The 232065-nt window shown below is 36.6% G+C and overlaps 9 protein-coding genes across 25 annotated transcripts; 5 read left to right on the top strand and 4 right to left on the bottom strand.

Annotated features, from left to right (window-relative positions):
* The first annotated feature begins 459 nt into the window (after positions 1-459).
* On the top strand, positions 460-34947 carry LOC117419590 (ankyrin repeat domain-containing protein 26-like). Of its 3 annotated transcripts, none has more exons than XM_058985834.1 (45): positions 460-1077; positions 1202-1356; positions 1457-1823; positions 4009-4123; positions 4376-4549; positions 4722-4828; positions 6463-6600; positions 7048-7202; positions 8088-8138; positions 8435-8471; positions 8565-8640; positions 8752-8812; positions 9226-10889; positions 11746-11905; positions 12483-12547; positions 12668-12767; positions 13660-13764; positions 14104-14223; positions 14389-14433; positions 14784-14804; positions 15065-15364; positions 15982-16083; positions 17864-17943; positions 18603-19538; positions 20764-21023; positions 21322-21480; positions 22668-22698; positions 22832-22973; positions 23190-23403; positions 23956-24139; positions 24434-24580; positions 24668-25636; positions 26119-26187; positions 27262-27414; positions 27536-27711; positions 27988-28081; positions 29048-29125; positions 29441-29575; positions 30110-30222; positions 30390-30534; positions 31249-31539; positions 32237-32472; positions 32697-32958; positions 34283-34328; positions 34490-34947. In XM_058985834.1, the coding sequence occupies exons 3-45, from the start codon at positions 1621-1623 to the stop codon at positions 34636-34638; spliced, it is 8868 nt and encodes a 2955-aa protein (XP_058841817.1). In that variant the 5' UTR covers positions 460-1077; positions 1202-1356; positions 1457-1620; the 3' UTR covers positions 34639-34947. The 3 variants fall into 3 exon arrangements, with proteins under 3 accessions (XP_058841817.1, XP_058841816.1, XP_058841818.1); XM_058985833.1 differs by having other exon boundaries at positions 18570-19538; XM_058985835.1 differs by lacking the exon at positions 18603-19538 and having other exon boundaries at positions 465-1077.
* A 666-nt stretch (positions 34948-35613) lies between these two features.
* LOC117419592 (U6 snRNA-associated Sm-like protein LSm8) lies at positions 35614-39507 on the bottom strand. The gene is made up of 4 exons (XM_034032482.3): positions 39344-39507; positions 36984-37024; positions 36229-36356; positions 35614-36048 (listed from the first exon to the last, which is right to left on the bottom strand). The coding sequence occupies exons 1-4, from the start codon at positions 39372-39374 to the stop codon at positions 35958-35960; spliced, it is 291 nt and encodes a 96-aa protein (XP_033888373.1). The 5' UTR covers positions 39375-39507; the 3' UTR covers positions 35614-35957.
* A 3738-nt stretch (positions 39508-43245) lies between these two features.
* Positions 43246-51237, bottom strand: LOC117419591 (ADP-ribosylation factor 4-like). Its single transcript, XM_034032480.3, has 6 exons — positions 51012-51237; positions 45815-45895; positions 44911-45020; positions 44231-44302; positions 43829-43954; positions 43246-43619 (listed from the first exon to the last, which is right to left on the bottom strand). Exons 1-6 carry the CDS (start codon positions 51076-51078, stop codon positions 43533-43535), a joined length of 543 nt encoding a protein of 180 aa, XP_033888371.1. The 5' UTR covers positions 51079-51237; the 3' UTR covers positions 43246-43532.
* Positions 51238-52856: 1619 nt separating this feature from the next.
* Positions 52857-58267, top strand: LOC117419453 (GRIP and coiled-coil domain-containing protein 1-like). Of its 4 annotated transcripts, none has more exons than XM_058985831.1 (4): positions 52857-52985; positions 53346-53442; positions 53644-54748; positions 55055-58267. In XM_058985831.1, the coding sequence occupies exons 3-4, from the start codon at positions 53687-53689 to the stop codon at positions 56369-56371; spliced, it is 2379 nt and encodes a 792-aa protein (XP_058841814.1). In that variant the 5' UTR covers positions 52857-52985; positions 53346-53442; positions 53644-53686; the 3' UTR covers positions 56372-58267. The 4 variants fall into 4 exon arrangements, with proteins under 4 accessions (XP_058841814.1, XP_033888094.3, XP_058841813.1 ...); XM_034032203.3 differs by having other exon boundaries at positions 53639-54748; XM_058985830.1 differs by lacking the exon at positions 53346-53442.
* A 3094-nt stretch (positions 58268-61361) lies between these two features.
* LOC117419975 (uncharacterized) lies at positions 61362-72171 on the top strand. 2 transcript variants are annotated; one of them, XM_034033437.3, is made up of 12 exons: positions 61362-61632; positions 62570-62613; positions 63791-63854; positions 64683-64820; positions 65556-65654; positions 66081-66139; positions 67303-67410; positions 68328-68364; positions 68534-68611; positions 69463-69616; positions 69716-69801; positions 70224-72171. In XM_034033437.3, exons 1-12 carry the CDS (start codon positions 61573-61575, stop codon positions 70371-70373), a joined length of 1077 nt encoding a protein of 358 aa, XP_033889328.1. In that variant the 5' UTR covers positions 61362-61572; the 3' UTR covers positions 70374-72171. The 2 variants fall into 2 exon arrangements, with proteins under 2 accessions (XP_033889328.1, XP_033889329.1); XM_034033438.3 differs by lacking the exon at positions 69716-69801.
* Positions 72172-72215: 44 nt separating this feature from the next.
* On the bottom strand, positions 72216-90532 carry dennd6b (DENN/MADD domain containing 6B). The gene is made up of 20 exons (XM_058985828.1): positions 90223-90532; positions 89298-89336; positions 87027-87069; positions 86464-86576; positions 86245-86325; positions 84851-84956; positions 82435-82514; positions 81900-81962; positions 81566-81621; positions 81234-81356; positions 80862-80957; positions 80564-80658; positions 78428-78493; positions 78260-78324; positions 77420-77509; positions 76705-76758; positions 76355-76464; positions 76152-76254; positions 75476-75550; positions 72216-75161 (listed from the first exon to the last, which is right to left on the bottom strand). The coding sequence occupies exons 1-20, from the start codon at positions 90376-90378 to the stop codon at positions 75039-75041; spliced, it is 1737 nt and encodes a 578-aa protein (XP_058841811.1). The 5' UTR covers positions 90379-90532; the 3' UTR covers positions 72216-75038.
* Positions 90533-91018: 486 nt separating this feature from the next.
* On the top strand, positions 91019-135462 carry ppp6r2a (protein phosphatase 6, regulatory subunit 2a). 7 transcript variants are annotated; one of them, XM_058985826.1, is made up of 27 exons: positions 91019-91449; positions 98628-98743; positions 100040-100285; positions 108288-108474; positions 108858-108995; positions 110136-110201; positions 111244-111356; positions 113247-113360; positions 113494-113620; positions 113917-114069; positions 114472-114669; positions 115948-116012; positions 116308-116423; positions 116532-116617; positions 116881-116961; positions 117597-117694; positions 118475-118532; positions 119027-119154; positions 119633-119868; positions 120006-120180; positions 121106-121194; positions 122004-122211; positions 122853-122870; positions 124933-124956; positions 127545-127697; positions 128083-128154; positions 133554-135462. In XM_058985826.1, exons 3-26 carry the CDS (start codon positions 100059-100061, stop codon positions 128132-128134), a joined length of 2910 nt encoding a protein of 969 aa, XP_058841809.1. In that variant the 5' UTR covers positions 91019-91449; positions 98628-98743; positions 100040-100058; the 3' UTR covers positions 128135-128154; positions 133554-135462. The 7 variants fall into 7 exon arrangements, with proteins under 7 accessions (XP_058841809.1, XP_058841808.1, XP_033888023.3 ...); XM_058985825.1 differs by lacking the exon at positions 133554-135462 and having other exon boundaries at positions 91020-91449; positions 98632-98743; positions 128083-129076; XM_034032132.3 differs by lacking the exons at positions 98628-98743; positions 133554-135462 and having other exon boundaries at positions 91020-91449; positions 128083-129076.
* Positions 135463-138939: 3477 nt separating this feature from the next.
* On the top strand, positions 138940-145062 carry LOC117419411 (MOB kinase activator 2-like). Its single transcript, XM_034032136.3, has 5 exons — positions 138940-139383; positions 141959-142110; positions 142653-142749; positions 143270-143394; positions 143617-145062. Exons 1-5 carry the CDS (start codon positions 139295-139297, stop codon positions 143859-143861), a joined length of 708 nt encoding a protein of 235 aa, XP_033888027.1. The 5' UTR covers positions 138940-139294; the 3' UTR covers positions 143862-145062.
* A 1094-nt stretch (positions 145063-146156) lies between these two features.
* LOC117419750 (myotubularin-related protein 5-like) lies at positions 146157-217349 on the bottom strand. Of its 5 annotated transcripts, none has more exons than XM_034926229.2 (42): positions 217082-217349; positions 193694-193779; positions 193216-193353; positions 192708-192827; positions 192475-192585; positions 188177-188282; positions 187285-187417; positions 185977-186085; positions 184821-184934; positions 183426-183503; positions 182827-182940; positions 182363-182491; positions 181718-181816; positions 179616-179820; positions 179000-179106; positions 175563-175712; positions 174742-174810; positions 173746-173904; positions 173375-173631; positions 173107-173279; positions 172942-173015; positions 169710-169905; positions 169338-169465; positions 169002-169177; positions 167043-167179; positions 166454-166655; positions 165883-166079; positions 165486-165623; positions 164276-164371; positions 163417-163497; positions 162840-163018; positions 161955-162131; positions 161558-161659; positions 160503-160688; positions 159064-159190; positions 158513-158643; positions 157872-158105; positions 156702-156809; positions 155280-155497; positions 154627-154714; positions 154168-154299; positions 146157-153073 (listed from the first exon to the last, which is right to left on the bottom strand). In XM_034926229.2, the coding sequence occupies exons 1-42, from the start codon at positions 217134-217136 to the stop codon at positions 152975-152977; spliced, it is 5718 nt and encodes a 1905-aa protein (XP_034782120.2). In that variant the 5' UTR covers positions 217137-217349; the 3' UTR covers positions 146157-152974. The 5 variants fall into 5 exon arrangements, with proteins under 5 accessions (XP_034782120.2, XP_034782122.2, XP_034782121.2 ...); XM_034926231.2 differs by having other exon boundaries at positions 164294-164371; XM_034926230.2 differs by having other exon boundaries at positions 166454-166652.
* Between the last annotated feature and the right edge of the window lie 14716 nt (positions 217350-232065).

The raw sequence follows: 232065 nt of genomic DNA, 5'->3' as shown, positions 1-232065 counted from the left end.
TTAGCACTTATTTACAACAAAGACACACAAAATGTAGCAATTGTATAATAAATCCATGCCAGGATAAATAATTACACTCTGCAAAAGTTTTTTCTAACCACTGGAATGTAAAGTATGTCATCTGTATAATCCTGGCACACCAATGCGGGTGTTTCACTTCAGACTTTACAGACAGGCCTCTCTGTTGGCAACAGACCGTTGGTACGTTGTGAATAAATTAATCTACTAAATGCATAATAATACTGATAATGTTCAACACATTTACATTTCTATGTTTTTTACTGTTTTCTCTGCGCCTTTTCCCTAGTACTGCTCAACCTCTGGTCCTGTCCAGCAAACGGTTTAGTTTTTGCTACGCCAACCACACTAGAATATAAAAATGCTTTGCCCCTCCCTTGTTAGATTTCTATTTGCTTGTACACGTACATAGCTCCAGTATTGCAACTGGTTTGGTCAGTGAAAACGTCAATCAGTGCAACTAAACTACGGATTCCAGCGTAACTCACGCCAACAGGTCACTAAGAAGATACTCAATGGGTTGAAAACGACAGTTTCTATGTATTGTACATGTGTTTTGCCACTGTAGCTTGTTCCTTTTTTAATCAGTTTTAGTGTGTTTTTAAACTGTTTTTGTTTCGTTCTGCTACTGGAACAGCTGCGCCGGTGTACGGTGAGGGAGCTGGCCAGGAAATAATTTATAAAAAAGGACGTGTATATTATTACAGCACAAAAGTGGTAATTAGCTTAATCCTTACACCCTATGTTTAGTTAAAAAAAAAGATTATATCGTGGTCATACACATATTTAAATCAAATTAAAGACAAAAAAAAAAAAAGTAATACATAACTTAATACCGTATGCGATTACTATGAACGCACATTTATTATTGTATTCAATTAAGTAATGCAATCGTAAATTACCATGTCATACATTTGTTATTCATAATTAGTTTCGAATTATATGTTTTAGCCTAAATCTTAAAGTAAATTTAAATGTCGCGGGCAAAGATGACGCGCATCATTTTGCATCACAGCTGAAAGGAGAAGAATGCTCATCTCACAGCAACCAGATTGCATGGTAATTAATTATGAATTTGATCAATATTCTTGGAATTAATGGCAAAGGGACTTAAGCAATACAGATACAAATAGATATTATGTTGACAGACTGACATTATATCCTCCTGTGTTTGCTGCTACAGCAGGGTGGGTTGCCTAGGTAACAGACTCTGTAAATTGAGCTGCTGCTGTGTTGCTGATAGAAAATTCCTGCTGCTGCTACTAGGTAAACTTAACGTACAAAGATGAGAGGGAACGATCGGGGTCATGACAACAAACGAACGTCGAAATAAGTAATGTAAGGAAAATTAAAAAGTTTAATTTTAAAATTGTACAGTGTATTTTACGCATGTAACCAGTATATTAACACGGCTTTTCATATGTCTTCCTCTCACAAGGATCATGCCTGACATCATTAGCCTTATCCGATTTGCTTGTTTATTTTTGGAGTGGAAAAGACGACTGAGTTGAGGCACAGTTCACAACTCCGTGAAACTGACATTGGTCAGATCTGGACAATTATGTTTGACGTTTACAACAGTCTAAACGGCAATAATTAACAATGAAAAAGCTATTCAGCTTTGGGAAGAAAAAGAAAGGATTTTCTCCCAATACTTCTGACACTGGGAGTGTGGTGTCTGCTGGATATGAGCTTAAGGAAAAAGATCTAGGAAAGCTACACAAAGCTGCTTCTACAGGGGATCTTTCCAAGCTGAAACAGCTTGCAAAGAAACACGACCTTAGCCAGCTGGACAAAGAAAACAGGTAAGAAGTGTATAAGGTTTTGTTGAAAGTCATTAGTAAACCCTTATTGGAGGATGTAGTGTAGTGGTTTAGCTTATTTAAAAATAAAAGTGGTCACTCATGTCATGACAGGAAAATATCATGTCAGTACTTTTTAAAAAAAAATCATAAACATCATAAACTAGGACATTTGTTTAGACATACATGTACTGTATAACAGTTTTTCCTCAGCATTTTAACATTTTTCATTTGAGTGGAAAATGTGGCATACATAGGAAGTAGACCTTGCACAGTTGCAGGACACATGACAGCAACATACATCAAAGTATCTTTGAAGTGCTATGCTGTATGTGGGTGTATGTCAGGTGGTCATGCTTTTTGTAATTAGTTTATTTTGTACTGTGTTTTTTATTGTATTAATCTGCATTAATACAGTTGTCAACAGTGGACATTTGCATTACATTTTGAAAGAGACTAAAATGGTGCTGGCTTTGTAGACTTCATTTATTTGACAAGCTGGTTTTCAGTTTTTGCATAAACAGGATGAAAGATGAAGGCTACAGGCCTTGTTATCAAGTCATGTCCATTGCAATCTGTTGCCTAATGTAATAGAAGGCGTATTGCTTTTTATTACGCTACATAAGAATTTGGCAAAAAAAAAAGGAAAAACTAAATAAGTCTTGTCTTGCCATGGCACACGACCTTGTTCTGTGTATAATGATTCATAAGTAAATTAAGTCAGAGACGACTCAAACACTCACCCACGATCTGATGTGTCACAGTAGCGTTTACAATAAAGTAGAAAAATAGATTTGCAGAACGGCATTGGTAGTAATACAAGGTACGTGGTGACTTGCACAATAATAATAATAATAATAATAATAATAATAATAATAATAATAATAATAATAATAATAATAATAATGTTGCACTTTAAAATACTTAAAGAAGTTAATAAAATGATCAATGAAGAAATTTGTAAAGAAACACAATTGAGATTGCAGTAAGTTGTATATATAAATGTATAACAATAAAATAATTTTGTTGAAAATATCAGTTCAACTATATCTACCGGGCTTCAAACCACACTACGACTAGGACTACGACTGGTACCATGAAGAAAAAAAATAATACTACGAGTACTACTGTACAATTACTACTAATATATGATAAGAATAAAACTGTTGGATATGCAGGGATGTTCAATAACTCTGATCTATAGATTTTACAAGTCCAACCTTTATTTTACAACAGAGTTGCTGGAGGTCAGCTTAGTAACCTTTTATCAACACAAGACCTGTTTTGTAATGGGACAGCCCATCTCTAGTGTGTCCAATAGGAATGCATGGGCGGGGTCATGTATTTATTTCCAGTCTTTTGGATCGTTTCCAAGTCGCGTCTGGTGTGGATTGACATTCAGCAACTTCGCGCGCTCGCGTTCAGTGTGCGACTTTTTATTGTTTTATATAAGACCTGATTTAAGAGCATAATATAGTAACCGTAGGATATATTCTTCATTCAGGTACATGAATGCGGTATTCAAGCTATTTTATGCACCTTGGTTTTATTATGATTACACTGATTTGTTTTGCTATAGCAATTTAACCGCAGTCCTTGGTAAATACAATATGAAGACTGGTTGATAAGAGCTTTAGAGGGTTCAATCCAAAGATAGTATTCATCGCATGCTATGAACACATTTTGTTTGCTTGCAAACTAATAGTGCCCAAAATAAATGTTAGAAACTGGAAACACAATGTGAAAAAAATTAACTACTGAAGTTGAAAAACTGTGTGGCAGAGAGTGCTTGGGACATACTATTGGTGTGGCAAGGGTAGGCTATATACCGTAGTGGAGGTTTATCTGTCACACTATTCAGTTTTAGGCTACATATAGTTAGCAAACTGTGATAAAACACGATACATTTTTTGCAGCCTTCATGGGGGATGTAGTTACAACAGTACTTGTTTTCAAATAGAAATGTCCCCAATTGTTATAAACATTATAATGAAAGTATTCTAAAGAAACGAATGTTTGACTTTTGACTGTTCTTTTCGATAAAGCCAAAGATAATAATTTTTTATGAAATTATTTTTCATATATATATATTTCCTTGGAGACTAAATAAATGATTACACAGTACCAATGCCAGTGCAGTGTGGATGAATCGGATGTTGAATTGCAGTTGTATGTTCTTCTGTTTCAGAACGCCTTTACATCTTGCCTGTGCTCATGGGCATGTTGATGTTGTACATTTTCTGACGGAAAGCAAGGCCAAACTAAACCTCTGTGATAATGACAACCGTTCCCCGTTAATGAAGGTAAAAATGTGCAGCATGCCTAGATAAGCCTTGAACTGGGACACCGTGATTCACTACGTTACACATGCATACCGTCCTGCAACATGAAACGTTTATAAGCAGAGGGTTCATTTTACATTGATTAAATTGTGCGGATAATGGAGCACATATCAAAACAACAGTGAAACATGAGTCACGTATCTGCATTATCATTATCAAAAAAGACATCTGGAAATGTGTGCTGATAATTTTTCTTTATGGCGTCATTTATAGGCAGTACAGTGCCAACAGGAACACTGTGCTGTTACCCTTCTGGAACATGATGCTGATCCAAACCTTGTGGATATCAATGGAAATACTGCCCTACATCTCGCTGCCCTCATCCCTGCCATCTCTATGGCCATTCAGTTGCTGGATCATGATGCACGTATAAATGCTACAAACAAGGTAAGGCATATCCGTGGCAAGATTTACATATATCTACAATAGTAAACGATCCAATTGTATAAAACTTGCTAAAGGCATTTATTAGCACATTTTGTTCATATTATTTAATATGGGATTTTTATATTTTTTCATGTTTTTTTTTTTATATATTTCTTATATATTTTTTCTTTAGGAAGGCTGTACCCCCCTGATTTTGGCTGCTACAGAAAATCATCAGGAGATGGTTGAGTATTTATTGAAAGAAGGAGCTGATGTAGATGCAAAAGACAAATCAAAACGGTAAATATATTAACCTCAAATCATTTATTACATAGAAATGCCTACCTGCTGAAACACAATTTGGTCCTGCAATAATAATAAAGTTGTTTTTATTATAATTATTTATTTCTTAGCAGACGCCCTTATCCAGGGCGACTTACAATTGTTACAAGGTATCACATTATTTTTTTACATACAATTACATTATTTTTTACACATTATTTTTACATACAATTACTCATTTATACAGTTGGGTTTTTACTGGAGCAATCTAGGTAAAGTACCGTGCTCAAGGGTACAGCAGCAGTGTCCCCCACCTGGGATTGAACCCACAACCCTCTGGTCAGGAGTCCAGAGCCCTAACCACTACTCCACACTGCTGCCCGGTGCAATGTGAATATTTGATCCTGGGTGACAATCAATATGCCCCCTGCTAGAAGTTTTTTTTTTTAGTTGTTCAGAATTGGTACCAAAGCGATTGTAATGAACTGTGCCTTATACGGCAGTAGAGCTGAGTAGAATATTATGCAGAGCAGACAGACAACACTTATAAGTATCCAGTCATAGAAGATGGTTCATTGGTCTCTGTATCTGAAACCAAGGTTCAAATCGAAGTCACTACTTACTTACCTATAATGTTTTGTAACATTTTATTAAGTATCCATGTAAGGGGAGTTTTTATGAGTTTGTAAACCCTCTGGCTCCACCACTGCCATGACACTTAATACTGCAAGTGTCATTGAGATTTCTCAGGCAAAATTTACAGCACCCTTATTGACCCGTGGCCTATGATGACTGCCATCTGGTTAATGCTGGTTTAATTGTGGGTTACATTCATAAAAACAGAACCATTTCATGACAGTTTTTTTTGCAAAGCTCCTGCTGCCACAATGTCAAAACATTGTTACTCATGAACTGTTTGAGGTAGTGACCTCATATTTGCAGGGTTATATAAACATTGCATGCTAACTGTGTTGCTGACCATGACATGACTTCTGACATAATAAGGCTGCCATATTGAGCTGCATAGATACAGCACACTTATTGTTATTGTCTTAATGTTTGGTACTTGGTTGTGATTTTAGATTTTCTTACTTAAGTTCTGTTATCGGTGTTATCCAGTAAAAATTAACCCTCTTACTGCTGCATTGCTTTAACCTCTGGCCAACTCAGTAATACAGACTGGATGCTTTGAAACACGGACCTATATTTTCCACTATGGGACATTCACAGGCAAATTGTCCCCTCCATAGTAGTTTGCCCACAGTGAAAAATCACTACATTAATTACTTGTATCCAGTGAACATCAGCCCTTTCAGTGCCAAATTCTTTTAACCTCTGACTATATTAATGCTACAGATTACTTGCTTTCAGACAATCTTTACAAGCTGTATGATACTCTCCATAAAGTACAGGTTGTGTCCAGTAGAAATTAAACCTTTCACTGCCAAATTGTTTCTTGCCTCTGGATATATCAACGGTAGTCTCTTTCACATTTCACAATCCCATTTCTAGTTCAGTTTTATGTTGAGATTTTATGGCTCAGGTCTATAGGTTTGCTTTGTGCATTATTAATGACATCACAATACTAATAAACACTTTTGAATGCAACTGTTTTCTATAGATCTCTAACAGGATGATTATTTTTTTATTAGGACATCATTGATGATTGCTGCGAGTAATGGCCAGATTAGTTTGGTTCGGTTGCTCTTGCGGTACGATGCAGATATTTCTATAAAGGATGATAATGGTTGGACAGCTGATGACTATGCGGTTATGAATGGACACCATGCGTAAGTATTGTACCACATACTGTAGTTCTAAACTATAATACAAAAGGGGAACTATTCTGTGATTCTCTGGTCATTCAGAGAAGGATGTGTTCCAATTTTAAACGAGTATTTGAAAAGTATGATTTATAACTGGTTTTTGGTTCGTTTTTAGAATAATTAAAACAGGTCAAACACCCTACTTTTTAATAAACTGCATACCAGTAATGTTTTCTTTAATCTATCTCAATAACAAAATGCTTACTGTATTTACATATAACACTTAAGCAAGTACCTTTTTTGTCTACATGGTTCTTGTGTCACATATATACTAAGAAATAGACAACCTAGTTTTAGTCTCTTCTTATCAGATGATAATTACTAAAGAACATTCTAGAAAATGTGTTTCTCCAGCTGAATTACGATGGTGTATTTCAAATATGTCGTTTTAAATTCCTAATTGTTTTTCAGTTGTTCACATCTAATAATTGAGCATGGAACAAAAAAAAGACCACCCCAGTCCCCTCATGGTACGAGTAAAGTGAAGGGTGCATCTGTGTTCAGCAGTCCAATCCGTGGCACTGAGTCAGGTTTTGCTGTGGGTGGACCAGCTACAGATAAAGAAGGTGAGGTACCTGGAGGGTCCAGGTGGTTTCTGTACAATCTAAATTACAGCTTTCTTTGTTTTAAAGGGAAATGGAAATAATAGGCTAAAATAAGTAATTAATGGAGAACTGTTTTTATAGGAAATTAGTCTTAGCAGTGAAGTTCTATTTACACAGCATGCAATGCTGCAACGTTTTTGTTTTTTTTAATTGGATACCTGGATTCATTTTCAAATAGAGCAGTGAAACATATTTCTATGTCTGTGCAGGTTTTAATTTATTTCATTATTTTACCATAAATAAAAAACACTGTGCGAGAATGGCACAAAGAGACAATGATCCTAGCCACGTTATACAGTTTTTTATTTGATATGTCTGGTAAAAAATCCTACATAGGGGAAACAGTTGCTGTATAAAGTGGCACTACTTTTGAATTACAGTGGATTGTTAGATTTAAGATGCACCACCACTAAAACATTAATAACATGAACAATTGTTATCCCATAAATGTGTTTACATAATGATCAAAGACCCAATAACATGTTGCAGATTACAGTCTATCTTGATGGATTATTTTTTCAACATGCAGTATACTATAAACCAGAATCTGTACTTGCAAGAAATAAATATTCCTTTTAAATGCAGCTTTCAGTAAGGTTATCATCATTTTGGCACATTGAAGAATCTTGACCCTAAATTATGTAGCAATAAATTTGTCTTCCTAAAATACATTTAAAAGAGCGCCATAAATAATGGCATTTGTTTGTTCTTAAAATAAGACAATGGAAAGTCATTATTATACTCCATGTTTGTATTTATTGAGTTTTTATTTGTCATGAATTTGTTCATTTATTTTCTGATTTAATTGTTTCATCTCTACATGCCTTTCCCTCTGAATGGATCTAGAATTGCAACAGTCTCCAAAGCACCAGTCAGGAGCAGGTGATTCAGGGAAAGGTATACTAGTGATCAGAGATGTTCAGCAAACATAAAGTATCACCTTGGCTTTCATCATTCTAGTCTTCTAGTCCTAGTTTTATTCATTTCAAATGTTAATTGTGTGAGTTTGTATAACCAGATGTAATGTTGTTAGATTTAGTTGTGGGTTAGTGATTTGTCTTGTTTCATCTGCAGTTGACCATACAGTGTTCTGCTCATATATTTTGCGCATATTTTTCAGCAGAACAAAACAATTGACCAAATAGATTCTTTCTTATTTACATTGGTTTTTCATTTATCTCTGCTACATGTAGTTGGAGACAATGTTTCACCAGACGAATCCATTAGTAGGTAAGAAAAGAAAATTAGGCCTTAATTTTTTGTCTTGTTTTAATTGTCAAACTTTGCACCAAACTGATTCATTGTATCGTTTTTCTTTTCCAGGGTATCAGAGAAGGATGGGGCAGGAGACTCCTGGCCTTCATCAGATGAAGGTGAAGAATTGGATTTTAGCCCAAAGGTACAAAGTTAAAATACTGGTATATTCAAAACTGTAAAATCGTATAACCTACATCAGGATTTTTAAAGATTAATCAATTGTCTGATTTTATAATTTGCTTTATTTTTACAGAAAATACAAAAGCCAAGCTTGACAAAGCTAATGAATGCCTCCCAGAAGAGCAAGAATAATGGTGATTTTATTGATTTTTTTTCCCCTGTAAAATATTAACTGCGATGTGCTTTTGCTGTATTTTAATTTTTTTTTAAGTTAATGAATTTTTCTGCTTTGATGTAGTTAATGAGAATGGTAATGCCAGACCCCAACCTGTAGAGCAATCAGAACCTTTTATATCAGGGAGTGAAGGAGACTCAGAGAAAGAAAGTGAGAATGAAGATGAGAGAGACCATTCCCCTCCCAAGGCTTTTCCCACCTCCCTTCACCCGGCAAACCCTTCTCCTGCCTCCTTTTCCAAGCTTCCTCGGATGACTTCCACCCCTCTCCGAAACTCCAAACAGGTAAAGTGTCTGTTAATAACTCAACTACTCAACTAATATCTTTTCCTTTTATTTCTTTGTTTTTTTCATCCTCACTTTCCACGGACAGGGACAGTGTGTGATGAACCTGGAGTTTTAGAAAAGGCCACAACAAGCAGGCAGAGTAGTGCTGAGCAGGAAGAAAATGAAAGTGAGAATGAAGAGGAGGATGAGGACGATGAAGACGAAGAGGAGGATGAGGAAGAAGAAGGTGATGAGGATGAAGACGAGGAGGATTTAGAAGATGAGGAAGAAGATGAAGAGGAGGAAGCAAGTGAAGAAGATGACGGAGGCGTAGCAAGTCTTGAGCATGAAAATCATGAAAGGACCGAAATAACCGTGGCTAATCTCTGCAGTGTAGTAGGTGAAACTGTTCAAGGACAAGAGACAATTTCAAGAGGCTTGGATCAAACTGCTGCTATAGGCACATCTGTTGCAAAAGGTGAAGTGTCTGCAGGAGAAGTAGTAGCAGGAAGAGATGTTTCAGTAAATGAACGTGGTGCAGCAGATGAAGTAACTGGTGGAGACCAACTTGTTGCAGATGAAGAATCTTCAGAAGATCAAGATATTGAAGTAAATGAAGTAGTTCACAGTGCTGTTGTGGGTCATGAAAGCTTGTCATGTCATAATGATGATGGAAATGCTGAGAGCCCTGACAGGGTGAGTGCTTTAGCTGATTCATGGGACTCTGAAGAAGACAACTTTAAAGATGAACACCCGGAGCCTAAAGCTGATTGGCAGAAAATGGAGGAGACTAATGATGTCCCTGTTTCATTAATTATTGGGCACTATGAGGGCGCATTTGATTTAACCACTGCAAATTCTTGGAATGAGATGGAAGGAAAAAACTGTAAAGCACAAGTGTCCAAAATAGATGATCAAACTGAAAACATTGCTTGTGAAGAGAACAGTAGAAATGAGGAGGAAGTGAGTCAAAATTCTGATCTGGAAATCCAAGATATTCAAAGCGGAGTTTGCAGCAGCTCTGTTATGGGCCATCATAAACATGAGGAAGACAATAAGGAAAGTGGGGAAGAATCTGAAGCAAGTGTACAGGAGATGAAAATGGAGGTTACAGACATAATTGAAGACTCGGGGGCAAATATTATGAACAGTGGAAAGGATAGCAATGACAAGGAAGAAGTGGCATTAAAACCAAGTCCATCTGACAATGAAGAGGATTCCTGGGACACTGACCAAGAAATCCAGAACTGTAGTGAAAAGCTAGTTCAACATAAGGATAGGGAAGGGGATGATTTTAAATCTTGTCAAGAAAAAAGTGACTTGTCGCATGGCAGTAGAAAATGGGATGAGGGTGCCTATTCAAACACAAATGATGTGAATAAAAGTTTAGAAAAGGGTTCTAATGAAAATGAAGGCCCTGAAATAATAATTTGGGATGAAGACAAACAACACCAGAGTGTAACAAAGCAGGGAAGTAACCAAGACAGAAAAGATGCTGGTGACGATCTCCTAGATTATAGCTGTGAAGAGAAAGGGAATCTGATGATACACTTACAACAAAATCATTCAATTCAAGACATTGAAAAGGGCTCAGAATCAGATATTAGCTGGGGTGAACGTTCAGGTCGACCCCAAGAACCAGAGGTTTTTGATGTAAACATGACTTCTCACCCTGAGCCACTGCAGATGGACCAGGAAAACCGGGTGGTCAGAACTACAGAAAAAGATCGAAGTAAAGATTTTAAACTGTTAAAACCGGCCGCTGAAATGGTGGGTGAAAATAACAGTTGCATCCAGTAGTTAAAGATGGGAGTACTAAACTCTTAGATTATATGTAGGGCTTCTGTTTTTCGGGTTTTATTAATTTTATTTTTCAGTGCTTATTTTTAGCTATTTTCGAGTTTTATGTAAATCGTTTTTTTCGGGGCTTTCATTTTTGATATACTGTATGAAATGAGTGTTTTTGGTTACTTTCCAAAATGATTTGAGTTTTTTTTTCTGTCAAAATATGTATAGTAGTAACTTGACAGTACTTGCACACTTAAGTTGTACGTTCTTTCTTTTGCTGTCTTCCAAAACGAAATCTCTATGTTCATGGGCACATTCTTCTGGGGTTTTTGTGTGTAGGCATTTTTGTATATTTTGCCACAATTCTGTTTTAAATCCTCCGTATCTTAACTGTAATACAGCTTTAAATCCCGCTAACAAGCCTCCATTCCTGATTGTAATCTTGTTTTAAATCCCGCAAGCAGAGTCTCCAATAGAAATGTAGGAATGTGCTGTCACTCAGTAGTTGGTGCGGGTTGAAAGTATTCAGAACAAATCAATGATAGATACAAGTCAGGAAGGCAGGACATTGCCCAGCAGCACTGGGAAATGTATTCATTATTATTTTTGTAGTAGGTTTTATTTTTTAAAGTCAACGTGAATTGATTAACCATTTCCTCAGTTTTTCCAGTGTTTTCCGGTGTTTATTAACTATCCACCGATTTTCATTTTTCTGGTATCGGGTGTTTTATCAGTTAAAACCGAAAATCAGAAGCCCTAATTATATATTGTTTAAAGTATGTTTGTTGTTGTATTTAGCACCTGTAGAACATGTTATAATTTTTTGTTGCATGTTTAGGAGGAGTATTCAGAAGAGGAGGATGAAGAGGAAGAAGAGGAGGAATATGAAGATCTTCATATTTCTGGGAACATTCTAAAAGAATCTGGCACAGTCGACAGTGCTGTTCCACAGAATGATTTAGATGAAAAGGGAAGCCCTGAAAAAAATCTAAAAAGAGGTAAATTGTAACCATTTGAACTTCTATATAACATGTGATTTTAAATAAAGGTTTAGGTTGAAAATTGTTTTTTTTTTTTTGTTGTTTTTTTTTTTAAATCTTCTTTCATATCTGTAACAACCTAATTGGTGGCTGCTCCCAATATAATTACTTTGAGTTGTTACTGTGCTTCTGGTCATGTATTGGGAAATAGATCTAAAATCTCCCAGTGCTTGTAAGAAACTGCATTTAGGCACTTTAGTTCATGTGTTTACATTTGATATGTTGTTCCATTCATGTTTCCTTAAATAAATTATTTAAGCACACTGGCTTAAAAAAAAACCAAAAAAAACCCCACAGAATTAAAAACGTCTAATATCAATACAAGAACTTAGTTCATTACAGGATAACAGGAGAATTTTAAGTTCACTTTTTGGGATCAGACCTGAATAATTATTAGTTATGACACTTTCCAGAGTTTAAATAGATAGCCACAATCAAGAAAAAGAAGATGCAGTAGATATTATACAGTTCACCCCCAATTCAGAGTACATTGGTATGTCATATTGTCTTATGTAAACTAAACTTTCTAACACAGATTTTTTGTCTGAATTGGGGCTGGAAGCAGCCGAGGAGGATGAAGACTCTCTATGGGACTCGGAGGTAAGTTACTGGATTACTGCTATGAATAAAATGCTGTATAATAATAATAATAATAATAATAATAATAATAATAATAATTGTTGTATTATCCCTCTCTAAATATACATATTTTTTTAATAGTCTGCTTCTGATAGTCCAAGGAAACAACAGAGTGGGGCTTTAAACCCTGCAGCTAAGGCACAAACAGTGATGCACAGTATTTCTGAAGAGAAGAATGAAGGTAATTCCTATAGGATGGGAATGTAGTGGGGGTTTTGTTGAATTTCTTTTTGTGGATTGAGCTCTTGCAGCAAAATGAAGACTTTCTGTACCAGCTTTTAGTGGTGATTTGTATGACATCATCTCAACTATAGCATTTCATGCTTTACTCAATAGGTTTTATAGGTGAAGATTATGTGATTTGGGAGAAATACAATTACTTTTGAAACAGTTTTATAATGACTGCATAATAGGAAAATGTACTTGGAGGTGCCTGTCCCTCTGACCCACATACTTAAAATATGCCCATTTTTTAACTATGTCTGGTGAATGGAAACTGTTATGGATACACATTGTGTGTTTACTAATGAAATATATTTCTTCAGATTGGACAGTTGTTACATAAAGTAGTGAATCCCAGGACACTGTTTTTACAGTTCTGACGTGTAATTGACTGAGCTGCTGAAGATTATTTTGAAATCTTCTTCTATATCTTTAATAGCCCGAGTCTAGTAAACCCAAAGACTTTTACAGCTTGATTTGTTATTGTTCCCAATGCAGGTCCTACTTCAGGATGCTACAGAAAATTGCACTTGTTACCATATCCGTTAAATCACTTCTGCACGTTTTTGGATTTTTTAAAGTTGGTGCTTAAAACTACTTACTAGTACTTTAGTGTTTCATGCTTTTTGACTATTTTTAGGTGTCTTAATCCACACCTTTTATCCAGCCTTTCCTGATAAGTACACATACATTATGTCCAGTTTGAAAAGATTATATTGTCATATATGTTATCTGTAATTAATTTTACAAAGTAACCTTAGTTACATTTTGCTGTGCAAATGTTGTAACCATATTTATTCAACGTTCCTAGCTAATTAAAAGTTGAAATCTATATTAAATTCCTTCCCTAGACATATTTTACATACCTTCTTTCTTAAGAGGATCAAGAGACTATAGGATGGCTGAGCTAGAGGATTCAAGGAGTGTAGGCAGGCCAGTGAGCCGATTGAGATTGGGTATGGATCTCGCTCTTAGCAATTAGTATGGTGCAAATGCTTTAGAGCTTCAAAAAAGCATGACTGTCAACCATGACTGTCCTTAATTCAGATTTCTGTCTTTGGTGCCTGAAGGGGCTCATCACAAAAAATCATCCCCACTACTAACCTCTCAGTCCAGCACGCTTTCTCATGTTAAAAATAACCTATCCATTTAGGATCATTTTACTGTGCTGCATATGCCATAAGTGGTGCATGATTTTTGTAAACTACAGATTATTTTGCATGTAAAAAAATATATAATTCTTTAGCAGTTTTTATTTGCTGGATTTAAATGTGTTACAATAATGTCTCTTACAGATTTAGGAGGAAATGATACAGAAAAGCAGAAAGATGTTTTGAAGACACCTTTAAAAATCAAAGAGACTGTTTTTTCCAATCTAGCTGTATCCAAAGAGACAAGAGAAAAGCAGAAGACAGGTATATATTTATGTTTTTTTTACACCTTACCTTACACTGACAATAATATTGTATTATCTGTCCATTATTCTTGATTGTCATTACCAGTGAATTATTTTGGTGCCACACATATGACAGACTGCATTTCTCCCATGACTCAGTTATTTTTGTAGATTTATTTTACAGACTTCATGGAGGAACTTGGTTTGGATGATGCAGATGATATTGAAGGTAGATATTTTTAGAAAAAGAAAAATATAACTATGGTATTTTCATTGTTTCTTGATTTTAAAGGGTTAAAAAACGCCTTCAGTATTTACTTTCATTACTTTCTATGCTGTATCTTGTGTTGTCTGCATAACTGCAATATAATTAATACCATAATTCAATTTCTATATCTTTATTCACACATCACGGGTCCAACACATTTGTTAGCCAGTATACAGATCATGCTCCCTTTTGCAAAAATGCTTATTTTTTCTCCCACAAAAGATAGTCTCAAGATCTGAATGAAAGATCTAAATGTGATTTTTTAATAGGCTTATGTGTGTTTTTATTTTGTTTCTTTTTACCCTCTGAAGAACATGAGAAATTGTCTAAAGGTCAGTGATATCCCAGTATGTGTGCTTTTGGTTTGATTTGTTTAGACTTTCTGTTTGGTTCTTGGAATTCTTTGCTTAGACGGCAACAATAGAATGAATGTCTTCTACCTGTTAGTCATATTACAAAGTAGATACAAACTAGCTTTAATCCCTGTAATTTTTCAGTTGTGTTTTTAAATATTAAACTTTAATTATTCTGAGATTTGCGTAGTTTTGTATTGTTTTCTTCAATTTCTTTATTTTTATGTTTGCGATTGCAGATGCTTCAGACTGGGACTCTGCTAGCATTGCAAGTAGAAATCTGCCTGGCTGTAAAATCCCGTTGCCAGTCCATGATGAAATAAGTGCAAAACTGTCAGAACCAGAGTTATCCACACCACAAAGGAAGACCCCAAATGTAGTACAGTGTGCCAAAGCAGATCAGAAAACCAGTGCTGAAAAGAGCCTGTCTCCCTCAAACTCTCCTCCACTGCCAAAAGCAAGATCCTTGCATTCTCTGACACCACCACAACCGCAACCACGTTCTAAGTTATTAGCTGTAAAAGCAGAGAGCAGAGAAGGTAAACCTACATTGAATATTGAAATGTGTTCCAGTAAAAGTACTTGTGTAAAATATAGCCTGGCAGCAGTGTGGAGTAGTGGTTAGGGCTCTGGACTCTTGACCGAAGGGTTGTGGGTTCAATCCCCAGTGGGGGACACTGCTGTTGTACCCTTGAGCAAGGTACTTTACCTAGATTGCTCCAGTAAAAACCCAACTGTATAAATGGGTAATTGTATGTAAAATAATGTGATATCTGTATAATGTGAAATAATGTATAATGTGATATCTTGTAACAATTGTAAGTCTCCCTGGATAAGGGCTTATGCTAAGAAATAAATATAATATAATAATAATTTAAAACAAACCCTTTCATCGAATTGGATTACCAATCTGCTGGATCAGGTTGGATTTGGAGAAGCTAAGGTTGCATACTCCTGATCAGTTTTCACTAGAAGCTACTATGTGAGGCTTGGGTGATGCATGTTTAAAGGGAAGTTTGCCAATTCTAATTCACATTTTAAGTTATTGTCAGTTTTATTCTCTTTGGGTAGTGTTGTATTTTAACTGCTAGTCACCATGTCTCATTTTGTTTATGCTGCTACACAACTAAATGCAGAGATATTTGCTGTTTTTTAGATTCAGATTGGGTTTCAGAAGATGATGATGTTCCATCTGGTACAGAACAGTCTGGGACAGTTCTGAAACTGTCAGTACAGAACTTTGCTACCAGTAAGCCAGGTAAAAACAAAACAAAACAAAAAAAAAAGCATTTGTCTTGTTTGCATTTGCATTGTAAGTCAGTAGTACAGGGCATGAAGTTAAGGTCATGAAGGGCAAGGCAATGTTGTCTTCGTTGGGCATGAAGATTCAGGGGCACCAAGGCAGTTCTAGGGGGCAAAAATGCAAAACATAAATCCAACCCAAGGGCACCAAGTCGATTTCATACTCCTTCATAAAACAACAAAAAAGAAATACAGAGAGCTTATTATGTTGATGAAATTGTAATTCAAACAAAAAGAAATCAAGTTTTTTGAGTGATTCACACCCTAATTGTTACAAAAATAAAATACAGGTTTAAAAAACAACATTAACTTTGATAATGAAAAAATACAACGGGTACTTTGGCAAAAAATATATACTCCTTATTTTTACTAAACTCAGTCGCACACCACTAACTAACACATAGTTTAGACTAGAGGCTTAGATACAGCCTTAGTGATACAAAAGCACTATAAGCAATGTCAGTGAAGAGAAGGTTAAAGATACATTTTCAGGCAAACTGGCTGAAGATTTACCCATGGCTGGAGTTTAATACCGACAGTGGTCAAATGAGTTGTTCAGTCTGGAGTGTAGTTTGCTAACCGCTGTTACAAACCCTGTACAAACATCGCAGCTTTGAGAAAAAAAAATCGAAATAGAAACTTAGTCAGGCAATGGAGAGTGCTCTGCATCACAATGATGAACAGCTGGATGTGCATAATGTTAGATGATTACATTGGAGACTTTATATAGTTTCACAGTTCTTTGAAATTTACAGTTGCAAAGGATTTGCAGTTTTGTTGTGGTGCATTGCTGGACACTCGATTCAGGAAAAAGCAAACTGTGTACTGTTTTTAAGCATACTGGTACTACAAATTCTAACCCCTTTCGTGAAAGCACACGTTTTACTAGTTAAAAAGCAGGCCTACGTAAGGTAGTGAGAATGTATTACACAAAAATAAATGAAAACAAAATCGATGCACTTCTCAAGGTTGTGTTTTGTTCACTATCGTGTTATCTCTCCAACTCGTTTCATAACGTAGGGAGCTGCTACTTGAACCATGTGTAAGAATTTGAGCAAAACTAATAATTATCTACCTATTGTGTGTTAATTTATATAGTGTTGGTGTTTTGGAGTTTGTTTTTTTTAAATTTGGGATGCATTGCGGCAAGCAGCTTGGGCACTGCATCAGTTGCTGCTGGTGCCGTCGGTTATTTCACTTGGTAGTAATGTATTCATACAACCATGTGATTAATTTCAGGTCAGAGTGTAACGAAATATTTTATATTTTTAATAGCAAAACAAATTAACTAGTGCAAAGTATTTATCACAAGAGCTTAAAACTTGTAGTTTTCATCAAAATGTTTTATGTTTCTCTTTTAATACATTATTTAGCACTTCAACTGGATAGACAGAAATTATTATTTAATTGGATTTGTACTGTTCCAATAATGTTTGCTGTTTTGGTTTCGCAGCATGTAACATATGGTTAAAGGTTTTAGATTTAAACAATAAATGATGTGTGTAAGCTGTGGGGCAGCTTTCATACTGTTTTCTGGTTTTGATGTTTGTTTGTTTCTATGAAATCTTGTAACTTCTGACCGCTTGCTGGATTGATCTGAACATTCAAATACAGCTTCATAATAGTGGGGGAGAAGTCGCAGTTACAGATGTATGCATAATCATTTAGCTAGCTTGATGAAGTGTATGTAATTTACTAATTTTTGGTCATTTAAATTTTCCACAACCCTGTAATAGAACCTACTGATGAAGAGTTGTCCTCAGAAGAAGACGACGACCGTGAAAACAGTGCTCACCTAAAAAAAAAAGTTAAACAGGTAGGCTAACAATTAAAATGTCAGATATCCTCCACATGCCTTAAGCCTGCCCTGGAGGGATGGGTCTTTTTTGTGCTCTGTGCCAATCCTGCTAAATTGTGTGGTGGTTTTGAGATGTTTGCAGCTGTCCACTGAGGACCTTGCTATTGTGAACTAAACAACATTTAAACCAAGGTCTCCCTAGGTGAAAGGCTTAAACATTAACTGCAACAGCATAGACCTCTGGGTACGTCACTTGTAAAGCTCACACATATTTTAGTAAGTGTGTAATTTTAAACCATAGAAAACTTTTTTTGTTTATTTAAGTTTTTATATATATTATATGATTTATATACCGAGCATGAAAAGAAACTTTCTTTTTAATCACTCGATCATTCATCCTTGACCATGACACTCTTGAGTGACTATGACTGAAGCATATGCACTTAATCACCAAATTAGTGAGACAGTTGATTGGACACTGGATATGGAGTGATTTCAGCTGTTCAACATTGAGTGTTAGTTATGGATGGTGGTTGTAAAATTTGGTGCATAAGCTGAGTGAATCTGACCTTAATTTCTCAGATATTACTTTAAAATAATTGCTTTGTGCTTTTGAACCTTCTGATACTGCCTTTTTTTAATAGTCTTTTTCTATGTGTCTACCAATGCTGCTGAAGGACAAAGAACGCTTAGAAACCCCCTTGACAGTGCTAATTAACACAACTCATGACGGGGAAGACCAGGCAGATAACCTACTCGGAGAGCAGAACCAAGAAGGCAGTGAAAATCAAACCACAGTTTATCTATCTGCAGCCAGCTCTGCCGTCCCATGGGAGGAGCGATATGAAAAAATCTGGGTAGAAAACGAAAAAAGAGAAGTAAAATCCCATTACAAGGATGTGGCAGCTGAGCTGAAGAAGAAGTTTGGAGAGATATGTCTGAAACAATCCAGCGAGCCAAGTTCCATATCAACGCATTTAAGAGTAGATCTTAATAATGAAGATGATTCTAGTGATGAAGATGAGATTGTATACCAGATGGCAAAGACCCAAAGTGGAATACTGCAACCGATTCCAGAACAAAAGGAATCCAGTTTAGAAGACTCTATTACAGAACCCTCTAAGCCAGAACTGAAAGGTAGTAAAATACCAGATAAAGCAGTAAACTCAAACAAACAAGCTGAACATCCCTCGAAAGAAGATGACAATGAAATACAACCACCAGTACAAAAAAGAGAAAACGATATTGCTGGCTATGACACAGATCTGGACTCTGATTCTGAGCAAAGTGCTGAAGAAAAAACAAAATGCAACATTGATGGAAGTGGAAGTTCGGTTGAAAACAATACAAACCCTGACCATAGTAAAAATTCCAAGGAAGAAGATGATGACAACAAATACCAAGATTTTGTGAATGCTGGTCAGAAGAACACTCCATTATCTGAAGATGATTTTGAATTGATCCCCACCTCTCAACCCGTTTGTGCACCAGCTTCTAAATACCCATCAGATGAAGAGCTTGAGGGAGATATGCAGAGGTTTAAGAATGAGGTAGGGATGCTGAAGGTTGTATTCCTGGCTTTGGAGAAAGAAAAAGCACAGCTACAGAAAGAGGTAGAGGATTCTCCAGTCCATTTCCATAGTTTGTCTTCACCTGGCATACTTCAGCTGCTTGTGCAAGGAAGGGCCAATTCCAAATTGTGTACCTATTTGGGGAGCAGAGGGATAAATGCAAATTAATCATTGTATTATTACATTTGTATTTACCTGCCTAGTCTTCTGAACTCACTGTTGTTTTTTCTGCATGTTCTTCCACAAACAACTTTTTCTTCTTGGTTGCTGCAGTTCATGTTGTCATTCTGTGTCTTTCACTTTAAAGGCAGCAGTATCGCCAATTGTTTGTCCAACTGCATTTACTTCACCTCCCTCCTCCTTATGTTGCTTTGAATTGAACTTCAATATAGGGTTTTTTTTGTGTCCAAATCACCAATTTTCTGTCCACATACTTGACAGTCCATACCACATATCATCCATACTACAGTCCATAAGTATTTTGTCACCTGTGGACCCTCTCATTTATGTGTGTTAATTGTTGTTTATACTGTACAATTTCTCCTTGTCTTTCTTTCTGTAGCCAAATGAGCTACCCATCCACATGCCTGATGAGTATTCCAGCTGTGGCTTGTATAAATAATAAAAAAAAAAAAAGTGTATTGGCCGAGCAAATATTTTATAAAGCAGCTAATTCATGTTATCAATTATGCCTTTCCTTGACACTCAAGTTGAGTTATGTTCTGAAAACGATTTGATTTTTATTTTGTTGATACTTTGATCATACATCTTTGGAAAGCATTGAGTACAGTCTGGATGCTTTTACTGGTCATGGTTTGTGTTCATGCACGCATGCATGTATTTGTAAATTTGAAGCTATCATCTCTTTTTGGGTAGCATGTTTTCTTATTTAAATCTGTAAAACCAGAGTTTTTTTTATATTTCAATTCATTTTAAGAGGGGTTCTAAAGATTGCGTGTTTGAAGAGTAACCTCAACGGTTTTCTGTTTTGACTTTTGCGCATGTTTTTTTATATTAACATCTAGCCTACTAAAATCTGTAAATGTAATAACTTTAGAGGGAATGTAGTTTATTTGGGGATATATAAAAAAGAGACTTCATCATCACATTGATGCTTGTTTCTAAGGTGAAAATCTTTTACAGTTAAAAAAAAAAAAGCATAATTAACTAAATGTGTTGGATAAATTGTTGTCCTGCAAATTAACTGAACGACTTTCAGTCGCTTTGAGCTTGGTTGCCATTAGACACATGTTCTTTATATTTGCAGGTTGAAGGAGAAAAGAAAAAGAAACTACTGGGAATGCAAAGATCGAATCAAATTAAAGGTTTAGCGGGACCTATAAATGTAAACAGACAAACTGGGAATGTAACAGAGAAGATAATACAGCATGAAGCCACCCAAAGACTACAGCCTAAAGGAATGCAAGGTTCTGAAAAAGTGGACACTTGTAATCAAAAGGACCAAAAGCAGCTCAACAACCCAAGGAGTAATATTAAACAAAGAGCAAATGCAACACATGCTAAAAGGTAATTTTTCTGGTAACTTATGCATTCTGATGAATGCTTTTCATATTTGTAAATTTAAATATGATCAAATATATTTACATTTCAATATTGTAAGAAATATTCAAATGTTTTAGAATTTAGAGTTGCATTTTAATGTACAGTATACAGATACAGGTATACTAACAACAAAAAAAGTAAATGCAGAAACTAAGTGATGCAAGGTTTACATCATAATGACCACATCTCTGGAAAAAAAAACATTTCAATTGTAAAATTTTGTAGTATCCAAAGAGTTAATGTGAAATCTTGGATCTTTTAGAGCTGACCTTGTCTCGGATGAGGAGGATGTAGATAATAAACGGATTTCAAAACTGAACACAGCTGGCAGACAGTCACAGCAAGCTACCTTTGTTAATGGAGATCAGCTTTCTGTATTTGATGATAGTACTTTAAGTGAGATGTCAGAAGATGGAGGAAGGTATAAGCAGATGCACTTTTTTTTTTTTTTTGTAATGTTACAAAAAACAAAAACATTGTCCTGGTAGTTCCAGTTGTATTCAGATTATACAGATCTTGTGCACTTATATGCTGAAACAACACGCTATATATATATATATATATATATATATATATATATATATATATATATATATACCGGACATCAAAAGAAACCTTTCACTACTATAACACATTTATTTTTGAAAAAAATAAGGTATATAAATGATGGACATTGACGAAATGTTTTTGGTTTCTTTTTAATCACTTGATCATTCATCCTTGACCATGACAAGCTTGAGTGACTGTGACTGAAGCATATTCACTTAATCACCTAATTAGTGAGACAGTTGATTGGACACTGGATATGGAGTGATTTCAGCTGTTGAATTGCAAGCTTGAATAAAAGCAATAAAGAAAATCCCAGAGAAAAAAAACAATATGCCACATCTGTCAAGAGAGCAGAGCCTTCGTGCAATCGGCATGTTGGAGGCTGGATTAGGGCAGCGTACTGTGGCTCGTCGTCTTGGGTGCTCACATAACCAGACACACTCTATCAATGCAAGGCCACGAACTGGGAGACCAAGAGTCACAACACCTGCCCAAGATAGACAGATCATTTTGCAGCATCTTCGTAATGTCAATTGTTAATCAGCACAATAAAAAGTCACTGTACCTGCTCTAAAACAGACTTTCTCATTTTTCAATCACATCTAGTGAATTTTATCCAAATTTAAGTGATAAGTTTCTTTTGATGCTCAGTGTATGTATATGTGTATGTATGTGTGTGTGTGTATATATATATATATATATATATATATATATATATATATATATATATATATATATATATATATATATAATATATCATTTCAAAGAGAGCATGTTATAAAAATATGGTTTGTGAAATATCATTGTCACCTTCAACACAAGGATGTATCTTGTTATGAGATCTAACATCAAATGTATGAAATATGTGTATACTCTATGTGCAACCATCAATTGTTATAAACCTTTAACCTGTTTGTATAACTATCACATTTGAATAGAGAATCCTGAATAAGTTAATGGGGTCTGATGTAACACTACTGACAGCATTTGAACATTGCTACCATTTATTTACCTGCCTGTGGTGTTGTTTTTGTAAAATATATTTTTGCTTGACTTTAGGCCAACAATACCCCACAATTGGAAAAGCAAGGTAATATAAAAGTCAATAGATCATTGTATAAAGTTATAAGCTTCTCACAAAAAAAGTGTCCAGTTTATACCAGTTTACAGTATCTGCATAATTGCATTGGGATAATCCTGTTTTATCTTCTAACTCCATGCAGAGCAATAAGCAAATGGAAACTGCAGGTGACTTTGATGACTTCACCCAGTCCTCTGACACTGCTACAGACAGCATGGAATCACCTACCTTAGGATACAGAAATGCGTCTTTGTTAATTAAACAGCTGGAAACTGGTACAATAGGTAAACATAATTTAGAGCTATTAACAGAAATAATAACACAGAAACCTGAAGCATTCTGCCCCTAGTGGATTTAAAAAAAAAGATTAGGGGGATAGTTTAATGGTTACACTGTAGTGTACCAGATTTAGTTGGGTGATTTTAAGTTGATTCTGAGAACTCTATCCTGGCCACAGATTTTTCTGAAGACAGATTTTCATACCTTTTCTCAAATTCCAGATTCTGTAACTTTGATCAAAATTCAGAACATGTTCTATGACTATGAGCGCACCATTGAGAGAGAGAAAGGGCGCTATAGTCTACTGTCAGATAAAATCGCTCAGCATGTAAACGAGAGAAAAGAACTACAAAAGGCACTGGAGGATATCCAGGAAGTGAAATCCACCCTGGAACACCAGCAGGTGGAATGGGAGACTGATCTTAACAACCAAAAGTAGGATTTCTTATTGCTCGTCTTTTTATTTGAAAACTCATACTGGTGATTTTTTAATTGTTTGTTTCCTACTACTTGTCTCTAAAATATACATATATAACTAATATGAAAAATATATATTATGTTAACCAGGGTAATAGAACACTTTATTGCATAAAATAAATCCTTATGTTATATGTTATGTACTTTTAGGTAGGTGGAAAAATATATTCCTGTAAAATACGCCTTCCTATGTATAACACTTTCCTGTCTGAATTTTTGCTATTTTTGCAAGTACAGTACTATAAAAATAATGAACTTGAAATAAAGACATGGAAATTAGGGCTATTTTCCAAGCCTCAGTAAACAGAGGAGCGGTATGGCCAATTACATGTTTTCACCCATTAGCAGCTTGTTGTAATAGCACTGGGATGCTGTTTGGTTGGTGAAAAGTTCAAGACCCAGTTGGATGACCCGCATCTGCAGTCTACCATGTTCAATAATCATGTACAGCACTGCAGGTAAGCCAAGGACTTAATCATGAATGTGTTGGTTTTTTTTTTTAATTCCCAGGTTTATTCTGAAACAGGAGCAGGAGAAGCATAAGAATGCTGAAATGCTGTATGAGAAGAGCAGAGAGCAGCTGCGAAAGAAAGAGGAGCAGTTCCGCAAAGAGGTGGAGGCAAAACAGCAGCTGGAGCTCACCTTGAGGAACCTGGAGATGGAGATGAGAGCCTTGATTAGTAACATGAAGCAGGTGTGAAAACTACTCCTTCATACTGTTCAGTGGGGGCGGGGGAAGGAGCGGGCATGGGGGGGGGTCATACGTATAACACGCAAACGCTCGTTATTATGTCGAAAAAAAACATACATATATTTCCAAGTCTGAAAAGATTATGTTGAAATAAAATATACATGTTCTACCTTTTAATTACACAGCCATAACCATTTTTAAATCCAACTTTTGTTTTCAATCCATTGTTAATATTGTCCATCAGATATCTTAAACATTTTTAAAATAATTCCAGTTTCTTACTTTTTATGTGGCTAGCTTGAAGATGAGCGGAACGAACTGCAACGCTTGTTGTCTCAGGAACGCAGTGCCAGGGCTCTGCAGGAAGGAATACTAAACAACCACCTTCATAGACAAAAGGAAATTGAAGAGGAAAACAAAAAGACTGTCTCAAAAAACACAGAGGTATTGTTTATTTAAAACAAGGATCTGTTTAGAGTGGTAATGTGGGAAACGTAGACTGACTTCTCTTTTCTTTACTGCATTGCATAGGTATTTTCCCAGCTCTCTGAAGTGAGTGACAGAGAAAAGGATCTGCTTCAGCAGAACCGCAGTCTTCAGGATGAGATATCTGTGTTGAAGCTGGAGCTGGATCGGGTTCGAGCCCGTAGCCAGGAAGAGGAGGGACGGTACCTTGAGGAGAATGAGGCTCTGAAAGAAAAAATGGAAGATCTGAAACGAGATCTAAAACTAAACGAAGAAGCCCTGGCACAGACTGTCTTGCAGTACAGTGGACAGCTGAATGCTCTGAAGACAGAAAGCACCATGATGACCTCCAAGATGGAGCAGGAGAAGCAAAATAAAGACAAGCTAGAGACAGATGTGGAGTCTTTGCGTGCACGACTGACCTCGGCACTCCAGGAGCTTGAGCGCAGTCAGTCTGGCAAAGTGGATGCAGAGCGAACCTTCCAGCGAGAGCGAGATGAGTGGCTCCGCCTGCAAGAAAAGCACACTCACGAGACCACAAGCCTGCGGGATTCCATTAACAGCTTGTCACAACAGCTCAGCAAAGCGGAAGCGAAGGCTAACTCTCTGGAGAATGAGTGTCACCGTGCCACACTGTCCCACACAGAGAAATCGCTCATGTTAGAAAGCATGCAGCGCGAGCGAGAGCAAGCCCAGTCTCGTCTGAAGGAGCTGGAGGGCTTACTGCAGGCTGAGAAGGAACAGGCGAGCAAGTCCTCAGTTCGACAGGAATCCATGCAAGAAAGGATGGCCCAGGCTCAGAGTGAAAACATAATACTGCGTCAGCAACTAGAAGAGTCGCAGAACAAGGGAATCATCAAGGAGAGGGCAGTGAGCGACGTACAGGACCGCTTCAGTGACATCATAACAAACCTCCGGGCAGACAGCGAAGGGAGGGTGCAGATTGTGGAAGAGAGGAACAAGGAACTTATGGCCAAAAACATTGAACTCAGGGAGCAGGTCTACAGGCACCAGAACGAAAAAGCAGAGAGAGAGGTAGATGCCAAAGTTATTTTTGCATTGCATGAATCTTGGTAATAACAAGAGCATAGATAGTGAAAAAATAGAAAATGAATATAGGATACTCGCATGAACGTTCATGGGGTACTGTAGTTAGCAATAGATTAAACTGCTAACTTCTGGCACCTGTGCATTAGGTCACTTAGTCTGATGACAGTAAGTGGAGTTTGAACTGCACCAAAATAAAATACCAGCATATCCTGAATTTAAACTACACAACATCCTCGGTCAACACCCCTTTAAGATTGCTTATACAGTAAATAGGCTTTGTTACTTTGTGTCCCTTTTGAATTTATGTGGAACAAAACTGTTTACGCACCAAAGACTGAATTATTTGTAATTAGGTGCTAATTGGGTGTTCAGTGGAAGTGACATTTAAAAAAAATAAGAAATGTATTCTACATATTGTTCTGAAGTGCTCTATCCTTTTTTAAAGTATTAACATATCTTAAATGCAGTTCATCACAGAGCACGAGTCGTCCTTCGATCACAAGATTATAATACAAAGTGTACCACTTCACTACCAGGTTGGCTGTTTACTTTCAGTAATACTAACATTACATGAGCGCTTCCTCTTTGTCCTCTGTTTTTTAAGAGATTTGTGTTGTCTGCCAATGTAAAGAACATTATTGGGAATTTATATATATATATATATATATATATATATATATATATATATATATATATATATATAGGGAAAACTGAAAATATTGTTTACATTGAATCATTCAAAATAACGTGCTTTGGACATTACATCTGGAGCTATAAACCTGTATTACGTGTTGATAACAGAGGCTGTGTTTACAGCAGCTTTTGGCACCCAGAATGAGACATTATTTTTCCAGGATTTTGATGTCCACACACCGCCATTCTACTACACTTATCTAGATTTTTGAAATGCATGTTCTAAGTGTGGAACGCCTAGAGGGGGTAGGCCAGTGCCAGTTTGGTATTGTTCCAGGGGTCAAAATGCATCAAATTTAAGGGACACATTGAAAAATCTACATTAGACACAGAAGTACACTTCCTTATCTCCTATAATCTCATTGCAAGTCTCGTGTTAAGAAATGCTTATCTCACAACTTCAGAAAAAATAACGCAGGGCCACTGAAACTCGGTATAAAAAACAAACAACCATGGAAAGGACCCAGTTGTCCAAAGTGCATTCTTAGGAATTTCACAACAGATTTCTTTGTTTTTTACTGTGCATTTGTACAAATAACAAATACAGTATAAAGTCAAGATATACACACCTTCAGACTGTCGTTTATAAAACCACTGAAGAGTAAGCAGCAAGCGAAACTCTCCGTGCAGCTCAATCAATGAAGCCATAGAATCCTTCTGTTGGAAAGAACTGAACATTCTTTACCAGACACATTTGAACTTTAAAAGGGACATAGTAGTCCATTATTGTACTCAGATAGTATGTGAGGTAAGCATTTCTTAACACGAGACTTGCAATGAGATTACAGGAGATAAGGAAGTGTATTTCTGTCTCTAATAGACTTGGTGGAGGCTTCACTTAATATACTGTGATCTACTATCTGGTTGATTGTAAATGCACTATAGCTTGAAACACATCTTTCATTTGTGTTTGTCAGGCTGCTTTAAGGCAACTACAACAGGAACTTGCTGATGCTCTAAAGAAATTGTCCATGTCTGAGGCATCACTGGAGGTCAACACTCGCTATCGCAATGATCTTGAGGCAGAAAAAATTCGGTTTCAGAAAGATATCGACAGACTGAAAGGAAAGGTATTGTAATTTTAAGAACAAACTTATGTTATAAAACAAACAAATTCCACTGTATGTCACAATGAAAACGTATGTCATAGCAGCAGATCAGTGCGGTAATTACATGATATGTGAATTTCAGCTGCAGGAAACGGAAGACCAGTTCATTCAGTCAGAGCATCGGATTCACAAATTAAAGAGTGCACTGGATGACAAAGAGCGAGAGGTTATTGCCTCCTCACAGAAGCTGCAGGAGATTCTGTCTGCATCCTCTGGAATGGAGAAGACAGTCAAGCAGTTGGATGAACATATTCAAAGGTGTGTACTGTCTAGAAATCATTAATAGAAATAAATCATATAAGGAATAATGTACACCCAACTAAGATAATTCCTTCAAATTTGAATGGAATTTCAAGTATATCCCTTATTTCACCAACTTCTGTGATAACTTCTTACTAAATTGACTGAAATCTGTAGGCTATTGTTTGCTTTGGTAGCAAATCACTAGAATAGAGGTTCATACCCTTTGAAATGGTACTTTTGTATTTTGTAATTCAAGTCTTTTCTGAACTATGATTTGTGACATTGTTTTAGACTTGAGATTGAAAATGCCAGATTGGAAGCTACAGCCAAACAGCAGACAAATAGAATAGAGGTTCTACAAAAAGAAGTGCACGGGTCTGCTGCGGTAAGTTCACACTTGTGTTTTCTTTTACAAAACGGAAATATTTGTTATATAGGCTGTTTCATTTCATAAAAATAATATGTATTTTTTTATATATACACTGCATTTATCAATTCATAATTTTATCAACTGGAGTGCCTTATTTATCCATTTTACTGAATGTTGTTTTTTATTCGGGAAGTTGCAGGAAAACAGCATTTCAAGTCCTGTAATTCATTTAAATGCCCTAAAGAATCCTTACAATAGTAAAAATTATGTTCAATTTTAAAACCTTGTGATTTTACTGTAAATCCTGTTTCCCAATAAAGATGAACCCGATTGTTAAAGAGTTTATCTGTGGATCTGGGTTGGAGTAGGCAGGGTTCCTAAATAAGAAGCCTTCTGTTTCATCGGTAGCGATAAACTGTAGGCTTCGGTAGGGTTGTAGTAGTAGATCTATCAAAATGATGTGATCTCTGTGTATAGATTACTATTAAGAAACAATGTCAACTTATCTACCTGGAGTTACACTACAAAGTAATTCAATCTTTTTTCAGACGTCAGATCAACCAGCTGAGATGGGGGTTGGTATTTAAGATGTGATTTTGATGCTAACAATTGCAAATAATGTTTTTATTCTTTTTCTGGTGGTGCTGCGTTTTTTAGTTTTTCCTTCTTCGTTGGATAACTTTTTTTTTTTTCTTCACCATGGCATTCTGTTCTCATAGTTAATCAATGCTCTTTTTGTTGTGAGACACCAAAAAACATTATATGTAGCTGATTTCTTACTGCATATGTGTTATACTTTTGAGAACAAAATGAATATTATTGAAACTGCATGAAGCATGTTTTATCTTTTCAATTATTTATTGTAGAGTTTAGCCTTTTTAAATGTAGTTGTATTATTGTTTACTTAGATGGGTGGGTTAAATTCAGAGTTAAGTACAGATGACAAAACTGCCTAACTGCTTCTTTTAATAATTTCTGTAGGTGCAGAATCGTTTAGAGGATTTGGTTACAAATTTACAAGGAGCCAAGATCAATTTAGAAGAGCAGCTTAATCAAGAGGTTGGTCTAAACTTTTTGTTGTTGTTGTTGTTTAAAAACAAACAAAAAGCTTTTTTGATTGCACTTACATATTTATCTCTGTATAAAAAGAAAGTCCAAAAAGTGAGACATTGAAAAACAAAACGGTTACAAAATAGTTCTGTTATTACCTTGGCACACCCTGTCTTCTATGCTTTTTTCCCCAGTTAAGTTCCATTACCTGTGTTGTGAATGCATTTTATAGACACATCTGCTTTTGTAACGTTCCTTTTATTGAACCTGGGTGTAGGTTCAAAACATAGCAGACTTTTTTTTTTAAATGTGTTTGTCTTGAAGGCTCAAAAACAAAGTATGCTGTCGCATAATGCACAAGACTCTCATCTCCTCTGGGAAGAAGAACTGAAGTCAAGATCCAAACTAGGCCTTAGACTTGCTCAGCTAGAAAGGGAAAAGGTTGAAGTGACAAGTCAGGTAAATGCAAAAAGTATTTTTGAACTGTTTTGTTCTTAAGCCACAGCTGTAATTTATGTTCAGTTTTTTTACAGTATTGTGAATTGCCCTGTATTACACACCGATGTGTGGTTATCCTGGGAAGTGGTGAATGCTGTAAACCGTTATTAAAAAGTTGATCAAATCAACTCTTACAGTAGATGTTCTTTACAATTTAGGTATGGGAGCTGAAACTGAGAGAAGTGTAATAGGTTGCTTCCAAAATCATTTAAGAGAAAGCAAAGGAGTAATAATAAACAAAAGCAAAGGAATACATTCAAAATGTTCTGTAACATACATGTGAATGAGTGTGGCAAGGCTTACTGCATACACAGTAGATTAGCTTAGTCCAGTCAACCTTTTCATGTACATTGACCACACTATAGACTACACATTATGCATTCTACTGTATAACAGGAATACATAACTAAAAACGCAGGTTTTCATTTTAAAACATGGATAGCAGTGATTTTATAGTGGACTTGTCCTGTTTTATAGTTACGACTTTTCTTGCAGATGGAAACAGAAAAGAAAAAGACTAAAAAGATAGCAGAGCTAAAGCGATCTACAGAGGCAAGGCTTGACCAGGAGATGAAGAGAAACAGTGAACTTCAAAAGGAAATTAACAGGTGTCTCATGGACTGTTTTTGCATATTGTGTTGTATGAACCGAACTTCATTTAATATTAAAATGTGCGGAAATAAATAATAATAATATAGCTGTAGGTTGATATTTTTTCAATGCACACAAAGCCTGTTCTGTTATACACTTAACTTATGTCTTGTGTATTTTGAAGGATGAGAACACTTGTTAAAACCGCCAAGAAAAAGCAGAAGCAGCAAGAGACTGGAGAGTTTGCATCCCAGCTCAGCAGCATTCGGGGAGAACTGGATAATAGACACCTGGAAACAGGGACCACTATTGCTAGATTAAAGTCCAAGGTAAGAATGTATTGTTGTATTGTTGTTTAGTTTATGAGTAGAAACTCTCTCATTCACTTTCATTGGTATTCCAAATTCTGTCAACTTTTTAGATAACAGGATCCAAACTGAAAGCAACCCTGTTGTTGAGTGGCAGATACATCTGAAGAAGTCAGACAAGGCCAGAAGCAGCACACAAAAAAATTTAAAATCCAGTAATGTTGTGGAAGCCGACACCCTGGGATCCTTCAAGAAGCTGCTTGATGAGATTCTGGGATCAATAAGCTACTAACAACCAAACGAGCAAGATGGGCTGAATGGCCTCCTCTCGTTTTCAAACTTTCTTATGTTCTTAAAGTAAAGACCAGAGCACTGGTCTTCTAATAGCTAACACTGGAGGATGATGCATCAAGGGTACTTGGAGACAATCGTCTCCCTGGATTTTACCCACTTAGAATCTTCTCACTCTATTCACCCTGTAGTTATGGCTACAGTTAATGAAAACTGCCTTTTAATTTACACTTCATTTTATAGAAAATCGATGATCAGTAGGTGTTAAAATTGGGTATTTTAAAAGAATACTGTTGATTTTGCCTCCAAACCTTTTTTTTTTTTTTTGTAGACCAGATTATAATAATTATATAATTATTGATTTGAACCAATTATAATAATTGGTTCAAATCTTTATGTAAAATTATTTTTTTCCTTCAAAATCCCTGTTTTGACTTTACACAGATTGATGAACTCTCCCAGCAATTAGAAAAAGAATCCTTACAATCGACAAGGCTAGAATCCACCAACAATGATTTGAGGGAACAACTGTCTTCAATGAAAGCACTGCGCAAAAGCCATGAGAAGCTGGAGAGGAGCAAGAGGCAACTTGAAGAGGAGGTGTCAAGAGTTCGTCGCCATATAGAAACAAATATGATGGACCACAGCCAGATAGAGCAATGCAAACGAGAGGCCGAGGAAAGGGCTAGACAGGAGATAAGGCAAAAACTCGAAGAAGTCAATCTGTTTTTGCAGGTAAATGTTTATTAACCTGAATGCACCATTCAACATAGAAAAACTGAAAAAACTAGAACTTCTGCGGAGAAAAACTGGGAACATTCATTCCCCAAAGTTGAAATGATACACATGAAAATGTTTTTACTGAAATCCCATCAGCAAGTGTACATTAGGCAGGGGTGCATCCTCATATATACAGGACAAAGAACATTACAAAAACAAAATGATTGTCAAGATCACAAGATAAATTGAGATATGACATTTTGAGATCTTAGGATCTTGACAAGATGTATTGTTTTCTCCAGGTGATTTATCAGCCACAGGACATAGTTTCTCATATTTACCCCCATTCTATATCTTACCCTGTTCATATTTAACTTTTTGGTTCATTTAATTAACATATATAAAACTATTATGTTAAGGCTTTATGATTATTTAGACCCTGGATCACAAATGAAATGTTAAGTAATACTAGAAAATGATTGGAACCATTTATGTTCCTTGCAAGTAAATGTGCATACAGGATCAATTTATAGCCATGTGGTCGCTGTTAATGCTTTTTTACCAATGACAAGTTCTGTAAGGTGCCAATTAGTTTATAAGAGCATATTATTGTTTTTTTTTGTGTCATTTAAGTCAAATGTGCCATTACTTTAAAAATAGGGGAAAGTAAATCATTCTGTTTTTGTTGTAATTGTTTATCTCTGTTTTTAAGACCCAGGCAGCCTCTCAAGAAGCCTTAGAACAAATAAAAGCCACCAATGAAGCAACTTTAAGAAACCAGCTGGAGCAAAGAATACGAGACCTTGAGGGAGAGCTGAGTAGAGCACGGAGCACACAGCAGAACAGCTTGAGCCAGCGGGACTCGACGCAGACCGAGCTGGAGAGATACAAGGAGCTTTATTCAGAAGAATTCAAATTACGCAAGTCCTTGGCAGCCAAGCTAGATAGGTAAGACTGCATGTCAAATGTGTTCATGTGCGTTAAAATGAATTATACTGAAGTTGCTGTGCAGTCACTCTCTGAAATTACATGGTTATTAATACTATTGCAAGGGTAATATAAACATTACTGATCAGCAGGGATCCTAGTTTTAAAAAACTCAATTATCACATAAAAAAAATTAAAATCTGCGTTATTCTGCAATTAAATAAAAATATCTTTTTGTGTTTCAGATCGAATGAGAGGCTGGCTGAAGCCAACACTAAGCTGCTGAATGAGCGTCAGCGCAGCAAATCATTCATAGCTAGCAGCATTGTAAACGGGAGCCTGACTGCAAGTCCTGTCCTTGACGTGAATCAGCTTCAGGGCAGCATTGGAAACTTTGGTGGCACTCTGGGCCCCCTTCATAGAAATCTAGGGCTTGGAGGAAGTTTCCTGAACCCAGTGGGAGATGGCACGTCTCCAAACAGCAGAGTGGATGCTTACATAGCAAAGGTTAGCAATAATAATAATAGTAATAACCAAATAAAAGCTTAGTGGATATATTGGTCTACCTGAGCTGTAGATATTACATCTCAGAGGGTGTTGAAAAAAAGTGTCATTGATAAATTTTAGATGTGATCAGCCAACTGCTAAATACGTAATACTTTGTCTGTGCTGGTGGTATGGGAAAAAAGAAGGAAAGAGTACTGTACACTTCTTTTTTTTTTTTTTTTACACCTCACAAATAAATTAAGTCTCAGCAATATTAAGGTGTATATATATATATATATATATATATATATATATATATATATAAATATATATATATACACACACATTATTGTTGGTAACATTTTTCTAATGCCAGCTAACAGGGCAGATCAAAAACAAACAATATATTGGCAGATGCAGATAAATCAACAGCATCTTTGTTATTGTTATATAACTTTTTGTATTTGTTTTTTAAACAGCTGTATTAAAAATATTTTAAAAATTCTCTGGGTAGATTTCTGAGTTTTCTGAAAGTTTTATTTATGTGTTGTATTTTAAGATTTGAAGAGAAATTATACTGATAATGTTTTGCAATTATGGTGTGTGTGTGTGTGTGTGTGTGTGTATATATATATATATATATATATATACAGTATATATATATAATATACATTTTTGAACTGTCATTTTAAAATATAAAAAATATCTAAGATCTTAGATGTTCTCTGTAAAAAATTAAAAAAGAATACTGTATAACATTTTAAATACTGGTCTTCAGTGTTTATGTCATGTCCAACAAGAGTACAGGTTTTTACTTGAAATTGGTACTTCTTGACCCGTCAAACCTATTCTTCACTTGTTTGAATCCAATAGATTAAAAAAAAACTGTCAAGACTATTTCCTCTTCCCTCTATTTTTCCATTTTCCTTTAGTGTGGGGTTCTAGTAGCACAACTTTGTATATAACTACTTTTGTTTCTCACTCCTTCAGCTCCTAGCTCAAAAGTCTGTTTCTCACCTATCTTCTCTTCAGCCCGACACATGACAAGGTGTGTAGTTGTGTGCACTAACCTTAACCTTCACCGCTTATCTAATGTAGTCAGAATTTCACAGGGGAGAAAAACAAAGACGACCATTTAGAATAACTTATGTAATGCAAATGACTGAAAAACCAAAACAAAAAGTACATTATTCATTTGCAGTACAACCAATTCGAAAGATTTAAAAAAAAAAAAACTATCAACTTATTCAGCTCCAATACATGTCTGGTTAGTAACACCCCCTTTTCCCTCAACTCCCCTGTACTGTTTTTATTTCTTTTATTTTATTTCAAATTCTGCTTTCAGATGCAAAATGAATTGGAGAAAAACATCACCAAGGAACTAGACCATGGTATGTTGTTTATATAGATCTCAAATTGGTTAAATCTCAACCAATTTAATCTAAACTTTATTTTTTTATTTTTTTTGTGAATAGATTGTTAACATAACAAAATTATTGTCAGAAGAAATCTTTTGTTCACATGATCCCATTTTTTTGCCATCAATTTACAGCCACAGCCGAGCTGGATGGTGGATCTACGAGAATGTCTCCTGTTGGATCAGCTGCAGGCTCTCTAAAAACCCTAAACCTTGACCAGGATCCTGTCACCAGAGCGACTCAGCAGTACTTAGAAGTCTTAAAGAAAAACTACATGATTTAAATAGAAGATTACGCATGTTCCATGTTTACATTAAATGTTAATTCAATGTGAATAATATGTAAAACAAATATTGAATGTAAAAACTAGAAAACAAAATCATTCAATTTTCCATTATTTATTTATTGATTTTTATTGCTAGAATATTAAATGATGCACATTGCACTTGTATGCTCAGGAGGGATACAGCATTGTTTTTAAGTATCTTCATATTTAGAGCCATATTTTCATTAAATCAGCATTATTGATGTTTAAACCTGGAATCCAACTGTTCCAGGCTACTCTAGGTAATAAATACCACATCCTTCAATATCTGTTTTTTTTTTTTTTATGTATACACTAATTTTATTGTTATGCAATATATACCATTTGTATAGTAAATTCTGCCTATATGGTCAGTTGCAGTCTGTTTGGTGTGTGAGGTAGTTGTTTTGTATTTTACGGTTTCTTCAATTTTCCAAGCAGTATTAGATGGAACTTGCCAAGGTATTTGTAGACTCACTGCATTTTGTACATGTCATTAAATGGTGCAATGATTATTTGCTTTTGTTTTTATGTGAGTTTTATTTGAAAAGTTTTAAGATGACATTTGGTGTAATGATATGTGGTATTAGGTGTGACTCTGGTAAGTTATCAATTCATGAATAACAGGAAATTGCAGACAAGACTTTTCTTTTTCATTGCTTATAACATGTGTTGCAGTAATTAAACCATAATCTACAGAGAGGAAAGACTGACATTCATTTCCTTGGGAGGTATGTAATATAAGTCACTTCCATACACTGTAGAGTGGCTTTTGACAACCTTTCACAAACCAGCTCCTATAAACTGCAATGTGTATCTGAAGCAGTTTAAAAAAAATCTTAATTTAAATAATTCAGTGATAAAAAAAACGGTACTTTATAAATGTTGGTGAAATAAAGTCAAATAATCATCTATTGCAGTGTTACAACACACACAGAACATCAACAATACAGATTTCATGGCCAAGTGATTTTTATTTACATGTAAGGAAGAAGTTTCTGCTATTTTAAGAGCTCATTACTGCTCAGACATATAGATTGTTTGCATTTTTTTAACTAGATAAAGGTTGTTACATGGTTAGTAATTTTAAAGTAGATAAGATTTCAGCCTTCAGACTGCTGGCATAAAATCAGTAACAACAAACTCAATCTCCATTAAATGTATCTGTATATATTTTTTTTAAAAAAACTCACTAAACAGTCCCAAAAAAGTAGCGAGTCCTTTTAAAAGTGATTCTCAAACCACAAGATCAACCAAACAAAATAAATGTGAAAAGTCCTTAATTCTGACCCAAGATGTCAGTGTACAACTGAATTCAGGGGTTCAGCACGGATGTTTCCTAAATCCAGAGCAGAATCTGTTTCTTCATCAATTTCTCCAATTACTGCCCTGCAACATAAAAACATATACACACAGTATTAATGCAGCATGAATAATCATCAGGTATACGATAAGGCTGTCGCATTACATTTGTACTGTACCTATCCCAGTAAAAAGTATATTTTTGTTAATAAATAGTACTAAATTAATAAATTAAAAAACTGTAAGGCACTTTCACCCCATACTTACACGTTATCTCCTCTAACAATATACAATCCCAATACCACTTGTTCAACTCCTTGAGTAGAACTGAATACTCGTTCGTGACTCTCATCCAGGATTAGATTAATAGTCTGATCAAATCCTTTTAATGTCCCCTGTTGAGAAAAAAAAATGATATATAGCATTTAAGTCTTATTGCCCCATATTTCTTTATTTTGATGTGGATACTAGAAAAGCGATGCAACCATAAACTGCATATTCTCACACTAACACAACTGTCTGTTGCATGAAAGTTGTCCCCTCACAACCAACTGGAAAGCTCAGCATAGTGAATCACACAGAAACAAAGATGGGAGTTTCAGTTAACCTTATGAAGTAGCTGTCTTAAGTAAATACACATATTTTATGTAGGTTTTGCCACCTGGTGTGCAGCTGCAAAGTAACAATTTATTGTCAGCTTTTTTAATTGGACAAAAGCAACACATACAGAAATATTTAGAGCTGATTACTTAACACTATGTCACATATCAAAAATACCTGGGAGAAATTATGCTGACATTATTTGTATACCATTAAATATTTACATTTGAATTGAAAGAACGAAGCAGTGGTGATTACCAATACTTAAAATGACAAATGTCATAAATGCTTTGGCAATACCTAATATGGGTCACGCTAATAAAACACTTTGAATTTGAGAATTTGAATTTGAATTAGATTACCAGTACACATGTGAAATAAATTTTTTTTAAAAAAAATACAGAATGCATTAAAATACTTACCACAATCATTCTCCCATCAGATGTAACAATTGCAACAGTACCTGGTGTCCAAGAGTTAAGGAATGTTAAGCTTTTTTTCAAATGCAAAAGTGCTTAAGACAACAAAATGACAAATGGTACATCAGTCAGAAAGGAGTCATTATGTGCTCCCTCCTCCCTCCTCCCTCCTCTCTCCATCATGCTCCATGCTCCCTCCCACATCATTTTTGCTGGTCTGAAGAGATCAGCCAATAAAAAACCATTTCCAACTTTTACGCGTTTTCATTGGTTAGATTAAATACCAGTCATATTGCCCGGGACACCAGCTACGTAATTGAATGGGGCGTAGCTAACTAAAGACATTCACCTGAGAGTATTTGAGAACTGAAGTGATAACAATAATAATAATAATAATAATAATAATAATAATAATAATAATAATAATAATAATAATATATCTAAAGCCGAATAAGTATCGTTTTCGTGTGGTAATGATTACAACTGTACACTTCAATGCAAGCAAATCAAGCCCAAAAAAGCATGTTAAAGAAATACACATACTCGTTTAAAAATATGCTCCTTAAAAGTACACATTCTTGTAATGTTATTTTGCACAAAAGCATATATAAAAAAAGCGATAATAAAAAAATGTAATTGAACCTACTAATGTTATGTGTATATTTCTAGTAGGTTCAAATTTATATATATATATATATATATATATATATATATATATATATATATATATATATATATATATATATACACACACACACTGTAGCGATCCTGGTTCCCGCAGGCAGGCACATCACACAGGCGGAGGGCGGCGCGAACCCGGGACCTTTCGCACTCAAGCATAGAGCCGATACCGCTGTCTTTGTGTGTGCTGCCTCCCCCTGTGCACGCTACACTATATATATATATATATATATATATATATATATATATATATATATATATATATATATATATATATATATATATATATATATATATATATATATATATATAATCGTGTTTAACAAAAAAAAAAACACAGTCCTATCAGGTGGGAGTTTTAGAGGATGCTGCATCTGGGCGATTCTGCCTAAGTATGGCAAGCTCTGCTGCTGAACTTTGTAGTTTTCAACTCGACGTATAATTGAATACTAATAAGCACAATCTTTCTGCATTTATTATGAGTATAAATGTTCCAGTAAACATAAATAATAATAATCACAATAGTGTACTCATACTTCGAATGTTTTTGTTTTATTTCCATGTAATCTACCATTTCAGAAAGTATTTTGAAACGGGAAGAATGCAATGAAAATATCAATTTAAAGTCGAAAAGACACATTTTAGGGTTACTGTACATTTAACTCACGCAATCAAAAATAGAAAATTCTGCCCATTTTTTTCTCGTTAAGCTTTAATAGTTCATTTAACGACAAATGAATTGAGGAAGATACGGAAATTATTTACTTATTTATGAAATATAGGTTAAAACGTTACTGCGTATTACCTTTTAGTTCAGATAGGTGAGCGTCTGATGTAGCCACTAGAGGATGCAATAGAAACGGTGTTGAATAGTAACAGGTAGTTAGACAGAGAGTTAGGGTTTTCATTTTAGCGGTTACGTGTAAATCGCATATGATGTGGCGTGGACTGAAGTTGCAGCTGTATTCTGTTTTACTATATTGTTGTAAATAACTTTAGTTTTTTTTCCGCATTTTTTTAATATAATAAAGGTCACGGATGAGAAATTTGGTAGAATTTTGTGTTTTTGAGTGTGTGTTAAGTATAAGTTAATTTGCACCCTCTAGCGCCTGCTACATTCAACGCTCACCGCCCTAAACTGAAATACGCAGTAATGTTTTCACCTAGATTTCATAAATATTCGTATTTCCTCTCTTTATTGTTCTTAAAATAACCTACTAAAGCTTAACGAGCAAACGTGGCAGAATTTTCTGCTTCTGAGTGTGTGAGTTAAGTGTACCGTACCCCATTTAAGTATAGTATAGTAATCGAAGAAGGCATACTATTGCAATTTATTTATATTTTTGAGTGTAGTATCTTCTATATTGATCTGAAAACACCGCCTCGGTCAAAATACCTGTTTGGCACAGTCTATACATAGCGTAGATTTATTTTATTAAACGACGGTACTTACACTGCTCTCTGGATGCCGCAGTGGAAGTACCGTCGTTTAAAAAAATACTTTATAAATTATTTATACACGGTCTCTTGTATTCGCATAAAATGTGCATTTATCCAAAAGAAATTCTTGAATAAATGTGACAATGGGCCTTCAGTGGCACAGTTATGAAGTAACGCGGCTGTCACTCAACCATTTCATCGTTTTTCATTCATTCAAACATAAATACACTGACAAAGGATACGGTTGATATAGCTCTCCAGTGCGGTAGACATGGTGCTGTCTTTACCTGATATTTACCTGATGGATTTTTTATTTTGAAAAAATAAATACATGAAGCAGTACCTCCAACGAAATACACACACACTTCGGTCACAAGGGCCGACGGGAATAACAGACTCAACTAGAAGATCACAGATGTGTGTAGTTTACGTATGTTAGACCAAAAAAGCAGAAAGCGCTCGATTTAACGACACTGTGTATCGTTTTGATGTAATCAACTCTTCAACATGTACTTTGTTTTCTACGGAAGCGCATTGCTGCCACACATAATATATGCAAAATAAGCTGATCCCTGGAGCCAGCATTACACTTCAGCCATTAACACCAGACAGAAGGATATCTACATCATCATATGGAAGGAAAACGTAAATGGAGGGAGACACATATGGATCACATTAGTTTACTGTAAAGCTACGTCTTAGTCAGTGCTTATCTTGGCGAGAGCCGAGTTCAAATCAGCATGAAGTTTTAACATCTACTCTCGTGTAATGGAAATCTTTATATATATATATATATATATATATATATATATATATATATATATATATATATATATATATATATATATATATATATATATATCACGTAATATTACATGATTATCACGCAATTTCGTGATAAGGAATTGTCACGTAATTTCGTGGATTTTAACTAAGTAACCTGGCGAAAATGTGTTTAGAATAAAAAGGGGCTCTGGGTTCCATATAATAAGATCCTTCTGTTCCAGAGAGTTTAAACTCGGCGAGTCACTTTTCTGACAGGATCGTGGCATGAATCACATTTCCCTGCACGTCCTCTTAATGGAGACTTTTCTATATTTTAAGATTTCAATGAAAACGATCCCGTAAAAACATTAAAACATACATATTAAAAAATACACCAAACATTCCTGATAATGTCTTTATTTTAAAGCATAATCATAAACAAAATTAAATGTTAAAAGTAAACAAAAAAAGACAGCCACATTTTGAAACCAAATCCCAACAATTCACCATTATTATTATTATTGTTGTTATTATTATTATTATTATTATTATTATTATTATTATTATTATTATTATTATTATTATTATTACTACTACGACTAGTACGAGGGGTCCATGTTCTACACAATCAACAGGTTAACATTAACGTTGCTGCAGACGACTGCAAGACTAGAATAGACGATGTCTTACATAATTCAAATATGATTTTTGCACATCTTGGGAAGCAAAACAGTGATTACATCTTTGATTAGCTCTGTAAGTATAGATACATTTATTAAATAAATGCAAAATTAAAAAAAATCCGTTTAGTAAGATCCAACAATGTGTTTTTTTTCCTTCTAATCCACAGCTATTAAATAATGTATTCGTATTTTTAATAGCTGGATAGTTATTATATGGGTCAGTGTTCCTAGATAACAAACTACGTAATGTTTATTTAGTGGGTGTGTGGGCACATTTTGGCACGACAAATTAGACAACATGGCTGCAGAGTAGAACCGTTTTTGGTCCCAGAAAGAAACTTGAGAGTAGGAAGAATGGCCTGATTAGGCTTGGATCTCTGGGACGTACTTAATGTACTTCCAATCTTCAAGTTGTATATGCATCTAGACAAGTAGAATTTATATTTTTCTTGTTTTACAATAGAATGCAACTTCCCTTAAATATTGCAACCACCGATTAATGGTTTACATTGGGAACAGGGTTTATGGGGATTTCCATTACACGAGAGTAGATGTTAAAACTTCATGCTGATTTGAACTCGGCTCTCGCCAAGATAAGCACCAACTAAGACGTAGCTTTACAGTAAACTAATGTGATCCATAGATGTATCCATCAATTTGCGCTTCCGTCCATATGATGATGTAGATATCCTTCTGTCAGGTGTTGATGGCTGAAGTGTAATGCTGGCTCCAGGGATCAGCTTATTTTGCCTCCCTAGCGCATCAGCACACACAACAGCTGCGATGCTGTCTCCGGGGGTCAACCACAGTGCGGTCTCCCCAGCGCATCAGCATGACAACCGTCTGGATTGAGCGAAATAGGGTACATCTCTGGGTTCAAGTGGGCACCTTCCATCCTCGGTCTTTCATCGACTAGCCCACGACACCTCAAGAGGGCTCGACGGTGATTCTGGCATCCCTCTGTCCCCCTAGGAACCCCCACAATCTACCAGGAAAACAAGTGCTTGTATGAAGCTTATTGGGATAAGATTTCCCTCATAAATACTAGAAATGTGTCTTATTCTGTGCAGATAACATCATAGTTATAAGACTTATAAACTCAGATGTTGTGTGATATTATATAGCAAATTTTGTTTTGTTGTTGTTAAACTTGGCCCTCCACCATCCTAAATAAAATGTAACCCCATTGACAAAGCTAAATATACAGAAACATTATTTTTGAATAGTCTCAATACACAAATCAGTATTAGCCAGACGCGGAACTTGAAATACCAGCCAGCAACAATTGGAAATTGACTGGATTGAACATTCACCATTTGTCATTTTTCACTTACATTTGATATATTCTGGAGCTTTCAGCACTCAAATAAAGCCAGTAAGGATACACAAATGCATTTTTTGCAATGAAAGTTATTAAGAGACAACAAATAAAGTTAAATACAACAATCAAACCCACATCGTCTTTCCAAAACCATTTCTAAGCATACCGCATTAGTAGAGTGTATAGTATACGACAATAGATCTACACACTACCTGACAAAGTACAATCCTGGACAAAGGAAAGCACACCCTAGAAGCACAATACATCTCACGTTATACACCACCCACTGCATTGTAGAACACCCAAGGAAGTGAAGGAAGGATGCTGGTTTTGAAATGTGGTTTGCTGAATTTTGTTTACATAATTTAGAATAACGAAACTATATGTGCTGCTTTTTGTTTCAAGGCCTTGTGTATAGTCAAACAGGTTACAGATTGGTTTTTAATAACAGTGTGCTGGGACGCAATGGTCCTGCAGCACTACAAAAAAAAAAAAAAAAAAAAAAACACACACACTTCAAGCAAACATTATGCTCTGCTTTTTTTGGAAGCACTCGATTATAGTAACTAAGACTATTTCAAAATATGCAGAGATCCTGCTGAAGGAGTATTACATTTCTGTCAGCCATTTAAATTTGATTTACATACAGTAGACCATTTTAAATTATTCAGGGCAATAAATATGTTAGATAAAATACTTTTTTTTCCCCCCCAGATACTGTACTGAGAAAAGAACATTAAGAGTTAAGACCAATACAGCCCCTGCTCATTTACCTCCCTGTTAACGATGACCTGCTTGTACCAAAAGAGCAAAAGCTGCAATAGTAAAGTTATGAACAAATCTGTTCAGCATACCAATAGCCATGGGAAAGTTAGCTCTATTGTATAATATACAGAAGCACACAAGGGCTCAGTACTGCTTTAGTTACTACCACTAGAGAGCTAACTAGATACTAATGCAGAACAGAGGTTCTAATCTTTTAACCATTGTCACCACCCCCCCCCCCCCCATCCCACCACCAAGTTCACATTTACAATTACAGCAGTTTTGAATTTGTATTTGAAACGAATGCATACAAAATAACAATTACTACTTTACTTCAAAAGAAGGCTGTGTATCTTTACAGGTCTGCTACCATACTGCCTGAACAGAAACCCTGTCAGTGGATGAATGTATCCGTTAATTCTCATGTTGATCTCATAATTGTGGGGTGTAACAAAATCCCAAAAGTGGCTTCAGTCGAGACCAAATTTGTCTCTCTTGACCTACTGAATATTCCAGGAGGTGCGAGACCTGGCTTTACCACTGAATTTAACCCAGTCTCCTGTGATCCAGTAAACCTTTTTCCTTTCAGAACTGGACATGCTCACACTGCTTTGTTTGTTTGTTTTATTTAAAAACATGCAACTTAAACATTGTATTCCTTTGGGCCAAAAAAAAGAGGAAAAGACTAAGTGAGACTGACAACAAGAAAGACCAAAAAAAAAAAAAAAAAAAAGAAAGAAAAGATTTTACATCAGGAACGGATTGCAAAGTCCATAACTTCAGGTTCTACCATACAGACACTGATAATTTAGGCTTTTTCTCTCGGTAAAATTCTCCGATTTTCTCTCTTGCACTCTCTCTCTGCTTGATTGGGTTCCAGCTCTCCTTGCCTTTGATTTAGCGCTTTGACAGTTCGCTGGATAACCAGTCCAGTCCTTCATACAAACCAGTACCCTGGGTGGCACAGGTTGCCTGAACATACCACTGCAGAAAAAAAGGGGGGAGGGGGTGGGTCACAAGTTAGAATATAGGCAATGAGAGAGAGCATCATTAATTTCTATCACATAGTGTTCTTGCTTCAGGCTGTATGTTTCATATGATTAAAACACATACTGTATAATAATGCTAAAGACTTTTGGCACGCGATTGCTAATCCAGTAAGTGGGTCTATGAAAAGTAGACTACAAACTTACAGTTCTATTGCGGAGGGTCTGCAGTCCTAGTTTGTCTGTAAGCTCACTCACTGCCATAGCGTTTGGCAAGTCCTGTTTGTTTGAGAATACCAGCAGTACAGCATCTCGCAATTCGTCCTCTTGCAACTGGGGGAGCGAAGATAAAAAAAGAAAAAAAATGGATTAGGGCACTCTTTGACTAACAAATTTGCCAGTCAAGGAGATTAAAAAAAATCTCCCAGTTCATTTGCATAATGTAAATGACCTAGCACTTTAAAAGGCAGAACTACTGGCTCAACTTACTAGACCCATTGCAAATCAGTTTTTGTCTGAAGCAATTCTCATTGTGGGTCACAACCAGTCCAATACAAATATATTTAATGCACACAATGTCATTTAGTGTGTCTTCTCGGGGTTACATACCATCTTTTGCAACTCTTCTGAAGACTCTTGCACTCTTTCTCTGTCATTGCTGTCAACTACAAAGATCAGGCCCTGCAAGATCAGAAGCACAGAAGTTAATGAAGAAAAAACTTTACAATGCAAATTGTAATTTTTATAAATAGATGTGTAAAATTAACATGTCAATATATCCCTGCACATTCCCAGTGGAAAACAGTGTGACACAGTTTGTTTTGTATTATTGCTTTTGGCTTCCCCCAAAGTAAGTGCTTGAATTTGGGTAAGTGGAAGTCTTTCAGCCCTCCTATCTCTGAAGATGCCCCACTGACCAGTGGCAAATTGAAGGCTACAGATATAGCTTGTGGTTAGAGATCCAGACATCAGATCACGTATAGCAATTGGCTCACATAGAGAATGAGTGCATTTTTGAAGTTCAGTGTTGGTTAAGGACAAACCATTTCACTACAGTATGAGTATTTTGTAATATTAAAGCTCTTTTACAAGGCAAACTCCAAGGATCACATCTAGTCATGTCTTCAAGTCAAATCACATCTTTGGATAGTTATATATAGGCAGAAATTCGAGACCAGTGCGATATACTTTTAATCCATCAATCCACTATGGTTCTTGGTTTTTCAATGGCATGGGCCACTTTCAGCACAGAAAGGCAGTAGTGTGCGAGTGGTTTGCTGTTTCTGTACCTGTGTGTTTTGGAAGTAATGCCTCCACAGGGGACGGATTTTGTCCTGGCCGCCAACGTCCCATACTGTGAAACAGATATTCTTGTATTCCACTGTTTCAACATTAAAACCTGGAACACAAATACAAAAGGCTTTAACATTGTTTTTCCATAATGTAGTATCATATTATACTTGATCCTTGGTGGTTCAACAGATATGTACCAAATGGAGATGTATTTTAAAACTGCACTGGGTTGTATTTACTCAGCGTAGCTTACATTTATTTGCATCCATCATTAACAACATTCACTCTTTAAACCATGTATGTCTGGCAAACAGTAAAAAGGCCTGGTTCTGAAGGCCTTGCTACCCATGCAGTCAATCTCTGTGGGGAATAACAAATCAGCCAAAGCGGTGTTTACAGAGCAGTTATCATAGCAACATTTGTTGGCTTGTTGGCATATATAGTGGGACCATAACATCATATTTTCTCTTTAATTTGTTTTTCAAATAAAATCATTTTATAAAGCAGCACATCTGTTTCAGGTGGTGATAACTGATGGTACAGGGTTTCCTAGGCATGATCTTCCCACAGCCCACCTTTTTGTATCTAACAGCACATGCGTGTGTTTCAATAAGGTAGGAGGGTACAATTCAATCCCTTTTTGTCCACAGCAATGGGAATAGTGAAGGTACATGTGTTTGTCTACATTAAAAGTTTAAGCTATGTCTTGAGTGCAGCTAATCAAATTGTAATGAAACTTGTTGGTAAGTATTATTCCTGAACATAAGCTTTCAAGGCTATCAGAATCTAGTCATGGCTATACTTTTCAAAAATGAACCTGCCATGCAAAGATTTGGGATTTTTATTTCCTTTTCCAAACCAGACTTTGGCTCAAGTGCACACTGAATAAGCACAACTTACCGATAGTTGGAATGGTGGTAACGATTTCTCCCAGCTTCAGTTTGTACAAGATAGTGGTTTTACCAGCAGCATCCAAGCCGACTGCGGAAACACATACAATTGAGGTCACTTGCACAGCTTTAAATAAGCTACGCAGTCATTAAAACATGTATGTTGAGGCCAACAACCCATTTTTCAATATGTTTGCATGTAACTAAGCAACTGCGATGTTAAGAAAATGCTAATGTGGATGTTAATAGAATGCTTTTACATTTGTGTAATTCAGTACATAAAATGGAGAGGATATGAAAATCCATAATATACACACTTCTTAGACTGTGTGCATGGACCTCTTTCTAAATCTTGCAACAACAAAGAGAAGCATTGCACATACTGTTGCAAAAGGTTTCCTTCCCCAAGTACACAGATGGTAAGATCGCCAAAATCAAAGAGGCTGTCTCGCACACAAAGCTAAAGATCACCCTTAAAACTGCAGCAAACTGCTTTAAGCAAACAGGATGTTGATGACAAAGGGGGGGTTGTGCACAGGAACTACAGATATAGCAATAACTTTTGTTTAAAAATGATGAATGCATGCTCTGCCCTTTTTCAAACACTGAAAACAGGAAGAAATTATCCAATGGAGCTGCCTGGCACACAAAGCCCAAGTTTAAATGTATATATTTACATCTGATGCAACAGACTCCCCTACATTATGAGGGTGTAACTATTGACGTCAAAGCTTTAGCTTCCTGGTTTCTTTAATTTGTGATTAATTCTAGTGATTTCCAGCCTAGTATTGTAATACTGTAACTAAGCACGCAGACCAGTGGTTACCTAGGAGTTTATCAATTGACAAAGCAGATCAGAGTCAACCAGAACAGTATCAGGCAATAAAACCATCAGCCATAAAAATTAGGTTAGAAACATTATTTGTACTTCTCTTTTGCCATATAAGACAAACTCTGTTCAGAGAGGTGAAACCAAATGTCTGCTAGTCAAAACTTTTGTCTAATTATATTGTATTTAGAAATCAGTGCGTGTTTAAAAGTTACAGATTTATGATTTATTTCTTAGCAGACGCCCTTATCCAGGGTGACTTACAATTGTCACAAGATATCACATTATTTTTACATACAATTACCCATTTATACAGTTGGGTTTTTACTGGAGCAATCGAGGTAAAGTACCGTGCTCAAGGGTACAGCAGCAGTGTCCCCCACCTGGGACTGAAACCACAACCCTCCGGTAAAGAGTCCAGAGCCCTAACCACTACTCCACACTGCTGCCCAGATGTCAAACAGTCTTGTAATATTCTAAACTATAATAATTCAAGTTCAGAATTTAACATTTACAGTCAGCACTCGGATATCCGTTACCCAGGTACACATCAGTCGCGTTTTACCGCCCTTATATATATATATATGTATGTAACAAATGAATACACTTACTGTCACACAAGATTGCTGACTGTCACCAGTTTTGATACAAAGCTCATCTCTTCAATGTTACAATTAATTTAATTATCCATCACAGCCTGCAATTTTTTTTCTTGCATGCGGAAATCAGTCTGTCTTTATTGTGCATTTACACACCGCTTTCTCCAGTTATCACCTGACGAACATGCAGCCAAAACAAAGCGAACAAGACTAGCTACGGTAATGTAAAAGTTAAATCATTAAACAGTTTTAGATACTGTGATGATATTTTTTTTATATATCTGATCTTTAGTTGCTTTTGTGCATTTTCATTTGCAAGTGAACTCTGACATTAGGGCCTTATTGAACACTGTATTCTGCAATTTATGAATACTGACCTCGGATACTGTTTTAATTCTGGAAACTTATTTTTTTATCTTTTGCTAAATTGCATTGCCTTTTATGTTTTACACAAGTCTGTACTTGGGTAACATTTTGATTTCATTTTTCTGTTGGGTCGTAATTGGGGAATTTTACATACTCAATACACACCGGATTTAAAAGTATATGTACTGTATTACAGTCCACGTTTTGGCAAGTGATATTTTCAGAATCATATCGTTCTGAATTAAAACACTTCGGTTGAAAATATAGTACTGTACCAACAAAACCAACTACAGTACATCTAAATGGAAGCCTACTTATTTTAATACAGTCCTTTCAGCTATGCATTTTTGACATTGCATCTTTGTGTTCCCTGAAAAAAACTGTTGTTTTTGAATTTTACTGCTGTTATTCCCTCAACTCGTGTGCTAACAAATTTCAATAAAAGAATAAAAAACAAAACCAACAGGACCATCTTCAAATATTTAAACATTCGAGACAGATTGCTGTAAATATTCTACCTTGACCCTGCTGAATAAAATCTTCCATGAACAACCTACCATCATCCATCTCTTGTTTTATGTTAGATATAACTGTAAAACAGATTAAACATCTGACTAAACAGGAGAAAAAGCAAGGAAATAACGACCTACATACAGAAGGTTTAATCCGGGTCCTTTGGTCCCTGAGTTGGACCTCCACCAACTAAGCTAGAGACCCATTTCAGATGGAAAAGTCTACTGGTCCAATGCTTGTATTTGCTATGTGTATATTTTACTTCATTTGCATCGAATATCACTCAACAACTACTCCAGTGTCCTATAATTATACTTGTTTGTTTGAGGTTGTACAATATGCACTACAGTTTACATAACTGTTCCTCAAATATTCATTAACTGGACACAATAAACCTATAAGTGCTCCACTGAGAGACACTTAAATTAATACTTACTGCATAGTAGCACTAGCAGACTGTAGCAGCAAAAATATATTATTTTTACATTACAGTGGGAGTCTTGGTGGCATGCGTAGTAACACATTAAAATGAAGAGCTCCTAAATCTCCTGGGTAACTCAAATTGTCAGATCACAACAAATGAGTACAGCCACTGTTATAATTACCATGTAGGAAAAACCAAGTCTGGCACTTCTTTAGGACGTATGTGTAGAAAACAGGTTGACAGACTATTAAATACACTGTATATCTGTCGTAGAACAAATGGTATGCCAATTTGAGCATGTGTTGTGATTATCCATCCTGAACCAACCGAAGAGTGGCTAAACAAGTCGAAACCGCCGACAGCTGGGCGACTAGCCGGAGTTCGTTTATTATTGAACAGAGATTAGTTCAGAGATTGTAGATCCCATCAAAGTTTTAGTATGCTGTGTTGTATGTACTCTGTGCACTACCATTGCTGGTAGTGTCACGTAAGCTGTTGAGTGTGTTGATATGTAAATAAATCCTGTTCGCCTGCAGGGCGTATCAACTTCAGTTATGAATTATTGTTATTAATTAACTCAGTTTACCAAAAGATGTGCAAATGGTGTTCAAAAAATTAACAGACCAACAGTACAGCTGTATCTTGTATCGCTATATTTTGTAAATATATTTAGGAAATTCTTTATAATCCACAAACTTTACTGATTATATCGACTTACTAAACTTCAATTAGTTCTGTTGAAGCGGAAAAAATAAGGTTTTAGAAATGTGATTTTCCAAATATATCCCATTTAAGGACAGTTGTTTTTTCTAGTTTTTTGTTTGGTTGCTTAAAAAAAAAAACAACTGTGCTTGCGCAACAAGAGCCATAGTTGTATGTATGGTACAGCTGTACTTATTTTGTTTTACTATATTTTCGTAAATAAGTTTAGAATTGTTTTATTTTCCCAATTTTTTTCTCTGTTAATATAATAAAGGTCAAGGATGAGAAATTTGGTAGAATTTTGTGTTTGAGTGTGCGAGTTAAATGTACTGTACCTGCGGTTTATGTCCATTTGCTTCAAATAATCTTATTTCTGACGCAAGGCTCCAGACTTTCCTGAACCTTTCTATCTGACCACAGAGAAACTAACGCCTGCACTTCCTCAGCATCCCAAGGCTGTACTTCTCTCATTACACTGGTGAGGCCAGAGTTTCACGGTTTGGTTCTTGCTCGGCTCGACAAGTAGCCAGTGAGAACCACCAGTACCCGTACCAAGCCCTCACTGGTCGGGCGTGCCAGTGAAGAAGGGGTATTAAATGGCTACCCTGTCACAAGCATTAATACCCTCTATCTTTCTAAACAAAGATTTAGTGCAGCTCCCTAATAAAAGCTAAATCTCAAAACAATAACTGTGAATATAGTAATGTTCCAGCTGTGGATCATGGTATTTAAAACAGGATTCATTAATCCGACTTTCTACATATCCGCCCTTACTCTGGTCCCACCCAGTCAGATAACACGAGGACTACAGTTAGAATGGCTGCATCTTAAGAATAGGACAAATAGCTTGGATCTGTGTGTGAACAGCTTCTAGTCTGACATTTGGTAACAGTTAACTGTTTAAACCTGTCCAGCCACAAAAACAGGTTATATTGCTTTTTGGTTTGTCAAGCCCTTTTTAAATCCCTACACTTCTTAACACGTATTCATGTGCAAAATTGACAATCCTATGGAATATTTTGTTAGAAACAGTTACTGTATCCAGACTTAAGTAGGCTGTGACCCATTAAGTAATGCGATCCTACAACACAGCGTCTTACAGCCGTAATATCCTTGGAAGTTGTGGCAGTCAGTATTATTTAAAAACAATGTTATTCGTCACAATTCCCCAAGAAATAAATTCACCCTGATCTGTTGACAGTAAAATTCACCTGGCGCCGTTGTAAAGCATACCTTAATAATGACGTAAGGGCTACTGACAATATTTACACTACTGTACCGGTACTGCTGCGTTATTTATTTATTTTCAATATGTGCTATTCATAATCCACACTGCGATTAGTTTGTTTTCAGGTAACTACTAGGCCTTAGCAGTGACTGACATTTGGATAAAAAAAAAACACAATTGTGAGTACTATTTAGAAACAAAGCAAGGTGCCTCCATCTTTTCTTCTCATGTTCCAAAATGACAAAACATTTTTATATATTTATTTGTTAACAGTAAATATCGTCTCATAACACGGTAGTGTCAAAATACACTTTACAACCGTCAAATGTACACGCACGCCTCTCACTTAAAAAAAAAGTGACAATGGTTTTGTGCTCTCGTGTTTTCGTAATGTGATTTTTATCGCACTTAAGGAAACTAAAACATGTATTTTATTTTCAAGCCCATATGAAAGCAAGGCATTCGTTTTACGCGATTTAATTACTGTAACCACCGCCTGTTTAGCCTCTTAACAATACACTCCCTTCCTCCCAGAACCTTCCTTACCCATGAGTATCCGCATCTGTTTCTTGCCAAAAAGTCTGGAGAACAACGATGACATAGTGAGCCCCATGTTGTTCGCGCGTTTCCCTCAGCGTTGTAAAAGTGAAAAATATTTAGAAAATAAATGTTATGCGATTTATTTTTCTAAAATGGGAGTATCTGTGTTGCGCTTCTACCTCTCTCCTCTATGATGCAGCTGCCACGTCCAGGCCAACGCGGAAGAAATTACGTCACCACTTTCACAAAACTTTATTTATACAAAAGCACAGGATTAAAAACTAAATGTGGAAACAACACCCCAAATTGTTTACCTTTCAAAAAAATAAAGGACGTGGAAATTAATGTAATTTAAGCCTGCTTTTTAATAAACATCTTGTGTCTGATTTTGGTACACTGTTTATTTATATTCATTGTGTACAACGAATTAAGAGTAAACAATACTGCAAACTTAATAATTGTATTTTTATTGAAAGATTTAATACATCATTGTACAGGAAGTATAAAAAATCATATATATATAGGGTCTAGGAATAAGAATACGAAGAATATGCTCAAAAGAAAGTGACTATGTAAAACAAAGAAATGTATTAAAAACAAATCTTAAAAAAAAGGATACAAAGAAAGAATTATAGAGACGGAGTTAAGAAAAGTGGATAAACTAAAAAGAGATGATCTACTAGATTATAAAAATAGAGATAAAAAGGTCAAAAGAGTCCAATTAATAATGACTTACTCTAAACTTTTGCCCAATATTTCTAAGATAGTTTGGAAACACTTGCGGATTCTACATAATTCAGAAAAATTTTAAAAAAAGTATTTCTTAAGGCCCCAGTTGTAGCATTCAAATGAGAAGCTAATTTAGGTGATATTTTAATTGAATAATTGACAAAATAGGTTCTACGAACACGTGCACTAGTAGATGTAAAGTGTGTAAATACATAGACAAAAGTAAAAATATAATTAAACATAAGAACACCACATGCCACTAAAAACTAATACCTACTGTAAAAATAACAATGTTGTTTATGGAATAGCCTGTGAAAAATGTGATGAAATCAAATATGTTGGAGAGACTGGAACTACTTTATATAAAATAATTCAGAACCATCTTTCGTTAATTAGAAATAAAAAAATGAATGAACCAATAGTACAGCACTTCACCAGTCAGGGACATGACATAAATGATGTAAATTTTGTAGTATTAGAACAGCTCAAATTAGACAATGCGACATATAGAAGAATAAAAGAAAGTAAATGGATAAATAGACTGAACACGATTATGCCAGCGGGACTCAACAGAAAAGAATGAACTCATTAACTTCAATAAATATATAACATTTAAATAAATAAACAAAATTCATTCAAAAGTTGTGCATGCTGATGCGCTGGGGAGGCCAAATCTAGACTGATCCTCAGAGCCAGCATTGCATGATATAATAAAAATATAAGTTTATGTAAAGTAGTGTTAATTGGAATTAATACAGATTCAAAGATAGAAGTAAAAATGATGTCACAATATATAGAACACCATTACATCATGTAAGAATAAATCATGAATTTGAATGTAAACAATAACAAGTAGTTGTCATGCCGTCAAAAACCTATAAATACCTCCAATGTTTGGATTCAAACACAGGCTCCCTTGAGAAAGATATGTACAACATATCGAAACGTTGGGCAGCTGGCTCTTTGAGCTAATATATATATATATATATATATACATATATATATATATATATATATATATATATATATATATATATATATATATATATATATGTGTGTGTGTGTGTGTGTGCGTGTGTGTGTGTCAAAAACAGGCTAACTCATTTGTCAGAAATGTTCGACCTTCTCAACATGGCGCATAATTTGGTTAATTTCTTGGCCGTATAAACCTTTTTAAATAACAACAACGGTAACTTTATTGATTCTTGTGCGTTACATTCTTCCACCAGGAAGTGCAGGTTCCTGGGACACGTAAGCTGTGCCCTGCAACAGGGCTTTAAAATATTCATATTATTACACTGATGTAGGCTAATCATTTTTAAGAAGTTAAAGTTGTAGAAAACAGTGCTAGTCTTTTGATATACGTGTTTAATTTGCGTAGAAAAATACGTAACCAGTTGTCTGAGGCCTGGATACTATAACTGTAAATAAGACAGAATTATCTGTGTTTGAAGAATCATTTTAAATATATTGTAACTTAGTATTTTTCCAAATGTATAACGTTCAGCTGCACTTCTACATTCACATTTAATTTCTTCAGTCTAGTATGTTGATTCGATACTGTTCCTTGTTGTACTGTGCCAGTAATAGTGTTACTTTGTTTTTATTTAGTGAGTCCAAGCAGTACATGTTGGTTTTATCGGACACCGTTTTTTGAACTGCATATGGCACCAATATTGTTTACATGTTAAGATACAGATGTTTGAAGGTACCGTTTTTAAACGTTTTTTTTTTTTTTGTAATGGTTTTATAATTTCAAACGCGAAAGTGTGACTTATACGTGACATTTAACATAAACATAAAACCCAAGTATATATTTTTATCTGATGTGTTTTTTTTTATTCCATTTAATAAAGATATGATAACTGCTCATTTGTTACTCTCTTTCTTGTTGGTTGTTTCAGAGCAGATTGATCCAGGTAAAAGATGACACTTAGCTGAAATAGAAAACCATGGAAAAGTTTGGTATGAACTTTGGTGCTGGGCCAAACAAGAAGGAGCTGTTGGAAACTATAGAAAGTCAGAAAAAGCAACTGGCCCAGTACCAAACACGTTTCAAAGATGTGGTGAGAGCTTACAAAAGCCTTCTGAAGGAAAAAGAGGCTTTGGAGGCAAGTCTTAAAGTTCTCACTGTGTCCCAGGAAGCAGACTTGAACTTACCAAATGAACAACCATTGGGGGGCACAGACACTGGTCGGTGCTCTTCCGACCATGGAGATGACAAATGTTCTGTGCACAGCGAAGACAGCGTTGGCACTGCTGCCAGTGCAGACACTGCCACCAGCGTGGCCAGCAGCAGCACCAAGGGGGAGCTGAACGAAGACGAAAGGGGGCTGGCTGACCAATTGGCTGCTGGGCCATCTTCCCAAAAGTCTGAGGAGAACAATGGGTCTGAAAGCGGCATCAGCTCTAGCAGTGGCGAGCAGCAGGCTGCAGGAGAAGCAGACAGGAGGGTCTTCCAGTTGAAGACTCAGCTTTTGACCTTGACTAACTCTTTGGCGACAGTGACCCAAGAGAAGTCTAGGATGGAGGCTTCCTTCCAAGCGGATAAGAAAATAATGAAGCAAGACTTTGATGATCTCACTAAAAAGTCAGAAGAAGAAATAAGCAAACACGAAGCAGATATCAAAGGTTTGCAAGAGCAGCTGGCAGAGACCAAAGCCCGTGTTATAACCCAGCAGCATGAGCGGGCGCAAGAGCAAGGTGACCATGCCCTGATGCTGCGGGAGTTGCAAAACCTGCTGCAGGAAGAACGGGACTTGAGGCAAGATGCAGAGCTGAGACTGGAAGAGATGAAGGAAGCACTTGTAGAGAAAATGTCAGCAGCTGATCGAGTGGTGGACTGTGAGTCCCAAATGAAGCAGCTTTCCAAGAAGATGGATGAGATGAAGAAAAGTCTGCAGGCTGCGGAGGAAGAAAAGTGCAAGCCTGATCCACGCGTAGGGGAACTGCAGCAGCAAATAGCAGAGTTAAAGGCACATTTTCAGGGGCAACTGCAACAGGAGATGAAAAAGGTATTTTACTCCTGTTTTGTTTCCTTTACACAATAAACTTGATCTAGGAAATATATACAGTATTTCTGTGAAAAACCAACTTTGGGTCACCCAAAGGATGGCACAGCACGTGCTGCACATATTAACTTGAATTCTAGCATGACATGAACTCTGTGTCCAACATAGAAATAATTGACCATGGATTTTACACCTCAGGGCTATTTAAAGTTTCCTTTATCTTTATTTCCTGGCGATTTAACCATTGGATTTAAATGTAGATCACATTTTTTATTTATTGCCTAATATTTCCAATCTGTTTGATCACAGGTAGCACAAGCTCAGGAACAGCTTCAAGAACATTCTCAAATGGAAGAGGGACGTGTCGCCAGCCTGGAAGATAGAATTTCCGAGCTTTCTGAGCTTTTGGGCACGTATGAGAAAGCCAAACAAAAGGACCAGCTAACTATTCAGATGCTCAGAGACCGCATATTGCAGCTTGACATGGAAAACAAGAGTTTGGCTATAACTGTGACCACCAGGACCTCTGTAGATCTTACTGTTGATGAAGCCAATTTGAATGTGAACATGTTGAAAGACAAACTGGAAAAGCTGAAAAAACTGCTGCTATTGGCAGCACAGAAATCCCAGCAGTCTATTGATATTGAAAAAGTCTGTGAGGTGGAGCTTGCGGTAACCAGTGAGCCATCAGATGGGGAAAAGGCTTCCGTTGCTTATTACCAGCAGGAACTAAAGCAGCTGAAGGAAGAGTTTGAGCGATACAAGATGAGGGCACAGGTGGTGCTCAAAAACAAAAACGCTAAAGATGGCAGCATGGCCAAAGAGCTGGAAGAAGCACGTGATCAACTGTCTGAGCTCAAAGAAAAGTACATTTCCCTCCGTCTGTCCTGTGATGAAATGGAAAGCAAGCACAAACAGGAGCTTGAAGTAAGGCAGCAGCACACATTAAACCTAGAGCAAGGTCAAAAGCAAAAGCTGGAAAAGTTAGAAACAGAGTATCGTGAAAGGGCACTTAAACTGGAGGAAGAGCTGCATAAGCAAAGAGACCGGACTCTTGCGCTGTTGGCAGAAAAGGACCAAGAGCTAGAGAGGCTGAGGTCCATGTCTTTTGGTTACAGTTTGACTGGGCATAAAAGCTACAGCGAGAACAATGCAGCAGTGGAGAGGGAAGTAAATAGTGGCAGCAGTGACTGTCCAGATGAGACTCAAGACATCATTGCACAGGCTTTGAAGCTGGCAGGGCCTAACGAACCTAATCTGCTTCTGTATGCTGAGCAGTTAGCTCGGAAGCAGGTGGAGGTCAATGCTTTGAGGAAGCTGAAACACAGACTTGAAGGAGATGTGCGTAAGCTTCAAGATACACTTCTTACTACCGAAGAACGACATAGTGAGGAGATCAGAGTGCTTAAAGATCATATTCAGAAGAGTACTAGAGACCAGAGCCGGGAAGGTGCCAATCTCGAGTACCTGAAGAACATTATCTACAGGTTCTTGACTCTGCAGGACACTCTTGGGCGCCAGCAGACGCTAACTGCCATTCTGACTATTTTACACTTCAGTCCCCAGGAAAAACAGGTTGTGTGGAAATATCAGGCTAACAGCTGGTGGAGTTCTGGAGCAAGATAAAACAGCTCAAAGTTGTGTGTGTGTGTATAGAGCCAGCTTTATATATTATACACACAAAATAATGGAGAAAATGAATCAGTAACTGACAAAGAATTTATTAAAATACAGGAATTATCTGGTGTATACAGTAACTATGCTGCAGTTACATTTTTGTAAAACAGGCTTGACAAGGACTGATATAATTTAGAATCCAGAATATACAGTTCAAATTCACGTTTACCACTTTATGGATTCTCCTCCCCACAAAATGTTGTATTTTTTTTAACTAAATTAAAAAAAAAATCTAATGTGTTGTGTGTAAAGCAGTTCAATGTTTACTTTTGGTATTCAAACCTTTGAAATGGGTGAGCAGTACAAGTGTGCTACTGTGATTCAGTTGTATGGGGATGTTACAACTTATTGAAAATGTTTGTTTTTTTATTCAGTAGCTGTTTTCCAACTCTTTGTTAAATATCATGCAATTTATGAGTCTCTGGGAGAACTGTATATATAAACTCAGACACAGGGTCAGAAGTAACATTCATTGTGAAACAGAAGTGATAGTTCTTAACAGACAATGGAGTCTATTCTAAACGTTTAAATGCAGCCTAGGTTACAACAATTAAACATTTAACAGTGTGGTTTGTGTCTGTAGAAATATGACCAATCTCTGCAGGGTTAATATTTTAATTATTTCAGTGATGGTGTTATTTATCTGCCTTTGCTTAAATCAGTTGGGTAGAGATTTTGGTTACACTTTTAGTGTGCTTTCTGCTTGGATTCATTTTAAATATGCAGACATTTTTAATTATTTTCAGGGTAACAAAACTTGTTATTCAGATGATATTCCTATGCAATCCTATGAAATTGTTTTGAAATTCATATTAATTTATGGCCATTATTATGAAGTGTTGTCAAGATGCTTTATTTTTAGATTGGACAATAAATACATGTTGAAGATAAGTCTGAACACACCAAAAAGCATGTGAAATTATACAATAGCTTAAATTATGTAATTTAAGTTTTATGAAGCATTTTCAAAGAATTTGAGGATGTGCAGTCTTGCAAAAAAAAAAAAAAAAAAAAAAAAAAAACCTTAGTTAATTAATTCTCCTTTAAACTGTGTGATCTTTGGTGAAAGCAGTGATATGTGATTAGATAAAGGAATGATCATTACTTGATTTATCGTCTTCTTTTTTTTTTCAACTTTAGTAGTTACAGATTCCAAGGATTATGTGGGTTGAGATCTTGAGTTATTGTCTTAACATTTGTCACAGTGTTTTAACCACTGGCCATATCAATTTAAACTTTAGATTTGTCGTAGAAACTGCAGTAGGCCGCACCACCCACACTATTATAGCCAGCTCACCCAGGCCTGGTTTAAATACAAAAATAAGGCACCTCCCTAACCATTAATAAATATAGCTATGGCATCACCAAAATCGTATATACTTCAGACCATTATTGCAAGTTTTCAAACTGACGGAAATGTTTTGCTGCATGCACAAATGGCGCTGGTTTGTGTGCATTGGTAAGCCGTGATTTTGATACACAAACAAAGAAATTGTGGACAAGTCCCAGGGTGGAGTTTGGAGTCACTGTTGTAAAGTAAATTTAGAACCATGTTTTTAAGTTATAAGGTTGTATATTAGGGAACAGGTGGAAACCTTGGGTCTTTAAGAATTTAAAATGATTACAGCAAACACTCAATATTGTTATACACGGGATAAAATACCTTTTCTTGTTACTTTATGTAGGCCTAATCATTTGTAATATTAGCCATTACAGTTATCAGACATTTCTAACTGAGAAAACTGAAACGGTACATTTGTTTGGAAAACAAGTATTTATTATATGATGTATGTAATTAACTCTATACCTGTGTTTTTGTAGATAAATGTATATAACTATTCTGAATTCTAGTCTTTCTTTAGACACAGCTTTTCCTTGCTTTGATTAGTGGTTTTGTTAGTATACCTAAAACTCTATTATTTTTTTGTATTATTAATAGATAAAACAGTACTTGGGATTTCTCTTTTAGAATTGTTCATTTGAATTTGCTGCTGAAATATGATTTAAAAAACATTTTGAGTTGTGTGTATACATTCCTAGTACCCTCCTTTAAACACTTTTAATGCAAATTGAGACTGCAAGACATTCTGGGAATACTGTTTCTAAACAATAAAAACATCTGCCAGATGCAGATTTTAAAGAGTTATAAGAATCTTGGGCACTGAAAACGTTAAAGTAATCAACAGTGTACAACATTGTAAGTATTCTAATTTCAAAGGCTATTCTGATTAACAAAAAGCCATTGCTGGAGCGCACTAAAGAGTTGCCTTGAATATCTATTGGTCATCATTATGCTTTGTCATTATCATCAAATAGATAGCACAGCCTAACACATACAGGGCTGTAGGTAGTGCTGGGCGAACAGATTATTTGATTTAAGCTGTCCACAGAAATAAGGTGCTGAGAGTCATTTGTGTTGACTGGGCTAATTTACTATTCAAAGTAAAATCAAGTGAAGAAGCAACGACTTGGATTTGTGGTGCCTGCTGCTTTTCTTCAGTTGTTTGATTTTGAATGGTAAATTGGTGTAATCAACACCAAGGACCCTAACCTGTGGAGCGCTCATGACAGAATAATGTAATGTATTGCTCAGATTCTGGGATTCAATTGGAAATATTTAAAATACCCTGTATCTGTTTTATATGAGCCAAAAAGTTGTTAGTTAACAAATAGATAACTAGTTATGAAATCCTATTGTAAGGATTGGGGACTGCCAAAAGTAGTAAAAAAAATCAGATAGTGAGTTACATTTAACTTTCCGTATTGTAGATGAATGAAAAGGCATTTTAAATAGGTTCACCTTAAGTATTAATGGCACGTGACTAAAAAGACAATTCTGGTCTATATACAGATGGAAGAGACTAGTGACATAGGAGGCGACAACTGCAGAGGATTTATGAATTGTTAGATTGTAATTAAATGCAGGAAGTGAGAAAGCTGTTTTCTTAGTGGCCATACCATGTATAAAACACACAAGGGGTAATGTCTTGGAAACATGTCTGAGACAGTAATATTAACCTGACATACTTCATTAGCAGCAAAACTTCCAGATCCAAAAGGAGGATCTTATTAAAATACTTGCCTGCTGCCTGTGTCTTGAAAATTAAATCAGTCAAACAATTTTCTGTTTTATAATTATCTTTATCTCAGACGGAATAACTGGTATTATAAACTACTGTGTGTGTGATTTTACCTTCTAAAGTTGTCATGCATACAATCATTAACTTGGTCATTATAGCTTGTCCTGAAATCCCCAGTTTGATATTAACTGACAAAATAGAAATCAAAAACTTCCTCAATTAGCAGGTTGTGTTTGGAAAGATGATTTTTCAGTAGTTTTTTTTTTGTTTGTTTGTTTAGTTTTCACACATTATGCCTTTTTGGTAGTCTTCAATAGTCCACTTGTTTATAAAAAAAAAATGTTGAAAGAAATAACATGACAGGGCCTTCTGAGGAGAACCCCTGTAGAAAAAGCTAATAGGAGATGAAATATAAGTGTCTATCCAAACAGTATAGCAATAAAGGATATTGTCTTTTTATTTGCGTTCTTATATACAGTGCTTTGTGATGACTTGTCATGAAAGGTGCTTTATGAAGTAAAGATTATTATTATTATAGAAATGAATTACAATGCCAAGGTCCCTTTGATGGCCACATCACCACCAGACTCCATGTTCTAGTATGATAGTTTATATTCTGAAGTGGCGAGTCTGAATGGTGCTTTAAATCACTTTTTAATAACTTCAAGTTGGTTGCATTTGGAGGCAAGTAATCCATAATGGCACTGGAAAGAAGAAGCATACATTGTGGGTAGGTGTTGAGCTGGCTTTGGACTGTATTAACTGTTTCGCCTGACAAGCACAATTGGGAACTGGCAGCGGCAGAGCAGTTTTACTGCAGCTCGATAGACAAACAATGGATTCACAAGAATGTGACGCATGTGACATCGAACCGACTGGATGTGCTCTAACTGGGACATTAGAAGGGTGTGCAGTCCTAGGACCACAAAAGGGGTAAAACAGGAAAACCTTCTCCTACATGTGAAAATGACACACAATGCAATATAGATGACCACATTACATATGACTAAACTTTGTTACGTTATCAGAGAGCACTTGCTCTGATTATGTCTTGAATATCATAAAATTGGTAATGTTTTACATAGTCTCGCTCATGTCATTTGTTATGATAATTACGCATATTACCACTTCAGGATCACAGGGTCCACTCATGGTTTTATGCTTTTAGAACTGAAACCGTTTCAGTGTACCATATCCACAGCATAAAACAAGTGGTTGCATAACTGTGTTGGGTTGCATTACTGGACCTCCTTATTTTGAACAGCCATACACATCTTCGTTATTATTATTCACAAAAGTCTGTTTTGATATATCAAAAACCATTAATCAAATCAAATCAAATCAAGACACCCTTTGAATAGGCCCGGAATCACATGATGTGGTGATGATTTTCAGCTCTGCTGGCCCCACCCTCCTTTTTCTCTGGGGCTTGCAGTTCTGGTAAGGTCAACAGGTCATGTGATTTTCTTTGGTATCTGGATATGCACAAAAGGAGCACAGAGCACAGATAAAGTGGATTCTGATGCAGAGCCAAATAATAAAACCCCAATATTGGATCAACAGAACTCAGGGTAAAGATAAACCTAAGTAACAATATGTACTAAAGTGAATGCAGTCATACCTGTGTGTCATGTTGAGAATATTAATAAAGGCTATCTGTTATTAGAATATGCAGTAGCCTACATTATTTATTGAAAGGTTCAGTAAGTCAATCCTCATATTGTGATTCTGTTCCGTTTGTAAACGTGTTTCCCCCTAATGTATCCAGGTACTTGGCTGAGAGGCGGGCATTCAAATCAGTGATCATATGACCACTAATCCTTGACTCCTTTCACTTATTAAATATCAGATAGGAGCATTTGCATGTGATGTAGTTCAGTGCTGGCATCTGTCCAAGGAGGAGGTGTTAAAAAATTAAATAAATAAATAACAGGGAAGAAAAGGAACGTTCAAACTTTTACTGGCTCTCTCTGTGATTGCGTGGGAATACCGAGGATTAGCTGTTCGGTTAGGCAGAAGAGTTTTCTTAGATTTTTTTTTTTACGCTGTTGTTTGATTTTATGTTTTGCCATGATTTACCAGCATTTAGGTGTTTCCTTTGATAATAGGACAGTAATATCAGATAAAAAGGTAAAACCACTTTACTGTGATTCTACGCAATTAAGGAAGTATGTATTGTACAGTCTTAAGATTTTGAAGAGACAAAACAAGAATAATTTGATTAATTTGTTTAATTTAGCATGTAATCCAGGAATACAAATTTTACTGTAATCCAATTAGCCCTTGATAGACAAGAATTGCAAATCTATGTCAGCTTTATACCAAAAATATTTAAATGTGTGTCATACCACTCAACATTGAGTTTTCAAAATACGCGAGCTTTTGGGAACTGAAATCTCATACCTGTCAAGGTTTGAAAATACAGAATCGTGAGCGTGTGTGTGTCGGGAGAGGTGGGGGAGCAATCTGTGATACCTTTTTTACTGTTTGCCCTGTAGACGGGGGGGGGGGGGGGGGGGGGGGCTGATCCAGGTTTACTTCAGGTGCGTGGCTAAGTATGTGAACTTGCCTGCAGCACTCCCCTGGGTCCTAAACCCTGCTAAGTACAGACGGGGATTTCAGTAATCACGTAATCACACACCGGCATTGAATGTTGTAGACATTAAAGGTTTGCTGTCATAATGGGGTTTAACAATAGAATATGAAAGAAAATCAGTCCCGGGAGATGTCTGGGTGAAAGATCCAAAATACGGGAGACTTCTGGTGAATAGTTGACTGGTCTGCTATGTTTATAACAGGCCACCTGTCTCTCTCAGTATCAGGAGTTTATAACAAAACCGATTACTAGGTTATAAATGCAATCAGTTATGTACCCTGATAAGCCATGTCTGAATCAGTACATAAATAAGAAATTAACTCCTGATTTATTGCTTACAATTATTTTATGTTCCTTCACACCTGCTTTTAGACCTGGAGCATAAACTGCATATCCCGTATGTATATTTTTCACATTTGGGTCAAACGAGGCTGTACGAAATCCCAGAAATGCATGTTCTTTAACTTTCAGATGCACATCTTGGCGATTGTCTACATATCCTCTTTATCGCTAAGGTAAGCTATTGTTCTGAACCTTTCTGTTATTCTTCACAGAACAGCATGTAACAAAGGGAATTATAGAGCAGATTTTAATAAATATAACACCCCTTTCAGTTATCTTTAGACAGATCAATGGGGTGCCCATTAAAGCCGACACTGCAATTAGGTCTTGGCATATTGAGAAATCTGTATATGATGCAGTTTCTTGAAGATCTATTCCAACAGATTTATAGCGCATATCAGCGTTGTCCAAATGTTTAAACTGAAGACTTTATATTATGTAGCCTACTATAGTTACGTACTAGTTTATTCATATTATTACAAGGTCCCATTTTATTGTTCTGAATTTTTTTTAGTGCTTGACTTGGTTTATTTATAACATGCAAATATTTCAAATACGGAGTAAACTGCGACATCCGGGCACGTTTGCTGTAGGTTACATAGTCTGATTCCAGTTAGACAATTGCACTTTAGCGCATGCAGTGAGCTACTGAGAAGCAGCATCAGCCTCTATTCTATACCGTTATCTTATCTATGAAATATCTGCAACTCCAAATTGCAGTATAAAATGCAAACCAAGAATCAAAAGATCTTAAACAGAAAAAACTTGGAACCAGTGATAAGAAAACAGATTTAAAAACCTGTAGAGCTTTATTACACCCCACAGGGGATGAATGTCTGGCAATGGGTATAGTGGAGGCAGTCGTGTCTGTATGTCATGTGTGGTACCCATTACGTTTTCCCATATCTGGAAACCTGCTATTGGGATCAAGCCGTCTGTATATCCGCCCGTCTGCCTGTCACACTTCCATTTTTACACGTGTCTTGGGAACATAAGAAGTTATTCCACTTATTATAAATGAGTCGTATTATGTGACTAGTGATAATGTGTTTGACCCATATTTCTCTTTATCTTAAGCCATTGGCAGTCGTTCTATGTAGACATTTTTGCTGATGAAATCTAATTCACTCATAAAATAAAATAAATCAGGATTTGAATGAGTTTAAGTAGGAGGAAACTAACCTACCTTTTCTTTATTTCTATAATATTATTTTTAAAATGCAGAAAAAAATGTCTATGGATATTTAAATATACATGGACCATGTAATAGTTTGCTTCTTTTTCATCTGCTTATTTCTCCCTGTAATCCATGTTAACACGCACGTATTTCCCTTTTGATTTCATTTACAGCTTGATAGGAAGTGGTTCTGTAATTGTTGTTTCTGTGATCAAGAAGAGATATCTTGATGAACAGGTAGGCTGTTAAACGTGAAAAAGCTGTAGAAGATGATAGTGTGTAACAGATGATTGTGTAACAATCATATTTCAGTCATTGCTGTGTCACATGACCCCCCTGTGTTTTTGTATGTACTCTGTGGCTAAGCTCATGGTAAAATGTGGAATGGATCACACAGCTGTGCAATCTGACTCTTGTTTATATTGGCTATGTTTACAACAACTTTTGCCACCCAGAATATATTGTGGTTTTACTAGAGTTTTTATGTCAATGATCATACTATACTTTTCTAGATTTTGGAAATGTGTCCCCGAAGCGTGGATCGGCCAGTGCCAGCTTGGTACGATTTATATCGTTCCATGGGTCACAATGTGTCAAACTCAAGGAATAAATTGAAGAATCATCATCTTACTGAGACAGAAATACACTTCTCCTGTTATCCCATTGCAAATGATCCCATTGAGTTTTTTTGTTGTTGTTCAAAACTGCATTACATTACAGTAAAATATCACAGTCTGCAAAACACAATGTGCTACACTGTATATCCTTATGTATAATTTAATGACCAGGGCACTGAATATCCTTATGTATATCCTTATGTATAATTTAATGACCAGGGAACGTACTAACAGAGTCCACTTTCCAGTCAATACTCATCTTATCACATGCTGTGTCGTCCTGCTTTGTGAATCCTCCGGTACAGGTAAAGTTATCCTCTGAGAGCAAGTCGAAACATTCTTTTTACCCAGCGTTGTCCACGAGATACATTTGATACTGTATATTAACTACATGCAGACAGAGATTGATAGCTATGAAGAAGAGTGACCTCAGGCTTTATTTCTGCAGGCCCGACCCCTGTTCCAGCTGGCTTTGGCTGACTTCTTGGCAGCTGCAGCCCTGCTTGCTACAAGTACAATTGAAATACTGCCAGCTAAACTCCTTGCATTATGCAGGTTTTGCCCATATGGAGTGGCACTGGCAATGGTGAGTACAGAATAAAAAGTAAGAAGAGAAAACATGTTTGGCTCATCTGAAAAAAAGATGGAGTCAATGGACTGTGGAACTGAAACCTAACTTATTTATGTAAATGACCTAGCACTGCATTGTTATAATGGGCCAGAGTGTGTCTGGTGAAAATGTGTGTATTTTGGAATTCACAATACGATAGTTAAGTTAGTGGGGTTGCAGATCACAATAAACAGGGCTTGGGGGCTGGATGAATGGGGTGTTTTAGATCCCTGTGTTTCTATAAAATATGTATCCCATAATAAACGATATTGCTAATACTTTTAAAAGAATTGATTGGATATTACACAATAGCAGGTCTTTTTTTGTATTTACCAGAGTAGATTGATTTGTATCAATGACAAAGGAAGAGCCCCCTGGTGGCGAGTGTTGAAATGGTTACTGGATTGATCTGCAGTGAGAAGTTGTGCATGCCATGTGTGGCTACACCTGCTAGTTTAATGACCAGTGATTCCAGGTTTTGTGTAATTCACCTTTGCATGGTGTGAGTCCATGTCCCATAGCAGCTGGTCTTTGCATCAGTGAAATGTGTATAGAGAATCTGCCTTGTGAAGTAAAACTTGCTGTTCAGTTTTGTCCAGAAACAAATGCAGTTCAGCTGAATCCATTTTTTTTCTCCAGAGCAGATGTCTACAGTTCGTGTCACTGTGTAAGGTTTGACAGTATTATAAAACTACATTTTTTTTTCTACAGTCCTTTTACTGTACCGTATTCCTGCTATTTATGGTCTACGCTTACGAAGCCAAACAAGCAGTTCAAGGGTGGAGGGAAGCATCAGACCCAGACTCGCAGGTAAGATGGCCTGGTAGGACACAGAGGCAAGGCACTTGCTCAGATGTTACACTTGTGCTTTTTTATTATTGCTGTGCAAAAGTATTTTCTGCTGTACTGTCCCAAATGATTTCATTGCTCGATTTCTTGTCAAACTTTATTGAGGATACTTTTTTTTTCCAGCTGTGGAATCCTGTTTAACAACTGTATAGGAATGTAGCACGCTAGGTGCACTTTGGATCAATCCAGTGCTGTCAAGTAATTTACAACAAGCTCACTTAGTGGCATCAGTTAAAAGAATCTCTTATTTAAAAAAATATACATTACTTCTTACATATTGTTGTGGATATCTCATGTTTACCTTTTTACTGATCCTTTTAAAGGAAAACAGCAGTCAGAAATGAGTTAATAAGATAGGAAGAGTTATGTTTTTCTTTCTTTATCCAGCAAGAAAGTCATTGCAGAAGGAAAAAGAAGACTCTTTATTTATTATATTTTCTTGCATGGTAAGTTGTTATATACAGTCAGCACTCGAATATCCGCTACCCAGATACACACGTTTTACCGCCCTTGTATTAAGAATAAAATCAATCCCCATTATATTTATGTAACAAATTAATGCACTTGCCCGTCACACGCGATTTCCGACTCTGTCACCAGTTTTCTGATACAAAGCCCATCTCTTCAATGTTACAATGTACTTGTTTATCCGTCAGTCTGCATTTTTTTTTTCAAGCATGCAGTTACACAGCGCTTCCTCCAATTTCACATGACAAAAATGCAGCAAAAACAAAGCAAACGAGACAAGCTATGGTAATGTAAAAGTTAATCATTAAACAGTTTTAGATACTGTGATGAATTTTTTTTTTAAATCTGTGATCTTTAGTTGCTTTTGTGTATTTTCATTTACAAGTGAACTGTGACATTAGGGCCTTATCAAGTGCTATATTCTGCAGTTTTGAATACTGACTTTGGATACTGTATTAATTCTGGAATTATCTTTTTTTTTTAAATCTTTTGCTAAATTGCATTGCCTTTTACGTTTTACGCAGTTCTGTGCGTGGGTAACATTTTGATTTAATTTTGCTGTTAGGTCGTTAACAGGGAATTTTACATACTGCTACAATACGTACCGGATTTAAAAGTATGTACTGTATTACAGTTCACGTGTCCACCGTCGTCTCTTTTGGCAAGTGATATTTTCAGAATCATATCGTTCTGAATTAAAATATTTCATCTGTTGAAAATATAGTATTGTAGCAACAAAACCAACTACAGTACATCTAAATGGAAGCCTTACCTATGTTAAAACACAGTCCTTTCAGCTATGCATTTTTGACATTGTATCTTTTATGTGTTCCCTGAAAAAACCTACAAGGTTTGGAACGGGCCAAAATGAAATAATCAGATATGCGTCACACTCGTTTAACCATCACAATTTTCTAGGGTCGGATATGTGAGTGCTGACTGTAGTACATTTTTGGATCTTTTTGGATTTTCTAATAATAATCTTTTACAAAAGTAAAGTGTGTATATACTTTTTCTAGGAATTTGTATGTTTTTTAAATTGCCATTATTTTGTTCAGTATTGCTTTAGCTTCATGCTGTAGACGGATTGCCCTCCATTTAGTTTTAAACTGCAGGGTTTGTACTTTTGTACTTTTAACAGGTCTCTTCCAGCGCTGGGCTTTCTCACTAAAGTGATTACCATTCTGAATTCTGCAACCGAAATCATCCCAGGCAACCTGAATGTTACTAACTGTTTCTATTGCTCCAGGTAATTAGGCCTTGGTTTTCTACAAAGACAGGACCAGAGTTCCTTTTTTTTTTTTTTTTTTTTTTAATAATTTAGTCGTTGCCAATTCGTTTTTTTCTCCCCAATTTGAAATGCCCAATTATTTTTAGGCTCAGCTCACCGCTACCACCCCTGCGCCGACTCGGGAGGGGCGAAGATGAACACATGCTGTCCTTTGAAGCGTGTGCCGTCAGCCGCCCGCTTCTTTACATTCTGTAGACTCACCGTGCAGCCGCCTCAGAGCTACAGCGTCGGAGGACAACGCAGCTCTGGGCAGCTTACAGGCAAACCCGCAGGCGCCCGGCCAGACTACAGGGGTCGCTGGTGCGCGGTGAGCCGAGGACACCCTGGCCGACCTGACCCGACCTGACCCTCCCTCCCCCCGGGCGATGCTCGGCCAATTGAGCGCCGCCCCCTGGGAGCTCCCGTCCACGGTCGGCTGTGGAATAGCCTGGATTCGAACTCGCAACATCCAGGCTATAGAGCGCATCCGGCACTCTAGCGAGTGCTTTTACTGGATGCGCCACTCGGGAGCCCCTAGAACCAGATTTCTAAAGCATGTTCTCCAGTTCTTCCCATTGGCTGATGGATGGTTTACATCCTACTGCTCACTTACGTCATGGTTTGTTTCTTTCAAGGTCTTGAATGTACCTTATACACTAACTCAGGCTCTTATCTTCTCTTACCTCAGGTTACTAAATCATCCTTTAGTAACATGAAAAAAGACATTTTAGGTCAGGTCAACTGTGATTTTTCGTTCCTACACTCCAAATCTATGGAGCTCCTTGCCCTTCCTAGCTTATAAGCCACTTTAAAATAAATGTATGTGTTTATATAAATATCATTATTGGATACTGAAACCATAAATCCACAAATAATTCTGTAATTTTTCTTTACAGTTGTATTTTGGTACTAATTCACAATGATGTCTGCGGGGTGAGTTTTTTTGTGTGTCTGTCTGTGTGTGACCAAGCTAACCTGTGAAAGTTTTAGACTGTAAACAAAGGAAGCCATACTGTATTTTCAAACTTTTTTTTTGCGGGGCAACCTGCTGTGTGCACTTAAAATGTCCTGCAGCTTGATAAGAACATTTCCATTTTTACAGCCTCAAGAAACATGGAAAGAAACCCTAATGAAAATCTTGTTCTTCTTATATGTACTGGTAGTGTTGACCTCCTGCACAGTAAGTCATTGTGTTTTAACGGGATGCTAGGTCACTGGAATATTACAATAAAAAAATAAATAAAAAAAACTATAGACCTGCGACAGCAGAGTTTAGGATTTATTTTACATTTCTTTGTAAAAAATAAATCATCGAGATACCATCATGCAATGATACATACTGTAGATTAAACTAAATTACACTTTTTATTGGAAACATACATGATAACAGCAACATGCTTTTTTCCTTGCCGGTTTTGTTTTGTTAAATTAGTTTGGTTCCTATTGCTAGGGTGCAGTGGTTATGGTTTTGCTAGTTATTGTTATTATTATTATTATTATTATTATTATTATTATTATTATTATTATTATTATTATAGTAACTGCTTTAAACACATGATAATTATTTGCTTTAAAAGTAAGCAAACATAAACGAGATTAATTAGGCTACAATACACCGTGTTACAATGCGATTTGCTATAAGCCATCTCCACGTAAAGCTTTAAAAAAAAATACAAAACAAAACAGTAAATGTACAGTAACCTGCAACTGATGGCTTCTTTCTTAACTCTGTAAGTCCCTGCCTCCCTGCTTCTGCTTTCTTAATATCTCTGTCAGTGTACTTTGTGCTCTTTCTTGATATTGCCACCAAAAGGCTGATTGCTATAACGCTTTCTTTCTGTTTCGCGGACGCTACACTTGCTGCCAGTACCATTACTCTCGTAGCCTAACTGTAATATATTTAGCAAGGCGGTTAATTGATCAGGGCGGTTATGCGACGTTTCACTGTATTTCACACTTTAGAAACATCCATTTTACATTTTGCTTAACATGACAGTAACATAGCATGACACATTGTGTTCCCTCCTCCAGGTTGTGTACTGTAAAGTGAGGCAGTGGTGCCGGAGACAGCAGGAGGAGCGTTTACTCCTTGTCGAAGGAGACGGGTTTAACAGTAGAAATATCCGCGGCATTTACGTGACTGCTCGATGCATCTTGCTTGTATTTTTAATCTGCTGGACACCAGGTTTGTGTCATTTCTTGAAATTTTAAAATGAACTAATTGTTAGATTTCCTGTGTCATTTGCTGTGATTAAAGCATCCTGACTTTTTTTTTTTTCAATAGCTTTTGTACTTGTCTTACTGGGCTTGTTATTACAAGATGTTAGTCCACAAAACCTGCACTTCCTTTATATTTTACAGGTTTTACAGGTAAGAGTAATCCTTTTTTTCTTAACACAGTGACCCCATAATCATAGAGAAGAACATAAGAACATAAGAAAATTTACAAACGAGAGGAGGCCATTCGGCCCATCCCAGAATCTCATCAAGCAGCATCTTGAAGGATCCCAGGGTGTCAGCTTCAACAGCATAACTGGGGAGCTGGTTCCAGACCCTCACAATTCTCTGTGTAAAAAAGTGCCTCCTATTTTCTGTTTTGAGTGCCCCTTTATCTAATCTCCATTTGTGACCCCTGATAGGATTTAAGGAATATGCAATATGCAAATCCGGCATTTATTTATTTATTTATTTATTTATTTATTTATTTATTTATTTATTTATTTAAATGTCAAATACTCCTCTGTAATGTTTTTTTTTTTTTTTTTAATTGATTTATTTATTTTCTGTTGCAGGCATCCACAATGCCGCTTCAGGGCTTTCTGGACAGTATAGCCTATGGATGGTTCCGGCGTAATTTCCGTGAAGTTGCGCTGGGAGAGAGAGTAGCACTGCTGGCATATGTGCATTCTAGAGCTTTCTATGATGAATCACTTACCACTTAATACATTGAAACAAGTAAAACACAATTGATAATTCCGGCTTGCCACCATTCCCTTCCTCCAGAAAAGTTTAAAGGTGAAACCGTGTGCAGCACAATTATGCATTTATTATTGTTGTGTTTTCCTTGTAAGCTTCTTTGTTGTTGATTTTAAATATAAAAGCTACAGCTTTTGTTTGTTTGTAAATGTTTTTATGCCTTTGTTTTGGTGTTCTCTGACAGCACTGTTAGAGTGCAGTACACAAGGACAACACAATAACTCCACAACATGAAAGGCTGCAGTAATGTCTAGGTTACAGTGTGCATTAAAGTATTAACCCTTTGCTGCCCAGTGTCCAATATATTTGACATTGAGAGAATAGGCATTAAATAGGTATGGGAACATACCCAGGGCAGTACAGGGTTAAAATACAACAAGCAAAGAACAAAACAAAACAAAAAAAAATCACAATGAAAAGAGCCAGTGAATAAGAAATAAGGAAACGGTTGCCTTGTATCACTTATAAAAGCATAACAAAGTGTAATAAAACATAGTAAATGCATGGTAAAGCCCATGATAAACTATGGTAAAGGCACAGCATAACCGTGGAGAAAACTGCAAAATTACCATGCAATCTTTAGTGGCTATCACTCCTTTAATCTGTTTTGACATTTATAATAACACACAATGATATAACTATCATTAACCTTTTTATTATTATTATGAACAAAGTCAAATTGTGAAGCAGGCATATGGTATAAATAGCCACTGAGGACTGTAATCTACACTACATCAAAATGAGTATCCTCATGTAATGACTGTTTAGTTGTGCCTACAAAAAAAGGCAATGTGGAAAAAGAAATAAAAACAAACCCTGATGAGCACTTAATGCAGCATGACTTAGATTCATTTGGCTTTGCAGTTCTTAACTACAGTAAACGCCTAGCACACCAGGGGGCTTTGAAGATACACTTAATTGCCAACTGAATAGCTGGGATATTTGATGTGCTCTATTTGTTTTTCTTTGAAATAAAGTCTAATGAAAGCCGTGAGACAAGCACTGTCACGACATACTGTGAAATATTACACAATGTGAAATATAATAATAATAATAATAATAATAGTTTCATAATGTAAACCCATTCAGCTGGTAAAATTCACAGCACAGGGAATGCTCTTTATCTGAGTAATTCAAACCGAGGGGCTGTATTTTTGTATTTTAAAACTGGGGGGGGTTTTTTCCCCTACAATGGCTATTTGAATGTAAAATGATGTCACAATTGCACTGCAAGAATGCAATGTAATACCAAGTTATGTATTGTGTGCACTGTATTTAACTTTGTTTTCCAACTGCACTGGCCCTAACATGCCTTTGGTGTAAAACCTGAATGACACGGCTGTTTTTTTTGTGGCTGTTTAGGTGCCGTTTACTGCATTCAGTGCTTTTAAATTCAAGGACAATCAGCAGCTTGCGACAGCACGTAAATCCTGATATGAGCACCCCCTGCCCTCGAGTACTGGCTCTCAAGCACATTGATGTGGATTTACATCCACAGGAAGATTTAAAAGGTGAAAGACTAGGCGTGACACCTAACCGCACACAAGCCATACTCTTTTGTTTGCCATTTAAGCAGAAAGTAGCAGTAACTGTTCCCACATGTGAAGGGTTCATGGATTACTTTCAATATTAACATCATGTAAAATAAAAGGCAATAAACTTGACACCTTGTATACTAAAAAGTGAAGTCGTTTTAAATATCAGAAAATAAATAAATGTCAAACTTAACAGCAGGATTATATGAACTATAAAACAATTAAAGATGACTGTAAATCCTACACCTACAAATACCAGGTGCTTTTCCACAAAGCCAGATAAATATGACTCGGCACTCAAAGGGCTGTCTGCCCTTGATTAAACGTGTCAGTTAATATACATATTGCTCAATTGTCTATGGACTGGAATGCCATTCTGTGGTTTCAGAGATGGTTAAAGTTCAGTGTTTTGATTGGGGAATGTGTCCGCCTTTTTTCTGGGATCCAGGCCAAGGTGTTATTACTTTGCAGAAGTGCAGTGGTTATTTGGGTGAAGATGCAGCATACAGAACTGAAATGTCACTTGGGAAGCTAAGCTGCTGGTGGAGAAGTTGTGGAAGAAAATAAACATTAAACAGCAGCTTTGTGGATATGAAGGCATTCACGTTTCATTTGCGGAAAGGTTGCTTCCCAAATCACAATGTTTTGCACTCACAATCTTTACACCACCTGGACAACCTTTGCACATATGCTTAGCAATGACACCTTGGAAGACAGCTGAACTCCGTTAGCCATGGCATACTGCTCTGGTCAAAGCACTGATCCTAAAATTGACAATCTTTCAGTGGCACCATTTTAAATGGGTTTATGTTATGCAGTTCACTGTGTACTAGTTGAAGAACTGTAAAACACTTTCATTTGTGCTTTGAAACTTCTATAAAGTCTCGCTGCTCAAATCAAATTTACAGCTGTATTTGCCATGTTTTGATACAGTGCAAACAAAAAGATTATTTTATGAAAAAATTTACATAATGGGTGCAATAAATACTATATTTTACTGTAATACGGTGGAAATGAAAAGAAACCATACATAGTGATATGGTTTGCATATCATATCTAGAATATTTTCATCTCCATAGTTATCATGGTACACAAATACACATTTGTTTTCACTTTTATTTTATTAATGTATTATTTATACAGTGCTTTATTCTGCACTATTAATGTCAGTCTGGATTAAAACTACAATATCTATGAAACTTGCCCATTTCAAACAGATCTACGTTCAACTGTTTTACACTACTATACATTTAAAGTTTGTTTTCAGAATACTTGAGGGGAATACTAATCTTGAGGGGAGTTCAAATCCCACCTGAAGAAAGCTGGAGTGTGCCTTCATTCTGACCTTTCTTACCTGATTCTAGCAACAGCTAGGCTAGATGATGAAAATGACATTACTGTGCTGAGAATGGATTAGCTGGGAAATGGTAATACATTATGTCTTCTGATGAATGTCCACATTCCATTCCTAAGGATTAACATATTAAAAATAGCTGGATTTCCCTTCCCTCACTCAAAAACCTAAAATGGAAAATACATTTCTAAATGGGGGTGGGCAATACTACTAAATTTGGATTATTAACACCCCCCCCCCCCCCCTCCACCACCACCATTTAGACAAAACACTAAACAGAATCTTATCTTGATTGCTCACCCCTCAGTATATTGTACTGTATTTGCTCTTGCAACACTCTGAGTTACAGTTACATCAGTAAATTAAGTTACAGTTTCAGTGCTTCAAGCGCATATTTTTTTATGTGGCACACTGTGAATAAGTGGCTATGCCAAACATGTAAGGAGCATTAAATAAGCGTACGTCACTTCTTGTTTTCGAGCAGGGTATACTGTCTTTTCAGAAGCAACTTGTGCAGGAATAGTTAGCAACAACTGCAAATAATGATCTAATCACAAACAAGAGAATCATTACAAAACCAGCATATTAAAATGATAAGGCATTAAACATTACAAAATTGTAGATAATATAAAGTACACCTTTAACAGCTTCATATTAATGGTCTGTGTTTTTCATTTTGTGTATAATGTGGTATGATTGTGCTGTCTTTTATAACTTAATTATTGTATACTGTGATCCTTGTATAAAACGTGCATCAGCTGTGTAAAATATTGATGGGAAATTTAATAATGTATTTATTAAAAAAAAAAAAAAAAAAAAAAAAAAAAAATAATTGAAAAAGATTTTACCAGTGTTACGGAAACTACTGAAGTACAAAATAACCAAAATGATAAAATTATTGTAATTATTGTTGCGTTATATCCAACAACGCTAGAAAAAAAGTGACTTGTTCACTAGCCAAGAGATTTACTATTTTGTGTGTCCGGTGGCTATATTAGCAATCAATGTAAAGTTATGCCAAAATAAGCCAAACATCTAAAATGTGGATGCATCTAAAACGTATACAAAGTTGGCAAAAAGAGGGGGTTGTTATACAACTGCACAACGTTTTCTGATTTTACTTTTTAACACTGTTTCTGTAAAATCTTACTTCTCAAAATAGCTTTAACTCGCCTTTCATGACTGTGTAAAATGAACAAAGCAATTATGTAAGCTAATGTGAATGGTTCAGTCCACTTCTGTTAGTATTTACTAGTATGCCTTTAATCAATATGATACAATGTATACTGCTGTTAAAAGCTGATGCTATGATATTCCTTCTTACTGTCTGTAAACGGCAATTCCACAAAAAGGATGTTCATTTTTGTTGTATCCTTTCCTGCATCAAGTAGGATGTTTACAAAACTATGCCCATGTTGTTTTCTGGATTTTGTTTTATATCTGTCTTTTAAAAGAAGACATCTGGTAGAACACTTTCAATACATAAAGTCAAAACAGGAGTTTACATACAATTTATGTGGAAGAATGAATTCATAATTTAATAAATAAATACATAAATAAATAAATTATAGAAAAATAATAAATAAATATATTTAACTGTAGTTATCATTTTTTGAAGAAAATCAAAGACTTAAACTGTTTGAAAAACAGTGGAGGGGGGACGGGACGGGACCCTTTTAGAACAGGGCACTTTTTTTTACACTTCTGTAAATAAAGGAGATACTATTTCTCGTCATGTTTTGTCAGTGGCGATGAAGAACAACCTGTAAGTCTTCAGGCAGGGAGCTGATGATGGTCTCAATGTATAACTCTAGCTTCTGGAGCACCTCCTCTCTGACAGGGAGCTGTTGATGATGGGCTTTAACCTGCCATTGAAAGAGAAAACGAAAACATTAAGTCTCTGGCACCCCTGCATCAAACTCAAAATATGAATAGTCTTACAAGGGCTTGGTTTGCCCAACCCCCATTAGTGTATCATTATTATGTACAAGTATCTTACTGATGTTCTGATGAAAAATCATTTTAAATTCAAATGGTATTGCTAGATTTATGAATGTAGAAATGATACGCGTCTGTGTGCACACATCACGTCTTTATGGTGGAATTGTCTGGTTGTTGTGAGCATTTCTTTGTGTCTGTTTGATTTTTGGGGGTTATTTGACAGAATGAACATATTTACCAGCTTCTCCCGTAGTTTCAGTACTAAATCCACAATCTCAACTTCAGATTTATCTTTAATCCACGCCAACAGATCCTGGAGAAAGACAAAAGATTATCTGACCAACTCGAACAAACCCAAACCTGATATGGAAATACAGTCGGCGCCGCTTTATCAGGAAGCCTCAGGAGAAGGAAAAATATCCAGAATAAGCGGCTGTCCCAATTAAATGAGAGGCAGTTGAGACGACCTTAGTCAAGCTTTTTTGTTACTTAATGAAAAGAAAAAGAATGAAATCACATCACATTATGATTACATGTTAAATACAAAATAAAATTTTAGTTAATTTTAGATAATTAGTTTTTTTTTTATTCCTAAATCACATCTTATCACAAGGCGAGGCAATTGCATTCTTGACACGGCAACTTTCTTTGCAACAGCAGCCTGAGAAACCACAGGAGACAAGAGTCCAACGTGGTTTACGCAAGTCACAGTGTAATCACGTACTCACTGCACTGTGCTACACAACCAGTCTTGCTCTGAAAAGCGATCTCCGTTCATCATTTAAAAATACTGTATCCCAATTAAATGAAGTGACGTCTAAATACATACATCTTGTCCCAAAAAAAGTTAAATGTGAGCAGTCATGAGACAGCAGCTTTTCATATGGTAAGCACAATCTCCTTCTATTACTTACAGCCTCGCATATAATCTCTAAGTGAAGGCACTCCAGTTTCTGGGTCATTTCCTTGTGCCGCTGGCGATACCAGCCATCAAAGTTTGGTGACCTGAAAAATCGGCTAGAGGAAAACAAAAGCAAATTAGTCAAGGTCAAAAAAAAAACAAAAAACACAAGATAAAAAGTACCCCTCCTGAGGGAAGGAGAAGACCTTGTCTAACCTGTAAAGCCCAATCCAGTCCCCTTTGAGAACAGAGGTAAGTTGAGGTCCTGAATGTTCAAGTGTCCTCATAAACTCGTCCTGACTGAAGGGTCTGATTTGGGGGGGGTTCTGAAAAAACATTGAATTAATACATGATTAGTAGTAGCAGTAGTAGTGGCAGTGGCAGTGAGCAGCAGTAAGAGACCTGTATATAATCCAACAGTACCAATACAAAATAATAGTAGATTTATAGTAGATTCAGTCTAGCCCAGAGGTCAACATCTCAGATAGGTTTATTCTCAGATAGGTCAAGACAGTAGGTACAAATAAGCATTTATAATTATTTATAAAGAAAAATAAAACATTTACCTTCCATGGAATTACAGCTCTTTGCAGTGGCATTAAACTCACCAGGTAACGTTCCTGTAATCATATAGTAAAACAACAAACACATCATAAAAACGTCACTGCCTTCAGCAAGTGAAAAGTTCCGCACAGAATATTATTGCTAAAAATTAAATACATTTTAACAAAATTCAAAAAGGCCATTTCTTTTTCCATTGCTGGTGCCAGGTGATTTTAACAAGGAGGCTTGGAACCTTGAATGAACACTTAATTGCTGCAGTAATCTCCAAAGGCGACGTCATTTGGCCTCAAGCTCACTATCAACATGGAATCTAAACAGATAATTATTTTTTTCTTCTTGTTATTACATTGTTCAAAATTGCTTCAATTTACTGGAATTAATGAAATTTATATCGGTTTATATATTTTGGAGGGCACTGAGCAGCTTCTCAATATCTACCACAGTAGCTTTAAAATAAAGATAAAGGGCCATAAACAGGCTAAATAATCCCCTCTGCGTTTGGAGACAAAGTATATTTTACTCATGCTGTACTTAAACTTTTAAACATATACAAAACCTGGAATTATTTGAAACATCCGGTTATCATGTTACCAGACTGTCTACTGCACGTGCAATATGCAATCATAATTCAACTGGATATAACAAGTCCTGTTCTGTAAAATGTGACAGTACTAAGAACATAAAAGAACTGCAGTTTCAGCAGCAGGTTTTCCTTACCAAAGGTATTATGAAACTCTGAGTGAGCTCCAGTAAGTGTCTCCTCAAGATGGCGCTCTGTACCTCCGATGGTCGCTTCCTTTGAATCCCCTGTGAGTGAGTAAGTCAAGTTACATCATTCTCCAGCTTGCACAAGTTGTACCATTCAGATATAGATACTTTGCAAACAGAGAGTCGGTTCAGGTCATGATATTCTGCAACACAACAGCACTGGTATGCCCAGCACTGCTTTTGCTACTGACTAGGGGTGTAAGGGTACACCAATATCTCAATATGATACATATTACGATATGCAGGTCACAATATGATGTGTATCATGATACATGTGATGGTCCTAATGGGTTACTTGTATGATGCATAATAAGATCAAATGATCATTTAATGACAGACTATTTTGTCAGAAGACAAAAATTAAATGACTTAGGGAGAGTATGTATTTATATCAACTATAAAACACACTTATTCTTCATTCAAGAACAACTTGGTGAACTACAATGAGCTATGTTGTGCTTTTGGTCTTGTATCACGATACAAACAGTACATACTTATTTTACACCCCTACTAGTGACACACCTGCAGTTTGGACTCTCAAGCGGTACAGTGCTCTACGGCAGTTTGAGTTTCAGATGTAGTGGCAGGACAGTGAAGAGGCAGTTCTGTGTTATTGGGCTCCGCTCTCTACTTGACCTTGGAGGCACAAGGTTTCAGATACACACACTGTGTCATAATTACGTCTTTGAGCTATAAATAACTAGCAGTACAACCATTCCAAAAGCACTGTGCATGGCCCAGACGAAGGAACTGATCATTTTACAGAACAGGAAGAATCAGTCTACTTACCTTTAAAAGTCTTTTGCTAAGTGTCTTGTCCTTGTGAAGAAATGTTTTATAAGCTGTGTAGACCCCTGAGAAGACAAATTACTGTATCAGGCGAGTCAGGGGAGGGCAGAGTTATGGCTTATTTTACAGCACAATACATGTTTTTCTTAATAAACAATCATAACCTACCAGGTTTTGTATCTAGCGTCTTCAGCTTTGTAAGTTTCTTCACTTTTACTTGTTTAGGCAAGTCACCTTTAATGCAATTCAGAGAAGCGTCAAACTGACAATTCATGACACCATGAAGTTAGCAATCAATGTGCTACAGAGATGATCAAATCTGTGGTCTCTTGGTTACAGTTACAGTCCCACTCTCACATCATTAGGTTTATTCTGACTGTTATTCATGATATAGTGCTCCCTTGTCAGAAGGTCCTTTATAACACAGAACAGGTTAGAAGGCTGTATGGTTGTGGCTCCCATTTGCCCCATAATGCCATTAAACTATAACTTTCATTCTTCTTGTATGGCGGAATGCAAATAGCATGGCCTCTTAATTATAACTAGGGGTCTACTTAAATCGCGGTAAATTTACGTATTTTTCACGGGTATGTTGCGGAATAAAATTAGGATTTCGCATGTTTAAACATTATATAAACCAAAGTAGACAGTATTTCAGAACACTATAAAGCCTAAAAATAGTGATACTTGCTTCCTTACTAAAACAGAGTGCTGGCATTTGTTAAAGGCAAGTATGCATCCCCCGGCAGTTGACTTGCACATACATTGAGACTGCACGTTCTACATCCACTGAATTGGTTGGAAGTTAAGGCAAAGCTTTGCCAAGTTATACAGATGTGGAAATCGATTAGAAACAGCCCAAAACTTGGTTACACAAGGGCATCTGGCATACTTTAATAAAGTCAATGTATGCAGTACGTTCATTTTCATGTTATTTGTCCCATCCAATAATTTATTTTATTAGTACCGAGTGAAAACAAAGAAGACGTGGCTATTCGGGTCTAAAATTCCAACTGTAACTGCAGGTTGAAGCGAGGTGGCTGTGCTGGATCGTTTTAGTACTGATTTAACTTGCAGACAGGAATACTTTTTGTCTCGGCTGACTTTCCAGTTTGTTTTGTGAAAGCTGCTGTTTATTTTACGTTCTGTTCAGCAGCCTCTGTAGTAGCCTTTTGTTTAATGTGTGATTCTGAAGCTAGATAGCGATCGATCGTATTTTCTCCAAATACACATTAAGATATGGAATACAATTACCTCAGTCTGCAAGTAGTTTATTTGGGAAATATCTTGAAACGATCATCAGCCGAAATATAGTTTGCTTTCTTTGTCGTCCATTTCTACTATTTTACCTCCAATGCTGAAAACTAGATTTTAGCAACCTAAATGAATCAAAACAATGCAGCACCAACTTTGTCCCGCCCCCTCCTGCACAGTACCGGTCACATAAAAGCAGTAAAGATAGGCTGATTAAAACGTTGTCATTTGAATAGTAAACAAGAACATTCTGCTTTGGAGAATTTATTTTGTAAATGTTACTTGTGGACATTTTTTGTTTGTTTTTTGCTTAAGTGCAGTGAACACGGGACGACGAAGGAATAAAAATGGGCTATCTACAGAAGGAAGTCACATAGTTTGCGTCGCTTGCGTTGTGCAGTAGTTCATTTAAACAAGTTTTTTTTTTTTTTTTCCTCTCCGTACTTGTTTGTATGCATTGGCCCCTAAGAGGTGAATTTCGCGGTGACCCCTCAATTTCCCGATTTCCGCGAAATCGCGAATTAGGTAGGTCCCTAATTATGGCTCCTGACTACAGCATTATAAAGGGGGAGTATTGTATTTAGTGTAGAACTGAAAAGGTATAATAGATTTATATGCAATTCTATCATTTAAGATTTTACATCTGCAAACATCCTGCACATTTCTCTAAATAATATTTTAACAGGATTGGGCATTTCCTCCTGTAGCCGGTTTCTTCTAACATTTTGTTAACGCTGAACTGATAAATACATTCCCAATGGCTCACCCAGAAGCTGTACAGAAACTGTGTCCGTCTACTAGAGGACAATAAACAGCTGCTCAGTGGAATACAAAATATGAAAGCAAAACAAACCCTGCTACAGTAAATATACCAATGGATTTGTTCGAATATGTATATAAGAGTATGCAAGAGCATGCAATATCCTTTTAGTATATGAAATATAAATGAACAACATTTTAAGAAAAGTGTGTTCAGAGGCAAACTACAAATGAAATGCAGTATTATTTTAATAACTACACTTGCTAGACAGTTTTTTTCTGTGCTCATACCAGACATTTTCAGATCTCCTATGCGGATGATATGGGGCCAGTATTGGAAGGTTTTGATGAAGAAAGGGTTTGTCACCCCCAAGACAACATTGGGCCTGGAAAACAAAAGCACAGTCTTCTAATTAGGCAGTACAACAAGGTTACATTGTCCTTTAAAAAGAGTTAAGGACTCTCCATCCATGTATATTTATACATAACCCACCTTTAAATATGAAACTGACAGTCTTACAAACAGGAAATAGCCAGTTAGACTAAATTCTAAATGATCACTTTAGTTTTAATTTGGTGTATTACTTACGGTGCTTGTGTCCTGGTTGTGTACTCTTTAAATTCACTGTCGTGAATTGTAAAGTAGGGGCGATAGTCACAGCAGTATTTTAATGGGGAAATAGAACTGGAAGAGAACATTCAAAAAGTCAATATAGTAAAGATAGATTAAACAAAGTTTGATATTCATTAAACTATTTTGGACATTTTTTTGCAACAGATTTTACAACAGTCTAGAAAATCTTAGTTTTCTGACAAAAAAAATAATTACTTGCCAAACTAACATCAAATGACAACTTTTGCCAACCTTACATTTATCAATTTTATCAGGTTCGCAAAATAATTATTATGGGCTTACAAACCAGCTTTTGGTTCTAAGAAATAAAAACAAGGCTATAAGTACCTGGTGAGCGCAAGAATAGTTTCTGAGGATACAGTAGGAGATGGCGCCATGACAACAATTGGCTCTCCCAGTAACATCAGCTCCCAGAGCATCTGAATATGAATCAGGATCGGCTGGAAACATCTTAAAGAAGAAATCACATTCTATTACAGGACTGTATTACAGAGGTGGAGGAAAACTCAAATGCTTATAATAAAATGTGCATGTGCCCCCCTCTCAGGCTAGAACACAAGTTGATTCTGAAAGCATCAATAACTTTTTTAGAATTGGAAGAGCTCTTCTAGTATGAAAGGTACCACCACAGTGTCTCTAGTCAAACAGAAAGTACGTACTTGAACAGATCCAGTTCATGGACTGTAGGCAGAATCATAGGTGCTGGCAACAAATTCTGAGTAAAGAAAAATAAAAAGAATATGTTTTCCATATGCATCAAATTCCTTAGCAACAGAGTCGTAATTACAGTTAATGATATAGTATTTACTACATGCTCAGAGGTTGATTTTACAATACCAGGGAATAGCTGGATTATTTGCACTTGAGGTACTCCTCTGAGAACCAAAGATGGCTGATGAAATATACCCAAAGGGCGATTCCCCAGTGCCTTAAATTCTGGTGGGTTATAGGTTGATCACCCCTAGTCTTTTACTGCTTTATTGTGATATTTACCTCCTGACAGGATTGCTTAAGAGGACTGGCTCCTGGTTTGTCATTCTTTGAGGGAATTCTCATCTGTAAGAAAAGTAATAATTCCTAGATAGAAGTTGGGAACTGCAGATATATTTTTGCAATGTGGAACAGAAGTAAACTGAAGCTTATAGTATCCTGGATTTAGCAGGATTGTTTTTTCAGTATTTCCTAACAGCCAAAAATGGCATTTGCTGTACATGATTTAGTTGTGTTTCAAATTGCAAACAAACATTTAAAATCTATGTCAAGAAAATCCACAATGCTAACCTAAAACCAGCCAAAGTGAAGTAGGGCAGGGCAGTTCAGCAAGCTTGGAGTTAAAGGTATTCATGGTAATAGTGTGACATTTGGTTAATTCGATTTGTAGCACTAAGGCACCATAGGAAGTAAATATCAGGTTGGTATAGCTTGGGACATTATGGATCATAATAAATTACAGCATCTAAGAGGTAATTCAAAAGTATCCAATACAGCATGTGCACAATTCACATATGTATAAACCTGTATAACTTACCTGTATAACCACTCCCATCACTGGCAGGTTCAGAGTTTGTCCAGGGATTGGAGCAGGCCATTGATCAATCTCATTGCACACTACAAAGCAGGGGGAAATCCAGAGAATAATGCATGTATAGGTATTTGCCTGCTGATGTGAAAGTAGATGTAGATGTCACCTTCTAAAGACTCAGTTGGGTTTCTTACACTGTGAAACTATCCAACTTTGAAGAGATAAACAGCTTGTTGTCAGACATAAAAAGGTACACTAAAATAATGGTAAATAAGAGACTCTGTTACAGGAGATGTTTACAGTACTAGCAAATAATTGAACTTTAAAATCAGCTCTGACAGATGGAAGTTGCTTTAGCAATAATCTTTGTTGTCTCATTTCCTTTTAAAATGCTTGCCTTTCGTGAAAACAATGTACTAATCTGAACAGTCCTTTTAAAAATATAAATGATTTGACATTTCTGTTTACTGGCTATGCAAAACATATAATTCTACAATCATATTGTGCATTAGGTATCTTTAACCATAGGCTGCTGACATTACTTAGTTCCTGTTCTGGAAGAGCAGAAAATAAATTCTGCATTATTGAGTCGAGAAACCATTTCCTTCCTGCAACATGCACAACTGCATCCATATATGGTGTGGTAATACTGAATAGAACAATTTAAAAGACGTCATAAGTAATGTAGTCTTTGTTTGATGAACAGATCCCCGTCAAACAAAAGTGAAGAAGCAGGGACGGTGTAATAAAACCTAACTCAGAAAAGTGGGACTTGTATGTATTGTCTTGAATACCATGTATATGCAAATTTAAACAGCTCCGTGCGACTATCTTAGTAAGTCTGTAATGACTGAAATAGGTTAGGTGAGCCATGATAAAGTTGACTATTTCTAAAGTTATTTATTTCTAAAGAATATTTTGCTTGTAGTACCAGTATGTAGTATTTTTTTTCACATACATGTCTGTTAAATTCAGTACACTGGATTTGTTTTGTAGTAAACAGCCTTCTGCTACATTCATTTTTAAAAATACATGGTTTAAAATAGGGGTGGGAATTTCAAGCAATTTAGTGTTCGAGTACTTGAGCGTTAAAAACTTTGAGTACTCAAACCTAATGCCAGACAATATTATTCTACATATGCGCCACAAAAATTACCACGTTAACACTAGAACGCTGCGGTTATACTCATACCTAAAACAGCCACCGGCAGTCATTATGACGGTACATTTTAAACAACATCAATATTAAAATGAAAGACAACTATCCAATACAACTCAAAAGTTTTATTCAAGCACATCATATGAAAATCAGCCAAAACGGCGTATTTAAATGAACAATTAAACATAAAAGGGTTTATTTTCTACATAGAAAGCAGTACTAAAAAATTAAAATATAATAAAATAAACATTTTAAAATAAACTAGTGTGTAAACAGGTATATGTACATACAAAACTGTAAAAACTAAAGTAGTTTTTAATTTAAAACGAAAGTAACATGTGTTAGCTCTTGCGTGTGTCATTTGGTGCTGCACCCAATCCAGGTTGCAGCTTTCAGTTTTCTGATCGACATGTTTTTGCTGAAGCGCTGTGACTAGCTTAAAGATGAAATCTCTCCTACTGATATTTTCCCTGGTACATTCCTTGTACAAAATGAAGGAATTGATGGCTGCCAGGTCCAGTAGAACTAATAACAGGATTGTGTGTGTGCGTGTGTGTGTGTGTGTGTGTGTCTATATATATATATATATATATATATATATATATATATATATATATATATATATATAGTAACTGAGCTTGCACTACTCAGGTTCATTACCCCTTTAAAAATAGACATACGACACAGAAACTTGATGTTTTGAAAGCGCTTACACGCTAAAATCTTTAACAATACAAAATAAACAAAACAAAAAGGCACAGCAAGGGCGTCTAGATGTCATGGTCCGCACCCAACAGCGGCTCACACACACACACACACACACACACACACACACACACACACACCACCCCCACCCACACTACCCAAACTAGTGGTAGGGTCCCTCCCCGGAACAATACAGATAACGTGAATGCACAGGACCAGATGAAAGTCTGCCAACCTGAAATGACCGGGTCGCTATAATATATTCAACTTACATTCATGAAGATATTATTTACATTTTTTCAAGTACTCGAGTAATAAATTAGTGCTCGAGTAATTGTAATTATTTTGAGTACTTTAACCCACCCCTAGTTTAAAATACTTAGTACCTTTTAATATGACTTATGAAAGCATCTTTACATAAGGGGAGGGCAAATGTGTGTCTGTAGAATAAATCAAAATATTAACTACATGACACTTTAACATTTCTAATCTTAGGTGCATTCATATTTCAGTTAGAAAATGTATTTAACCCAAACAGAATCCTTTATTATTTCTTACCTGCCTCCAGACAAGGCTCTAGCTTCTCAAAGTATTCGGGTGCAATGAGCTGCAACAGGGATTGGAATAGATTCACAAAGGGGAGTCTGGAAATCAGCACAAGAGACTGTAAACAAAGATAGAGCTGTTAAAAGGGCAGCATAACTACAGTAAACATATCCAATATGTTATATATTGGCTCAAGTATTAAAGGGCACTGTGACAGAGAAAGAATGAATCTTTGTTATAAATCTCCCTCATGATCTGTGAGGACGCTGTGTAAAGGGAACAGTGTGCCCAGGACTGGATGGTCTGACAATTCATTCCAGGGAAAGGTGGAAGTCGGCCATCTAGAAAGGGGGCGGAGCCACGGTACACCAAGTCATCGCTCCAGAAGGAAAGTGATGTGGCAACCGCGGATTGGAGAAAAAACGGTTGCACTCGATAACCAAGAGGGTGTGACTGACTGTACAAAAGGGGATGTGGCTAAGTGATCTGTTTCTTTGTTACGGTTGAGAGAACCGCTGAAGTAAATTAAAAAGTAACCATGAGTGTTACGTGTTTGTTTGTTTTGTCATTTCTAAATTGTACTTGTTTGTTCTTATTAGACAGCTAACACGTACCAGGACCTGTCACTTAAGGCCAGCACCAACCCGGACAACACTTCACCACTGTGCACTAATGAATTGTATTTCACCGCTTGCACGTTAGCACTCACTCTGGACTTGTGATCGTGTTTGTGTCTTTGTGTATGTTTATACTGTGTTTATTATTTCAGGACTGTAACTCATGGGTTAAAACTGTGCAATACACATTGCTGCGTATTGCCTGGGAATATTATTTATGGTTGCCACGACCTGGATTAAAAACGGAACCAATAAAGAATTGTTTGGACCGTGAACTTTGTTGTCTGTCATCTGTTACACATTGCATCACTTCTACACCTGGGCACTGCAAACCACTTTGCCACAGGCACATACAGGTGAGCCAGGACCTCTAACACCATGCTATAACTTTACAGTAACGAATAACTTAAGATTTTAGAACACCTATGGGCACCCATCTTGTAAGTTATTAAAAACACAGAGAGTGTATCATTTTCTAAGAAAGCAATGCTGTCGAACCTTTATAAAAAAACAAAAAAATTAAAAAATTAAAAAAATCACAGAAAAGCTCAATGGAGTTCAAGGGCATTTCAAAGCTGTTTTCAAACCACCAATATTTGCATATTTATTTTGTACAACATAAAAACTGCCTTTACTAGTCTAAAGACCAATCATTTTAAACCATGCAGCTAGAGTAACTTTTTTTGGTTGATTTGTATCCAGCCAGTGTAATACATTAGGCTTTATTAGGTTAAATACATATAGCAGTTATATAGTATACTTTCCAGCTGGACATAAGATGTTACACACCTTTTGAAAATATCCTCTCTTCACAGAAACGTCCTTAACTTGCCTGAAGTAGACATATCCATAGTAATGTGCTGTATCCCTCTGGAAGTAATAGAATTTAAGTAAAATTCTTGCAAGCACAGTACATTATAGCATTAAGGTTGAAAAAAGGATGATCAAACTTAAACTGTAGATGGCTATTACCATAGGAATTTTTTTTTTTTTTTTTTTTTTTTTTACCTTCAGCACCACTGGTGCCTCCCTGTTATATGCATTCTCCTCATGAAACCATAATGTCTTTCGTCCCACAGACTGACGGACCCGGAAACTGAATTGGGTATCCCCAAGACAACCTGTGTATCATTTTGTATACAAGTTTTAACAAATATATGCATTCATTGATTTTAACATTAATTTATAAACATCACATTGCTTTGATAACTTGCTTTGATAAATGGATTACATAAAATCTAAAACCAATCATTATACCAACTGAGTGGTTTCAATAACATATGAAATGTACTGCAAGCCACCTTCTTTTATCCTACAGTACAAAGCTCCAGTAGCTGTGCTGTTTATCGATTAGACAATATTGTTATTATACTCCACCTATTATTAATTATTAGGCTGATTAAATAAAACTAAAGCATAGCTGCAAAATATGATTTTTCTGATCCAGTTATGCCCCTCTGATGAATAGCAGTCTGCTTTCTTAAAACATTCACATATAAAAACACTCCTGAAATAACACTTATTTTATACTGTACAAAAAAAGCTAACAAAATACAGCTGATGTGATTTACCTGAATACGAATCTGGAAAAGACAAGTAGCATATGCTTGTTTTCTAATACAAAACGGAGAAAAAACACAGTTACAAAGGTATTCAGATTCCGATTATAGCCCTACCTATGTAACATATTAGTGACGACATAACCATTCATGTTAATTGTTTGAAAAACACAATTCAACACCTACATATAATAATAATAATAATAATAATAATAATAATAATCTTTATTTTATATAGCGCTTTCATGTGCATCTTAAAGCACTGAACAATAAAAAAACTATAAAACATAACAATTTGTTCATACAATAAAAGCCACTGAATAAAAATGCGTTTTCAACCTAGATTTAAAATTGGTTACAGAGTGACTATCCCTTATGACCTTCGAGAGGTTGTTCCACAGCCTTGGGGCTAGACATGAAAAGGCTCTGTCCCTATAAGATCGCCGCTTAGCTCTTGGTACCTTGAGTCGACCAGAATCATTAGATCGCAGACTGCGAATTGGGTATATGGTACCAGAAGCTCACAGATATAGCTTGGCGCTAACCCATGCAGAGCCTTAAAAGTCAGCAATAGGATTTTAAATTTTACTCTCAACTCCACTGGAAGCTAATGCAGCGTGGCTAAGACTGGAGTAATATGATCAGTAAATCTGGTTTTAGTTAAAATTCTGGCCGCTGAATTTTGGACAGATTGTAATTTTTTTTAAGAGAGTTTTTTGAGACACCAGCAAGCAAAGCATTACAATAGTCTACGAGAGAAAAGGCATGAATCAGCTTTTCTGCATCTGCCTGAGTAAGACAGGAGCGAATACGAGCAGTATTAAGTAGATGGTAAACAGAAAATTCAGTAATATTACGAATATGCTCATCAAAAGCCAAGTTTTGGTCAAAAATAATACCAAGATTCTTTAGACTAGTGCTAGGCTGGGTCTCAAGTCCATCTACAACCAGTTTAAAATGTCCACATTTATTTAACTGATGTGAGGAACTGACCAGCATTACCTCAGTCTTGTCAGGATTCAACTTAAAAATTTTTTGCTGCATCTAATTCTTGATATCACTTAGACAAACCATAAGACAAGATATTGTTAACTCAAAGTCTGGAGAAGTGTGCATGTAAACCTGGGTGTCGTCCGCATAACAGTGACATTTTATGCCATATTTACGAAAAATCTGTCCCAATGGAAGCATGTAAATACAGATCCCTGCGGAACACCAGAAGCGACTGTAAATGCTGATGATGAACATTGGCCAATTTTTACATACTGCTCTCTACCAGTTAGGTAGGATTAAAACCAGCTGTGTGCAGAACCTGTTACTCCCTTAACCTTTTCCAGTCTACTCAAGAGAATCGTGTGATCAATGGTATCAAAAGCAGCGCTAAGGTCTAACAAAACAAGAATGGAAATAGAACCCGAGTCAGCATTCATGAGTAAATCATTGACTACCCTAATAAGAGCTGTCTCCGTGCTGTGCAAGGATCTCAAACCAGACTGGAAAACATCATATACATTGTTGTTAAGTAAATGATTTTGTAACTGATAAACAACAGCTGGTTTCAAAATCTTTGACAAGTAAGGTAAATTGGAAATAGGTCTGTAGTTACAGGGCAAACTGGGGTCTAAATTATGCTTTTTTAAAAGGGGAGAGATTACAGCACATTTAAATGCAAAAGGTGCCATGCCAGAACAAAGTGATTCATTAATAATGGGAGTTAAGAGCTGAAAAGCTTGATTTGAGAATAGGGGTAGATTTGGATTTTAAAACCGTCTCAAAAACACTATTTGAAAAGAGCTCATTAAATTTTGAGAAAGGAGTTCCACAAAATGCTAAATTCTCAGTAAGGGCTTCTGATTGGGTCACTAACCAAAAGCTGACTTCTAAGGTTTATAATCGTATTGTTAAAATACTCATAAAAGCCATCGTATTACAATTTACACTAGATTATTTTTGTTACAACACAACCAGCCGGAGAACATAGAAGTGTTATGAACGTGACCCGAGTGTTTTAAAAGTGACTAGTATTGGTTTGCACGTAGGCTAAAAACACCCAGTGTTTTGAGCGTACTACACCGGTGTATATTGGAGACTGGAGATTAGTTGAGACCTGGCAATTATTTGAAGTTTTACGGTATTTAACCTTTGAAATTAAATGTTTTTGGAGAACTAAACTGATTTTGGACCAACCTGCCAAAAGATAACTTGTTATTATATCCAGGAAATATGTTTGTTTTTTTTTAAAGATTATACATGAATTAAACAAAGAAGAAAACAAACGGTTACCTCTTTTTCTGTCAGTTTAACCTCATGTGGATATACGAGCTGGAAAAAAAATAATAAAAAAAGGTTCGTTACGTGTACTGTATAGCATTAAAACAAAAACGGTACTTCCTTTTTGTAGTTGTGTATCCACAGTACTGTACGCAGTTATGTTTTGGTCAGTGCAATTGATATGGGGACATCTGTTCTGGCTACAAAAATATGGGGACATCTGTTCTGGCTACAAAAATAACAAAATGTATCAAACGTCGTTTTTGAAACATTAAGCCTACATAAATGACTGTGAAAGTGTAACACTTGGTCACACTATAATAGTTAAAGTAAATCAAGAACAAAAAACAACATTTGCCAGGCTCCTAACATTGCAAAGATATTAAAAGCGAATTCAGGAAGTTGATGCATTCCGAAATCCCTTTCCAGAACTGGCAAAGGCGCAGCCTTCCTTACCCCAGAATAAATCGGGTGACGCCAGTTACAAACGAGGTTGCAAGCACGACTATAATCAAAAGTTGTAGTGATATAATGACAGTTACCATTTGAACCTTGCTTATCACAGATGTGCGGCACCAGACAGAACTGTGCTGTCAGATCTGTTATAATAAAGACTGACGTAACGACATATACTAAACAAAATTGTGTATGAAAACACATAATATGTGTTTAAACCTTCTTGCTGTATTACAAAATACAACGATTTGTACTTTCTAAATGTATGCCCACTCCTCGATTTATATTTTGATACCAAACTATGCTGCCAATCGCAGATTTAACTTTAAATTATGCCTCAATTGTGTATTGTTTAATAATCATATGTACCCGGTACTAGTACAGCTGTACGATTTATATACCCCCTTGGGCTCCTGTCCTGTTATTCCCCTCCCCTCGACTCGACTTTGCTTCCTACTCTGGCCTGGGGATGCTTTGGTACCTCAATGGCCTGCCCGAGCTCCAGGTCGAAGGTGACAACGCAGACACACTCGAGCCAGGATGAGAAGCGGGCCCAGGGCAATCGTCTAGCCGAAACTTCAGAATTTCGCTCCGATTTAAAATAGCTTCGGGGTTCGTTACTTTCAAACAGATCCATCACGGTTTGGGCAGCTGTTTCTTCATTGTCCTGGATACGACTGTATTTTGGGGGCTTCGTGATGAGTAAAGTGTTACAGCGCCCTCAAGCGTGGAGGTCTTGCTGTTTCAAAGCTGACTCAAATTTTAGCAGACTTCTTGCTCGTACCCTATCCAGGAAATCCAGATGTTGCATTATATTGTTGAATTCAGAGCCAACATTAAAGTGCCTCTACTAGTCTAAATACTGCAACGTTTAAATCTTAATCGTTTTAAACCATGCAGGGTGGAGTATTTTTTGTGAGCACTCCCTTGCATTTAAAATTCACTTTATAAAACTATTTCAATAGACATTCCAGCTATTACTTTATCATCTATACATGTTTTAAAATTTGGAGAAGACGTTCTTTAAAAAGAAAAAAAAGACAAGCACACATCAAACAAAACATCAAAAATAATCTGTCACATTTTGCACAATTAGTAGCACTTGTCTGCTGGTCAGGCTTGGGAATGGGGGGAATTAATTAAAGATTAATTAAATGACAGTCATATGGCGCCAGTGGTTTAACTCAAGACTTTGTGGTAGGAAGTAAACTTGCTTCAGCCAAGTTTACTTCCTACCACATTAACTACCGACATCAGTTATCCCCAGCCTAATATTTGGATTCGAGACAAGTGAGAGCAGTTGTTCGCTGTGCATTTTGATATTCAGATTTCAAATAACTCTGCATGAAAGAAAGAAAAGAACGCAACTTAGAAAATGTTCCTTGTTCATTCATGAGCGCTCCTGTGAAAAAAAATGTGTGCGAGCCTTTCTCTGGCTGCGCGCGCCCGTGGTAATGTCCGCCATTTTGATTAGAATATATGACAGATATTTTCTTGCTTCATCTTAAATTTTAAGGTTGACGGTTGGATTTTAAGCATTTATTTTATTTGCACGAAATAAAGCACATAACTACAGGAAGCAAAAATAAAATACACGTTTGAACTGTCGGTATATGATTATCTTGGATGAAAGCCGGAGAAAAAAACGGTAGCACGAATGTTTACGCTAAACAAATCACAATAAATTGAACGACTTTTTTTTTATAAGGTAAGTTATTTGATACAAAATGTAATGGCTATTTTTATGTTAATATGAATTATGCATTTATAATGTGTGCTCATTTTATTTAAACTACTTTGCCTAGTGCGGTATTCGCATCGTGTTTACAATTAGATATTCTCTAGGACAGGTAAATAAAATGGGTTGCCTTGCAGCACAGTTATAAAAAATGAACAGTTGGATAACTTGATCTAATAGTGTTTTGTATTAACAGCACATTTTTTATTTTTTATTTTTTTATTTATTGATTGTTTTTAAGAGGCCCTCTGAAACCTAGCTGGAGGTTGATTGGGTTTCCGAGTGGGAGGAGAAAGGAAACCAGCACCCCTATATTTTTTTGGGGGGGGAGGTGTGTAGGCTAATTGTTGTTTTATCTGGGGAGAAAGATGTTTGTTGTACGACTAGTGGTGTAGCAACCAGTTAATAATGACCAGCTCCACATGTTACCATACATTGCTCAATGTGTGTAGGAAATAAATTAATGCATATAGGCAGAAAGGGCCTGGTGGGACTAGTACTACTGGCTTAGTAAAATGTACCGGTTCACGACAGGTTAAATATTAATAATAACCTTAAGAACAATACTGTTTATGAAAAATGTACAAGGTAGACTACATCTGTTTTTAGATGTAAATTGGGATCAAGACATTGAACAATGCTCTCTAGCAATCTAGTGATCCTGCGAATCAGTAGTGCAGACAGTTTTTAAACAGATTGATACTATTAGTAGTGTTTTAATCACAGAACATTCGAATGCATTTTGTATTTAAAATAATCGCTTGCAAATTCGAAGTGTGTAGCTTCAGTGGCATTACACATCAATCACCCGCGAATGAAATATTTTCTAATTTAGTTAGCATGTGGTGTATTGAAATGAGAAGCTGCCACATTTTTTTTTTTACCAAATAAAACAAAAAAACCTGCAGTCCACATTAAATAATAATAATAATAATAATTGTAATAATATATAAAAAGGTTTGTTGCATTGAAATAAATGTTTTTACTACTGTTTAAAATTGAAACCTAACAAGTTTAAAGAACCACTCCCAAAGGAAAGTGGTGTTTGGGGAAGATACATTTTTAATTTTGTTTGACACTTGGAACATTCAAAAAGTTGTATTTTGAAGTGCTAAATAGGATTTAAGATTTTTAGAAAAAAAAGAAAACCTTGACAATATGGTTCCTGTTGCTATGGCTGCAAATAATGAGTCATTAAATTATTAAATGTGTGTAGTTTGATTTTTAAGACATTATAAAAGTTACCACCCAGGAACTTTTTAAAAAAAGATTTAAAATGTAGCTCTGCAATTTGTTGGCTTTAACAGATAAGCCTGGGAACTAACTAAAGATTAAGGATAACCTGACACAAAAGTGATATTGGTGATACCATCTATTTAAATAGATTTTTTATAGTGCGGCTGCCTGTATAACCCCTTTATTTAGTGAGCTGTGCTCCTCATTTAGTAAGCAATACTAAAACTAGTCTACTCAGGTAAATTGTTATACCGTAGCAACAAAGCAAAAGAATAGGGATTCATTTAATTGCTGAATCTCTGAGTATAGTGAATAGCCACACTTAAGGTTCTGTAGGCCTAGTAGTAAACAAAACTAAAGTGTGTACATGTTTACACCCTTGTTAATATATAGTACTGCTGATTTTTTTTGGCAATTTCTTGATGGAAATGGGGGATACGTTTTCATCCACATCATGATACACTATAAGTGAAAGTGTTCTGTTTTCCATGCATTTGTTACCCAGGGAGATTTCCCTTTGTATATAAAAGGGGAGCTAAACACTGGCCTAATTTGTACAAGGCAGCAGCAGATTGAATTGGAAAAGAAAGTGATTACAGTATAAATACATAGGAGACAGTGGTGTCAAATGGTACTCATCAAGTTAAACAAAAAAAACAAAAAAAAAAAAGATTTGCTATGTTTGTTTGTGTCTAAGGATTTTTGTGCTGGTACTGTAGTGCTGCGTAAAGCTGTTCTTCTGACTTGAATGCATGTCTACATTTACTGTAAACTGTCTCTTTTAAGTTATCAACTCTGCAGGTACTGTAATAGCTTTGATTAGCAAAGGTTGCTTTTACAAATAGGATTTGCAGGCAGTAAAAGTAAGTTATTTATGCTATTCCAAATAATATGGACACTGAAAAGTTGTTTTATCTTAATGTAATACAAAAAAAATAAAGCAGGGTTTATCTGGAATTAAAAGTGCAATGCCCAATATAAAACATAAGAAGGTTGTTTATGTTTTTGTTTTGCTTCCCTGAGCTACTTTGTAAAACAAAGCTTGCAGCACATACCTATAAACCCCTACTGCTCCTGCAGGATGGCTGTTTACAGTAGTTCAGAGTTACAGAAAGATTAAAAAATTGAGGAAACCTGTGCCTGCTCCTGAAACTACTTAATTTAGATACACTATATAACAATGCATTGTTTCCAATTTAAGCAGTGAGTAAAGAAGGACAATACATGGAAAATCTGGTTAAAACATTCAACTGGGAATCAGACTCCGCATGAAACAAAAAGCATTAAATGAGCATTGTTGCAGGATATCTGAATGGAAGTACATTCACAGTACATTATTATTATTATTGTTATTATTATTACCACGCAGGCACATTTTTATAGCAAAAGATATTAAGTCAACATGATATGTGTCAGCAGCTGAATTGAAATAACTTCCTACTGTACATGTGTCAACTTGGCAATATCACATGCAGTAAAGTACTACTGTATCAGTCCAAAGGACAGCATTAAACAAGTACACAGGCTGAAATGAGTTTTTAGTATAGCTTTCGAAACCACAAACATACAGTACTGTACCAAAACCTTTATTTCCCCTTTGAAATGACTGTAAGGCTGCTGCCAGAATTGGAGTCCCAAACACAATATTCTGTTTAGTACAGGTAGCTAGCTTACATGAATATTGAATCTATATTGCCAAGGCATATTACAAACCTCACACCAAGCCACATGCCTGAAAGTGACCTGGGCTGTTAGACAGTGGTTGTTGGTACTTTGTGTTTTGTGGATTGCCTGGTTTACTGTATAATATCTGTTTAAACTAATTAAATCCATGTGGCGATGGATTATCATGGTGCTTAATATCCACGGTAAAATACAGTACAGTAGATGGTTATGCAAAAAACTAGATCATGTTTACACTGTTTGTTTTACAAAGTAAGCCCCCCCCCCCCTTTTCTGAACAGTCATGTTTCAGATAGACCTTCACCTGGCAGTGGATGTGTTGGAATGAAACTGGAGAGGGTTTTCCAATCGTCTGGTTCGGTAGTTTAAGGTTGTACTGTTTACTTCTGTGTGGTGTACGCTACAATTGCATCATTACAGTACATCATTAAAATGTCATTCTGCTTTCTTATCAACATGAACATACTTTTAGTTGAGTAGAATTTTTTTAATGGTTGCATTTCTTAGAATCAATCTGGTTACACTTTTGTTTTGCATTTGTGGCTATAGACTTCGGCTGTATTAAGTCTTTTTTTTCCTCCTAGCAAACTTTATTCAAATCACAAAATAATTCAAAAGGTATACCCAAGTTTGTATTTCTGTATTCTGTATTGTTACTCAGTGATATTACAGTTTATGTTTTAATGACAGTTTACTCTGTCTTTATTATTTAATCTGATACCAGTATTTGTAGCAAAAATGTAAAATAATACTGTAAAGTAAGTTTTTTTTTTTAAAAGCATCATCCGCTTTTAGCAAGACTATTTAGTGTCTCTGGTTTATTTAGTGTACATTTAGTGTGAAATAATGTCAGACATGATGTGTAGTATACTTTAAAAACAAAAAGGTTTAATTTACTGTACTTAAGGCTATTGTGAATTCTCAGGAGCTGGTCATGTACAGTACTGTGAAACAGGGTCACTTGAGAATTTACCAAGAAGGAACAAACCTGAAATGATGGCAGAAATCCCAATCAGAGGACTGTCTGGTACAGTATTTAGCACTGTGATAATCAGTTTTATCTTCTGACACATGGTGACTAGAGTACAGTATCTGTCGTCTGTAAAGTGCTGTTTGAATCTATGATTTTTTATTTATTTTTAAAAATAGTTGACAGCTGGAAGTGCCTGATGTTTTTTTTAGAGATAGCAGGGACATATTTGTCAACATGATGGTTTCAACCTCCAGGGCAAACAGTCATCTTATTGCCAAGCAGAGTTGTACTGTACGATCACACTGAATGTGTCTGTGGTTGAAATCCTTAAGCATTTGTAAGTTTCAATACCCACCGTATTCCATAAAGACTAGGACATTTTTTTTGTGCTTCACTGGATCCACAACTTATTGTACAATGAGTATCAAACAGGTCAGTTTATTTTTACACATTTCTTTTTCTTCTTTAGACACTTTCAATGCCTGCTGGTTCCATTGTAATCTAGTACAGTAAGACTGCACATGGATCATCAGTATCAGACTACAGTACCTGCAAGCCTAATACTTTAAATGATCAGACTTGTGTGTGTATTAAGATAGATCCGTCGCCACAAAAACCTTGCCATTAGATAGTTTGACTGACACAATCAGTTCCAATTTAAAAGTAGATTTATTTAAGGTGGGTTGGCATTTATTGGGGCTTTGTCGAGAAGCGTTGAAGTAATTATTGTACAATATTTTAAATTTAAAAAATAAAAAACTCTTGAGACAATTTCACTTGCCTACCTACTGTAGATTCAGATCATGTCAGGATGTAGCATTTCATTGGTACTTCTGTATTAATACCTCCTTTTTTTGGTTGTTGAACAGAACATAGAGAGATTTTTGTTTGGTCCTCAAACCACAGCAGCCAGATACTGTACAGTAGCTTGTTGTCTGATTTTGTAGGAGCAGTTCAAAGGTACAAGGTTGCTGATTATTTCACTGCACTTGACGTTACTGCTGTACAAGTAGAATCTACTATTTCAAGAATGTGAGAAAGTATCACTGGACTGATTTTTATTTATTCATTTTTTTAATACTGATTTTATTTATTTATTTTGTAAATTGGTTCCTATATTCAGAGAGTGGATATTCCATTATCAATTCAGAATATCATAAATTAAAAGCGAATAAAAATGAAAATTGTAGCTTGAAAGACTCACTCTTCCACACAAAATTTGCTTATTACACGGAATTCAGTACCACTGTGTGTTTTTGAGATGGACATACCATACCTGTGTCTGTAGGTGTCTAGGTAGTTAGAAATAAAGAAAATAGATGGTATGACGGACAAGTGTGGCATTAATGTCAGGGTGAAATTCATGTTTTAGCTAAGCTACTATTTGACTGGCTTCTAGTCTAACACTATTTGTTTGGTTGTTGGACACATACTGTAGCCACAGCCCTTTTTAATATATGCAAATGTCAATATCACAATGTAAGGATGAGTTTCTACATATTAGGAGAGAGACATATTTCACATAGTGTACTGGTATGTTCAACACTATCGAAATGAATTGCCCCAGGGCTGATTTGTTATGGCAGCTGACTGTTGTCTTGCAATAAGATAAAGTTTCTTTGGTACAGAAGAACTACAGGTGGGGCACTGCAGAAGCTGATTACTCATCTGACCTTTACTGCAGTTCTACTAAAGCCAGCTGAAGGGGGGGGAGTGGGGGGGCACGCTATATTGTCTATTTTTAAACTGTAGGAATTTAAAAGCCTTATTTGCTGTTTTGGTGACTTTGTGGTTGCTGTATTTTGTACATTTTTCAATTTGTGAAAAATGAAGGCTAGCTTACATGGAAATTTTACAAAAACAAACCCACCACAGTACTATATTACTGTACATCTAGCTAACATTTTTAGTTCAACTTATAATGAAGTAAAACAAAAACTGATATACTTTTTTAAAGCTTCCACATTTTATCCCTGTCCAGGCAAGCTTGATCTTGAACTAAGGTAAGTAAATACAGTACACATTGACTGTTTTGAAATTCTTCCCAAAAAGACCCACTGATTGATTGTTTAATTATAAAAATGTCAACTTATGAGTGAATTGAAAATACAGAAAACAAATGCTTGATAACATCTGCTGTTTTGGAAAAGACAAATACAGATAGAATACTGTAACAGTAAGTATTGGAAACAGTCAGGCAGGAACCGTAATGAAATGAGTTATCTCACTAGCCATCCTAGAAAATTGAGGAAATTCTATATTGCAATTGATTTTGCCAGGCAACGGTATTGTGGAGAAAGCTCTGTCTGGCTATATTTTTTATGAGGTATTATATTCCATTCTGTAAGCTCACAAATCGAAGGAAGAAACTGCACTATTGCTGTTGCTCTTCAAGCCTCTACATTTAATAGGTACAGGTATTCTGGTATTCCTGGATGGCCTCCAAAATCCACGCTACAATATTAGTACTCAAGTACAGTCATGCTGCAAATCACTCCCCTTGCACAGAAATTATTGCATTTCTGGGTTGACAAACATATCAGAGGGGATACCAAATGGGATCCATTGTGCTTTGTACATTTTAAACTATAAGTAAGGTCTACACAGGGAACTCTGGTTCAAAGGAATAGGCTGAACAGTTCCATCAAGGGGGGGGGGACTCGGGGGCAAGAAAGGTGCTCGGACCTAGAAAAGAAACTAGGGAGAGTGATAGTGGAGCTGCCAAACTGAGCTCCTGGCACTGCCCTGGCCACGCCCCTTAACTGACGTGGCGAGCTCTGCGCGAGGCTATTTAGAGATGATTAGAAATGAGCGCCCCCCCCCCCCCTCTCCTGGATGTGATTGAGCCGGCTGATCACTTCCCCCAGGCGGAGCGTGGCTGAGGAAAGCTAGAATGGACGACATAGAGAAATGAGGTAACCAGGGAAAAACGCAGTGAGAAAGCTTTCTACGGCGTCCCCCGAATTACACCTAAAGGCTAACATCACTTGGAATGTAAAAAGGTGTAGGCATTAAACATTTAGGTTTAAATCAATACTGTAAACGGACTGTACTGTATAAGCCGTGCTTAAATTCATTTGGAAGCAACTTGTTTTTAGAAGGAGAAATTATGGGCAATGTACAGTATTTTTGGGATTGTCTATTTGAAGGCTGATCACTGAACATTTTTTGATTTTTATAAATACTCCATGTTACATTTTAGTGCAACAATTAATATAACTAAGGAGTAATGATTTAACAGTCTGTCTTTTCTCAGACAGGTTTGGGAAGATTTTTTTTACCTAGAAGTGGAGGCTGGGAGGGTTCTGGAAGACAAATGTTTGTCTCCCTGTGGAAGAGATTTAATTAAAGACACACATTGTTTATCAACAGGTAATGTTAAGATGAGATTTCATATGCACACTGATTTAATTGGTATATATAAAAAAGCTTGGAATGTAACCACTTTAAAGGAGTGATAATGTAGCTAGTTCTTTAAAATCAATTTTCTTATTTGCTTAATTCACATAGTTAATGGTCTCCCATGGTCTTTTGTGCTCTAAACTTTTGGTTCTTCACTTGTTTTTTAGGGTCCTCATTCAAAAAATGTGGACCCTTATACAGTACGCTGATTGTGTCCGTCCATCTGTCTGTCTGTCAGTGCATCTGTCACACTATACCCGGTAACTGCCTTGATTTTGCACCAGTCTTCACCAAACTTTTATCATACACTCTTAGCCTCTTATAGTCATAAGGGGTTGCATTTGGCTGTAATCTGATAAACGTTCGATTCACTCACTCACTCACTTGTATTTCATCACACACTTAAGGGGAAAAAAGTTGCAGTTATTTAAAGCTTCTTTGTACATGAAGTTGAAATTGATTTTACTCGAAATAAATACTTAAGTGGGCAGCAGTAATTCTTGTTCCCACTAAATTGACAAAGGCGGGTTAATCCTGTTCCTTTACCTGTAGTGTGTTAAACATTAATGTACAGCAATAAAAATTAGAAAGGTACTGAAATACATCCCAGTGTAATATCTCTTTCTGTAATGTCAATAGAAACTGTGGAATGTCCCGGTTCTTGATGTTGCAGTTCTGAGATCATTGATGTTTTGTTTGTGTTTGTTTCCTTGTGCCTGGGGAAGACAGCTGGCTTATTGCTAGCTTGAAATAATGGTTGTTTTCAAAAGCAATTGCAATTCTTAATGCCTGCCATTAATACAAATAAATATATAAAAAATATATATGCCTCTGGTGTGCAAGGAAATATAGTTACATTAATTACTACACAAATGTTTAAATAAACAAACTTGATTTATTGGAGTACAGTTTGCAATTTACTGTACACAAATACAGTAGGCAGCTTATGCTGAGTTAAGTAATGTTACAGCTAAACATTATATCCATGTACTGTACAATTACAGAATGTAATTAATATGCAGTTTATATCATGCCTGTAAAGGTCTGTCCTGCACATGCATGTCCCTTGTAATAATGGTTAATATAGAGAGAGAGAGAGAGAGAGAGAGAGAGAGAGAGAGAGAGAGAGAGAGAGAGAGATATAATATTTTACTCTGTTTTTTTAATGGAAATGTAATATTGACTGTGATCTTGATTGCTCTCCGCCGAGGGCTAAATTTGAGATCACCATTTTAAAGTAAAGAACCTTTTACTCTTTTCTCGCAGTTCTGTGTGCCTGGTCACCATGTTCTGGAAGTTCGACTTGCACACCACCTCTCACATCGACAAGCTGCTGGATAAGGAGGATGTGACGCTGCGAGAGCTGATGGATGAAGATGACATCCTGCAGGAGTGCAAGGCCCAGAACCGTCGGCTCCTACTTTTCCTGAGCCAGGATCAGTGCATGGAGGACCTGGTCACCCTCATAACTCAGGAGCCGCCCACAGACATAGACGAGAAGATACGTTTCAAGTAAGTCAGCTTATTGGGAGAACCTGGTTTAGTGCTCTTGGTAACATTAATGAAGGATTTAAAGGGTGTCATGCATTTGGGAGCTTGCTGGCTCAAATCCTGGTTGCACTGAGTTGCTGATCTTGGCTGGGGACCCATTCACAGAAATGTAGGTAAAATAACTGCACAAGTTAGTCTTGTAAATATAGCAATACCCAATCAGATTATCAAGATAAATGCTTATCAAGAGGCAGGCTCTTATTTCTAGTAGACATGTCGCATGTAAGCGACCGCATCATAAGCGGTGCATTCACCACTTCCAGGCACTGGCCTAGCTCCAGGTAGTGGTGTTTCTTTAGTTTTGTTCTGAAACTGGGATTGAGTCAGTGGCTCTGAATTTCAGTTTAAGTTTCCATTTTGCTCTTTTCTTTTTTCAATGGTATGTGACATGTGATAGTAGTGGTTGTTTAGGGTGAACCTTCTTATTTTGGTGGGGAATGGAAAAATACCACAGATAAGAAGTATACTGTCAAACAAAATCTGACAGGTATAAAGTTTAACAATATTTAAAATTGCTTGGGAAGATTTAAAATAATTTAGTTTTCACTCTGAAATATTTCTTAAACAACCCATCTAACCCCTAGCTGCAGGGTTGCCAGATTTCTACAGTGTTTATAGCCCAGTCACTTCAAAACTAGCCCAATCTTTTTTTTTTTTACTGAAAACAAGCTTATTACTATTAACATGTAGCCCTATGCATAAAAATTATTATTTGTGGGGCAACACGAGGATTCTAAAGGGAGTAATACACGCCGCTGTATTACTCGCCTCCATTATTATGCCCCATGCATTGAAATATAACACATAAAAACATTTTTAACTTCTTACCTTCAAACTCCTCGTGCAAGGGCCAGCTGTTATCATCACACAGGTGTATCTCAAGTCCATTTTAAATATGTACAAAGAAAAAAGTCCAAAAGAAAAAAGTATGTACAAAATACAACATTTTTACTTTGTTGTTGTTTTTTTTTTTATATTTGTTTTGGTTTTGATTAGGGCCATTTGTGAAAGAGCATGTTCCTCTGATGCATTGCTAAATGGTAGGGCTAAAAGAGATAAGGCAAAAAGACCAAGTTCAGTGAAATCTTTATCACCAGCTGCATCGGTGTGTTAAGCCACATTCAACCCAGAACTCTTCAATTTGACTGTCTTCAGTGTGCTCCCAGTGTACATTGTTCAAAGCTCACCATTACTGTTCGAGTTTGCCAAGATCTCCATAGTAAAGTGGCAAAAATTCTAAATTTGCCAACTGTGGCTTTTTGGAACTGAGTACAACAGTTGGGCTAAGAACGGTAAGTGACTCAAGTTGCTGGATATTGGGAGGCAGTCTTTGTTTTATCTTTTTCAGAAACTCGAACATGTATTCTCCGCATCTGCGTTCGATATCCTGTGCTTTCTGAGGTTTGACCTTTGATTCTGACAGTTCGAACTGGAACTTGATCCCAAAGTCCACTGCTGAAAGTGGCAAGCTGTTTCTGTTGGACGTTATGTCAAAATCCATTACAGATGACCATGTTGGAAAATCGTGAGGTTTCATGATTCGTTGGATCAAACTGCGGTAAAATGTCATTAAATCAGCAAGAAGTTTCGCTGGATTGGCACTGTCAAGCTGAAACAGCTTGTTTATTTTGTTGACCTCAGTGACAACGGGCTGAAGAAAAACCAGATACATTCTGTTTACATGGTCTGAATACATCTGGTACAGTAGTTCAGGATTGTAGTTCCTTTCAGTGTCCGTTGTTAGCTGAAAGTGCAACTTTAGCTCTTCGTACTGAGAAAGCACTCGATCAACATACTTGCTAATTGCAAGCCATCTTGTCAGAAAGCTGCAAAATCTTCAGCGGGGCTTCTCCAACATTAATGGTGGTATAGAGATTGCGGTACCACGAGTACGTCTGTGATACCATGTACTCAATGTTTCGAGGAAGTACGTCCATTGCTTTAGATGCACAGAGCTGCAGTGAATGACAAACACACTTGATGTACATCATTTTTGGATTCACCTCCCTTAACTTTGTTAGTACCGAATTATTTTTCCCACACTTTGTATTGCAACTGTCTGTTGCCAGACCAATGCATCTTTCCACTTCCAATTTGTTTTCCTTTAAGAATTTGAACAAGGCTGTTGCAATGCTGTGAGAATCACCGTGTGGCAAGATAACAATCCCAGCAAACAATGTCATGATACTTTCAAGTTTTCTGCTGAAGTACCTGAACACCACACAGAGTTGCTTGTTTGCACTGATGTCTGTGTTTTTGTCGACAATTAGAGAGTATGGCGATGTCTTCGAGCAACTCCTGATGAACAACGGGCCCAATGACACATTTTATAAGTGCTGAGCATTTTGTTCTATGAAGACTAATATCCTTCTGTGCAACTTCCCTGACAATGCATCCCAAATGATCTACGGTGAGGATGCTGGAATGGCAAGCAATATGGGCTACCAGCTTCAACTCACATAACGGAATTGTCAACTTGTTTCTTAAATCACGTGTCAAATAAGCTTCTTGCATTTGAATAGGGAGCCGCGTTTCTAATATGTTTCTCTGTCTTACTGTGAGCTAACAGATTTCTGTGATGTGCTTGGACTTCACATTTACAGTACCTACACGCTGCTTTTGAGTCATCGCCAGGTACACTGCTAATCCATTGTTTTAACCCTTTTTCTTTCTCCCAGTCTTTGCAGTATTTTTTCCTGTATTTAGCCCACTTACCCAGTGGCATCTCTGGTTCAAATTAAACTTCTTTAGTTTTCCTGCATTTTAGCGGTTTCGATGTTTCTACCCTGTTTCTTAAAATGGCTGCTTTTCACTGTCAATTAACACAATCGTCTCTCATTCCTGTTCACTCGCATGGTCGTGCGCAGTGGTGGTTGTGGTCATGCGCAATATGTTATTTTATTGGGAAACACAGTTCTACATAGTTTGTGCGCACTGCAGCGGGTAGGCTGCAAAAGTTTATTCATTTTTAATACAGTTGTTCTTTATATATATATATATATATATATATATATATATATATATATATATATATATATATATATATATACTGTATATATACTGTATATTATATATATACTGTATATTACTGTTCTTATTGTATTACTTGTACTTTTATTGTAACACTTGAAATGTATTTACTTACGATTGTAAGTCGCCCTGGATAAGGGCGTCTGTTAAGAAATATATATATATATATATATATATATATATATATATATATATATATATATATATATATATATATATATATATAATAAAGTAAACTAGCCCAAAAAACCACAAGACCTCTTGAAAGTAGCCCAAAAAGTAGCAACCAGTTTTAGGTTAGGTGTGTGTATATACAGTACAGTGGAAATAACTGAAAAAAGCAGACTGGGAGTTTTGTTCATGGTTTACAGATAGAGAAATCAGAACATGTGATGTCACCTGTTATACACATTTTACCCTTTGCTTCCCAGTGTCCAATATATTTGACATTAAGAAAATAAACATTAAATAGGTATGGGAACATACCCAGGGCGGTAAAAGGTTAATACATGTCTTATATGGGATGTTGTGAAATCTAGAGCACTACATTATGTATGTTACTATGACAACATATGCCTGCAGGGCAAAAAAAAAAAAAAAAACTGGCAAAACTAGAAACAAGATTAAATACATTAATCTTCAATTCTACTGTAAGTAGTTCAGTGTTATCTATGGCCCTGTCAACTTTAAAGATAAACTTGCTGTTTGTATGAAGTAGGGAATTTGGATTGTTTAATTGTTTAAGATGTATAAAAGTGTTGCATGTGTTGCAGTTGTTGCTAACCGCATGGATGTGCAGTGTGAAATGTACTAAACAAACGCAACGCTGTTAGCATTATTTTAATGAATGCTTTGCAGCCACAGTTCTTATTTGCGCTTTAGCCTTAAATTAATATGTCTGTCATTCTGTACGTTCCGGCAGAAATTCGCAAAAACAGGGTGGAGCTAGTGCAAATAAGGGATCAGAAATATTGTAATGAGATGTACTAAAGCTGCGGGCAATTGCGAGACTTACAATTGAATCAATTTGTTTAGAACTTTTGAAAGCATCTTTTAAACAGTCGCAATTGTTGCTGGCATTTCCCAGTCCGCTTTTTCTCGTGTGTTGCCAGTTGTGCTCAATGTATTTGAGACGAACACCCAAGTACCTAATTTCCATTAAAGTCAGCGTGTACTTAAAAACCTTAAAAACTTTCCATGACATTTCTAGTTTTCTCAGCGTGTTGGGAGCAATTAACTGCACACATGTGCCGCTAACCCCTCCAGCTCATTCTGAGCATCTGTATGGGACCATGATCTATTGTGTGTTAATTGTGTAGGCTACTAAGTAGACCAAGTTAAAAATAATAATAATAAAACCCTAAAATCATTTAGTTTCAATTTAAAATAATCTTTTATTTGGATTTTACATCAATGTGTACAATGCAGCTTCATGATTTATTTTGTGTTACCAGTAGGCTAAAGTACAAAAAAAGTGTGCTTGGTATTCACTTGATTTTATATGTTCAAGACTTAGAATAAATCTTGAACAAATAACCCTACGCTGCACACATCCTACTACTGTATAAACACTACAGCTGTCTACATTTGATACGCATGTCTTTGACAATGGTTGAACATTTTAGAATCCTCCCTTGTATGAAATAACACACTGTTCTTTTTTTTTTTTTACATTCATTTTGTATCTGTTCCAGTTTGAAGCACCCCTATGGCCTCAATACAGCTCTCAAACTTGTTTTATCTCCAAGGACAGATGGTAGAGTGTAACCATTAACCTGTCCTCCTGCAACACTCTGCCCCTAGTGGATGTAAGAAAAACTTCAGTAAAAAAATAAAAAAAAAAACACCCAGAACTATGTTGTATTTCCTACATCCGCTTAATAAACTGTTAATAGAACTGATATTTCATACGCATAAACACATTACTTTTAAATGTACTGGTACCAAATTGAGGTACTTCTGAATGTGTTGATGGGTCTTGTTGCTACCTCATACCTGTTAGCTTTAAAACCTTAATTGCTCCATTGTTTTATTCTGGGACAAATAGTAAAAAACAAAAAAAGCCATAGTCCATGGTGTTTGCATAAAATACAGAATACAGTAACTGTTTTATTTTTCCATTTATCTTGGTGAAAGAACTATACATATGTTTACAGTTATGTAAGATGCTTGTTAACCACCTCCTCAGCTGACCTTTTAAATATTATATTTATGAAAAAGAAACAAATTCTAGTTTGTCAAAGTGGCCCACAAGTAAAGTGTTTGTGGTTTTAAAAAAATAAAGTCCAGCTCTGTATGTAAAAAAAAAAAAAAAAAAAACAGGTCACAGTTGTCACAAGTGTTTTTCATTTTCCCTCAAAAATAAACTTCAACCTCGCATACAACACATGCTTCTCATCAGACAATCTCAGACGAGTTGCATGATATCATTCTAATTCATAACAGCAAAGCTGAAATCTGTGTTTCTAATTAGACAGTGTCAAATTAGCACACACTTTCCAGTGAACCATCTTGCTGTTTACCACATAAACATTTAAAGGTTTAGGGATAATTAAACTATTGAGATGAGAATATTAAGAAAAGAAGTAAGGAAGAATAGGTACATTAAAACACCAAATAAATACAATCATTTACATTTTAATATTTGAATAAATTAATGATTACAGTATATAAACTTTGATTTTACAAACACTGAGCAGTCTCTTGTTTCCCCATGGTGTTGGGTGCAGTTCTCTTCTGCAACTTTGCATTAAGAACTGTACAGAACCAGCCCTCCACAGAATCTGTGTTTTTTAACAGAAAAGATTAAGGGGTTATATTGTAATTTCTGCTAGTTCTTGGTTGGAAATGTAATGTTAACAATTTTACACCAAGAAAATATTTTTTATGTTGCTAGTTATGCACAACATCTCTGCAACATGTGAGAGAAAAATATGAGAAAGTTACTTGGATCCAGCCAATCACTCAACAGCATGTGGTGACATGGCCAGTTTAGAAATTGTAATCTTCTATAAAGGCCCCACCCCTTCTGTTTCTTGTGGGTCAGGTATTCTGTATCCTGTTGCGGGCTCAGGTGAACTATAGCATGCTCTGTGATACCACAGAACATTGAACACAATGTACAGTAGGCTACGCCATAAAAATATATATTAGTATGGGTGTACATTATGCTGCTTCTAAATTAAAGCTACAATGTTATTGTTATAATAAATGGTAGGAACCCCATATAAGAACAATTTATGTATGTGGGGCATGTGAGTTTGAATTCAGCTCAAGTACTTTATTTTCCGATTACGCAAAAACTGACATCAGTGCTTTAATTGATAAATGTTAATTAAATCTATTTCAAAACATGTGACAAATACTGCCTTCATGCGAGTTTCTCCAACTCTAATGGTTGAAGCAGAAAGATTGACGAAAAGGGCAGATTAAACTTGTCATCAGCACTTTATCAATCTAATTTGCTGCAGTAAACCAGTCAGTTTGGTAGGAGAGCAGTTTAATTGACCAAAGTGATGTTTGGTGTGCAATTTTAATGTAATAAAATGGGGTAATTCTACATGAAGATAAAACTATATATAAGGCAAGTGCTGTATTCATTATTTAACATGCATTTGTTTTTCTATGCTATATTTGCATTTCAATTTTGCAGCAGTTATAGTACACTAGCTGCAGTACCCGACGTTGCCCGGGGAAATTCAATATTTCAATATTTGATACATGACAAATTGGGGAACGGTAGCCTTATGGTTTCCTATAAGTTACCGATCTTGGGTGTCGCACAATGCGCTCGGACCCCTTTCCCTTTTTTTAACTTTATTTTTTTTTGGTTTTGTGGGTTCCTTTAATTTGAGATATATGGCTACTGTAGTGATCCAGCAAGGGTGTTACTAAATAAAGTACCACAGGGGGTCACAATTTTGGATCCAAACATAGCCCTCAACCTTCCCCATGCAAAGTTTGGTTGCACTGGCTCCTGCGGGGTCCAAATGCATAAAGGAACAGACAGACAGACAAACTTTCTTCTTTATATATTAAGATAAAGCATTGTACTTGTATGTGATTATCATAAAAATGTAGCTTTAGAGGAAATCTTCAGCTTTATGTGTTTCATCTGCATTGATTTAGCGTCAAAATGTTTTGATGTTCCTTTGTCACAGCATTCCAGATTTACTAAGAGCTCAGAGATAGGGATCTTTTTTAAATTGATATTGGATTGATTCATTCTTACTACGACAGTCAGGAATTCCGTTTTTCTCCCACATCTCCGCTTCACTACCATGTTGATGCTTCAGGCAGAACTGTAAGTTATCCAAAAAAATGGGAATATAAAGAAACAACTCTCAGTATTCAAACAGGCAGGCTGTTTGAGGTTAGAGGATAGGGGGAGATGAGGCAATGGCAGGCATATTTTTGTCCTTTTTTCTGCAATACTGCAGACAGTAAATAACAGACTACTGAACTGTGTCTGTATTTTGCCTTCTACTGTATTTTGAATTGGAGCATAAATTACCCAAAGTGACAATAATCCAGACCAAAATTTATTTACCTGCTTTATTTATCAATTACACTGGAGTTAACGTCCCTGTTCTTCAAAAGGTGTCAATGGATTTTTTTTTTGTCCAAAAAGTTCCATATCGAAGTGCTATTGATAAGAAATGAGGGCATAACATCTTTTGTTTGCATAACTAGGAATGCATTTACCAGTAGTTGAAAAAAGGTGCATGAAAAGCACTCTATATCCAATCTTGGCCTTCCTTGACTGGCAAAACATTTAAAGATGATCAATTGAAATGAAACATGCAACTGACCATATTAGCAGAAAATTCTGCATTGGTATCTACAGTAAATACAGTTTAATTGTGGTGCCTAAGAACCTGCATAATGATACATTACCAGTACCCCAACTCCTTTTGTCTGTTCATCTGTTCAGATATCCTAACATCGCCTGTGAGCTGCTGACGTCTGATGTGAACCATATCAATGATAAACTTGGAGGGGACGAGTCTTTGCTCGAAATACTATACAGATTCCTAGAACAGGAGCCACCCCTGAATCCTCTGCTCGCCAGTTTCTTCAGCAAAACTATTGGAAACCTCATAGCTAGAAAAACAGAACAGGTAATGTAAAGAAAATATGGAATTAAAAAAAAAGTTTGCTTTTGGTATTTTAGCTATTATATGATCAGTATATAATATCTTTGGAGACAACATTCTTAACATTTTATCAACTCAGAAGACTTCGTAGACACCTTGTGCCTTTCAGTTATCACTCAGTTGACCAAATATTGATATCGGAGTTAGACCCGGGCTATAAGGGAGGGAAAATCTTGAGATTCTTGTAGTTCCACCGACTGCTTTGGTTACTGGGGGTAAGTGACCATCTTGTGCCAGTTCTGTCAAATATCAAAATCCAAGATATTTGTTTGTTTTTTGGAACAGACAACAGTCTTTCAGAGAAAATTATCCTAAAAATGGCTCAGTGATTTTTCTTCTTTCCTTAGGTTATTAGCTTTTTGAGGAAGAAAGATGGTTTCATCAGCCTAGTCCTGAAACACATTGACACTTCAGCCATGATGGATCTACTGCTTCGTCTCATCAGCTGTGTGGAGCCTGCCCCTTTACGACAAGAGGTCTTAAATGTAAGCAACATGTGTTTCTATCAAGTTCATGTCATCCCTCACAAAATGATGCATGTTTGTGTTTATACTAAAATCCTCCATCTGTTTCTTTTAAACAGCGCAGCAATCTTCTTTTACTAGGATTAGGGGTTGTTTATAAATGAATGGGATTCAACAGTGTTATGTTCCCACACTTTATCTAGTGCATTCCTCTAGTCCCACTGGAGACTCCTACTGTCATAGATAAGTGAACTCCAAGCTGCTCTGCTTTCCAGAGCTGCTGCCTTTCAGTACCTACAGAATATTGCTCCTTTTAATCAACACTATTGGAATCTGATAATTTACCTGTTTCTCAACAAGAGATAATGTCCCCTTCTCAGCTGTGGTCTTACTGAAAATGTATATATTGGAACATTACATTACTTTAAAACTTTAAAGAAATCTTTCTGTGGCATTTTGCAGGAAACTATTTTTGTCTCTCCCACTTTACATTTAAGTGAATCATTAAAATGTGCACTATAAGCGATTTCCCTGTGTCATAAACAATGGTCTTTTTGTACTTGTAGCAATAGTTACTCTTGACATGCAGGTTTCTTCAGACAATCTGACACCTGGTTCCTGAAATAAGAAAGTAACCTACCAGAGCTGTACATTTCAGTACTCGTCAGAGTGAAATATTTACAGTAATAATTAAAAAAATACTGTGTATTGTTTCTGGTTGTTTTCTGCAGAACATGGTGAACTGACTGCATATGTATTTGTCTTGTCAGGCATGTGCTGTACTGTAGATCAGTATTAGGTAGATGTATTTTAAACAAACTATCAAGGAAGGAGGCAATGTTTTGGGGGGAATTTGGTCCACTGGTTTAAGTTCTGTTACCTTGATGTACATTTGGCCATCAGTAGCACAGAGCTGATCATTTACAGTGCTCAGTTCTTGCTAGTAATGTTTAGTAGCTGTTAGTGATTTGTGTTATGGCATTGAAACCTTTTTAATATTTTATAATTGGTCTGGAAATATTGACTTGCCCAGTACTCTGTCCCACCTTGTTGAGACTTGTTAGTTAGTCAGAAAATATTTTGTATGACTTTGTGTTTAGCTGTATAAACTAAATATTGAAAAAGAAAATAAACAATATTTTTATTTTAATGTTTTTCCAGTGGCTGAATGAAGAGAAGTTGATTCAGCGACTTGTAGATCTTATCCGCACAGGTCAAGATGACGAGGTAAGTCTCATTTCTCAAACCTGTCTAATCATCGACTCACGTCCGTTATCTTGGGGTGCAGGTTCATAATACTTAGTTTCCAAGCGCACGTCCGAACCGTGCCTTGGTGTAGTTTCCACTGCTGGGCCATATCTCGCAAGTGTGGAGTAGAGCCCTTAAAAAACTGATGCCATGCTGTAACAGGGTGATGTGTTACGTGTGTGGGTAGTCACTGGAAAACACTGAGACAGACACAGCATTGGTATTGATACGCCACCAAGGCCAGGCGAGCAGATTTAATTTTCAACAGAGGTGCTGAACACGAGGATACCAGCAATGGTAGCCCTAGTGTCCCATTTAATAAAGAAAACAAAACAAAGCTTAAAAAAAAAAGTTTGCCATGCGCTAGTCCCACTACAAGGAACATCCTGCTCCAGGAACCTACTACTTTACAGTAACCCTCTCTATACTGTTGTTGGGATCCACATCCCCTAAACTGACCTACTTCTGTTCTGTTGCTCCCGAAGTGCCGGCCTCCCAGCGACTCCAGGCCGTTCTGACGGTCCTGGCTGGGCAAGCGCCTTCACAGGCACCATCCTGCAGTTCAACAGTTCCGTAGTAGTAGTAGTAGTAGTTGTTCAGCTGTGGCACAGCTCTTGGTTTATTATTTAGCATATAATAATTATTAGTTTACCTTTGTGTTATATTATAAAATAAGGGGATTTATGTTTTCTCAAACTAAAAATATAGCTGTCGCACTGATTCTTTTTTACCTGTAAACCTTGATTGCACCACCACGTTTGCAACAGCCTCAGGTGTTTTGGGAGTTTGATGGCTAGGTTCTGGGATGGCTCTGATAAAAGCACAATGGAAATGCTGTGCCTGCCTTTGACAATGGAAACAGGGTATAATGGACTGCATCTTTAAATATGAAAGATAATGACCTGTGAAAGCTTGCTTTTGATGCTAGTGGTTACAGAATGCATTACTGGAAAACTGTCAGTAACGAGGAAAACATTTTGGGAATATCTGGAGAAATGAGACTTTTTATATACATTTTTAGAAACAGTCCAATGCTTCCCAGACTCTGTGTGATATAATCAGACTAAGCAGAGACCAGGCAACCCAGATGCAAGATACTACAGAACCTGACCCACTGCTTACTGTACTAGAATCGTAAGTATGTTCTTTGCTTCATTAACTTAGATAGATAGATTACACTTGGGGTGAGGGGACATAATTATACATACTAACCTATTGAATAAGAATTAACAGGATAGGCCCATACCTTTTTTATTATTAATTAATTGGTGTACATTAGTGTCAAAACTTTATTCTGTTTACAGAGTTTGAATTTCAGCGTGGGATCATGGGAATCACACATTTTCCAAGTTGCTCCCGCATATCTGCAACTTTCAGTGTGGGAAAATCCCGCAGAGATATTTTAAGACTGCAAGCTACTGTATTTTTCACCCAATTTTGAAAGCCTAATTAAAATGCTACAACAATCTAAGGAAGTGGGTGTCAATGACGAAAGCACTAGCAGCCGCATTCTGAATAGTGCTGGATAAAATAAATAAATAAATAACAGTAGTGCTTGATATTTTAAATGCCACGAGACTCTCGTACATGATTCTTCGGCGCCATCTTTAAGCATTAGAGAAACTCGGTACAATTGCAGTAAGTAAACGGTTTTGAAAAAAAAGACGATGTTAAATCTATCAAGGTGTTGTTTTGCAAGCGGTAACTTTCGCTTTAAAAACAAGAAATGGAGCGCTGGTTAAAAAGAAAAGCACCTTGCACCGACTAGGCAGCTGATTCTTCTGCTGCAGGCAAAATAAGTTTGCCAGACCCTTTATGAAAACAGTGCAGAATGTGCAACACAAACAAACAATAGCAGTGAAGGGAAAGGCAAAAAAGATACATTCTGAGTAGTGCTGGATAAAACAAATAAATAAATAAAAGTAAAAAGTAGTACTGGCTATTTCAAATGAAGATTTGCCCATGGCTAGAGTTTTATAACGGTGAAATAAGTTGTTCAGTCTGCAGTCTCTATGCAACTGTAAAGTTTGCTAGCCGCTGTTACAAAGTCTACGTTATTGAGACATTCTAGTGGCAGTACACACAATGCAGCTTTAAAAAAGAAGTAGAAACATCAGGCAATGGCAAAAGCAATGGAGAGTGCTCTGTCTCACAGTGATGAACAGCTGTTGGTCTCCTGAAAGCAGCTTATTTTAAAGCAACTTAAGTGTGAATGATGATACAGTAAAATATATATATATATATATATATATATATATATATATATATATATATATATATATATGTATATATATATATATATATATATATATAGTTTTTTCATATGCAAATGTGCCTTTTTTGCCATCCCCCCCCCCCCCCCCATTGGCTGCAGCATAGGGGGAAATCACCACCCAACACACACAAATGTGTCAATCTGGGGGTAAACTGGGACTGGCCCTGAGAAGGAAAAACCCATGAGAAGAATATCCAATTCATATGTAATTGTTATTTTTTTAAAATTATCTTAATATACCAGTATTTTTTTTTTCCTGGTCAGGGCCCCACCCATAGTATCATTATGGATTTTTCAGATCTAAAATTTATAAATGTACAACATATCTCTTTGCAATTCAAGCCCTGGTCTATTTTTTTGATATCTGAGCACATCTTCAGCTGATATTCTGAAAGCATTAATAAGGTAACATGCAGGAAAGTGACAACTTTAAATTATTTTTAATTATTTCCTGCCAGGATGCTACACCAAAACAGTCCTGTATGTGGCAGTGACATTTGTTTGGAATTGGTAAATAAATTGCTTAGTTTTGACAGCTGGGGTTAAAAAATGGAACATGTGCTTGTTTCTTCTGATTCAAGGTGACATTAAATCACAAGCTAGCTGTTATTGACAACCTTACTTAAAATGCTGTTGTAATCCGTCTGAAATGTTCTATAAATTACATTTTGAGTTCTAAAGAGAATAGCCCAACTGGGTACTGTTTATTTCGAAGTCTTAATTATATGAGGTTCTTGTCTCTCTGGCAGGCAGGATACTGTCGAACAGCTTTTGAAGAATATGTTCAAGGAAGACAAGAGTGAGAACTGCTTAGTAAACGGAACTCAAGTGCTACTTACATTACTAGAAACCAGAAGGCCAGGGTAAGTAGTCCTAAGGTTGCTGTACTGTCCTTCCCAATTACATTTTTACATTGATGCCTTAAACATTAAAGAGATGAAGGCATTAGTAGAGAAGCTCACCTGCCTTACCTGTAATCATTGCTTTCCTATTCAGGGTGGAAGGGCTGATGGATTTGTGTTCTCAGGGATATGAAAGGTCTTACACTGTCAATAGCAGCATTTTACTTGGTATTGAACCTCATCTGAAGGATTTTCAGCAGCTTCTGCTCAATCCTCCTAAGGTAATCTGCGTTTCATTGTTTGCCTTATGAGAGCAGATAAGTTCTTGTTGTCTCAGCCCTTTTTCTAGCAAACAGGTGTCCATCTCACTCACAAGAAACACAGTTTGGACTTTTACGCAAAAATCATATAAATCAACTTCACAATTTGATAATTGACAGTAAATTGTACATTTACTAATTCACAATAATAATTTTGATGTGCAAGTCAGATAGTGAATTAAAGAGGGAGCACTGTATATTCTAAACGTTAACAAAATCTTCTTGTATACTTATTTTTATTTATTTATATATTATAGAAAAGTGCAATACTGACTACAATAGGAGTACTCGAGGAGCCGCTGGGAAATGCTCGCCTTCACGTTTCCAGACTCATTGCCTCCTTGCTTCAGACCAGCACAGCCAGAATCAACCAGGAACTATGCAGGCTTGATACCATGGATCTTCTACTTGTAAGTATTGTGGGCTAGTAACTTAATCATTTTTCAGCTTATCAACAGCCTGGCTAGTATTGTATAAAGGTTTAATATGCCTGCCCCATCCTATAAGTATTTTCTAGTACAATGATATTAATTACATTTTTTTTTTTCTTCTATAAGTGCAACAATACAGATGTTTGTATTCTCTTTGAAGATACTATGTTGAAGTTCTGAAAGCAAAATTGCTTTGTTAAAACATTTTTTGTTTGTATTTTTTGTTTACGATTGTAAGTCACCCTGGATAAGAGCATCTGCTAAGAAATAAATAATAATAATAATAATAATAATAATAATAATAATAATAATAATAATAATTTTCAGATGTGAAAGTACTGCACCTCTGTACCATTTTAACAGCTTTGTTTCTACACCTAGGACTTGTTTTTTAAATACACCTGGAATAACTTTTTGCACTTCCAAGTGGAGCTGTGTATAGCAGCTATCTTGACCCACTCGGCACTTGAAGAGAAGACAGCAGGGAGTCCAGCGAATAAAGCTGAGGATGAACAGAGCGAGAATCCAAACCCAGAGAACCCCACTGACAGCAGCTCTGAGAATATCCTTGTGACACATGTAGGGTTTTTTTTTTCTTTTCTTATTAAAAAAAAAAACCTAAATTATTTAATGCATATTAAAACCTTTCATCCACTCCATTGCACTACGACACAGTAGTTGACCTGTAAATTACATATTTAAAATGTTTGAACTGTTAACTAGTATCTAATCACAATAAAACCTTAGTTAACTATCAAGCGGTAATGCCTTCTAATGATGGTTATACTGCTTAAGTAGGTATTTTAAACTAGAACGTCGCTGGAACATCTCTCAGAAACAGTATTCTGCTTTCTGGTAACTTTTCACTTTCTTGTGCTGCTTGTCTGCTTTATGCCATGGCCACATAAGCTATGATCAGGGGTTAGAGGGGCACACTGGTGGTAAGTAACCAGGAAACAGCTGTTTAAACTTATTAAATCTATATTTCTTATACAGAAATTGCATTTCCTTAGGGGCATATTTAATAAAAATTCCCAAACATGCCACTGTAAACAGACAGAAATACAAAAATGATGCTAACGTTCAATAAACGTATATTTTATTTATACAATATATTCACTTATATACTATGGCTTGGGAGTTTGAATTCATTCAATGAACAAATGCACAGACAAAAAACCATAACTGGACAACATGTGAGTAGTTTTGCTTAGTTGTGTGGGATCCCCCACACAATTAATTTCTACTTTTAATGAAGTACATTGAGCAATATATGACCTCTATTATTCAGTGGTAGAAGTCTCTAGTGGTCTATTATTAGATGGTAAGCATTACATTTTGCACCATGTACTGCATCATGACAATGTTAAATTGTGCAGTATTGAGAGTCAAACTTGACAAGCAGGGTCTCCCAAAAAAGGTGGTCTGACAAATTGTTTTGATGAAAAATCATAGAAGCAGGTTTTGATGATCTAGGATTGTACCACGTGTGCTCTTAAAATACAAATATAACATTGTGTTGTGAGCAAGAACAATGTAATGGGATAGATCTAATGGCAAAGGCACTTACTAGATGCCAAGGATAAGATTATTATTTCTGTTGTATTATCACACTGTCCAACCACATGCTGTTACCCTGAATATCCCCAGCAACAGGGAAATAGTGTAGGTGTCACTCTTACATTTTTTACCAATGGTGATAACCTTAAGTTATCCAATTCTAATGAAACTAGGACGTTTTTGAGTTAAGGAGGAACTGTTCCGTATATACGTACACATTTTATCAACTATATACTGTGGAAGTAGTTTATAGGGATCTACTTTCCTGTTAATAACCATGTGCTTCTATCTTAATAGCTTTTCCAGAAGTGCTGTTTGGTGCAGAGGATACTGGATGCCTGGGAAGCAAATGATAAAATACAGTAAGAACTGTAATTGGGGGTGGGGGGGAACAGCTCTGTGCTTTTTAAAAATTGATCTTTATCATCATGTTACATGTTTTACACTCTGAAGACTGTGGTAACACTTATGTTTTGTAAAAGATGCAGCCCTAAACAATTGTCAGTCAAGAAAAAGTTGGGGCCATGTTGAATCTTTCCAATTTGAAAGCATGTTGAATCTTTTCTTAATATTTGAATTATAATGTCTTGGAATTTGACTTATTCGGTCTACTGTATATTGTCTGTAAATCTGTCCATGGCTTTCTCTGTATTCTAGGGCAGAAGGTGGGATGAGAAGAGGCAACATGGGGCATCTCACCAGAATAGCTAATACTGTGGTACAGAACATGGAGAAAGGACCTGTCCAGGCTCAAATTAGTGACCTCATCAAAGGTATTGATTGTTTTAGTTATTTAATTTAATATTGCGAATACTTCCCATCTTTGCTAGAGCACTACAATGAGATTACTACAGTACTTTAACACTGCTGTCTCATTCCAGAGCTGCCTGAGGACTGTCAAGGACGGTGGGAAAGTTTTGTAGAGGAGACTTTAACTGAGACAAACAGAAGAAACACTGTTGATCTGGTGAGAGAATAAAAAGTACAATTCCATCATGTTTAATGCACACAAAAAGTCCAATGCTCAGCAGACCTGGGGTCAGATATAATTACAATTACAGCAGAATTGTTTGCTGAACTTACAATTATAATGTAGTAGATAACCAAGCAATAATCACAACAAATTCAAAAACATACTATATAACGTTTCTTTTTTTAAACAAATGGGTCACTAAAAGTTCACACCCAAGTATATAGTTTAAAAGTCATGACAAGTTTCCACTTCTCCAGGTGAGCACGCACAACCTACACTCTTCCAGTGAAGATGATGACATGGAAAGCCCATTCCATAATGAGATATCGCTTCAGCAGGTAGGAGAGATGCTTTGACTTATTATTGGCACATTACTTCTACTCTTTGAAAACGATACCCTTTAGTCAGGGTATGATCAGGGGTTAGAGGGGCACGGTAGTGGTAAGTAACCAGGAAACAGCTGTTTAAACTTACTAAATCTATAGGGTTGTATTTGAAAGAGTAAAAAACTAAAACAGTTTTCACCAAAACAATAAATATACAAAAAGACAATATAGTGGCCCTACTTATCCATTTTAATACTCTAAAAAGATAAAGAAAAACAAAGTTACTGATCATTGTAAAATAGAAAGGTATCTTTTAATTTCAGGATCCTGCCTGTGAGCTGATTTCAGTGATACATTGTATATCTTTTTGAGGCTCTTGTGCATGTCATAAAACATTACGTTGCAAACTATCTGTGATGGGAAGTGTACCCCTAAGTGTGTGAGAGGCTTTTAAAAGTGCTGTTATGCACTAAATGGCATCACTTGTACTGTAATACTGTAATAAAGTATATACATGTGAAAATTAAGCCTGGAGTAACTGCATTAAATTGACCTGGCTACTAAGCTAGACTAAATAATAGAAACGTGAAATTAGTTTAACTTTATTATTTTGTAATTTTAAATCCTCTATTTCTATAATTTTATAGGCGTTTTCAGATTATCAGATCCAGCAGATGACTGCCAATTTTGTAGACCAGTTTGGGTTTAACGACGAGGAATTCGCAGAACAAACCGACAACGTAAAGTAAGAATTGATTGGAATCTTTTACCATCTGTGATGCTATTGAAAACAAACAATGGAAAGATTATAATACTGTATGTGCTAAGTGTGTATGCTTACTAAACCCCTTTAGGTTATTTTAAATAGATTGTTATAGGCTTACAGTGTTCCTCTTTAACAGCCTAAGTTTGATATTTGTATTATAATGTTCACTAGAGGATACAGATTAATATATAACCAGCATACAGTTCTGATTTAGGGATCAGTGGGAGGAATCAGAACTAACTCAATAGCTTGCTTACCCAGAACTCTGAGGTAACAGCTGAGACAGAAGTTGTTGCTGCCGATTGACCAACTGCCTCGTAACTGAAATCTGTTGCCTCTTCTTAAAATGCTGATGTCTCATGTCTGAAGTCATTTTACTTTAGGTGTCTGCTGGCTGGAGACAGCATGCTCTATTGTCCTCATATTTGGTACACAGCTTTATTTTATGAATCTCTTGGATCAAGTTTCATTATGGTCATTGACCAATAAATAAATTAAAAAAACAAAAAAAAAAAAAACATTTTGCAGTCAAATGTGCAACTTCCAGCCTCTCAGAAACTGTTAGCAACACAGTTATACATAATTACATATACTTTTTCCACTTTACAGCCACTGCGATATTCATTTTCACTTATCAATTTTGCTTCATGTTTAAAAACTATAATATGAAAGGTCATTCCCCTTACATTATGCCACTGGGTTGCTTTGTTTTTATTTAAAATAAAACATCCGATTTCCAATTTTTATTTCTTTTTTTAGTGCCACGTTTGACAGGATTGCAGAAATAAATTTCACATTAGATGCTGATGATGATAGTGTAAGTACAATCTCTCTTTCTTGAAATCTTTATTTCTCAAAGTTTGAAAGTTACCAGTGGAAAATAATGCCTACTTCTTAACTCTAGATTGCTCTTCATGCAAGTTATTTGCTCAGTACAAAGAAATATAATGGAGAAATATAAAAATCATGAACCAGCAGTGATTAAAAATCAAGCTTTGGTTAGAGGACACTTAAATTAACACTACACCTCTGATTACCTCATAAGCGTTAGTACCCAACGACTAGTGGTATAGCATCAGTTATGTACCATGAGTAGTTATGCGCATCAGGCCAAAGGCATGCTGTTACATGCTGGTTTGTTATTGTTGTCCCCCACCCTCACACACAAACATGTTGCCTGAGATGGTGCAGTTATTGAAGAGCTGACCTGGGAAAGTAGCACTCATAGTATTAAATACTGCAAGTATAGAACTGTAAACGGTACATAATATAATTTCTTATTAATTCATTTTTTTTTTTAAAAACTTTTAGCCAAATGCAGCTGTGTTTGAGGCATGCTGTAAGGAGCGGATACAGCAGTTTGATGACAATGAGGATGAAGAGGACATCTGGGAAGAGAAAGAGATCAACTATGCAACGCAAGTCAAATCGAGAACAAGGTAAGTCTGAGATAGTCAGGTTCAATTACGTTCCAGTAGAACTAATATATAACCGTGGTCAAGTCTGTAGGGTAGCCGAGACTTGGGGGGTATTCTTTGTTTTCTTATATTGATCTTTTATCATCATCTGTTATCTTGGGTTTTGTTCTAGAAAGCTCCACAGTTCTGTGAAGCAGCACACAGTCAGGGCCTTGTCACTCACATTCAGCCACATGGACATTTACAGATTAGGCATAATTTGGTACTGTAAAGTAAAAGTGAAAGAAAACTGAGACATTGCTAGTGGTATAAGGTTAACAACATGACTTCTATGACAAGCCTACATTGTTTTACTTTGAATAAATTGCTAAAACTTGTAATTTACATCAACAATAGGAGAAATGTTGCTGAGTGCAGAAGCCAGCTCATGGATTTGAATTCTGGCCTGCTCAAGCACTGTGGTACATTAGTTATGCTGTGATTATTGACTCCGCAATAGGTTTGGTGTTTCAAATACCTCTGAAAGCTCCTCTAAGAGTGATGTGGAAAACGGAGAGCAGGATGGGAGCATCGATTCAGAGGAAGAACAGGATCCAGAGCCCCAGCCACAGCCAGAGCCCAAGCCACAGCCAGAGCCCCAGCCACAGCCAGAGCCTGGAGAGCCAGCAGCCAAGACAGAAACCAATGGAAACCGGAATCGCCAGGCTGAGAGCAAACAAGCAGATTCACCCAAAAGTAATGATATAAAAATGAATATATTAAAAATATTCCTATTTAATAACTTGGCATTGGCAGCTTATTTTACTTCCTAATACTACCTAATGTTATGGAATTACCTGATCTATTCATTTGGCTCATTAATGGTTTTTTAGGCCCTGTATGGACAGCTACCTTTGAGGACACAGTGAACTCTAAGCCTCCCCTTCCATGCGCGGCTGTGGATGTGGGCTCCAGCATCTGGGATTCAGCAGCAGCAGCAGCATGCGATACCACTATAACCGAGGGAAAAGGATGGGCAAAGTTTACAGACTTTCAGCCTTTCTGTTGGTGAGTGTAGGCCCTTAGCATTTAGTTCACTCGCCCTATACAGTAATCACATATTCTTAGAATTAAACACTGAAGTTTCATTAACTTGCATTATATTTGAAGGCTTTTATGTTTAGATTGGAGAGGAATTCCAAGAATACACTACCAAAATACATGTTGGGGGGAGTTTAATAATTAAATAAATAAATAAATAAATAAAGGCTCAAAGAAATTGTAGTCTTTATTTATGTAAGAATGAGAGAATGTTAGAACTTGCTTTTATAAGGTAAATCCTCTAGGGGGCATCTTCCGCTTAAAAGTGAAGCCTGTGTGCAGTATTGAGCAGCAGCTCTATTCTATAGCATACAGTATGAGAGAGAGGCAAGGCTTGATTTAAGCTTAATACATCAACGTCTGGTTTCACAAACCCTGATTAGCACTAATCTTGGATTTCCTTACCTAAGTCAACATTAGTCTAGTCCAAGACTAGTGATAATCATGGTCTGTGAAACCAGCCATATTGATTTGTAGAATGCAGTTTCTTTGTATGTTCTAAGGCAGTTGTGTTTAGATATTTTCAATTGGACCATTTTCAGCATGAGAACAAACACATTCATGTTTTTGTACTTGAAACTATTCAATTAATAGTGTTTAAGATAATCCTCTGAAATAATTGTTAATATCGTAACAGGTATAGCAATCTTTAACAGCACCTTTATTTATTCTTTGGGGGGGGGGGGGGGTTGCAATTGTATTTAAGTGCATTTTTAATAAGTAATTAACTACTTTTTTGTAATAATAATATAAAAGGAATGCAATATAGTTCTTCATAAGACTGTATTCTTATTTAAGTAATGTGCAGTTTACATTTTAAACTCTTTGCTGTTTCACATTTAAGCTAATCCTCCTTTATTGTAGGTTTTTATTTTAAATGCTGTTTTTGCAGCTCAGAGTCTGGCCCCAGATGTAGCTCCCCTGTCGACTCAGACAGTAATGATTCTGAAGAGCACCCCAAACAAAACCAGGACAAAAACTGTAAGTACATGAACATTATTGTTTTAAAAACCACTGTAAGAATCTCAGACTTGATTCAATAGGTTAAAAAGGCAATAGGTCAACAATGCTTCACAAATGCATACTTCTTATCCTTTAACATCAAGGGATGTTATGTTCCTGCAAAACTATATCAACATATACTCCTACACTTAATATAAGACAATTCAAGAATACATGTTAAACATGCATTTAGTGAACATTAGCCACTAATTAATTTGACAAACATACACAATTTCTGGTACTTTCTAAAGAAAACAATATTTTTAATATATTCACTGGATTAAATCCATTACACAGTAGCTAAACTGCATTAAAAAGTCAATAGCCATAAAAGAGGTCATTATTTCCAACATCTGTTTAAGAAGAATATTTTGGAAACACAGCAGATGATGGTCAAGATTAAAGGAGTTGGATTCACATTTGAGAAAAGCACTCTAGCAAACTACAACAAACAGAAAATAAAATTTACAGGCAACTTTGATCTCTAATGTGGTCATGTGACTTTCTGGATTATAGAAAGGAATGTTTAATTAAACAGAACTGAAACTTCCATGTAACCATTAAATGATTTAATAACAGATGCAATGATACATTTTGGGCACTAGGTAGCACAGTGATATGCTGCACCATAGTGTGGTTTTGTACACAAAAGGAGTGGGCAAGGCAACAGTACACTGCAGTCTCACTAGACTGTTGAATGCCAAAATCAATTACTTGTGGTTGTAACCCCAGTATTCCCTTGTCACAGGACATAAAACCTAAAGCTGTTTGTTGTGTGGTACTTACAGTTAGTGGCTCCTCCCCTTGCGTCTGGAACGTTTGTGTGGCACGAAAGGCACCTTTGGTGGCATCTGACAGCAGCTCGTCTGGCGGGTCTGACAGTGAAGAGGAGGAAGATAAAACAGACATAGTCACAGAAACCATAAAGACTGGCTCAGGGCATGAAACCGTCAAACTCACCATGGACGCCAAAAATGAGAAAGCAGTCTTCACAAGGTGCGGTGAATAACAACAGTGACACGTTTCAATTCTTAGGTATTTAAAAAAAAAAAAAAAAAAGTATATATATTTTTTTTTTTTTTTTTTTTTTTTATAAATGGCTCCTCATGGTAAATACAACAAAAAGCTAATACATAGTACCATAGTAGGTGGTCATGAATGCTTGTTCAATTATGTGTTAAATGGCATCCTTCCTGAAGAACTATGCATGATAAAAAAAAAAAAATTCTAAAAAAAATAATTTAAGAAAACTAGAGCTGAAGAATCCAGAATATTAGATGCTGTTAATAACGGCTCTACAAAAGAGATGGGAATCAGAACCCAAACCCTGTTTATAAATACCTAAGTTACTTAGACAGATTTGTTAAAAATGATGAATCAAATTAAAGTTTGATATTTTTAAAACTTTTTCCAGATTTTTTTTTTTTTCCCCCAGAAGTTTCATGAATGCCTTTGACTGACTTTGTTAAATTTATCAATACAGACTATTTACAAAATACATGTGTGATAGATGATACATTAAGTGGTACGATTTGTGTTATTCTGAAATGTACACTATGAAAGATTGTTATGATTATTATTTTTATCATTCCCTGTGTTCATTAATTTTTGGCAACAACCTTGGGCATGGCAACTAGAGGGAAGGACTCCTACAGGTACAAAAACCAGCACATCTTTTGTATAGAAGTAGCTTTTCTTTTGTGTGACCTGTGATGTATAGTTGGGGCAATCTCTATATACGTTTTTGGAGCACAGATATGCTTCAGATAACTGCTATAAAGATTCAGTATCCCATTGTCTAAAAATGTCTATTTAACCAAAATTCCTTAATGGGAGAGCATGTTCTTTAATTCATTAGACTAAATATATTTTTATGAACAGATGTTTCTTGTATATGAGAGACAAAGGGATACTGCATCTATACCTTCTAATTTTTTGTTTATTATTTAGTAGTACTGTAGAAAATAAAGGGTTTTTAATGTATGCTTTTTACAGCAAAGCACCATTTATTTGCATTATGTGACAGTTTAGGGGGAGACCCAAAAACAATGGACAGTAATAAATAGGATATGTGCGGAATACCTGCTCCAGTGTACTGGTAATGCAAGCACCAATATTTTATGGGGCTCTAATGCCAGGTGAATAATTAAAGTATCTATATTTTTAAAAAGTGAAAACCTGAACAGACAGAATTCTAGTGGTCTTGGGTTCATCCAGGGTGTTCATAAACTTGCATTGTAAGCCTTTGTCTGAACACTGGGATGCTTTTACAATGAATAAAACTATAGTAATGGAACATACATTTAGAATATAGCAGTGTCCTGGTTAAATGCATGTTGCCTTATTCCTTAAACGTTCTGTTTCATGGACTGTAACAGTACATGTACCACAAGTTAGAATCTGTTTGATGACTATGACTTACTATGCACTGCAAGGCACTGCCCCTAAAATTTAAACTATGAGGTGCACCTACCTATAGAACTGTTGAATGTCAATTGACTTGTGTTTTTGCAGCGGCAATGAGTAAATACATAATAAATACAGTACAGTATTGTTATCTGTGTACATATTTTCTTAAAGGTTCTTTAGTGCTCTTATCTGTCAGAGGCCTCCTTGCAAGAAATTGATTGGTCAATTGTACCAATCTGTAACCAATACAGGAGGGGTAATCGTATTCACAAAGATGTTTTAGTCCAATGCATACATTAAACACAGTCCTAAAATGCTGCTGTACAAAAAAAAAAACAATGCAGTACGCACAGAGCCTATATTTCATTTAGCATCATATTTTTAGTAGAAAAAAGGGCATAAAATGTGATTAACCTACTGACTATACTCTACATTGTAATGTTGCGCACAGATACCAGGAGAACAAACCTGTGTTTAACATGTACTACATGACACAGGATACAATATGTGTGACAAAATAGGGACGGTACAGCAGATTCTAAATTCTTTAACATTAAAACCACTGAAATATGCAGTAGTGGTAGTCGTAGTAATTCTTCCTGTAAATAGAACACTTTCCATACAGTCATTTTAAGCAAACAATAGCAGATTATTATATAATTGTTGGGCTCCCATAACAAACACTCTATACTGATAAGGGAACTGTAATTTGTCCTCCTGCCAATGCACAATGTGCAGTGGGTATACATTGTTAAAGAATGCTTTTCACATTTTTTTAAGTTGTTCCTTTTTACTGGAATTGCTCACTAAAATGTACACATTTTAGAGCAGTTTGCCTGCACATATGGAGGAGTGAGACTTTTTGACTTTTTGAGAGAGAACTAATAAAAAGACCACTATAAAAACCACTATTAAAACCAGCCCTGGTGTCCTGCCTTTTCTGCACTGCCGCTGGAAGCCCAGCACACCGTTGCTACATTGTTGTCAGAAGTGGAGGCGAGGCAGGTACCTCGACACGCACTTGGAAGCTGGCAGGGGAGAGTAGAAATGCAAAATTAGATTCGCCCAAATAAAAGGCAATTAGATTCGCCCAGCATCGGGTTTCGCCCTTAATATATATATATATATATAATGTAACACTGTACTTTGAAAATTACTGTGGTGTCACACTGCTTAACACTTAATTCTGTATTTCTTTTGTGCAATAACTGGTGCTTTACTGTACATGCTATGCCTTTCCTGTTCGCTGTTCTTATCGTGGCCTCATTTCTCTTTTTCTCCCTTTCTCTCCCTGCTGCTGTGGCTCAGAATATTTAGGCCTTCAGTTAGATGGTATGTAGCAAACATGCACAGTGCACTAGGATTATCCACATGGTGCTTCACCTTTTTGTTTTGCTTTTTGTTTTACTTGAAATTGCAAGCTACCTATCCAAACAATCATGTAGACCTTTTAAAAAGTGACATCATCTGGCCCCTTATATATATATTACACACATAGTGCCTATAGTAAGTATTCACCCCCCTTGGACGTTTTTCACAGTTTGTTGTGTTACAACCTGAAATCTTGATGCAAAAAATGGGGGGGGGGGAGTGAAAAAACAAATCAATTAAAAATAAAAACCTGAAAAGTCTTCATTAGATAAGTATTCACCCCCTTTGCAATGACACTTCTGAATAAGCTCAGGTGCAACCAGTTGCCTTCAGAATTCACACAATAAGTCAAATGGAGTCCATCTGTGTGCAATAAAAGTGGTTCACATGATTTCAGATTAAATACACCTGTCTCTGTAAGGTGCCACAGTTGGGTAGTGCATTCAAAGCAAAGATACTACCATGAAGACCAAGGAGCTTTCAAAACAACTCCGGGAAAAAGTTGTGGAAGGGCATAGATCAGGGGAGGGGTATAAAAAGATTTCAAAGGCATATAATCCCTTGGAGCACAGTCACGTCGATCATTAAGAAGTGGAAGGTATATGGCACCACCCAGAATCTGCTTAGAGCAGGCCGTCCTCCCAAACTGAGCAGCCGGGTAAGAAGGGCATTGGTCAGAGAAGCCAGCAAGAGGCCAATGACAACTCTGAAAGAGCTACAGCGTTCCATGGCTGAGATGGAAGAAACTGTCCATGTGTCAACAATAGCTCAGGTACTCTACAAATCTGGCCTGTATGGAAGAGTGGCAAGAAGGAAGCCATTTCTGAAAAAAAGCCCATGTAAAATCCTGCATGGAATTTGCAAAAAGGCATGTGGGAGACTGAAAAGATGTGGCGAAAGATTCTGTGGTCCGATGAAACAAAAATGAAACTATTTGGCCTAAATGCAAAGCGTTATGTCTGGCGCAAACCCAACACAGCACATCACCCAGGTAACACCATCCCTACTGTGAAGCATGGTGGTGGCAGCATCATGCTATGGGGATGCTTTTCATCGGCAGGGAAGCTTGTCAGGGTAGAGGGCGAAATGGATGGAGCTAAATACAGGCAAATCCTTCAGGAAAACCTGCTTCAGGCTGCAAAAGACCTAAGACTGGGACGGAGATTCACCTTTCAGCAGGACAATGACCCCAAGCACACAGCCAAAGCGACACTGGAGTGGCTTAAAAACAAGAAAGTGAATGTCCTAGAGTGGCCCAGTCAAAGACTGGACTTGAATCTGATTGAGAATATGTGGCAAGACTTGAAGATTGCTGTCCACCAATGATCCCCATCCAACTTGACAGAGCTTGAACAATTTTGCCAAGAAGAATGGACGAATATTGCATGATCCAGATGTGCAAACCTGGTAGAGACTTACCCCAAAAGACTCACAGCTGTAATTGCTGCCAAAGCTGGTTCTACCAAGTATTGACTCAGGGGGGTGAATACTTATCTAACCAAGACCATTTCAGTTTTTTTATTTTTCATTAACTGTTGTTTCACAATAAAAAATTATCTTGCCTCTTCACAGTGTTGAGTAGGTTGTGTAAATCAGAGGAAAAACAATCCCATTTAAATGCATCAAGATTTCAGGTTGTAACACAACAAACTGAAAACATCCAAGGGGGGTGAATACTTACTGTAGGCACTGTGTGTGTGTATATATATATATATATATATATATATATATATATATATATATATATATATATATATATATATATATGTATATATATATATATATATATATATATATATAAATAATTTATTTTTGTTAACTGAAATTGAAATGCAAACTGCAGATACATACACTAATGCTGATATTTTACATCAGAAGTTATAACCCTGTGCATGCCTGGAGGAAGTTTTTGAAGTGTGTCAGCCTAACATGTTTTAACTAAATATATTGTAAATTGATACGTTTGTATTGCTCCACTAATTACACCTTTCAAGAGGCAAACCATTTGCAGCAACGTGTTAGCTGGATTGTTGGCCATCCATACTGTACATATATCAGGCTTCAGGTACAATTATCCTTAGGTACAAACATTTCTGGCAAAATAGGAAGAAAATCTGTTTTTCATGTGGATGTACACTCTACTGAGAGGTTGTACACCACATTTTCGTCATGATGTAAAATCCATGCCAGCACCATTATGTGACCATAGTGATGTGTGTGTGTGTAATTAATGTAACCAGTGTATCATGTGTTAGTTGAAATGATCATTGCATGTTGAATTGGTATTCAGTATTTGCTGAAATTAACTTGTCTGTGTTTTTTAAAGATGGAAAGCAGTTTAAAAAAGTCTAAATCAGTAACATAAAAAAGCGTATCCCTTACCCCTTGTATTAATTATTAATGTATTAAATTAGCGTTGCAATTGGAGCAGGAATGAGGTAAATAAACCGATAACAAAGGGCACAAAGCCTTTAGATGGTCATTAAAAAGTACCAAAAATGTACTTTATTCACCCTTTACCAACCTGTACCTGTTTTTTACCCCCACAGTGATGCAGATTCCATGCTTATAGACAAGCTCACTATAACGGATGTCCCTCAGAAGGGATGTGAATCTCCACACAGGATAGATCCGTCAGAAGACCCTCTAAACTCAAACGCTACAGACAGCACAACAACAGAGCTTATAGCAAAAGACAGAAAGTAAGCAAACAGTTGTGTTTTTAAATACCTAAGGTTGTGATGTGAGCTTACTAAGCAATTTCTCAGATTGACTCAGTATTGAAACCAGGTTTGTTTTTTTAAATTAGATTTTTTTAGAATAATTGCTTCCTGTGTAGCACTTTAGGTAGTGAATCTACATACATTTGTTCCCAATCTGTGACTTGATCCATCATGTTACATACATTACCTACCAAAAAAAACCAAAAAAACACTTTGTTACTAAAACCCTATAATGTGTATTCTCTCACGTTCTTATTTATTTATTTATTTATTTATTTGTTTGTTTGTTTTGTATAGATGATCATTTACAAATTTTAAAGTATTGTTTTTGTTCACAAGTTGGTGTTTATTTGATGTTTTACAGCAGAGAAGAGGCAGTGCCTTCTTCTGAAGCAGCTATCAATGGTCCTGTTTGATGATGTTGGGATAAGAGCAGGTCGGAAACAGTTTGGGCCGCTTCCATTTTACTCCAAAACCTCTTGATGCAACTTGGTGTACATATATACACACTTATTTTTAGCTGATGTCTAAATGTAGCAATGAACATCTGATTACAGTTTTAAATAATTAATTTTTCTTTTTCTTCGGTTCCTGGAAGATTTCTCTTTGGCTGTTTCCATCCGAACATTTAATTTTAAACCTGTATTCAGTTTGTGTAAGAGGTAGTGCATCAGGATGGTGGAGCAGCAGCAGCAGCCCAAAAGAAGCGGCCCTACAGTCTCATTCCTAAATGATGTGTCAAATTGCACTTGAACCACTTTTTAGGACAGCCAATCTTTTTTCAGGGATGTCAGCTCTTAACCGTTTTGGTCTGAAGTCATTGAAACCTCCCCCCCCCAATTATTTTATCTGTGATTATTATTTTTGTTGATGTTGTTTTAAAAATAGACAATGTATTTTTATACCAGGCCTTCACAACTCTAAAGTCTGTTCTGTTAAAAAAAAAAAAAAAAAGTAATTTGTCTCCGTTTGGAATGAACTTTCAAACATTATATATATATATATATATATATATATATATATATAATTACAGAAGTATGTATATCTATCTATCTATCTATCTATCTATCTATCTATCTATCTATCTATCTATCCATCATCACCTTCATCATCTTCAGCCTTTTTCATTCCACTGCTGGATGAAGGCCTCCCCAAGATTCTTCCACAAAATCCTGTCTGCTGCATCCCTCATCCATGTTGATCCGGCACGTTTCCTAATTTTATCTTCCTGGAGGTCGTCTTCTTAGTCGCTTTATATCTCTTGGGATCCAGTCTAGTATCTCCTTTGTCCAGCGATGGTCTGTTCTTCTTGCTACATGTCCGGCCCACTGCCATATAATTTTTATATATATATATATATATATATATATATATATATATATATATATATATATATATTATACACACACAGTGCTCCCTCCCTATAAGGCTCTCGGTTATAACGCGCCTCGGATAGAACAATCCTATAGCATGTCCCCCAATTCCGTATGCTAGTGATTCATGCAGTATTTCTACAGTAAATACAGTACCGGCGTTGTTCAAACTGTAAACAACTTCTCAGTCTAACTTCCGTTTTTGTCTCTCCCTTTTGATACCGTATCTGAACTGAAGAAAAGCTGCGCTGGCACTTTATAACACAGACATCTTATTCAGCATTTGTTTTATAACTAAGTAAATATTAGGCCTATTACATTGTTAATTTTCCTAATGTATTTACTTTTTTGCTGCAAGAGGAGCTGCAGCTTTCTCCGGGAGACGAGACGCTTCAGCCCCGCTCCGGTAGCCGAACCTGGGGCGAGCCCATTCCTTCTTCCCATCTCTCTCTCTTTATTTATTTATTTATTTTTTAAATCTAGTGTTGATTACATGGTACTTTATGCATGGTTAATTCACGGATAGTTACATTTTTGCTTCACTATACGTGCATTATAGAGAGGGAGTTATTTTATTTTGTATTTTAGTCAGATGTGTGTTGTTATGTATCCCATGGCGCCCCCACCACCTCCCCCATTTATAACGCAGTTCGGTTATAACGCTCATATTGTGTGTCCCCCGAGACCTGCGTTATAGCGAGGGAGCACTGTAATATATATATATATATATATATATATATATATATACAGAAGTATATAAAGCTGAATAAAATTAAATATAGTACAAAAAAAAATCCTACAAGCATACAACTGTATAGGTTTCATTTTGGTATATTTCAGCTGTTGTCTTGAAAATGGGATATAATCACTTTATGAAACTATAACAGGGTCTGTTGTACTTTTTTTGGTTGGAACTGTTACAAGAATGCTCACTTTTTAGGAGTAATGTTTTGATATATATTAAAACAAGTGAAGCTGTGTTGAAGTTTGAGCTAGCTACTTCTAAATTAGAATAACTAACATGCCAGAATTATTGAAAAATAGAACATGCGAAATTCAAGATCAAAGGAAGGAAATTAACCTCAAACAGAAATACATTGTTTAAAGCAATTAGTTCAAGCAGAAACGCAGTCAAACCCTGGGAATTTCAACAGTTTATACAATTAAGCTCCACTGTTGTGTTCCTTTTGAAAGCTTGGCAACATTATGATTGACTTACCATGTAATTATGGAAATTATACTACAGGATTGTTACTACAAGATAGCTGGCCATACGAAAAGTCAAACTGTGTTTCATTGTGTTTACAGAGAATCTCTGCAAATTCCTTGCTTTCCAGTGCAGTCATCATTTCAGTGTTTTGCATTTGAGCATACAGTGTATTTTCTGCCCAGCCTCCAAGTTGAAAGCAGATGCCCATTATTTGTTATTGTAATAGCTTATTTAAACCAAGTAATAATGTAGTGTAACTTAGGAACATCAGTGTTTGCTTATAATCCTCTAAAGCCATGACATAATGAAAGTGCTGTATGTGTCATTTCTGACTCTTTCCTGCAAACACAGAGAGACTTCTTCCTTATACAGATATGACGGGAATGCCAAAATCTACTACAAATTACCCCTTTAATTCAGAAGGGTGAGATCTGGCTTGTAATGTATACTGTATTTCCAGTTTATCCAAATCAAAGACAATTTCCATAACACAAAGACATAACGATTTCAAAGTACTCCCATTCAGGGTCTCAGGACCAAGAGTTCACAATATTCAACAGCCAAGAAAAGTATTTGTCAAAGCGAAAATTATGCATGCTGTATAGGAAAGATGGTTTTACTGCAGTGCGCATAAAGCTTGAAATATACACACATTGATTTAGTATTAAAGACATGGGATAGCCTCATACTGTGTGTGTGTATGAAAGATACACCAGGGAGACTCAGTTACAGGAAGATAACTGTGTTCAATTGAGACAAAAATCGATGCTACTTTGTTTATCCGCCAAGGGACAAAATTGATAAAAAGGTGGCCATTTCAGAAATGCCAATATATATATATATATATATATATATATATATATATATATATATTTTTTTTTTTTTTTTTTTTTTTTAACCAACCATTTTGTGCATTGTGTAAATGTATCTACTTTGAAATAATGATTACCAAGAGCCAAATTACCAACTTAATTTCAGAATTGAATAACCACATGAAATAAAATTTGTTTCCTTTAGAAAGCAGACTGTTCTGCACATTATAGAAACCCTTTGGCTGGATATGTTTTTGAATTTGTTGTCTGGTCTGTCAGTAGATTTAGTAATAACATTTACAGCCTTCTGGAGTCCCTATTTGGGCATTGGAGGTTTCTTCCTTATGAGCTATTTACTGTGCAATCTTTTTAACATCAATTGTTTAATTTCTTTGTCATCTTGCCAATGATGTATTTCCATACCCCTTCTGCAACCTGATTAGGGGGCAGGTTTATATCTGCTATTTCTAGGAAGGTCCTAAGTGGTTACGTTGATTTTCAACATCTTTAAATACCTGTTTCCCCTTGTATCAGATCAAAGGTTTATTGTTTGTGTTATATACAGTTCAGTATTGGACTAGCACCAAAACTGTTAAGAAAACTGAATTGGCTGTAGAAATGGGATGTTGATTCAGGAGAGTATCCATAGAATTATATTTTAAACTATTAAAAAAAAAAAAAGAAAGAAAGATCTTGTTCAATTTGATGTAGCTTCAGATGGGAAAGGATGTTGGGTCTTTGCTCGCAATGTCAGTGTTGCTTTGAAAAGTTTGCTGTAACAATGCATTTTTAATTATAGAGGATTGTGTGTTTTAAGGAAGCTATTGTACAGTGAAACCTGTTAAATGCTGAATAGTTACAAAAATAGAACGTACAAAAACATCAATGTCAAAACAGTTTTGTATGCATTTGATATCACCGTGACTTATTACTGATGCAGAGCACTAGCATGTTTAAATAGCACATGGGTCATTTCACATCAAATTTTTGGATCCTCCCTGCCTCACCCTCTCAGATTCTTTTGATATTGCATATGGAAGTACCTGGAAATGTTTTAGGAAGAATCCCAAAATATTAGCTCTCAACTCGTTCTATTTAAGTTATGGGCCTGTAATGGGGGAGTGCCTGTGAAGGATGAAATTGAGGAAGGGGCCAAATTTGAGAAGTTAGATCTTTCAAAGTATTCAAGATATCTTCTTGATACTTGCTACACGCACATAACTGCTCTTGGACCATGGATCACAAGTAGGCAATAAGTTGACATGTATAAACTAGAAGAGCAGTTCTGTGTGTGCAGCGAGTATCAAACGTCTCCAACATGGCCCCTTTTCTGTGCTTGTTTTCATCCGTCACGGTTGAGAGCTAATATTTATGTGATTCTTCCTAAAACACTTCGGGTACCTCAGTGCACAATATCAAAAGAATCAAGATGATGAGGTGGGGACCATTGGTCCATTTGATGTGGAATGACCCACATGTAATAGAATGACTGTGATATGACAGCTAAAGCTGTGCCAAGCCATAAATGAAAGAGCATAGAGAATATAATAATCTTAGTCTGTTGTCTAATGTGTGGATGAACTGTAGTCCTAACCCTCACCTGTTAAAAGTTTTATTTGGCTCAAAAAATAGTTATTTTTCAGGTTTCCCTGTAAATAAAACAAAGGCAATAATGATATTTTGTTATATTTGTTCACCCCAGCATCAGTTACCCGTAAAGCATACTTTCTCTAAATAACTGCCTATTCTCCAAAAATGCTTTGGCTTTACTCTACATTAACGCACATCTTTCTTTTTTCTTTTTTTTGTGCCTAAAGGCTTGTTTAAAATAAAACAAATGAATAATACAAAAAGGTTTATTTGTATTGTGAGACATGCATTTGTCATTTTGTAACTGCACCTTGATTTAATTTGCTTATTATAAGAGTATAGTAAATTAGGAGAAGATAATAACAGGTTAGGGATCTTCAGATTTATACAAGTTTTGTCCTTTTTTTTTTTTTTTTTTTCTTTTAAATTCAGTGCACCTTCCCGTTTCAATTTACTTTTAAACAAGATGGAGAAGTTGTCTGTAACTTCCATTTTACTTTTATTAAAAACAAACACCTATTTTCTATTTGACTTATTGGTCTTGTTCTGTTTGTACTAGTTTCTTATATAGACTAATATCACATATCCAGATCAGATAATAAAGATGAACTGGGTTCATAATGGCACGAAAGCACTCGTTAAAGAAAGGTTGTGTTTTAAAAATGGGAAAATGTTAGTACACTACAGTATATGTATATTTAAAGGACCATCATGGCAAATGTAAATAAACAAGCGGCTGCTGAGGTTAAACCACAGTTCAGTTCAGAAGACCTATTGTACTTTAACCTCAGCACCGGTTTATTTATTAATTTTTGCCATGATCTTTTAAAATCGCTACTTTGCGTTCCAGGACAGGTCTGGGTGTGATCTACGTAAACGGGAGCACCAATTGAAATGAAGCCGTACCGAAAGCAAACCACTGCAAATGGAAAAGAGGCTTTAGCACTCCCTGCCCTGATGTCTTTCACTGGTCCTTGTATTATCGTCATGGTGATCCCTCGCCCCTACCTCCTGGTTTAACGGTGTGATCAGTATGGCATGCATCCTTTGGGCAGATAATTTGAATTCAAAGCCTGCTACCTAAAGTTTTTTTTTTAATTTATCTAAAATGGTTGATTTTTAAATTTAGTTCCTAAACTAAATTTCCTCATTAGGCTTTACTTTCACTATCTTATAATTAGATCAGCATTTTATATTTTAATGCCTTTAGTTCTTGATGAATTTGATTAGTGATGTATTTTTAAATCTTCTAAATCATTTCAGTTGTTTTTGAGAATCAAAAACATAATTCCATTATAACAAGTCCAAGCTCAATGGCAATGGTAGTCACAAGCTTGTAGAAATTGGGGATTGGAAATATGGGAAAGCCATTAGGCCTGGTCCTCACAACCTTAAAATGAGACCCAGTAACTCATTCCCTATTCAATATTAGAGGACCTTTTTGAAGTTACAGCGCCGATAGTTACCGAACACTTTTACTAGTCTCTGGTTATTCCCTGTTTGTTTGTCTGTCATGCCAGTCAAATAAAGTACAGTATAGCTAGAAACTGATGTGTGATATATTCTTTTTAGATTTACAAATCTTTGCTACAGCCATTACTAATAGCAATACTAATAAGGTGGTGTTTTGAAGGGATGGAAGCAATGTAAGTGGAGGAGTTGGAAAGTTTGAATATGTATTGTAAAAGAGGCAGCAACATACGTTGAGAAGCTTTAAAGTTCACAGCATGTTTTGCTTTAAGCCAAACATAGATTCTGCTGTATTAAATGTTAGCTGTTTCAAATCTAGACCTCCTAACCTAGGACAAATGAGCTTGTTGGGGGAATGGAGGGATGTTTTACAGAGAACAACATTCACCACAGCAAATTTATTTATTTATTTTTAAACATTCCTTTACAAAAGGGAGCTGCAAAAGGTCTGTCAACAATCAAAATATTCTTTACTGAAGAGCAGCTGATATAGACAGTCATTTTTCATAATAACTTACTTTGACTTCATCCTGTAGTTCCCAGTGCCTATAGCAGTCTGAACACACCTCTACATTGTAACAATCCTTCCCAATTACCAGCCCATTTCAGCCAAAAATATTTTTATTTAGTCTGGGTTCTGTACTTTTTAAACAAAAGAATATTAAAAAAAAAAAAAAAATGTTTGAACTCGTGAGTTTAGAAATTGAACACAAATTTATATTACAAAAACATTGTATTCCTTTTTTTATGGCTTGTTTTTGCTCAGGAACTATAATCAGTTATTGCATAAGAGTTAGGCTATGCAGCATTGAACTGGAATGTGTAGCCAATGAAATATAGTGCTCGCTTGCAGTTGCCAAGTTTGGATGTTTGTATTTCTCTCAATTTAGAAGAACAGTTTACCCCATTACAAGTTAAATAATTCTGAACATGCTTATACCAGTCTGTTCCCATAGATGTTGCAGTATGGGGAAAAAGCTCTTTATACTAGTCAAGGGGATGAAGTGTGCTGCAGTAACCAGTGTTCAATTATTTAAAATCCAGTTTAGTCCTTCCACACCTCCAGAATAAACCCAAAGTGATTGCTCCTTATCTTTTCAACACTTACTCTGTGGCCTTTTATGTTAAATTGTACTGAATCTGGGATATAGTGCAAAGTAGTAGGGCCCCCTTTCAATGATGCTTAAATGATATAGTACTTTAGAGTGTGTCTATATTTTATCTTTGTAATTATTGTATGTATGTATTTATGTATATGAGGTACAAAAAAAATAAAAAATAAAAATCTGTGCTGACTTCTGATTTCTGTTCATTTTATGATTTCTATATTAAACAAGTATTTCAGTCTGTTACTCGGTCAAAAATCTTTTTTGTATTGTAAAACTGATGCTGGTGGTTTTAATTTTTTTTTTTTTTTGGTATAAAAATGACTATCTCTTGTCTGTTGTCAAATCTAGGCTGTAAATTCAAACTATTAAACAAATATTTCAAACTGTGGTGTTTGTGTTCTGATCATTAGTTTTGTAGTCCCTGTTACCCTGTACATGTCCTAGAAGAATGGTCTTCACAATATAAATACTGGTCAATGAAACCATGTATTTTAATCACAGTATTTAAGTATTTGTCAGGATTGATATAACCACCCTTGAGAAATGTTGTACTTCAGGTGCTGACTGGGATGCAGAAAATCAGCTGCTGGGTGTAAGCTTCACAGTAAATCATGACACAAGGATGACATTTTTTAGTCCCCACCATACTGTAGATTAGGATCAGAGTGTGTTGGGTCACTAGATTGCAGGTTTTTATAATATTTAATTATCACTAAATGAGATCACAAAGTTTTATCTAAAAATGGAATGAGGTAATTTTTTTTTTTTAATACCCAGGATGCTTTCTGGCAGAAAAGCTTTCCAGAAAGTGACCTGATGACCCTGTGTTGATTTCACATGGAGTGACTCAGAATGAACAAGGTTAGCTTGCATGGGTATCGGATAAACAATGCTGCAAATAACCAGCATGTACCAGCATGACTGCCTATTCAGTGAGGTTTTTTTTGGCAGCCCATGGACGCCAATTTAAATATTAACTCAATGTGATGTTATCAACAGGAGCTACACTCTTATTGCAAAATACTCACAAACACAGGTGACGCCTCATACATGCAAAAACATGTCCAAAATTGAACATTGCTAGTTCGTTAGAATTTACAGAAGTGTTGCAATATTTTCCTGTTCAACAAGATAATCATCTACATGAATACAAGGCTCCTTTCATTAAAACGATCATAAAAAGAAGTGCTGTTTTCTTTTATGGCTTGGTCAGGCAGCTGTGCTCCAGTGGTTAGAATAAATATTCCAGTATATCAATAATATACCTTTTTGGAGACATTTCCTGTTTTTGATTCAGACAGTTTTCATTCTGTCTCTCTTTTGTATGTATTACAGTGTGTTGATTGACATTTTTTCTACAGCAATCACCATAGCTGCGCACTGTTTATAGTCCGGCTGTCTGTAAGTGCTGTCTTGTGTGTTTTGAAAAGGCATTGCATAGTTAAACCAAATGTTTAGTTCCTGGTTGAAACAAAGACCTGAACTGGAGTTCTTCCACTCACTGTCAATCATGTTAGAAACTATTTATTGCTTTTCTCTTTATATTTTCTCCTGTTATAAAGAGGTGATTCTGTGCTTTGTGAACTGAAGATTGAGACTGGTTCAATATTGTATTAATATTGTGAACTAATTATGATATAATTTCTAAATGTAGGGTCACGGATGTAGCTCCTTGTAAAGTGTAAAGGATATACACATATTAGTGGGGTTTTTTTTATTATTATTTTATTTATTTTTTAAGCAATTGCAATATTGTTCCAAGAGTTTTCTGAAAGGTTTTTGGAAGAAAAAAAAAACACAATCATTTTAGGGAGTGGTGGAGAAAGTAGTTATACCTGTTCATTTCCACTCACTTAACCCCTTTAAAAGGTAAGCTGAATATGCGAAAGTGGGAAGAATTAGCAAGTCAAAAGAAATTTACGAATGACGGGAGTCCCTTCGACCCATCAGTGCTCATCTTGTTCCTGGGAGCTGGTTGATCTGTCAAGTTGGGTCTTAAAGGATCCCACTGACAGCAACATTGTGGCTAGGTTCCATATCCTCACTATTCTCTGTGAAGAAGTTTCTCCTACCCACAGTCTTGTCTACACTTCATTTCCAGCTGTGCCCTTTAGTCCTGTTTTTTTTTTGTGCTGTGCTTAAAGTATTGGCTAGGGTTAACCTTGTCTACTCTTTGTTCTAAATGCATTCAGCTCCCTCCACCTATCTTCATCTCTCATTCCACCTATCTCCATATCTCATTCTTGAACCCTGGGATTACTCTGGATGCTTTTCGCTGACCTCTCTTCAAGGCCACAATGTCCTTTTGGTAATGTGGGAACCAGAATTGCGCACAATGCTAAGTGTGGTCCCATTATACAGTCTCTGTACTTGTAATTATATAACCAAGTCTGATGGATTATCAAGGTTACCCATTTCTGTTTGTTTTATTTTTTTGTAATGCTGATTTTAAGCCAAGTCTGTCTCTGTTTCAATTGTAAATTGCTGTATTTTTAACAGCCCTTACTTTGGCAGAAGGTGCAAAACAAAATGACTACAACTGGTCAGCAGATCTTTAAGGTGCATCTCTCACCAGTAGTTTTCCTAGGTAAACTTGTTAAGACCCCTAAGGTAATAAATCATTGGCCAGACTAACAAAACATATAATGGCAAATTAAGTCTTTATGAGTTGTTTTTTATCATTCCAACAAGTAATTAGAAACTTGGTACAGTCAACAATATGTCTAAAAAAGACTACTTCCAGTAAAAAAACAACCACCTGAAACCCTTACGGAACGCAAATATATTGAGAAATATAATGTAATATATTGAAGACTACAAAATGTATTATAGAATGCATGCCAATATATTTTTATTATATTGTACAATATATAAATTACACTCTTAGTTTTTTGTTTTTTTTTGACATGTGAATACTTTTAAAATAGATAGTAGTTATACAAATGCAAATAAAACAAAAACAAATAAACATTCAAGAATATTAAAAACCTTAAGACTAAAATGACAATATATTGTATGTCAATATATTTATAAAATATATTTTCCTTTCATGTGTCAGAAGATATGAACCCATTTATCCCTAAGCCTCACTCAATGTGCTGGTGGGCTAGTGCTTTGCAGCAGTGTGGAGTAGTGGTTAGGGCTCTGGACTCTTGACCGGAGCGTTGTGGGTTCAATCCCAGGTAGGGGACACTGCTGCTGTACGCTTGAGCAAGGTAATTTACCCAAATTGCTAAGAAATAAATAATAATATTATCAGCCATTGAATTGCTCCAGCTGTTAATGTTCACCCTTTGTTTAGGTGCCAATTGAGCTGTTACATGTACTGTATAGCCAGCTGTACAAGTGACACAGCATTCAAAACATGAAAGTGTGGGTGTGGGTGTGTGTGGGTGGCGTAGGCTCATTTGAATAACAAGCAGCATCTGAATAGCAAATATTTGTGAGCCAATCTGCTGGAAGAACCTGCTTAGAGAGAGAGAGAGAGAGAGAGAGAGGAGAGAGAGAGAGAGAGAGAGAGAGAGAGAGAGAGAGAGAGAGAGAGAGAGAGAGAGAGGAGAAGAGAGAGAGGAGGAGAGAGAGAGAGAGAGAGAGAGAGAGAGAGAGAGAGAGAGAGAGAGAAGAGAGAGAGAGAGAGAGAGAGAAGAGAGAGAGAGAGAGAGAGAGAGAGAGAGAGAGAGAGAGAGAGAGAGAGAGAGAGAGAGAGAGAAATATCATTGGAGTACCCAGACACTTAACTGAGAAACGAAAGCCAGCAAGCAGAGTGAAAACAATAGCATGCACACCTTCAGCTAGGGCTTTGTCTCGGCGGCACTCTCACTGGGTATTCTCTGCTCAGTGTCTGCAGATCTTCACTGGGGACCAGCTCGGGAAGGAGTTTTCTGTTTTCCTACCAAGCAAGGGCTCCAGGCAGCAGATCCTCTTGGGTGTCCTGTTTATCAGTCAGTGCTCCTGGCAGTTTGCCCCACATGGGGAGATCGGAGCTGTGTGCAGTTTCATACTAGTGCTGGTCATGGGTGGATGTCACAGTATGGGCAGATCAGCAATTGTAAAACATTCACCAAGAAAGAAGGAATTTATAGATCTCAATGGACCAAAGCTGTAAGTTCATTTATTAATTTTTTTTTAATGCTACAAAAGTCATGCTTGCAACATGTTTTTTTGTTTGTTTGTTTGTTTGCACTGGTGTTTGTTTGTTTTCCTGCAGCCTCATTCAGAAAATCTGTTCCAGGAAACAGTACAAATATCTTTGTTTAGAGGCGAACGCAATACAGTAAATTAGAGAACCAGCTGCAGTTCAAACATTTTGAATAGAGTATATATAGATAGATATAGATATAGATAGATATAGATATAGATATATACACACACACACACACAAAAAACACATAATTTCCAGTTATACCCCTTTGCAAGTGGCAACATGTTTGTAATCAAAACTGGAGAAGTAGGTGTGTTTGTGTTGTGAGTCGCTTTGATATCACATACAGTCATCTAATTCCTCGGAGCTCACTGGAAATACAGACTTGTATCTGTTCGAAGACGTTTGTTTTTGTTGTAGCCTCCAGGAGTTTTATGGTGTTACAGTATTTCATGTCCATGTCTTTCCACGCATCAGCCTAAGTTAAATGTTGCACTCCAGGGAGCAGGCCTTTCTAGAATGAGTATCCCTGCTTGCAAAGACATTCCTGATACTGGAAACAGGACATGAATTGTTAGACAAAGCGGGTCTCAGCATTTTGTAAGAGCACGTGCTTAAGCAAAGGGTAAATATGTGTCTGATAAAATCAAATGCCTTCAATTCCTTTGGGTTGCCTTTTTGCAGAGAATCAGGAAGTGGTGTAACTTTCATGAATCCAGTACGTATCCTGATTCCTCAACCTTCTTTAAACACATGTAGCATGCCATGGTTTATGGACTATGTGCTGGAGAGAGGGGTCTGAAGCAATAGAGGTTGTTGTGAGGACATGTTCCTACATTGGTAGAGAAAATAAAAGCTGAATTTGTGGGGAATAGGAGACAGCCATTAGAAGACAATAGCTGAACAGTGTGCCTATTGAGCAACCTGTGGCTCTTCCTGCCACACCTCTGCAGGGTGGATTGCTGTAGGTTAACTGCTTGATCTGTCTAAATTAACATTGTGCTGAAAAAGAACATGCCTTGCCATCATGAGCTAGGTTATCAGCAAGTAGATACAGACATTTCAAGTAAGAGGTTGCAGGTTACTTTTTGTTTCCATTTATAAAATATACAAACAGGTTTTATTGAAGTGTGCTGATTACTAACAAGGATTGACATTGTAATGACACATTATAAATGTAAAGCTCCATGTAATGGTAGCACTTCATAATTGGTTATACATGTGAATTATGCTATATGTATACTAAACATTCCTATATTATGTTTTAGCAAAATATTGTACACTGTATTGCAACTCAATGTTTTTATTTCAATTAAAAAAAAACTTATATGTACATTAATTTCAGGGCTTTGCATCTTATTATAAACAGTAATTTGAATTATTGAGTGTTAGCTGATATTTATTTTGCTGCTACATTGTATAAGAAACTCATTACCACAGGAAATTGGATGTCAGTATTATAAATGTCTCTTTTTTTCACTTGAGATTATAGACTCCACAAAATCCAATAAAGTCACGGTTATTTCTACAAATATGTTTCCAGGCCTCCTGCATCTGCCCTGTTGTTCAAAAAAACAATTCAAATATGTAAACAAGGTGTGTGTGTGTGTGGAGTTTCAAATGTCATATTTTAAATGCAAACACAGGCCTCATACAATTATACATTATTAGGCCGAGAGACACACAATAATAAAAAAAAAAAGCAGCAGGAAAACTGTCTTTGTGGCTCAAAGTCATGGTGCTGCTTGTGTTTATGACAGTTTGTCACAAACAGCATATGGCAGCCTTCGTACGACAGTGGCAATCCTACTGGTACCTATGGAGCATCGACCATACTGTAAAGTAGTGAATCAAGAACTTAATTCTCATTCCAAATGGTACTTTCCTCCATCTATTTTGTTTTGTTTTGGTTTTGCTCATAACAGATCATGTTTTATGACCTAATGTTAGGTAAAAGCTTGTGGTGTTAATATCTGTTTGTTTTTGAATTTGCATGCTGAAGAGCTGTGGTATTAATATAATACAATACAATAGTGCTTGCAGGTGGAAAAGCTCATTCAAGCAATGCAATTTCAAAAGTATATGTCACTGTATGCCTAATGCTTTCCATCAGTTGAGACTTAATAAAATGAATACTCAGGTTACAACAACATTACAAAAAAAATGACTGCTGTTAAGTTATAATACAAGTACAATAGAAAAATACAATCAGCCTAATAAAACAATGCCATTCTACTTTGTCCTGCAAAACGATGTGTTTGGATAGCGCTTGTAGTCGCCCGAGGCTCATCACTGCTCTGAGTCCAGGGGATTTGTTTTACTGTAGCATGATCTAATACAACCAATCATCCTTTCCTGTCTCGCATATTAACCAGCTCATATAAACAAAACGAACAATCCTAATAATGATCTTACATTCCTTGCATGGTGGTAAACAAACGTTCACGGGGCAGCAGGGCAGGACAATGAACTGCACCGGTCTGTGTGCCTGTCTGTACCTGAAATGAATGTCAAGGTTATCTCTCTGTTCCACAGGAAGAACAGCATCACAAAATCACCCCGTTCGCTTACTGGAAAGCCCTACTTACAGCCTGGCTGTGTTTCAGAAAGGATCGTACAGGTGGATTTGAAGACGTTGGTGTCTCTCCCTAATGGGTTCGACAAGGCCGAGTGGATGGCCACAAACAGTACGTATATAGTTACACTTTATTAGTATTATTCCACACCTTCAATTCCAAACTGGTTTCAGTGCTGTACTAGCATGGTACAAGATTACACAAGTTTTAGCCTAGACTGGAGAGCAACTTGGATCTTCTCCGTTGTTCCAAGGTGGGGTTCTGAGGCTCAACTACAAGTATTGCTACGTTCTATACACCAGGGAGCCATGTGCCCAGTTACAACCCTTAAAAACCCTCCAGTCATCCTCTGGACAAAGCACAGGGAGTTTGATCTGTTTAAGGCAGGGGTCTCCAATCCTGGTCCTGGCTTGTTAGAAGCTAAATTGGTCAAATTAATTAATTTAGTGTACAGTTAGAACAAAATCCAGGAGGGACACTGGCCCTCCAGGACCAGAATTGGAGACCCCTGGTTTAACTGGCTTGATAGTTTTGCTGAATCGAATAAATGGCAAAAAAGGTTCTGACAAACAAGGAAGCATCCTTATTAAAAAAAGAAAAACAAACACACGCATGCATAAATATTCAAAACCTGTTTTGTTTTTTTTCCCCAGCGATTGCTTTCTTCAAGCACATCAACGTGTTCTCAGGCGCTGTGTCTGAGTTATGCACTGGTACAACCTGTCCAACCACTTCTGCTGCCGGTAACAAGTGAGTATTTAAAAGAAGATTGTTTATTGATTTATTTTAGATACAATCATTACTAAATCGCACTACAAAAGAAAATAATAAGCCATGTTTACTGGCCAAAATTAAAATGTATGTAACAGAACATAAAACTTACCTCAAATTAATAAGATAATCGATAGGTCTGAGAGGTATAGCAAAGCAGGAAACTATATAAAAAAGAACAATCATTTTTTGGGTGATTTTACATCTTAAACTTTGTAGTAAATTGGGTTGTCTGTATGAGAAAAAGCCTCTATGTGTGACAGAACAGATGCTTACAAACTGGTTTCCCAAAGGCAAAAAGTGCCTGGAGACATTCCTAGGTTACTTGGAAGCTGGTATGCAAATGGGGCTCTTTTTGTGTAATGCAAACCCTTAAGCAGGGCAATAACTGACTCTTCTCCAACCTACTATAACTTAACAGTGGACACACTGACATTGGTGCCCCCTAGTGGATATTCAACAGAAACACATTGCATGACACTGTAATGTGTTTCAACAGGACCTACTATTGGCAGGACGACCATGGGAAAAGGGTGAAGTGCTCGGGTCCGCTCTACACAGACTATGCAATGTCCTACATACAGGAACTGCTTACTGATGAAAACGTTTTTCCTACCAAAAATGGTGTGTACAATTCTCTCTCTATTTAACCCAAACCAATTTTAGCATTTTAAAAGTTGTTTTCCTTCTCCATAGATAACTTCAGTATCAACTTCAGAGCAGAGCGACAATAAGTGGCAGCCAAAAGGTTGCCAGTGTATAAAAAGAACACACTCTTTAGAGTTTTGATAATAGAAAGATAAATCAATATTGACAACAACTAAGCCACCTATTCTATCTCCCCAGGTTCTACTTTCCCAAGTGGGTTTGTCTTCATGATCCAGAAGATCTTTCTCTACCTGTTCCATATCATGGCCCATCTGTATTGGGCACACTACAGAGACATTGTGAGACTAGAGTTGCACCCTCACCTCAACACCCTCTACGCACACTTCATGGCCTTCAACAAAGAGTTTGGCATCCTTGATCCACAGGAGACTGCCATCATGGATGACCTGACAACTGCTATGACTAAACACAGTCTTTACTGAAAGATCCTTGAAGGACAATGGTCAGTCTTACTGTACCTCTTGCTTTGAGGGACATTGTTAGGTGCTATCGTAAAACAAGGCAGTGAAGCGATTACCTGTAACTAGTTTTGGGGTTTTGAAATAATCCTCTAGTGAAGGCAAAAAAACAAGACAGCTCTCCACATTTTCTGTTTTGAGGAAAAACAAACAGGACGTTCACCATTGTGCAACAGCACATGAATTAAGGATCATTGGCCAACATTTATTTCTTCAAAGCTTTTAACCCTGTTCCTAAGAAGATGAATACAAGAGCCAAGAGCAGGGATGGAAGAATATCTAAAAGTGCTGAGAATGTAAGGGCACACAGGATCTCAACTTACCTATTGCCAGATCTGGATGGAAAATTGTTTACTGCAGGTTTTCTGGAGTATTTTAGGACTTTGGATCAACAGTTCGAAGGGAAACAGGCATTTAGGTAAAATGACTTTCAAATCACATACTTGATGTGTGTAGTAACAACCATCACAAACACAAGGATATATAATATATAATCTTCTAAAGGCTCCGACACCTACCTCAGTAACATAAATAGTGTGAAGCCACAAGCAAGTAGGCTGTTCAATATCAGGTCACAACCCGAGCTGCTTGATGTATATTCATAACCTTTTGAAAAATACAGCAGCTAATTAATTGTCTTTTACCATTATATACCTATTTAAACATTTCTTTCCGTTTGTGATGCCATAAATGTACCTGTTAATCCTTTTTATTTGTAAAAGGGAACGTGTAAATTATATATTGGGGTTTCTTTATTTAATAAAGAATATACCGAATAATTTCCCATCAGCTTCCTCTCAAACACTAGAACAGATTTTTAGCTTGTATATTCACTTTTTTTCCCATCTGAATGGTTTTATTTGTAGTACAGAACATCTATAATTCTTATTTTGTCAACTCCCTGTAAACCATAAAACTGTTTGTGCTTTAGCGTCAGGTCAGCAACAGCATTAAATACTAACTTGTCAAAAGAATGTCTATACTGCCATTTCGTACATGGACTGGGTTGGAGGATCGCATGATTCTTTGAATATAATTTCCTATTGTACATTTGTTTTTACCAAAATGTTGATTTTTTATTCTTTATTTTTTATGCCAAAGCTGTATTAAATCCTGTATCTTCGCTTTTTAATTAACCTTGTGTATTACACACTAGAAAATCTGAGCAGGTTGTATTTTGTAATGCATATTTTTCTTTTATTTGGCACTGTTGCCATATTATTTTTCTTATTTTTGACATATCACAAGAGATGGATCATGATGATGGTAGATCATTCATGGAAGATTTGATTCAGCAGGATCAAGGCAGGATATTTACAGCAATCTGTCTCGAATGTTTAATTATTTGAAGACGGTCCTCCTGTTAGTTTTGTTTTTCATCCAGAAGGGTATTTCATTGATCCTTTCATTGAAATTTGTTAGCGCACAAGTTGGGGGGATTACACAGCAGTAAAAGACAAACACAAAGATACTATGTGAGAAAATACATTGCTGAAAAGGACTGTTTTAAAATATGTAGACTTTCATTTAGATGTACTGTAGTTGGTTTTGTTGGTACAGTACTATATTTTCAATAGAAGTAGTATTTTAATTCAGAATGACATGATTCTGAAAATATCACTTACCAAAATAGATGACGTGGACTGTAATACAGTACATACTTTTAAATCCAGTACATGTTGTACTAGCATTATGTAAAATTCCCCAAACCACCCAACAGCAAAATGAAATCAACCCATGCACAGAACTGCGTAAAAGGTAAAAGGCAATGCAATTTAACAAGATTAAAAAAAAAACGAGTTTCCTGAATTAAAACAGTATACTATATCAGTATTCAAAATCGATAAGGCCCTAATGTCACAGTTCACTTGCTTTTGTAAATTTTCATTTGCAACTAAAGATCAGATTTAAAAAAAAAAACTGCATCACAGTATCTTATACAGTTTAATGATTAACTTTTACATTAGTGTAGTTTGTCTTGTTCTCTTTGTTTTTGGAGGAAGTGCTGTGTAACTGCACAGTAATAGAGACAGACTGATTTGCCATGCCAGAAAAAAAAAAAAAAAAAAAAAAAAAAAAACTGCGGGCTGTGCAGGTTAAACAAGTACATTGTAACACTGAAGAAAGGCTTTGTATCAGAAAACTGGTGACCAACGTGTATCTGGGTACTGGATATCCGAGTGCTGACTGTATTACACTTCAAATCAAGGCATTTGTACACAACAGAAGCAAAACCAAAAAAAGAAACCAAAGACAGCATCTCTTTATATATATATTTTATTCCATTTCAGTTAGTTTCTTTTGTTGCTCTAGGCACAATACAAGGACTCTGTACGTATGACACAATGTACAGAACTTTAATAAGATTTCAATACTCTACATTTCTGCTCAGGTATTTTACAAACTCAACATAACACCAACTGTCTGCCAGGCAAAAGTATTATACAAAGAAGGAAAAAAAAAAATCTGTCAATTATTACTATATACAAAAAAATGATAAAACACTGAAATCTTTTAAAAAAAATGTAGAAAGTTAAATGTACGCAGCAAAATGCAATTGTAGTTGACAATCTGATTTAATGGGAAATCAAATGTTTAAAACCACCTGCTACTATAAAAACACAGAAACAAAACACAAAAATAGCCAAGCTCTGGTTTTGAAAATTCAGAAAGCATTTAAGTACACCCTGCATAACTTGATGTTAGCATTTTGACCACAGAAAAATCTAAAATAAAATTGGTAGTACTATCCTTCCCCAATCAAGTCTGGCTGTGAAATCTAGCAGAAGACATACACGTTTGATGCCGCCTCTTTATTCTAAAGCAGTAAAATCCAATAAATGAATAAACTGAGGTTATGGTGTAGGACTTCCCTGTGACGAGGCTTGTGAATTGTGTTCAGGCTGATGTCAGACATGCTAAAGTATCTGAGAATGCTCAAGATCAAGTAAATGGCCTTAATATGGAAATCTTTCAATCAATCATTATCAATTAACTCATTCAGCACTAAATACCTTTACAGGAAGATTACCACTATTGAAACTGTTTCAGTGTCTTATAATTAAAAAGAAATGCATGGTCATACCACTGGCCTACAGTAGGAACAGAGGATACTGAATGATTGTTCGTGGTATATGGTTTTTATTCACCGCAGGAGGATGTCCCAGTAAAATCACTAGCAATGATTGGGGCAAATTGTTTATGAAGGACATCCTCCTAACTGGCGTGGAATAACAAAAATGTATCCCATGCTAGATATATCTGTGCTTAAAATAAGAGATTTGAGATATGAACATTTCTGGTTTTAAAATCAAAACATGGATTATTTCATTTTCTGAACATGAAATTAGCAACAATTATTTTTGGCTTCAATTTAGTGAGGTTTATACCTTGTCAGATTTTTTAAAAAAATCATTTGATCTCAGTTTTAATTTATAATTCCAAAAGAAATAAACCAACAGTGTTGGATTTTCAAAGAAATGCACACACAATTCCATGTAGTTTCAAGCCCAGAATGTTTGGTTTTTAATATTTAATAACATGCTTGATACAGTTATCTAGCCAAGATTATTATATTAAAAAAAAAAAACATCAAAAAAAAAAAAAAAAACTGTTTGGAATAGAACACATTGCACATTCCACCCCCACCCAAAGGAATAATTTACTTGTTCGCATAGTAGTATGGAAATTTGCATAGCTGACAATTGGTAAAAATGTGTGTTCATGGTATTGTATAAGCTATACAGAACTAAGCAGCCTTTTAAAAAGCAACTGCAATGTTACACCAGGTAAATTATTCCCCAAGAAATTACCATAATTGTACTACCATTTTAACAGGAAATAAGTGGGCTCAAAGAAAGTAGCACTGTCATGCAGAAGTAAACAATGGCACATATTAGATGTTTTCAACTAATAAAAAAAAAAGATATATTTCAAGGGCAACTTACACATGTTAAAATAAATTACTACCATATGTTACATTAACATTTTATAGTATATACAGTGATAGATATTAGATGAACAGCTATATTTAAATGCAGGTTTGACGAGACTTTAGGATTACTCTTCTATGACCCGACAGGTGTGTTGCTGTATAAGTGTTCACAGGAGATTCCGATTATTTGCCCCATTTTCCAGTAATTTCCTCAAAAGAAAGGTGTTTACTCATTCTCTGCCAAAATCCTACTTGTAAATGTCCCAAGAACAGAAACTTGACTCGACCACCAAACCTTTAACCACTACACTGCTGATTTTTGAAAACTATCAAAAAATGCTTTGCTTTTGTATTTTTTTGCAATTATAGTTATTCTAGTTACACAATGGTGTATAAGTAAATATGAACAAAATATGATTTGCTTTTTTAATTTCAGAGTTTTATTAACATCTATTTTCTCAAGATGTACACGTTACTAAACTTAACTAAATAACACCAAAGTGGTTTAAAAACAAAGCTTACATCTCAACAAGGTCACCAAAATAATGAGGGATACTGGTTTGTCTAGTAATTCATGCCATGTGTGCTGCATTTGATGGCCATTCACAGGCAGTGTGATCATGGAGAAATTATAATCTTACTTTTAAATCTGGAATTAAGATCAGAGTTAGAATACCTGCAAGAACGACACCGCTGTGTTCCTCCAGAAATGTTTCACTAAAGCTGTATATTCAAATTCCCAAGTACTACTTAAAGGTTTAGATCACATTTACTCCAAGATCCAACCCTCAATACCTCAATATAGCGAGCAAGTGTTATTCACCCTGTTCAGTTGTAGGGTCTACAATTAAATAACGAAGTGGAATCAGTGTGACAATATCGTACAGTAAGTTTGGTTGATATAACAATACACAAACAGTTTGTGAAAACATTAAAAACATTAAGTATTGTACTTGGGTTTTTTCTCAAATGCTGAAGGGAGCATTCACAAGCAAAAGAACAGTCTGGGGCCAGTGGGACATCCACATCAGATTCTAAAGGTCTACATATTCACAGTAAATCACATTAATCAAGTGTCTGGAAAACAAAGATTTTAAAGCTGCAGAATACTATCAAACTGTAGCACTGTGGGCAACAGCAGAGGTAGATGTAACCATACTGCTTCAAGGTCAGTATTCTATCCATTTTCAAATTGGAAGTGAAAAGGGTTTTTTTTTTTTTTTAATTATAATATAATATTATAATTAAATAAAATTCTCTCAAGTAATGCATCTCAGCGGGGCAAGGTTTTACAATATGTGTTAATAAATCATCTGATAAACATTACTCATTATTCTAAAACAGTTGATCATATCGCCTGCCAAAACAAACAAACAAACAAACATGATACTACTGTCTTTTCTAATACAAATGCCATCTGGTTTAACAACCACAACAGGCATCTTAAAGTTTAAGACCACCTCCTATAAACCTGCAGTTCTGATAAAGCAGGAATAAATCACACTTTTCTAGGAGGAAAACCGGGAAATGTGACAATACTTATATACAGCTGTATATGTAACGAGTGCCTGTTCTGTATCATTATACTCTATCATTATACTGTACATGTATATCTATCTAAAAAGCTTTGCATGAAGACAACATAGATTAAACTATATACAAGCTTTACAACACTGCTTATTAATGAAGCCACAGCTGTGAGAGAGACCAACAGTACTGTTAAAAGGCCGCACGCATACTCTGTGGAAGCTGCCTGTCCAGAACATCTCCATGGCAGTAGAGTAAAGCTATGTTTGTTCATTTTTTGTTTATTTCATTAATAATTCCTAGTCAATGACCCACATTACCCCCCCCCCCCCCATGACGTTAAATAAAATATCTAAATTATGTTTATATAATATATATACAGTGCTCTCTCGCTATAACGCGGGTCTCGGGGGACACACAATAGGAGCGTTATAACCAGGGGAGGGGGTGGGTGGCGCCGCGGGACACAACACACATCTGACTAAAATACTAAATAAAATTACTCCCTCTCTATAATGCACGTATTGTGAAGCAAAAATGTGTTGCTAATGAATTAACCACGCATAAAGCACCATGTAATCAACTCTATATTTAAAAAAAAAAAAAAGACAGGGGACGAGGGAATGGGCTCGCCCCAGGTTCAGCTGCCTGAGCGGGGCTGAAGCGTCTCGTCTCCCAGAGAAAGCCGCAGCTCCTCTCGCAGCAAAAAAGTAAATACATTAGGAAAGATAACCACGTAATAGGCCTAATATTTATTTAGTTATAAAACAAACGTTGAATAAGATGCCTGTGTTATAAAGTGTCAGAGCAGCTTTTCTTCAGTTCAGATACTGTATCAAAAGGGAGAGACAGAAACGGAAGTTAGACTGAGAAGTTGTTTACAGTTTGAACGCCGGTACTGTATTTACTGTAGAAATATTGCATGAATCACTAGTATAGGGAATTGATGGACATGCTGTAGGAGCGTTATGTCCAAGGCATGTTATAATTGAGAGCCTTATAGAGAGGGAGCACTGTTTCTGTGTGTGTTTTATACATATCATTTTAAATTAATGTCTAAATCCTACAATTCTAGGTGATGCTAAACTTTTGGCCAGAGCTGTACATGACTCTGTACTGCTCTGTCTGTTCTGTTGCACCAGGAAGCCAGTTGGGTGAAACTAAAAGTAAACAATGATTCACTGTGTGGTTACAGGATCTCAACATGAGCATGCATGCTTGTTCAAATGCATTAAAATAGAAGAGGATTTAGGAACACAAAAGGTACAGTAAATTCCACTTCCCTTTCACAGTGGGATGTTTCAATTGACCACCACCACATTTTTGGACGATAGCGCAAGTTGAATTTCTATTTCAGCAAGATTGAAGCCTGTCACATTGTTCACTGAAATCTCAAGCATGCTGTTAAACATGCAGATACCACACATAGATCTACTTTTTCTTTTTTTTTTCCAACTGCAGTGGCTGTAATGTATAGACATTACTTCAGAAGCACTCAAAGGATTGTAGCTTGTGCAGTTTTGAAAGAAACACGTCAATGCAAGCCTTTATTTTTATTTCAAAACATAGCAACTGGCACTGCACAAGGTTAGTTCCATTTTCTTTTATGGTTTCACTTCCTAGGTCATTTCACCTCACCAGTGTCTTTGTGGTAAAAGCATGTTACTTAGTGCAAAGCATGCCTGTCAACAGAGGGAGCAGCTGGTTAGATTATTTCATTCTCTCATGATTAAAAACAACCCCAAAAAACCTAAAACCAAGGCTTTCAGAGATGATATAAACGTGTGCTTCTTTCAAAACTACACTTTTGGAGACAATATGGTGAATGGAACATTTTGTAGCTACAGCCAATTTAACAGGAGCAATGTTGGGAATGGGACATCATGTACAACAAAATAACAAAACCTGATATTTAGTAGCAGCCAATCCATTTTAATAAAAAAGGTCCCTTTAAAAAACCCACTTTGATCAGATATATAGTTTTAAGTCAGACCGTGATGGTTAACTGAAAACTGTTCTTACAAAAAGACACGTGGGAACACAATAGACAGTGGTGGTATTTGCATGCAGTAATTCAAAGATGTCAAGAACATTAACTGAAACAGCAAGTTAAAACCTCTCACAGCTGTGTTCTGTAAACAACACTAGCATCCACGGCTATTCTGTGCTTCCCCTTTTCCCTGTTTCTTTGCTTCATTTATTAACTGTATTTTGCATAAGTTAATAATCACAACATAATATATCCCTCGTTCTCCTTATGCATCCCTTACATTTTAAACATTAATAGTGGTTTCGTAACAGCAACAAAAAAGGAAGAGCTTTAAATATTGTTGGTAGCTGCTCTTGTAATTATTCATTTTTTACTTGGCATTCTCTCTTTCCCTGGGTGGATGTTCACAAACACTAAAATACTCACAAACCCAAACTGGCATTCTTGAACTTTTTTACCTTAGGTTGTCAGGGTTTTCCATGTAAATAGCAAATATGGCCAATACAGATGAAAAATTGTATCAATATTGTAAATTTAAAACACAGAACAAATTGATTCGCTTATAGTTCTTTATGGCCACCTAAAATCTCACTGGTTATTAATGCCTCTCAGTACCACTGCCTCAGACTACAAAATGGCTGTAAAATTACTGCCTTGATAGACCAGATTAAAACAAAAAGTAACATTTAAAAACACAGTATATAGGGTTAAAAAGCAATCAATTATTGTTAGTTTAATTCTGTTTCCACAGCAGTGCTGCCTAGTTGTTAGTGCATTAAAGTCAGGTGATTCAAGTTCAGTTCCAAGTGCTTTTGTCCAACCAAATTTGAAAAAAATGTTTGCGGTATCTCTGCGTGGGTTTATATACAGTAAATAAACTGGAGCCTTGGCCAGGTGAATCTTATAGGGCCTCAACAGGAAATTATGAATTTACAGACAGACTGAATTTAATCAAATAGAGGCTTGACTTGACCAATGTCTTTGGGGAAGTTAACCCCAACCAAAACACTGCCTACTTCATTTTATGCTTTGGAAGACAGTATGTATGAATGTGTGTGTGATATATATTATTTATTTATCTCATTATTTCTTCATACAAGAAGAGAACCTGGCTGCTCCAGGAAACCTCATGCTGTCCAGGTCAGCACGTAAAGGCCTATAGTGCACAAGTCAGGCTGGAATAAAATAATTCTGAACTATTCACTGAGAAACTACTAAGGAATGCCAGTTTGGGACCATAGTCTGGAGAGAGCTGCATTTTACCTGAAACAAGGTATACGTTATTGGTCATGAATTCAAGAGTAGCCCCAACAGTGGTAAACTAAGTGTGGTTTATGGTAGCAGTAACTCACCAGAGCTGTTGCGAAAACAGTACGACAACTGCTGTAGCCATAGAAAAAAAAAAAAGGACAAAAACATGTTGACATGACATCATCAGTTCACAATGTCACCAATACTGAACAAGGTCACCCAATCAACCTTCCACTCATGCTTTCGTGGGACCTCTGCAATTAGAGACTGGAGTGATCTCATGTCTTTAGTTCACACAACTCCCCTCCAATTTGCCCCAAACTAGGTGAAAATGTCTCCATATAACCCAGGCTGATTTTGCTTTCTTTGAAGATGTCACGCATCAGACAAGCAGCTCTGAACACTGTCCATCCACAGCTGGGCATTCTGACTGTCTTGTGCACAGAAGTTGTAAAACCTTTTTGTTGTCTTCAGCTGCAACGAGAAAAAGACATTATATTATCATATTATATCTACCTAATTAAAAATGTTATTGATATGTTTGGGTTAGTTAATTCAGTCCCCAAACTCAAGTAATCTATTTCAAAACTAAAAGTGAAAACTAAAAAAGGATAAACAAATGCAGCGCTAGGAGAAACAATGGGAAATCTGGTCATTTATGAACCAAGAGTAAAAGTTTGATTATACAGAGAATATAAAAGTGCAGTCTGCAGTCGTCAGTACTTCTGTAGTATAGCTGCAGAATGGCACGAAGCACTTACTCTACATGTGTAAATATGAAAATGCCAAAAAGGTTCAACATTTACTATCTGTTCTTCATAATCCAGATCACATGTCTGTGCAAAGATTAAAAATAAATCAAAAGTGGGCTCTCTGGGGAATGTACAATGACAAATATCTAGCAAAATAACAAATGAATACATATTATATGATGCTTCTTACACAGACAGTATTGCTACGCATGATTTCCATCAATTGGATGCCATACAATATCAGATGGAGGCACACTTCTCAAACTCAATAGTTTAGGTTGTTTTAATTTAGAATTGCAGTTGACACAAATACGTTAAGATACAATGAAGAAAAAAAACAAAACAAAACTTAGTATACAAATTAAACACAAGTAGACTTCATGGAAGGGGCCTAAGTTGTGGTTTGAACTTGAGCCTTGAACAATTTAGCATGCATGATTATTTTAGCCAGCCATTTATATGAAAATGAAGAAACCTCTCCAAGGATCTATATGAATAGCATGGATGCCCTTGGGAAATATTCTGCTGCTCTGCGGACAGTTTTCATCCCTGCTTATGTATCCAACCTCTCAGTGCTATCTCTCTCTAGACTAAACAAATAAAAAACAATTGAAACTCACGTGTACAACAAACCAAGTTCAAAAAGGTTCTAGATTACGCAACACATTTTGGAGGTATATTGGTGAAGAATCAGATTAAGACAAATTACAGCATTTTTTCATAATTACAAATATCACAAATATATAGTGCGCATTGGGAAATGTAAATAAGAATTAAATATATCTAGTTGAAACACCCTAGAGTTGGTATACTCACATCAAAGAAGGCTTTTTCATCAATATTTTTTGGGGCTCCCATGGTGGGTGTCCCTTGGATAACAGACTCCACTTCAGCAAGATCAATCACGCCCTTACAGTCTTTATCCTGCCTGGCATCGTAGTACCTCAGCTAGACGAGAAAAGAGTCCAATGTTACATGAAAACTGCTGGATAATTATGGAAGCACTGAGAGAGAGCAGTTGCTGGCATAGATATTTCTAGATGAGGAGGCAATGGGTTCTAATCCTAATCAGATATTGCTATTATAAATATTGTATTTGCTTACGATTGTAAGTCACCCTGGATAAGGGCGTCTGCTAAGAAATAAATAATAATAATAATAATAATAATAATAATAATATAAATACTTCAGAAGAGCAGTTTGTTTGATTGTATTAAGAGGGAGCAAATACTATTTGTTTAGAATTAAAAACAGACAGCTGTTTGTTGTTTTTACCTGATGCTTAGTTTTGTCCAACACAAACCAGCGGGGTTTCCATGGCTTTAACAAAGCACCCTTCTTGTAGAGTATTCCCTCAAACGACCTAGAAGAAAAGAGCATATAGCGAACATGTCAAAGGTAAAGAAAAAGGAAGCTATTTTTAATAAGAATGCCAGTTTGACTCACCTGTTCTGTTCAATAGTCCAAGACTTTAAATATGCCCACGAGTGCGGCAACACAAAAGGTTTTTATTTTATTATTGCTTTATTCCGATTACTGATTCTGACATCAGCAGAAACCGATTTGTACAATTACATTTTTTAAAAGGATCACATTACAAAATACAAGACTGAACTTTTTTTTTCATTCTTTTTTGGATGTTTGTAAATTAACAGCAACCCAATTAAATGTTGGTCACTACTGCTACTATAGGTTTTTATTATGTTCAAGTGTTCAGTAACAGATGCACTGTGGGTCATACAGTACATTTAAAAAAATAAAAAAAAAATAAAAAAATTACAATTGATTATCAAAATGAAGATTACCCACTTGGCTACTTTTATCCATAAACTGCCCCCACTAACACTGAACCAAATAATCAGTGCAACCCTACTCATAACCCTTCCCATCCACCGATAGGGACAACTCCTGCTTTTCACATTCTGTACCTGTGCTCGCTCTCAGAGGTCTGGAACTGGCTGTAAAGGGTGCTGGTGCTCTGCTGGCCACGCCCCATGCCGCTGGAAGGTGTGGCAGTGACACTGCTCTCGCTGTCCATAGACAGGTTGAGGGTGGAGCCAACCCTGCTCTCCTTCACATACATGCCCTGTGACCGCCGGTGGTGGCTCAGGTTTGAAGACATTAGCAGAGAGCTGGACAGCGAGTGCTAAAAGCAAAAAGGTATGAAGACATTATGCAAGTTCTTTACCAACTACTGCAAAAGCTCCAAATATATACAGCAATCCGTCGTGTATCTGCCCTAACCGTTTATCCGCCATGATCAAGCTCTTCAGCAATACAAAAGGCTACAGGAAAGCGAAAAGCAGTTGTGCTTAGAATTAAAATGTAACAAAATTGTAAACCTATGCATTTTGCTACTGTATAAATTACCGACACTAATGTAAGTGTACACAGCACTGTGACAGGGAGGATCTTGCGGGATGTGTGCCTTTGTGAAAGCAGCTCGGACTCTTAACAGGAGACGTGTTGCTAGGCAACCAATTGAGCAGGAAGGCTCGCCCAGTGCTGAGCTGATCGGGAGGTCCTGATTGGCTAGGTGGCGTGCTCGGACAACCTGTGCACATGGCTACACAGACAGATGCAGAGCAAAAGTGTTTGTTTACATGGAGGACAGCGTCTACTCCAGTGGAAACGACAACAAGGGATTTAGGGGAGCTCCCTAACAAAAGCTAAATCTCAAAACAATAATTGCATGAATATAGTAATCGTTACAGCTGTGTATAATGGTAGTTAAAACCGGATTCATTTATCTGTCTATACATATCCACTCTTACTCTGGTCCCACCGCAGTCGGATACACAACGGACTACTGCATTGTTAAATGTAATGTAATGTAAAACAGCAATAGGAATATGGAAGAGATTCAGCATGCAAAAAATGATGCGTCTTGGTGCTTTTGCCTTAAAACATGGAGGTCGTGTTTGTCACTGAAGTAGAGCATCGATGTGCCATGACGTATTTTTCAATGGAGAAGAAGCTCCTGGGTCGGTGCATGAATACAAAGTTGGGCCTGACAAAGTTCCAGCAAATGTTCCTGCTCAGAAACATCTGTGACATAAGCAACATTTCTTTTAATGTCAAATAGAGTGGAAACTAAGTTACTACTGGTTTGCTACCATCTTGTGGCCATTCAAGTTAAAGACAGCAAAGGACTTGTGGATACTGTACTGTACCTTCCTTACTCTTGTTGTACTTACAGTATCTCAACTTTTCTTTGACTGGTAAGGTGTACTTTGAAACACACCTATCTCCTGTAAGGAATGTGACCACCACATAACAGGTGCCAATCCCATAAAAAATATTAAGTCATCATGACAAATGGAGTTCTAGGCTGCAGTCTGCTCACTTACCCTGCTTTCCAGTTTTGACTCTGTTCTTTGCGTGGCTTTGATCTTATCCCATGTATCCTTCCACTTCTCAGAAACCTGTCCCAGTTCCATCTCCAGAGACTGCATCTCCTAGTAAACAGAAACCCCAGGAATGTTACTGAACAGTTGACAGTGAACTGGTTAATCAACACTGATTTGTTTTTTTACATGCATGTACATAAGAACATAAGAAAGTTTACAAACGAGAGGAGGCCATTCAGCTCATCTTGCTCGTTTGGTTGTTAGTAGCTTATTGATCCCAGAATCTCATCAAGCAGCTTCTTGAAGGATCCCAGGGTGTCAGCTTCAACAACATTTGTAGTACTTGTGTTCAGCTTAGTCACACCCAATCACACCACAATGAGACAGGCAGCACTCACCTACACAATCACAGTAGCAACAGCAGCAGACAGGATAATAAAGATAGCAGTGGTGGCAATTGAAAATCGCTCAAAAGATTTAACAACAAAGCAAAAAACTAACTCAAAACCATGTCAAATTGAAATGCTGGAAGGTTTTCCAGAGGAACACTGAGTAATTTTCTAGTAGGAGAGATGCTTTGCAACAGAATTTCTAATGACGGAAGTTGTATTCTAGCAATCTCACTTCATTCGATCATCTTAAACGTATCCACACTTTACTCCATGCACTCTGCTTGTATGTGAGTACTAGCAGGTTTTTTTGTTTTTAACAGAACATATTTTGAAATGTTCAAATATAATCACTTCTGTTAAGGGAGCTGTTTAAACAATTGAAGATACAGGTTATGCATTTATATGATGTTGTCTTGCCATTATAAAATGAGGAAGTGCTTGTTTGTTATCTGATAGGTAATGCTTAGCTATATGAATGAGACAAAGCTAACACAAGTTAACCTCATCAAATTGTGTCAAATGCCTTTAATATCTTATTTGCAAAACAAAACTGTGTAAAAAAGCTCAGTAAACAATTGAACAATGCATGTGGACCTACATAGATTAAAACATGTTAAGCAACAAAAATGCTCTTTTCAAAGACAAGCTAAATGATTTAAAAGTTCATTTTAGATCTAGTTCAATCCTTATTATTTTATTTTACCATAATCTTCAGTGCTTAGGTCACAACAACGCTGTCAGGGCTAAAACCTGAGAAGAAAATGAAAATTCTACATACCTGGAAGAGTTTAGTGATGGCGTCCGGCTCCACTTTGCTCCTGTTGTCGTAGCAGGGCAAGATGATTTTGCGCTTAGATTTGGGGGCAGATGTGTCCTGGCGGTCGCTCTCGTCCATTTGCTCCTGTCTTCCGTACACCAACTCCCAGTCATAGGAGGGGCCTTCTGACAGGGTCTCGTTTGTGTAGAAATCCCACACTTTCAGGTTTGAGATGAAACTGTATGGCTTCAACACCTGTGGAAAATAAAGTCAAACCTGCAGTTATACAGTCTAAAGTTGGATCTCTTTTCCCCCAGTCTAGCCATTATGTTAATAAATTGATAGCAGCTAAAATAAGAACGCTTTAAAACATATAAATACAAAAATTGTTAATAAAAAGGTGATTACACCTTACTACCACCAGATGGCAGAAAAAATACATCAATAGATATCTAAGAAACATACATCACTTGGCAGGCCAGTAAATACATAATCAGAGAGATCAGTATGATGGAAAAGTAAATCACCATGACCTCCCCATACTCCCAGATTTGGAAATTCTATGTACAATAACTATGTACAGGTAGTTCTCTTGACTCTTCAGTGTTGGCACTGCCCTGCACTCACCCCTCTAACTGGTGTATTCTTATGAGAACACTCACCTCTCCATCCTCTGGAGCAAACATGTAGTTAAAGAAGATGGGGGTTTTCTTATTCAGCCGGTCGATGTAATCCCAAACAGACTTGTACATCTGCTGGCTTTTTCTTTCACCTTTCTCTTCATACATCACACCTGGTGATGATTCAAAATGTTTTTTTTTCTATGGACAAATTCATCTTAATGTTGACTCACTACTTCTTTGACTATAAGGGCTTGTATAATGGGATCAATTTAGACCAGAAGGTTTTCACTCTAATTAACGAAAATTATGTCTAGCTGCTTCAAGTCTACTTTTTCTAGGTCACCTGGGTAATTGACAACAAGTTCAGTTTACTCTTTGTAATTGAGGGGAATATGACCTCCTAAAGCAAGCACAATCCAAATTTAAATTCCATGCTGGGAATTAACTTGCATGTTTGTTTGTTTTTTTGCACAGGACCAACAACAACAACAACAACAAAACAAAAACAAATACAATAACATAAAACTAAAATGGAGCTATGGTGCCTGAGCTGGGTACTGCTGGCAAATAATATGGCACAAGGCTCTTACCAAGTTCAATCCTCTCATAATCCGAATCTAGCAGGAAGGTTCTGAAACGGTTGGAAACATAGTGGTAGGCCAGGAACTTCAGGTAGTACTGACTGAACTCAAACTCCATGGGGAATTGAAGGTGGATCTAAATAAAATGGACATATAAGAACAGTTTCACAAGAGCAACCTTTTAATTGCATTTACATCAATCCAAGAGCCTGGTATTGCATTATGACAGCTACATACCTAGACAGTATGTTCTGTTCCATACAAGTACACAACATAACACTGTAAGGATGACTACATTTGTTTTATTGCTGGTTTTATGGAGGCACACCAATGAAAACTGAACAAGAATCTTGTTGAAGGACAAGTCAACAACGTTGTCCAAATCAGATCATTAAATCAGCAATAAAATTGTGTTAAATAGTTGGCATATTTCCAAAGTGTGCTATCGGTTGTTTATCTTTAGACATGGATAAGTCTGAGTTGAGCGTGTCTGGCTAAAAGAACTTGATGAAATTACAATGGTACTCATAAAAATCCTAGAACATTTAGCTAACGTGGCCAAATGTGAAAGGTACAGGTGAACAGAGCACACAACAAATTCTACTGAATTTTCATTCAATGCCTGCAATGTTAAACAAGCTTCATGACTACTGGACATAAAATTAAAAACCACAGGTTTAAGCGTAGCTGCTTTTGATTACTAATCTTTACTAACAGTTGCTTCTACTATTGCAAATAAACTGTTTTATATCTGACCATAAATGTTGCATGAGAATGTGTGCAGATACAAACATATGCTTTCATACAACTAATTATGAGGCAAAGTAGTTGTAAAGGGATGGGAGCGATGTGATGTTTATTTTTGTGTGGTTTTAGAACTATAATTCCCAGATTCTTTCAACTCTAAATAGAGTGCTTAAGTCTAACATATTTTTACCAATTACAGCCAAATACAATCTGAAAAGTATATAGGCTATGAGTGTATAACAAACGTTTGGTGAAGACTGGTACTAAAACAACCATGTTCACCATGTGTGACAGATAGACAACCAGACACACAGACAGACGGTTACGAGCAGCATATAAGATCAAAATAAAAGGATATGAAGAACACACTTGTGTTCATATATCTGCTCACAAGATGTCTATAATGTCAATGTAAATTAAACTCTACATGTAGGGCATTAGCACTCATGGAAGTACACTGTGCCAGAAAGGCTCTTCCCTACCTTTATCCTGGTTTGCTGGGAGTATTGAAACAAAAGGAAAAGCAAAATGCCACCATTCTCCAAATAAAATACAGTAGAAAAAGGGTTTCTGAAAATCAGGCCTGAGTTGGAGACATGACACAACAGAATAACCCACGTTTCCTATAAAATGTTTGGTTTAAAGCCTTCTTATGAAATAGCCTACATGTCCAGGTTATGGAATGGAACCCAAGGTCTAACCTGATGAACACAGTCCAGGAATTGCAGAAATACAGGAGTGAAGCCACTGCTTTGGCTGGCCAAAGTCTGTGCACCACGATGGCTGAAACGGTGACCAAAAGATAGCCACTCCTTCTCCACTAGCAACCGGAAACCATCCATTGTTCTGTAGTAAGGGTCTGACAGCAGCTGAACGAGGGAGACCACCTGAAGGAAAACATTATTGTGTAGGTTCAGCAAGTTATGTGGTTAACATTTACTTGTATGTATCGTAGCACTGCTACTGTAGGTTTAAAATAACTTTTAGTTTCAAGAGTACAGATTTAACAGTACATGATGTATATCTGCCAAAGGTTTAAAGCAAAAGTAGCTTATGATGTAGGTCAATTTGTACAGTAGGAAAGTTTTAAAATTGTAGTTCAACTTTTCTGTAATCTTTACTAAGTTGAATACAATGGTTACTGTCGGAACTGTCATAATCCTTTGGTGCGATGATTACTTTTCAATATCTCTCTCATGAGAGTGAGTGTTCAGACTTTACAGGCCTACTGCAAATAAGATGCAGACAAGGACTGCTCTGTTTACCCTTATAAAAGTTTACCATGGTAAATTCACAGTTTTGTAGATTTTTCCATGATATACTATGCATTTACAATATTTTACCATGTTTTCCCATGTTTTTTAATATGCTTTACCATACCTCTCTGGGGTTTACAGTGCTTACCTATTATTTACCATGCTATCAATGTGCTTTATTACAATTTGGTATGCTTTTACTATGGGACACTTCTATAAGGGTAATATAATTGTATCTGCAAAAGTGAGTGGGGGGGCCTGATAAAAAGCTCAATTGTGTAACTCATTATGCCTTATCAACACAAGACTAATGATAATCTGAACACAGAACTGCAGTATTAATTGTATTGTAAACATTAGTAATCTATTAATACGGCACGAACACTTCATTCAGGTTCCAAGTTGTTTTTCTGCATATCTTATAAACCAATGCTATGCAGACGCAAACTATCTTAGAGTAGTATCGTTAACTGACTTAGCCAGGTCTAGTCTTTAGCTACCTGTGTGCTGATGTCCCATCCATCTTCCAGGCTGACCATAACTGAAGAGCCAGAGTCCAACAGCCCCACCACCAACACTGAAACCTGAAGAACCTTGTGGATCTACCGTGACAAAGCAGCAAAACAAAATAACCATCAGAAAAATACATTGAAAATAAAAAAAAAAAAAGACAGGAGTGTCCCTACATCATTAACCACATACCTGTGTGTAATTACTTCTGCATGCTCAAGAGTATACTTTGATAATCCAAAAAAATATATATATATATATATTCTGGACCATAAGTACATAAATTCAGATAATGTACTTAATTCTGCTCAGTAACCTCTGCTCAGTAATAATAGTAAAATCAACACCGTGTCTAAGCATTGTCTAATGAGACTAAACTGTACTTACTAGACACAGCCAATCTGACTCCTCAAGGCACCGGTAATAGGTCATGTTGGGATCAGTGGATGTGGAGCTAGGAATACAAGCCTTCATCAGCTTTTTGAAGCTAGTTTTCACATGCCGCACATCAAAAACTTCAATAGGTACCACTTCCCACTGCTGAAGAGGGTCCTGTTTTGTACCCTGTGAAAAACAAAAATCAATCAATAGTACAATTCATCAACCTCCTATCATTGAGATTACTCCTTCAGAGGAACATTTTTAATTGTTATATATTTAGTGTCTAGGCTAAATACATTTTACCGAACTGTAGCCAACTGCATTGCCCTGCAGTTTGAGATACATTCTATAATTTAGCCTAGTCTACTGAACACTGTGCAATAAATCCTTGTTTAGAAGACTGCGCTGTATCCTTTTTCTTTCTACTCTTCAACTTTTACGTTTAAAAAGGCTGATTTCATCCTTTGAGTAAATTACTCAGTTACAGTAAGGCAGCACTGACATTACAACAGCCTTGCTTTACTTATTCCATATTCTCATGATAAAGTAGCAAATACTTTTATTTTAAATCAGGATGATCATGATAACTTAATTATTCATGATACAGAATTGACTGGATATCATGGGAAATTGCATGTAAAACAGAGTTACTTGTAAATTGTTTTTTCTCATGAGTGGGTAAACTGAAATTCAAAAATTACAAATTTCATGGCAATGGCACGAGAAAATGTTACTCTACGTGTAAACTTCAAAGAGCCACAAATCCAGACCATTAGGAAAACACACTTAAAATCTAGTAACAGGCTAAATTGTAACATTGCCTGGGCAAAAGAGAAGTTTTTTTATTTGTATTTATTATCATTATGGCTTCTTGGTGGGTAGGTATATCACCTTTAGCTGTGACTTGTCTCCTATGATGTATAGGTAAGCCCTCTGCTGTTGGACGAAGTGTGCCTCGGACGGCCCTCCATTGGATTGTGGGGATGATGTATCTTTTCCTGCTAGTCTGGTTCCAATGTCTGGGCTATAGCTGCTCATCCGCCCACTGCCACGAATACTGCCCCATTTCCCTAAAATAAACATGGAAGAAAATCAATGGGGATAACAAAGGCTTAACGAAGCAATTGAAACAGAGGCTCCTGTACGAGAAGGGAAGTAGCAGCTTCTTTAACCTTCAGACTCAAACACTTCCACTGAGGACATTTTACCAAACAAACATTTTTAGTGACATGGAGTCTTCAAAAATACAGCAGTTACTGGACATTAAAAAGGGTTAAACGTTGTTTTCATGAAATCAAAGAACGTACACTGTAAAGAGGAAGCAAAATCAAAACACAAAATTAGTTCTGTAAGTGAGAGACAATGATTCACATAAAACACAGCAACGGTTAAGGCAGGTTATTATTACCACTGTTAGCATACTGATTGATTAGACAGAAGCTAAAGCCAGTGGTTTGATCTACTATACCTCTCGGAAGGTTTCTTGCCTTCACAGATGTTCTATGTTGTGATAGAGAGGTGACCCTAGCTCTGTGACCTAGCACAGAGGCTGAATAGGATAGAAAATACCCTCATTACCAAGGGCTAATAAAGCAACATAAAACTGCTGTAGCTTTAAATATAATACTGTACAAATATTATATTTAAAATTAGCAACTTTAAACACTCTTAAGTGAAAACCATGCTTTTCCAGCAAAATAATGAAGTATTTTGCCACTTCATTTCAGAACTGAAAACAGCATCTGTCAATGAATAATGGTATACAACAAAAACCAGCACCAGAAACACTGGTATCACTTAGCCCATTTGCAAAGGCATTTCTATTAAAAAAGATATCGTATGAATAAAATGGTAAAGGGCAAGCCATTTTTGCATGCAACTGTGCATAATTACTAGAAGCTACATCTGTGAGTCAGTCCCAGATTGTACAAATTATACATGTTTAATGTGTATGGTTTACATCCAAATAAACAATCTGTAATAACTTGAGTCATTTGGAATGTTCTTCACCAACTCCACATTATTATTATTATTTATTTTTTAGCAGACGCCCTTATCCAGGGCGACTTACAACTGTTAGAAGATATCACATTATACAGATATCACATTATTTTTACATACAATTACCCATCTATACAGTTGGGTTTTTACTGGAGCAATCTTGCTCCAGTACATTGCTTCCTGATAACAGGTTAAATGTCTGCCAATACTAGATTCTGAAAAGTGACAGTTTGGAAGTATTGCCAATGTGATTATACAGCCTCTGAATCAATGATCAGTCTTAAACCTGTATGATCATCATTATTGTCTGTATTTGAGGTTCTCACCTCCCCTGCTAAAGGTACCTGGAGGCTCTTCTTTGCTGCCCATCACCTGTTTCATAAGGGCTCCAATCTTTGGCTGTCTCTGCTTATCTGAAGAATCTGAAATTCAAGTACATATAAGACTTATAAGACTTTCTAATTATTCTAGTAGAAGCAACATGATTTTTGTATTTATTTCACTGGTATCAGTGGATTGTAGAATAGGATTTTCAAATATAGTGCACTTATTTTATTAACATAATAAATACAATTTCAATCTAAATATTATTTATTTTGTAGAAGTAGCGTGCAGTGTAGTACATGTGAATTATATAAGATTACAACATGCAATATAGCCCATCAATTGTTTGGCAGCCATTTAGTTACATTACCTTAAACATTTTTTTTTAATGAAATCATGGCAAATCAATCAGATTTATCCCAACTGAATTCAGGATTTAAATTCTTGATACAAGGATAAATTACTTACAGGCCATGTGACGGCATTCCTCAACTGCTCCACAGGCCCTATCACACCAATGTTTGTTTGTTTGGTTTTTTACACTAAATTTCAACCATAAAAGCCATGAAGTGAGAAATATGCAGACATTTTATGGTCATAAAAACACTCTTATTATACTGTTATCATGTAACGGTGATGATCTATGAATGTCCTTAATTGTTGACACCAACAAGGAAAACTTTTTCACTTTTTACAACCAACTGAATACTGTGTTTAAAACACTTGTGCTTTGAGTAATAATGATTATGTATACAATTATATCACGGTGGTCACGACTTCCATAGTACCTGTGAAATTTGCCATTTGTTTTGACTCAAGTGAAAATAAAAAGTCTTTTGAATTGGTGGCAGTGTAAAGTTAAAGCGGTTAAACATGTAAAAGGTGAATACTTACACGGTACATTTATTTTAAAAATGATTTGTGGTCAGATTATTATTAGCATATTCCTGTTATGGCTGTTTGCAAAGGTAACTGTTAATAATTATTTTTTAATATATTTACTTTTGACCAGGAGCGTGTGTTAAAAGAAAACACATTAAATGCATTATAGATGTTTATTTAGCACAAATATTAACATTTTATATTAATAAATATATTTAATAAATCTGTTTCTTTAAGTTCAAATCTATGTAGCCATGATCACTGTTAAATTGTCTATTTTTAGCTGTGAATGTACCGTGACAAAATCGTATCCTTATTAATAATGCCTACCTGAGCTGCTCATGTGTGCAGAGGTGAAGCCACTCAGTGTGTTCCTCCCGCTTGCATCTGAGTAGGAAGGCATGGAATTGATGATGGCTTGCAGGTACTTTTCCTGCTCCAGACTGGTGGAGTCTGTCTGAGAGGGTCCTAGAAAGAAAAAGGTGCCCAATTCATTTGAATACTGGTACAAACTACTTTTGTGGCGTGACAAACAAGCACAGCAGCAATTTATTAAGCAGTTCTTCCTTGCCAAGCATTAGAAGACAGCTACAAAGGTTACAGACAAGCAACCTCCAATACTCTTTTGTTACACGTACCAGTTATAATTTGTAGCAAAATGCGTACTTTGTTATTTAATAACAGCATTGAATCCAAAAGTACAGACTGGCTTGAAACGGCTGCTAACCTGCTGTTGGTGCATTAGGGGACTTGAAGAATCCTACTACTCCCTTGCCATGCAGCCCGGCCGACCTGAGCAGAACAGCCTTGGTCCGGGAGTTCCTCCAGCAAACCACAGGGAAGCGGTTCTGTCGGTAGCAGCGTGATATCCGCTGAATAGTGGAGTCTGGGATGCTCTGGGGCACAATCAACAAGCCTGGATAGCTGCAAAGAAAATATATAACTTAACAAATGTAATATGCCAATATAGTTCCCATTTTTTCTGTCTGTAGAAAAAAGTGTTCAAAAGCAAAACAAGTTCATTCTTTAGAAAAAAATCAATTCTTAGAATTGTACTATTATTCACTTTCTTGGACAGCCTTTTTTTTTTTTTTTTTAGAACTTAAATCGCATGTCATTTTCTTTCCCTTGTTTATTCTACGTAGCCTCATAACAAAACAGTGGTGTGATCTTTCCCAGGGACCAGACACTTTTCATTTCAGTAATGGTTACATTTTGTACTTGAAAGGAAACTAATGCTGGAAAAACTGGTCTTTGCTTGCACAGTAAAATAAATACTAAAATAATATTAATCTTACCTCCGACAAACCGCATACATGCGGTTTATAGTGGATATCCTGAAAGGTTCATGTTTTGATCTCGTCAGGCTGTTACTCAGAGTGCCCAGGCCAAGCCGCTGATAGTCCTTGCAACATGCCCGCTCCACCACGTTGCTCATTGTTTGCCTATCAGAGGATTTTATGGTGGAAGACAGGGTCAAGGAGCTCTGGTCCACTTCTTCTGAAATTGAAACAAAAACATGCAAGTCAGGTAAATGCCGAGGTATGAACTTAGTACCACTATAAAATATCTGTATCGTGCAATATTAAATAACTTAAGAGCTTTAATGTATTCTGTGTTTTTATTTTCAGTTTTATTCTGAAATTAACATTTTTACACAAAACATATGACAAAAAAATAACAAAAACAAAATTAAATTACCTATGGTTCTGGTTTGAATTGTGCTAATACATGCACCTACACATCTTCTCTGGGATACCAAAAGTTACAGTGAAAAGGCTAGAATCAAACTTATGAAATATACACCTTCTTAGGCCTGTTGACCTAACAGTCCCTCCCTAGACACAAAAAATACTGTCTGGTTTAATTCAGCAAGGTTCCTTCTACCTGAAATGTCATCCTCATCAACCTGAGACTGAAGGCTGCTCCTGTTTTCCCACGTTGGGGGCGTGTACTTCTTTCGTGTCACATGCTGACGGCTCATCGTTCTCTTAGCATTTTTCACAAGGTTCTTGGAAAGGGTTCTGAAGTAAACGAAAAACAGCAGGAAAAGGATTCAAGAAATAAAATCTAAAAATAAATTTGTATAATTCCATTAAAGTACTTGTATACACTAACTGATTCACCTCGTTTAGGGGCCAATGCATACCAGACAAGTACGGATAGAGAAAAAAGAAACTTCGTTTAAATTAACTACTGCACAATGCAAGTGACGCAAACTACGTATCATCCTTCTGTAGGTAGGCTTTTTTTTTTATTCCTTCGCCATCCTGTGTGCATTGCACTTAGGCAAAAAAAAAACTAAAAGTAAAAACACCCTTAGACAAATAACATTTACAAAAAAATACTCCAAAGTGGTTAATGTTCTTGTTTACTGTTCAAATGACAACAATGTTTTAATCAGCCTATCAGTGCATCTGTACTGGCTTTTCTGTGACCTGTACTGTACAGTAGAGGGTGGGACAAAGTCAGTAATACATTGTTTTGATTTAGGTTGCTAAAACCTAGTTTTCAGCATTGGAGGTAAAATACCAGAAATGGACGACAAAGCAAAAAAAGCAAAAGTATATTTTGGCTGATGATCGTCTCAAGATATTTTACAAAAGAAACTGTACAGATGAAGGTAACTGTTTTGCACATCTTGTAATGTATCTTTGGAGAAAATACGATCAAAATCGCTATTTAGCTTCAGAATCACACATTAAAATGAAAGGCTACTACAGAGGCTGCGGAACAGAACTCAAAATAAACAGCTTTCAGAAAACAAACTGGAAAGTCAGCGCAGACAAAAAGTATGCCAGTTGTAGCCAAGTTAAATCAGTACTACAGGTAAGCACAGCCACCTCACTTCAAACAACCTGCTGCTTACTTTTTAAATGCAGTTAGAATTTTAGACTTGAATAGGCATGTTTTCTTTGTTTTGACTTGGTACTAATAAAATAAATTGGACTGGACAAATAACATGACAACCAACGTGCTGCATATATTGCCTTTATTAAAGTATGCCAGATGCCGTTGGGTAACCAAGTTTTGGGACTTTCTAATCGATTTCCACATCTGTATAACTTGGCAATGCTTTGCCTTACACTTCCAACCAATTCAGTGGATACAGAACGTGCAGTCTCAATGTATGGGCAAGTCCACACAAGACAGAGAATGTCAGTAGCAACTGCTGGGGGATGTTGCATGCTTGCCTTTAACAAATGACAGCACTCTGTTTTAGCAAGGAAGCAAGTACCACTATTTTTTGGCTTTTATAGTGCTCTGAAATATTGTCTACTTCGATTTATTTAATGTTTAAACAGGTCCGTGAAATGTCCGCGAAATCCTAATTTTATTCCATAACCAACCCGCGAAAAATACGTAATTTAAGGCAATTTAAAGTAGACCCCTATACATTGCACATTAAGAAGCACCCTGATCCATAGCCACCATTTTATTGGAATTTAATAAGACAATTCTTTCTGACCATCACTGTAGTGCTGGATTTCATCAGTTATATGTTTTTAATATAGCACAAGGTGAGTATTATGCAAGACAACACCATGCTAAACATAACCAACTCCCAACTTGAGAAAAGTATCACCTTAGTGCTACCATACCATCATCATTTGTAAATGGCATTACACACACACACACACACACACACCAAGGACATTTCCACCTGCTTCTGTCTAACATTGAAAGTAGTACTTTCGAATCTCAGCAAACTGGAACAAGGTGGGGTGCGGAGGTTCATGGTTTAATTGCACTCCAAACTTATCTGTCTTTTGTAATACAAAACGGAAAAATTATGATATTTATAGGACTGAAAAAAATCATTTCAGATTGTAAACGTAATCTTACTTTAAGGACTGGTTCTTCTCCTTATGCTTGTGTTCAACCACCAGTTTAAACGACTGTCCAACAGTGAAAGCAAAAGTCCCGTGAACATGCTGTGGGTAACGCAGTTTGTGGAGGTGTTTCTTGAACACTTCTGCCAGGTCAGATGCTACCTCCTCATCAAAAGCAATCTTCATTAACTGAAACAGACCGGTGACAAAACAAAAAAGAAATTGCATATGTTCAGGTTGAGCTCTTCAAGTGGCCATAAAATAGAAACTCAATTGTGATCAGCAAGTACAGAGTACAGAATGCTGATTTCCTTTCACCCCATTCCCAAGTACAGTTTATTTTTCTTACCTGGAATGTGCACGATCGTAACTGCAGCCCTTCCTGGATGAACTGGTCCATCTGCACACTAACAGAAATCTTCTTCTCCTTTGTCAGGGATGCAATGGGGAATGACCGAATTACCACCTGCTCACCCACTGGAAATAGAGAAGCGTGCTTGTTGTTAGAACTCTCCCTGTACCAGCAAATAAAGAGCACAAGCTGCAGCTTTGCCTTAACTGAGTGAAATAGATAGTATACAAAATCAAGAAAAATCTCTATTTTTGTAAATCCAACCATGTCTTTTAAAAATGTACTGAAACACCTTTCAAGTAATTTACTTAAATTATTTATTTTAAAAACACCTTTGTCCCTTCATCTTGCCGCCTTCTTTTAACGTACCCAAGGGGTCAGTGGGAGTCCCTCTAAAGATGAGTCTGTAAGTGGTAAGGAAGATCGCTCCCTCTGCAGGAAGCAAGGGTGGTCCCCCCATTACTCCACCTGTTGCCTCATCTCGGCCATCTGAAATGAGGTATACCCTCAACCCCTCCATCACCAGCTCCTCACCCACCAGCAGTGCCGGAAGCAGCAGCTTCGGCTGCAAGTGAAAGAAATACAACTCACTGACTCGTGTCATTTACATAGACCCCAGTGAACAAATGTGTTGTTTTTTTTGTTGGTCTAAAACTAAGCAAAATTAAATACACCAACAATAAAAAACAACATTTAAAAGCAAAGCAAAAGAACACAGCATCATAAATACATGCAGTCATCAGCAACAGTAATTGTGACTTTTAGAAAGAACAGTAAAATAAACACACTGTAGGAGTTGATAGTTAACTATAAAACTCAGATTATGACACCTACTACTCTGAGATTTTATTAGGCCTATTTATTTATATGATTACTGAGTAAACCACACATTATGGCTATAAATGTATCAATGTTCCTCAACACAAAAAACTAGATACATAATGTCAGACTGTTTAAAACACAAATAATGCATTATTCCACTGCTATGGGACAACATTATGGAGTGCTGTATTAATAAATCTTTTGCAAATTATGGCAAATAAATTAACTGTGGACTGGGGTTATAGGCGAATATGTGAAAAAGTCGGATTTGCGAACATCTATAGAAAATGACATTTACACATCCATGAATAGGTTAGTGAACAAAAACAACACTCATGCTTTAAACACAGGGAAATTCTTTGCTTTAAAAGTAAGCAAACGTAAACGAGATTAATTAGGCTACTTTATTGATATTGCCAACAGCCGATAAGAAGCTTGGTTTAAATATTGCTTTGGCTACTTTAAACAAACGGCCGGTAAACAATGCATTCATGAAGCTTGCTTTGTTCAATTCAAATGCATTTAAAGCTACAACAACACGCTGCAACTGTGCACCCCATCATATAAACACATTGCACAAAAAAAGAGTAAAACACAAAACTTTCTCAACTGGTGTATTGAAACGTCACTGCTACACACAGCTGACTGACACACGCACACAGCCCATCTCTCAAAGGAGAAAGCACCAAAAGGCCGATTGCTATAACGCTTTCTTTCTGTTTCCATCGCGGACGCTGCAATTGCTGCCAATACCATTACTCTTGTAGCCTAATTTTAATATTTATTTATTTATTTAGCAAGGCGGTGATGTGACGGTCAGATATGCGACATTCCACTACATAGCATTCTTAAATTATAGGGTGTGGCAGGGCGGAAGCCCTGCACATGGGGAAATATGAAGTTTTATTGTATTTTTGGGTTAATGTAAATAAATTGATTTAATTGTTTAACTGCTGTGGCGCTCTGCCGGGGACGATTACCTGTATGCGTGGAGCAGCAGCTGAAAGCAATCAGCTGTTCCAGCAGGCAGGTGGGCGTGTCTCAGCAGAGCGTCAGTATAAAAACATAGTGATCACTGTGATCGGGACTGCTGCAAGGCCTGCCGTTTTTAACAGCACCTTTGATTTAGAGTTTGTCATATTGTGTTTTATTTTGAGTGTTTGTACAGTCATGTATCGTCCTCTGTGTGCTACCATTGCTTGTAGCGTCACATGACATTATTGTTTACTTTGTTTATGTGTATTGATTAAATCCCGTGCGTCTGTGTCGTCATAACAACGTCAATCTCTCTACCACAGTCTCTTCTGTGTTCTCCTCGGCCGCTTGAGGCAAGTATACCAGGACACTACCACATAGGGATAGCAAGATATAGCTCACAAGCTGCTGGTCAAACGCTGCAATTCATAGGTCACAATATCCATTTTCAATGGCACAATACTGTACAATATTTGTTTAAAAAGTTCTAAAATAGAATAGAACGATAAAAACAAGCACACAATTGATTTATGCTGTCCGGATATATGTTGTAGTAAAATCAGAGGGGAGTACAACCAAGATCTATGACAAAGCATTTGGAAAAAACTTTCCAACCAACTCTGTCAACTCTGTAAAGCCAAAAACAGTACACAGTACAACACAACATAGTGTAGAAAAAAGGATTGTAATCATTAATCCACCAGCACTCTCCATGTACAGAAAGATCCAACAAATAATCCATCTGCCATGCAATCCAACACTGCAGCCATTTTTAGTTTAGTCTGCTTGTTCACTCAGGTAATAGATCCTGCATGCATAGTTATAACTGCAGACAACCCACTAAGGTCATCTCTTAGACATACCTGACAAGAAACTTGATTTTGAAGTGTTGGGTACCAGGCCTGTGTTCTATATGTCTTTGTCCAGCCCAGGGCTCTCCAAAACTTTTTCCCCATTGAAGGTCCAGGACCCACAACTAAAAAAACTGAAGGTCCCAGAGGAAATTTTGGAGGTCCCAATGAAAATGTTGGTGGTCCCAATAAAGTACAGTCTTAATGTTACGGTACAATAAAAGCCATAAACAGAACGTTTTCTGTATAAAATAACGAGGAACAAAAAGGAATAGCAAAATAATCCACAAAAAGGAAAATTCCATAAAGATCAAATGACAACTAACCATTCTACTCAACCAGGCATCCCCTCTGCTCTCAATCTTAAAGGCTCCAGAAGCTTAAAGCACTTAAATATTTAGAAACATTTGTTACATCATAACTCTAGAGAAAATTACCAATATTGAATGTTACAATGCTATTTTTTTCTGCTTTAAGAAATATTATGTTTAAAATCATTAAATATCTTGAAACACCTATTTTTAGACCATGAGATAAGCGTTTTTTACCGTGAAAAAAATGTCTAAGGTTTTTAAACAGTTGCTTATGCATGGGAAGCAGTCAGCAAGAAAGTCTGAAATGATTTTTAGTAAAACGCGCAAACGTACTCAGGAGGTCACGTGAAAGGGGCGCAACTCAGTATAGTGTTCAGTCTGCTCCGATCCAAGACGTTTTCCAGTTCTCCACAGCGGGCACAACGTATGAGCCCGCCAACGTTCTGAAGCTTGCACGTCACACAATGCAGCTGTATAACCTGCACGTTTAAAAAAAGCGGTGGGGCGTCAGACGGACGCATGTCCCGGGGACGCAGATAACTGCAAACCTGGAAGTCCCGACAAACGACCCGTGCGTAAAGGACGCGGGTACCTGCGTCGCTAAGGGCCTTGGTCCAGCCCTATATAAAAATTGGTTACCTTTTGTATAGCTGGCAGTCTCTTACTTTCCCTATGAACAGCATCCAGCGTCTCAATGTGCATCTGTACGATATCTGCAAAAAAATAAAACCAGTGTCACAAAAAGGAAACACGCTACGCTGAACCAGCACAACAATTCTGATCCCTCATTCACGCAGATCATACCTGGTATCATCAAGTGAAGAGCCTTCAGGTGCTCATTGGTCACACCACTTTCAGTGCAAACTTTATCCACAAATCTGTTGATGAACCGGACCACAGAGTTGGCAACATCAGAACTTTCGGCATCTTCAAAACCACTTTCAGTGTCGTAGCTTTCAGCCATGCTACCTGCAATGCTGCATAAAATAGGGAAACAGTTATCCACTGTTCTTATTTTATGTATTCCATTGGGATGTGAAAGAAGGCTACAAAGGTCCTGCCTTATAGATACCTGTTGGTGACATAGCTGTTACTGACACTCTCAAAGTCCCCCAACCCAGAGCTCCGCAGAAGCCTGTTCTTGCTGGTGTCCAGGGGGAGCAGCAGGTAACTCATGCGATTGGCGTAGTGAATAGCCTGACTAAACACAGTGCTTTCTTCCTTTTGAATCAGTTCCTGCTGCTTGTCTTTGCTCAGCATTGGCCACTGTCTCCTCTGTTCAGAAGCAATCTCTAGTGCAGACTTGTCTTCTGGTACAGACTCATGTTCCTGTTGGAGATGTAAATAGACAGAAGAACTTAATAGTGATTATATCATTAGTCTTTAAATATCATTTTTGGAACAATGGTAAAATTGTGCATGTATTAATGCAGCACTTATTACCTGGTGATGTTCCCCATTTTCATTGCCTTCAAGATAGAGTGCACGAATGTGATTCTGGACGTCGCTGTAAAACATAGCCTCCCAAAACTGCATGTTGGTCCAGACACTGTGATCCTGAACACAGCTATAGGCAAACTGAGTGACCCCAGCTCCAAGTTTCTAAAAATAAAACACACAATAAAAGTTCAAGGAAGGATTTGTAGAAGTTACCAAGAATTGCAATTTTTTGCAACAATCACAACAATGAACACATCTCGACACTGCAGTCCACAAAGACGGAATATTATTCAGAATATAACCCAAATGCATGCTGTCAGTTTTTATTGACAGAAATCCAATTTAAAATCACAGTACAATGAAAAGTAGTATACATTTAAAATTACTGTGCATTTTATTGAAAACACTGTTGTAAGTGAACTTCTAAAAAGATTATAAAATTAACTTCACTTGAAATCTACATGTCCCATTCAGATCAAAGGCATTTTTAAAACCACAAAAGCAAGGTGTGCCCAACATCAGGGTACTAATGAAATCGTAAATGTGGGCAACTTGCATCTACAGTTTGCTGTTCACAGGCCTGTATTATTGTACCCCAGTTCTTCAGAATGGTTGACAAAGTATCTGAGGGAATGTTGAAATATGCAGGAACATTTTTTTTTCTTACGGTGGTGATGCATTATCCACTGCTTTCAACAACTCCACTTTTGTCTGCAAAGATAACGCCGGTTTCTTGCACTGCTTCACGGAAATGGTATTGATGCATGCGCACAAAACAATCCGCACAAACGGGACATTAGTGTTAACTGAATTAGCATTATAAAGAAGCAATTTACAGTAAGTGACTGCTAAATTTGGCTGGGACCATTTTAATCACAATTGACTATATATGCAGAGAGAGAGAGAGAGATATGAACAATATTATTCATTTGACTAATAAAAACTGTTTTAACGAAAGACTAAACTAATTTAATAAAATGTAAGAAAGGATTGACTTACTCTGCAGAAGGCTGTAACGAGGGGTAGAAGTGCTGCTGCTATTCCATGTTCATCCATATGAGAACAGTCCTATGAGAGGAGAGGTGAATTATAGCAAAATCGAGACACCTGCAACTCTAAACGACATTCACGGATGTTGCGATACAATCACATCCAGTTTACAATAGCTGTAATCTAGTAAACTACAAGGTAATCTCTCTAAAATATGCCCTGTTATGTACTCTTCCATGAAGGTATACAGTTGGTCCTCTACTTTCCTGTGAGCCATCTGTTGATATGCATGCATAATGCATTTTAAGTCTGGTACCTTTCCTTGATATAATGAAATTAAATTTTAAAAATTAGATTTAATTAAAATAAAGCATCTCGCAATATTACTCTAGTCTCTCCATGGTAAAACCACACATCTGATAAAGGAGACTAGATTGACACAGACCTGTTCTAAACCTTTCTGTTAAACATACCAAAATCAGCAGCTGAAACAAAACTTTCCACCATGGTATATTCTTACATCTTTAAGAGAGCTGTGCCAATTATGCAACATTGTTTGCAGATATGTCAAATATAGAGAAAAGTCTTCATAATAATAGCAGAAGCGACAAAAGCAAGAAGGTTTAATTAGAATATCAGTTAAGGTCTGTCGTGAAAAGATAACATATGACTATTTCATTAATTAAAGGTTTCGTCCTAAAATTACATTTTCTCAGATTACAGTACACTAGCTGCTGAAGAAGAAACTATTTGTATATGACCATGACATTTTGTTACAGTGAAAGAAGCTTTTAAAACAGCAGTGTAAAAAACTCTTAAATGCACAATACCTGGAGGGTACAGTTCAACATCCGGATAATGTAGTCAAACTGCTGATCGTCCAGTACAGCCCGGTTCTGTTGTACATGGAGGTTCAGCTCTTGGGTCAGGCATTGTCGGGCTGCACGTCCCTTTAGTGCCCTCAGAACTGCAGGCAACAACTGGGAAAATTAAAATTGAAATCAAGTTAAAACTCAAAGGTGTACTGCCTGAAACAGCTTGTAGCCAGCACCTCAAACTTTGTGTATAAGTTGTCAAAGTTGCTAAATGCCTGGAGTGTTGTCCCCTATTTATTCCCAACAGTCCAACCAAAATATGCAAGTGGTTTATTTGTATGCGATTTGAATCTTACTTATATGATAGAATACATGTTATTTCAACACTGATAATCCTCATACACACACAAAAAAAAAGTTTTTGAAACTAAATAACCCCCAGCTCACAGTGCTAACATTGAAGACAATATATGTACTGGTGGTGCATCATAATAAATGCTATAATATAATAATCTGAACCATAACTTTATGCAAACATCTTATAAGGAAAGTTAATGGGCTTCCTGATAAAGGAATTACCCAACATTAACTGAGAACTGACTTGTTTATAAAATCCTCATCTTTATAAACAAGTAAGTTAGTAACATACAACCCCTACCACAGCTGTAAATACCATCAGTAAAATGAAAAAATCAGTAAAACAGTATATTCACAAGCAAACATTTAAGTGTGATATACAGATGTCTACATATATTCCCAGAAACTTACATGCTTAATAACTTGTGCTAAAGAAAGTCCTCAAAAAAAATAATCACAATTTGACATGTGCTTCTCTAGATATATATTAAAATGTAAGTGTAATATACAGATTACAATTTATTTTCTCTCTCTCTCTCTCTCTCTCTCTCAAATCTGAAAAAGATGCAAACTTGGAATTACAGGGGACAATGCAACCTGAGGCAAAAAAAAAAAAAAGAAAGTTTAAATACGTCAGACAAAACAAGAAAAGAAACAGCAAAGTTCCAGATATACTTGAAATCTCAATGCCCACGGGTTGTCTATGATGCAGAAAATATTCCAATGACCTATAGTTACTGCATTGCAACAAAGAAAAATAATGCATTTACGAAAGGCTGCCGCGATTTTTAAAAAAATAATTTAACAAAACACAGTCCAATACAGTCACAGTTATTTGTTGCAGTCCCAAACCAAAACCTGTTAATTACGAACGGTACCTCACTAGTACCACTTAGCTTTCCCTGCATAACTAAAATCACCTCCACTGTAAATGTAGTACCAATGTCAACAGCTGGCTGAGAGCATGGTTTCAGCCACTACAATGTAATAAAAACAGATCTAAGAAATCAGCTTAAAGTGACACGTGTAAAACCTGCTAATGCAAATGTCTGCGGACACGCCAAACCTTGACAACATTTCTGAATTTGCCTTTGAGAAGGCTTTCCAATATTGGTGTAGTGACAAAGAACGCAGGGTTATGGTTTGAATATATCGCAGAGCTGTTGAAAATCCTCTTCAGTGTTGGAAAGGTGAAGCAAACGTATATTATGCCAGACAGCACCTGTGTATTATTCAAAACAAATGTTATATATACATTTGACATTTTAATTTTATCAATGGAAACGTCTCATTCCTATGTATTTTTTTATTATTGAAAATAAATTAGTATTTTGTCTGAAAATAAGTGAATGTATGACTACATTAGAAAGGAATGGAATGTTACTCTATCACACAACTAGATTTTTTAAGTAATATTTTACAACTCTAATATATTGTACTACACCTTTTATTTAGAGATGGAAAACCTGAAATTAATAGGATTTATTTTTTATATGAAAAGCACTTGGTAGGCTATTTAAATTACATTGTTCTGTTGTAGTGCCGTGTAATATTGAAACACAATTGCAAAAGTTGCAAAATAAACAAGGGAGCAAAATACATCGTTATGATTAGGGGTATCGGCAGTGTCTTCACAATACGATATGTATCGCGATACGAGGGTCACGATACGGAATGTATCACGAAACAGTAAATTAAGCATGAAACAAAAAAAACACACACACACACACACACACACACACACACACACACACAATTGTCTCATTTGCATGTGCCAGTGTTTGCAATAATACTGGTAAAGCACTTTTGTTCAAATAAGCTTCACGGCCTGTTTTGCTTTTCTTTCCTGTTTATACTAAAACAGTAACTTCATGTCTATACTCACTTGTGTGTTGCCACATTCTGCCGAGTGCTTAATCTATGCAGCTGGTGACTGCAATGAATGTGGCATGTTTATATTTTAAAAGTGCTCTCTCTGGAATTGTTGACGGTACCTCTAATTGTGTACAGTTGTAACATGGGAAATAGCATGCTGCAGCTCCCATGCTCAGTGTCAGAGAAGTCCTGATCTGACAACTTGTAACACAGACAGCTATGATTACACGTTACTGTTCATTTTTCAGTAAAAACAAGTTTAAATTGCAGTGAGTTTGTTCTGCTATTTACGATATTAAATACTAAATGTTTACACAACACTTTTGGACGGCATTAGCACATTCATAAATATTGACACCTGCTTTTAAATGGAGAGGCAGCATTTTTGTGTTACAGGCACAAATGCACCTAACCCTGAAAATACTCTGACCCCCCCTTTAGTCCCTGTCTGGAGCCCTGCAAATTCAAGTGTTACACATTTTAGACACAGCGTGACTGAGTCTTATCAAGAACATGAGGGGAGTGCACACTGGATTTTAAACCGGTCAGAGCAGGTTGAATTCCGCCGTCACCTTGATGAGATTATCAACATTAATAACCCGCCTCCGCTCAGCTTCTGCTTCTGACTTGACAAAAACACTCTGAACACAGCGACTGGTAGGTGAGGCTGCTAGAGGACATGCTAAGAAATAATATTACCTAATTAGCAGTGTAGGCACAAAATAATGCATGCTCTTGTTGATATTAGAAGACAATTTTACTTTTTAAAAAAAAAAAAAAAAAAAAAAAAAAAAAAAACACCACAGTGTACTGACAGGGGTCAGGGGTCGACAATCATATTGTCAAGAAAAATATCACGGTTCACTGTGTCAATCAGCACACTCCTAGTTATGATGCAGGAGTAATTTATTACACAACAGTGTATATACAATATATCTATCTATATTATAGTAATTTAACGTACATGTGGAATAAAAACAGAAGGCCTAACACCCCTTGAGGACTGTAGAGTTTTGTACCACTAGTGACTACTGAAGATCTCCAGTGATCTCCAGTTTATCGAAAGGATTAGTCAACAGTGACTACAAACATATAAATGCCAGGAAAACCCTGGGTTTATCCATAACCACATTTTGATACACTCAATTATTTTTGATTTTTTTTTAGATATACATGTAAAACATCAAAGTACACCAAAACAAATGCATCAAGAAACCCACCTTTTTAGCTTCTACTGTTTTGTTTTCAAAGATGTAAGTAATACAGTTCCTGATCACTTCTAATCTCCGAGCACTGTTAGCTAGGACATTGCTGTCAATGATGGCATCTGGAAAAACAGTAAAAAAAATTAGAGGATCATATCAATAGAGAACTTCCTTCTAAAACAGCGCTTCTCAAACTCGGTCCTGAGGACCCCCCATGTCTGCTGGCTTTCATTCCAACCGAGCTCTCAATTACTTAACTAGACCCTTAATTGAACTGATCATTTGCTTAAATTAGACCTTTTAACTTGTTTTCAGCTCTTGAACAGTTGCATATTTTAAGTTTGCTATAACATTTGATAAGTAACTTGAACTGCAACTGTTTAAGAGCTAAAACAAGTAAAAAGGTCTAGTTAAGCAAAATATTAGTTCAATTAAAGGTCTAGTTAAGTAATTGAGAGCTCAGTTGGAATGAAAACCAGCAGACAGAGTTTGAGAAGCCCTGTTCTAAAACATGTGCAGGTTTAAAACATGTGAAGACTTCTTAAACATTTTTTTAGCCATTAACCTAATGATACATCTTCAAGTGTTTATTGAATAAAGAATGTATAGTTTGACAGGATAATCTGATTACCAGGGGGAGGGCCGGATGGCACCATACATTTCTTCTCTGATTTAACAGCAGGTATTTCGTTTTTTTGTTTGGCGGCGGCATGGTCAATGAACAGCTGAACTGTCACCTCATCAAGGTGGGGGAAGGTTGTCTGATGTAACCGCAAGTGGGAGCCCTCTGTTGGCCTTTGTACCTTGTGCATGGCAACGGCTGGGTAAGGGTTCTCCTATTAATCAAAAAAAAAAAAAAAACTGTATCATCATTTTATTTTCTCACAATTTTGTTTTATACAAAGTTGGCATTAAGTCACTTGGCTTGGGGTACATCGACACATACTGTTGCCCATCTACAGCAGCTGGCTTGATCAGTAATGAGTCTAGCCAATCATAAAATTCTTATAAATTATCACTACATATTAGGGAGGACATAGGGTGCTTGGGTATCCGGGTTACCCGGTAATCGATATTACTCTAATCCATTTTCAGGATTCAATTCCTCTTCGAATCCCTTTTTGCTAAAATCGAACGTCTCAGTTTTCCACGCGACCTGTTGTAGTGGAGCCACTCGACTTGACCGGCTAGACCAGTGCTTTTCAACCTGTGCTACGCGGTATGCAACAGGTTTGCCACTGGTGCGCACCAACAGTTCTTTATGACGATATGATTCCTCAAAACACAATGCTCTGTCAATCACTCCATCATGTATCAATCAGTTTGTACCAATGAAGCACAGAGAAATTAGAAATTATAATGCAGAGCTCCAGACTGCGATTAAAATGGTTACAAATGCAAGAACAAAAAAAATGTTTTAAAAAAAAAAACACCCATTGACAACTTTTTCAGGGGTTAGGCACAAAAATGCCGCATTATATATATATATATATATATATATATATATACACACACACACACACACACACACACACAACCACCCACACACTCACAATGAAAGTCTCTACGGCAATGCAAGCGTTCAACTTTCTTTCAGCCAAACTATATTTAAATGGCTTACCAAACGAAATTCATCATTTTGTTTCAAAGAGGTTTAAATACTTGACTCCCGCTCGTTTATATTCTTCACCAAAATCTCTTTATTGATTTAAAAAAAAGGACAGAGTTGTAAAACTAACGTGTCTTCATCAGGTATATTAACAACTGCAGAATACATGAACCCCAGTTTCTTACAAAAGTTGTGATGGTGACCAAACGTGTGAGTACTGTTGTGTAAAAAAAGTAGCTTAAAATAACTGTTTAGGAAATATAGAACAAGAACAGCAACAAATAAACATACACTTAAGGTTTGTGTCCTGCACCCATGCCATTAACAAAATGCCCTGAAAACTTAACGTAATTAATGAAGGGCTGTAATGTGGCAAAAAGAGCAAGAATTAAACAAACAAGGACGTGAAAAGGTTACCGTACCAAGCTGAAAAAAGCTGTCTTTGTGAACTCCAGTAAACCAATGTTATCTTTCACCAGTCAAATCGTAGAGTGCCTAAATAAAGTTTTGAGTCAACCACGAATATTTTTATCATGGTTAGATGATGAGCTGATAATATCTCTTCAGCCAAAGTAATTTAAGAGCAAAGTTACCATTAAGTAAAACAGTATGTAGCGTGAGCTTTGTACTAAAGCAGGGTCAGCTGTTGAACAAAGTTTATTTCTCAAACTGACCATTTAAAATGTGAAAGCAGAACACACAGAAAAGCGTGCGGTCAGCTGGCTTGCATTCCCTTCCCTTCTCCCCTGCTCCGGCCGTGACGTACAACGACCTTCAAACTTGATTATTTCGACCTACAGCAGGTAACCCGGTTCCTAGAAGGCCTAGAATCGACTCTGAATTCTTCTACCCGATGTCATGCTTAATATACTTATTATTTTACAGCCCTATTCAAAAACAACCTTGCTGCTTTGTGTCTTAAATCCGAGCCAGGGCCTGTCAATACCTGCTAGTGGGTCAGCAGATGGCCACTGCCAGTGTTTTCCACCACCTGCATTGGCAGTTTGTGTTCTGTCTTATGACTATAATGATAGTGTTGGCATGATAGAGAAAACAAGAGCCATGACCATACAGCCTTAGAACAAGTTCTGTGCCAAATAATCACTAAATTACAAAATACATACGTTTTTGAAGAGTTGTTCAGCCAGCTCCTTGACGTGCTTCATTACTTTGTGTGGATTTCCCTCCTCCAATCTGATTCGCTCAACTTCAGTGGCTATAAGCTAAGTGACAGGGAAAACAAAAAATAATATTTAAAATAATATAATCATCTTAACAAGGTAGATGTTTTGAACATGGCTGATTTCAATGTACAGCAAATAAATAAAAATCACGCTCAGATGCAAAGTTTGTGTGGAAACACAGGGTACACTAGCACATTTGCTTGACCCAGTGTATGATTTGTTCTGAAAACAAATTATGGTTTTGATGCAGCAAAAACCAGAAAATCAATGTTATGAAAATCTAGCCCTTAAAATACTACTTGAATGCAGTCCATCAAAAAATTCAGATATACTTATAACTACTTTTTTTTTTAATTCATGTACGGATTAGAATTTGAATTTAATACCATTAGTATGTTTAAAAAATAATAACACCCTTTGCTGATTGGCTGCAACTATCTACAAGTTCCAAGTCAAGTACCACTGTAACAGGAAGGAGGCCGAGAGCAAACCGGTAACCTCACACACAAGGGTCAGAATCTGTAACCACAATGCATTACACACCACACCCAGTTACAAGATAATAAATAAATACAAAAATCTTACTTCATCAAAAAGATCAATTGCTCTGTAAGATGGTCCCCTCTCTGATACAAAACCAGAAAATGCCATCCCGTCCAATACCTTCATGAGAAAATCATCTTCAGTCAGAGCACGCTGACCCAAAAACGCAGCCTGAACACAAAAGCAAAACACAAAAAATGTGTTTAACCACTTTCCACCATATATTTTTTAAATACTTAGCTGAGGGACAGTAATTCACCCCTGAGGACGAACACCAATGGGATTAACATACAGTAGAGGTTTTAAAGGTATAGGCCTATATTTTTATTATATATATATATATATATATATATATATATATATATATATATATATATATATATATATATATATATATATATATATATATATATATAAACCAGATAGTTAGGCCTTTACTTTTTAAGTTAATTTATTTTGTGCAACAATTCCTTCAAAGTAAAAAACTTTCAAATGGCTGTTCTTGCCTTATGAAATCGGATGACAGGTTCAGGGTGGATGCGAATGATATGCAGACACCAGCGATGACCCTGAAATAGCTGTGCAAACAACCACAGAAACACAGCACGGATTTCTTTATCCTGGAATAAAGACCAGAAAAAAACAATAAGCCTATATGAAAAGCAAAATCTGCTATAAATATGCACCTGTAATGTAAATATAGAAATGCAAAACATGAGATTAACTGCTCTTTATCAATCCCACACATCACATTTGTAGAACAGCTGGCATCTACCAGATATTGCCAAATGATAGCGGTCCAGATTCAGTTAACTTCCATTTAAAAATGTATAAATATACAGTTAAACAGCAGGATTAATGTGTTAGAAGACATGATCCATCCTACTGCAGGCCTGCTTTATTTAGAGGTCATGCAACCATCATATATTAGAAATTTTAAACACCGACCATCCAGCATCACACCAACCCTGCCAAAGTAAATTGGCTGTCAAGTAAATAGGTTTGTGGTTTTAAAAGTTCCAAACTTTGCTGGTACAGTGCAGTTTAAGGACACATTCTAGAACCATGAGCTGTGGAACTCCCAAATGGCAAAGTCAAAACTTACCTGGATTTTAAGTGAAGAAGGTTCCATAGTAGATGGTGGAAAAGCATGATCTGCAACCTCTAACTCCGGATCTAAAATCTAAAAAAAAGGAATAATTTAAAAAACACATTCCTTTATGCAAGAACACCAAAATTATTATTATTATTATTATTATTATTATTATTATTATTATTATTATTAGTTTATTTAGCAGATGCCTTTATCCAAGGCGACTTACAGAGACTAGGGTGTGTGAACTATGCATCAGCTGCAGAGTCACTTACAACTACGTCTCACCCAAAAGACGGAGCACAAGGAGGTTAAGTGACTTGCTCAGGGTCACACAATGCGTCAGTAATAGTCAAGTATACGTTTTCTGTCTAGTTGTTTTAGTCTGGGGGTTATTAAAAGTTATGGACAGCAACTTAACTGGTCCTCCATCAATACACTTACAGTAACAGCACTGCAATGCAAAACTAAAAAAAATAAATAAATACCATTGCAATATTTGCTTGCATTACAAAAGTATCACATTAGGGCTGCTACGATTAAATCGAAAATCAATTTTTCGATCAATTCCATTCCTCATTACATACATCAATATAAATACTGGATAATCGATTCAATAATTACATTTTTGTAATGCGCATAGTTAACAACGAAAATGCATCAAACTCCCTGCCTTGCTATTTACAGTATTTCTGCCACAGACAAGCAGTGGGCTTGTTTTTCTTTTCCTGCTCGTGTTATCTAGCATTTGATTTGCTGGTCCCAGCCTATCAGCGAATCAGTTTTGAAAATGCTTTGTAAGTACGCCCCGCTGTGTATTCAAAGTAAACAACAAAAAAGCATGCCGCCAGAGCAGGATGACAGGCTTGTATTCCTGTCAAAGAGCCTGTAAATAAATTGTGCACATTGAAGAAAACTGACTGTATATAGCGCTTCTTTGGAGTTAAAGAAGTTTTAACTGTTATATAATGAATATTTAACAATATTAAAATAATCACATCGAGGGGAGAGGAATGTAGCGGAAATGTATGTGAGCGGAACAATCATTGATATTTATTAGAACAATTATATTTTTAGTGCCCAATTAATCGATTGCTATTTTGAGGCTTAACTGACAGCCCTATATCTCATATAGACTGTAATTACCATAACGAAGTGTGGTATAAATTAACAGCACTGCAGAATCAGATCACATAACAGAAATTACTACACGTCAAACTTCAATTACAAATACCCCATTTTAAATTACAAGTAGCCTACAGCATATCACGTTTTCAATATATCCAATAAATATCCAAATCAATTTTGATTTAACAATGGAAATTTGATATCTAACTAGGCACTGGACATAATGTCATTCATGCTATATGGCTTCAGAAGTCATATAGGAGTTAAAGATTTAGTTACCATGGACAGTACAGTCTGAGTCTGATGTAATAGAGGTTCAGGTAGCAATGAGATGTGGATACACTCTGGAATGGTCACAGTCCCTCCATCAAGGTCTGCTATAATTACATCCAACTTAAAAGAAAACAAACAAAACATTCAGTACACCAATGCGATTAAGGATCAGAGCAGCAGGTGTTACAACTGTAATAATAATAATAATACTGGAAGCTGAAATGGTGACAAAAAAAAAACACTTTGTATTACTGTTATAATATTGTTTTAGAATTGATTTATGTAAAGCATTTATTATTTTCTGCAAACATGATAAAATAAAATATAAAACCTGGTAGACATTATCTCAAATTAAGGGAAAACAGTACTATGACTAGGACAAAAAACATAATTGTGAAATAGAGGGCAGTAATTTAGTACAGTCCATGTACAATGTGGCCAAACTATGAATGAATTCATTACCTATTAATGAGAAAGCCCTGTATTGTTCGCGACCTGAATAGCAACACTGAAATGACACTGCTGATAGTATCTTTAGTTAGTATGATTCAATAATGAGCTGTAAGGGAACTGCAGTAACTGGGAGCTCCTGCAATGCAGCGTTTTTATACTGTATTATGATAGGATGATTATTTTATGAAAAAGTAAGTTTTCACTGCGCCTTAAAAACAAATGTCCAACAGGCAGCTTGTAAAGCTTCCAAGTACAAAATGTTACTATTATGCCATCACGCCTTAATTACTTGTCTTATGTTGTTACTTCAAAGATCAGTTTTGATCGAAATCTCTCAAATGTGCCAAGGAAATTATTTTGAACAGCTTTAGGTCTGGCTCAACTTATCTGAAAACATGTGACATTAAAGTCATAATAGACTGCCATTGTTCTGTGCAATTAAGAAACAAAACATCTAACAACCCGCTCTAAATTGAAATGAGCGGAACCAAGATCATTGTTCAGATAATTCTGTAATTAATACAAACATGCTTTGATAAAAATAATTGTGAAAGAGACTCAAAGCACATCGGACACAGAGTCTATAGTACAGTAAAAGTGCCTCAGACAATCACATTGCAGCATTTCAGGTCATTAACTTGCTGTAGGACTGCTACAGGAATGCATTACTCAACCACAATTGTATTTCAAAGACAAAAAGATCACTGACCAGTTCCTGTGTCTCTGAACGAAAGAAGGAACTGACTCCAATGATGAATGGTGTTGGGGTGCAGAGTACCTCCAAAAGTTTACCTGGCAGGATTGGGATGTACGTGAAACTGAAAGAGGTAGAAGTAATACAATAAACGATACTGAAAGCACACCCAAATATGATCACTAAAACCCACTTTATTTAACAGTTCTGTTCCAGTGGTTCCAACTCTAGTAAGATTGTAAAATGTGCTGGTCACTGCTGTTGTTATTTACAGTCTTCAATGCCAGTGTCTATCAAGTTAGAAAACTCTAGAACTGCATTTCTTGTAATATTAAAAAAAGTGTCAGGTTTAGGTTGCACATTTAACAGTTGCTGTCTCTTCTCCTTTTGTTAACTGTTAACTTTGCTACATTATACCCAGGTTGTACAAATATGGTCTTCAATCTTGGAAAACATCATGGCTGGGTGCAGGACCCATTGTTCAGAATACACCATATGGATAGGATGTTCATCGAACAAGTTTTCCAGTTTGTATTCCTACAAACTTATCTGTTCATTTTCATTACGTAGCTGAATAATAAATATCAAAGCAATCCTAATTATAACTGAAAACAGAAGGGATAGGTACAGCATAGGAGACAGTAAACATAACACAGCATTGAGTAGCATGTCAGTGTACAGTTCTCCTTTAAATATAAGCCAACAAAGGTTAGGGTTACAGCTATTTACTTTGAGTGTGTGTTAGTCCAATGGATGTTTTACAGTCGTTTACTGCATTACAGTCTTTTTAGCCTGTTTTATGGTGTCATCAAATCTACTTTCAGGATGAATAGGTTGTTTAAATGGTTGCCAATGTCTGTTGGTGTAGAGCAATAGCACTAGTATTACTCATTTTTGGCCATTATAAGGGCCTCTAGCAGTCTTTGTAGTTTTACAAATCACTTTACAGACTGCAAGCTAGTAAGCTATCTTCTTACTACCTTTTTTAACAACATTTGCGGTACATTGATTTAGATTTTTCACATTCACATTCTTAATTTTGCAAATCTGATTAAAAAGATTAAAATGTTCATTCATTTCAATTTATTTTCCACTACAGAATTGGATTCTCCTGACATCTGCCCTAGAAGTGTTGTGTGTAGCTGACCCTTGGCATCCAAGAACCACAAAAAGTGGTTCCCAGGCTGTACCAGCAACTTTGACCAAACAAACAACAAAACAGACACAAGACTAGCAAGAAACAGACTGCCTTAAAAATACTCCTACATATTTTTCTAATGCCTCAGCACACAGCAATGGGATTCACCAGAAATCCCACCTTACCAGTACTTAAGTGGAAACATGATGGATAGAAGAGCTCGACATGAATCTGTGAGCCGTTGGTAACTACTGGACAAAAAAAGGATCTTGTGTTCAGTAAGAGCAGCACAGAACAGGTAGAGCACATTTATGATTCCTACAAAAAAAGAGAGAAAAAAATAAGAGAAAACATCAAAATGTGTCGCATGTATACACTAATGGTAATAAAAATGTATTCTCTATAGAATTTGGTTCTAGTTCTTTTATACTATTTGTTGAGGAGCGTAAGGTCAAGTAGTGTCAGCAGGTGCCACGCATGCTTCTCCTCATGGTTCTATCAGCTTACCTATATATACCTGCCTACAGTAACTGAATGGTGGTGATGTTATCTATGTTCAAATGCGTTTACAATGAGGAAGTACTGGGTAGTATACAGTCCTATAACCACAGAGTAGATAAATAAAGGCTTTTTAAGCAGACAAACATTTTTACAAGCATTAAGAGTTATTTCAAGTTTTTTTCCAATACTGTATTCAAGCTAACTAAATAAAAACAGATTGTAGGCTTTCTATAAAATGTAATTAGTAACCAGTAAGGCTGCCACATGTAATTAGAATCATGAGCTGCTCAAGTCTGTTTTTAATTTTTCTTTTTTTTTTTTTTTCAACGAGAAGTAATAAGCGACTATAAAAATGTATTGATTTAAATGTGGAACCCTTACAGATCAGCAGCTGGTCACCTGTATATAATGTCTATGCTACCTTTTTCATTTTTAGAAACCTCATCCATAATACAGTACTGAGTGTCATCAAGAAAATCTGCTAACCCGACTGCTGACGCCCCCCCCCTTAGTCCGGCTATGGGATGTACTGTAAATCATAATAAATGCACTCGAATATATTTTAAAAGCACTTACCTAACTGTCTAAAGAGTAGCGCAACACTACAGCCACTTACAGGCAGTGAATCGTTAATGGGTGTCTGGATCACTTGCCGATCACCTGCCCCCAATGTTATGGTTCTCTAGAAACAGAAACAATAATTGCAGTCGAGCTTCCACTTCAACAAAATGATGTTTGGAATACAGACAGAATGGGAATATTCTATTTGTAAATGTTAGACTATGAACTACTGTATGGAAAAAAATAGTATCAGAATATTGTTATTGAGACAAGCATGTCTTACATAAGTAAATAAGAGTAGAAAATTGAATTCAGCTTAATTCAAAGAAGAATGTCCAACAGTCCTTCAAGCAGGTAATGTATGCAGTGCTAGCTTTTGTTTATTGCATCTAGCAAAAAAATGATATACGTTTGGTGTGGAGTCCTGACTATTTGCTATGAGTTTATGCTTTTCCAGTGCATTTTTTTTTTAATTCAGTTCAATGATGAAGTTAGCTCTTCAACAAAGCTAAATATTTCACACATTGAGACTATAAACAGCCCTTACACTGAAATATATATTACTACAAACTTAACAGCTCAGATTTGCTGTTGGGATCAAAATGTTGTACATTCATTAATATACCTAGGTTATCAATTTGAAGTCACTTGCAAAAAAAAAAAAAAAAAAATGGAGCTTTTAACTGCAAGTGATGTTAATCTTTTGCAAGTGATCGTGCAACGGTGGCGGTATTGTTGCAACTAAATGACTCACCTCACCACCCCAAATTGGTAAGGAATTTATTGCAGGTTCTGTTATTCCAGATGTATTCACACATGCCTAGAATTACCCTTATTTAGGCATAATGCTGGAAGATATCCAATAGTATCCAACAGAAAATTCTGTTTATGAAAATGTTAATTATTAAGCTATTGTTTATGATTTAAGAAATCCTCATGAACCCAATATAGGGTTAAAGAAGAAAAGTGGGAGGAAAAAGAACAGTCCTGAAATTAGAACCAATTAAATTAGGATAGGGAAATGTAAATAAATACAGGCGTACCAAGCTTTCCTCTTTCTCATCCAGGTCAGGCTAGGTTAGCAACAAACAGAGACACCACAGGAAATTAGAGACAGGTTAGAGACAAACAAAACTACAGAAGAAAAAAAGAAACATTCAAAATGTATACAGGAAAAAGACAACATTGTGGTGTTACACATACCGGACATAAGTACATGAATCATGAGACCCGTTTCAGATAATCAATTCTTTATTTTTGTGATGCTACAAATCAATGTACTTGGTTGGAACCAAACTGGGACATCACATCTGTCGATCGTTGATTTCAGAGGTAGGCACAGTAGCTAATGTAATACCCAACACCTAACACCTAACTTCACAACTGGCAACATCTTCCTGTTTTTATATTCCAGAGAAAACAAGACTTTTCCAGAACATCCCATCAATTAAATATAATGGCAGGGATGTTTATACTTCCCTAAGCTTTTCAGAATTTAAAAGTCAACAGAAGATACAGAAGGAAATCTTTATTTTCAACAAGTTAAGAGTACTTTCGTACATCACACTCTTGCCACGTAATATCTACTACCTTATCCAGTACTGTACTTTTATCTTAAGGCTTTAGCTTAACAGTACAGGCCAGATTTCTCTTCTAAAGAACATTCATCTCAGTGAATGTTTTTAGCACAAATTCATCACATTAAAACCAACAGCATATTAATATATTGAATAGTAGACAGTTTGAAGTGTTGTGAATGTACATCATTCAATACTGTAGGTCAAATAACCCAAGCTCCAACATGGACTAATCAGGACATCAGTAGTAATTCTAATACTGCACAAGTTACATCTAACAAGCTGCTAAAGAATTCCAACATCCTCCTGTTTGTTTATTTTTTGGAGCATCCTTTACTGTTCAGAATGACAAGATTTGATGAATGGCCCTCAAACAGCAATCCCATATTGAAGAATGTATTGTATAAAGGCCGAATGATCTTATTTACATAATATACATATACAGTGTTAAGATACATTAACCCTGCAGTTGAATAATCTGGGTCATGAACGGTTTTCCCTGTGTCACTGGAGTCTAGATTAATTAATTATTATTCTTATTATTTTAATTTTTTTAACAAGCTACCATTTGTAAATTGAATCAATGAATAGATACTAATGAGGAAAATTTGCAGTGGAAAATATATGCCAGTATGTGATATAGGACAGTCTAATCCATGGCGTTGTTGGATTTCTAAAAAAAATATCTTGTGAACTAACTTTACTGCACTGTTAAATTGCTTTATCTTTATAACACCAACCAGGTGACCAAAACCCTGATACGTATCTGCACAGTCATAGAACTATTACTGTTGTGGGTATTGTTTCCATCAGCCATCTGCTAAAATATATATTGCGCTCTCTCCTCCTCTTTACACCACAACCATATGTTCAATCTTCACTATCCACAGGGGCCAAAACCAGCTGCGAGTTATTTTTAGGGTTAGAATCCGTAGTCCATTTATGTAGATGCATATACAGTCAGTTGTACAATGGCAAGTACTACAATTTTAACCATGTTTTAATTAAATTGTAAAAAAAAAAAAAAGATTATAAAATACTGTTTTGTTTATCACCACAAAGCAGGTTATATGATTTCACAACTTCCAACAATGACTAACCAAATCAAATTTAAAATGAACATTTCATCTTAACAGCAGACTATCATATTTGGTACTTTTTCTTACTACTATAAATTTAATATCATAATAAATAAACAAATTAAAAAAAGGAAAAAACTTGGATTATAGCCACATTACATCCCATTCTATTCAAACATCTTCGTATGAACAGGTGTTGCTGCTGAAAGATAGTTACCTGAAAGCAGCCCAGAAGCCAGTCACAGGCAAGATTCTGAGTTACCAAGTTAAAACTACAAACAGTGGAGTCAAACATCTGAAACACACAGGATCAGATATGCCTATCTGCAAATCATCTGGATATGTCTTTATTATCATTATTTTTTTTAATTCAGTCAGTCATCAGCAATTATTTTTTATTATTTTCTCCCAATTTACCACCCCTGCGCTGACTTGGGAAGGGCAAAGACAAACACATGCTGTCCTCCCAAGCGTGTGCCATTAGCTGCCCGCTTCTTTACACACTGCAGGCTCCCCATGCAGCCACCTCAGAGCTACAGCAATGGAGGACAACGCAGCCCTGGTCAGCTTACAGGCAAACCCACAGGCACCCAGCCAGACCACAGGGGTCGCTGGTGTGCGGTGAGCTGAGGACACCCTGGTCCCCCCGGGCAGCGCTTGGCCAATTGTGCTCTGCCCCCTTGGAGCTCCAGTCCATGGTCGGCAATATAATAGCCTGGACTCAAACCGGCTATGTCCAGGCTATAGGGTGCATCCTGCACTATAGGGAGCACCTTTACTGGATGGGCAACTCAGAAGCCTAATCTGGATATGTCTTAACTAGACTATATTACACACATGTTTCTCTGCAAATAAAGGTCCAAAACCAGAAATGACTATAATATATAACAATTTGATATGCAAATCACACTTTGAAATTAAATGTGAATTTAGCATTTGGGGGCTCATGCTTATTTATAAGAGCATTAAAGATTACATATAGACCAGTGAAAGCAAAATTCCTAACTTAATCTTACTGTTTAACATCTGCTGCAATCTGAAACTTGTTTCACCTCACACAACAATACAGGAGCCCTTAAAGAGTTATTTAAAAAAACTAAATGTAACCAGTGTTTGTAGTTTTAAGGAGTGACTTGCCAATTAAACAGCACCAGCATTTGTTTTAAGTATAAGGATCCACTTTAGAAACGATTAAATAGCCATTTATTGTAAATGCTTCTGTTAAAACGAGGTTATATAATGTCAGTGACTACAAAGTAGAATAGTTTAACAATATTTTATATGGCAAAACTAGTCCTTAATTGGTGTATTGTTTTTTTATAAAGATTTTTTTTGAATACAGGAAGATCTAGAAGTTGATTTATTTAACTCCAGCTAAAAAAAGAAGAAAGCTTTTCACCTGGACAGTAAACTTGACACAACTGCTACTACTGCATCAAAGCAAATAAAAAAATATAAGGAGTAAGGTCCCATAATAAACAGTGTACAATTGCAGGCAGCCACCAGACACCGATAGAAAACAGAGACACAAAGGGAACACTTTAAAACCAGGTGTTATGACCTACTAAGAGAAAAATATAGCTATTTTAATTTGTTTGATTCTGAGACGAACAACATGTACTACTGTGATCTATTGGCACGCATCTACTTCTCTAACCTGGGATCCTCCAGCAATGGGGATGAAGCATGTCAGTAGGTTTCCAATCAATGTCTCCAATGGCACTTTCAGACCCTCTACGTGTACTGTGTAGATCAGGCCCAGACAGTTCTGAGGAGGAAAAATATAAATAAAACCTCTTGCGTTTAATGAAATACTTGGCCTAATCTGTAACCTATCCAAGCCGTAGAACATTTTAAGATAAAGGCTATGTATTTGAAAAATGTGCATACCCTGAAGACTTCTGTGTGGTCCAGCTGAGATACCAACACCAAGCTCTTTGGAGCAAACATCTGGGCTGGCTGGATAATACCAGAATCCTCATCATCTTCACCGGAGAGGCTCTTCAGGGGCTGAAAAAAAATCATCCAGATATCAGCTGGAAATCTGATCATTTTGTACAGAAAAACAAGGCTAGTGCGTATCTGTACAGAATGTCATATACAAATCACTCCAGAAATATGTCACTCTTGAAATCGTCTCAGTAATCACTTTGTAAACACAGCCAAGACATTTGCACGCAAACAGGCAAAAGCAACACAAGGAGAGAAGATTCTATATCAGTCAAGTAGCAAGGCTTGGCATGTATGAAGTCAACACTTTCCAATCACATGTTGACACTTCTCAGGCCATTTGGTACTTGATTTGAAAACATTCATTGCACAGCACACCACCTAGATACATTGTTAGGACATATTTTAGAATACAGACTGTTAAGCTTTAAAAAACAAATTTATATACCTGCGAGTCTTCTACTGCTTCCCAGAAAGTGAAACAGGCACAGTAATGGCGCTCAGAGTTAATATCGGTCAAAACTGCTACAAAAAAAGTTGGTGGTTGCCTCTCGGTGAACAGCTGCCATCCACTGGGCTGACAAAACTGAAAGAACAGAAAAATGTAAAAGTGCAAAAAATTACAGTGATAAATGGTTTGTTCAGGGCAGTTATGAAATATTGCAAATACAATACACTACACTACACCAATGCACTAAATCCTAACATGGTCTTCTTTTATTAAATATGAACCTGTCTGCAACAGTATTGCTTGGTGTCACATTTTTGCCCAGAATAGGAATTCAAATTGTAGCTATTGTCAAGAATTAAATACATTTAAATTAAAAAGCTAAAGCTAAAGGCAGCCCTTTCTAAATAAATAGCAACCCTTAGTTTATAATAAACCATGCAGCTCCATTGAAACTTAGATTTGTGTGTTTACTCACTAGTTCAATTCCCTGGGGAAAAGGGTTATCCTCCCAGTCTTTCTCAGGAAAGCGCTGGAGAATCCGGCCTTGACCATCACTACTCCCTGCAGAAAAAAAAAAAAAAAAAAGATCAGAGTAGTGGAAGAAACAAACTGGTAATACGACAATGTTGTTGTCTGGTCTGCAACTGAAACATTGTGAAGGGTAAGAAACTGCCTGCACCTTTCAAAAAAGTATGACACACACAGGACCCAATGGGGTCTATTTTAACACCTTTGTGGTTTCCATCGGTTATGTTCGGTTCCCCTAGTGGTCTATGGGTAGCGGCCATATTCTATTTCCAGCTATGACATTCTGTCACTAAACTGCACCAAACTTCGTACAGAGACAGTCAAGCACTTTGCGAACTTGCCGGAACTACAGATTCAATAACGAATATTAAATTGTGAAACAAAATCCCTTTAGTTTACCCCAGGGTTCCTAAGGTAACAGAGTTTGTAAAAAAAATATATATATATATATATATATATATATATATATATATATATATATATAATCTATCATTGAAAATGTTTTGTTCAGATGAAAATTCTGGCAAGGGTTTGGAAATAAAATAAAAATGTCACAAGTTTTTCATAGCACTTTAGACTGGTAAAAATGGTTATAACATGCTTGGATGTGGGGTGTGTGGGTACTATTGTAGGCAGTTAATATTCTTAAAAGCAATAAATTAAAGGACCTCCAAAAACTGTAGGGGATAAAGAGATACCTTCAATTGTCAAGATCTCGGTGGGACCTCTACAATAAATAGTGTCCTATTACAATGTACAAACCCGTTTTTAATATCGCTCTCTGAAAACAATGGAGGATTTACACGTTACAACAAGCCAAAAATAGACCACATTCCAGACTGTTCAAAGTACATAAATCGTGTTTGTTCAACATGAGCGAATGACTCAATACTGGGAATCTCTTCTTAGAAAGATGGTATTTATTAAGCATGCAACAAAATAAGTTTGAAAATCACACAACAGTTACACAATTAAAGTCACATTTAAAGCATTACAATGAGAACTAAGGTTTAAAACAACAATTTACCAAAGAAATATTAGTACATACTGACAAAACAACAAGGGGTCACACAATACCTGAATAGATATTTAAGAGTATTGTTACCTAGCCTGGAAAGCAGTCACTTTCAGCGTTCTGTTACCTTGTGTTTCTCTGAGTGTCAGGGCCCCCAACCTTGATGGATAAATACTGAGAGCTGAGGGCTCCAGGTGCAGTCTTGTAGTTTCTTAGAATCTGAGCGAGCAGGGATCCGCGGTCAGGGGATAGCGCAGAGGGTAGCAGCGGCTATCGCAGAGGGATAGCGTAGGGGCGTAGAGCAGGGGCAGCAGAGGGTAGCAGGGGCTATCGCAGAGGGATAGCGTAGGGGCGTAGAGCAGGGGCAAGGAGCTAATGGCTAACGCAGGGCTTTTTATACTTTTCAAACAAAGATTATTTGAATTTCCCGCTGCATGCCCCGATTGGCTAGTTTCTAGCTGAATGGGCTTGAAACCTTGATTGATTGCTCCCCCCTTCATCTGTCTGATTAGTTCATTATCATAATCTGGAAAGGGGAAACTTAAAACGTGCATAACTTTTGCTAAATAATTCAGATTTTATTCTGAATTCCCGTTATTTTTACCATAAGAAATGACATTTCTTTAGACACCAAACATGTCGGGTTGCGACTTTGGTTAGACATTGCAAACAGTTTAATTCTCTTAGGGATTTATTACCTGGGTTATTCTATACTTGTTAGGCAATTTAAGAATAAAAATGCTTGCATCTTGTACTCATAGTGGTATTAAATCAATATGATGTGAAATTTGTCTTAAATCTCTAAATCTTTAAGCTATTTTTCTCTCTTTTCAGACTCCTATGCTAAACCACCTCTCTCTCATTAGACGGGTTAATTAAATCACGGAGACGGGTTTGATTAGCCTTTTGTTTCCCGAGTGCCTGGTGCATTCAAGGTGTTAGGTTGATCGTTATCTCTAGGCAAAGCTAGACAAATTAAAGTTCATGCAATGTAGATTCCTGTTAAATATACAATATCATAAGAACATAAGAAAGTCCACGACATTTGCAATATATTTGTGATGACAATGTCTATAGAACCTACAGGTGACATATATGACAAAAATGTGTGTCTGTAAACAGGTTAATGATCTAAACACCAACAACATTTCTCTCTACAGCAGGGCGTGAAATAACGATAACCGTATCGTCAAGAAAAACGGTATCACGGTTCACCATATGAATCGGCACACCCCTAACTCCTAGAATTGTAAAAAGTTAACAATTCCTTAACTTCTTCCTGTCTCCAATTACTACCTTGTTCTACTATCAGCCATTGTATTTGAAAAAAATTAAAGCGTGCAACACAGACGACAAAAATATCAAACACGTCCGATATACATGCAGTCACGTGGGATGCTGACTTTCAATCCATGCCCACTATAGCGCTACAGTGCCAACATAGCATTTCACACAGGAGTTGAGACGGTTCAGTATCGTCTCTGAACCAACCTCACGAGGTGGTTCACATATGGCATAAAATATGACGGTTCTGTGACGGTATAGGCACTTCACACAAACCAAAATGCTGCATCAGTGCCGGTTCTGAGCCATCATAACTCGTCTGTGTGAAAAGGGTATTATTTGTGTTTGTTTGAATTAAAATGTTAACATAATAGGCTCTCTTTTTTGTTGTTTTATGAATGAATATGAAAATCGCCTTGTGCCCTTGGGTTGGATTTATGTTTTGCATTTTTGTCCCCTAGAACTGCCTTGGTGCCCCTGAATCTTCACGCCCAATGAAGACAACATTGCCTTGCCCTTCATGACCTTAACTTCATGCCCTGCTACAGTATATTAATCCTGCTGGTGTTTTCTCTAGGGGCAATTTATTGACCCACTTACAGTACAGTGTTGACATTACTAATTACAATAAAAACACAGTGGCAAGAGGTCCAGAAAAGATGTATACATTTTAAAACAGCGGTATTTAGATCCATCGCGATTTAGATCAAAAATAGACCCCTATGGACTACAACTTTTTACAGGAACCTACTGTTTATTAGCTCTACATGATGTGTATGCATAGATGTTCTTTCACAGGAACTGAAAGAAAGTGATTTTTTAGTGAATTTAAAACCTCTTGGCACTAGAGTACCAGGCATAAATCATATTATTTGAAAGCATTCCGGATTCTTGAACTTCCCTTCTAATGGGTACAGTGGTCAGTTTCCTCTCACAAAAAGAAATAAAACAGAGATGGGAATGTCTTGGTAACCATCATCCAAGCTTGAGAAGACCAATGGGTCAGTTAATTATTTTTGTTGGAAAGCCATGGAAACAAAGTTTAAAACAAAACAAAAATAACATTAAAGTGTCTTGGAAACCCCCAACCCACAGAGAAAAAGACGTCAAGAGTTATCAAAATTGGTTATTTTTGTACCACCTAACATAGCTCTTCTTTTGCACTCAAAACCTACCCTGGAACCTGTTTATCACATGAGGTTTTATCAATCACAAACGACTCCACAGAATTTGGTCAACTTGAGCTACAATTACCCACATTGCAATGTTTCTCTAAACATACCACCCTGTATATTATTCATGTGTCAACATTTTGCAGCAGTGATGATATACAGTACAAAGGTCTTGGAACAAAGTACTTACTTTGCCTTAAATGGGTAGAACATTGACTTCTTCATCAATTATGATTGTGATTATTTCATGGTATGTATTTAAAGATCACACTGCAAGTTACATTATAAATCACATATCAGAAATCAACCAATCATAATACAGTATTTGCCAAAATTCCAGTACATCTTATCCTTGGTACAGATGTCATGCCATGCATACAACTAATTCCAATCTTCAAATCGTGTGGTTTATAATACGTTGACACTTCTTATACAATACGAGAAACTCTACACACAATGTATTCATTTATAGTATATGTAACCTGCAAAACCTCTACATATACAGTAAGCATGTGTATTAGCAACCAGCGCTCCACATAAGGTTTAGGGTCATTGAGCAATTTACTCTCCAATTTAAAAACACTATGGGGCTGATGTAAGGATACGTGCAAAGTGATTTGCGGCCACTAAAAATGCGGCGTATGTAAAGACCTGCCGTTCTGCACATGCTATTAAATTCCTTATTGATCACCTTGCTTTAGCAATATAAAGCATCTCCAAACACAGAATATTGTATTTATTATACAGATTTACCTTCCAAAAATGTAATTGTCAGATAAATCAATTGGTAGGTTAGGCTGAGGGGGAACAAAAACGCCCAGAAATCCTGAAGACCAAGAATCCAGTCGCTTATTCACAAATCACACATTGCAAATGAGTGCATTCAACCATACTTTTTTTATTTTTATTATTGAAAACCCACTTATTGGTCTTGTGTTTCTGGCAAATTCCCAGCCTGCCTAAAATTAGCTGTCAAATTTAAATATCATGCGTAATTCATATTTTTTTAATGTGTAAAACACACAGTACGCAGCACTTGTGTTCTCGGCACTTGTAAAACTTACCAAACGTGAAGAAAAATAAAGATATGTCCACCAGAACTTCTGCTTTCAATTAAAAACACACAAAGGGAATTATACTTAGCAATTAGAGAAACACATAATACAGTTGTGTACTGGATATGAAGCCAATACCTCAAACCATTAGGTCATTATTTTCTGGAAACCAAAAATCACATGAGCCCAACAGGCTAATTTCATTTTAAGTCACAGGTCAAAGTGGATATTGTTAGATTTTGCTAGTTTCTGGAAGTAAGTAGACAGCAGTTCAATGGTTTACAATATATTTGCTGTTAAAAGAGGCAGTAGGCTTACAAAAACTTATAGGGATGCTAAATAATCCCAATAGAGACACTGAATACTGGAGTGTTTTATGTTGTTTCTGTCAAGGCTGGTTTGTAGAATCTGTTTCCCCATGCAAATGATCTCTTACAGTACCTTTAGTGATGGAATGTGAGGATGGCATCTGAGGGGGGTTCTAAAGCTAAAATGACAAACAAAAAGAATACTCAAAATAATGCCATCAGCTGCAAGTTGGTTTACCAGCTACTGCATGCAATCTACTAGATTTGATGGAGGTGTAGTCTCCCTCATAATATTGATTCATTTCAAGGTACAAAGAACAAATCCAACCAACCTACCTAAAGATACCGTATGATGACTAAGCCTGCCTAAGACCCATGGCTCACAACATAAATCATTTTTTACTGGATTTAAAAGTTGTAGCTTCAGCTACAGTAGCAAACACGTTAGTACGGGAGAGTATTTTCATACTTGAAGTGACCAAAGCTGATTTGTTTTTTTTGCAGCTGTTGAGCTTCCTCCTCTCTCTCAATTTGCATGCTGCAAATTTATATTCATAGATCTCCAAATTATGAAAAGGATGACAACACATTTAAAAAAAGGACATAGTGTAGCAGAAATACAAATTAGGTTGGAATGTATGTCCAAAATTAAACATTTAAAACTAAGGCCCTGTACACACTATGTATTATAAAACACACTAGTGAGTTAAACTGTTTTAAAATGGCTTAATACTATTAGCATCACACTACAGTGACTTTAGGTAGTCTTGAGGCTCTAATTGAATAATGTGGTCTAATTGTAGTATGGACACTGTAATACATGCTTAACAACCAATAGCCCAGAATTCTATTACACTTTATTACTACGGTAGTTTGATGCCAGTACCTGACATGCAGATGAACAGTAATGAAAATAGTAGAAAATATACAAACGGAGGTTATGCATACACACAGGATATATTCATACAACAGTTACATTATTAATAAAAGTTTGCAGTATATCATTACACTTCCTATTGTAAGCCACCAGGTCGGAGACCCCATTTTTTTTGCTGTACTGTTTGGGAGAGATGCAGGTACCAACCTCAATTTGAAAGGGTGTAGTAGATTGGAGAGGAACAGACATGTGTTTTAGAAATGTATTGCTGTATTTTAATACATTTCCAGCATATATAAATGTAGGATTCTGCACAGATTCTTGTGCTTCTCTGTGTTGTCTTTATGGGTTTTTACCAAGATTGCACAGCAACGCAAAAATACAAATACAGTGCATGAGAGATACTGTAGCAGAATATCAAATCCCATAGCGCACTGAGCTGTCAGAAACTGTAACTGAACAGACAAAACAAGCGTGGATTGTTCAAGCCAGGCTAAACTAAAATGCCACAGCAGTGTGACCCGTTATGTAGTGTAGGAGGGGCCTAAGTGAAAGGCAACCAAATCAGCTCCCGATTCACTTGGAAACAAACTATACTCTGCACCAGTCTTAGTGGTCCAGTGGTTAAAGAAAGTGGAAGGCAGTTACCAGGTGGCCCCGGGTTCAATCCCAGCTCAACCACGTAAAACCGAGGTCCTATTGTAAGTGACTCTGCAGCAGCAGTTGTGATATATAGTTCACCCCCTAGTTTCTGTAAGTGGCTTTGGATAAAAGCGTCAGCTAAATGACTCATTAAAAAATGAAAACTGAACAAGTTTCCATGAAGTGACATGCCTAATGCTAATGAACACTGTGGAAGGTTTAATGGGTGTGACTTATGTGCGGTAATGTTTACATAATTTAGAAATACATTATATGGGTGTACCTTAAATGATTAAATTGGGAATGCAGTTTGATTTCAAATTAACTTAACCCTTAGCGGTCCATTTATTCAGCGCGTCTCAGGCGTGTCAGGTCCAATTTATTTTCACACGCACAGTTTATTTTAGACACGCTGTTTAAAAGTCTTTTTTTTCACAGTAAAACAGGTTTAAAAGGCATTGCATATCAACAGGACACTGTCGATACTGCATCTCCAGCCCCACCCCACCCCTTGTTCGCTAAATTTTTCAAACACCTCTTAATAATAGTACATACCGATAAATCATCTCTTGATCACTCGTTTTATCACCAAACTCCTCAATAATGCGATCCAAGTCGTTATTTTATTACTATAACATCTAAAAAAAGCTCTGCAAATGTCTGTGATGTTCTAGGAGTGCTGGATGCGGAAGCAGCTATCTTGTTTGTTTATGTCCGTGTTATCTATGCGGTGTCGGAGCTACCTCTATTCATGAGATACGCCCTTTTTTCCGGCTTCTCTCGGCTCCTAATCGGTCTCACTCTGCCATTGAATGGTTTTCTTGGCTTTTTCCGGAGAAAAAACGACTAGATACCTGTTTTTTGCGTCTTTTTGATGATGTCGGACAGGGTCCGACATTGGACTGGAAAGGGAAAATTGCAATGTCGGACCAGGTCCGACAGAGGACCGCAAACGGTTAAATTTGCTTGGTTTGACAGACACATTTTGGGGACAAATGATCCAAGTGAACCAAGTACTATTTCAAGATATCTCAGTTCACTTTGTTTCATGCACATTCTTTGGACACAATTTCACAACAAAAACCCCAGTCTTTTTGGTATATAATACAATTTCCATTTCTCTGAGAAAAAAGCCAGAAGAACTTGTGGAATTTCCATGAAATCACATGTTTTATGCTAATGACCAATCTAATGAACAAAAGAGGGTTGTGAATATTCCCATACATTCCACCATGAGGGGTTCCAAGGGTCACTTGTGAAAATCATGAATTGGCTCATTTTTTGTAAGACTGGTGCTTCCTCCCAGAATGACTTTTACAAACAATCAGCCTTAGAAAGTGATAGTTCAAACAGGTGGTGCCCAGGGTAGCAGAATGTCCAAAATATTTGGGGCACAGACTATAAACCTTCCGGACACTAAATCTTAGTTAGCATTAGTACTGTCATTTACCAAAAAAATGATGTGTACAACACACACACGATCGAATTGGGTAATGTAGAACACACAAGGGCGTGCTGGGAGGGAGTTAACTTAAACTTGCTGTGTAAATGACACCTGTATTTACCAGGTGGTAATGTTGGCTTTAGCTTTATTATTCTAGTAAATCTTTAAGGCGTCTGAACCGTGGGAGCTGAGAATAGATTACGCAATAAAATAGGACAACTAGAAAAAGTTTATTAACAAGCACAAGCTACGCTGCTAGTAGATAATAATTTCCTTAAACTAAAAGTACACTAACTATAATGCACACATCAGATGTTTAATGAAAACTATCCACAGCTGATTATGATTCCTTTGTGATGCATGTCATCCTGTCAAACGCACATTCAGGATGTTAGTAAACAACTGCAAAATGCAGCCGACAACTGCTGTGCGTGCACATCACCCATAATTCACCTCAGACACAAGCAGAAGAATCAGCTGTGCCTGTGGGCCGATCTCATTTTACGCATGCGCATTCTGCTGGGTTACAGGATTCTGAAGAGAAACAGAATTGGTTATAAGAACGGCGAAATTGCGAGTTGGGGGTTGTTGGAAATAATCTTCGGCTCCCAACCAAATCCTTCGGCGCAAGTTTTAACTATAAACCAGACGGCTAAGCAGTTTACCGGTAACCAAAAACACTTGTCCACCAAGACAAGTTACACACATCTTTATAGATGCAGGAACACAGGTCTATACCTTCACACAGACAACTCATGTACACTTTAGGACCTGTTTATATATTCCTGCCTGCTTGATTACAGGCTGCTACCCACTTTAAGCTCAAGGACTACATTTTTGAAACATAGTACACACATTTTCTAAAAAGATAGTAGTATTTTATTCCTGCTTTGCCTTATCTATTTTTTTTTTTTTAATTTAGTCGTTGCCAATTATTTTTTATTATTTTCTACCAATTTGGAATGGCCAATTATTTTTAGGCCCAGCTCACTGCTACCACCCCTGCGCTGACTCGGGAGGGCGAAGACGAACACATGCCGTCCTCCGAAGTGTGTGCCGTCAGCCGACTGCTTTTTTTCACGCTGCAGACTCACCATACAGCCACCCAAGAGCTCCAGCGTCGGAGGACAACGCAGCTCTCAGGCAGCTTACAGGCAAGCCTGCAGGCACCCGGCCAGACTTCAGGGGTCGCTGGTGCGCAGTAAGCCGAGGACACCCTGGCCGACCTAACCTTCCCTCCCCCCGGGCGCCGCCCCCTGGAAGCTCCCGTCCTCGGTCGGCAAAGGAATAGCCAGGACTCAAACTCACGACGTCTAGACTATAGGGCAAATCCTACACTCCACGCGGAGCGCCTTTACTGGATGCGCCACTCGGGAGCCCCGACTTATCTATTTTATTGGATATTTTATTTCATGGACAGTAAACCCTTTTTCACTGGCTACAGAAGTTTCACCTTGCTGATGAGAGGGCAAAATGTGATTCTGCAATTACTAAAACTTTGATCATTACCACCAAGACACAAAAAACACTAGTTATGCATAAACTAGTATCTTTAATAATCAAATGACATCAATCATTGGGTGTCAAATGGTTGCATGATACCTGAAAGGTTTAAGGCGAATGACAACATTTCATATATAAAGTTTGAACACCTTAATGATCTTGCTAGAACCACCTGTGAAAGTAAAGCAACCTGTTTTGTTTCAAAAGCAAATTTAAAACTCTTGATTGAAACAAATCTGTTCATAAGGGTCTCTAAACAATGTATCTTCATGTTAAAAGAATGACTCATATACCTCCCAGAAAGGGAGACATTCCTGTAGGAAGATAATCTCAACATTTCACAGCCTGTGAAAGCACAGTAATAGCAAAATAACTGAAACTTTGATAAAATGCCTAAACTAACAAATCCATCTGGAAGTAAAGCTGCCGTTAAATAGTGCCCATCTGGCCAGTCAATACAGTTTGTACAGTGCTTGCTAACGTTAGCCTATTTGCTGCACATATTTGATAAATTACTTAGTTTAAATTACTTCCTTATGAAACATGCACCACTTCGGAATAATTTACTCAATCTGAAACACTGACAACTACCAACTCACAAAGATATGACATTTTAACTTCATAAATCTCTACTTACACTCTGGGGAAATACAGGAAGAGGGAAGGTGGAACTTTGCTCCCACTGCAAGATTTCCACTTAGTGTTATTCATTCACATTAAGTATAGTGATGTACTCATTTATTTCAGGAGTAAACAGACTGTGTAAATATAATTTAATTCAGTTGTCCATTGTTAATGGCATGAAAACTGCAGTTTTGAAGGCAAACATCTTTAACAATTCCTACCTCCCCCATTTAAATAATAGACAAGCATTTTAGAACACAAGTTGCAGGATCAGATTGACTACTTATAGAACATACAGTACACTTTGATTGAGAACTTGTCAAATTAAATACTATTGTACCATCACTATGTTTGCCTTAAAATTCGATAAACTACAAGGCAGCTTTAGTGTTCTATGCAGAAATTCATCATGTTGATCCAAAAGACATGTACAGTACATAAAATAGGGCCCAATAGTTTATTCGGAAACTTATTGTAACAAGGCACTCAGCTCATACTGCAATACACATTTAAAAAATGACAATAAATCTAGGTCTGGTACGTCTTATGGATATAATATTAATACAGGCATAACCTAATGCAACTCAATACTTTACTTTGGACTAGATTTGACATGTGAAATTACCACAATTAAAATGAGCTATACTGTACATATTAAACTGTATTTTAATTAATAAAAACAGACTTTGTTAATAGAGGAGCCCTGTGTTCATTTCAGTAGTGTACAGTGCAACATATTAAAGATTCTGTGTTCAATGGTGGCGAGTAGATGCATCTTTAAACCTGCAGTAGGCTACACGGTTAAGGAGTTTTAAAAAGGGCACTTATTGAAATATCAAAGCAAGGGGATTATGAAGGAGCAATGGGACCACTAAACTGTTACAAACTCAAATGCCAAGTTCTTAGTAGATTAAGACACACTATTATAGTATTGATATTTCTGGTTACACACCAGGTCATTTTCCTGTTTACAGTATTTACATTAAAGCCATGAACTGTGTTTATCAAAGCATTGTATACCGTTGTGCTGCTGGTTACTTAATAAACTAGACTCAATTCTTAAAACTTTGGTTATAACAAGCCCATTATTATACAGGTCTGCTAGCTGATCACATTTGAATGTCAAATGTAATCTAAAGTTCCTTATTTATATAACTGTAATGGGAATAACAAAAATGTACTGGAATCTACAGATGCTGTGGCTGACAGGATGCTGCTGCAATCACTTCATATGTGGTCTAGATGCAAGTCCATGTACAAGTACCAGGAATAATAATAATAATAATAATAATAATAATAATAATAATAATAATAATAATAATAATAATAAATGAAGAACCAAAAAAAAAAATTTACAGCACAATAAAAGGTGATCCAGTTAATGTTAAGAAAGCTAATTTGGAGGATTCTAAAGCACTGGTTTAAAAAAATGTAAAGACCAAGATTTTTCAGTGTACAGTAGCTACTACAGAAATATGTAGTAGCTACTCACTTCATGGATAGCTTTTTTAAGTTAATCCCTTGGGTGTTACCTTAGAATAGGACAGGTCTAACAGCTGTGAACCAAATCCAACCAGACCAGCACTTGTATACAATTATAATTTCCTTACGAGAATTATTTACAGTAGCTTATGTAAAAAACATATTGGAAGAGAGGATTTATCAAAGGGAACTTATTAAAAACCAAGGGCTGTATTAGCACTAGTAGCCACTGGCTTTATAATACCAGTGAAAATATATTTCAGTTACTAATCAGAGACAGGCATGTGGTTAGCAAATAATCCACTATCGTTTCCTTGAGGTAACCACTGAACTTATCAACTCACACACATTTACAGAAGAAACTTGCTGTCACAACTTGATCACATTAGCACAATACTTTATTCAGTGACCTTAAATATGAAGCATGCTCCTCTCATATACTTATGGTTAATGTCAGGTTTTCAATAACATACCAGTAGTAAAAGTCTACTTTTCCTCTTTTTGTAATTACTGCTCTATACCTTTTTAATATGAATGATAAGAAATACTTTATCACATGGCAATGCTGAAAGTGATACTGTACTCAGTAGTTACTAAAAAAAATAATAATAATAAATAAAAATAATTCCAGACACACACACAAACTAGCTTTGGAGGTCACCGAAAACAAATATTGTTTCAGCTTTAACAGTATAATAATTATATATTTTACTGAACATGGTTAAACTGGACAGTTTGTTTTACGTGAAGTGACAGCATGTAAAAAGCAAAACTGAATTCCCAAATACATAATCTTTTCCTTTAAAAGATGTGCATTGCTCAAATTCCATCTGTACTGTTCAGTTGGTAGCAGCATGTCTAAATGGCACATGCCAGAGGTCCATCAGTTAACAGAAGGTACTGTACCTCACAAGATCAGATAGAATATGTTCTACTGTAGATAATTTGTAATTATTTTGATGCTTCAGTCAATCATCTTGCCAGGTGAAAAATCCTACTTTGAGTTTTGCACCAACTTGAAGGAAGGATGCCCACTGTTGCAGTATCCAACAAATTGTCACAACTAGCAGACAGCTACCCATAAAATTATAAAGCTGTAACACATGAAACTTACCAAAAGAGACAATTTTTCATTATAGCTATGCAGTTGGTTTTATACTTCGAGTTTGAGCTTTATTCTGTACTGCAGGGAAATGTATAATAAGATTTCAGGATGACACATTTACTGTACACACCACCTACTGTACAGTAATTAGGGGAAACAAAAGTGCTTGCCCATCCCTCTTGGAAAACAAAACATAATCCACCTGTGGATGCACATGACATACACTCATCAGGAAATACACATTTTACAGTAACCCTGGACACATTAATTGTTAGCAGGGTTATAACAATTCCTGAAAATGAAGTAATTGATTCCACACTACCCATAAAATCATAAGGAACCTTGGAAGGGATTTTCAGAGTCATTGTCCACAGTGCTTTTGTGGAAATAACTAACTGGAAATATCTACAGTACAAAGCTGTTAATTCCAAGAAGCAAACATTCTAAAAAAAACTTTAATGAGGCACTACACCTTTAAAAAAGGCTGAAGAAAAACCCTGCCTTCAACCACTTCAGAAACTTGCTTCCTGAATGTTATGAGGAAGGGCTCAGTGCAAAGCCATTGTAGCAACCACTGGCTATCAACCACTGTGACACTGCACTACTCGTCAGACCGACACTGGTTTCAGTACAACCTGCTGTCTTCTTCCATGTGCTTTGTAACTATATTGGCCACCAACCCTTTGTTGTAAAAACCAAAAAAAAAAAAACTAAATCAGGTACAGGAAAACATTATATCTGATCTTGTAAGATACAATACCCTCTATAAACAGATGGCACATGTCATTTACACAGGCTGGTACCAACTGAACAGTACAGATGGCAAACTGATCAATGCACATTTTATTATCAGTCTAAAACTGCAAATTCAGCTCTTAGCTAGAGAATTCATTCAGTTGCAGATACAAGCTAGAAAGGACAGTGCATTTGGGAATGTACTTTCACTTAAGATATACAATAAAAGAAAATAAGAATGCAAGGGATTCATATCATTATTGTACAGTTAAAAAGCTGAAAAGATTTTTTCACCAATCTAAACCAGTTTGCGTGTGTGCTTCTTTTGTTGTGTTGTGTTTTTTTTTTTCAAAACGTCATTTCTGTTTCGGGTTAACACACACTTACGGTGCAAAAATAAACACACTAAGAGAAACTGAAACAATATCCATGATACTGGTTAAAGACAGATTTATACATTTAATAAATTAACCCCAAAAAAGTCTGTGTGACAAATCCAAAGTTTCAGCTCGCCATTCCAGCCTGGGCCCACCAAGCTACTGTGTGTAGATTGCTTTACAAAACTCGAAGTCATACAGACAGTGTAATCTTGCTAATCCCTCTCTCTATGCTCTTTTCTTAAAATAAATACATAAATAAAATCAATAACCTGGTGAAGAGCGTCCCCGAATCAGAAATGGGTTAGCGGCCTTCAACAGTTTAACCCATGACTCAGAAACTGGGTAACTCAAAACACAGGCTGACACTCTCACAGGAGTTTTACAGAATAAAGCTTCTGTCCAGCCTGCTTTAACGCACGAGTGCCATGCCCTCTTAATCCTATTTAGTTAAGCCCCCTACCTCCTTCTATTTGTTCCACCATTAAAATGTTCATTTAAATCCATATGGCATATGGACAACATGTCCTACAAATCCTTTTCACCTGGCTATCATTAGCACTCATTTGGTTCATGCAAAAGATAAGATGTATACTTCATTTAAGATTTATTTTAAGACACCAATTTATAGGATAAATGCAGTATAATTTATTCTGAATGTCCAGTAAATATGTTCTATAGTAAAAAGTTACGACACCCCAGTCCGCAGCCAAACAAATTATATCATTTATGCATTTACTTTAATTAAATCACTACTTTGTCTTAACTAAAAAGTTATCCTTTTAAAAGGTAAATCAATTTCCTCACACAATGTAGAGCCCAAGCAGAAACAACCTCAAGCTAAATAAATGCTGAGCATCTTTCTCTGATGAAACCAACACACACTCCTCCACTCCCTGTTCCCTTTGGCTTCACTAAGATGTCAGGCAAATGCAAAAGAGAAATCTCTGAGCTAGAGGTCAAACAGAAGTTTCTTTATTCAACCACACATTCTGAATCAGCTAAAGAGCAAATAGGACAAATGATAAATGGAAACGTGAGTGTAAAATTATTTACACAAGCCCAGTTCACTCCACCTTCAGATAAGCATTATTAAAATGATTACATTTCTCGTATCTCTTTCGATTTTGAGGTGAACCAAGATGTTTGTCTATATAAGGGAAACACAACCTGATACGTGCTTTGCAAAACCTCAGTTTCCTGCTGTCTCTCTCTTCCTCCCTTTGCAACTGCAAGTTGTAGAATAAGTAGATCTATGCTCTGTGTGTCTGCTAACAGAACTCTAGCATGAATAGAAACATTTTATTTTAGAATGTGCACCCCATGTACTACATGAATCTGAACAAACAAATTGCTATTACAATCTCACTTAAAAGACAGATATGAGGGCTCCCGAGTGGCGCATCCAGTAAAAGCACTCGCTAGAGTGCAGGATGCGCTCTATAGCCTGGACATCGCCGGTTCGAGTCCAGGCTATTCCACAGCCGACTGTGGACAGGAGCTCCCAGGGGGCGGCGCTCAATTGGCCGAGCGTCGTCCGGGGGAGGGAGGGTTAGGTCGGCCAGGGTGTCCTCGGCTCACCGCGCACCAGCGACCCCTGTAGTCTGGCCGGGCGCCTGCGGGCTTGCCTGTAAGTTGCCCAGAGCTGCGTTGTCCTCCGACGCTGTAGCTGTGAGGCGGCTGCACGGTGAGTCTGCAGAGTGTAAAGAAGCGGGCGGCTGACGGCACGCGCTTCGGAGAACAGTGTGTGTTCGTCTTCGCCCCTCCAGAGTCAGCGCAGGGGTGTTAGCGGTGAGCTGAGCCTAAAAATAATTGGGCATTTCAAATTGAGGAGAAAATAATAAAAACTAATTGGCAATGACTACATTTTAAAAATAAAAAAAAATTAAAAATTAAAAAAAGAGACAGATACATGTGCACAGGGTTAGACAAAAAAACTAACAAAATGTAAATAAAAAATAAGAAAAATAAACACCTGCCAAAACACTACCAAGAGGGAAGGGCCACCATGGGGAGGCATGACTGCACTGACTCAGCACAACAGAATTGTGAGGGATATGTGCCCCTTTGTAAATGGTGACAACCAAATTCCTCCTGAAAATGAGTATTCAGTTACTAGAGCAGTCTTGAACCTGCCAACCAAGCGCTTGCTATCAGCCCGCTAACAAATTCTGCTGATGGAAGACCTGTCTGGATACTTTTAACAACACAGCGCCACCTCCATTTCAGCCAATGGTCCTGCATGGTTTTGAGTACTGAATATATTATGCATGTAAAACATCTGGCTGCTTAACAACATCTGTTCCAGTAAGTGGCTCTTATCCATGGCAGCGTACAGGGCCTAAGTGGCTGTACAGTACATAAGTACACCAAGATAGAAAAAAAGTGCATACTTAACCATAATTAAAAGGCAACAAAACAAAAATCTTACCTCTTAATCTTATTATTACTTACTCTGATGTGTTGTATTTTTACTGTACTTCAATTTAAAATGCTTATAAGACAATGCTACAGAAGTTAAAGTTGCAGAAACAGTAGCAGATTTACAAAAAAAAGTATAGGGTCTACAAGGATCTGCCCGTGGTACTTGGGCAAAATAAGACTATATTAATAACTAATTAACATGTTTGTGCTCCTCCACAGCCATTATTATTATTATTATTATTATTTATTTCTTAGCAGACGCCCTTATCCAGGGCGACTTACAATTGTTACAAGATATCACATTATTTTTTACATTTAATTACATTAATTTTTACATACAATTACCCATTTATACAGCTGGGTTTTTACTGGAGCAATCTGGGTAAAGTACCTTGCTCAAGGGTACAGCAGCAGTGTCCTCCACGGGGATTGAACCCACGACCCTCCGGTCAAGAGTCCAGAGCCCTAACCACTACTCCACACTGCTGCCCTGCATATAAGAACCCCTCAATCATCATTACCATCCACCACAGACTTGTAAAAATGTATTTGTCACACTACAGTGGCTGTAGGTCATGGTGGTCTAGTTTTTCATGTTGACAGCTCAAACTTCACATATAAAGCAATGACAGATGAATGTCTCTGACATGCTTGTTTTAAAATGTATAGTCATAAATGTGAGTCAGGAGAGTCACATCTCTCCACTTACATGTCTACCGCCTTCCTGACCGAGGGCACTATTCTCTTTCTAGACCCACTGTTTCAATACTGAGTATCATTTAAAATCTATCTACTGTATAGGAAGTATGAAATGATCTAGCTGGAATAGAACTTATCTTACAAACTAGAATGGCAAAGGCAAATACTCTACATCATTGGATTCTACCACACAGTAAGTGTACAATACGCCACACTGAATTAACCATGGATTCCATATGCTTGCTTTTCACATAACATGTAAAGCCAAAAGATCATTTTATACCATAAAGTACAAGATGCTGGTACATTCTGGGCTGAATTACTAATCTGACCGTTGCTGTACCTATAAGTAAGGCTACGATTTTGTCACGGAGGTCACAAAAGTCCATGAAATCTTGGAAATGGATGTAAAAACACATTTGATTTGGCGCTTCCTTTATTTCCTTTAAAAAATGCATAGGGCTACTGATTTTCCCCCCATTCTTGAATCTTTTTATCAAGTTATTGATAATTAAACATGGCATTTGAACATAAATATAATGCTAATCATTAAAATACAAATATGTGAGTACCTGTACATTTTTTGTTTGTGTATGCACACAGCATTTACATGAAGCTATGCAGGTCAGCGAATAAGATGAGAGAGCAAGCACCTAAAATACAAAACAATTGTGAGTGAACCGTTTTCTGTAAAGACAGAAGAACAAATGCATTGTAGAACAGAAGTTTACCGACTTAGAGGCTTTCTTTACAACATGCCGTTTCAAAAACGTGGAAAACTCTAAAGCCTGGTTCATACTCCTGTCGCAGATGAATGTGATACGTCAGGCGCAGACAGCTATAAAAGCTGTGCAGCTTTACTATTTGCTGTATGAAGGACGCATTGCGTTGCAACCCTTCTGACTGCACAAAGTGGTCACAGCTGTTGTTCATACTTTAAATACAAACTGCACTGTCAAAATTGGATACATTGACATTTAAGTAGATGTGCTGAGTTACAGAGAATTACAGAGATGAGGGTATGTGACAGCGAGAGATACTTTTGATATTTTAGAATGACAGGTGAAAGGTTTTATGATCTGTTAACGCTGTTTGCCTTTCCAAAAAAGACGCACATCGCAAGATTGTAGATGTAATCCAGACTTGTCGCACAGAGTGGGCGACCCTATGTACTGTAAGTTTTGTACTTTAAAGTAACAATCTAAGCAACATTTTCCCACATTCAGAGTGAGACGTTCAATGGACACTAACATAAATATGGGCTTTTGAGGAAATACTGCAAGATGCGCGACTGGGGCACAGCACCAAGCAGAACGTCATGGTAAAAAAAACTGACCACTTGCAAGACAGAAATTAAAAAAGAAAATGGATAAATGCCTTCAAAATACACTTCCTTTACAGAAATGTAATTACCTCTGCAGCTACTGTATTATGATTATGTTCTTGTATAGAGAATTAAGAAAAATCAGGGCCACATTTATAAAAGAAGAGCTCTATTCTCTTAAGAATATAGCAGGACGCAGGCAGAGGAAGGACTGGAACATTAGTTGCCACATGTGTTAAATCTACAGACCCTAGACTCACAGATATTATAAAATCCTGATTGTTAGTGCACATCCTATTTTAATGGGTTAATTTAGCTAAGAGAGTTCTACTTCCTGTTTGAGTCCAAAGCCCTTTTACCTGCTTAGTAAAGTTCCAGTGAGCACAGATGGCAGCAGAATGACCATTCTACATAAACTGCAAATACGCAGCGGCATCTGTAAGATGAGTAGCCTCCATATAAGATACGCATCCAATATGTTGATTTCAACCATTTCGTCCTGTTTATCTAAGGGTGTTCCAAAAAACTTGCTAACACAATGGGACAAGACTGAACCATTACAAAACAAGCAAGAAACAATTAGCCTAGATTGTATGTGATCATTTTTATTAATTTTCAAAATGACATACCATTATACTTGAATGGTTTTGAGGGTGTTTCCTTTTTTTTGTCTTAACATCATATTCTGGCATGTTCTGAATTATTCTGCTATTTACCAAAGTATTTCCTTTTTTTTTTAATAAAAAGTCAGAATCATTTACTTTTAGATTTCTAGCGGTCATCTGGTACATGAATAATTGTCAGATGTTTTACATATTTTGCTGTGAAAATAAAAGGCTACCTGGGTGCCTAGGATGATGAATGTATAGGACTGAAATGCATTTAGGGGAACGTTAATGCTTTATTATATAGTCATATGAGAGCATTACATCTGCCATATTGTTGGGAGTTTTGAAGGCTATATCAGGGTTCTCCCCAGGAATTCTGTACAGCTGGGAGGCAGAAAATTATAGCCGGGAGCACTTAACGGAAAAATAAACTTGTCTTACCTTAAATATAAAGTTTTAGGCATGTGTGAAAAAATGCTGTAAAGTAAGAATGCTTTCAAAAATAGACATGTTAATAGATTATATTTATCAATTAACTAAATGCAAAGTGAGTGAACAGAAGAAAAATCTAAATCAAATCCATATTTGGTGTGACCACCCTTTGCCTTCAAAACAGCATCAATTCTTCTAGGTACACTTGCACAAAGTCAGGGATTTTGTAGGCATATAGTCAGGTGTATTATCAAACAATTATACCAAACAGGTGCTAATGATCATCAATTCAATATGTAGGTTGAAACACAATCATTAACTGAAACAGAAACAGCTGTGTAGGAGGAATAAAACTGGGTGAGGAACAGCCAAACTCAGCTAACAAGGTGAGGTTGCTGAAGACAGTTTACTGTCAAAAGTCATACACCATGGCAAGACTGAGCACAGCAACAAGACACAAGGTAGTTATACTGCATCAGCAAGGTCTCTCCCAGGCAGAAATTTCAAGGCAGACAGGGGTTTCCAGATGTGCTGTCCAAGCTCTTTTGAAGAAGCACAAAGAAACGGGCAACGTTGAGGACCGTAGACGCAGTGGTTGGCCAAGGAAACTTACTGCAGCAGATGAATGACACATCATGCTTACTTCCCTTCGTAATTGGAAGATGTCCAGCAGTGCCATCAGCTCAGAATTGGCAGAAAACAGTGGGACCCTGGTACACCCATCTACTGTCCGGAGAAGTCTGGTCAGAAGTGGCCTTCATGGAAGACTTGCGGCCAAAAAGCCATACCTCCGACGTGGAAACAAGGCCAAGCGACTCAACTATGCATGAAAACACAGGAACTGGGGTGCAGAAAAATGGCAGCAGGTGCTCTGGACTGATGAGTCAAAATATGAAATATTTGGCTGTAGCAGAAGGCAGTTTGTTCGCCGAAGGTTGGAGAGCGGTACACGAATGAGTGTCTGCAGGCAACAGTGAAGCATGGTGGAGGTTCCTTGCAAGTTTGGGGCTGCATTTCTGCAAATGGAGTTGGGGATTTGGTCAGAATTAATGGTCTCCTCAATGCTGAGAAGTACAGGCAGATACTTATCCATCATGCAATACCATCAGGGAGGCATCTGATTGGCCCTAAATTTATTCTGCAGTATGACAACAACCCCAAACATACAGCGAAAGTCATTAAGAACTATCTTCAGCGTAAAGAAGAACAAGGAGTCCTGGAAGTGATGGTATGGCCCCCACAGAGCCCTGATCTCAACATCATCGAGTCTGTCTGGGATTACATGAAGAGAGAGAAGCAACTGAGGCTGCCTAAATCCACACAAGAACCGTGGTTAGTTCTCCAAGATGTTTGGGCCAACCTACCTGCCGAGTTCCTTCAAAAACTGTGTACAAGTGTACCTAGAAGAATTGATGCTGTTTTGAAGGCAAAGGGTGGGCACACCAAATATTGATTTGATGTAGATTTTTCTTCTGTTCACTCACTTTGCATTTTGTTAATTGATAAATATAATCTATTAACATGTCTATTTTTGAAAGCATTCTTACTTTACAGCATTTTTTCACACCTGCCTAAAACTTTTGCACAGTACTGTATAATACGACAAAGAACATGAATAATGTGTTGTCTTTCGTTGACTATATCTGGTTGCGCTTTATGTTCTACATTTTCTTTTTCATTTCTGTTTTTTATTATGGTAAATTACAGTGTTTATTTAGGCACTCTACGACTTGACTGGGGAAAGATAACGTTTATTGGAGCTCACAAAAAAAAAGTAACCTTTTCACTTCCTTTTTAGTTTAATTATTGAGTTTATTGCTTCATTTGAATTGTTTTCTTTGTGTTAAGTTTTCAGGGCATTTTGTTAATGCACGTCTACTTTTGTTTTTCACTGTTCTACATTTTTTGAATGCAACTGTTCATTTTAACCATTTTTTTTAAACACAACAATACTCACACACATTTGGTCACCATCATAACTGTTGCATGAAACCGCAGTGTAATAATCCAGCACCTCTGCACTTAAGCATTTGTACATCAGCTGACAAGTGTTCAGCTGATATCGCATCATGCCTTTCTTCTTAAAGGCCTACAGCCTCTATACATGAACCCCCAATATCTCCCACAAGCACCTGGGTATATATTGTTACGATATCACAACAAAAGCAATACGCTTTTTTTTTGTTTTGGTGGATATGTATAGCTATTATGTACTATATATGACCTTACAGTACAATAATAGGACAAAAAATGGAATGATAATACCCGAAAATAATCTTCTTTTTTTTTTTTAATAAAGTAGCCGGAGCAAATATAGTATTAGGCGGTGGATTGCGTCGATCTTTGGCTTATTTTGACCCCCTGCATTCATTATCACTATTTTTGCTTTGAAAATAATTGGTTATTTTTTTTAGCAGTCATTTAACGTTTTAGCCTCTCAAGTGCTTAACACAGAAAACCCGCCCCTTCAACTCTCTGATTGGTTAAATGTTGTGTCAAGACGTAACACAGCTGTCATGTGGTTCCAAGATTTTTTTTTTCACCCAGCAACGCGCAACTGATCTAGTCTGCTAGAAGCGCAGTCAATCCTTATTGTTAAAGGCACAGTAGCATCTGCAAGACAGGCGGACCGGGTTTTTTCAGCTGGGCAGCGACAGCCACTTTGCCGGAGGGCCCGTCTGGCTGAAAAGGCCTGGGGAGAACCCGGTATATATTAATATATGGATCATTTCCCTTGATACTGCAGCTCAACAGAAGAGTAAAAAAAGCAGATGATTAATAAGCAGCAGTGGCTCCTAAAAATAGAAATCTTGCTCACTAGCCAGACCAACATTTCTGAAGAACTGGGTTGAGATTAGCACGTTTTTTTGCCTGCTTTATTACAAGATGTTAAACATGCTTTTAATTTGGGGCAAAAGTAAAATGTGATATTGTGCTACTAATAACAACTATGATGTTTTTGCCATCATTTCCACTGTTACCAAAATATGATCTAAAACTGCATTGGAATTGACTTAATAAAATGGATGACAACATTCTAGAGCTTTAACATTCTACACCCTAATACACACCCAAGTGCTTTTGGTGTTGCTAAGAATACAGTAAATACAAACAACCAAATGGTTTTGGCATGGAAAACTCAACAGATCAGTTATTCAAAAAGTTTGTGAAAAATAGTAAGAAATATTTTGTTTTGTTTCTTCAGACTGGAATGGATCTGAAGGGATAGACTAAATAGTGGCACATCTAAATACTATCACTCTAACTCAATAGTATTCCAGCTGGGCTGTCCCACACAGGTGTTTTAAAGACCCACAAATAGCCATTACTGTACTACAATAAAAAAAAGAAAAAATACAGCAAAATGAGGTTTGTGAAAAATCTGGTTTATAAATTTTACAACTACAGTCTCCCACTGTTTAGATGATTATAATACAGTAGATGCCAGTGTCTTGTATAATGTTTAATTTTCTAAAACTGTGTGTAATGTCACATTGTTGCTGCAGTTAATAATACAGAATGTCTACTATAACAATGGCTCATCTTAACATCTGCTTCTCTGTTTATAAATAAATAGATAAGCATTGTTGATCAAATTTAGAGTTGCATAAGGGTGCTTTCTACAGAAAGTGTAATGAACCACCATACATTTTTTTTTATAACATTGCACTCTGTGCTGAGAATCTAGGCCACTGCTGGTGGTAGAGCAGAAACCATCCACATTCAAAACAGAAACATCAGTCAGGCGACCCACAAGAGTGATGGACCTACATCAAGTTTGATACGATTTAAATTGGAAGGTTATATTTTAGAATTATAATGGTTAGTTCAACAAATAAATAAATAAAATTACACACCCAAAAGTCTGGTTATTAATAAAATTAATAAAACAAGGAGATCTTTACCAAATTACTGAACTTTAAAAAACGAAAAAGCAGACATCACAGCAGGTTACAAAAATGATAATAATCTGGGAAGAGATCTGCGCCTTTGTTGTATTAAAATAGTTACACCCACACATTACCCACACACCCATATATATATTATTTTCGTTTTTACTCCCTCCAGCAGGCCCTAATAATCCGCGAGTGTAAATTGCAGCGCTGGCCCAAGCAGAAAACTCCGAGGCAGGATACACCGTCGCGTCCTGTCCCGGCCTGGCCCGTACCCGCCTACCTTGATTACTTTGCTCTACGCCTTATCACAAAAACAGTTTAAAACTCACCGCTTTTATCGACGTCGTACCCGACCAGCACAAAGTAATCGGCAAGCCTAGTCATATCAGTGCTCCAAGAGATCACGACGAGAGGCCCTGTTTGCTATCTTTTCGTTGCTATCGTGTTCATATTCTACTGACAGGAGAGACATCATCACCAACAACAGCATCCTTTCTACAGCAGCCCGCCGCCATACTGACACAGGGTTCTCACTGACAGGGAGCGCACAATGAGCATGCGCGGGAGATTCAGGGCGGGGCACTTGGACAGACACACAGAAAAACACCCTATCTCTAAAATGGTTTGAACAGAGAGAGCCTACGTGGTAAATAAACAGAGTGCTGGGCAAATCCATAACTACAGTATACAAAGAAAGGGTCAGCAACCTTACCCCCACCCACAACCAGAAAACAATAAGCATATAACATTCAAGTAATACAGGGAGCTCAGGATGCCATCACGTAATTGTGGTACAGTACCCAAATCTCTATACTATAAAATAATTGTGAATCACATGATCATGCTATTGATAATACCCTGAAATTCATAACTTGAGGCTAAGTTTTGATCAAATATGTCCGACAAGAATTTCTCATCCAGTTCAAGTATATACTGTATATATATATATATATATATATATATATATATATATATATATATATATATATATATATATATATATATATATATATATAGCAAAAGTGGCTAAATCCCTGATTTCTTTAGGAATGGTGTTCCAGAGTTTTGGGGCATAACAACAAAAGGCCCTGTCACCCATGGAGCACAGACGAGCAGGAGGAATACAACAGTCCAGAATCAGTTGAGCGAAGGTTGTGTGAGGGAGTGTAATCAGTTTAAACATCAGATAAGTACTGTGGAGCCAAACCATGCAGAGCCTTAAAGATAAGAAGAAGAATTTTGAAATCAACTCGAAACCTGACAGGCAACCAGTGCAAGGACTCCAAAGCAGGAGTGATGTGATCACTTTCATGTGACCTAGTCAGGATTCTTGCTGCTGAGTTCTGAACATATTGTAATTTAGGAAGTGTGCTTTTAGAGACACCTGCGATCAGGGTGTTACAATAATCTATCCGTGAGAAAACAAAAGCATGAACCAGTTTTTCAGTTACAGATGCAGAGAGCATAGGTTGCAGCCTTACTTCCAGGTAGCCAGTTATATTTGAACTTCTGACCACAACAAAAGACTGTCCCTAAGCATGTCAGTCATTAGGGAAAGATGATTTTTGATTAATGAAATGTAAGAATTTTCTCTAATTTAATCTTAAAATGACCGATTTACAGTATGTGAAATAACGTCACGTATTCTAACATGTATAAATGTAAATGTGACATGCAGAAGACCACAGAGACACCCCTACAATTTGATACTCCCAATAATGCATGCTAAATAAAGTTAATGCTAATTTCAATCACAATTGGATAGGCAGTTGTCCATGTATACAGTACTATGGGAACATGTACAATGTAACATATGTAGGTACGTACAGTATGCACGACTACCTTAACTCTATTCCTATTGCAAGAGATTCCAGCGGGTGATAATTATAACTGTGACATACAGACCGCTTCTATCACTCCCAGATTATGAGACGCTCAATAACTTGTCCTAAAGAATGTCCTTGGCAAGTTCTGTCACCACTGGACAAGCAGTTTTCAAGATAGAAATGCCTCCACTGCTATCTCTATGTATGTTATAATAAAAGCACAGCATTCATAACCTAGAGATTGTAGAATGAAGACAGCTACCTTAAACAGCAACATGTACTGTATCCACTGTACACAAAATGCACCTGAAATTTTCATGTACTCGGACAGTCTAAACCTTATCATAATCATAAACTACATCATTATTGTAGCCTGAGGTACTCGTGTTATGCTCTTAGCACACAAACCCAACAGCAACCCTATTCAGAATGATGTCTCTGCCATTATTACTTTTTAGAAAGGTAAACACAACACACACTTCTGATGAACTGTATTACATACAGTCTATAGCAAGTACCCGCTAACAGCATTCAAGAGCCTTTTAATCTAGACTATTTTATAAAAAGCATACAAAAGACAGTAGACCACATTCACATACAAACAAGTCAATTTACTGACATGACAGATAATGCTTATCCAACTCATAGCAATGTATATACGTCCCATTGCATACTCTTATCTCCCACTGCATCATATATTGCATGGCCTATTGCTTGCACTAAGCAAATAGTGTGTGTGGCATTGTGGCTGTGTGGGTGTGCCATGAAATGTAAAAAAAAAACTTGGCAGTGCTGACTTGATGACCACTGACAGTGTACAGTCGTGATGGCTGCAAGCTCTGAGCTGCTCTGAGATAAGGTTCTGGCACGAAGCACGTCTTTTCATGAGCGTAGTTTCGTTTTAGTAATCCTGACTGGTAAATGGTTCATTACAATGAGAACTGTTGCCTGAAGACAGTAGCATTTTGAAAACAGATTACAAAATAAAAAATACTTACCTTATAAAAACCTAATAATAATAATCATACTAATATTACTAATAATAAACAGATCAAATGTTGTTTGGAGTGGACTGAGATATGGCAGTAATTCCAAACAAAGCAATGACTCCAAAATGGTTTCTCTTCCTGTAGGAGTGATTGGGTTTAACAAGCTTAATTCAGATGTTCTGTTCCACTAATCTTCAGATGCAGAGCAGTAACAGCTTTTGTTATTCACGGAAATTGAGATTTTACAGCAGGGGTAATGACATTATTGATCAGTTTTTTTAGTCCATCTTCCATTAATTAATATTTCTAGCTGGCCATTTCCAAAACATTGATGACATACACCTTTCAGTAGAGACAAGACAAGAATCTTTAAAATATGCATTCCCTAAAAGGATATAGGCTCAGTACCTGGGCAGAGACGCACCATTATTTTCAAACAATATGAAGCACTGCTGTTATCAATTACCAATAAGGGTAAATAGCTTTAAATCTCATTTTAAAGTGATGAAGCCAAATACAGAAAGCTATAGAGAAAAACAATAAAAGTCAATATTGGAGCAGAAGAACTAAAAATCAATCAGAATGATTGCAAACACAAGTATTAGATAATAAAATGTCTTTTGAAGTTATTCACACATTTGTTTTACTCTGTTTTTTTTTTTTTTTTTTTGTTTTTTGCATTGATTTATTGAGGATCACATTCATGTCACATGCTTTTCATACACTTTATCATTTCTGGTAGTGCAAAAATCCTTCCATAGTTCTACTGAGATTATTACGGACAGCACAGGGCATGTTAACACAGGTGAGGAGTGTCAGTAATGAGGATTGGTGAGTGGGTTGTGGAACAGAGTGGAGCAGCTCATTACCCAGCATTCCATCTCCGTACCAATGGAATGTTTTAACACTAGTAGCTGTAGACGGAGACAACTGAGCAAATCCAACTGATATTTGTTTGTAAACTTGATTGAAATAAATACGGACTGGTTAGTAAAGTCAATCAGGTCCAGCAGGTGGCACTCTTAACTTTTGATGGTGTTAACGATATATAAAGGGCGGACTAATTAGAGCTAACCAAGCTTTATAGCTTAAGCCTAAGGCAGTGTGCAAGCCCAGGATTGGTACTGTGTGGCACTAGCTGCTGGGAGGGTCACACATTCTTTAATCCCACCAGTCGTCACAGTACAGGCAGTGTTGCACAGAGGGCCTAACAATGGAGATTCAAGGGAACCACGTTGAACCACATTTTAAAATCTCCTGAAAAAAAGTTTTCAAGTGTTTAGCTGAGACTGTATCCTGGTGTCCTTGGATGTCAAGACTGAAACTAGATCATAGATAGAATTCCACCATTTCCTGAAGAGTGCCCTTCGACCTAAAGTACTTATCACTCAGAGTTAAGAAAAATTCCCAGGCAAGCTTTTTGGGTCTAGCTTATTACGCCTACTTTCAATCAGCAAATAAATAAATAAATAAATAAATAAATAAATAATCCTTCTTTTTATTAATTGTGACATAAGCAAACATATAATATGTTGTGTTTAGGTTTTATCTGACTTGGTCTTCTTTATGAAATAGTTGCTCAATAGTCCCTGAAAAGAAATCTTGGCCTCTTTCCATTAACTGTATTGTATGGTATGAAAAGTGGCAGAATTCTGGCAGAGAAAAAAATCAATAAATAAATGTAACCGCATCAGCCTCAACAATGGAAATCAAATTTTATAACGTTATCTATGCATATACATTACCACACACCTTCTGATTACACAATCTGAGTTTTATAAGTCAAACTAATAAGGTTTCTCTGAGTAATTTAAAATTATTATTATCTATTTCTTAGCAGACGCCCTTATCCAGGGCGACTTACAATCGTAAGCAAATACATTTCAAGTGTTACAATACAAGTAATACAATAAGAGCAAGAAATACAATAACTTTTGTTCAAGTGTGACAAACCACAATTCAATAATACAGCAGATAATAGTGATAGTTACATCAGGATATGATTAAATACAGAATACTACAGGTTACAGTATTCTGAAGTACAGGATTAAATGCAGTAAAATAGGGGGCAGATAAGAGCAAAATAAAGCACATTTAAATGAAGGGTGATAGTGTCCCAGGATACAAACAGAGGAGTTCTACAGGTGCTGTTTGAAGAGGTGAGTCTTAAGGAGGCGCCGGAATATGGTCAGGGACTGGGCAGTCCTGACATCTGTAGGAAGGTCATTCCACCACTGCGGAGCAAGGGTGGAGAAGGAGCGGGCTCTGGAGGCAGGGGAGCCAGTCTTCTAGTGCAGGCGGAGCGGAGAGGTCGAGTGGGGGTGTAGGGAGAGATGAGGGTCTGGAGGTAGCTGGGTGCAGTCTGGTCAAGGCATCAGTAGGCTAGTACAAGAGTCTTGAACTGGATACGAGCGGTGTTGCTCAGGAAGAATCGGCAAGTGCGTGCCAGAGAGGAGATGTGCTGGGAATAAGAGAGGCAGGGGTCCAGGGTGACTCCAAGGTTCTTAGCGGAGGAAGAGGGAGAGAGTGTGGTAGATTCCAGAGGAACAGAGATAGAGAGATCAGAGGAGGGGGAGGAGGAGGGAAAAAAAAGGAGGTCAGATTTAGAGAGGTTGAGTTTGAGGTGATGCGAGTGAATCCAGGAGGAAATAGCAGACATTACTTTGTAATACTTAGCACAAAAGGATAAATGTTTTTCACACAAACTCTAGCCTCACCAGTAGTCAAACAAGTAAAAAGACAACATATAAGCATCTCAGCGTTTTTCTTATTTAGTGTGGAGTTAGAAAATATGATTGATCTTTATCATAATGAACCAAAAGAGGTGCATATAGGGTGTTGTAAAATACAAACAAACAAAACTACGGAAACAACTATGGTATGTAGCACACACACCTTTATGGAAATGGGCTGTCCCTCAAATGACTAATCAATTTGTTATGCAGATGACATTTACTCTGTAATATATCAGGTTTTTATATATATATATATATATATATATATATTCCCCCTTTTTATATCAGTACATTATGTAATGTTGTTTGGATTGTTTTCCCTATATGTAGCCCCACGATATTTGGGCTTTTTGCTGGTTTACAATACTATCTGAAGTTTTGTAATGTATGTATTAATCATGCAGAAAGTCCCATTGATTGGAAAATGGAGACTTGGCCAAGAAAGTGATAATGCAACATACAATCTAGAGTATTTGGTTCTTCACAACACAATAGCATTGCCATATTTAGGGAGGATAGATTACATCCGTCTTTTATGGATCCATGGCATTTGGTATACTATATGTATCGTTACTGGTCTATGAATAATAGCTTCAGAATCTATGTCCAAAACCTGTGACATGGGCATTAAGTAATTTTTTTTTTTTTCTGTCATATATATGACTCATGGAAATGGTATCACATGCAAGGGTATTGACTTATCCTTTATTAAATGCCATGGAAACTTGGTTGAGTGCACCAAGCACAAACAATGATGCCCTGGTGATCTAAGTCTATGTTCCCCTTTTCTAGCATAGAATTGGATTTGGAGTAGGTGAGTTCATACAGGCTAATCAAGCTTTTCAAAGTAAACACAAATGCATCATGTTTGGTTTTCAGTTCATTTTCTCCATGGAAAAATCAGCTATTCAGACCATTAAGGAGCAACTTTTGATTATGCACAGAAGCGTTAGTATCAAGAAACTTGGCTTGACCATGAAATGGGTCTGCTTTGAGAAACCTGGGGCTCTCTCAAGGAGAGACTGCCAACTGTGCCAAACTGGGTGGTAGTTTTGGTAAAGTATTTGGAACAGCTAGTTTGAGTTCACCAAACCCATTTTTATTTGTGACCTGAGATCAGACCCAGGTGTGAGGCTTGGCTTTGATAAACCTCTGCTCCTTGGACACTCACTTAGAGCAACATGTTGTCCTGGGTGGCCAGAATTGTTACACAGTCTGCATTGTTATAGAGTCTTCATTGCCACAAAGGTGCTGCCTGTTAGGGTCGTAACATCAGAGGTACAGTACTAGAAGACAAACAAACACAAAAAACTGTGCATGCCAACAGAATCACTAAGGTTGTCAGTTTCTTTAATATATACAGATATATGTATTCTTATGGGAGACTGACAGGGTAGCATCACACCCAGGCTGGTTTCCAGTTTTTAAAATAGAATGTAGGGACTGTAATTGATCAGACCTTCAGGGCTACATTAAAAAAAAAACATGTTGCAAAAACATGTCTTATTTCTGGTAAGTAAACACTGATACTATATCTGTGCATCAATGGAAAAACTCCCAACATGATTAATATTATGTGAGGAAAAATATAACCACTTGTGGTGTAGCCTTAAGGGAGATTACTTCATAAATGGAAGATTTAAAGATTATACAGGGTTATTTTTCAAAATAATTGTGTCTGTGGCTGCTAGCTATCCTATTAGTGTGTCCCTACAAAGTAGCAGCAAGAAGTATCCCCTTACACTCCAGACTCAATCTGTTGGGCTGGCAGAAGTGGTAATTAGGGGCAAGCTGATTGCTGCCTGAACCAAGCCACTTTTATTTCTAAGCAAATGACAGATATTGATGTTCCAGTTTGTTTACATTGCAATACATTTCAGATTATTTTCCTTTGAAGCACTCTGAGAGCCAAACAGACATACTTAATTACTTAGAATATAAAATACATTATAAATCATGTATGCAAAACCTATACCAATTACTGTGTGTAGGTGTCATACAGTGGTTTCAACATAAGGTGTAGTTCTAAAGTTAATAATCACGGTTGTAGGTTTAATAGTAGTCCATGATTAAAGTCTTCATTTCTGTGATTTATAGCAAGTTATTACATTATCTGTAAGTTATTACATTATCATGTCCAAGCTTTTTGCACTGTTTTGCTCTCGTCTCAACAGAACAGTCTCAAACATCTCAGTATTTGAAACTTCTTTTCACTTGCCACTCGAACCAGCAGTGCTTCATTGGATTGACGTACTTTGATGTGTTCACCCAGGTGTTCAAATATTGAATCAAAATCAACATATATTGCAGGCTGCTCAGAGTAAATAGACAGCGCAGTGATGCTCTATTGACTTGACTGTCAGTTCAAGTACCAGTTAAAAAAGCTTGACTACGTTTATCAACTCTCCCCCCAAATAAATCTATGTATCAGTATATCTTGTATATAAAGTTTACATTGCACCCCTCCTTTCATTATTTATTGGTGAAAACAGTGCTACTAGAAAGAACAGGATTCTCTAGACTAGGATGAAATACAGTACAATACAACAGACATGTGTTTCCTGTCTAAAACCACGACAAGGCCACAGGGGAAGTGTGATGCTGGCCTCTCCAAAGATATCACGCAAATCAAACCATGGCTGTGAAACTCAGATAATTCAACTCACTGCTAAGATTACTTACAAAAAGAATGACAGTATTATTTTGGCCTGGTTTATTGAGTCTTTTTTTCTTTACCACAATTATTTTTGTTGTTACAAAAAAACTGAAATAAATAGTTCAGAATATTAATCAGAAGTGCAACAGGCATCTACACTTTGGAATAGTTTACTTACAAAATGGTGAATATTCAGCACTTGATACCAACAGGAAAAACAAATATAAGTCTTCTATTACCTTGTCTTTGAAGACTACACCTTTATTGTCTGTATTTTATTTGAAGACAAAAAATCTGCATGTAGGGTTTGGCTGTTCGTACTGGTGTAAAGGCTGGAATGGATCCGACACAAGAAAGCATTCACACGAGTGTACAAAGGAGAAGCTGATTGCATTGCTTGCTAACACATCTCTCTCTAATGAACTTCAAACTGCAACACAAAGGTCCTCCAGTCCCCAAGAGTCCGGAGTCAAACACTAATAATCTGGAACCTGTAATTCAAAAGGTACAGACTTTATCTTTTAGAAAAAACAACTGTCCAATTTACGACTCCAATGTACAAATACAATGTGCAAGCAACCCTATTCCACAATGCCATACATGGTGTTGACATTTCCAATATGACCCCTGATATTAAGAGCTGTACTGGTACTGTACTTACAGATGACTAAAGAGTTACGTGAGCTGTCATGTGCGGCTGCTGTTATTTGGTAAATATAGACCATTGAAGAAGGCAATAGCTGTGGGTCAGATTGTTTACTGTACACTCTGTTGAATCACATGCATAAAAAGAGCAAAAGATCAATGAACCGACAGGAAGCCCAAAGAGCTTTTTGTGTCCTTAGTTCCATGTGAAAATAATTGGATGGGTGCGGAATTGTAAAGAAAGGGTTTAGAGTTTCCGAGCGTTTCAGAGAAAAAGCACACATTAAAGCTCTCAACTGACAAGGAATAAGCACCATTTGATTGTATCAGTTAAATTGCTGCATTCAAACATTATGTGGCGATGCAGTTTTCCCTGGGAAGCTAGCCAGCTAATCAAATTACCTTGGGTAGCTTGTCAAGGTACTTGATTGCTCAAAATGTTAAACATTAAAAGTTGCTGAATTGTGGTTATTATCCTAGCTGGGCCCTGGCTTGTTAAACCACCTGATTTCTTGTCTGTGGACGGCTATTGTTTAGGTGATCAGTTATTTTGAATTTTTAGGGGGGATCCGAGACATTCAAACTGAAACCAGTTGATGAGTCAATATGAAGCTTGGCTGAAGAACTAAAGATACTTCTTTGAAATACTAAAACTACGAGGCAGCCTCCCAAAATATACAGCTTCATAATGCAGCTGTTTTGTTTTGTTTTATTTCTGAAAATAACTCTATTGCCTGGAACTTGATGATTCTATGGTGTTAAATTCCTCACACAAAACCTCAACTGTGTTTTGCTAAGAGGGATGGCACACATGGGCTATTTCAATAATGTAATGTGCCTGGGTAGCTTCACACATTCCCACTGACAGTTTGATACACAAATTAAAAAAAAAAAATCCCTTTTTTGCGCAAGCTTTTTGATTATCTTGGTCCACCAAAGCCGATTTTAAGTCACAAAAGACAGCACTTTATAGGTATTTTGCCTTAATTTCATGGTGTATATATATATATATATATATATATATATATATATATATATATATATATATATTGCTTATTACTCATTATCATTTTGAATTGGATATCATTACTGACAGCTATTTCTCATTGATTTCAATACACTGAAATGTATAGCCTGTTGATAAATTGATTTTCATCCCATAACCAAGAAAGAAGGAAGTTTGGTTTCTAATAGTTAGAATGTGCAAAGGAGTTATATCATCAACTTATTACAGAGGTGATTTAATAGTTATTTGATACGTTTGGAACTGTTGATGGTGGTCTTGATACTGATATGATACAGCGGTCCCTTTAATATTAAAGGTGACTTTATATTGTCATCGGTAATGAATCTCCTCCTAGCGACTGATCAGTTAATAATACTGACATCAGCATAAGAATTACTCTTTAGTTGAATGGTAAGGTGTTCTTCTTTGACCCATATAGTTCACAGTTCGTGTCCCGCTCTTGCTGTTCAATTTAAATGGACTGAGGTACCAATTCATTAAATGTTACTAGGAGAAAATTGGGACTGTAATATATATATATATATATATATATATATATATATATATATATATATATATATATATATATTGTTTGTATATTTATTTAGTAGACAACTTTATACAAGGCAACTTACAGAGACTAGGGTGTGTAAACTATGCATCAGCTGCAGAGTCACTTACAACAATGTGTCACACAAAGGTGGAGCACAAGGATGTTAAGTGACTTGCATGAGGTTACACAGTGAATCAATGATTGAGCTGGGATTTGAACCAGGGATCTCCTGGTTACAAGCCCTTTTCTTTAACCACCAGACCATATATATATACACACATTTTTACTCAACAGAGCCCTAGCTTCGCGTTTCAGGTATGTTTAACATACCTTTGTCAAGGAAAAGTGCGTTTGTAAACAAACAGTGGAGTTACTTATAGGCTTATCGTATTTTCTTTAGAGCCTGTGCTAACTTTTTGCCATTGAGAGCTGTTCAATCCTCTGTAAGACATTTTTCTAAGAGTAACTGCTCTCACTACTGACCTAATCCACTGCTGGCTTCTTATCCATTTTATGTTGTGAAATATGTATATCAGCATGTTGCTTAACCTGTATGAAATGAACACATTTTAATTAGACAGATGTGGTATGTGCACTGCACAATATTTATTTCCTGTTTTAAATACTGTATGTATGTAATAAAACTGATAGGACATAGAAAAAAAGCTGCACTGATGCTCTAGTGATATTGCAAGCATTCTTCATTTTCCAAAGGCAAGCACACTGGAGCACAAGGGAGTTTTATGTTGGTTTGGAGATTGCAAAAATATATTCAATCACATTTTGCAAAAACAAAAAAGAACAGTAGTGCTGATCAAACAGATACAGTTATTCAAGAAAACAAATGATTTATTAAACCATGTTAAATACCAGCTACTTGTAATAACAACCCCCTATGAAATTAAAATTGAAAACATCTATTTATTTTATTTCCACCATGCAACAAAATTCTTCAGTAAACCCAGGGTAACTCCCTCTCAACAGACAGAGATAAAAAAAAAGATTATTATAACACACGGGAAGCAGTGTGGAGTAGTGGTTAGGGCTCTGGACTCTTGCCTGGAGGGTTGTGGGTTCAATCCCAGGTAGGGGACGCTGCTGCTGTACCCTTGAGCACTTTACCTAGATTGCTCCAGTAAAAAACCCAATTGTATAAATGGGTAATTGTATGTAAAAAAAATAATAATTATAATAATAATAAATAAGAATAACGTGTAAAAAAAATAAATAATGTAATTGTATGTAAAAATAATGTGATATCTTGTAACAATTGTAAGTCGCTCTGGATAAGGGCGTCTGCTAAGAAATAAATAATAATAATATAACGACCAACAGTGTAATGCAATGTACTCCCCAAGGTTACATTTCATAGCGTGGGTTCTTCTATAACAAAGAGCTCTTTACTGTCCCCAAATTTACATGACTTTCTCCCCTTGTATTGTATCAAACTGGTGACTTGATAAACATAACTAAAACAAATACTTAATTTATGATACCACAAGTACAAGCCTATTAGTAACATGCATCGCCACAACTGTAAAAACAAAACTAGAGCTATCACTATCATAAAAACATAGAATACCATCACTCCAGCAGTGTGGAGTAGTGGTTAGGGCTCTGGACTCCTGACCGGAGGGTCGTGGGTTCAATCCCAGGTGGGAGCCACTGCTGCTGTACCCTTGAGCAAGGTACTTTACCTAGATAGCTCCAGTAAAACCCAGCTGTATAAATGGGTAATTGTATGTAAAAATAATAATGTGGTATCTTGTAACAATTGTAAGTCGCCCTGGATAAGGGCGTCTGCTAAGAAATAAATAATAATAATAATAATAATTATATATATATATATAAAAAAGAAGCGTGCTCACTTCCTTCGGCTCCATATATCCCCAGATTCTGATAGAGAATGCTGTAACCAAGTTTTATCATAACTGGAAAGGTGGTTCTTTAGATATAAGTATAAATATGTAAAACAAAATGTAAAAGGGTGTGACATACATACACATACACTCTTAGCAAACGGAAGGGCATCTTATAGCTTCTAGATTCTAAAACTCCCAATCATTTCTATTAAAGAATATCCTAACTTTGACACAGTAACTGAAGGGATACTGTATACCGTTTTCCCCGTTTCATATTTTATCTATGTGTTTTCTATCTTCTTTATAGTTTCTGCTTAGCTGCTTATTTGCTTAACTATTCCAGCAAAAAATAATAATAATAATAATAATAATCAAACACCTCTAAAGCTGAAGTCCTAAAGTAAAGTGGTTTTAGGAATGACCACTAGTGGTGTCACTCCTGTTCTGTTTGAGAGTAAGTAAATTGAAAATCTCTACACCACATCAAAGTTCCATAAGGGGACAGAAATTACAGCTGCACACCCATAGTGGTTAAGCCACCTCTCCTTAGAAATTCAGTTTTTAGAAGTGGTTAAAAAGGGGATATTTTGCCAGAACAATTTGTAGGTTAAATACTGATGTAAATCAGAAATAATAGAATGATAAAGGACAAACATAATAGGAAACAGATAAGAACATTCCCAAAATGGAGATAACATAATTTAACATGCAGGAGAGAAGACGACAGATTAGAAATATACTGAACCAAAAAGGATATTGCTGCTCTAGAAAGAGTGCAAAGAAGAGCAACCAGAATTATCCCGGGTTTAAAAGGCATGTCGTATGCAGACAGGCTAAAAGAATTGAATCTATTCAGTCTTGAACAAAGAAGACTACGCGGCGATCTGATTCAAACATTCAAAATCCTAAAAGGTATAGACAATGTCGACCCAGGGGACTTTTTTGACCTGAAAAAAGAAACAAGGACCAGGGGTCACAAATGGAGATTAGATAAAGGGGCATTCAGAACAGAAAATAGGAGGCACTTTTTTACACAGAGAATTGTGAGGGTCTGGAACCAACTCCCCAGTAATGTTGTTGAAGCTGACACCCTGGGATCCTTCAAGAAGCTGCTTGATGAGATTCTGGGATCAATAAGCTACTAACAACCAAACGAGCAAGATGGGCTGAATGGCACTCCTCTCGTTTGTAAACTTTCTTATGTTCTTTTGTTCTTATCACTTTTCTAGAGAGTGTCGTTCTAGAGAGGATATCGAGTACAGCTATGGCCAAAAGTTTTGCATCACCTAGAATTTTAGGATTGAGAAATAATAATAATAATTAAAAAAAAAAAACTATATGAACATAATTTACTCTTTTATTTAACATCATGTAATCAAAGAAACTACAGAATGATATCGCAGAAGTCTTCTGGAAACCATAATACTAGTACAGTATTTCATGTTAGATTTTGAAACGTCACATTTAAAACATTTTGTCAGTTTTTATGCAAAGCGGTATGTAATTCAGTATGTTAACATAGCATTATTCAGCAGGTTTATTTGACTTTGGGCCATAGCTGTAGGACACCACACCTGCAGCATTCCATGTATGGATGATGCAAAACTATAGAATTATTGCATTGACTGCAAGGTTAACAGGCACGTGTCATATTGAAAAAAGGTGCAATTCAAGTGATATGTCCCAATCCTTATATTATTAGGATTAGAATATAATCAAACCTCCAGTCTGCATGTACAATGGTAAGAAAAAAAACATATCTGCTATATTTAGTACACACTTGTGAGTAAATACTCTTGAGTCTTTCAAATGTCTGATGTAATAATTAGCCCTTTTTTTATCCTGGACACACCTATAGGTAGAGTACAATAAGTAAAAACTTTACAATTAAAAAAAACATTTACCAGCTTGTGGCAGGGCTGAGGCCTACCCCTGTAAATGGTATGTTTTGTTTTGGGTTGCTAAATAAAATATGGTTTTGGTTTGGTTTGTAAATAATAATGTGTTTAATTTGTTTAATTGGATGGCAGGGCTGGGAGGTTAGACCTCCTTGCTTGCCTACTTAAAATGAATGTGCAGCAGGTGGCCAGGGGTGAATTGAACAATTGACAGTCAATTAACCTTGGTCACCTGCCTTTAAAGACCTTCTGTGTCTCTCACGTTTCTCAGCAGATGCCCACCCAGTACACCCCTGTTACACAGCTGAAGGGTGCATTTAATACTGGCATCAAATCATGGGAACGCATACTGGATTGCAGTCAGTGTTCACAGTGACACAAAACAGGTACAACAAAGTAAAGACTTTAAAACACGTTCAAAGGACTTTCATTTTGACATGACATTCCAAAGTGACTTTGTAGACCATTATTCTTTAAAAATATTTTGGGTGGCGATTGGCAGTACAAAGAAAGAAACTCTTACTGTTTGCATCATTTTTATTTTTTGTATTTATTTATTTTTAGCTACAGATTTAGAGTACTTGAGATTGAACATGCATAAAGAGCCCTGGATATGACTTAACAATCCAATTATTTTTCTCAAAGGAATCTGAATAAGCACACTGCATTGATCTCCCAGTATGGTACCTAGTGTGTTAACTCTATGTTCATGTCTCAGGTCTTCCTGCAAAAAGTTGTACTGTTTGGTATCCCTGCAGAATAGGTCATTAAATACAGCACTGGTATACGGTTACAATGCCAGTGTATTAATGTGACAAACCCCTAATAGAACCATCGGCAAACCCAAGCATTTCCAGCAATGGCAACACAGTGGATTTGGAACAAATATTGCACCATGATCCTCATATGATAGCACACCTGTATGCTTCCACTGTGGTAACATCTTACCAGTGCTTTACACTAATGTAACTACTCTTGTGCTACCACTGCAGTGCCATTGCAGTGCTACTATTGAAGATTGTCATTTGGTAAGCCTGGGCATTCTGGACGATTTTTTTACAGCTGAGGTGGCACTGGCTACAGATAAAATTATCTCAGCAATGCAACCCAGTACTGTGTATGAAGCTTTGCACGCAAGTCTAC

This window comes from Acipenser ruthenus, chromosome 14, assembly GCF_902713425.1.
Source record: "Acipenser ruthenus chromosome 14, fAciRut3.2 maternal haplotype, whole genome shotgun sequence".
NCBI classification, from domain to species: Eukaryota; Metazoa; Chordata; class Actinopteri; order Acipenseriformes; family Acipenseridae; genus Acipenser; species Acipenser ruthenus.
The sequence above is the reverse complement of the archived record's forward strand: the minus strand, read 5'-3'. Positions and strand labels throughout refer to the sequence as shown.

Excerpts from the sequence above, each read along its gene's own strand:
- LOC117419590 (XM_058985833.1), top strand. The coding sequence starts at position 1,621 with ATGAAAAAGCTATTCAGCTTTGGGAAGAAAAAGAAAGGATTTTCTCCC. Across the intron at positions 26,188-27,261 it reads GTGTACCACTTCACTACCAG|GCTGCTTTAAGGCAACTACA; the intron begins GTTGGCTGTTTA and ends TGTGTTTGTCAG. Across the intron at positions 30,535-31,248 it reads TTGCTAGATTAAAGTCCAAG|ATTGATGAACTCTCCCAGCA; the intron begins GTAAGAATGTAT and ends GACTTTACACAG.
- LOC117419592 (XM_034032482.3), bottom strand. The coding sequence starts at position 39,374 with ATGTCTACCGCACTGGAGAGCTATATCAACC. Across the intron at positions 37,025-39,343 it reads ACTGGAGAGCTATATCAACC|GTACTGTTGCAATTGTTACA; the intron begins GTATCCTTTGTC and ends CTTGGACACCAG. Across the intron at positions 36,357-36,983 it reads CTGATGGGAGAATGATTGTG|GGGACATTAAAAGGATTTGA; the intron begins GTAAGTATTTTA and ends TTTTCTCAACAG.
- LOC117419591 (XM_034032480.3), bottom strand. The coding sequence starts at position 51,078 with ATGGGGCTCACTATGTCATCGTTGTTCTCCAGACTTTTTGGCAAGAAA. Across the intron at positions 45,896-51,011 it reads ACAGATGCGGATACTCATGG|TCGGCTTGGATGCTGCTGGT; the intron begins GTAAGGAAGGTT and ends GTGTTTCCGCAG. Across the intron at positions 45,021-45,814 it reads TACCACCATTCCAACTATCG|GTTTTAATGTTGAAACAGTG; the intron begins GTAAGTTGTGCT and ends TTTGTGTTCCAG.
- LOC117419453 (XM_058985830.1), top strand. The coding sequence starts at position 53,687 with ATGGAAAAGTTTGGTATGAACTTTGGTGCTGGGCCAAACAAGAAGGAG. Across the intron at positions 54,749-55,054 it reads TGCAACAGGAGATGAAAAAG|GTAGCACAAGCTCAGGAACA; the intron begins GTATTTTACTCC and ends GTTTGATCACAG.
- LOC117419975 (XM_034033437.3), top strand. The coding sequence starts at position 61,573 with ATGATTTACCAGCATTTAGGTGTTTCCTTTGATAATAGGACAGTAATA. Across the intron at positions 68,612-69,462 it reads TAGTGTTGACCTCCTGCACA|GTTGTGTACTGTAAAGTGAG; the intron begins GTAAGTCATTGT and ends TCCCTCCTCCAG. Across the intron at positions 69,802-70,223 it reads ATATTTTACAGGTTTTACAG|GCATCCACAATGCCGCTTCA; the intron begins GTAAGAGTAATC and ends TTTCTGTTGCAG.
- dennd6b (XM_058985828.1), bottom strand. The coding sequence starts at position 90,378 with ATGGATCTGTTTGAAAGTAACGAACCCCGAAGCTATTTTAAATCGGAG. Across the intron at positions 82,515-84,850 it reads AGAGCCTTGTCTGGAGGCAG|TGTGCAATGAGATTGATCAA; the intron begins GTAAGAAATAAT and ends CCTGCTTTGTAG. Across the intron at positions 81,963-82,434 it reads TGATGGGAGTGGTTATACAG|ATGAGAATTCCCTCAAAGAA; the intron begins GTAAGTTATACA and ends CTTTTCTTACAG.
- ppp6r2a (XM_058985826.1), top strand. The coding sequence starts at position 100,059 with ATGTTCTGGAAGTTCGACTTGCACACCACCTCTCACATCGACAAGCTG. Across the intron at positions 113,361-113,493 it reads CTAGAAACCAGAAGGCCAGG|GGTGGAAGGGCTGATGGATT; the intron begins GTAAGTAGTCCT and ends TTTCCTATTCAG. Across the intron at positions 114,070-114,471 it reads ATACCATGGATCTTCTACTT|GACTTGTTTTTTAAATACAC; the intron begins GTAAGTATTGTG and ends TTCTACACCTAG.
- LOC117419411 (XM_034032136.3), top strand. The coding sequence starts at position 139,295 with ATGGGTGGATGTCACAGTATGGGCAGATCAGCAATTGTAAAACATTCA. Across the intron at positions 139,384-141,958 it reads GATCTCAATGGACCAAAGCT|GAAGAACAGCATCACAAAAT; the intron begins GTAAGTTCATTT and ends TCTGTTCCACAG. Across the intron at positions 143,395-143,616 it reads CGTTTTTCCTACCAAAAATG|GTTCTACTTTCCCAAGTGGG; the intron begins GTGTGTACAATT and ends CTATCTCCCCAG.
- LOC117419750 (XM_034926229.2), bottom strand. The coding sequence starts at position 217,136 with ATGACTAGGCTTGCCGATTACTTTGTGCTGGTCGGGTACGACGTCGAT. Across the intron at positions 182,492-182,826 it reads CTGTCATCCGATTTCATAAG|GCTGCGTTTTTGGGTCAGCG; the intron begins GCAAGAACAGCC and ends TTTTGTGTTCAG. Across the intron at positions 179,107-179,615 it reads GCCATCCGGCCCTCCCCCTG|ATGCCATCATTGACAGCAAT; the intron begins GTAATCAGATTA and ends CTGTTTTTCCAG.